At 45.0% G+C, this 288,358-nt stretch overlaps 2 protein-coding genes across 18 annotated transcripts; one reads left to right on the forward strand and one right to left on the reverse strand.

Moving 5' to 3' along the window:
- The first annotated feature begins 26,302 nt into the window (after window positions 1-26,302).
- On the forward strand, window positions 26,303-160,094 carry TSPAN18 (tetraspanin 18). Of its 12 annotated transcripts, XM_055796447.1 has the most exons (11): window positions 36,080-36,236; window positions 57,763-57,864; window positions 99,217-99,340; window positions 134,159-134,246; window positions 140,301-140,395; window positions 141,168-141,362; window positions 145,294-145,368; window positions 151,282-151,380; window positions 152,662-152,841; window positions 155,354-155,437; window positions 156,463-160,094. In XM_055796447.1, the coding sequence occupies exons 5-11, from the start codon at window positions 140,333-140,335 to the stop codon at window positions 156,508-156,510; spliced, it is 744 nt and encodes a 247-aa protein (XP_055652422.1). In that variant the 5' UTR covers window positions 36,080-36,236; window positions 57,763-57,864; window positions 99,217-99,340; window positions 134,159-134,246; window positions 140,301-140,332; the 3' UTR covers window positions 156,511-160,094. The 12 variants fall into 12 exon arrangements, with proteins under 12 accessions (XP_055652429.1, XP_005241947.1, XP_055652462.1 ...); XM_055796454.1 differs by lacking the exons at window positions 36,080-36,236; window positions 57,763-57,864 and adding an exon at window positions 26,303-26,493; XM_005241890.3 differs by lacking the exons at window positions 36,080-36,236; window positions 57,763-57,864 and adding an exon at window positions 35,475-35,573.
- A 3,621-nt stretch (window positions 160,095-163,715) lies between these two features.
- On the reverse strand, window positions 163,716-186,366 carry TP53I11 (tumor protein p53 inducible protein 11). Of its 6 annotated transcripts, none has more exons than XM_055796534.1 (8): window positions 186,257-186,366; window positions 186,162-186,216; window positions 168,326-168,523; window positions 167,163-167,221; window positions 166,574-166,622; window positions 166,044-166,143; window positions 165,109-165,210; window positions 163,716-163,931 (listed from the first exon to the last, which is right to left on the reverse strand). In XM_055796534.1, exons 3-8 carry the CDS (start codon window positions 168,452-168,454, stop codon window positions 163,798-163,800), a joined length of 573 nt encoding a protein of 190 aa, XP_055652509.1. In that variant the 5' UTR covers window positions 168,455-168,523; window positions 186,162-186,216; window positions 186,257-186,366; the 3' UTR covers window positions 163,716-163,797. The 6 variants fall into 6 exon arrangements, with proteins under 6 accessions (XP_055652509.1, XP_055652476.1, XP_055652484.1 ...); XM_055796501.1 differs by having other exon boundaries at window positions 168,326-168,698; window positions 186,257-186,364; XM_055796509.1 differs by having other exon boundaries at window positions 168,326-168,698; window positions 186,252-186,333.
- Window positions 186,367-288,358: the final 101,992 nt, after the last annotated feature.

Raw genomic sequence — 288,358 nt, forward strand, 5'->3', positions numbered from 1 at the left:
GCAAATTTCTTCCATCCCAGTCTTTACCACCACATGCTACATAGGGTTTTGAGTGACTCTTGTGGGATGTTGAAAGCTTGATCAACTTCTCTGGGTCACTTTAAGTCTGTGAGACTGCCACTATGCCAGTAAGTTTTAGCTGTAGTTTTTTAAGTTGTTCTTTCTGTTTTCTAGAATTAGGAAATCTATCCACATTTTTGTTAAAGGGACTCCTCCCTGTCTTTTTTAGCCAGTAGAACTCAGATTCACATTGTCCTTAGGAAAGGCTAACTATTCTATTCCTTCCTTTTGGAGCAATGCACTCTCACTGGAATCCAATCTATATGCAATGTCTCTGAATTATAATTTAGGATTTTTCTTGTGCAAGGTTCCTGTGTTATAAACTTGCTTCGAAGAGAAACATTGTGTGTTAAGGCAAAAATGAGATAAGCATCTATAGCCAGGGAAAACTGAAAGAATTTTGGATGGAGAAAAATATTATTTTTCTGTGAATCTCTAAAGCTTTCCTGAAAAAATTTCAAGCCATTCCAATGCCACTTTAATCTGTCGGTCCTGGAGAATTGTGCAGTCAGCTGCTTTATAAGTTGTTCGAAGCAAGGAAGACTGTATCTTTCTCTGTGCTTCAGAGACACTCGTGCCAGCTCTCTCCCATCTTCTTGTTACAGTTGTATATGGGCTGAAACAGAGTCTGTGTATTCACTAGCTATCAGAAACAGAAGTTTCAAGCCTCCTGTTGCCAAATCCAAGATGTCGTGAAACATTCAGCAGCCAGGGAGGCAGTGGAAGCGTGAAACAGCATTTCACCTCTAGGGCTTTGGGATTAGGTTTTGACAAGGTCATGCCAGTCCCAGAACAGGGTCAGTCTGTGTGCATTGGCTGAACTGAGGCACTGTGCACAGGGGGTTTTGGGGCTCTGAACTATAGCAGTGAAACTTGTAGGGACCTGAAATGCCTAAGCTGAGCTGAAGAAGGAATGATTAGTCTCTGATTCAGATGGGCACCACATTGAAACCACCCTTCCCTTTCTTTCATTTGCAATGATGCGAAGTTTTAAATGAGAGTCCAGGGCGCCCCAGCTCCCGGGTGGACTTACAGCAGGTGCTGGCTCAATTCTGCATGCACTTTACAGTATTCTGGCCCAAGAAACAGTTTTGCTGTTTGGATACTAATCTGATGTCTTGGCCATCTGAGTGCTTCATGAGCAGTTACCGGCAAGGCTCACAGGCTTTGGTCTACGAGCACAGCCTGTGGAGGCACTGCCTTCTTTCCTGGGTTCAGTTCCCTGCTGCTTCCTCCAGGCCTCCCTCGACAATCCTACTGTGGCTTCCATAGGGAATCTCATTGCTCCCAACCTGTTTTGCTGCAGCTCCCATTAGAATAAATATTCTAAAGGCACTTCCTTCAGAGAAGCCTTCTCCTTTGCAGTTGCCCTCAGCACTTGCAAAGTCTCCCCTCCTCATGCATACTCACAGGACTTCCTTTTCATTCATTTCCTTTATTTGAGGGAACAGCTGGACAACTCCAGCTGCTTCCCTCCACGAGCAGTTTTGGAAATGAGGTGATAACCTCAGTCCTTCTTGAGCCTTGAGGTTAGCTGGGGGAGGGTTGCAGACTGAATTAAGAGTCTGCAAAATATTTGAGGTTAAGGGCAGAGAGGTTGAGAACCAGTGGAATTTTCCATCTCGCCTGGGCTGTATCCCTTTCACCCTGTGCTGCTTGTCAAGCCTCAAGGGCACACAGCTTGCCTACTTTTTTCCAATTATTGTAATCCTTTGGTAGTGTTAAAATGGGAAGCCTTCTAATTAAATCTGGAGTCTTGCACATGAATTATCCCTTAAGGGCCAGCAGGAAGCACTGTCAGAGGAGCAGCACATGCCGAGGCAGGGCAGGGGCATTACTGAAAGATGATTTTACTCAAGTGCAACTCCTTTGGACTTCTCTCAGAGCACTGGTGTTGAGGAAAGGATTTGCAGGGCTACTTGCAGTGGAGCATAGGAAGGTTAAAAGAGGTTTCTTTCCTTGTGTATGTCCAAATGGGAAATAAAATTCACAGCCACGGAAATGAGCAATGTGCATCTGATCTACACTTAGAAAAGACGAAGAGCAGTCAGCAGCCTTATTAAAGCATTGGGTCTTCTGCTTTGATTCTTGTTCTGTATGTGAAGAGGCAGTGATTAGCAAGGTTCAAAGAAAACCATAGTAAGGATGAAGTAAGTAGTTTTGAAGACACCTTAAATATATATATCTAAGATGTCACCAAAAATAGAGGAAGAATGTGATTTGCTGTGTGTTTGGATGTTTCTGACAGCTGTCAAAAATGTATTTCATCTTCTAGAAGTGTAAGGGGTGGCATCATCTGTCAGGTAATATCCTGCAGCTCTCCCATATACACTCATTTCTGGAGCAGCATGAGATCTGGAAGCTGTTTTGCACAATCTAATGCCCTGCCCCTTCTTAAGGCTACGGTCACTACAGTTGCTGTCAGGTTTCAGATGCTGTGGTAGCATTCTGTTGTCCCCAATGCCTTGAGCAGCAGCCACCCCATCTGTCCAGGCTGTTCTCTTTTGGGAGCCAGCCTCCAGATGACTAGCGATAGCAAGAATCTGCCTGGAGCAACTTCAGCCAAGCTGAAAGTAGCCTGCTTTTTTCCATGACTGTGGAGATGTGTGAGGGAGGTCTACCCTGGTTACTTACTTGTCAAAAAAAGTATAACAAATGGCAGCATTGACTGCCCTTTATGAGGGCAGTGAGTGACTAGACAATATTTTCCTGTGGTACATCACCGTTGGATTGTTACTCTTAAGTGGTCAATGAAAAGTAGCTGAGAAAGCAAGCCATCTACATTTGCAATGTGGGGAAATTAGATAGTGGGCTGCAAATTAAAATATCCCTTTCTGTGGCTTTCTGGAATGTTCCTCAGCAAACATTAAGGGGAGGACAGTCTGTCTGTTTTGTCACCCCTCTTACCCCATTTTTTGAGAATCTGGGATAAATGTTTGTGTTCGTACAGCAGAAGAGTACAGGATTTAAGAGTGGTGCTAACCATGATCATGTGGAACTGCAACACACTTCTGTTGAATGCTCCCAAAAGGGCTCTGACACAATTTATTGAGAGTATGACTTGTTAATGGCTTTATGATTAGGAACCTGACTTTGAGCCCAAGCACCAACTGTTTACTTGCAACTGGAAGTTCCCAAGGTGTTGGCCACCGCAGACATGGGAGAAGAAAGGCAGGTTAGTGAATCCAGACCCACAAAGAAAGACAGCAGAGGGTTTTTTTGCTGAATCATTGAGAAAAACCCTGCATTAATTAATGACAATGCTTCTTTCAGGCCAGTATTATCATTACATGAGTTCAATTTCAGAATTTATTAATGAGGGTGATCAGCAGGAGGCAGGAGAGCAGAGTAGATTGGGAAGTTTTTTATTTGTAAATTGCCATTTCAAATCCAGTTCAGCTCAGCAGTGATTTGTAGTTATTAGTGTCTGATATTTCTTGGTAGGCCCTGCATGAAATAAATTGGCAAATCTTTCATTCTGTTCACCCTCAGAAAAACATCAACCATAACTGACATTAATTGGATGCCTCATTGGCAGTCTTGCAGGGAGAGTGAAAACTGATGGAGATCATACTCTCATTTTTCCCCTCAGTTATCAACACATCCAGAGAAAAGGTCCTTGCAGGTCAGGTTCAGTGTATAGTGGTGACCTGAGCAGCAGACTAGAAAAACTTATCCTGATGTAGAATTAAATGAGATTTTGATACCCTGTGGTCCAGGGAGTGTAGTATTGCTTGTAATACACCAAAGTTTTTGTTTGGCTCGAGAGCTGGCAAGATCCCACCGCAGACACCTACTATTGGTGCCAGCTCTCTGGCAGTCTGAACTGTTATTCCAAGAGTAACTATGTAGATGGAGCATCTGTTTCTTCTCCAGGAACCCAGCTGGCTCAGAGTCCCAGCCAGACCAAGAGACTACTGAATATTTGTTCCATGGATGACAGTCAGGCAGTTTCTATAGAAGAAAAGGATTTCCTATCAGGGACCATGAGTACAGCCTCAGAGGCTGATAAGAATGTTGTTTGTTTTTTATTCTTGAACTGGTTATTGGATGAAGAATGGGAGAGTTCTTCACCTCATAATCAGAAAAGGTAGAAGTTTGGAATTAGCTACCAGCAAGGGAAGACCACTTTTTTCTTCCTTACAAACACATTCCTCCTTCTACTCTAGCATGGTGGTTTGTTTATTTCTTTGGCACCTTTTTGGTGCAATTGTAGGACCCCTTGGAAATTCTCCCACTTACACACCTTTTCCCTAGGATATGAGTCCCTGGGGGAGGCTTCCTGCAGGCTGTTTGCTTAGACACCGGTGCAGTATAATGTATGTCTAATTGAAATTGCATTAATGGTATGATTCCATTACAAGTGAGGAAGATGCTTGCTGCAAGAACACTCCCAGCAGGCCCTGAATCGGCTGCAATAGATAATTTATAAAGTGCTGTGGATCTGCTCAAAGCTCCAGTGTTAAGTACAGGAGACACAGGGCTATTCATTATTAACAAGACATTATGCTTTTTGCTCAGGAAGATGTGTGGGTCTGGGATGAGCTAAGCTCTATCAAAGGTGAGATTTGAGACTGCCAGTTTGGCTGAGCTATTCTTCAGGCACTGCCTCTAAGTCTTCACCAGTTTTTGAACTCTCTTTGAAAGATAAAGTTCACATCTCTGTTCTGACCAAGAGTTTCCTAGGTTCTCTTTGGATTTGCTTGCTTTGCATTGTAAGTTTTATGAAAAGACCAGGAGCGAAAAGAGCTAACAGCTACTTTGAGGTAGGCCTGTTGTAAAGCAGCAAGTCAAGCTTCTCTGAGCCCAGCCTTCTCTTATCGCAAACCGCATTTCTCCCCTCACTTCCACTTTCTGCATGTTATTTCCTAGTCCACATCTTCAAGAAGATTTTGCTATCTCGAGCATAGGCTTCCAGTGTTCTGACAGGAAGAAAGGTGTGGAGTAGAAGGAAGGTTTTGTGGTGTGACTGTAGGGTAGTGAAAGGGTATTCATCTTAGGAAAAGATATCCAGACTAAACTATAGTCTTACACTGCAGAAGTGCCCAAGTGGGAGGAAGGGAGAAAGAAGACATGAAAGATAGAGGATACCGTCTGCTTCTAAATCTGCAGCTCCCTGCTCCTCTTGCTGTCATTCTCCGTCCCCAGAGCCTGCTGCCACACCTGCCTGGGCAACGCTGCTCCCTTTGGCAGTTCCCATCTCTGAAGCAAAGCCCCAGCTTCTGCCTTCGGGGGAAGTTCAAAAACACAGACATGGGCAGCACTTGCTGAAGAATCTGTGTCAGCAGAGAGCATGAAAGGAAGACATGCTCAAGGAAAAACTAGATGCAGATTTGTCCTCTCTGATTCTTGCCTCCCGAGTCCCCAGAACTCTGATAGTGTACCTCTTCCACTGCATTTTCTGATATTATTCGTGCTAGTGTCCTGTCCTCCCGCAACAGGGCACCAGGAAGGTGACTTACCCATCTGCTCTTAGCTCTGCCTCAGGTGGCTGCACTTTACTGAAGCATATAAAGGTATGTTAGCAAATGAAGCTGCTTCAGTTTGGAAATTAAAGCAAAAATCAGTGAAAGCTGAAGACTTTACAGAAATGTTTTGCATGATTTTGCAAGGATGCTCCAGGTTATTTATCCTCTTCTCAATAGACTGTAGGAAACATTAAATGTTTTAATCTTCTAAAGAGAGACAACATTCTTTGCAAAATTATCACCCTCTTGGTCTAATTGTAATTAGCTCTACTAGCAAGTAATTAACAATTGTTACAACAAAATTTGAAGGCAGAGGTGGAGAATCAGTATGACCTCCTTATTCTTCACTCGTCTCTCTCCACTCCACTCCACATACGTAGTCAGAGCTACCACCAATGTTTGCAGTAATATTGTAACTTTAACTGTGCATTTGAGAAGAAAGAACGGGAGGTTCTTTTGGCACTGAATCTTCCAAGTCTACACAGAGCTTTGGGTCTTTTGGCAGGAAGATGTGCATTTTTAAGGGGTCACACATTGAAATTGTCAGTAGAAAGTTTGCCCTCTAAAAAAAGAAACTTAGAAAAAATTTTGCATTTGGTTGTTTGTTTAGGTTTTTTTTAATGCTTTTTTATTTAAAAACAGAAAGGAAGTACATGGCTCAGAGCTTGAGAACCGACATCAGACACCAGGGAGTGTGGCCTTTTCAGTTACTTTTTGGGTTGTATTTTTAGAGCTTGATGGTTGATCTTTATGAACGCCTTCCTCTCCTTCCACTGTCTTTTCTTCATCTCTCCTTTACACATCTTGAATACTTGTGGGAGCAGCTGGATTAACACCCCTAGAGACTTGCAGAGAGAAATTTTATGGGTCTGGCAACTCAGAATCTGATGCAGACCCTACCGAAAGTCATGGAAGAGAAGAATCAAAGTAGGGACATAGGCACAACTGCATTTCCTATCAGGTGCATCTGAACATATAGCTGTACCTGCAGAAACCCTTCTGCTGTCCTCCTGACTCCCTAGAGAGATCACTAGGGAGTGTGGCTCTATCGTATTGGCTGTCTAATGTTGTACGCTGCTTAGCTTGCCAGTTTGCTGCTTATCACTGGATTTTTTTTAAAGTAATTGGTGGCTTTTTACGTGCTGTTTTGGTTCTCACACAATCTATTAACACCAGCGGACTGAGCAATCAAAAATCTCTGATAAGGTCAGTGTGGCTTCCCCTTACCACCTGTCCTTGAAAAAAGCCCAGATGGGCTGCTGTCGGCATAAACATGTTCAGAGATTCTTTCTTTTCTGCTGAACTGTTCTTGTTTCCTTCCTCGCTTCCAGGTATGCAGCCCAGAACCCCACCCTGGGAAAAAGTTTAAGAGCAAAACTCTTTGTCTTCCTGAAACCAAAAGCTGTAAATTCTAGTGGTTCAATTTGAAAAACGTAATCTAAATGCTTTTCTTTGAGTTTCTTAAATGAATTAGACTTGTTCAAATGGCTCAAAAGTCCTGTCATTTTCCTTTCAGGCTTGCTGCCACACAGCTGGGATCCTAGCAGTCCTGGCTGCCCCGGCTCAAATAGGGCTCCTTGGCTTCCAGGCTTCTTGCCAGGAAAATCTTTAGTATCCCAGCTGGAACTAGGTTTGCCAGGCTCTCAATTCTGCTCACTGATCAGGTACACAAGAGAACCTGTGAGGAAATGGGCAGATTTCTGCCAGAAAATTCAATTAAGCAAGTACATTCCCATGAAATAGTTTGATTCTGTTAAACTGGCATTTTTCAAATGGAAAACTGTTCTATCAGAAAGCTTACATCTAGCTCTGCTCGTTAGTGCATCCATCCATGAACAAAAGGTAGGTTGTGCTGGAGACCAATAATTGAAATGCTTAAATCCCTTCTATCAAGAGCAGAGCACAGAGTAACGCTTCGGTGTCTGGTTTCATTTTAACCCTTTAATGTTTTCTGCAGATATTAAATCTTACAAGACCCCTGTTAGATAGGGATTACTATCCCCATTAACACTTAGATACAGGGCTGAGATAGGGCAAGGAATAACTTGGTCCTATAGTGAGTCAGCAGAGACTCTGCAAGAGCTCCCAGTCCTGACCAAGCTTTCTGCATCAGCTATACCAGCTTATACAAACCATTGCAAAAGCTGAAAGAATCAGTATTGTACAGAGTTCATGTTACAGGATACAGATCAGGTTCAATTATAACACTTTTAGAACAAATTAATTCCTAATTTTAACCTCAAAAATAGCAGCATCAGAAGACCACAGGGTAGCAGGCAGCCCTACAAAACAGTATCGACACCACCGGCTTCAGCCATGTGACATCACTCCACAGTCCAGACAGCAAAAACTACTAGGAAGCAATCTGCAATGTTCCCAGCTCTGTATGTATTGGGTAGAAGTACCTGTAAGTCTGTGCTGAACAGACAGTAACACACACTGACCATTTAACCATTGCTTTCCACTTGCAGCCTGCTTTCTTATGGCTAAAATGTTTATATAATTGTTTGTCCTGATACCATTTGAACCAATTTCAGTGAAATTTTTCAGAAGCAGCAGTATCAGAGATTATTAGGCTACTACAGATATTTTTTTGGAAGTAGAACAGTTAGGAAGAGGTAAGTGTCCTTTCAAGAAGAATGGCGATATTAGTTCACCTGCTATTAGACATCAGCAAATCCATATGAAGGGAGAGAGGCAGAGAAATAAAAAGCCTTAATTAAAACTCTAATTGTGGGACAAACTTCAACTGGATTTTGAACCATAGACATGAAAGCCAATCAACCCTAAGTCACCAAGCTTCTTCATTTATGGTGCCTGTGAGGAAGCCTTCAGCAAGGTAAAACTGCTGGCATGAAATAGTGGATATGAATCTTCTGAAAATCAGAGGAGCTTTTATTAATAACAAGCATCTCTAGAACAAGAACCACTTTTCTTTGAAGGTTCTTCAGACTTCTCATGGCACTAAGTTTTTAATTTTTTTTTACAGTAGTATTCAGAAACAGTCTTGCCTCATCCCCTTTACTAAGGGCTGAAATTGTTTGTCACAGACCTTCCATCCGAATCACATTTCTGTGCTAACTCTCCTGCCTGATTCTTTCAGCAGCCTCTGTCGTTGTTTGCTGCCTTTATACCCCCAGTGGAACTGGATCACACACTTGCTTGTGCTGGGTCCAGGGCAAGAATTTGAATAGGAAACAAGAAAGACTCAGCCTGTAGCCCCTGCTGACATCCCCCTCAGCACTTCTTCTATCACTGGTTGATTTACATGCTTCTTGTTGGTAACCACTACCTTTCAGATTACAACTCAGAGATTTCTTGACCTCTTCTCTCATTTTATCCTGTTTGATGGACCCTTGCAGCTGAAGTAGATACAAGCCATGGGAGGAGGGGTTTATGAAAAGGTCCGCAAACTAAATTGCATTATATAATGAGACTGTTTTTATTCTTCTGCTCAGTTTTGTGCCGGATCAGTTAACAGTGGCATATGAATTCCTCATGGGTGCAGAGAAACGAGAGACTTTAGTGTTAAAAGCACCGAGACCCAGCAATGTCAAAGATATAATTTAACAGGCTCAAAAGTAAAAGGCAAATTCTTAGCTGGGATTCCAAGCAGAGATGAGGAGTGGGAGTTGCATTATTAAACACCTTGTGATTTTTGCATTGATGCAAACTGCTACCATTGTTATTTAGTATCACCTTACAGTCACTTTGCAACTGATGTAAATGACTGCTGGCAACTGATGGTTACAAAAGGCATCCAAGTATGAGATTAGGAAGAGTGTGCAAACAAGGAACACAGGATTCCCTTCATTTCCTCCTAGCTGGAGGAGAGAAGAATAAGGGCAGAAACACCTGAGCTAAGAAAAATTCAGTCCCATTGTCCATTAGATATTGCACATTGAGGACAAAAATGAAAATGTGTTTCGGTTAGCGTAAGGCTGATCATTTCTAAATAAGATTTATTGGATGGTTACTAACCTGCTGCTAGAAATGAAGACATTTAGTTTGCTACAATTTTATTTTGATTGATCTTTGTTGCATTTTTATGTGGGCTTTAAGTGGTGTATAAGCCTTGAGTTAGGTTAAATTTCCTAAGTAGGGTATATCAGCTCAATGCATTTTAGCAACAAAGCAAAGTTTCTGTTTAGGGAACAGGGCCCTGCAATGTGTTCGTAAAGCTTTGTTATCCCTTCTACAGAGAATGAATAACCTTCCTTCCCACTTGCTGGTGTTCTTGTACCAAAGGTTGGTATGAAATGTGAAACATTTTTCCTGCTTTTCCCTTCTCCTGCTTACCTTCTAGGGAACTCGCTTTATAAACAATAATAGAATAGAGCTGGGAGTCCTTCCACACACAGAGGAGCAGGCCCAGTGAAGATTCTCTCTTCCATATGGCAGCATATGTTTCTGTGCATTTTCTGATAGAGCAGCCATCTCCCTGTGGCATTTGTGCATGGTATAATTAGCTGTGAACAGAAGTAGAGTGTTGATAACATTTTGCTGGAAGAATGCCATCAGCATGACTGTTCTTGGTATTGGTTTTCCGTAAGTAACACTGTCTTTAGAGAACAGTCATTGGAAATCTGTGGGCTGCTCTTGCACATCCTGAGCTCTTTTGTGATTTTATCATTAGTGGTCCCTAGAGAGCAGTCCTTTGAGTTTTGAATGTTTAACATGAGAGAAGTTCTAGCCTGTTTGTTTATCTGCTGCGTATCTTCTTGATTGCAAAGCCCAACTGCAGATTGGCATCACAACTGGATATACAGACCACTCTCCGTTCTGACATACTTGCTCCCTGTTTTCTCCCAGTTTCTGTTGTCAGTACAGATTGCGGCAAAAAAAGAGGGGAAAACAAATCCAGGGGTATTTCTCCTTAAAAAGCTCAGTCCCCTGCAGGGTCTCCTCCCTGCCTTCCCTATAACAAAATCTCCCTGCCTTTTTGCCATCCCATTCAGACAGAATCTAGTGACTACAGTGGACCATGCAAGAACTACCCAGAATGACATATGAAAATATGGTATACATATATGAAAATAAGTCTGTCTCAGAGAGTACCCAACAGCAGAGCTTCAGAGAGGAATGCAGAAAATGTAGGGTCACCACTGATGAGTAGGCCAGGGCAAATTCCATCTTCCTGTAGGCAATTAGAGATTGGTTTATGGGATTATAAATTTTTTATCCATTTTACACTGTTTACAGTAACCTTGCATGTCCCATTATCCATGCAAGCATCCTATAACATTTTGAATACTTTTAATGTGTTGACTTCTGTGCTAATTGTAGAAGCGAGTCCCAACAGTTAATAACATGATGGTCAAAGTATTTTCTGATCATAAATGCACTGCTTTTGGCTTCCTCTTCTCAATTTGTAAACTCTCCTTCTGTGCTTACACAACGTTTGGTTTTCAGTAGAGCTGCTGAGGCATGTCTATAACATCTGTGGGGAAAGAGGGGAAGAACTAGTCCTCAGTTCTGAACCCATAAGCCTATGCAACTCAGCACAGCTCCATGACGGCTTCCCTGTTTATTTGCTCACCACAGCACTGAGTGATGTGGCTATGTTCCTCCTGAACCCAGGCTATTTCACAGCTTTGATGCCTCAGCATGATGCACTCTAGTGTTTTCAGCTTCAAGAACATCATGCAAGGTGTAGGCTTGGGGTCACAGTGCCTACAGGACATTTTTATCCTGCTGGTGGCTGCTCTGTGGCCATGACAGGTGGCCAAACACAGCACCAGCTCCTCTAGCTGGATATTCTTTAGCAACGGAAGTAATATCAGTTATTTTATTCTGCATATAGTAGGACTATATGGTCTCTCACACGCAGTCAGAGCAGGGACCCTACTCAACAGATGTTCTTGTGTACTATGCTGTCATTGAATAATGCAAACAGATTTTCAAAAGGATCAAAAGGATCCAAAATTTTAGACTGGGAAAGGAATCCTCTGTATTTCCTTGCCTTTACTTAGGATATGTCAGGGTGCCCCGAAGAAAGGTAAAGACTCAAACTGGCAGTTTCAACTCAGAAGGACCGACTGAGGTTGGGGAAAGGAAGGGTGAGTCCTTAAGACATGTTACAGTTACACAGCCAAGAAGATTTTAGAGCACAGAGTCTTCAAATGTATTTTGCTGAGGTACTACTGGCAAAGACAACAGCAGCTCTTGCTTCTACACAAGTAGGTTTTTTATGCTCAGCAGGTGTTCTTATGCCAGTTTAAAACAACCTGTGTATCACACCAGAGCTTGAAAGCCCAGATATTCTAGACTGCATATGGAAAGTGGGAGTGGCAGGGAGCATATGCCTACTTCTCTGTATTTATCTGATTCGGGTATGAAGTCTAATCCTTGGGGCAGCATTTATTTTGACACCTGTTAGGTGTGAATTTGGAGAAGCTATCAGGTCAAAGTAATGGGTGCATTTTTTAGGTTTGTTCTCTGTTGCTTGACACCTGACTGCCCCAGTAGAGCAAAACTTACCAGATATTTTGTCCATAGTTGCAGGTAGATGCAGAGAAATTTGTCCTGACCTTTTGTGTTTCTGCAATATTAATAATGGTTTCTTCTTTGCTGTGTGTGCGAATCTGAGTTTGGCTGCCTCTTTGTTCTTTGTGGTAGGTACATTTGCTGGTGCTGTGTGATAATCCTAGAGTTTGTGTAATGTTTTTCACTTTATTTCCCAGCCCTCTTGTAACTCTAGAAGCTGAGCAAATTAATTTTTGGAGAAACTATGGCTGCAAATCTCAATAACAAAAGAACAAAAAAAAGTTGGAAAGTATAAAACCCTTCATTTTCTCAGAGCTTGTCAGTTCCTCAAAAAAAAAAAAAAAACAACCAGGGGCACATAAAATTCTGCCTTTTCCTAGAAAAATCACTTAAAGAGATGCCTGGGATTTGTGAAGCCAGAACAGAGAAAAAGAATGTTTTGGGGTTTTCTGCTGGGACGTTGACTGGAAGGCTCAGGAAAAACAAGGTCAGGTCCTCCATGTGTCCTGTGGCTGTGAAGCAGGAATGCTAGCTTATTTGAAGTAATTGGAAAAGCAGCCTGTAGCCCAGCTCCCACCCTCACCTGTGTTAGTTTGAACTACTGGTGAAAAAAACCAGCTGTGTGTGCCCAGTCACACTTATGGTATATTCTCTTCCCCACACGATAGCACACCAAAGCGCAGCGGCTGTGGGGCTCCATCTGAGGTATGTTTCTTGCTCAGAATTCGGCAGTCACAGGGGTACAAAGAGATTTCCGGCTTTTCTGACCTGCAGTCTTGACAGGAAATACAGTGGAGGGAAAGATAAAAACAAGAAGGGAGCAAATGAGGTTTTCTCAGGCCAGAGCTTCTCTGCCTTGAATTGGTGTAGACAGAAGAATGGGAGGAAGCAGCCTTTGAGGGCTGCTTGAGAGGCGGGCTTCTATTAATAACCTTGTTTATGTGATCCCAAGGCATTGTTAGAGGAATTTCTGCAGACTGCAAATTTCTTCTCTTCTTGCTTGGGATTTACCCACCTCATTTCTTTATTTTACTCTAAACAGATAATTTTTAAAGAATGCTTGTTTGGAGGAGGCTGCCTTTATACCTCCTTTCTCCCCCAACTTTTGGTGTCCTCTAAATGGGCAAAATAAGTGAGGAAAAATCGTCACCTTGCCTTATACTCACACTTAAAAGATCCTCCTTTTTAGCAACAGTCTCAGTTGAGGAGAAGATTCCCTCCTTTCTGCTGCAAAGCAAAGAATGTTGGCTTGTAATTGCAAAAGCCTTTCCGTGCCAGTTCTCCTCTCACCTGTGCTATTCACAATTAGCGTTTCCTTTAAGCTCTCCCTATTTGTTCCCACCATAGCAAACACTCAGAAAGGAATCCTGGTTGTTTGTTCCACATCCTCATGAACAGCCATTGTTTGAAGCAGCAGTGGACAAAGGCCTGGAGAGTTAAAAAAAGACCATTCGACAGTAATCTTCGGCAGTATAGCAGAGTTGGAAAGTATGCTTTTAGGCAGTGATGTGTACTGTTTAGTGGGATATATTGTAAAGTAGTGAGTTAGGGCCCACTTTAGCCTTCTCAAAAGAAGGCAACTAAACTCTCCTGCTATCTCTTTATTTCTCTTTTTCTGCTCTTCCCCCTTCCCAGAACATTGCTAGCTTCAGGTGTTTTCTGGTGATGATTATATGCAAAAACCCTTTCAGTGATACGAAGGGATGTTCTCAGCAAGTAACAGGGTGTCTCCGGGTCACAATTCCTGAGGAGCCTGGGAGTGTCCTTTATATCTGCTGCTATCACACCAAAGTTTCCACACCAAAACAAAAGGAGTTTTAACCCTTCCCAGTGAAAGCCTGAGGGGATGTGGAGGAACACAGCAGATCTTGAAATTCAGCATCTGAGTTTGGTAATAGGACTGCAGCGTTCAAGCTGTTGCTGAAGAACTTTGAACACAGCTGGAGCAGATGGAAAAGACATTTACCTTGGTGCTGTTAGGATAGGAGAGCTTTTCTGCAGGGTTTGGGTTTTGTGTGGTTTTGTTTTTTTAAAAAAAAAAATCTTTGCTTTATATTTTATTGAGATACTTTCTATATTAAATCAAATGGGCAACTAAATTAATTCAGGCATGCAGCTTCCAGCAACAGTCCCATATTCACAGGGGTTTCTCTCTGCATTAACATATCTTTGTTTAAAGCCAGGCCATCTCAGCAACTTATAGAGCAATGTATTGTATAATTTAACAGAGAACAGATATGGCACAAAACAAAGAACTATGGTATGTGAGAGAAGGGAAGGAAAGTATATCAAGAAAACCCCTTAAAATATTACCTTTTCCCCAAAGTTTACCACAACCCCTACAATCTGCCTATAGCCCCCAACACCCAGCAACCATGAAAATCTGTGTCACTTTGAGGTCTACTGGCAGCAACTTCCCTTCAGTTTTGAAAAATTCAGAAATCCAAAGGCTGATACAACTGTCTGAGAACTGAGGCAGGAGCACACTTATACAGACAAACATGCTATATAAAGTATATCTTTAAGGTTTGGTGACCAGGCTTGTTATCTGTAGTTTTGGTATAGTGTGAAAGGTGAAGTCCATGCAATGTGAACTGAAGCAGACGTACAAAGTTAAAATCATCTTGTAAAGCAATTTTTTTTTTTGCCAGCTGCCTCCAGCTGCAGCTAATACAAAAAATTTTCAAATGAAGACAAATATGTCTGAAAGCTGCCCTTGACTCAGTGTAGCAGGTGGGTGGCTGATATCTCAGGAATTCTTCCATGGTGATATTTAAGTTTATTTTAGAGTGCACCTGTAAAGATCTGGGATATCAGAAGCCTCAGGTGCATCCTCCCATGTGCCTCCCAGGAATCCCCCACATCCTAAAGGAATTGGTTGGCTGAAAGATTTACAAAAGATCCCATTCCGTACAGCCTCTGCTGTCCTCAGCCACAGCAACTGTTCTGCTGGTATCCCCTGTGCCTGAGCCCACTGGGAACCTATAGGAAAATCCTGCCTTCCCCCAGCTAGTAATCAGTAAGTGCTGGAGGCACTTTCCTGTATGTATTGACGCTATGTCTTTTGAAGCTTAAGTTCCCACAGTGTATAAAGGCTGTATCCCTCCCTTTGATACCAAATGAAGGCTAGGGTCACTGTATTTGACCTCAGTAACTCAAGGTTTGAAATGGAACAAAAAGAGTCAGTAACCACTAGAAGTGGCCCATGAGGTCTGATCTTGTGTAACACAATACTCCATGACAAGAGCTTCCACTGTTGCCAGAGCAAAAAGAATGTGACGTACAGCATGGGCAATCTCAATTCTTCACAAGAGAGAATTGGGGCAAGCATATCTGTAGAGAGAGCCAGCGATAAACATTTCCTTTTACCGCATCTGTAAACCCCTCCAGTTTGATGAAATTGCCACTACTTGTCTAGTAACAGAATGTCTAAAGCCATCTGACAAAATTAAAATGAGTAGGATTTGCTCATTTTTGCAAAGAAATGTCCATGCACCAAACCAAATAGTTTAGTGTTTCTAAACTATTTTACATGGGAGAGGCCTGTAAAGGGCTCCCTTTTCCAGCTTCTGGTAACCAGCAATGCTGACTTTTGTTTCTTGGATCAATCGTTTTCATCTGGGTGATGATGCTTCCCTGGGCTGTGGCATTATGCCATCCCATTTTTCATAAGCCAGTGTGCAGACACAAGGAGTCTGGATTGCTGGCCAAGTGTTGAAGAAGAAAATCAGCAGGTCTAATGTTGAAATTATTGATACTGTTTTAAAGTGGTCTAGTAAATACAGTGGAATCAGCCCTGTCATCTCAGTCAGAGCAATCAAAACAGTCATTAAAGCTTAATAAAGTTGAGTGATTCATCTCTTGCTGTAATATTTTCAATTACCCTACTTCAGATTTAACCTCCTTGAGAGTGTAAATTCTAGGCAGAAATGAGAAGGGCTGAGTCTGAATCCAGTGATGTTTCCTGCCCCTACTCTCTTCTAAACTTTGTACCTTGTATTCCTGCTAGTACTGCTTTGCAGTACCGAGAGCGCCAAGCTCGTTCTTGGTGAATACTGTAGATGTTCAAGCAGCTGCAAAACCCGGATGGATGCTTGGCCCAGATAGTCTAGGATCTCATCTCCAACAATCCCCCATCAAACCATGCATCCTTGTGTCATGCCAGTGGCAAATGTCCAATATCCAGTGCTGCTGGGGAACATGACAGCTCTGTCACACACACAGTGACACAAGGCACAATGCTACACAGAGACATGCAAATGTGGAAGCTAGCCAAGTGCCAACAACAGTGTAGACTAATGCAGATCTTCTCATTTATTCTGTCTGGCAGGTGTTTACTTCCAAATGTTGATTAAAACTTGGAACAGCTTTCTGCCCAGAAGAGAATATAGTTGTGTACCTTGAGTCTCTGGTACAGCAGATGGTAACAGCGACTGTTGTGGTGTGTTCAATGGTTAGATGTTTCCAGAGCCTCAGGTTGTTGCTTTGCTTGGCTGAATCCCTTTTCATGAATATTCACTTTTGAAAGAGATTTGTTTCAAAAGGAGAAAAATATGGCACAGATAACTGTGGTCACCAGAAGAAAGAGCTTAAAGGCAGGTCCTTATTTCTATCTGCAATAGCAACAATAAAAAGACTCAGCAGGTTAGCTATTACATCTATGTATTAAATAAAAGGCATTCGCTGTGAGCAGAGAGTGTGCAGTTACTTCAGTTCAGCTGATATACCCTCATTAAGCTGTAGTAGCCAATTTACTTGCAATTGTTTCTCCAAGCCCTAAATCAGTGCCTTTCAAAGTGTGTTACTGCCATACCTTCCTTTCCCTCTCATAGAAGGAAGGGCTAAGACACTAATTTACCAAAGGCCAGAAAAACAATATTGACTAAAACATGAACAGTTAAAAAGTATACTTTAGAGTCCAACTGGACATTTTAGCTTTTTCTCAGCCCAAACAGGAATTGAGTTCATAAGAAATTTGGGACATGGGGTCAAAACATACTTTCCAAGTTTTTCTCTCAGTGTTATGTATTATCCTTGGTGATAATGTCCCTATATTTTTCTCACTCTCATGGAGACTTCCACCAGAAGGGATCGTATGTGCTTTCTTTGTGCGCAGGCTGAAACTATATTTCTGGTAAGGAATCTCTTGGTAAGATGAGCTTTTTAACAGTGGAATTCTGCAGTGTTTACCAAGCAGTGGGACCAGGCATGCTGATTAAGTCCATCCAGTTTATCTGCTCCACAGCACCCCAGAGTGGGCAAGAACACACAAGGGTGTATGTCCAGACCCTGGAGTACGAATCAGCATTGTAGTAATGAGTCTAGATACTTTGATAATACCTGTAACACAAAAGGGCTAAGAAGTGACTGAAGAGCACATTGAGTGGCTCATTCAGACCTCATCTAAACCTTTTTGCTGTCTCCTGTCACTGAGGCACCAGCCTGACTGGGTATTATTAACCACTTAAAGCTCTTTCCTCGCGCTGATGGGAAGTGATTCAGAACTGCGCTGCTCTCCTCTGGGTGAAGTGGAGAAAGTATGTGGAGAAAACAGGCACCGCCTTGTTTTATTTCCTGATGGCTTCACAAAAATTGAACTGCTTGTGAAAAATGGCTTACTAAGAATGAGAGAAGATGTGGCTTTAAATCACCTTGGTAAGGTGCTTTAAATCCCCAGACCAGACAGTCAGATGTATCTTTCTTAACAGGGGCAATCAGACTCAGCTATGAGGGATCTTTCTTTGAGAGCTGTGCATACATTCTGCCATTCCATGATTATCTCATGTTTGTGGTATTGGCCTGATAATGCAGAAAAACACTGTTCTCTCACAGGGAGCATGTACTCCTTGACCCTAGCCAGAGAACCTTGCTTTTCACCAGGGAGATGGCATCTTTATGGGTAGGACGGAATATCCCTTTCTGGGGAAAACTGGTGCCTGAAATTTGAGACTGTTTTGTTAAGACAAAACTAAAATACATCCATTTACTTTGTACAGGAAATTAAGCAGCATTTAAATGAACTGTATTTATCCAGATTTCCAGTGATGAGTTACGTTCATTTTTGGAAAGCGCTGCATTCAGGGTGGAAACCTTTTAAGCCAGACTCCAAATGCATGCATTTCTGCATTTTCAGTGCCTAAATATTTGCCATTTCCTGCACAGGGATGCTGACATGGCATTAACTTTCTGTAAACATTCCCTGAAATGGCAGTCTGGGGATATTGAGCAAAAGGCTTAGTCTGGGTTATAGAACTGAGCATGACTGTGCTCTGATGTTTGATTCAGCAAGAGAAAGATTTAGGTCCATTGTCCCCACACAATTATTATTTTTTACTTTGTATGGCATGTGACTCTGCCAACTAGTTGCAGAGTAAAAGCTGTTCTAGAGCAGTATTAGGGTTTGCTCTTCATTTTCAAATGTAGGGAAAGGCAGCAAAATCAGCTGAAGAAGGTAGTCCAAGATTAGAGTTTAGGATCAACTTCTGAGCTCATATTCAGTGACAGAATTTGTGGGTGGCTTGTATGCTTGTACTTTGATTTTCTCCATATGATGGGAGAAACACCTAGCATCTTCCATAGTTCTGACTTTGATGCTATCCCAGCACACTTTGCTTTCTGTTTTCTCACCAGGAGACAGAACATCTTGTCAAATGGAGATAGCTATGCTGGTTTGTTTACCTCCATTGGGGGTGGGTAAAAACTGCAGAGTTGGGAGATTCAGCAAGAACAGCAGACACAACCACCTTCCTCCATGATAACCACCATGGAAATAATCTTGACCCCGTAGATGAGTGACTGCATCATGCAAAGTGCCTGGAAATCCTTGGCTAAGCAACAACGCAAAGGTAGCATAGAAGCATTCCTGCTGTTCACTCAGAACTGCCCCCTGTGAGTTTATCTGGTTTTTTTTCAAAAAGCAGAGGCAGCATTGTGTGGTGCCAGAGAATTTACCCAGACAATTCCACAAGAATAGAGGCAATTGCACTAGGAATTGCATGGCCAATATTTATATTCCAGAAAGAGATGAGGAGAGACCTTAGCAGTGCTCCCCATCCCTGCCTCTTCCTGTATCCTGAGCTTCTATATAGTGGTGACTGTTTATTTGACACAATCCAGAAAATGTAAACAGTTAGTTTAAAATTAGATAGAAAACCTCTAGGGGAATGATGAAATAGAAACATCTTAGATGGCTGTGCTTATGATGTATGTTCACTTAGTAAAGGAGGAACAAGGAAGAATGCAGTGGCTTGTTTATCACTCATTAAGTGTATGTGAATGACTTGATGAAGTTACATGAGCATGATGTGCCACTTGCCAGTGGTCTGCAGAGACTGCGCACTCCACTGTGCCACGAAACCAGTTATTTTCATCAAAGGAGCATGTTGCACTTGCATTATGCGGTCTATGAAAGCTGTACTTCTGTATTGTGGTGGCTTGGCCTCAGCTAACAGCCAAACTCCCACCCAGCTGCTTGCTCACTCCCTCCCCCAGCAGGACAAGGGGAGAAAATAGGAAGAACAAGAATAAGAAAGCTCATGGGCTGAGATACAGACAGGGAGATCACTTACCGATTGCTGTCACGGGCAGAACAGACTTGACATGAGACCCCACCTGGAGTACTGCATTTGAGTCTGAGGCCCATAAGAAGGACATGGACCTGTTGGGATGAGTCTAGAGGAGGGCCGTAAAGATAATGAGAAGGCTGGAGCACCTCTCCAGGCTGAGGCAGTTGGGGTTGTTCAACTTGCAGAAGAGAAAGCTCTGGAAAGACCTTACAGCAGCCTTCTGGTAATTAAAGGGGCCAACAAGAAAGCTGGAGAGGGGCATTTTACAAGGGCATGTAAGTGATAGGACAAGGGGGAATGGCTTTTAACGGGAAGAGGGTAGATTTAGTTTAGATGTAAGACAGAAATTCTTTACTGTGGAGGTGGTGAGACACTGGAACAGGTTGCCCAGAGAAGTTGTGGGTGCCCCAAAGGAAAAGTACAAGAAGAAATGAGCAGCAGAGAGAAATCACTACATGCTGACCATAACCTCCCATCCCCTCCCATCCTCCCTGTGCTGCCTGGGCAGGATAGAGGAGTCTGAAATGAAGGAGTGAAGCTGAGCCTGAGCAAGAGGGTGTGAAAGGTATTAATGTTTTTGCATCTTTTGTTTCCCACTACCCAAATTATAATTACATTTTTATTTTAATTGGCAATAAATTAACTTTCCAAAGTCACAGAATCACAGAATCATAGAATGGTTTGAATTGGAAGAGACCTTAAAGATCATCTAGCTCAAACCCCACTGCCATGGGCAGGGACACCTTGCACCAGACCAGGTTGTTCAAAGCCCCATCCAATCACCATGATTTCCTTGCCATGATGTATCACGCTCATGTCTTGGCTGGTGCTTCAGCTGTAAGATCTTTGTGGTAAGGGGAAGTTGTCCTGATCAGTGTAATGCAGAGGAGGGGTTTGCAGTTCACAACTTAAGACTTCTAGAGGATGCAGCATTATAAGGAAGAGATGAATCCAAACTCCTGTCACTCTGCATCCCTTTATACAGACACTGGGATCTACCACATTGGTCCCAAAGACCTCGTCACCTTTAACTGCCAATTCATAAGAAGAGAAACGCAAATGTAATTTCTAAACTGAATGCACATGGAAAAGCAACACTGGCAAAAAAAAAAGACAGCCTGCCAGGCTGTGGCTGTACAGGTAATGAGGGAAGTGAACCTGGCTCCTTTGGAATTCCCTTATGCGCTTCTCCCCGCCCAAACCCCACAAATGCAATGGTGTGTTAGTGGCAAGGAAACAGTAAATCACATTTTTTCCACCCTGAGCTACAAGCTGCGGCAATCAGACCCATGGGAATTCAGACTTCTTCTCCAGCTCAGCTGGAAGGATTAATGCGACAGACTTGAGGGGGTTCCGCTTCAAATCCCAGCTCCCTTGCCTCCCTAATTACTTCCATGTGTATTTGTGCAAGGCTGCATGTTGTCGGGGGTCTGCAGGTGGCATAGTGACCTTTGGGCTATAGGTGGGTTTTCCATGCCTCACCATATGTTACATGAATGAGCCAAGCAGTTAGAAGGCAATTGTAAGCATCCACAGCCAAGCAATCTCTCTCTGCACAGTGACTGATGGATTCTGTTTCTCTACCCTCACTTTTCCCTTTATGCTTTCTCCAGCTGTGAAAGAAGAAGGAATTTCTGGCCTTAGTTTATAATGTTTAATTAAAAAGAAAAACCTTCATGCAAAGATAGCTTGTTTCCACAGCTTTGATGTTGGTGCCTGTGGGAAAGAGATGAGTTGGAAGTGCATTCTGGGTAACAAAATGTAAATGAGCAACTTCAAGCATTCTTGTGACTTCCTCAAATCTCAAAATCAGTACAGCCAGATCAATATATTTTCCCAGTGAATTCTGCTGTGCTCAGTGTGCTTGTGCTGCTGATTGTACTGCTTTCTCCAGCTCCCTTAGGCGGCCTTTCCAAAAGTCTCCTCAGATATTTTTTAGCTTGTTCTCAGTGAGGCAGCTGCATTGTTGTGTGAGTGCTCTACAGGGAGTGTTGTGTCTGCAGAAAAAAGAAGCAGCAGTGGGTGCAAAAACCTGCCCATCAGTGCTCCTAGGGAGCACCCTGCCACTGGGGCAGAGCCTAGCTTTGCAACAGCTTCTAATGGTTCCTTACTTTGAATGTAATTGGGTAGTGCAACAGAAATTCCTCTTTGTTTTTTGCCCTTTATCTTCATGGTGGGTGTTTCTGACAGAAAAAAAGAAAATGAGGTCATGTCCGGTACTTTAGAGAATATGGAAAACCTGTCAAGGGCTTTTGGGGCAAAGGAAGTGGCTGAAAAGAATGGCTCACCTCAGAAGTTTGGAGTGCTGGCTACTGGTTCCAGTGGGATAATTCACATCCACCACTCAGGGTATGTATGTCCTGCCTTATATTTCAGGCAGCCTGGAATAGAAAACATAACTTCTAATGTATGTTTTTCAGCAATTTCTTCAAACATGTTCTGCTAAGGTTTCTGATCTAATTTCACAGGATTTCTTTTTTCACACTTTTGTTAAACTCACCTAAGATGTGTTATACACTGAAAACAGATGTATAAAGGCTGTATAAAGGGAATAGATTCACTGGCTTTGAATCTTCCTAGAATGAATATTTGCCCCTGGCTCTTGCCTTCTTCCTGCTGTTAGATTGTCACCAGGAGGGATAAGGCTGAATGAGAAGTCACTGCCCACTGTGACAGCAGAGACTAGCCTCAGTGGGCATTGCCACAGGAGACTTGGCTCAAATGCCCTGCTGTCTGAATGACCACGTGGAGGAAGCCTTCTGGGATGGGTTGTGCTAGGGAGGACTAGTTTTGTTTATTGGTGTCTTTGCAGCCCTCATGGCTACCCAGCTGCATAGCCCAGGATTGAAATTCCTGTATGTGTCACTGGTCCTTCGGTGTATCTCTAAACTCTCACTACCATACAGAGCTCTCTTCAGGCAAGTCACGATCCTTCCAGAACTTGTGGCAGTGTTTTCAAGCCCTGTCACAGTTGTGCTGTCTCTGATCTTCTTTTACCAGTTTTTTCTTGTGAACCACCAGAAAGTCTACCGAAGATGTGCTGCCTGACATGCTATTCTCCATCTGTGCCCCAAAGCAAAAGGGAGTCAGGATCTCTGGCCTTTTCCACTGCTCCTCCAGCACATCTCTGCCTGGGCCTGTTGGGCAGGGCACCCTCTCTGGCTTTCCTCTATCTCACAGAATCACAGAACTGTCGGGGTTGGAAGGGACCTCTGGAGATCATCTAGTCCAGCCCCCTGCTAAAGCAGGTTCTCCTAGAACAGGTTGCAGAATTGTGTCCTGGCAGGTTTTGAATGTCTCCAGAGAAGGAGACTCCACAACCTCTCTGGGCAGCCTGTCCCAGTGCTCTGGCACCCTCAGGGTAAAGAAGTTTTTCCTCATATTCAGATGGAATTTCTTGTGTTGCAGTTTGTGCCCGTGGCCCCTTGTCTGGTCACTGGGCACCACTGGACGGAGCCTGGTCCCATCCTCTTGTCTCCCTCTCCTAAGATACTTGTATACATTGATAAGGTAAGGTGGCCTGCGTGGTGGCAGAGGTTGTTCCCAGTCTCCGCTGGGTAAGAGAAGATGAGGCATGCGAGAGGTGTCTGAATAGATGTCAGGAGTGTCCAGCAATTTCTGACAACCTCAACTCACTGCTTGGTGCACTGTCTTAGAGGAGGATTCCCAAACAAGTCTGTGCTGGCTATGATGGCAATCATAGGTGCAGCATCTGTGGCTGTACCTATCTGCCGGCAAGATGGTTCTCATCTCCTCCTTGTAGCTGCGTTATTTTGGGCAAGTCAGGCAGGAAATCTCCTTTTGACACGCCATGCAACCTAGGACAGATGTAACTGATCAGTGGGCCCCATAAATGGAGGCACTGACAACTTTTCTGTGGTATAAAGGAAAAATCTTCATGTATGAAGATGAAGATGGCTGAAGTGATTTAGAGCCCTCCAGGCAAGGTGCTGTGGTTTCTGCAGTGGTGGCTTACAGAAGTGCTTTAGCTAGTGTGGTTTGTCCAGACTGCATGTGATGGTACTGTGCATCACTGTGCATAGGGAAAATGGTATGAGTCAAGGTCACACAAGCTTTCTTCCCTAGAACCCCAGCTGAGGCACGCCCCAGCTTTCCCTAAGGGCTCAACAGGGGGGACAGTCAGAAAACTGGCCCAAAAAGCACTGTCAAGGCACTGTAATGGTCTGTTTGATACAGACTCCAGTCACTGGTGCTCTTTGTTCTGCAGGGTGTCAAGACTCCCCTCTCCTCTCACAAACCAGAAGGGACCCCGTTGATTCCCTGATTGTGTTTGTGGATAGGCTGAATCGGAGGGAACATATGCAGAGGACAGTGTCTGAGTAGATTAGGGCCATTTCAATCCATTTGTTTTCAAATACACCATGTTTGGTTTGGGCCATGTGGAGTTTGTTTGATAAAGGAAGAACCATACTAATTGAATTCTCTGGGTCAATGGCAGTTCACCCGGGGGGGGGGGGGGGGGGGGGGGGGGGGCGGGGCGGGGCAAGGACTCTGCTATTAGGCAGGAAACTGCAAGAGTGTGGCTTTTCATCCTGGCAAAACTCACAGGTCCTGGTCCCTTGTGGGCCTCACTTGACAGTGGGAAGTCCACTGCCTAAGAAACTCACTGCATTGTAAAGGTTTTTGCTTGATGCAGGAAGATAAATTGAGCTCAGGATGTGTTTCTGAGTTGCTAGTCCAATTTGTTGGCTGTGAGGGAAGGACAAAAGCTAGCTGAAGAAAACTGCTTCACTGTTTCAGAGCCAGTCCCTTCTCCTTGCAAACCTTATCAAAAGGAGCTTGGTGAGCAGCAGCACCTCCCCTTCCAGACTCCCTAGGCACAAGGGCTCTGTATCCCTGTGCTAATTGTAGAGAGAGTGAGCCAGTGAATGGAAAAAATTAGGCAAATATGGAAGATAGAAAACGGAATGAATGTCTCTACCGCAGACTGGAGATGGGATCACTATGACTAGAAGCAAGAGATGATGCAAATAATTATTAAAAAAAAATCAATGAGAACAGCAGCTTTCATTTATCTGCTGGAAATTGCCACAGGCTATGTTCAAGGGCAAAATCTATAGCTCTGTATGTACATTCTAGTGGGAATATTCCATCTGCCCCAGTAACCTCTCTTAATAGTCCCCACTGGCTTCAGGAGAGGCTGGAAACGTTGACTGAGCACGACTCTCATCTGATGTAATTGCCCTACAAATGGTAGGCGAGTGGAGGAGCAACGGGGAGTCCCTAATTACTTCCACAGAATATAAATCCATGATGGCTTTGACAGCTTCTGGAACTGAGAGCAGCATCCCACTGCCTGGCACACCTCATATCAGAGAACAGTTCACTGTAGTCCCACTTCCATCAACACCACCATCAGCTCTCTGGGAGGAAAGGGAGAAGCAGGAACATGTGAACAGTGTGACACTTGATGGAGAAATTGCCTATTAGCTACAGCAGGGCTGGCCTTGCAGATCCCGAGGCTCTGACACTACCTGAATTTCAGTGAATAGTTATGCCTTTGCTCCTTGGTCTGTGATTTGTGCACTGTACCTAATGCTCCTGTGAAAGACACAGCCTTACATGTGTAGAGAGGATGTCTTGTTATTGTAACGTTACATTAGAATGTGAAGAATTTGGTCCCCCATTCAGTGGGGACTCATCCTCATTAAAGTGGTGCATTCAATTAATCTTCAGGACAAATCCTGGAAGATGGCAAGTCATAAGTCTGTACTCCTTTTCCTCCTCCATAATTGCCCTTTATAGTGATCCCACTAAAGGAAGCAAGCTTTAATGAACATGCCTGACTGATGAGGAAACCCATTGTGAACAGAAAAACAACACTTCCTCCTGCCTACTCTGAGAGCTGTTCCATCTTCCTCAGGTATGTAGGTATATATTCCAGTGCAAATATACAGATAGGGGTAAATTGCTTTGGTGTAGTTTCATCTTGTGTTAAAGTCATATGTTATGGCAAAACATTTGTATCACCTGATGGTGTCTGAAAGGTGTTGAGGCAGAACTGCAATATGTGCAGCAAATGTTGGTGTAGACATGGCCCAGTAGCTATCATGATGAAAGATAGTGGACATTGTGGTGCTTGCTGTTTGGAGAGCACTTCAGTGCAGTCTTGAAGAGCAGTAGTTGTTTCCAGGTGATAGGATTAGTGGCGTTGGGAATCCAAGATCAGGGTGCTACAGGAAGAGGGTCTCGCTATTGTTTGGAATAATACAGACAGGAATGCCTGGGTCATCCGTGTATTTAACCAGCTTTTCCTACAATAAAGGATTATTGCTAATTTCACTGACCCAAATTAAACTAAACCACTGAATTCATGCAGCCTCTTGAATATGTATATATGTCTATAAACCTCATTCTGAATCTCACAGTTTGGATGCATTTGTAATGTAGTGGAGTTACTTTAGTCTTTACTGAAATGCAGCTTCCTTTGAGTGAATCATGGTAGGCTGGCAAAGCAGTGTTAAATGACACTCTGGCAGGAAGTAGAAAGGATAATATTTCAATGAAGGAGAATTGCAGGAAGTCAGTAGAATGTCTGTTATCTTAGCTGGAGCTGGCATTTGGCCTGGTTACTAAAGATAACACCTTTTTTTTTCCTTCAAGACTTGTCACTAGCTGCTTTATGACCATGTATCTTGATTTACATCTCACTCAGAACACCTCCAGCTGCAGAGCATCACCAGTGCCTGGGGGTAACTCAAGGCTTCTGAACAGCATAGACAAAGTCCAATTTTTCAGCCCCCAAAATGAGGGACTGCTGCAAGACTGCTTTTTCCAGCAGGCAAGAGAAGAGTAGTGGGAAGGGGTGCAATTGTAATTGTGGGCTGAAGAGGAGAGCACCGGGGGACTGGACTTGCTATGACTACTGCTGCCAGACACCTGAGAGAGATCAGGTAAGTGACTGCTGCATCTGTTCTGAATAACCCTGACTCCTTCCTGAGCAGCAGCAGCCACAGCCAGCCTGCCCTTCCACAGCTCCCGCAGAGACTAAGGCAGCACACTGTCCCTGAGCACACTGCTGGCCAAGGCAGCTCTCCGTTTTGATTATTTCTGTGACTGGCATCACACTGAAGTTGTGAATTCTCATCTGGCATAGAAGAAGAAAATCACATCTGACTCATAGGAATTGTTGAGATCTGGATTTATTTTCCAAGGCCTAGTCAGTGCTGGCAGTTGCTTAATTTCCAGGACCTAACGGGACCGCTGTCCCAAAAAGATAAGTGTAAAATGTGCACAATGATCAGTTGGATGCTTCTGATATTTTTTTCAGGAAGAGGAAATAGTTAATTTTAGAAATTGTTGATTATGGATGGAGGTGTACTTTGTGAATTGCACACTGCCTGTCATGCTGAGCACTAAGGAAATACCACTCTGGCTTCATAAATGGTTGATGAGGTTACCAAGGGAAGTTACTTGTCAAGGGACATGTATTTACACTACATCTTGAAAAGCAGAAAGGTTATATCTCCAGCTGATATTCTTGTAAATCAATTTATGACTGAGTCCCTGCTGCCTTTGACAGGCTGCAATGTGAGCTTACAACTTCTTTTGGTGGCTGAGGAAAGTTGCCTTATTTCTACCACAAAGATTTCTTGTGATCTTGATAGCAGCTCATCTTGGGTGCCTGATTCCAAAGGGTTTAGAACTAGACATTTTGCTGCTTTGGTATTTTTGTTCACACTCCTCTTCAACACTCGTTTCCTAGTTTCCTTGAACTTCTCTTTCTCTGTGCTGCCAAAATGTCATGTGTGCGCCTGGGAGGCATTCCAGCTTCCAGTTGCAGAAGTGGGTCACTCCTCATACACTTACATTTACAGTCTTTTGCAGATGCCCAGGCTCTAAGCACAGGACTAGGAGAACCTAAGAAGTGGTGTCATAGCCTGTTGCTTTCAAAGATTCACAGTATTGCCAGCCATAATTAACTCTTATATTTGTTCTCTATGACTTCTACAAAAAGAGCTCTTGTAATGATTGCCCAGCTAAGGATGAATTATTAATTTGAGATGCTGAAGGAGATTTGTGTCAGAGCCCAGTTTTGGATGGGTGACTTGCACAGAGCTTAAAAGCATCTCTAGCTCATCGCCCTGCCTCATTCTGTATTCTGTGCCATTTCTCTCACTGCCTCAGGGCAGAATGTTTCAGAAAGTTGGAGTGGGAATATTTTTATTCATCCTGTTACATGAAGTTAATCTCATGTAGCAAAGCAGCTGTGTAATGTTTTGTATTAAATCTCATGTCTTCCCTTGGGTGTGATTAAAATTCAGGTGAAGGGTTTTTTTAATTTTATTTTATTTCCCCACTCCCAATGCTCTCAAGGGGCCATTAGGCTTCATTCTTAATAGCTTGCCATCCTCTTGCCTCTGCCAGTCCTGCTGCACACGCAACTGCACTTCTCTGACTGGTGAAGGGTGAAGGCTTTTTAGTGACTTGTGCACATGCTGCACATTATTGAAGCCATTTCTAGCTCAGGTGAAGGGACGACTGTGCTCCCTGGTGCATTGAATAAAGCCTTGGTTGGCAAATTCTCTATTTGCCTGATTATAGCCCTGGAACACAGCAAGTCCCAATTGGAAGGAGACCAGCTCTTCTATCAATCCCCTGGGCTTCCCAAAACTATTGCTTGATTTCAGTGGCTGTTTCCAAGGAAGCCAGAGTTTCCATTCTCATCCTTTCTAACATGTCATTGCTTCTGCTTGCAACAGATGTATTTGCCCCCATTTTGTCAGGTTAAAGAGGAAAAACCCTTCTGTCTGACTTTGACCCTTCTTTCCCTGCTCTGCTTTGTGTCTTTATCTGTAAAACTGAAATAAGATCACCTGGAAGACAACATAGAAAGCTGATAATGACTAAGGGAGGGGTTTACCTCAGGGATCCTTGGGGGAAAGTAAAGAATTTGAGTCAAAGTCCTGCAGAGAACACAACAGGGCTGGAGGCAGTGAGAGAAAACGTGCCTAGAGAAAAGGAGGTGAAAGCAGGAGAGAGGCTGTGGACATGTAGTGAGAAAGAGGAAGATGGAAATGTACAGACTGGATTGCAGACTGCACAGAAGAAGCTAACCTGAAGACTTGCACTGCTTCTGCACCTCTACTGGAGTGATTAAAACTGTCTTAAAAGCGGTGCTGCCGAAGTAGTTAGGGCAAACCCCTGTTCCCCTTTAAACTCCTTAGTCTTGACTCAGCTGTACATTTCATGAATTCAGAGGAGTCCAGTTAACATTTTCTTTTTAATGTCTTTTAACTTTCACAACCACTTCTGCAATTTGTTATCACAGCCAAGATCACAAGAGCTAAAACATGGCATGGAAGGCTGTGCAAAGTTGCTTGGTTACAAGAGGGAAGAGCAGAAAGCTTCAGAGCCTTTGCCAGGCTTCCCATATTTCTCAGATTTCAAGGGTTTGCTGGATTCAAACTTCTAGTAGACTGGAAGAGTGTCTTGGGGATCTTTCAGACAGAATCTAGATTCTGGATCCTTCTCTGATGGCAGCTTAGAAAAACAGGAAACAAGGAGATGCTGCTTTTCTCTTGCTTTGTAAGCTTTTGTGATGTGTGTACAATATGTTAATCTCAGTAGGTGGCTAAGGGCTACTTAGCTGAGAGAATGTGTCCTTGGCATTATTTCACTGAAATCAGTCTAGTAAAACCAGGGGTGGGGTTGGCTCCAACCTTTAATAAATTCACAGTTTATCTCTTCCTGATAGGAAACAGCAGCTAGTAACACAATGGTGTTTAATATATTCACAGCAGGAATCAGTCAGATAAGGGACTCACATAGTTCCAACCTGTGTTCCACAGTGGCCTACAAGAATCCATATTTTTCATCTGTAAAATAACCATATTTGTACAACAGTCATTCTGACTAATGAGTGTCCAGCCAGTGAAGGGGTTTTCATCTTCAGGTAAAGAAGCACCATGCCTGAATTAGCTGATAGGGGTGCAATCATGTGGTTTGATCACAGTTTAGAAGCCCTAAATTCTAATCCTGATGCCCACCTGATGAAATCCCTGCATATTCCTGGCATTCATTTGCTCTCACTTGTAAAAGTGGGAGGCTGATTAATTAGTGCCTGGTGAAGGGTTCACAAGGACCATTCATTTTATTCCTACATTTTAAAAACCAGCTGATCTTAACATAGCACCAAGTCTGCCTCAATCCCACTGTGCAGCATTCAGCAATTTCACAGCTCCTATACCCAGCATGGATGCTCTATTCACTTACAAGTTCCCTTTTGCTGACAGAAGAGCAGGGCTGCCTCATGCACACATGCATAGAAGGATTCCTGAGACTGAGGAAAAAGAAGCAAAAGTTGTGCAGTTTTATTTCTGCCCTGGCTGTGTGTGTGCTTGGAAGGTGGATGAATGGCGAGTGAAAAGACGTCTGCAGAAAAGTACTATGTTACAGAAAGTAACATAACTGAGAAAAAACAGAGAAGCTTCTGGGAACAAAAGAAAGCTGAGTACTTTTTGACACTTATCCCAATGAGGTTATAGTAGCATCACCATCCAATCATTACTTCATGGACTTGTTAGGATAGGACATCTCCACCTGTCACTGGAGATCGGTCCACATCTTAAAAGTTACACCCTGCAAATTCACACTGAATTTGATCATGAAAAATTCTGGGTTCATGTGTGATGTCCAGCGACGTTTACACCACGCAAACTGAGGGTCAGTGATAATGCTGCAAGTCATTGACACTGTTGTTGCATTTTACAGCTTTCTTGTGGTCATTTTACACAGCCATGAGTATTTTTCCTGGTGTTTAGGTAGTAGACAGTCCAACTTTCTGGATTTAATAAAATTCTATTTTATGTGATACCAGGAAAAACTTTAGATCCTTCCATGCCAAAGGTCATAATTCCAGAAATCTCCCAGCTGACCTAGTAGTGCCCATGTAAACCAACTTCTGCAGAATGGGGAATAGTTTTGCCATAGGACACCATGTTACCACCTTTCACCTAAGGGCCCAGTGGGATGACTGATTCGGAGTCCTGATGATGTGCTGTTTTGTTTTTCTCCTTAACCATGTTACATGTGCTTCAGAAGAATTTGCTTGGATGGCACCTTCTCCCAGGTTCAAAGGGAGCTATCACCACTTTTCTGGTTAGGGATCCCTTTCTACATATAGACATTAGAATCCTTTGCTTCAGTTGCCTCTCTGGAGGGAGTCATCTGGGGAGAAGGGAAGCAGTGAAATAATTTGATGAATGGTATCAATGTACATCCCCCAGGAGGCTTCCATATGTTTTTAGCAGATGTTTAACAAGTTATGGCAACACAACTGGCTGTGTTGAAACAAATTGCAGGGTGACCATCTAACTGTTGTCAGAAGTGAAGTTTTCAACACTTCCATCTGCCCCCTGGCAGTTATGGCTTTTCTCTGTAGATATCTGTGAACTACATAACATATCTTTGTCAGAAAAATAATGAATAACTTATAACTGTCCAATAAAGTGTTATTTAATTAGAACACCTCAAGGAAGAGTAAACCCTGAAGCTATGTTTGTTAGCTTTCTTTTTTTTTTTAAGGAGAGAGGTGCTTTATAAAATCTTATGAGAACGAAAATACCTTCAGGATTTTAGTACCAGCTGGAGTTTTAAAAATTCGTTTGAGCCTCCTCCCTTTGTATTACAAAAGGAACGCAAATGCAAATGCCTAGAGGCATCAAAACATAGATGTTTGGATGAGTAAAGCACCTCTCTGGGATCCAGGATCTCCTAGCTGATGTCCTGTAGCTGCCACAGACCTCCAGTACTCCTTCAGCATTCATTTTTCATGCCTCAACTTCCTATTTGTAAATGTGGATAACTGTTCCTCTGTATTTGTCTCTCTTGTATTTAAATGTGTAGGGGAAAGGGACTGGGCGGTTTCTGGTACAATGGGGGCCTCCATTTTGCTTGTCCTTAGTGCAAATTATTAAAAAGATTGTGGGAAACAAAGTTTGTTTCCATATAGGGTTCAAGAAGTACAGAAAAAGCTCACCTGCAAATTTCAGAAGAAATATGAACATTGAGAACTTTCTCAAAGGGTGTGCAGTTAGAAATCTTGAGGGTTTGGCATAAGCTCCGTTTTAGGAAACTTAAAAAAGCAAACAGCCAACAGGATATTTTCTGTTTCTGAATTTTTTTTCAGTTCAATAATATACAGTTTTACCTGTTGTTAGCAGTGGAGATGGCTACCATTTTAAATATGCTCATTTTGCTTTAAAATTATTCCTTCAGTGCTGAATATTAAAATTGTTACAACGAATTCTCTTAATTGAGATTTTTCTGGGCGGAGTCCAAGGGTTCAGTCAATTGTTGTTTCTGCAATTTTGGTTTTAGACACCACTGCCAGTTCTTTTGTGTAATCTTGCACGTTCAAAGACGAGGAAGGAGGGAGGTGGGCAGGAAAGCAGTTAGGAAAATTATGTCTATTTGAGTATCCCAATGAGCATGAAGTGTTGTTCATGGATTGGATAATCTCAATAGGTGCATGTCTTTTGCCCTAGAAGCCTGATTCCCATATTGTGGTCTGTGGGTCTGAGAGACGTTGAGAAGTTGAGGTCAGATGTGAAAGAATGAAAAAAACATGCTTTTTCACTTCAGAAAAACATACATGTATGTTACCATGTGATCAAATAAATATGAAAACAAAGTTGGGAAAAATAAATGTGTAAACGAATATTCAAAATGCAGCTTAGCTCTTGATTAAAAAAAAAAATAGTATTACCATGGCAAAGCTGTATGAGGGGCTGTGATTTTTTTTTCTCCAAAATGTCAGTTGTTGCTTGCATGAAAATGATTGGGAAATGCTGATATTGACAAAGAAACCAACTCATAAACCATTTAGCTTCAGTTTTCCCAACTGAGCCTGGGAAAGCAAAGGTGGGTTGAAAAATACACTGGCAAGTTTTTAATTATGATTTTAATAATGAAGCTTGAACAAGCTTCTCACTATCAGTGCATCAACTGCCCCCTCTCATGCTGTTTTCCCAGGCCTGATGGAGGGGCCCCGGGAAAGCAAGTCTGATGCAGATGAGAGAGCATACTGATCAGTGTAACTTTGGTTAGCACTACAAGTGATTGACATTTTGGAAAAACAAGATTGCTTACCTTGCTGTCTTTGTCCGGGAGCAGGTGATAAGGTTCAGACAGTCAGTTTGTCATCTTAAGCTCTTTGTGGCTAAGACCTTGTTTGTTTTGTGCTCTCAGAAGTGCCACTCAGTCTCATAGCAGAGTTAGTAACATGGTGTGATTTCTGCTGAGCACAGATTGCTCCAGGAATGTGCCATGGTTATCTGGAAACAGTCTGATACTCAGGTTCCAGCACACAGATGCCAGAGAGTTTCCTTCTGCCCATGTGCCTAGACAATGAGTTGTGCTGTGTGCCAGTCCAGTGCTAGGAACCACAGCCAAGCTGGACTGTAGTTGGATTCCTGCTTTATCCACCTTCACCTTAAATTGGGAAAGATGTTAGTAGAACTGAGAGAAAATAATAAGAAAGGAAAGGGAGCAGTCTGAAGGCAAAGGAAGTGGGAGGAGAGGTGGGGAGGCCAGGGAAGGAAGCAATAGGGAAACTGTGAAGTTGAGAACCGAGGTGTGAAACACAGACAGGAAAGGGTTCCTAACTAATGGGTTAGCTGTATGGAGTGAAATTCAATTATCTCAAAATCCATACAGTTACACTGGTGAGGAACCTGCCCCAATTTGTTCATGGCTTCCCAACATTGTAGTTTCTGCTTCTGAAAACTCAAGCCTACCAGAATTGTAATGGAGAGACTATTTGGATTATGATAAATATGACGTAATATTTAAGGGACAGTTGGAGGGCTGCAGCTCTAGGCACTTCTGAAAAGGAAAAAGTAGCTTTAGTGTTTTGGGCTAAACCATGGAACTATTTCCTTGTTCTGATTTCAGTTTCGTGATGTATTTTTCAGAAATGAAGTAAAAAAGCCCTCTCACAAGTTTATCTATCATAAAATTGGTTTTAATCAAGGTTGTTATGCTTTAAGTTCATAGAGGATATACTATATCCTTTACACATAACAAAGAATGTAAATCCCAGCTTTAAATGCAAAACTCAGTTCAGTGCTGGCTGGGATTCACAAAGCGGTTCCTTCATGACAGTGAAAGCACTATAAACTTGGGAAGCTAATTTTCAATAGCGGCCCCTTAAATTGCACAGTTGAGCATGTAAGAGTACTATTGTGTCTATGCGAGCATGTGGAAGATTTGAAAGCTGGGGTCACATATAGTTGACTTTTGTTCATTTACAAAACAGTTTCATAGAATCAGGATGGAAAACAGAAAACACATATAAGTCTTAGGGTACGTTGCCCTGTACTTTTTTCCAAAATATTAGAATAATGTCGTCACTGGAAGGGGGTGGGGGTGGGGCAGTTGTTGTAAAAATGCCAAGTGTCCCTGATAGGGACCGGGGTCTTATCTATAGAATGTGGAGCTGTTTAAAACTGTGGTGTTTTGGGCAGGACTAAGACCACTGAGTTTCCTAGAAACCGTCCGCATGAGATCTGTGCATTAGGCCACAAAACAGGGGTAGGAGTTGGGCAGCTAGGCAGATACACATTTTTGTGTTCTGTTCACCAGGTATACAGCAAAATTGCTTGGCATGTGGGGTCCTGAAATGGTGCTGTGACAGTGCAGGGGTAAATGTGTGAGATTGTTACAGGGGATTGTGGAGAGAGAACCAACAGAGCCCAGTTTGACAGGTCTGCAGAGCACAAATGTAATCTCCGCCTGCAAGAACCACGATCTGCTGCTCAAGGGGTATGACAAGCCAGTCTGCTGGAAAATAGCACTCTGAGTCCTTTGCAAAGGAATCAAATGAGGAACATGACTATTACCTCGTGTCAAACTGTGTCTAATAAAGAAATGGAAATCCCCTGCTCTGCCACAAAGACCAAGGAGAGGTAGGATCATGCTGTGACACAAATAAATGAATAGTGAAAGAGAAATGGAAAAACACGGGCACAAACATTACAAGAAAATATCAGACCTTGAAATGATTGCCTGTCTTAAGCAATAGACTATAACAAAACATACATTACAAATACAACCTGGTTGTGTAATCTAGTTTGCTGTTACACAGAAATAGATTTGGGACCATAACTGTTAAATTCTATGTCTATCTCCCTATTTTTATATCAGGTTAGGAAAAAAAAGAAAGCCAACCCCAACAAATATCTGCACCTGGGGAGCCTTATAAGTGTTCATTACCAGATACATGAGGCATTAGCAGAGATTTAAAGAGAGATGCTAGCACATCTTTTCTCCTTTGTGCTGCACCGTTAGACATTCCTGTTGTCTCTTGTTTTTCTAATAAGCTTTGGGGGTCCAGATCTGCATCCCTCATCTTGTAGAGCATCGTGAAATAAACAGGACTTCTTATCAGCACAAGGACACATCTGCATAGGACTACTTGCAGGATCTGGCCCTTGTAGGATTGCTCTCTCAGTTGTTATATGTGAGTACAACGCCCAATGTACTAACCCATGCCCTTGCTCCTGAGCTAATGATTGTAACTGAGAGTAACAGCCTTACATCTGCACACTTTTTCCTCCCTCAATTTCTTTCCCTCCAACCCAGCAAGTACTTTTCTGAGCATCAGGATTAGTGAAGTGGGGGTTCCATAGGGGTTAGCTGAGTTGAACCCCCTCTGTAGAGTACCTGGTGTCTGTTGAAGGCTGTTGGACTTGGGATACAGCTGTCCTATGTGCAAGAGGCATAGAAGAGATAACCTCTTCTACAAAGTTACCTATTTTTCTGAAGTTTGTAGTTGTCAAACAGTTAAAATTGTTTAACTGGATCAGAAGTTATTGGCAAGCACAGAGACGTATTTCCCTAGGAAACCGGACTTAGGAGGGTTGGCTTTTCCCGTGTCACAAATATGGGATCTTCATTCGCTTTGGCACACGTTTTTGAAAGCCTTTTTCTCCGACAGATCTTTGCACGTGTTTAGGCAGCTGCCACTAAGGTACTGGTCACAAGTGACCTCCCACCTTCCCTGTTTCTTTTTCTTTTGCACCCCGGGGATCGCCCCGGCGCCTCAGCAGCCCGTGGGGTGTTAGGGGGGCACCCCGCAGCGGGGAGCCGGCAGCGCCCCTTCCCTCGGTGCCTCCTGCACGCCGGGCGGGCTCAGGCCTCACCGCCGGCGCGGGGGTCCCAGGCTGGCCGCCCCGGGACCGCCCTCCTCGGCCTGCCGCTCCCGCACCCCCGAAACGGCCGAGCCGCCGCGGCGGCACGCCGAGCGAGGGACCCGTGCCCAGGCTGCCTGCGGCGGCGCCGGCCCAGCCACCCGGGAGCTTCCCCGGCGAGGGCCGGGGCAGGCGGCGACGCGGGAGGCGCGGGGGGCGGCGGACCCCGGGCAGGGGCGCGCCCAGGCGCCGGGGCCGGGCCGAGCCGAGGCGGGCGGGGCTGCGCTGAGCCGGGCCGGGCCGGGCCGGGCCGGGCGGGGGCGGGGAAGGGGGCACGGCCGGGAGGTGGAGCCGGCTGCGCTGGCGGCTCGGGCGCTCCGCGGCTGCCGGGCACGGGGCGCGGACGGCAGTGGGAGCCCAGCGCCGCCGGGAGCCGCCCGCCCGCCCGCTCGGTCTGTCCCCGGGGAGCCGCCGCCGCGGGAGCCTGCTGCGGTCGCCGGCAGGTAACAGGCCGAGGTTCGCTTCTCGGTGCCCCGGCAGCGCGGCAGCCTTTCCTTGGGCAGCCCTGCCGAAGGTCCCGTTCCCCCGCCAGGGGTGCCGGCTCCGGCTTGGCACCGCGCCGCCCTCCCGGTGCCTTGGGGCGAGCGGGTATGCCGGCTGGGGACACCCCGGGGAGGGGGCTCGCCGCCCCCGCCGCCGCGTTGTCTCACGGGGGGTGCGGGAGCGCCGCGGCTCCGCGTGGTGCTGGGAGTGCGAATCTGCCGGGGCTGAGGTGCCAGCCCGCCTGACAGCCCGCCGGCCGGGGGCTGCCGGGTCGCTCCCCGGCAAGAGGGCTGGCGGGGACGCGCCCCCGCAGTCCGAGCCAGCAGAACTCGCTCCGCTGGTAGCACGTCTCCGGGATCGGGCCCCGGGGAGCCTCTCGTGGTCGGTACTCGGGTGGCTCAGAGCTTGCCCTCGGTTTTTCTGCCTTTTATAAACCCACCCCGCACCCCGGGAGCCCTCATACTGTAAAGGCAAGCGGAGGAGCCGCGGGGTGCCCGGGGCTGTGCCTGGGAGCGCTCCGCCTTACGTTTGTAGCGTTTCGGGGTGTGCCACCCACCTCTCTCCCCACGCCCCAAGTTTGGATGAGGAAGGTGGGAGAGCAGCCCATGCTTCTGACTTTGGTCCGGTAGGAGTTTTCTCTTTCGCACTTGGCTGATAGGGAAACTGGAGTCCTGCCACCCTGGGCCAGTCCCCGCTTTCTAATCGAGATTTACAGCTGCAACAACACGTTAGTGAGGTACCAGCCCACAGAGATGTGTGGGTTTTATAAACTCTGCAGCTGGGCACTTAAAGTTTTATCATAACTTTTGTATTGAAATGTTCTAGTGAGTGAGCAAACAGCATTTCCAGATGCATTGTACTTGGGTGGTTTTCTGTGAAGTCTGAGAATTGTAATTTCCTTTTTTTCTTTAGCACTTCTCTCAGCAGTTACTTAGCTCAGCCTGACTACTGCCTGTATTTCTATAGTAAAAGAAGATCTGAACACAATTAATAGATTCTAGGCACGTATTTCACTGAATAGCCAGTGGCTACCAAAGCTACTTGGGCAGAAGTGTGCTGGAGATGGCTCTGTGCCTGGCTGGGAATATGTAGCAAACTGTGAGTGCAGGCTCGCCCTGGATTTTTATTAGTGGGTTAGAAGTGTGTAGAGTTATTAAAGAGTTGTCTTAATTCAACAGGGTGTATCCAAGTGTCTGATGGATTCTACCAGTCAAGCACCTATTTTGGTATTTAGTGCTTTTGTGAACGAGCAGCAGTTGTTCTGTCTCAGAAGTGTACAAATTGAGAGCACGATAGCAAAGTCAATGGGAGAAATAGGCACATTCTGGAACTTTTTCATAGTTTGGGGGGAATCTTTCAAATTTGACTGTGTAGCGTAATGTGCAGATGTGCTTCATTATCATCTGCTTTTGCTGAAGTGTTTGTGTAGTATGTTAAAATGATTCAAATGTTTGACCCTCCCTAGAAGGCAGTTAATGTTTCTGTATTTGTTGTGGCTGAGGTACAGCTTTTGTTGGCTTAAGCTAAAATACCATGCAATACAGTTGCCATGAATTTAAGCGTAGCAGGGTGAGAGGAAGAAAGGAAGAGCTTGAACTTTTCTGAGATGTTGCAGACTGCCAGCAAAACCAAGGTAAAATTTCTACTGATTGTCCCACCCTTTCTGCAAAGCAGACCTTTGCCACAAAGGGCTTAGCCACCTGAGTCGTGGGTTTCGACCTGCGAGGGATGCAGGGACACCCTCGGGGCAGGGCTGGATGGAGATGGACCACCCGTTCAGATCCCCTGGGTGACGGGGAGCCGGGGGTGCGCGCGGGGGCTGCCCGGGCCGGGCCGGGGGGGCTCGGGCTCGGTGGGTGATGCTGGCAGTTTCCACGAGGGGGCTTTCTTGCCGTGCGGTGTCAGCCCGGCTCCAGCCCGGCTTCTGTAGCGCCGGCCGCCCCTCCGCTTGCCTCGCAGGTACCGGAGGAGCAAAATGAACTTGGGGGTGGCTTTCGCGCACAGGGTAAGTATTTCAGATTTCCTTTGTAAATTATGGGGAAATCCCTTTATTCCCCCTGAGGTGTAAGGGTAGAGACATCCTGGGAAGAACACCAGTCTTCCGTTTCCAGGCTTGCTTAAAACTTAGAACGGATCCCAGCAACTTGATTTACCCACAGTGGAAATGAAGAAGAGGAGGCTGAGTGTGTTTTTTCACAAGAGAAGTGGTCTGAGTGTTTGCATCCTCTCCTCAGCTGATGGCAACGAATGACTGTATCTTGGTGTGATCTCATTTTTGGCTGCTTTAACATGTATTCTACTTCTCAGGGTGGGGCTGGGCGAAAGGGGAACGGGAATCATTGTGTGTGTATGAAAATGCTGAGCTATCCTTAAGTCCTTTGCCAAGTTGCCTGTGTATTGTTTAATTCAAATAATTTCATGCATGCAGCCTTGCAGGTCTGTTTTAAAAGGCAGAAACTGTATCTGTAACCAGGAATAATATTGCAGTTCATAAAACATGAGAAACATCTGTTACTGTGACTTCAGTTTGTTCCTGTCTCCTTGGAATAACCAAGCTGACAGCTCAGACAGTCAGGTTTAATGTCCTGTGCTAAACCTTTGGTCCTGTGTCCCATGGCTAATTGTGACTCACAGAATCAATAAACCCAGCTCCTGCTCGGCTGCAGCAGCTCAACGGGGGAGCAGGAAGGGCTTCAAGCCACCTCACTGTGTGGAGCTAGTCCACACCAGCAGACAATGGTGGACAGATTGGGGTTTCTGTAAAACTAGGTCTACCGTGTGCTCTTGTTGTTTTCAGCACAACAGAGCTGGCTGGGATCTTGGTGTTCTCTGGGCATTAGTGCTGAGCAAGTGGGAGGGAGGGTCTGCACTGCTGTAGGGGTAGTATTTTCCCTCTTAGCACCTTTTATCTTGCCTTAATCTATCCCAGGTTGAATACTGTAGGCAGTTGAAGTAAAGCCATCTCATGCTTTGATGTGTGTTTATTGGCTCTAGCATCTTGTTCTCCTGTCCTCTTTTTTTTTTTTTTTTTTAAATTTTCTTTTTCAGTTAGGATGCTCTCTTCCCACTCCACCTCCCTGGACAAAAAGAATTAAAGCACAGGAGGCAAAAAGTTAATTAAGTGACTGTATTTTTGTGAATGGGTTTTCTTACTTTGCCTCTGCCTTTCTTGCTGCCTTCTGTAAGGTCCCTTCATAATTAAAATATTATGACTATCCTTATGGTAGCCCTCCACTTGTGGCAAGGATCCTAATTTGACGTCAGTACAAAAACACTAGTTTCTGGCATAAGGGCAGATGACATTTCATCAGCTAGTGCATACCCTTTTTTTTTTAAAAAAAAACCAACCCGACAGTGCTAAAACCATATGGGCAGATAATGAGTTTAAGCTGATAAACAGCTTACAGATTTGCCCAAATAAAGGACTTTCTTCCTAGAAAACATGTTTTCCTTTAAAATAAATAATGCAGTTCCTGTGTTTTTATTTAATTATCTTGAGCCCTGTCTGTTCTCACCAGGCTGCAGGAAAACAGACACCACTGCTCTGGGAACAGAAGCTACTGGATTTATGAGGCCGTGGGTCTTAGATGAGGAAGGACTTGAAAAGAGAAGTTCAGATGCTACAAAATTGAGGCTTAAGGTATCTAAATAAGCAGATGGTGGTCCAACTTGTATTTGGAGACTTTTGTGAGGTAGTGCATAGTTCTTGACATCTTGAAGATGAGTCATTGCATGAGGTGGTAGTAGGTCCAAGGTCTGTTTGGGAGCTATAATAAAAACAGATAAATATCTATACTCCTTGCTAATCCTGTAAGGCTAAGGCTGCAGAAGCAGTCCTTGTTTGGGGGTGTTGTTGCAAGATAATCCCTACTTTTGCTTTTTCAAGACTTTGTGACTAATGTTAGCATGATTAGTTTGTTTGTTTAGCTTAAACTGACTTATCAATGAAATGCAAGGGACAGATTTTTGGATCCATTTTGCTTGTATTTTTTGAGAGAAAAGCACAAGTAGTACAGTGAGGGTTGGAATGTAACTTGCTTTCAGAAGTGGCGGTCTTTGGTTTTCACTTTAAAATAGTGACTCAAAACCAAAACCAAGTAGTGCATTTGCACGAAAGGACAAAGCCTGTGTATTTCTCCCCCAAGATGAATAGGAGTGAGCTGTTTGAGATATGAAATCGCTCATTCCCTTTTAAGTTTTTTTTATTAGGAGTTCTCTCTCCCCCCCTCTCTCTTTTTTTTTTTTTTTTTTTTTTTTTCTCCTTAGGAATGATTGTTAATCTTAAATGGAAGTAGCAAATGAAGGAAGAAAAATGTTGCACAGAAAAATCATTCCAGACATTTCTGTTCTTCCCAAAGATGCTTATTCCTTCTAAAACTTCCTTAAATGTTTTGTGTTGTCCCCTCCTGTCCCATCACTTCTCAGCACTGGGAAGACTACTGGACTTTAATTGTATTTCATATGAGCATATGTTCCAGATGTCTAGAGCTTTGCTTTCCAATGGTCGCTGCTATCTCATTTGTAATTGATGTGACAGCTGCGTTGCATTTGGTCCTACTATTGCTCATGACTGCACAGTTCAGCATTCCCCTTGTGTCTGTTCCTTCCCCTACACCATTTCTTATTTTCTTTTCATGGCTCTTACAGTCTTGAGTTTCAAAAATGGTGCGTGAATTATCCTATCCCATAGTTCCAGAGGATTCAGGTGAATTCAGTGCCCACCGATTAGTTGATGGGACATTTTTTTTTTTCTTCTTCCTCTTCCACCTCTCTAATATCTTGCCTTGGAGCGTTTAGTAGCTGCTTTGCTGTTTATCGTTTCTGCATTGGTAAAGGTCTGTCATGCGCTGATTTAGTATAAATTGTCTGAGACTGAAAAAAGTGGCTATAGGAAAGTGTTGTGTTGATCTTCTTTTGTTAACCACACCAGCAGTAAACCAGTTCGTCAGTGTGTTTTTATTCATTTTTGCACAGAAAAGATTTAAAGAAACAAATGATAAAAATATTTTACTCTTACAAAATAACCCCAAATGGGATTTGCTTCTGCACCTCTGCCACCTCCTGTTCTCTATTAATGGGCTTGAAGAATTTCCATTTTCCCAGAGTTTGTAAGAAGCAACGTGTACTCTTCCAGGGCAGCGGAGCTGTGCTGGAGGTGCTGTACTTCTTTGGTCTTCCTCAGGCTAGAGGGAGAGAGGCTCGGTATCCTGGTGAGTTGTATATGTGTGACTTTTCCCCCCATCTGAATTGCCTCTGCACATTTTTTGATACAAGAAGCTTTGGATGACCACATGCCTAATGTGAATGCTTCATGTTTGGTGGACTAATACACAGTGCATATTACATGACAGTTGAGGGTATTCATGTGGTGTCAGTTTACCTTTACCAAATTCAGTCAAAAGAAAACCAAAACCAGTATCTTGTCATTGTCCTTGGAGATGGTGGAAGTGGGGTTTTGACTATCACAGGATTTTAGTACGGGTCTTGTTCTGCGCAGCATTCCTCCTGTCTGTGTAGTCCCTCCAACAAGGATTCCAAGGATTAGTGAGTCCCTGGGGGTTCTTGTCCTTTGGGGCTTCTTTTAGCATCAGGATGTTCCCTTTGCTATATACTTACTAAATAAACCTGGTCTAAAATGGAAGTTTCCAGCTACTTGAGAAATAAATTGTAAGGTCACTGTAGAAGAGTGAGTTCTTAAACCCAAATGAAGTTCACATTTTTTTAGAACAGTGTATCACTTCAGGAAGAAACAGAGGATGCTTTTGACTAAATGAACAGTGTTGATACAGAATCTCATCCATGTGCCTGGTTTTGTGAATATTAAAGGGGCTGCATGAATTTGTGGATTAGGGCTTAGGTCTGAGTTTGCTCTGCTCAGCTGTTGATTGACTGTGTTGAATTCATCTCTGTTCCTGCCCTTCTGTCTCCCTCATTTAGTTGGTGCATAGCCATGTTAGAGAGGGACTTTCTTGGAGTGTCTGTGGTGGCTAGTGTGATCTGGAGTCTGCCCTAGTTAGTCTTCTGGAAGCAGTATAGCCAGTATCCTCTTTACTTCTGACATCTGTGAAGTTAGTGTCAGGACAAAATCTTACAGTGGTGGTTGATCCTGGGAAAGTGGAACTGAATCAAGCTGCTAATGTGAAAATTCACGTAGTATAACAGAGATAATAATAGCTCATATTCTTTCAGACTTTTCACTTGAGTCATAAAGAGACTTAAATACATTTTGTGCCACCCCAGATGTCTGGAAAGCCATCAACAGATGAACGGAATGGGACTGTATGGTGACTTGTTGACTGTGGGTCAGAGGCACAGCCTGGCAGGGGCTCAGAGGCCCTGGCTGCACCTCAGATTGTCTATATTGTGCACGGTTACAGTGCTGACTGTTTCTGCAGCTTTATGCTTCTCATAAGGCTCAGCAATAAAACTGTAATGCTAGCAGCTTTTTTTCATGGCTAAATGCCCAGTTTGAGGAAGGGTGATGTTGGTCATGTTGCTAGACATACATATTTATGGCCCTGTTTCATCTGTTGAATTTAATCTGTTGGGGTATTTTTAATGTTATTATGGAAACAGTTACTATATTTACTCCTTGTGAAAAGCTTGGTGTATGAGAGTCTATGAGGAGGGAGTTTTAGAGTAATAAGGATTGCACTAAATAAGTGTCTACACTTCTTCAGGAAAAAATGGTCTAAATGAACTGCCTGGCATCTTGCCTGTTCTTGAGACGTGGACCTCACAGGGCACTGAACTGGAACACGCTATGCTGGGAAAGCAATGACAGGGTTTGTTCTTGGCTCACTTGATGGCACATCTCGTTTTCTTGTGGAGCGAAGAGAACCAGATCTTCTTGTACAGAGGACACTTATGCCTGTACTGGGCTGCTTTCTCAGACCCACTGAGAACCTGTTTCTCATGGAAGTCTCCAGGACCTGTGGGTACCTTTCAGATGAACTTCTCAAAACCCGTTGCCAAGGTAAATGAGATAGTGGTATGCAAATTCAATGGATTTGGAATGGGAGTCACTGTCACTGTTGTTGATGTACTTATTTCTGTAACTATTTGAAAACAGAATGTTTTTTGGTATCAGTCTTGCTGATAATAATTGGTCGGGCTTAGTAGGGGTAATAATGTGGTGGGTCCACAATGGACATGTGTAAGGAGTAATTGAGAATAAAGGATTGAATGTCTCAAAATGTTCTAAAGAGGGGTGGACTTTGTCTGATGTATTTCTTAACTGCTTCTGACTGCCCTTTGTTCTTGTTAATGTCAGAGGGGATTCTCGGAGCTGCTTAGAATGAGGCACTTAGTTTTTGTTGATCAACAAAGCCTTTGCTTCTGATGGGAATATGACAGAAGCACAGACATGTAACAGGGATCTTAGAGTTGTACCAAGATGTTTTTCAGAATAAGATACCGGAAAAGCTGAGAGCTAGTTCTGGAAATGCCTGAGGTACAATGCTGGAAGCACCAGTACATCTTTGACCTACGTTTTGCTTTGGCAGCCTGAGAGTTGACAATGTACTACCTTGCTGATGTGATGAATGACTCTGGGTTCACAGCCTTGAAAAAAAACCCTTCCAAACTGATAAGAATTTCAGTTTACATTGATGCTTTGCCAATTAAAACCAGATTCTCTTCTTTTGTTATGGGGATGTTAAGGGGAAGCATCAGTCAGGAGTAACAGTCTGATGTGATTAAGAAAGAATAGGGTTTCCCGGAGAGTGGCTGGATTAAGAGTTGGGGGGGTTTTGTTCTGTGCCTCCCCCCCCCCCCCCCCCGCCCCCCCCCCGCCAAATGGAGAAGGTTTGATGCTTTGCATTTTGTGTGTTCATATTTTGATACTACAGCAGGGACAGCTTGGCAGGAGAAGTGGCAGAGTTTAGTCTAAAACCATTAATTTTCTTTGTTAATGCTGCTGCAGACAGTTCCAAGTTTCAGTTGGTAGTGGATTTCTTGTAGTATTTCTGTAACATGATGCTCTTTGGGAACAGCTTTGAAGCTCTGTGCTGGCCTTGGGGAGCAGAGGGCGTTGGGAGGGGGGACTGGACTCTCACTCCCAAGTCCTATCACTGATTTTACTGTTCAGAACAGAGGTGTGCAATTGCCAGCGTCACTGCCATCGGCCTGCTGTAGAGCCTCTCTGGCTCTGGGAAAGCGCTTTTCTGAGCATCTGTTTCACCAGCTGTGAAAATGAAGACAGTACCCTCAGCATGTGGGTATGATGAACATTCTTGTTAGCTAATCTCGGTAAAGTGCATTGGAACTGTGAAGCATCATGGGCTGTTGTTTGAAAGTGTGAAGGTTTCAAGTGGTGTAAGCCAAAAGCTTACATCTTTGTTAGGGAAGAGAAGTACCAACTGTGAGTCCTTCTAGGGCAGCAGAGGCAAAGGGTTTGTGGGAAAGAAGAGGAATTTGCCTATGATGGAGGACCTGGATTTACTTGGAACTTTGTAAAGTGTCTATCCAGGGCTGGATTTTGCCCTCATACCACAGGGTGATGCAGTTGCATTTCCTTTTGTTGTTTTTCCATTCCCCCTCACCACATACTTGCTTTTTATGATCAAAGCTCCAGTCTTTAAAGATATGCCAATAATGCTCAGAAGATCCCCTATGGGGAACAGTTCTGATTAGACACTGAGGAATTCTTTAATTCTCTTCATACTTCGTACTATTAGGAACATCTTGTTGATAAAAGGTGTGGCTTTTTTCCCTTGCTGTTACTACTTCTTCTTTGGCTCCCCTTCTCCCCAGACACTCATGCTTTATGCTCTCCCGTTGTCTCATCTTATATGAACTCTATTCCTTGGTTCTTGCTTTCAGTTTGTTCTTTTATCTTCTACAGCACTCAGTGAACACTTAAAAATAATAAATATTAATAATAGAGCTCTTTGAACCACCAAGTTCTTTGCTGCTTAAACTCACCTTTTCCTGCTGCTTATCCCCTATTAAGAGTTGCTATAATCTGCAGATTGTAGCTGTAATAACTTCTGCAGCAGTGACTGGGTTTGTGACAAGCACAGGATTATAGCTCCAGGTAGGGAAGTGGCAGCAGGAGCAGAGATCCTCAAAGGCACAAAGATGTTGTTTCAATTGAAATATTCTTAGCAATAAAGGAACAGAAGCCAAAAAATTTAATGTGGGAATAGAGCTATTTATCTAAATAGCCCTTCTTACACAGGTTTCCACAGAGTGTTAGTGACCGATATAGGATAATCCTGTATCGAATCTAAAATCCTGTGTTTAGAGGGGGAAAAGCATTTTTTCTGGAGAACATAGTTTAAGAAGGCTCTACTTTTGGAGATGCTTTCAAGCCAATTCATAGGAAGTGTCTTAAATCAGCAAGACAAACTGTGAGAGACATCTGTGATATTACTATATGTTTTCTTTTAATTCCCTCTTCAGACAGATTTACCTCTCCCTAGAGTTACAGAAGAAAAAGATACTGTCTGCCCCAGTGCGTGAAGTTGTCCACATAAAGTACAGGTTAGCCTTTGAACCTTATGTTGCACATGTTCGTTTGGACATCAGCAACATTTTTACTGTCTCAAATCACAGCCTAAGGAATGAATAAAGCAAACAGGAATTCAGTGTGTGAGGCTTTCCCACCACATCTCCTTTCCTCTGTTTAATAATACAAGCTACTAATTTAGTAGAAGAAGAGAGAATCTGAAGTGTCAGGGCAAACTTCAGGAAGCCTTATTTGTTTCTTCTACCACGGTTTTGGCTTGGCCCTACTTAGGGGAGACGAGCTGTTCCTAAGCAGAACCTCTCTGCTGGATGTGGGTTGCTTCCAGGCTTGTATCTTCAGCAGAAACCACACTACTTACTACTTGAGGCTAGGACTGGCTGGGAGTTTTTCAAGGAAAAAATTTGCCTGCAGAAAATGCTGATTTGTTGAAACCAGTATTGCCTTGTGGGAAAGGGTTGGTCTTCACTCAGTTCTCCTTGGGTGAATTTCTCACATTTGGGATAGAATCTCTTAGTCAAAGCAGAGATGCTGGTTAGGAGCCAAGTGGTTTGGGTTTTTCACCTATGCTGTCACAAATCCAGAACAGGGTCCTGAAAGCAGGTTTCCTACCCGCCAGAAATGCATGACCTAGCCACAGGACTGCAGTTCTAGGGCACATGGGGTTTTGCATGAAGGATTCCAAGGTGGATTCCAAACCTTCATCCCTATGTGAAACGAAAAAATATTTTAAGTCTCAGAAAACATGGTGGGATGAGAAATTTAAGCTAAGGTGTCCTTACATCTTTAGTGGCCTTGCTGTCTTGGCAAAATAATCAGCATGTCAGTCACAGAAGAGCAACTGACCCTGAAGCACTGCTGGTGTATTTTGGCAGGGTCAAGGTTGTACAAGGCTATATAGCCCTTGAGTCCCTGCTTTCTCTGAGGAATATTATTAGAAAAGCACCTTAAGCAGCCAAGCAAAATAAGGCTGAGCGCTGCTGGTATGTTTGTGCCTGGGACATTATTGTTGGGCAGGGTAGGAAAAATAATGCTTAAGGCAAGAGAGGAGCTTCTTGGAACAGGATGAAACACTCTCCTGCTGGTTTGATTGCAGCGAGATCAGCAAAGGCAGGGGTAACCCATGGTTTCAGTAATAGATCTCTTTCTTCCCATTTCTTCTCTCCCCCTGTTTTATGGAGAGGAGAGGAAAGTGGTCCTCTCTTCAGCCTTTCTTAACTGTCCTTGGAGAGTGAGGCGATAACAGGAAAAAAGCCAGGATAAGCGAGGTGCGTGCTTAGCCAGGGCATTTGTTCTCTGTGGGTTCTCTCTGCACCACCAAAGCCCCTGGCTCTGCTTGTTCCAGAGCAGCTCAGCCTCCTGAATCCTGCTGTGCTGTGTGCTGCTTGGCTGCTGAGGGAGCTTTCTGGGGCTCCCTCTGTTGTAAAAGGTGGGATTGCAAAATTGAGGTACACACGCCAGTTATGATCATATGAGAATGCCGCTCTGCCTTTCCTTTGTATTTTGTTCCCCCTGCTTTTAAAACCGGGGGGGTGGCAGGAAGGCTGGGGTTTGAAACTTCATCATTGCGTAGAGAAAGACAAACCACTCCTCTTAAAGACAAAACATTCCAGGCCCTTGCTGTGTATTTGAGGTTTAAATAACGGGAATTTCCTGTTTCCAAGAAGCCAAGTGCATCCTCAGATAGTCTGCTAACCTGTTTTAAGAAGACTTTTGTTCATCTTGTGGTACATGAGGAGTCTGAGCTTGCCTTTTTGGTTTCACCCCTCCTTCTTCTTCAAGTTAAAGTAGGAGGCATAAGGTGTGTTTATAGCACACAGAAGCATGGGGCAGCAGAAGGGCTGAGCTAGTGGGAACCAGAACCAGGATCTTTAATGGGTGCAGCACAGAGGAATCCACTACGCACAGTCAGCTCTGGAAATAGTATAATGTCAAAGCACTCCTGCATGTGAGATGAGCTCCAGTGTGCCTGTCCCCAGGCAGAGATGCAGACCCCAGATACGGAACATTGGAAAGAACAAATAAAGACACCCTAAGCCTTGCTTTTATGGTGGCTTTTTGGTGATAGCAAGGCGATACTTATTGCCAAATATTAGCTGACATTAATCTCTCAATATGTTTTCACAAAAAATTGATCTAAGAAAAAAATATTTCTCTTAAATCTATCAAGTCTGTCTTCTGTCTTTGGTTGAAATATCAGTAGATTTCTGCCTCTTGCTTCTTCTGGCTACAGTCATTAAAGGAACATCTAAAGGAACCTCTAAGAGGCCGATTGCTAAGGTTCCTTAGATCCCCAGGAGGATGAAGGTAAGCTGCTGCTTTTCATTAGAGGCTTAGACTGTGCTGTTAATGATAGCTGACATTTGGGAATTATGCGAGACCTTTTCAAGGACTAGACTGCCCACAAAAGTCAGTTTGCATCTTCTGTATCAGTGAATGACCAGACTTCTTTGCATCCATTTCATGTCTATATTCTGTACATTTAATTATATTTATTGAGAAAAGAAAGCTATTGATTTAAGACTTCACACTTTTCCTCTTCTGAATCAGGGATGGAGAACTGAAGAACATCAGGGTAGTGTGAAAATAGTTCCAGAAAGTTGAGAACTTAGATGTTTGATCGAGCTGTGCTGCAAAGTCCTCCTGTTGAAGGGACAGACTGCACTAGGCTGGCATTGTGGAGGGTTTGCCATAACCCAGACCAAGGCTGCATGCCCAGGTATTCCCTGAGATTGACTTGCAAAATCCTTTCTGTGGCTGGAGCTGTATTCTTGTGGTCTTCAATGCTGCAGTCTAGGACTGGTCACTTAAAGCTGAAGGAGCCCAGAAGAAGCCATGTAGTGGATCTGTTTCCCTTAGTATCCTACAAGATCATGCCTGTAGACTATCCTTTAGCATGAAGCTGCAATCTCCAGCTGTAATCTTTGATTCTTTATGAAAGTGCAAGGGTATGGAGTGGGACCAAACATTGATTTTTTAAAATGGAATATGATTAAATGTAAGAGTGTCTGAGTCTGGCTATCTTGCAGCTTTGTAGGTAACTCTGCAGGGACAAGATTTGTCACTTCCTTCCCCTTTCCTGTTCTACTCTCTCTGAGCTTTTTTCCCTGTCATGAATTCTGTCTAGTAAAGCAAGGATTTGTTCTGATACACTGTTGTTTAGCAAGGAGGTTGTGAAACAGATGCAGTTGTAGAAACTGGTGATAAGGTAATTTTCTCACCCTTCCAATAGCTGTAAATGCATTCAAAAGAGGATTCGTGTTGCTAGTAGCATTTGTTACAGTATGTGTACTCCCAGACATGAATCAGAGATTGACTGGTGGATAATGATCCAGTGCAGTGTGCTTGAGTGAACAGATTGGGCAGGCATCTGAACTAGCCTACAAGAATGAGCCCAGTGCTCAGAATTTTTCTGGCAGATAATCACTGTGACACAAAATAGAAACTATCTGGCACTTGTTGATCGAGTTCACGTGGTCCATGTTATCTGAACATCTCAGGGTTGCAAATGGATTGTATCTCTGTAGTACTTTTTTGAGGCAGAGAATCCTGTTTACCAATTCCCATTGTACTGATGTAAGGGAAATCCAAATTATTTGTTGAGGGTATCACTGGAAATCTCTAACAGACTAGAAAATAAGACATCTTGTTTTTAAGGAAGAGCCAGTGACTCTTCCTTCGTAGCACCTATCAAAATTTTGCTCCTTTAAAATATATCTCAGGTTTAAAAAATGGGAAGGGAATATTTCCAGTGTTATTGGAAGATTTTTCTTAGCTAAATAAATGGCTGGCTTTGCTGTTCTCTTGTACCCAAATGTCCTGTATTGCTCAGTGATATGTTGCAAAGGCTTTCTCTTCTTTTGACTGTGTTAATTGTGCTTTTACTAAACTTGGATAGAACGCCTTTTTCTCTGTAAATTAAGTTCTGTTTGTAGATATTTTTTTTTTGGGGGGGGGGGGGGGGGGCGCGCAGGAAGCAGGGGAGGGTTGTGTAGTTGTTTCTCATACAGAAACAAAGATCTTCTGAAGTTTTGGAAGGACTAGGGGGGTCAGTGGGAATTCTTACCTCTGCCAAAATAGTCAATATTTTGTGGTTTGGGATATGCATGAGAGTATGAGAGACTAGAGGTTGTGGTCCTGGGATCTGAACCTCTTTTTTTTCCACATTGTACTGCAGTGCACTTACTACTCTTGCCTTCTGAATGTCAACTTTTGACCTGTTTAATTCTCTTAGAAGTGTGCACAGGTTTGTAGCAAGTATTTTTCTTTGGATAGACTGGCTTTTTCAGACTGTTTACCCCAAAAAAGGTGTTTGTTGAGAGGATCTTGTCAAGCCTAATAGTCCTTAACAAGTTAGTGACTCCTCCAGTCCTGCCATGTAGCAGTATTTGAGCAGTGATGTGGTCCTGAAACATTTGCCTGTTTCCACTGCAGCAATCCTAATCAAAGCCACAAAGTGAGATGGCTGCTTTCTCTACCCTGAGGCACTCCTGGGTGCTTCCTTGAGAAAGTGATTTGCTCTGGAGATGTTAAAAAGGCACACACTGTAAAAAAAACCCCAAAAAACCCCAAAAAACCCAAAACAAAAAAAACAACAAAAAACCACCCCAAACCCAACCAAACAAGAAAACACCAACAAAACAAAACAAAACCCAACAAAACCCAAAACCCCCCAAACTTCCCAGGCACAGGTGTGGAGCTGCTGAGTATTAATGCCAATTGTGCAGTTAAAAATCACAGCTTTGTTCTTGAGACTGTAATAGTGTTAAAAAATTCAGCCTTGATCTTGATGAGCGCTCAAGTCCCTGAGCTTGTGTTGAATCAGGGTCAAGGTTTTTAATTTGTTCATTCTTCAGAGATGGTGCGTACCTTCTGTGGCAGCTGAAATTTGGGGGTGTGTGTGTGCTGTGTGTGTGTGCTGTGTGTGCTCAGCGTTTTGGAAGGAAAACAGTGTGTGCATGTGTTGTGAGCTGTGATCTACAGAAGTCAGGATCTCTAGGGTGGCTGCAGTATCTAAGTTGATGCCCCTATAGTTGTTTCTTAATTAAACCCCAGACACTTTACATGATTTCTCTTGAACTTCAGGACTCTGCTTTTCTTCAGCATATTTGAGACTTCTAGCCTGGAACTCCTTGGAGCTTTATATTAAGGTATTAAAGGGAGGAAAACCAGTTGGTTGCCTCGAGCTGAGGAGGAAATGCTAGACTTGAAGGATTATTTCAATGCAATGAATTTTAAAGACTTTTTGCTATATGTGTGTGGAAAGCTATCAAAATGCTAATGGTTCTGCTGTCTTTTTTAACCCTTTCAACATATGAAGCTGTCGGAGGGGCGGTGAGAATAATGTTGCTCAATGGCAAAAGGACAGTCCAGCCAGAAATTAAGTTTTAGGTAGCTTTTCATCTGTTAACTACAACTTCTCCCAGTAATAAGGAAGAATGATGCACCCATCACCACCCATCAGAATAGACTCATTCAGTTATTTATATTAATTATATAATTTTTATATATTTATATAAGGTATTTATTTAATATAAATACACATATATAAATATAATTCATTTATTTATATTAAATATAATATATTCATTCTGTTGAGCTTATCTGCAGGTGTGGTGTAGGTCAGCCAGGTAACCAACATCCTACAGGAAAGGCTAGCGCAGGGCTAATGAGCTCCCTTCACCCAAAAAACACAAAGTGAAGTTGGAACCAGGTTGCTCTGGCTGGATGACTCTTGCAGCCCCCTTCTGGGGTGGCTCAGGAAGCTGTGTGGAGGTTTGGTCCTTCCCCACCTGGTTTTTGGGATGGGCACCTTGCCCCCAGAGTTGTGGATGCCTCTGTTGTGCAAGAGATCTGTGTGGCTGCCAGGGCACGAGGAGTTCTGCCACTGACAAAGCAACTTATCCAGTCAAGAACATATCTGAGGGGCCCTGGGAGACAGGGCCTGTGATAGGTTGAATGCAAGTCTCCTACAGTAGTGCAGATGTTCTCTGTTTGCTTACCCTAGTTTTTCATCAAGGAGATTCTGATTCTCCTGGCTATCTTGCCTCACCATCCTAAGCAAGGGAAGGGGTGGGCTTTAGGTGGGCGCACATCTCGGAGTGTTTTCTATGTTTGCTATGTGGCAGCTGTGACCTGGACAGCAAGATGAGATGCTGAGATGATATTCTCAGATGCTGAGCGGATACTGTATTTGAAGTAGCTCTGTGTCGCTCTGGCTAAGCTGCTGTTGCTGCCCAAAGCAGCTGGGCTGGTTTGGTCTGCACAGGAGGCAAGCAGGCGTTGTCCTCTGGGGATGCTATGTGTATCTGTGAGGAACTTCTATTCCATTTATTTAGGTTTGGGGCTGAGGTTTTTGACATGCTAGGAATATCTCATTCAACTCTTACAGAGATTCTGTTCATGTTCTGCTTTGGAGCCAGGTAAATACTTGGATAACTGGCGACACAAATAACTGAAATTGTGAGTGTTATTAAACCCATGAGACTCGGTCATTCCTTTAGCTGGTCTGAAATATCTTAGAGCAATGGGTCTGTCTGTGCTTATCTTTTTAATCAGGACTAGCCAGGCAATTTCAGCTCCCTGGAGAGCCCAAATCACTGAGCTGTGGGGTTATTTTTGCCATTAGGGTTGTGGCTTTCAGGTTTCAGTGAACTTTCAATGTTTTGTTTTTTTATTTTTTTTAAGGCATATTTACTGTTAAATATTAGCTGCCACCTTATTTCATATCTTAAAAGCATCAGTGTTTTCCATTTTATAGCCAAGACTTACCACCTGGGGTCAAGAGCAAGGGCAGGCAGTATAAAAGGGATTGCTGCAGGGATCTGTTTGGGGTTGGTACTGGGAGGACACTGGATGAAGCAAGGTAAAGGGATTGGATAGCAGTGAGACTGTGGAATAGGATTTTCCTTTCTCATTCAGCATGAGTATGAAGAGGTATTGCTTTGCTTGGGGCATCCTAAACTAGATTGGATAGGATGCTGGGGAAATTGATTTTGGGGAAAACTGTTTTGACTTGGATTGTTCTAAATGATATGAAGATATAGCTGGTGAATAATACAGTAAGCGCTGGGGTGTGTGAGTTTTCTAGTATGTGTGTTGACCATGATTTCCTGTGTGGCTTTTAGCAAACGTATTATTTTGAGACACTGTGTGTATATTTATATACTTGGGAGAAGGAAGAGATATTCTCACCCCACCCCCTGTATTTTTCCCAGCACGGACAGTTGCAATCTGCTTGTTGATCTCATGTATACTTAAAGGCTGTTTTCACTGGACTCATCCCTCTCAGATTCTTACATTTCTTAATGGATGGCTTTAGGTATTGCAAACAATACCTTCTAATAAGACATTATTCCCCCCCCGAAATGTTTGTGATTACTGGGGGAGAAAAAAATGTAACTTGGAGGTTCTTCAATTTAGTTACTTGTTTTCTTGTATATTTACTTAATATTTTAAGTATTAATATTTAAGTATATTAATTATATGTATTATATAGATAAAATTTTATTAATATTTAAGTATATTTTGGTTAATCATGAAAAATTAGGACTGTATGCATAGATAGATAGCTTTTATTGTGTCCATAGTTGTTTTGCAGACAAAAATCTTAAACTGTGCAACTGTTTTGCAGTTCCTGTTTGGTTTTTTGTATGTGTGAAGAGAAGGGAGCCTGAGCTGCATACTTCCACCACAACCCCTTATTCCATGCTAGAAGAAGAAGGTATTGGCAGTGGGAAAAGTAGAATTTACAGAGGAATGCATGTACAAGACGTATCAATGTCGCTTCTGTGATTAAGTATGCAGTTAATCTCTGCAGATTAAATATTAAACACAAATGCAAAACAAAATCCTCTACTATTTCTGAAGGAACATGCCATTTAGAGTTGGGCTTTTGGATGAGCCTGTGAAGCAGGTTGCTGGGCTGGACAAAGGGTTAGCGGGATATGCAGGCATGGTCCATGAAGGGTATTTTTGGAAGGGGTTCGGTTCGGTCACCCTCCTTGATAGGCAGCAGTGCAGGTGTTTGTTTTATTTAGGGTTGCCTTGGGAGAGTAATTGTCATGCAGAATAGAACAGGAATCTCTGGCTTCTTCCTTTTATTTTTTTTAATTACCTGCATAATTTAAAAGCCCTAATTCTCCTTTCTGTTGGTTGAGTGAGGAAAGGAGGAGTGCTGAAATGCTTATTGTCAGAAACCACAGTCTAAAACTTGCAAGTTGCTATCTCACAGCTGTTGCCTTGTTTGCATGTACTAGTCTATGTTTCTGAGGTGAGAAGGGTCTTAAGAGATCCAGCCCATGACAGTAAATAGGGAAAGTTCCCTGTTTGCTCAGACTAGATATATGTGTGCTTTCCTATCCAGAGATTTGGTGTGTTGGAGGTGTTATGCTCTGAGATTTCAGTCTTCATTGTAGCAGCAATTATTTCCACCAAGAATCTTTGTATTTCCAGATTCCCAGGACTGAAGACACCTTGCCCCAGGATATGCACCAGCATGATAGGCAGGACACCTTCTGGGAAAGTGAAAGTGCTTTGTTCAAACATTGGCTTAAAGTTAGGCAAAAAAGGTGTATGAACCAGTCTGCAGTATTCCAGAAGCCAGGCAGTCAGTCAAATTACCAGCTGTTGGATGAGCTGTGGTTATTGTCCATGTGTGTGGTCTTAGCCCATGGCAAATGAAAGGTAATACAATTTAGCTGAACTCTATCATTGCTAAATCAAATTACCTTGCATCAGCTGCAGGAGATGAGCATGCACACATCTCAGGGAGCTACCACGGCTCAGTTGATGTACAGCCTCCTGTTACTCCAGTGTACCATGACTTTATTGGGGCCTTTACGTGGGTGTCCTGGTGACCAAGCAATAGGTAATACCGAGTTGCAAGCAGACAGATCATCTAGTTATGCCTCCAGTTAAAGAATATTGCCCCTAAATCTCATAACATTTTTAGTTTGGGGAGTTCAAGCTGCTGATTTGGAGTTGGTGGAAATAGAGTTTTTCAGCAATTATTGTACCTACTTTAAAAAAACATAAATTACCTTTTCCAGCAGATGTTGACTCCCTTGCCAGTAGGGAGGTCCTCTTGTCTGTAAGAGGCAGTGGTGCCAAACACGTTTTTATTCTCTTAGGAGTGTGTTTCCTGAAAGGTTCCTTTCATCTACAGTGAATCTGTGTGCTTTAAACACAGGAAACATTACTGAGGTCTTTCTAAATATGTGAGAACTTTTTTTTTTTTTTTAAACTGAATTATAATTGTCCCATTTAATAGTAGACCAAGCAGCAGTCTGTTCTCATCTTCAGCTGCTTTGTTTCTAGGATTGGTACCTTGCCTAGGAATGCCAGGAGGTACTGAATGGCCTGATCTTGCCCATGGACAATTTGGCAAGCCTTGGAAGGCTGAAGACATGCCTAATCTGGCTGCCATAAATGGGGTTTGAAAGGCAGTTGGTGTAAAATAATGTTGGAAAGGACACAGGATGGCACTTTGGCTCCCCTGCATTTACAATAGGAAGAGCTAGCTGTTAGCAAAAGCTTTTGTAGTGATTCTGTGTCAGTGCAACTTGGACATGAAGAATTGCAGGACGTGCCTTTGCTCTGGTGGGCAGTAGGAAGGTCTTGCCTTGGTCTGACCCCATCCCCAGGGGCTCAGCAGCTGAGGCTGGCAAGATGGGGCATGCTGGCTTCGGAACGTCTAGGAGGAGAAAGGAACAAGGGCTTGCTCAGAGGAAATGTTGAATCTTTTGCCCTCAGAAACTGATCCTGGCAAAGTGAATGTGACCATGGTGATGGGCAGTGCTTTGTGCAGTCCTAGTGGTTATCATCCAAGCGGTTTGGTACTGGGGATGTGACACTGGCAGCACTGCTGCAGCATTATGGGGTCAGGGTCACAGATGCTTCTATGTCCTTGTGATTTGACTACACATCCTGTTTTCTTCCAAGCCAGGGTTGAAAACTCCTGTTATTGGCTGCTAAAAGCTTTTAGGCTGGAAATATTCCCATTCCCATCATCTCCTGGAAATAATTCCAGTTTGGCCCATTCTTTTCGCCAGCTCCAGTCTTTCTCCTTTACTGGGATTTTCTGGAAACCAAGGTCAGAATGTGTTTCTTAAACGTACATGAGGTTTAGCATCTGTTATTTCTGACACAGATTATTGCACATGGAAGAATGCATGTGCAAGTTCATGCACAGCGGGCTTTCACTGTACAATGAAGATGTGGTTAAATGGGAATTAGGATTAATACTGGATTTAAGATTCTCATAGTTGGCTGGTAATAACCTAATCTCCGCAAAGGCTGCAGGCAGGCTGGCAGCATTCAGCTCAAGGCTGTTGTTTGCAAAACCTGAAATAAATCCAGTTTTGATACTAGGAGTGCTTTAATCAGAGCCTTTCAAAATAGGGATGGGAAGATAGCATATACTGTGTCAAATGTAGCCTTTTAATTTCTTTAATGTATGACAGTCACCTAGGCTTCTAGGTCTGATGGGTGATTGGCAGTAATATTTTTGGTTTCCTTCTGTAAGAGCTTAGGGATTCTGATTGATTTTAAAAACATATGAACTGCATTCTAGAAGTTGATATACCAAAGTCTCTGTATAGGCAGAGTGAGATACATCCGTGTAGGGCAGCAAGCACTTGCCAGTTTAGAGTGTTTAATGCTAGATGTCCTTCAGGTAAGGAGGAGTCACAAGAGGCCACAGAAGTGTGGAGCTCCTCGGTGCGATGTGGTCAGTTCAGTCCAGCCTGGTTCAATTGTTGCTGTGGTAGAGATGACTGGTGAGAAATGGGTTGGTGAGCCTGTGCAGGTCACAAAATGAACTGCTGCATTTGACATTAAGGCCGGTGTGGAAGACAAAATGTTTTAACATGTTCTTGCTTCTCCTGTTTACTGTGGCTGCTGTGCCATTTTCAGTGTAACTGGTCTCTACTGAAAGTCAGACATTTAGTTGTCTACATAACTTGTATCCTCAGTTAAGTGTTGATTAAGGTAGAGTTTTCAAGCAGGACAGAGGTGTAAAGTTTACCTATAGACCTATTTCTGATTCCTTGCTTCCAGCCTTCTCTTGCATAGCAGTTCTGGTTCTGCCTAAACTCAGAGCTGTCCTTTGCAAAATGCATTTCTATCTGCATCACTGCGAGTGATAGCCTGGCAGTGTCGTGCTTACTCTGTCTGCTTTTCCTTTGTTTTAAATCAACAACCCATCCTGTGGATGAGTCTCCTTTGCAGTGGGTACCAAAGGTCACTATAGTATGATGATGTATGCCACTGTCAGTCAAAGTTTCTGTCTGGGCTGTTGCGGCTGGAAAGAGCAGAGACATACCAACTAGATCTGAGTGGAAAGCTGGTCCTGATGCTGTTGATACAATTCAGTATTCATGTTGCCAAGAGGAAAATGACTCATCTGCAGAGGTGATGATGAAGCGTCTTTATCTAGTCCTGAATCCACTCTGTCACTTTGTTTTTTCTTAAGCCAACTTATTCAGCCCTCACTTGAGGGATTTGATTGGTTTTCTGCTGCTTTTGTGTTGGTCCTCCTTGCTAAGGTTGCCTTTCCTCTCACTGTTGCCTTGTGTAGAACATGTTATCAAATAATCCTATTAATCTTCTTAGATAATCTTTAAAACGCTTATCATCAAGCAAGACATTTTTTCTGAGGTATGAAATTTTCTTGCATATCTAAAGTCACCGGCTCTCAGGATGTTAAATTGAGAAACGCGCTGAAGTTTGCCTTTCCAAGGCTTAGGGCCCACATGATGACTTAAGATATGAAAGACAACGTCTTTATTTAATTTATTATTGCAGATGTCTCTGCCCCGATTGTGTTCCGAGAATAAGAGAGCATCAGAAACATTAGGTCAGTTTGAATTCTCTGCAGGGGGTCACAAGTCCCTTAAAGCACAAGTTGGAGACAGGTTAATGGGAAAGTTTCTAGTTTAGTTTATATTTTGTTTTTAAAAACCATAAACCAGGCAAATCTTTGGTCTTTCAGCTCCATTTCTTCTTCTCTTCCACAGAGATTAATGGTAAGGAAAAAGTGGATAGAAAGGGAACCCAGATGAGCCCAGCACCCAGCAGTGAAGGTTAGCAGAGACGTGCATGAACTGTGCCAGCACAAGGTTTGTTTTGGTTAGTGAAAAGCATCCAACTTACACTGAGTCTAAGAGACCTTAACCCTCTGCAGGAGCCAAACAGCTTGGTTCAAGGCATGCAAAAATTCATGGAAGTGCCTCGTGAGCATCTTAAAACTCTTGCTTTGTTCAGTATTACTGCTGGCTGGAGTGTTCGGTCTGTGGCTTTTCTGGTGTGTGGTAGGAGGTGGCAAAGACTGCTTACACCACCGCTGTGTAATGAGACAGTGCCATGCTGGGTGAGGCCAGGGGCGGTGTGAAGCTCAGTGATTTCTAAGCCTGTAAAAATCCAGGAGAGCATGCATTAATGCTATCGCTCACTGTTCTAGCCTCTAGCAAGCAGATAGGGAGCTATTAAACCACTCTGAACAGAATTAGGAGTGAGGGGGAATATCTGTGTTACTGAGCTTGCATCAGTTGTACAAATAACTTGACAAAGAACAAGCACAATGATAGTGTTTAAAAAAACAAACAAGCAACAACCAACAATCAAAAAGCCCAAACCAACAGCAACAACAACAAAACTCTGTCACACATCAGCAGGATTTGTCTACCCTAAACGTGACATTTCAAGAGGACTCAAGTTCTCATGATGGCTGGTTTGAGCTGTGCAAAAATTGGGGGTGGTGGTGTGTGCAAGCTTACCTGGGCAGTAGCTAGTAGGTGTATCCTGCTACTTAGGCACTCCTTGAAGATGAGAAATTTATGTTGGCTGGTTTGGCCAAAGCCTTGTTATTACAAGAAGGAAATTGTGCCGTGTCTCTTCTGTAATAGCGGGTAGAGATGTATGGACGTGAGTAAACTGCTGTCTTGCACATAGTATCTTAGAGCTCAGGGTGATGGAAAAGCTCAACATGGCCTAACAATATGTGCTTGTAGCCCAGAAAGCCAATCAGATCCTGGGCTGCATCAAAAGAAGCAGGGCCAGTAGGTTGAAGGAGGGTGATTCTACCCCTCTACTTCACTCTGGTGAGACCCCACCTGGAGTACTATGTCCAGCTCTGAAGCCCCTAACAGTAGAAGGACATGGATATCTTGGGACAAGTAGAGGAGAGCCACAAAGATGATCAGAAGGCTGGATCCCCTCTCCTGTGAAGACAGGCTGAGAGAGTTGGGATTCTTCAGCCTGGAGAAGAGAAGGGCCCTCAGGGAGACCTTACAGCAGCTTTCCAGTATCTAAAGGGGTTGACAAGAAAGCTGGAGAGGGACCTTTTACAAAGGCATGTAGTGATAGGACAAGGGGGAATGGCTTTAAGCTGAAAAAGGGTAGATTTAGATTAGATATAAGGAAGAAATTCTTGACTGTGAGGGTGGTGAGGCACTGGCACAGGCTGCCCAGAGAAGCTGTGGATGCCCCATCCCTGGCGGTGTTCCAGGCCAGGCTGGATGGGGCTTTGAGCAACCTGGTCTAGCAGAAGGTGTCCCTGCCCATGGTGGGGGGGTTGGAGCTAAATGATCTTTAAGGTCCCTTCCAATGCAAACCATCCTATGATTCTATGAGAATGTGTCTTATGAATGCTCAGTGACAATTTCTTGCTCTTTAAATTGAGTCAACTCTGTGCTCACCAGTGAGTCTGAGAGAGGCCCTTAACAGCACTTGAAGCTGTAACTCAAAGCTAACTGTTCAGAGCAGGTCTAACTGACAATGGTGTGCTTTTCAGAGCATTTGTAGTCTTGACTGTGGAAGGCCAGCCAATGTCACCACAGCTAGTACAGCTCTACCAACACTTTTTCTTTCAAGATTTCCCAACTGTGGCTAGGAATGCACAGCTCCTGCGCTCCGCTGTGCCCTGGCCAGCTCCATGTTTTGTTGCAGATGAATGTGGTGGGATGATCTGTAAACATTGCTGTGTGTTCTGATGGTGAACGTATTCAAGCTGCTTGCACAGTGTTACTCTTTTATCCCCACCCCCACCCCCCCACCCCCCACTGCCGATGCCTCCTGCAAGCTCAGCTGCTGCTTTATCACTCCTGATAAGTGGGTGTGTGATTTGAGGCAGAGCCATCAGCCAGAACTGAAGGCAGGCAGGAGTCCCATGTGCATAGTTTGGGGGCAGCTTGGTTGTGTTTTTTTTTTTTATAAGCCTGTGCCTCTTGCGGCAGTACAGTGCACACTTCTTTTAAACCATAATCATAATCCTCTTTGCAGCCGGCACTGCTATCCCCACAGGAAGCATTAGCAATATCACAAAGTGCGGAGACTTCATTGTTTTCCCCTAATCTGCAAAGGGAGCTGAGACAAGACAGAGGAAACTTTAACCTATTATGTGCCTCAGTGGTAAATAATTAGTTTTTTACTGAGTGGGAGAATGGGGAAGCCTCTTGGTTAAGATAAAGTAAGCACAAGGCTCACAGGCTTATCTTGCTCTGTGGAATTCGGGAAAGGACATGTCCTTGAATTTGCTTGTCTGGTGTGCCCTGTTTTTGTGTTTGGGGGAAATGAGTCTGCTAGAGCTGCCCTAAGTGACTGCTGGGTATAAGACATCTCTTGCCGGGAAATGTGGTAGCTGTGCTTTTGTTTAAGGACCTTGAACAAAAGGTTCTGGATGCTTAATAATGTGCAAATTTGGGTGGGTGGGGTATGGAGAAGGTTAATAGGGCAGACTAATAGAGGAGGAGCTGAGCTTGGGAGAGGAGAACAACACTGAGGACATGGCAGCAGACAGAGCGAGGTAAAACAGGAAAAGCTGCCCCTTTTTGCCATGTTCAAGTTAACTTGGTCACCTCTGACAATTTTGGGGTAAGTGCAAGCTGTGTCTGCTGAAATAATGGTATTTCCAGCCACGGTGGCGTGAGAGGCCATGGCACAACTCCAAGGGGTGTTGATGTGCAAGGCTGTGTGCTGTTAGAGTGCTGTCCAGACCCCAACCCATCACGAGGGAGGACTTGCTGTGGGAGTGCTTGTGGGTGGGAATTCATGTTGGGTCAATGCTTTACATTCGCAAAACTTCTCTTTGCAAGCTGCCTGCCGTAAAATCTTTCTTGTCACACTTGGTTCTGCAGCTGCAGCTGTGCTGCGCTTTCCCTGAAAAGGAAAAGCTGAAGTGGGACTGAAGCTTGGGGGGGCTGCCCTGGCACAGGGGGCACCAATCCAGTATGGCAAATGGTCTGCTTGCACGTGTGCCATGTCTGTGGAAGTCTTTTAATCTAATACATGACGAGAGCAAAGGAACAAAACAAAAGCGTCTCAGAAATAGCATGAGATAAGGATCTGGAGAATTTGCTTTTTATTTCTCACAAGAGTCCCTGGAGACTTCTTCTTTTAAGGGAAGAAATTTAGCTTTCAAGGTCGAGTTTTCCCCCCACCCCCCTTTTCTTCAGACTTCAAAGGCAGTCAGCTGAGAGCTTCTTAGGAATGTTACATCTGTTCAGAGTAAATGTGGATCAGAGGGAAGGCACTTTTTTTCTCTTTCAAATTGTCTGAAATTTGTACACAAATTTTCTTGAGAGTGTGGTAAACAAGACACAACCTCAGTGGGGATGGATGGTGCGATATAGTGAAGGGTGGAAAGCCAGCAAGTGGGAGTAGTCCTCTGCAGAGACATGTAGTCGAAACACAAGTTTTATTTTCCTGATGCCCTAATAAAAAACATTTTAATGTCTGTGTCTTTAAATAAAATGGATTTGGAAATTGAAATAGAAAAAATGGACCAAAACATGCCTAATGCCTGCCTGCTCCTCCTCAAACTCTTAGCCTGTGCTAGCTTTGTACCAGCTGACACGTTGTCTTTTCTTTTTATTAAATAACTTGTCCTTTTGCTTTCAGTCTTAATCTACATGTATCAAACTGAGATCAATCAGTTTGGCTGTTTCACTCTTGACTACTGTTCCTTCACCAACTGACTGAAAGCCTATTCGCAGTGGAGGGGCTTTGGATCAGACATTGGATGTGCCACAGAAAAACGGCACAGCAAGCTTGGGGGATAGAGCAGGTGGGCTCAGAACTGGACCTAATTTAACACTGCTCTGCCTATAATGGGTGGGAATTTATTGCTGATTTTGATGAAAGCTGATGTGTGGCATTGCTGAGAACATTTGGAAATCCTCTGCATGGTAGGACTTACGGACATGATCAGGTCTCAGACAGCCTTGTGCGTAACTGCCTCTTCACATCTCAAAAGTGTAACTGAGCTCCAAATGGTTTTCACACCAATTATTTCCCTCTTGCTTTTGAATAGAACCAGGAGGGGGGTTGTTTATCCCATTTCCCTGGTGCAGCTGAAACTCAGAGCAGCAAGCTCGTGTTGGAGCTGTTGTTTCCTCTGCACGTTTCCCATAAGGAGGCCAAGGAGTGTGAGATTTGTGTTTCAGTGTGGGGCTTTGTCACGTGCTTACCCAGGCTGAAGATGATAGAAATCTTGGTGCTGTCTCACTCCGGGTTGGATAAGTATGTTACATTTGTTGCTTTCACGGGTTTTTCTTTCAAACTAGGCTTCTTAACTAAAGAAGAGCAATATTTAAGCTTCTGAGTAAATTAGCAGAGAACTCTGGCTTCATCTTGACTAATCTGTTTAACCTTCATCAGCCCAAATATTTACTCTAGGCATTGAATATCCAGGCAGTGTAATTCTGATGCTAAAATTCATGCACTGAGAATGCTGCAGATTGACTAATCCTACAGAATTCCAGAAATCCCTGTCTGTATAAATAAACTATAAATAAATGAAGGATTATAACTAAAATGCTGTGATTTCAGATCAGCAAAGCAGACATATAGCAGTTGTGCTGGTTGCTTATGTATTTTTTTAAGGATGTGTAAAGAAAACTGAAAATAATGAAGCACGATGCTGTCATATACTGCAGGAAGGAAATTTACCTCTACCTTTTTGCTACAACTTCTCTTTTATCAATTTTCAAATTGCTATCAGCTTGATTTACCCAGGCTGTTGAAACTGTTACTGGTTTCAGGTATGGCATTTCTGGTGAACTGTGTTTTCCAGGTCTTTGTCCCCTTACTTAAGCAACTGGGCAATGTAAAGTGTTCATGAAACTGCTGTATGGGAGATAGTTTGTAGTTCAGTCACTGAAGATCCCCCAGCCCCCATACACACACAGATTCCCCTCCAGCTTCACAGCAGATCCTACAGCGTCTGGATTTACCAGAAACTAAGTTGACATCTCAAGTCTGGTCTGTCGTGTCCATTGCAGGGAATACTTACAAGCCCCCAGTGTAACACTGTTGGTATAGGTATGGTGTAAGCAACCTTCTGAGCAGTTGTCCTGTTACTATAGTAATTATTCTGTCTTTGTGAGATTTAAGTGCAGGCTTATCTGGGATCCTTATCTCAGAGAAGTTCTGCTAATATCCCCTGATGTTGCCCTGTCTGTTACTGTACTGTTCCAGAGATGTGAAGGCTGTAAACACCCAGGGGAGAGGGGTTAGTTTGGCTGTTGTAAAGGGAATAACTAAAAAGAATAGGATCAAGTTTGAGAAATAAAATCAAAACTGTCTGAGGAGGACTTCCCAACAGCATTGTTCATTAGGTTCATGGAAAACTAATGTGTGCTCTGCCATCTGAGAATTTTGAGAGTAGACTGCAAAAATGAAATGGGTAGGAAGGACAGTGGGATGGAATTGTTCCCTATCAGTGGGGAAGGATCCCTGCCAATCTCACGCACCGCTTTTTGCAGATAAGATTCTGTGTATCAGTAGAAAACTAGAAGGAAGAAATTGCCGAGCTGTTGCATTGTCAGGAGGACATCTAGCCCAGAACCTGCGCTGTTCATGGCCACTTGGTCCTAACCGATAATTCTCCCTGCTTGAAAGGGACCAGGAGAGGAAGAACTGCGCCTTGCTTTACTTGCCTGGTGCTCTGTAGGGAAATTCCTTCTCTGTCCCGTGCTGGGTTAGTCAGTCCTTTTAGCACTATATCTGAGGAAGAATCACTGCAGCTAGGCAGCTAATCTCACTTCTGTCTTCAGATAAGATTGTTATCAGAGTAATTGTCTGTTTGCTCCCCCTCCCGAGTCTAATCAGGGTGGGTTGTGCCAGTACCTCCTGGGGCAGAGGAGCTTGGATGTTGGTTGCCCTCAAAAGAAAGAGAAAATCCTCAGCATATATTTAATGTAAACTTCAGTTTTGTTAGATGTTCACGGGAAAATCGCCTGGAAATAACTCGCTCAGACATGTCTCACGTGTTTCACAGTAATATGTTTGTTCTGGTTTAAAATCTAGGTCCAGGCAGGCAAGTTTCTGTAGAGCATACCGCAGTGGGGCTCTCAATGGGTAGTGCTGTGCCCCAGTGAAGCTGGTACTTTCCCAAGCCCTGGGATAGAGCAAGTTCATGACTGCAGAGAATGCATACTTTTAGATGTTGGCGTTTCAGACAGCAAATAATTCTGAACAATTAGTGCTTTTCCCCTTATTTCAAAGCAAATTACAGGATGGGTGGTTTCCTGATGGGGATAAAGGAGGCTTAGATATTAATTTTTCATATATCCTTCAAGCTGGGACTAGAGCTTGTCTCTTGATGTGTTTACCTGAGGAAGTGCACTGTGTTGTCTCTGTTGGTGAGCAAACTATAGGTAGTGCAATGCTCCAGTGAGATACAAAAATGCTCTGTGGCTTCCCCTGTTACATGGATGAGAAGACTGAGACACAGAAGTATGATGGGCCGCCGTGGGAGTTGCCAAAGCAGGGTTGCATGGATAAGGAGATCTGTGCTAGAGCCAGCATCGTTAGTGGCTGCTCCTGATTCCTGGTCTGTGTTACCATCTCCCGGCTCCAACAGCCAGCCCGGTATGAAAAGCAAAGTGTGATCCTGCCCTTAGTGGTGTTGCTGCTGTAGAGATGTTGTCTAGCTCAATCAGACCTGCATGCCTGGATAGCTTAATGAAGCTCTAGCTTTCCAGTGTGATACCTAAAGCAAGCTTAAAGGGCAAGGGCATACGACTGAAGAGAGTGCTCATAGCTGCTGAACTAGCTTGCCTCATATGTGAGAACCGCTAAGACTGTCTGATTCAATCAGGCTTAAAAGGTGTTGAATAAAGCAGGTTCTTTCAGGCACATGTAAAAGTCATCTTGGGGACCTTGAAATTGGTATGGCCACAGCTGCTTCTAGCCTAATGTGTGCTTGATGTGCTTAGTGTGGATATTCTCTAAAACTTTTATTGGATAGTTTGCTGCTTCCTGCTTCATTAGACTTCAAATCACTAATTGCAGTGGTAGCTTCATGGCTGTAGTGTCCTTTTTAGCAGGAGCTATAAGCACTTTACGTTTGCTGGATGACTTAACTGATGTTGCTCTATTCCTCACAAGGAGAGAAACAGAACTGCAGAGAGGAAGAGAAATAGAAAGAGGTGTAAAAGCTATTTTTGCCCTTGACTATACTGCACTGAAGAGATGCCAGAGGTAGTACTGTTTAGAAAAGTGCTTCTGGAATTGGAAGTAATACAACTACGTCAGTGCAACTAGTAAACAGAGCCTTAAATAGGTAGGATGCAGTGCCCACAGTGCTGATGGAACTTGAAATTGCATCTCCACACAGCACTACTGTGTCACCTTACCCAGACATAGCTGCAGTGTGTTTGATTTGGGTCTGCTGAATGTGCCACAGATGTGAATGTCCAGCAGTAGACCATGTGATCCTGAAGGTCCCTTTGTATGGTTTGTGGCCTCGCACACAGGAGGCCACAAATTATTATTTTACTCCTCCTCCATTGCATCTGTGGCTTTGTGTGGTTTTTGTTGTGGTTATGTTTTGGTTTTTTTTCACTTGAAGTGTATTTTTGGCAGCCTTTGGCCCTTCAATAAGCTTTCATGCTATCAGGACCACAGCTATACATACATTAAATGTGCTTTGTTATCTGGATTAGAGTATGGTGTTCGCTTTCTTTGTAAGCAATTCATATTCTAGAATCTTGTCTCCAGCTATTCTTCTTCTGTAATGGCACTGAGAACAAGTGTTGTAATTGACTTTGTTACTTCTGCTGGTGTAGCACTTTGGAGCCATCCCTGATGAGATGCATCGCTCCCCATGTTGTGTTGATGGTGAGGTTGTACATTAAGGAGCTGTTGGCTGATTTACAAAAAGCTCGCTTTTGGAGGCTGGGAGCAGATTTTTCCAGAGAGCCTAATAAGCTGTAGTCACTGCCTGCTCCCCTTCCCCAACGTTAGACCTGTGCAGTGCCTGCAGAACATGATACAACCATGTGTCTACTCCCTTATTCAGTATGTTCTTCAGCTTATGGTTGCATCTGCCCTGTTTAATGCTACCCTCCGGTCTGTCACCCATAATACTGCTTATTCAGTGTGTAATAACTATTTTGAAGCTGTAACTTAAGTATCTTTTTAGTATCCATTCATGCCGTACCTTGGACTGATATCCACCAGAGTGGCGAGTCACATACTCCTTAGCAGAATTACCAGGTAGGCCTTTGAATCCTTAAAGGTAGCTGTCCTGGGATTAATCTGAGTGTTCCCTGGTGAGTAGGGTCCACCTTGAAAATTTATGAAAGTACACCGATAAACCAAACACTAGCAAAGTAAATGTAGCAGGAACATACCTCAAGTTACTATTATTGCTTCGGCCAGCTACCATAAAAAGCTTTTCTAGACTTTATTAGCAAGTGAACAGAAGCTATCACAGAGCTGTCAGTCCCAGACTGTCAGCCTGGTCTTGCCACACTCAGGAGTACGTGACATGAACGAGGTGTTCCTGTAGCAGAGTTGGTCTAAGGACAGGTCTGTCCCTTGCTGCCTCTGACTACAATGCCTCCTGTCAGTAGCAGTTGGAGATATTGGGATAATTGAATATTCTCCATAAAGTAGTTCTACTCAGCCATAAGAATGGCCATGCATAGTGTGAACAGATGTAACCAGTTTTGCTAAACAATAGTTTTAAGAGAGACTATGTGGAGAGGTTTACATTTGAGGCCAACAACCAATCCATGTGGGAAGCACGGTGTCAAAATAGCAAGAAATAGAAGAATAAGATGAAATATTTTACTTGTAACATTTTAGGCATGTTGCAAGATTTGTCTCATTTTTATGGGTCTCCAACTGTCTGTGACAACGATCCTTATTTGGTTGGATTAATCCACAGAGGTTCTGTGCAAGCTATCAACAAACTTTACATATATACACACCATTTCAGTTGACTCCAGCTTGGAACTTGGTAGAAGAAATCCAACTGATCTCAGTGGGAGCTGAGCAAGGCATTAGCCTGCTTTTGAAAGAAAAATTAAACAGAAATGATTTTGTGTAGATAGGCACTTGTGCAAGTGCCTGTGAGACACTTCCATCACAGAAGCTGCCCTTTACCTGGAAGGTGTGAAAGTCAGGAGAAAGGAAATAATCTTTTAACTAACTGCAAGGAGGCATCAACAGCACATGGGAAAGCACAGGGCACAGAAAACTGTTCAGGTGATCTGGGGAGTCAAGATCACTTTGAAGTGAAGCCAAATGTGATTAGTGTGAAGTTTCTGGTTACAATGCCTCATGGCCTTTCTAGGGTAGAGGGCTTGTTTCTAACCTTGCCTCCTAGTAAAGCATATCATGTTGTGTGTATTTAAGGCTGGCTTGTGCCTTTGGGTATTTCTAAGATGACAGATCTCCAGACCCCCTCTTTTCTTCTGTTGAATACTAAGGGGCCCAGTTTCTCTTGTTTTTTCAGATTTATTTCTCTTCCATTGCTTCCAGTCGTCCAAGTGTGTTAGTAGTATCACAGTGGCAGTGAATCACAGCAATGGCAATATTTTAAGCACCGTAGTTCATGGCTTGCTTGTAGTGAAAGTCCTGTCCACTTGCACTCTGTTCCAAGACACTTCTGGTAGAGAGAGTCCTGTGTATAGAGGCCTGTCTTCCTACCTATACCCTTTTGCAAGTGGGAGCATGGTGGCTATGATCATAGTTAGTACTGGGGTCTCCATGGGTTAAAACAAATCTAAATGTCACAAGTTAAGCTCTGGCCTACAGATGGTCCCAAATTGCTGGAAGCGCTCTCACATCACTGGGGGTGTCACAGGAGGTGGGGAGTAGCCCTGTTTCTGGGTTGGGGAGTGCTGCTGTAGCTGTGTGCCTTCCCAGAGGCCATAGTGCCAGATAAGTGTGGTTGTGGCTCCCAAAAGCATTCAGCCTTCCCTTGGATACAGCTTGTGGTAGAATTCTTTGGGAGTGGGGAGAAGGGAGAAGACTGATGCTCTCCTAGCCCTGTGAATTAGACACATTGGACTAGAAGTTACCTGAGAACCTTTTGGTAAGGAACCCTGGTCATTCCTGATCATTCCTCTGCTTTTGTTGTGGTCTGTATTCAGCTCTCATTACCTTTGATGCTTGTACCTGAATAAGGAATTTGGTTGCTTCATTCAATAATAAAAATTGAAAGCTAGTTTCCTGATAGCTTTTTGCTTCATGTTTGCTGCTGCTTCCCATCATTAACAGCAGTAAAGTGGCATGGGGTGAAAATCAGCTCTAATTTGGGAGCTTGATTGCCTGTGTAATAAGCTTCTCTGTTATTCTTTGGCAGGAGCAACAGCTAATATAAATTTTTTTTGCTGTCACTTCTGCATGGGCCATGTACCAGCGTCAAAGTTAATCCCTCAAAATTATGTTCCATTATAAATCTCTCTTCACAGATGAAGTGGGTGCAATTAGGCAGAGAGGTCCAGAACCATTAAAAAAAAAAAAAAAAAGCTTGGAAGGACAAAAGCAGTCTGCCTGTGCATCACGAAGTGGTGTATCATATTGCCAGTCACCTCCATAAGACAGAAGCTCCTTGGTCACAGTGTACTTAGGGCTTATTTGGCAGTGACAGCATGTTCTGAGTTGACCAAGTCGAAGTTCCACATTTTTGTAAATATAAGGTGTAAGATCTTAAGAGTAATCTTAAGCTATTTGTGTCAGTTCTCCCTCATTTCTTTTCTTCCAAGTACATACAGAATATTTAATGTCGTTATTCCTGCCTGAGCCCTGGGAAATCAGAAGAGATAATCAAGACCCTGGTAATAGGCTGACAAAATCCCCAGCATATTTAATTAGAGATTATTCTTTTGATGTTCGAGTTGATTTTTTGATGCTTGTTTTTTATCAGGTTACTCTTGGGTAACCTTCTGTATACTGAACACTGTCCCTGCTTTTGTCAAAGACCCTCAAGGTTTAAATGTGCTAGCGTGGTTAAATTAGTTTCATTTTTTTAAAGTTTAGTATTAAATTCTTTTTGGCTAGGGAAAATGGAAATACTACCTCTGTGGCTGTAACATTCTGACTGTTCTGGGCAGGGCTGTATAATGACTGATTTTCTACATCCCATTTAGAAAACTAGCTTGAAACTGGTGCCTGCTGAAAGTTCATTCTTGCCCCTTCCTAGAAGGGAATGATAGCAAGTGACTTAGTTCCTGGGGGTGGGGTTTGGTGGTGTCATGTCCACGCCGTCTTCCCACCCCCTTTTCTAGAATAAATCTTAAATATACCAAACTAAGGTGCATTTCTTTTCTTATGGATCACAAGCTCTCTTTTCATCCCTGCCTTTTTCTTCAGGATGCTAAGCAAATGCTGTCAAGTCTGCACCAAGAATTGCATGGTCTGTGCACAGAAATGAAAAGTTTGTTGCCAGAATCTCCTATTGAAAGTCCCATTAAAGATATGAATTATGTGGCTGCATATACTGAGGTGTTATCTACCTGTTTCAGAGCATAAAGCTTTAGAGACATTGAAAATCCATTCTAAAGTCCTCATTCAACTAAACTTTACTCAGGTCAGACTTCTTTGATCAAAGATTTTGCTTTACTTTCTGTTCACTCTCTTCAGATATTCTGAAAGGTTTTACTTTCAGAAATATTTAGTATTCAGTACTTCAGTTTGAATTTGATAGGATCCATTTAAGAAAATCAGCAAGAATTTCACATAAATGTCTCTTGGCTTACGTGGCAGTCAAACATGAGTTACAATCACAAGGACAGGGATGAGGTGAACATGAGAAGCTGCATCCAGTTTCTATCATAAAAAGCTCAATGTAGCAATATGGCTTGCTATAGAAGCCACTTGATTTTGTTCAGATCTAGCCTGTTGAGCAAAGGGGGAAAATATATTTATAAAAAAGAGCTGTTCACATTAAGTACTACTATTCTGCACATCAGTCATTTGTCACCTTGTTAAATTCAGCTGTCCTCTAAAGGTAAATGGCTACTTGGCATGCTGTTGGCTCTCTTTGATCCTGTGCCGTGACAGGAGGATGTGTGTGTTCTCTAATTTATGTAACTTCAGTGGGCTTGAGTCTCCTTCAGGCTGCTGTGTTCTCTGAACCGTGCAAGCAATCATGACTTATTGCTGGTAGACCCAACATACCTGCTTCTTGAGAATTCAGTGGCTGCTGACTCCAAAGGAGCCTCCTGGACTCCTCTTGCAGTGTTTTGCCAAGTAGCAGTGGGACCTTACAGCACAGTATTACACGGCTGCATGTGGTGTTCTCCAGTTTTCCTACTTCTCTTCTCCAAGTGTATTCTCCCAGCATGCTAAAATGTCTAAGGAGGGGGTCAAAGTGCTTTATATGTTAAACAGGGCTGAGGTCAGCACCCAGTTCTTAGTATTGTCAGTAATGAGTTATTGCATCACTTGTCAGCTATGTGTGAGAAAAATGTAGGAAAAAATCCCGAGGCTTTTCTAGATGATAGAATCTCCAACTGTGGCACTGAACCACGGAGTAGAACACAGGATAACAATGCACTGATGTTAAGCTATCTTGATGTGACCAGGAGAGTTTGTTTTCCTCTGTGAATACAAATACGGGAATAAATCACTAACTGGGATTTAACTACCATGGTTGTTTTGGCCTGGTTTCTGAACTTGGAGATAGGCAAAGAATGCAACAGCATCTCGTTTTCAAATGCGTGACCAACAGCAACAGGGTCCTACATGTGCTTGAGTCTACCGAGATAGAAGTCTTGACAAGCTCCAAACGATGAATGACAGTTGATAGCCGATGCTGGAACATGGGCCGTGTTAACCACAGGAATGGTTTCCTCTTCCTGCTGTACCAGAACAACTTCAGGCTGCTGTTTGGGGTGGCAGAGAGAATTCAGCTGCTTTGCACACCAACAGCTTGAGCAGTCAATAGCTATCATAAGCAGAACCCATCGTGTCTTGTGAGGGATGTGACTGTGAAGTAGCTGACTTCTGAAAACAAGCTTTCCGCAGATACTTTTTCCCATCTAACAACAAAGGTCTTGTTTGGGAATGCTTTTTGGCTGCAGTCCTGGTGACCCCCCTGGGAAATGCTCTGTGCATTTGACTTGCACTCACCAAAGGAAAAAGCAAAAGTAACACAGCTGTAGTGATTTACTACGAAGTTTTGAGGCTAATTGCCTCGTATGTTTAATTAATAACTGACACATTCTGTCCCTCAAAGAGCTTGGAGAACTTCCATCTGGACCCCTAGTGATTACAGCCTGGAAGCCATCCCTGTAATTAAGGAGCAGGCTGTAGGAGGCCTGTTCCCATTATGGGCAATTATTGTGCTTACTACTTTTCCCCTCCTTTCTTATGAAAAGGCTGCGAAAATAGGGCTCAGAGACTAATCGGACATAAAACCCTGACTAAAGAGGTGCTTTGTGCTACCCTGTGGTAGAATGATGGGGTTATGTTTTGGTGCCAGCACTCTTTCTTTCTACAGGCTTCAGGAGGCAGGTTCTCCAAACGGCAAAATGCGTCTTACACCAAATGAAGTATTTGTTGGTCAATATTAATTGCCAATGCAAGAAGTGCATTTTTGCAAAGAACTGGGCAAATGAATATTTCTACTGTTACTTCTTGATCTCTCCCTCCCAACTTCAGACTTTCCCTAGGTTTGACAGCTGCTCATCTGTGAAGACTCTGGCTGGCTCAGAAGCCCTCAGAGCAGAGGATGCTGTGTCTTTAAGCCTTCCATACAGTGCTGAAATGTTATGACAGAGCATCTCACAGGGGGATGCGGTTTCCATGGCAACCCCACACTGTAAGATAAGCAAACTGGAATATTTTTTTTTTCTGAGAGGTTCAAGAGCAAGGAAGGAATGAGGCGATCTGTCAGCAGGCGAGACTTGAAAAGAGGAAACCATGTCCATTAATCCTGCAGCCCTGGCTGCTTTGTGTTTTAATTAGTGAATGTTACTATGGCAGAGAGCATGGGCGCCTCACCCTGTTGTGGGGTTTTGTGGGTTTTTTGTTTGTTTCTCTTTTTATATTTCCAATTAAAAAAAAAATAAATTGGGGTGGGGGGAGAAGCTTTACTAGGGCATTAAATGAAGGTCTGAAAGAGCCTCAGGATTTCTGTTCCAAAGCTTGTATACCAGGCCTGGAATGGGAAGTGGGGCTTGCCTGGTGGGAATGAATCTGCCATTCTCAAATTGAGAGTACATCTTAAATTTGTCTGTCTTGCCAGTGATGTTTAGCAAATATGGAAATCTCCCATACCCTTGAGTCCTTCTTATGTACCCATGGCGATGTGAAATAAGCAGGGGAGTTGTAACTTGCTTTTGTCCTCCCCAGTCTGCCCAGAGGCACTACCTGTTACAGAGCTATACTGCCTACAGAGCTATACTGCCTCCCCGTGCCATTGTTCTGGGGTAGTGGATACCTTTGGGATCAGTAGTTACCCTTAAGCGAGAAATCCTCAACTACTCAAATGCCACCACTTGTGAGAACGCAGGATACTGTACATGCTAAGAGAGTCAACAACATGATGACAAGGACAGGGAATATTCAGCCTGTAGTGAGAAGGCAAGCTCCCACCCAAGCTGAGATGGCATCTTAGTAATTGTAGAATCTCCTGGTAGCAGCTAGTGCACCAGCTGGGTAGGAAACTGTGCTGGCCTTGTAAATATGCTGCGTGTAGGAGATTATTATGGAAAATATTTTGACAACCTTTATTATTTTCAAACACTACTATGTGTCACTAGAAAATTAGAGTTAAAGTAAATGTTATCCCAATAGCAGTCTTTGTCTGCATGGTTTCCATGTCCATCCTTCATGCAGTACTGCCTGCTCCTTTGGCGGAATTAAAGCCCACTGTAAATCTTCATGTGGAATGAAAAGAAAATTATTCTAATCCTTTGCAAAAGGAATACACCGAAGGCATTCTTCACTACTTTCCTATAAGCAGCAGTATCTCAGCCTAATTTTCAGGTGCTGGAGCTTACAAGGAATTCTCAAAAATGTAGTTCCTCTTACTTTCCTGCTATGTCTTCTTCAATGCCTTTCCACCATGATTTGTCTCTTTTGGATTGTGTGGTGTTGTTGTTGTTGGGTTTTTTTCCATTTGTTTGGTTTGGGTTTTTTCCTCCCAATTAGGGTGCAAAGTTGAAATGCAATAGTGGGTATGTACTCCTCTGCCAGTTCGAATTTTTTCCACAATACATGGGCTGGAGGACGAACTTTCTGTTCCTGTACTAGGTATGAGGTTTATCCTTAAGGGGGAAAGGAGATGTCTGTGTCCACTTCACACACTAGCTTTTTACCCCTCAAATACTACATTTGTTTGGTCTTAGGTCTTACCTCTTTGTTTGCTCTGGGGATTTCACAATTCATAAGCTCAGCAGATGGCATGGTGTTGCTATTCTTTATCAGGTACATAAAAAGGTTTGGGGATTTCCTTTCCCTGCAGTTTTTGCCCCTCTTGTTCCTTCCTGTTCCTCTCCTCTTGTGCCCAGGACAAAACTGGTGCCAATGTATTGCATAAGGTGGGAGATAAGTTTCATAGCTAAATACGATGCTTTGCGAAGTGTATTTTTAAACATCATTTGAGTATCTTACAGATGGAAGAGAATCAGTAGTAAAGGTTTGAAAGTCAGCAGTGACAGCTGGAGCAAGTCAGTGCTTGTACTAACATACCTTTCAGCCAAGAAGTTTGGGGCTTGCACTTTCTCTGTAGAAGTTGTGCTTTCACATGTCTTTACTACCAGTGGTGCTATTCCAGAAGAAATCTGACCAACCAAGGAGTAAATGATAGAAGACACTGCTGGTAATATGTTCCTTTGTGTGGGAGCTCTCCCATCTGGTTCAGTTTGGACAGCCTCCATCTTTTTCAATCCTCTTTCACCCACCCTGGTTTTCAGTTTAGCCATGCAGCACTTGGTGGGATTTGCAAGCCTTCGTGCAGTAGGGCAGGGACTTTATTCCTAGGTGGGGGGAAGAAGCCCAGGGAGGTGACTTATTTGAATAAAATTTGGATCTGTGGTAAAGCAGGGTTTGAAACAGGTTGTCTCACAGGTTCCACTCCTAACTACAAACCACTGGACTCTTCCTCTGCACTAACATCACGTACTAATGCAGATCGGTGAGAACTAATATTGCCAGAGAGGGAAACCCTCTGGTGCTGAGGTGTTGCATGGTACTGCAAATTGACTCTTGCAGAGCTGAGATCTCTCCTGTTCTGTTTGAGGTTGCTGTAGTTATCATTTCTGCCAAATGAGCCCAAGCTCTTGAAGAAGTGTTCAGCAAAACACACTGCAGATAGAAAACCCTCAGAACCACTGTTCTGGTTTTGAGTACTTTCTCCTGAAGATTGTTTTCTCCTGTGGGTGCAATCCATGTAGCAGGAATAGCTGTTAGCAGTTTGAAGTCAGGGGCTAAAGAAGATTTATACCTTATGCGGGAATTCAGGGCTAGGGCAGAGTGGTATTTAGCCCCTTGTTGAGTAAGCCATCAAAAGCTGTAATTGACAATAAGCAGGGTTAGAGGCAGCTTAATTTCTTTGGAGACTGTTCTTTTTATTCTTTCTTTTGGCTGTATTGATGAATTCAACACTCTGATGAAGATCAGCTTTATTTAATGTTTTGAGTTAAGCTGCCTCCATGCCCAAGGATGATTTTTTGCCTGTATTGGTAAAGAAACTGCTTTTAACAGCTTAGCTTTGTTGTACCCGTGCTGGCTGGAACTGTGGCGGGCAGGGTTTGTGATCCTGATGGCTGGGGCAGAGCAGATCAGCACAGCTTTCACTGCCCATTGCCCTGTGAGCAGGGCTTGCTCATGGTTGCTTCCTACCCTGGATTTCTCAATTCATGGCATTCTGGCATCTTCATAATTTGGCTTGGCCCGAGTACCATTAAACCCTTGTACATTGCTTGGGTTTGTTGTCCCTCAAGGTACTGCCAGCTTGGAATCCTTGCCAAGCAAAATTAGACTGCTTGCTTCTTGGCTCTAAGCACCTAGTCATCCCAGCCCAGCAGAGCTTTGTTTAAAGAACAGAAATAATTGCGGTGCCACACAGATTCCCAGCAAGCATGAGCAGTGTTCATGTCACAGGGTGAATTGGTGAGTGAAGAAGAGCCCAGGAGTAGCTGCGTGCCTCATTCAGTTTGTTTTTCATAGGAGGGGGTGTTTAATCTTTCAGCGAGCAGGAAAGACTATCCTGTGTCTGCCCTGGCCTTTTTGGTTGAATTTGGTGCCCTGAGCTTAGGAAAAAGAGCAGCTGGAGAGTATTAGGCTCTGCTCCAATTATGATTTCCAGAGGGCCAGTGTTCCACAGCTAAAGTTAGATGTTTTAGCTGATTACTTGCTGACTCATCATTTCACATGGTTTCTTTCCCACACCATTTTTAACCCCACCCCTCCTCCTGGAGATAACAAATCACTTGTGCATCTGAGTAGTTTATTTTTAGGTAATTCTTCTAGCCATTGCTGTTTCACACTTTTCCCGGTCTAGCAGTTGTGCCCAGCACCCAGGTGGTAAGCACATTTCTGACCATGAAGACATTGAAATACAAAGACTTCTAAATCAACTAATGTCATCATGTAAAATTCTGCTTCCCTCACCTGCTTACCAGTCAAACTTCCTTAAACTCTTTAGGAAAAACCACGAGTGATTAGGTTCTTAAACTCTCCTTACCTGTGTTGGTGATCCTGAGTTGAGTCGGTGTGTCTGCGAGCACCAAGGAGCACAGAGCTTACCCAGGGTCTATCACAGCTGATTTGGAGGAATTTTGCTTGCTACTACAGTTGCATACTAGCTTAGCCTGGAAGTCATTTAGACTTAAAACCGGAGATGTGCTGCTACTAATGAGGAGCTGCCTTTGAGTGGCTTGTTAGTGGGACTGTTGGCAGGCATGACCCTGGTAACACAGGGACCAAGTGTGTGCAGCTTGGATGTGCCCTGCAGAGTCCAGCATGAGTAGAAGTGCATGGGTTTCTGGGCAGGCAGGTGCCTCTGAGCACTCCAGCTCTCTGTAGCATCTAGACTTTTCCTGGTTCGTAAAAGCATTGCAGGGAGAAAATACACATAAGACACCATGGTCCTGGTGTTGTAAGGGAGTGCACAATCTTGAAGCAAAATTCTTTCATTTGTCTTTGTATTTAATTTGCTGGTTCAGCACAGACCATGCTGGTGCATCCTGTTTACGTTCAGCTCTGTTTGGACCTCCAGCTTAATGAAAGAACACTGTAACTGTGAATGCTTGCAATAAAAAATGTTTTCATAGTGTTTTCTACAAAATAACCCTTGGGCCTGGAGTTTTCCAGTTTGAGTAACTTCAAGGCTTTTCCTAGTGTACAGAATTTTTTGAAAAAGAAAAAATGACTGGGAGCTGTATTTGTGTTCTACAAATCTGGGTAATAAAATAGCATTAATTTATTTAAACCTCTTCAGGCAATTTCCCACAAAACTTCCCTGTTCAAAACCTGTTTGTTGAAGCATGTGTGAATGTATGTATGCTCTTTAAAAAAATGCCAAAGAAATATTTTGGTGCTATGACACCCCAGGACCACAAATCAAATTCAATGAAAAAAATCCGTAGGTCAATGTGTTTCTTGACATAAATGAAAGATGCTTTGGAAAAAAAACAGAAAGAGGAGCCAGTATTCCTTCTGGATAAGGCCTCAGCCTGAAAACATGAACAGCAAATGAGTTTATTATTGAAGCCATGTACATCAAAGCCAAGTTGACTAAGAAACTCTCTGACCTAACCTACAGTTGTTGTCTTTGCTATTATTAAATGTCATGTGGTGGTGTGCAGCTAAGAGACAGGGTTATTTTTCTGATCAAGAGTTTTATAAATCTGATGAAAATCGTCTTCACAAACCCCTTGATCTTTGCATTATGCCTGTGTGACTTAGGTGAATCACAGACCTTGGTTGTCCTCTGGTGTTATTTTTCACTCTTAAAAAGTGATGGTGCAGAGCCACAGAAAGTGGGGAGACACCAGCTTGGGTAGATAATGACCTCGGGGTATTTGGCTCGTAGGCCAGAGGAAAAGGAATGGAGCACTTCTGCAAGACAAATATTTTCTTTCGACTATTCCAGATGATGTTATTTGTGGGGGGAAAAGGCTTCTTCAGAAAGAGCAGATACTGAGCATATGTCTCCATTGTCTTCAAACTTGCATAGGACCATGAAAGTTTTAAGGAAAGCTAATTTTCTGAAATAGAAACAAAAATGTTGGGATCTTATCTTGATTTCCCTGCTGCTAAGACCTGGCTAGAGCCAGGACAAAGTTTTTAAATTTAGAAAAATTCAGAGAACTTTCTTTTCCCAAGATCAGTTAAACTTGGATTTCTATTTATTTGGGAGGTGGGGTGGGGAAGGAAGCCTGCCCAGTTTCATGCACATTCATTGATTACCATGCTGTAGTGTCAGCTCTTCCCAGACCTCTAAAATCACTGTAAGTAATTGGGTTAAAGTCAGCATTTATCATACTTAGTTAGCCTAGATCTAATCGTTCTTTGCACAATTGTTTGCTGAATTGCTTGGCATGTCTAACCTTATCGGCCCTGTTAACTTCTTATCCCCATTCGACAAATCTAATCTCTATCTTTCCTTCTGCAAGGAGAGAGACAGGCATCCTTAGAGGTTCCTGTTACGGCATCCCAGAAACTTTCAGAAGGATGCTTGCAGCTGCTAGAGAAGATTGGAAAAGGTTTCAGGTTTAATGGGCATGGAAAGTAGGATTTCTTGTCAGGATGGTGTGTGCATTTACTCAGTCTTATCTGTTGTAAGGACTTTAATTTTGCTGTTTTAAAAACAGAGTTAGGAAGTCTGCTAAAATTAACAGATGTCGGCAGTCAGAGATTGCTACAAGCCTAGGGCAAAGGGTATATATGCTGTTTCGTGCCTTTCACAACCTATGCTGTGGTGTCTTGCTTAAGACACTTTCCTCTAAGCTCATAAAATCACTCTTGGCTCTAGTTATTTTCTGAGAGTATGACTGAGCCACTTTACAAGAAAACACTTACAGTGTGGTGCTGGAGTTGCACACCAGGGACCTGATTTTTCCCTCCTTCATAAACCAGGAGTGACACCACCAAAGCAAATGGAGTCACAGGGCTGTGAGAGTGAAGTAAGCAGAAAATCCAGCCTATATTCTGTATCATATGCTCATTTAAGGCTATCTTTGCTGTGAGAAATTTTCATTAAAAGGAGGGCAGGGGGAGATATTTTCTGGCCTTGCACATCCCTTCCTTTGGGGATATCAGGGAGTCTGCAGGCACACACTGAAGAGCTAATGTCTGCCACAACTGAGAGAAGTTTGATTCCCCCGCCCTGTGTGTCCGCATGCATAATTTTACATAATTCATTTTCTGATGCATAATGCTGTTATTTGCCACCCTGACTTCCAGTGTGCTTGGCACAGCTCAGGAGTGAGAGGATTTTTTTTTGTTACCCTTAGATGGAAAGGAGACTCATCCTCAGTGCACATGTGGAGCAGGGACCTTTAGAGAGTACCTTCTCTTGCGCTGGGCATGATGATCCATAAGTGACTAGCCTGCTATGCTGGCAGCTGGGACTTTAACTGTTTGTATACTTCAGTCTGTTCAGAAAGGGAAGGGCTTATTTATTTATTTATTTGATTTTTCAAAGGGGATGTTTCTTCAGATGTGTTTCCCCTGAGATCTGTTGTTCACAATGGGACTCTGCATTGGAGCTGGGGCATGAAGACCCCGGCAGGATGCTTGGCCCTTCCCTCCTATCATCTCCAGCTTTCCATGTAGCACTTGGCGGTCTGGTGACTGTGTGTGTATGCTGTCCCCACATGTACACCTTAAATTACAATTTGAATATAAATATCATCTTTTAGATCTTATGTTTAAGGCCTCTAGCCTTTAAATTCAGCTCTGTGCTGGGCTGATGGCTCTGCTGGTGACTGCCTCTGGCTCATGCTGCAGCTGGGCTCAGGCAGAGCCCAAGGTGTTTCCTCTGTGGAGGGACGTACGCAAGGGGCACAGGCCCCAAAGTCTCTTCTTTTGCTGCCTTGAGGAGGGCAGAAATAGGGGAACCAGTGTGTACCTGCTCGGCTACCCCCTTGCTATGCTCTGCGGAGCATGCCATGCTCAGCTGCTGCTGAACTCCTCCTTGGAAGCTGGTTGTCCCTGCAGAACATGCCAGGGCTGGGCTGTGTCTCACTTTACCTGTTTAAATTGGCAAGTCCTGCTGGCTGGAGGCCAGACCTGTGCTGTGCTGTGTTGATATGGCTGCTCACTACAGCTGGCTACCCAGAGGCTCAGAGGGTCGGACTTGTCTTCCAGAAGGTGCTGATGGGGATAACAGCCAGTCTCCCCAGCCTCCCTGGAGGCACTCCTTGAATGCCGGACAGTATCCGCTATGCTTGTACTAGGAGGGGAGGCACCAAACTCAACTTGGTCCTACTGAAGCTGGCTGGGGTGAAGTGGCATAAAACTGCAGAAGGGGTCAGGCAGTCAGTCTCTCAAACCCCGTGGCAACACATGGGATGAAAGAGATGAAAGGAGGAACTGTCTCCTGAGTAAACCCAGTGTTTTACAAGAGAGTAAAAACTCCAGGTTTCCCAGTGGACTTAATTCAGAATTATGTCTCTCCCTTTTCTTTGATCTGGACTCTCCTTCATACTAGGTATCTGAACAAAGACCAAGGAGTGATAGAAATCTCCTTGCACTGCAGGATGCTTTTCTTTTAGTTATCCTTCTTCTATCCCTTTCTGCTCTCTTCTCAATGAAATAAAGGCATTAGATAGCATGCCTTAGAAACTGAGGAATTAAAATACATGGGGTTTACAGCCATGTTACCTGAATGATGATTTCAGAGTATGGGAGAAAGACCTGGAGTAGAAAGACTTTGTGTTCAGGAGCAACAGAGGTTGGTTGTGTTCTACCAGCACTAGTATTGATGGATGTTTGTAGCTGTGGCCTGGACATCCAAAAGTTACATGCACAGAGGGCAAATTTGACAGTCAGACCCAGGGAAGCTTTGGAAAAAATAGTAGTAACATAGTTAGCTGCTGTGGCTGCATGTATGGATGAATCTCTGCTTCCTCCAGCTCCCTTCAGTGGGAATTGAGGCAGGCTTCCTTCCAGTAATGCTTAGAGCACTATCCTGGGGGATAGATTCCCCCGCTACTTTCATTCTGGTGTGCAGTGGGTGTGACACATTATTATGGAACTAACAGCTTGGAAAAAAACCCAGGTCTGTTCATTCCTATCTATGGTCTCAGACAAAGGCTTTCGTTCATCATCATCTGTGGCCGAGAAGCATGAAGTTTGCTTTTGCAGGATGGATTGGCACTAGTGTGGTTGGCACGGTGGAGCAAGCCACTGCAATAGCTAGCTGCCATACAGGACTGATATCTAGCAGGTGGCTATCAATTGGATATGAGGCTGCTATATTGCATGATGCAGGCTGAGCTACCTGACAGAAAGCCGCTCCCCTGTCTGTCAGTGCAAAGTTCCTTTTCAATTACCTGATTATCCTAGTAAATTAAGATACATTTGCAACTAGATCTCCAAAGTTTGGAGTGCCTGGTGGCAGCCCTGCAGAGGGGTTCCTATCTCTGCTTTTGGGGCAATCACATTAAAACCAGCACCTCCTTACCAAGGGAGAATCTGGGTACTTCAAGCTCTGCTGGTTCCTTATAAGCTGTGTTCTTTTAGCCCCAAATATTCTTTGAACACCATCTTCTTCAAAGCTGCTTTTCAAGTAGAGTGATTTAAAAACCAGGAGAGATTACCATGGAGTGTTCTCTCTTTTTTTTTTTTTTTTTTTTTTCTTTTCCCCCCTCTTTCATTGTGGTTGAGAAAGTTTGAATTAAAAATGTTTTGACCAGCTTTGTTTCCAGAAAAGAGTCACCAAATATAGCCGTGTTCTCTTCAGTATAAGAAAGGTAAAAAAGATGTAGTGCTTTCACAGTGATCCATCTGCTGATTGCTACGTGTACCAATTGTCGGTTTGAGATTGATGGCCTTAGAATATAAATCCACTGAGGCTGGAAGAGTGCCTTCCTTTGCTTTTTTACAGGGCAAAGTGTGTGTATTGTCTGTGCTGAGCCAGTGGTGAATAATGATGAGTGACTGCAGTTAGCATCTGAGCTGGGGGAAGCCAGGGCTCACCAGCCAGCCTGGGTTCAGTAGCGCTCGCTCGTGATTAATCAGCTCACTTTGAGCCAGTGACGTTTCGCCTAAATGCCATAGTCTTTTTTTGTTCACAATTATTTTGAGGTCTAGGAAGGTATGCTCTTTTCTGTGGAAATGAAGTCGGTATTTAAAACCTGAGCTCTAATGTTTTGGGTTTGTTATTTTTTTTTAATCTGAGAAGAACTTTTGGCTAGAAAGCACATTAGGCTTTTGTTTTGGGGAAAAAAATATCACTAAAACAAGCAAATAACCTCTCCTTCTCCTTCCAACTTGCTTTGTTTTGAAGAGGATGAAGTGTGACAGGATTTTTACTCTCTTCAGTGTCTGAAAATCAGAAAATGAAGGGAACTTGCCATGCCTTGTTCCCTATTGAAGTGTGCCTGGATTTTTCCCAGCCCATCAAAGTCCTTCTGTTGTGCCTGTGTCAGACAGCAGTGCATGCCTGGTCCATCTCGGAGATGGCAGTGAATCTGCAGCCTGTCACCTGAGGAGGTGATCAGGGTAAAGGCAGTAGTAATACCACCTCTCAGTTACATCTCATTTTAGACTTCCTTAAAACTGTATGTGCGGCAGTCCAGGACCTGACAGGAGTGGATGGAGGAAAAGGATTAGGGATTCTGCCTAATCCAGCTCAGAACTCTTGACAGCACCCAACAGAAATTATACCCTGCCTGCTTTTGCAGTCTGTTCCTTACCGAAAGCAAAGATTTGTCCTTGGTGGCTACTATGAAGTAGAGAGCTGGAAGTCTGACTGTATCACTGAACAGCTCTGCATTTCATGGGTATCTGGAGTTTTGTTTATTATCAGCTGTGTTTCATTTTGGAAACACTGTTGAATCCCTGAAATATAAGGCCCCTGTTTCCTTTGGGGAGGAGAGATTTGTAACTGTACATGTGGTGGCAGGTGGTTTCTGGCAGCATGTTTTCCTTTCACATGTTTATGATTCTGACCAGGTTCATCACTGCTATTTGTAAAATGCTCCTCTCATTAGGCTAAAGCACTTCAGAATTTTAGGATCTGCTGCCTTTTTCTGTTTTCCCGTATTTCTTTTCCTCCCCAGCCACCTCCTGTTGTCTCTGTGCCGTGCTGAATGAGCCCCGTTGCTCTTGCCTGCACCTGGCTGTTGCAGGTTACCAGCGCAGGAGCCTCTCTCTGCAGAGCAGCACTGAGGAAAGCAAGTGTCAAAGAGGTGATGGCGATGCTTCGCCGGGAGACTGACCTGGGTCACTTAGCCTTGCTTGGGGGAGTGAGGTGCTGGTTTCTACTCCCTGCCTTGCTGATACCTCACGAGAGGTTTTGCTGCTTTGGTTCATGGGGGAAGCTGCTGCTCTGAGGGTATCCTGGCTTGGGCAGAACAAGCTGTGCTTGCAGAGCTGTTAGGTGCTGTTTTCAGGAAGGAACCACAGGAGAGAGAAACCACCTACCTTTTGTTAAGAATCCAAGCTCCTATTTAGAGCTTACTCTTCTATCTTGTGTTGAGGATTTTATAAGTTTAGAGGAGTTTGGGTGCCTGTTGAAGCTTGAAAATATGGTATTTTGTTCTAAAGGCAATATGGAGAAAATGCAGTACTTCGAAATACATTTTTGAGGGCTGAATTTCTTAAGGGAAACAAATTGGTTTTGCTTGTTTGCTACTGTTTCTTCTGGACTAGGAAGACAAATCAAAGTGAGACTAGACCACTAGAATTACAGTGTGAGGAAATAGGAAGACGCTTTTTGATCTCAAATGCTCAATACAGAAGCACTTGCCAGCAGCACCAAATGGCATTTATTTGTCAAGTCCTAGGCAGAGGCCAGCAGGGCCTGGAAACAAACACAGACACAGGGAAGAGGTACCATCCTATAAACTTAGATTCAACATCTTCACTGTCAGTCTTCTTTTACCTATGTAATATGAAGGTTATTAACTTGACTGCAAAAGGACCTACTGGGGAGCCAAGTGTCACGTGGAGGGCATTATTGCATTTTGAAAAGAGTTTGTGCTGGTGACTAACTTAATAAATGTATTAGGTGCCTCTTTAGATCTTAAGTGGTAAAGAAGCATTGATCACCTGGGGCGATGGGGTTTGGGGAGCTTGTTTTTGATGTTTTAATACGAAGTCGGAAATCAGAGCTCAGAGTTGTTAATGAAAGGAGCACATACATTTATTATTATTATTATTCTTATTATTCTTTTTTCTGTCTTAAAGAGACCAAGAGGGAGTTGATACAGAGGGCTGAGAAATAAATCATTAGCATCTTCACATTTGCACGGAAGATTAATCTAGGGAAATGAGGCTGGTAGTTGTTAAGCCCCTTGCATATTTGCCTTGTGAACTTTTTAACTTGATCCCGCCTTATACTTTTTTTCTAACCAAGAAAATTTCCACTTATGGACTTAAAAGGTCACAAGGTTAAGCAGAAGTCAGAAGCTGATTTATTGTGTAAGTACCCTTAGTAGGCATTTTGGCCAATGCTGTATGAAAGTTATTTTAAAGTTATTCTATTTTTTTTTCCTTCCACTAGGCCTGTGAAGAGATGTGATTTTTTTTTTTTTTCTTTCTTTTCTTATATGACCACTCAACTTGCCCCGTGCTTGCTTTGCTGAACCTCACAAGGTTCTAAGTGTAAGAATGATTTTCTGATTGTATTCAAGTAAATGTCTGGCTTGGAGGGGTTGGGGGGTGGCAGGTCTGATAATATTTTATGCTGACCTCAGTATTCACGTTTCGTTTCTCTTGCTGGTCAGTACTAACAGGAATCTTGTGGTTGTCAGGAGCAGATGGCAGACGGGAGCAGGGCTGTGTTGTGCGAGGGAAAGGAAAACTATGGCTGTTGCAATACAACACAGAGTGAGGGCTCTGGCTGAGGGGGCTGTGTTAGGTATTTGGAAATGCTTCTTTAGTGGAGACACAAAACAGAGATCATGACTGCTTATGAGCACTAGAGATCCCTCAACATGTGTTGCCACAGCAAGTGCCTTAGCCAGAGTATCTGAGGTAATTAGTCAGTCTGCCTGCATTCCTCCTGCAACCTCAATTAATTATGAGGTTCTCATTGACTTCTGGTCAAAATCATTCTGCAATGGTGTTACAGGATGTTAACCAGCTGCCACCTACTGCTTCCATTGATACTTTATAAATACTGTACAAAGGACTTAAAAGCAAGGTCTCTTGCTTGTGAGTGTAAGCTCTACTGATCTCTTCCTCCCTAAGCACTTGGTCTAAGAAAAGGACAGCACGATCCTGCCTGTACTGGTAGCAAATACAAACGCTACAGCAAGCAAATGCCTTTGTATGCAAGGGGAAAGCTGTTGCTTTTAGTGTTTCATCCTTTATCAGCTGAAGTACAAACACAGGTCAGCAAAGAGTCGTATAAGCAGAATCAGTAGGAAGAGCTCTACTGAAGTACAATTTCTTGGGCAAGGCTGACAGGGAAAGTATTTTATTAGACTTATTGATATTGTTGGTGTGTGTGTGTAATCTTTTAGACATGCAAATGTGGTTTCGCATGTCTGAAATACAAGGATCAGCCTTCAAAACTACATAAATATATGTTGAGAACACTTTACTAAACTCAAGGAATGTTAATCACTTAGACCATCTGTTGGAGAAAATGTGAAGCTGGGACAGGTTAGGGTATGTTAGTGAGAGAAGAGGTAATAAAGTTATCTCTTTAGGACAGAGTCAAGTGACCATTGTAAAACTCTTTGGAGAAACAAGTTTTAACGGCTTGTTTTTCCTAGTGATATTACAGTTCCTGTGAGGCCCAAAAACTGTGATGTGTTGGCTCAGTATCCTCATGACAGCAAAGTTCCTCAATGTATTAGGAGGACGAGGCTGGGGGCTTCCTTGGCAGACCCCCTGCCTGAGCTGGGAGAGCCCCAAGGTGTCCCGGGCAGACTCTGCCCAGCCTCTGCAGCTGGGGCATGTGAGACAGTCGCACTGCAACTTTAACCTGAGAGGAAAGCAGGGCAAGAAATATGAAGAAAAACAGTTAAAGTCAGTCACCCCCAGATGTCTGTCTGGTTCCTAATAGCCAGCTGGCTGAGCTTTTCAGCCTGACAGCATCTCTTCCCCTTAAACATGTTTTGAAATGTTGAAAAATGGTTTGTATGTCATTATGACACTGGCATTTCTTCAGGAGGAGCTCTCTGTTTGTTTAAATAAAGCCCCAGAGGAGGTGCTTGTTGTCTTAAGACTTCCTTTGACTGGTGACCCAAACAGGAGAACAGAGTGTCCAGGGAAGGGACATCACAGAAGCATGGCTGAGTGCTGGCAGAAATGTGATTAATCTTGACTAGACAACCGTGCCAGAGCCACTTCCAAATTGCTGGACTCCATGCTTAACACGTAGTATATTTGTGACCAGTCTCCTGTCCTTTTCAATTACCTTCTCTCTCTCTCTCAATTTCAAAGGCATTAGTCTTGTGTGAATGCTTCATTATACCACAGTGATGTGCTAATGCCAGTTGTAATCTACCCTTGTTACAGCGTGTACTGCCAGTGAATCTCATGCAAGCCAAGGGGAGGTACAATTAAGGGAAAAGCAGTATTTAGCAAAAAAAGTAACCATCTGCTTAGGTTGCCCTATGGCTTTTTGGGAGAAGATACACCTGAGGGCAAGTTCTTCATCTGTTCTTGTACCTGATCTGAAGAAAACAGTACAAGTGTTTGAGACCATCTGTAAAATATACAGGAAGTATGTTAAGTCTCTTGCTTGTTAACATTTCCCCAAATGTGTAATTTATGGAAGGCTGTGGAGATGAGATGTTGTACTGCTGAAGTGCAACAAGCAGGGAGCTGTAAACCTTTTAGGAGGGGCAGGTGGCAGAACCTCAAATGAATGAAGATACGTGACCCAATGAAGAGTAAGAGAACCCTCAAATTGCTTGGGAGGGAGGCTGTTCTCCCCCTTCTGCTGCTCTGGTTTCTGTGATTTGACAAACTTGGGTGTTTAGTCAATGTGGCTAGCGCCTCCCAGATCATCTACTGCAGTGCTCTAATCTCAGGTCAGTAGGAAAGGAATAAAGGTTCCTGTGTGACACAAAGGATATCGCTCACCATTCTACATTGATATGCCAATAGAAGAACTGATAAAGCAAATGAAACTCAAAATTGATGACAGAAGTAGAACCATGAAATTGTTAAATCTTGCAAAATCTCTGCAGCAATGTTGGCTCCTACCATTCTATTACTGAGGTCAAGGAAACCTAATGCTTTTACAAGACCTGTGGCTCTGGGAATTCTCTCCTCCAGAATAAGACCCTTCTAAAAATGTGTTTCCTGTTGCTGCTGGAGTAGATCTCATCACAGTTGAACAGGGACAGCTTTCCTTGTGTCCCATAACCTGTTGTTTTCATCATGAACTGGAAGGCTCACAAAGTTTCCATCAGGAACTGCTGGTGTGAACCTGGGGGACTGAGACTTCTTGGCAGCTGCTTGCTGCTTCTCCATGTAGTACTGCGGTAAATCCAACAAAAAACTGACTTACAAGTGTAGACAGGTCACCAATCTTACTTTTCCAACTGTCATGTCAAGCTTGGGATCCCTGCCCTGCAGTTCTTGGAAAGCCCTTAGGGTTTATTGGAAAATCCAGCTCTAGGAAGGCTTTTATTTATCTAACTATCTATCTATTTATTTATTTTTCAGTTGGACAACAGTAGCAAATCAGGTGCTTTACATTTTTAAAGAATTGAAGAGGATTATGCTGCATTGAATTGAAGGTGTCACTGCTCTTCTGCAAATCAAGAGAATTAAATTATTATCTGCTATGACCATCTGTGGGAATGAGATTGAATAATGGCATTAGTGCATTCAAGTACGGAGTCATTGACGTCAGATTTTGCTCAGACTTTGTGAGAGCGAATCAGACTACTTAGCCATCAGGTTCAATCATCTTGCCTCCATCACTCATTAATGGTTATGCCTTGGGGATAAGCAGAATTATAACTAAAAATATTATCCTAATACACCTGATCAGTTACGCGGTGTAATACAAGAAAGAAAATGCCTTTTCAACCCCCGGAATACTTACTTATGTCTCTTCATGATGAATCATACATGTTTTTGTGATAGCTACATGATAATTTGTAGCAATTTGAAAATATAATTTTCTATGTAAGTTCTTCTGTTGACAAATTGTCTACAAATAGCTTATTGACTCTTCTCAATTGCATGAGTTATTTGGAATTTTTCGTAGGTTGTTTCTTGGTTTGCCGGTTGTTTACAAGCAATTCCTTTTTAGTATTCAGTGGCTGTTATTCAAGTGCTCAGCTTCCAGCTGCACAATTTAGTTTGTATTTTGACATATAGGTCACACAGTAGTATTTCTGCTCCTCGTATTTCATAGGATCTAGCTTCTTGCACAAATATTTGCATTGAGTTACAAAATTCTTATTCTGCAGCCATTCTTTACCATTTGTTTTAAAAGGATTGTTTCAGTTTCTGCTGGTAATCTTATTTACAAAAGTATTTATGGAAATACTAATACACAGTGGACATTACCATAAATGAACAAATTTGCTATAAAGCTTCAGCTGTGCACTCAGCTGCATTTTTATTATTTTGATGATGTTTGCCCATCTTTCTATGATATTAATATTTTAATCTTTATAATACTTTTTGCCCCTAAGTGAAATTAAGCAATTATATGAATCCACATATGTATTGTTAACAGTTATAAGCATTTCCTGTGGAAACTGCATGTAGTCACCTGCATCCTCAGCACTGGCTGCCCCCTGCCTTATGTGTGTCTTTCCATCTGATCTGAAAAGGTTTCTAACATTTAACATTAGTTAAATGTTCCTAGAACCCAACAGCTCTGTTTAAAACCACAGTGCCATGTCTATAAAATCAACAGATAAGTAAAATCCAATGCTCTGACTGGACAAGCCAAAGCTATTAAATGAGCAATAGCTGGCTGCTCTCCCAAGTCCCAATGTTTGTTCTGTGGTCTCACAGATCCCTTTCTTCCTTGCCCTCCCCAACTGCCTCTTCCCCCCCCACACACACTCACTCTAAAGACTGAAGATTAAAAGATTGCAAGTGTGGAGACATTTCTGTCCAAGAACTGCATTGCAAAGCAATGCAGAGAGCATGTTTGAAATTCTTTTATACATTTCTAAAATAACAGTGAGAAGCATGCTCTCTTGCTGTTCAGAGAGAAGGGAAAACTAACTGCCCTTGAAGAACTGAAGTATCCAAAATATAAAATTTCTTTTAAATTTTTCTTAGCACAAGGACCATTTTGAAAACACTACTTCTTTTTTCTTTTTTTTTTTTTTAATATATTTTTTCTTCACATATTCAAGTAACCACAGTGCAAGGCGTTGTGAGTCTGGCCTCTCTGGATTTTGTTTGCTGTGCTTCCCTACACCTCTCACTGGTCCCTGGGGCCTGGGAGGGTGTTTATTACAAATGAATGTTTAATGTCTGCCTTGAAGAGCTACTTGTCTGGCTTGGATTTTCTGGTTGCAGTGCTCTGGAAACAGCCGCACATGGAGAAGGACCCTGTTGAGCATTATCTAGGCACAGGGAGATACTCTTGCATCTTGTGCCTGTTCTTGTCTGGCTGGTTGGCAGTTTAAGAGCTTGGTGAGGAGATTATACTGATTATTTTGTTTGACATTCTTCATTGCCAGTTAACTCCTGGTACAGGAGTGTGAGCTGCAGGGACAGGACAGCTGGAGGAGTCCTGACTCCCTTGGCCCTGGGTAGGAGCAGGACAGTATGGAGGAGAAGCTCATGGTGAGCCGAATGCTTCCTCCACCTCTCTTGCTCCTGAGGCTAAGCCCAAGGGGGAAGGATGCCTCTGCTCTTAGGCAGTTGTGCTGTAACGTTGCTCTGACCACTTCCATCTGGGTTGGCAGCTGGTGCCTGAACCTCAGTTTGTCTACCTCACCTGCCTTTCATTTAAATGCAGCTGGCTTATGTCATAGCTAGGAGATAGGGTGGGCTGAATGCTTTAGCGACATGCATTTTCGAAGCTCTGGCAAATTCACTCTGAGGTGTACTTCAGTGAGGGACATGCATGCTACATGTCTCTGTCATTACTGTTTTGAGACTACTGCTTCTATCTCAGAAGAGGTGTCTGATGCTTTCCCTGGATGGACTGGAGCTGTTGTAAGTGTTGGAAAACCTCTCAAAGGCTGAAACCAATCAGTACTATTTGATTGCACCATCAATGCAAAGCAGCTGTTTCACAGCCTCCTAAGGCTTTGTCCTTTCTCCCAGTTGCTGGACTCACGTTCCCATGTGCTGGAAAACGTTTTTCAGCTGGTGGGAATTATTTATTCATGGTCCTAGCTTGATCTGTCTGCAGGCTGCTGTATCTTGCCAACTGGTAGCCAGACATTAGAGCTGACTAATCATGGATTATAAGCAGCAACTTTCACAAGGTGAGTCAAAGGGAGCAAAGGTTTCCCTTTGGAGGAGCTCTCTCCAGCTTATCGCATCTAGGAGCAGCTTTCTGAGGGCCTTTAAACACCTAACTCCATCCAAAATGGAATACAGCTGTCCAGAGCAGGTAATTCTCTCTTAGCAGCTACGTTGTAACTGTGCTGGGAGCCTTTTTTTGTGCCCAAGAGTCCAAAACAAATAATGCAGCAGCGTTTTTGTGCAGTTGATAGTTTCCTTGTCAGGGTTTCCTGACTGCAATCCCTGCCTAATTAGCTGGAATGAGTCTCCTTTAGGCTCATGTGGAATGGTGCAGTAAAAATCAAAGTGCTAGTAAAGGCTCCTGTGGTTGATAGTAAGGCCAATAGACTATTTTTAGTTCACGCCCTGTCTTAGTAAAACACTTTTACAAATAGCATTGGTTTTGTCTTTTTCCCTGTCTCTCAATCTCACTATTTCCAGTCTGGTGCAAAATGCTGAAGTGCAGATGTGCCCTTTATTGAAATGCTGGAAAAAAAACCCCAACCCTGAAGCCAGGGGGTTGGGAAGCATGGGTAAGGTCAGGTGAAAGGTAAGGCCAAGTCCATTTTCAAGACATGCCTTTGCAGGCAGCTGTGTAGTAGAAAAGCTGAATGCACGTGCACCGTCTTGGCTGGAAGCAGTAGCCCATGCAGTGGCAAAGAGTATTTGCAGTCCCATCGTCAGGAGGACACCTAGGAGTCAGGAGTCCTCTCTATTGCACAGGCTGAATAAAAAGTTGCATTTTGGCTTCCACAGCCTATTACATGACCAAGCTCTGAAAGCAACATAGTAATGTCAGCATGTCCAGCATTTTGGAAACACTTCTAAAATTGTGGGATAATGAGCAAGGCAGAAGTCTCGCCATTTGTTTCAATGTAATCAAAAAGTTTTGGGAATGGGTTAGATTTTTTTGCTTCACTTGAAACACTTCCAAATGGCCAGATTTCCAAAACCAGTGAAGCATTTCTCACCTGAGGACTCTTGGATACTGAACTTGATACACTTGTGTAGATGCGTTCCCAAACCACTGATCACTTCTGAAAGCTTTGTCCTTCCCAGCGAAGCTTCTCCCTATCCATCTGTTTGGGGTCTGGTTGTGCCTCTGTTGCAGACACAGTTTTGTTCTCTGTTTCAATGGAATTGCTGTTTCCATTGGCTGTCTCTCTTCCTCTTGTGTTCAGCAGGCTCAGAAGTGCTCCTTCACTAATTGCTTAGCGGAGTCCTCCAAAAGGGTATTCTCTGACAATACTGTGTTTTTACAACAGAAAACTTTTTCCTCACATTTTAATAACTGTATTAATAACTGGGAAAACAAGGAAGCAATGTTCCTTTGCTGGCACACTATGACAGTGAGCTGAAGAGCTAGCTTTCTGTGGCTTTCAGAGGGGTGGCATCCCATTTCTCCAGTTCTGGGACATTCTTTGGGAGCTTGGTTCATTCAGCATTGTTGCAGAACCTGCAGAGGATTTTGTTCTGCCTGTGCCCTGTAATAACAACAATAGTCCTTGAACTAAACTGCCTGACCAGCTCCATACTTGCAGCTTCCATTACGCTACTTTGCTTTCAATTGCTAGTTGTTGAAAGCTGTTGAATGAGAGGGTAAAAGAGAAAGCCAGTGTGATGGACTGGGGGAAAAGCAGCTGATGAAAAAAGTTTGCGAATAAATGGGGCATGTGCCCTAGTAATGAAAGCTGGTATGAGTCCTCAAAAGCACCATCATGAGAAAACACCAGCTAGAAGTAAATAGCTGACTTCTCCCTAGTCAGTCCATTCTGATGTAGTATAATTTTGCTGAATGCCACGCAGTACAAAATGGCTTTAAGGTGCTTGTACAACTGACCCTTAGCTAAGGAAAAAATTACCTCACCTCTACATTTCTGTCATGTGTTGGAATTGCTGATACATTTACTGGTAGTCATTTTTCTTTTGGACCATTGAAAAGTTTTGACCATTTTTGACATTGCATTCCAGAAAAAAGTACATTAGACTTGCTCCTCCTGAAGAATTTGTGATCAGAATTTTTTTGGTTTATGTGGTGTGGGGTTTTTTTGGTGTTTTGTTTGTTTGGTTGGTTTTTTTTTAAACATACAAGGAGTAGAATGTAAAAAGAAAAGCATAGCTTTTACAATATCACAATTTTCTTTTTTTTATTTTCTGGGAGAATAAAAGAATGGATGTATCTGTTTGCCTTGTGCTAACTTGGAGTTCTTCCTTATCTTCTGCTGCTGTTTTGCTGACTCTGTATGTTCTTCATCCCTTCCAGTTACTGGCTTTCTGTGATGAATTGGTGCGTTTCTATAGTGCAGACAGAGTAAACCCTTTTGAGGCCTTCAAGGGTTATGTTGTTAATAGTTTTTACATTCTGGCATCTGATTCTTCATACGTGAAAATCTAGTAGATAATTTCTGTAGGGCTCAGCTCTTCATTTACTACACTTCCCTACCGTGAACAACCCTATGGCACAATGACAACATAATTTCCAACCAGGTCAGTTAAACTGTACTTCCATGTGTGGTATGTGTCATTGCTGGCTTGTTCCAATAAATTTCTCTTACTGATAATCTTTAAAGCTGCTTTAATTGACTGACTTAGGAATTTTATTTGCACTGTACCCTTCTATGGTAGCCTTTATTCAGAGGTTAAGTTTGGTAACTTGCAAAAATCATATCTTGATTTGTGGTCTATTTCCACCTATGCACAGCTAGGGCCACCTCAAATTTTATGAAGAAAGCAGTTAAGAGGAGCAGAAGGTTGGGCACTGAGTGACAGAACTTAGGGCACAGTAGCACATAGGTAAGGATACCTGACTTGCCTATAGGCAAGGGAGAATAAAGGAGGTCATGAGAGAGGTGGTGGTTTCCTCTGTATCTTGGAAAATAACTTTCCTTTTCTCTTTGCACTGAACAATCTGATTTCATGTGCTGCTCACAAGATTCATTAGTCTGAAGGGCTGAAACCTTTGAGCCATGTGCTGGATGTTTGCAACATGATGAAAATGCCAAGATATGTGGTATGTAATAGCTTTGTTGCTTGGTCAGGAGGATTTAGGCAGGTCTGCAGACACTGGGATGGAATTTTGCAAGCTTTTACTCTTCATTTCAAGAGGATAATGGAACAGCATTGCATGCCCTTTTCCATAACTGGCTGCGGCTTTCTCCTTGGCCTTTACCATTTGATTATTGGTTTTTGTGTGCTTTTTCCTCTTGAAATACTACTGCTAAGCCCTTTAAAATTATTGTGTCTTTCAAGAAAAACAATCAAGTCTTAAGAAGCATTTTTGGGGGGATGGGGGGAACCTGGAGTTTGTTTAAAGAAAAGGGATCTGGAGAAGATAAAGCAGAGATATCAGCTATGCAGAACTAATGATGCATTCCAAAAGAGAATTGAAGAGTTATACAACTCCATGAAGTGCTCTGCTCTATACTAGCTTTTTCACTGAGAAACCTTTTGAAGGACAGAATCACACACACATGTATTATACATTAAAATCCGTAATGCATGAGAGTATATTTGGATCTAATGCTGTATGAGGAAGCCCATGGCACTCTCGTGGAGCAAGCAAATGACACTGAATTCCCTAGGTGGGAATCAAAGCCTTTCCAGACTAAGCTCACTACTGGCAGATGTTTGAATTGCTAGTAACAGACATACACCCTTGTTGCCCATACAGCGTGGGCTGCCTTGGATGTCTGTTTTCTTTCCACCCTTGGATGCCTCTGTAATTCTGGGAACATCCTGCCCAAAGGTGTCAATGTGTCTGCTCAGGTGAATCTGGGGAAAGAGATACGAGAGGCAGATGAGAGCCTTAGAAAGGTATAGGATACACAATGGCCAGATTGTCAGAGCTAATAGAATGACAGCTTGAGTGTGAAAACCCAGGTGCTGTGACACAGTACCCCAGGGATCAGCCAGCCCTTTATTCAAGGGAAGGGGAAAGAGCAGCAACAGGAAACCTAAATTAACAGTTCAAGCTGATAGAAAGCATTATTTGAGTCAAACAACAAAGAATAACTTGAAAAAACACTTAGACTAACTGTTGTTTGTGCACCACAGATTCTTCAAACACAAGAGAAACTAAGGAAGTAGTGGTGCTTGTTAAAAGATGATGTAAAATTATTTGAAATACCTATTAATAATGCAAATGCTTCTGTTAGGCATCCTGCTTCCTTGGAGTAGGCAATTTAATCCTATTGCTCAGGAAGTTCCAGTGGTTTCTTTTTCCAGTAGATTTAGGGCATGGAGGACATTTGGATTAATGAAAGGCAGAGATGGTGGGAAAGTACTCTGTTGTTATTAGCCTTTGGTAAACCTGGGCAATTAGTGAAGCCTTTGCAAGAAGTATCTTTCATTTCAATGTCATTGCAAAATAATTGTCTCATCTGGTATCATCTGTGTTGATTGGTAACACACAGGTGATACATGGCACATCTACTTCGGAAGCACATGCACTACTGTGGTTCTGAGTTGCTCAGCTGAAGGCCTCATGATTAAGTATAATAAAAAAGGATACGAAACAGCATATGCCAGCATTTGTTGTTCATTTAAGGGGGGAAATTGGCCTCTTTGGGGCAGTTTTTGAGTGCCAGCTGAGAATCCCTAAGCTCCCTCCCCCTGAAAATGAAAAGCACACCAGTAGGCTGTGGACTTTGCTTTTAGGGATGAACTTTACAAGCTGTGAAAGAAAGAACTCTCAAGGAAAGATAGAAGAACAAGAAGGGAAGAAACGGTGATCTCCATACTGAAGGAACAGGCTTGAGACTGAAGATGTTCTCTTCTCAGTTCTGTCATTGGCTTTCTGTTTGACCTTTAACACCATTAACTTCTACTTTCCATCTATAACAAGGGAAGTATTAGTATTTCCTTTCTTTCCCTGCTTTTTGTCTGTTCAGGCAGCAAGTGCTTTGGGCAGGGGGCTCCTTTGTGCTGCACATAGTAAAAAGCTTGGTTTTGCAGGGGCTTATAGGACTCTTGTGATACAAATAGCAACCAAGAGGCAGGAAGATGTCCAAGGGTGTGTTTTTGGAAATGGGGACAGTAGTTTACTTGTTTTTCTTTTTTCTTTTTTTTCTTTTTTTTTTTCTTTTTTTCTTCTTTTTTTTTGGCAGGGGCAAACTCTTTTGTCTTGGTAGCCAGGGAAGTGAAGTTAATGCATTTCTGAAACGTCGCTTTTAGTAGCTTGGCACAGTTTGGTGTGATGCTTAGTAGGCTCTGTGGCTTCTTTGTGGCAGCGAGTCCCCTCTTGCAGTGGTTACCATGAGTGCATTGCTGTTTGCCATTCTTGTCATTGACCACAAATTGGGTAGTTTTTCCATTGCAGGGAACAGGAAAGAATCTACGTTATTTTGTTAGAACTGAATAGCACTTGTGCGTGTTAACAGTCAAGCAGCCAGCAGTGCTGGTGGGGAAATCAGTAGGGTAAAGGAGGTGGATTTGGTCAGTGCCTGACCATGACATTTGATGTGCACCCAGACGTGTGCTGGCTGTTCATGTTCCCCACAGTACGCTGAATAAACCTCTGTCTCCATCCCCACCCTTATATGTCTGAACACAGGTTTCAGAGGTGTGTCAGATCAACCTGGGGCACTGGGTGTTGTGGCCTACAATCTCCCTGGGCATAATTTCTGTGGAGAGAAAGTTATTCTGCTAGACAGGTATGTGCCTTTCATTCTTAGGCATCGTGGCAATGGTTTTCAGCAGGGCAAACTGTGGTTTGCCCAGTCTGGTCTGTAACTGGAGCTGCATCTGCTGCTCCTGGGAATGCCAAGCCTCGCATCTGATCTGGAATGCCAATGAGCCCATATAAAGCTGTTAATGTCTGTGTGAGGTTTTTTAGTCCTCATTACCAACCTGATAGAAAGATAATTCCTCAGCTGCTGTTCCAACCTGTGGGATTTTACCCACTTAATTAATTTTCCTTCTTGTTAAAGAAGATCTCTTTATGCACAAGAATCTGTGCTTGACTTGCTTTTGAGGGACTCTTCTCATGCCTATATCAAAGGCACACAGAGGCCCCAGCGGCTGGAGGGTGAGCCCTGGGGGCAGCATGCTTATGGAGGCTGAACTGGGAAGCACTGCCTTGTGTGCTGAGGGCAGGCTTCTGGAGGGAAGCCAAGTCTGCACAGTGGAGGGGACCCTGCTTCCCTTCCCTGCTCTCTGCTTTTGCCACCACTCAGCAACAAAATGGAAATTTGTGACATGACCAAAGGATAGCAAACTGCACGCTGGATGCCTACCAAGAGTTAAAAATGCCAGCCTACACCACCCTCCCCAGCGTTTCATCGTGTCAGCAAGCTGTCTATGTAAATAAATAAACATATCAAACAATAAGCAGATGCCTTTTTAACATGCACTGTTTCAGGCTGAGATATCCTTTCTGGTGCAGCTCATCTCAGCATCTGTCAAGCTAATGCCAGCTCCACAGCTCCCTTTCAGTTGTATTTAATGCACAAAGATTTTGTTGTGGTAAATGTAAAATATAATGAGGAATTGCTTGTTTTACATCTGTTTTGATGTTACTTGTGATGTTGTATAAAATAAATGGGAATGCTTTGTGTTCCTCCTGATCTCTGTGTGAGTATATAGGGTAAACTCTTGTTACTTACGCTTGATGAAGTGGATGTGTAAGATTGTGGAAGTATACACAGAGGAAAAACAAAAAGTCGTTTGCAAAATACACCACCATTGGGGCCCCAAGCCAAACAAACATTAAAGTGGGGAGGAAGCTGTGATGAGGGTTGGATTTAAAATAAAAATAAAAGAGCTTATTTCTAGCAGAGTCTCTTGGACACCTTAAATCAAACCAAACTCAGGAGCCAGAATCTAAAGCCCCAAGGGTGTATCTTAGTGCAGTGTTGTGGAAGGGGCAGCTAGATTGGGCTGGACCTTGTCTAACCCAGGGTCTTGTCTCTGATAGCAACCAGCGGTGATTAAAGAGAGTGTAAGACCAGGGCAACTAACCAGGAGAAATTCTATGTTAAGCTTTTGTTTATTTTTGTTTTCATATTAAAAATCTGTTAAGCCCAGATGACCTGTAGTCTACTGGCTCTACTCCTCTTTTGAAAATTCACCTATAGGGCTAAAGGAATGTTGGATCCCATGGTGCTGCTGTCCCTCTCTGTCCCTCTGCATCAGCCTTGGAGAAAGTACCTGGGTTTTATTGTCCTTATTCACGTTTCACACATGCTACTGCTTTTGCTCTAGTCAGATACAAAGGAATCACACTAAAAAAACCCACAAAACAAGAGACTGTTTATGCAGGTAAAAAGTCTAGAAGACTGCTCTCTGTCAGGCTTTTCTGCGATCTGCTGAGAGAGAGAATATTCCTGCTGCTTGAGACACTCAATTGGATTAGGTATAAACAAAGGGGGGGGGGGGGGTGGGGAAGAGAGAGAGAGGCCTGATCCTCCACTGGAGAGGAGGATTTAGATGACCTGAGATATATTCTGTTTCTTAATATTCCTTGAATAGAAGATGATTGAAATCTCTCATGTGGACAAGTACACACAGAAGACAATGCTATATTAGTGACTCTAAACGTATTAGAGCTCTCTGCTTCTGATCACAGTGGTACATCGGCTGGAATAGTAATAGGGAATGAATGGTTTTTACCTAGACGGACAGCACTGTTCTTCCATAATGGAAAGGGAAAATTGGTACTGAAAATGCCATTGACTCAAATTTTTGACTGTCAGTACACCTGTGTGTGATACTTCCCATCTTGTGGTTTCAGAGCACTTTACAAACCTGAATACATTTATTTTTTTTCCTCACTGCTTCCAAAGATTGGGGGTTACTATCCAATATTGCATGTTTGAAAGGACTAGGACCATGTTCACTAGGGTATATTCCTGTCAGGCAGCAGACACTTTGTCCTATGCAGAAGTAGATGGATATGTGCAATTTTTGCACGTGGGCACTTACACCGCTCAGGTACTTGCCCTTCCCTTTTAAAGAAACCAGAATGTGATCGATGTGCATGTATTTGAAATGTCAGGTTGTGCAGAGCAGGGAAGAGGCTTGTAAACAAACATCCACGGGGGGACACTCAACTGAAGGTGGAGTCCACTAGAGATGCGGGCAAGAGTTTCTTGCCCTGCTCACTAGACCGCACTGCTCCTCTAGTGCGTGTAAGATGAATGCCCAGGGTGCAGCACGCTCCTCTGTCTCAGGCTGAAGGTGTGGTGCTGCTGTGTCCCACAGAGCCCTCACCCTTGTCCTGGGGAAGTGTGAAATAGCACCTCTGTGGAGAGGGACTGGGGACTGCTGACAGAGGTCTGATACCCACATGCATGGCAGGAATTCCCTTTCGTGTGGTCTGGTGTGACATCAGCACTTCCCAGCTGGCTTATCAGTGGTTTTGTAATCTACTGGATTGACAAATAAATGCTACTTCAGCCCAGTATGGCTGTCTGCTCCAGAGAGCATGACAGTGAAGGGGAGCTTGAGATGTTTGGCTGCAGCCCCATTTCAGTCTCTTACAGGGCTGCTGGAGGGACTTGCTGCAAAAGCACCTTCTCTGCCAGCTTCTCATGACCCTGGAGGAGCTGCTAAGTGCTTTAGTGCAGGGGGAACATGGATGCTCCCTGGTGCTGCACATGGACAGTTGGCCTTGGCTTTGGGCTCCTGGAGGGACTGGGCAAGGTGGAGCGTTGGGGTCTTAAAAAAGAGTGAAGAAGCAAGGTAGACTGGGGAGGAGAGAAGTAATACTATCAAATGGATTTGTGTGGCGCCAGCTTCATATCTGAATTGGAGCTGTCAGGGAGAATGAGATCCAGACTCTGTGCTGTTCTCCAGAGAGAAGCCGTTACAGAGCGATTGCTCTGTTAAGTGCTGGCTCCACCTCTGTGCCCCAGGTTTGGCTGACTTTTGCAAGGAGAAAACCAACAAGATCTGGCATGATCCTTTCTCCTTTCCGACTGGCTTTTCCTGCCTTTCTGCACACTTTGATTTACTTTCTTTCCCTTGTTTATTGTTTTTATCACCTGAGCATCTCCCACTGAATGCTTCTCCTGGCTCTGTTGGGATCTTCAGCCCACCCTTACCTGCCTCTCAGCTCCATCACCTTGCCCTGTTTTTCCTCCTCAATCTTTTCTGGCTCCCTCCTTTCAGCATACAGTTGTACTCTAACATCTACCCAGTAAGTGAACATGTGTGTGCGTGTATTTGTTGCATCCAGTACAGGAAGGCATGGGGTGAATGTCTTAAACATTTAACTACCTTTGATTTTTCATGTACTGCTCCATCCTCTGTTCTGGGACTTGCCTTTGGGGGAGTCACAGCATCTCTTGCTGGTGTTCTTGTCCTCTTCTGTTTCCCTGGTGACTTTCCCTGGCTGCATAGGGGAGCAGGAGGGGAAGATGCAGAGTGACTCTGTGGCTCCTTTCTTATTCTGCTGGAAATAGTCCTGTCCTCCTCCTACCTTCTGGTCAGAGCCCTTTTCTGGCCAGTCTAAATGGACTGGAAGATAAGGAGGAGGATTTGGCCTTCAGTTCAGCCTGCCAGGGTCTTCAGGGACACTGCCAGGTGTTTTCCCTCACCTCCTTGAGAAGGAGCTGCTCTTTACTTAAGTAGGAAGAAGTAATTAAAGCAAGGTCATGGTCCTCTCCTCAGACCCAGTACAGAGGTACGAGTCAGGTATTTTTCATTGCTGTTTCTGACAGGTTGACCAGCCTGGATCACGGTGCTAGGGACCTGAAGCAAGGATCCTGACTGATGTTTAGTACGACCTGACTTCTTGAGAACAAGTATTTCTCTGAAGGCCTGTCCCCTCAAAGCAGCACGCAGGTAAGGCAGACGGTGCTCCTAATGCTCAGGCTCAGCTGCTGCTGGGCTCAGGGCATGCCGCAGTGGGCTGAGCAGAGGATTTTTTCAATTCATTTGGCTCAAGGGGGGCTTTGTTGCCTCTGCCTGCAATGAAAGGGTGAAACCTTGTATTGTATTTTCGGCACAGGGAATGTTTTCCAGCAAAAATGTACTTTTGGAGGGTCAAGACTGTTCATGTGATTGAGATAAATATAGGCTAAAAGTGTGGGAGGAGTATGCTGAAAGAAGAAAAACGTTACATGTGATGTATTAATAAAACAATACTTAAACCTCGTGTTCTAAAATAATTTTATATTGAAAATTACCTTAATTTAAACAAATTTTTTGAAGAAAAGGAATAAAGTAGTATTTGTTAGGGGGAAGGGATTAAGTAAGAAATTAATTTAATCATTTAGTTTTCAACTGGACAAGATGTTTCAGGTCATCCAAAAGTGGAAAAAAACCAAAAACCAACAAACAGAAAAGCCTTGCAGTTCTAATTGCTATGCCTCATGGAAACCAGATCTAGAAAAGATGAGGCCCTTTAGTCCAAACCCTTAATCCCTTACTAGTATGTAACATCGTTCCCAGCAGCTTCTACCAGTCCTGTTTTAAATGACGGGATTTTCCCTTGTCCCCTTGGGATACTATTGCACGGTCTAATAGAATTAATCTGCTTACTTCTTTTTCAACCCCTGACCACTGCAGATGCAATTAGTAGTAGGCGATGGGAGGATTCTGTTTCCTATGCTGTATTATGAAGGCTTAGGGCTGCATTGTGTTAAACCAGACATCAGTTGCAAGCATGTATGCATGAGTGTGGCTTATCTGTCAGTACTCATTACAGCCCCATAAGCATCTCTGAACTTTCTACAGTCCTAATTCAGGATCTGATAAGGCACAGACTAATGTATTTGAATGCCTGTGAGAAAGATAGCATGATTAGAAACTGAAGTGAAATGCAAAGGTACATGCTGTTTGTGCTAGAGTCTCTCAGAGGCAATTTACTTTCTGCAGCATTCTCTGGCCTCATTTTTGCTTTTTTTTTTTCAGACAGTTTGGTAGGAACTGTATGAAGTAGCTTTTTGCTGTGCATGGTGCTGCTGGAGGTACCACTGCACCTTTCCATCTGTGAATTTCAGGCTTGTCTTAGATGAATGTTATGGGCTTCTGCTGATGTCTGCTGATGTTTACTGGAAGGCTCCAGTCAAATAACCAGTTGAATATAAAGACAAAAAAAAAAAAATGGAGCAGGAAAATCATATCTGGTCTCAAACTGTGCCAGAGGAGGTTTAGATCTTCACTGAAAGGGTGGTCAAGCATTGGAACAGGCTGTCCAGGGAGGTGGTGGAGTCACCATCATTGGAAACATTCAAAAAACAGGTAGATGCAACGCTTACGGATGTGGTTTGGAGGTGGACTTGGCAGTCCTGGGTTAACAGTTAGACTTTATGATCTCAAAGGTCTTTTCCAACCTAAATGATTTTATCAGTCTATGATTATTTAGTGTGTCTCCACTTAACACAGTACAGCTTCCTTCTGTTTTGCTCCTCGAATTTGGAACAGTTTTGGTAATGAGAACTGTTAATCGGTTTCTAAAACACATGGATGGAGTTTCAACCTGTTTGTACCTGGAGACTACAGCAACAGCTGTTTTTTAAAGACTCTTTGTATTGACACTTGGATTTATCCATTTCCAAAATGAATTAAAAAATGCTTCCTAATACAGAAAGTGACTACAGTATAATTGCTGTTGGATTTTTGAATGAGACCGCAATGTGAAGTGGGGCCAGGAATCCTGAAAAACTGCATGTGCCAGCCTTCCACATGGGCCACGTCTGATGGCACTAAAGGAGAAGGTTATAACCCTGTTCCTCCTCCCTCCCAGTAAATCCCTGACTCTAACATGCCATAGCTTTCCCGGAGCATTTCGTCAAATAGAAAGCCTAAATGTAAACCTAGCCACTGGTCCAGTGTTCTATTATCAAGATAAGTTAATTAAGCATATTAAAATTGACTAGATTGCCTGTGTTTTTCAGATCAGAATTTCTTAAACGCTGATTGAGTTGCAAAGCTTTGATGTGTTCAATGAGTCTGGTGCTAATTTGCCCATTGTTTTTAATTGGTTGAAATTCTTTTCTAGCATGGTGCCTGGCTGCTTCATGTGGGTTTGTAGGGTACTTTAAAGGATGGGGAGGTGGTGACTGAAGCAAGGTGTAATGATCTGTAGCACTTGAGATCATCTGCAGCTTATGTTCCCTGTCCCTGCTTTGCCAGTCAAGCTTTATTCCAGTGGAAGTGTCAGTAAACCCAAGGCAGATGGGTATGTTTCTCCTCTGTTTTATCCTTTTCCCTGGAAGCTGGTCTTGCTTTTGGCTTGCTTTTTTTTTTTTTTTTGTCCTTTCAAAAGCTGCATTTTTCAAGCAGAGAGCTATTGACCCCTTTCAGTGCAGTCACAAAGAAATCCAAGATGAAATGGAGGCTGAGGGCCTGCAGGGAATGAATGAATATATATATATATGTATATACACACACACACATATATATATATTCTTCCACCCCCCCCCTCCACCCCCCCCCCCCAAGTCATCTTCTTACTGCATCCCCTGCCAGTCTGGCTATTGTTTGAGACTCCACATGGGATACTAGTTGCCATATTAGGAAAATGGCATCATCCTACATTCTTTCAAAAAATTGATTTTTTACAGTTGCCTTTTTTTTCCTTGCTGAAAATTGTTTTGGCTTTTGTGGAAGCTCTAGGCAAAAGGAGGGTGGTAGCCTATGGTATGCATGTATACAGTCTTGGTCTGTGCAAAAGAATTTGCTCTGGCTCTTTTGCTACGGTTTAGGTGATTAGGCAAAGCAGCAATAGCAAATGAGGTTCAGCTACTGTGATAGGAGCAGAGGATGTTGATCTGCATTTTCCCACATCTTGAACTCAGTAATAATCCTCCTCGCCTTTTGTTTTTTCTTGCTTAAGTAGATGCTCAGGCAGTGGTGCAGAGGCATGGAATTACAGAAACATAGAATCATTTAGGTTGGAAAAGACCTTCAAGATTATCACATCCAACTGTTAACCCAGGACTGCCAAGTCCATCACTAAATCATGTCCCTAAGCACCGCATCTACACATTTTGAACTCTTCCAGGGATGGTGATTTCACCACCTCCCTGGGCAGCCTGTTCCAACGTTCAGTGAATAAATCTTTCCTAAAGAACAGTGTGCCCCTCTGTGTTGCTCTTCATTCACAACCTACCATTTAATCAGTGTATGCCTCCAGTCCTGATGCAAGGACACTTGGACTCTTACAGGGGGATCCTGCCTTTTGCTCCCAAGGTGCTCCCCTCCAAATTGTCCCCGTTTCAGTGCTTGAAAGTTTTAGGTGAAAATCTCCACCAGAATTTTATGATTTGTGGTTGAGAACTGGGACAAAAACAGTACTGCTGAACTGGGGCTTCTGTTCCTCCCCATTGCCTGAAGACGTGGTTTGTGAAATGGCACTAATCCTCATTTTGCTGTGTTAGATGAGGACATGGAGCTGCACAAACCTGAACCTCCTGCTCCCCTTTTGTGCTTTGTTCATTCCTGCTGATGTGCTGAGTGATGTGCACCAGTTTGGGCTACCAGCTTCCTCTGCTCTGCTTGATGTCCAAGTCCACTGCTGGGGATGACCATAGCTCCATTATCCCCAAAGGCAGCTGTAACATTTGAGCCTGTAGGAAGCAAGGCTGCATGCAGCGATACTTTAGAGGCTGAGATGCTTCTGCAGGCAGCGGGCTTGGGTCAGAACATGCGCCAGCTCAGGAAAAGGACTGAAAATGTCCCTGAGGTTTCATTTTTGTTTTGTGTTGCAGCCATCACTTGATGAACAGAAACTGCCCACTTCTTGGAAATAAGTCTGAACTCCAAAGAAATCCACTCAGTGACTTGTGCAAAGGAACAGCCGGAGCAACATGAGCATAAATAAGGCTCAATCTCCTGGCTCCAGAAAGCAGAGGCAGAGTCTAGAGTGGGAAAAGCATAGGTCTGGGAGCTGGGAACACAGCCAGCTCTTGGAGGGGAGTGAGTGTCTGCTTGTGTGTGTGCACGTAAGAGTTGGGCACTCTGGTATCAGTAATTGGGATACAGTCTTCAGTGACGCTCCCTATGCTTGCCGTCGCTTCTGACTCCCTGTGATACCCTGTCGATTCCTATAAAAATCTGTTCGGTGACTGGTAGTGTTGCAGAGTTCTTAAAAATAAAAGCAGACAAAACCCCACTCCTTAGAAATAGCAGCAACAAATTTTTGGGTTCATTTGCCACAGTCATGTCATAACACTCAATCTCTGTTATGCTGAGGTGTGATCATGGGAGTATAAACAAGGAGAATACTTTCTATGAACATTATTTTTTTCAGAAAAGTAATGGTTTGATATTGTTATTATTATTATACCTGTGTATGCATTGGCAATACACGCTTTTTGCTTTTCAACATGTTGAGTAATTGGACAACTTGTAAAGAAATTGCAGTTTTGTGAAAATGGAGTAAGGGCTTTTTAAAGGCTCAGTATTTTTTGTAAAAGCCTGGAAATGGAGTCTGCATTGACCAAAGGAAGCAGATATCATATTGAGAAAGTTCTAGTTTTCTTTAATTTTTCTTTAGGCTATGAGTTAAATTGTTTGAAGAAGCTGTGCTACTCTTGCATCTCTTCAAAATGAGTCTCCAAGAGAATCTTCCGGTACAATAAACTGTGCTTATACTAGAGATACAATTGTGGAAGCCTCCTGGGCTTTACTGAGATGCTTGAGTTTGTATCAGTATGGCAGGGGAATGTCCTTATGTAGCTTTTGCTTCATGAAAGGTGATTTGGTGCCTCCCAAATGCTGTCTGCTGTGGTATTAAGAGGAGGTATCACTCACAGCAGGCAGTGTGAGACACGATGCCCCATGTGCTTGGTTCTCAAATTACTAGTGAAGCGGCTAATGACTGTTGACATGTACATGGCTGTTGTTGGACATCTGAGTTAACATTGTGCAGATAAATGGGACGCTCCTCACCTCAGCTATTGTTTCAAGCTCTCTGCAAACTCCTACGCATCGCGTCCTGGTTACAGTCTGCTTGCATTTATAACTGGCCTGATAACTGTCATGGCCAACAACGATATGTGTGTTGTATGCGTGCTTATAAGTGAAAGACAAGCGTAAAGGGTGAGTGTCAGGTCAGCGATGCATCCAGAGGTACTGGGAACATGGTCACATTGCCCCTTTCAGTCTTGCTCCAAGCGTGCCTGGCCAGCTGCGAGCCTCTGGCCCTGAGAAGCACTGCTTGGGACCTTGGCTGCGGCAGCAGGAGGTTTCAGCTCTTAATTTCTGCTGTTGAAGGTGCTGTAAGGTAACAAAAGTGTCAGGCTGTAAGTGGCTGCTGACAATGTGGCACGTGTTTACCACTTCTGTCTCTTAAGGGTCTAGAGGTGACACAAATAGCCAGAGGGCTCCAGCGTCTACAGCTGACTCTGCCAGAGGCTGACTGACCTTCTTTCGGAGAGGTATTGCCCCAGAGACTTGGAGCTGGGGCTTCTGATGTTAACCGTGAGGACCGGTTTTGGCTGTGTGCGTTTTCCTATGGAGTCGGGAGCTCGTGTGACTTGTAAATGATAATGAAGGAGGAGGAAACAAACTGTCATTAGAAAAATATATCTGTTAGTTCCTGTCACGGAGTTCTAATGCCAGTGGTAATTTAAATCTTTTTTTGACTGACTATATCATGCGTAAAGTGCTTTGTCAAGGGAAAATGGGGTTTACCTGATTTGACAGGGCAGGAAAGCAAATCTGCCTTTCATCGCTGTGCTTAGCCTTGGGTGGAGCAGCTGAGATACGGTATCACTCAGAATGGCAGCAAAGGCTTTGCATCGCTTATTGTGAGACCTACAGAAGTACATTTGCTTTTGATTTGTGAATTTTAAAAAATATTGAGTGAAGCTGGGGACTTAGTTTAAGAGCTGCCAGAGCTATTCTCTCACTGTAGAGATTTCTGGGGAAGCAGATGTATGAGGGGTATATGTGTGTGTATGTGAAGCTTTTTTTCCTTGAAGCTTATGAGTAAAAGCTGGGATCAGTGAAAGGCGATAACTGTTAAAATCAGTAATAAGGAATAGTATTACCCTATAAGTAGTGAAGTGGGTTTGGAGAGTTTTGCATTCAATTACTAGCTCTGTGCCTAGCCTGCATTTTGACAGCGTGAAGTAGCTTGATTCCTGTCTGCCTGCCTTCCCCATCTGTATGAGGACAGTAATACAGCTGGTAAGTTTTGTCTTGTAGAAAAAGGTGACAGAAGTATTTTATTTTGTGTAGAAACCGTCTTTTGTAGAAACTTTGCATTCCTTTTCAGGGAAACCTGAAGATGAAGAAGTTTTCATTCTGGAGGGTTTAGCTTTTTTTTTTTTTTTTCTCCTCCTATTGCTCCTCCTTTCTGTGATAAAGCACAAATGGGGAAGGGAAGAAAAAAAGGAAAGAGGTAATCCAGAAATTAGGTTCATGTAAAAAACTGCCCATCAAAAAATGTCAGTACGTCTTGAATTAAAAAAATAAGTTGAAAAACACTTGAATTTTAAACTTGCAGAATATAAGAAGGGTTATTATTACTCTTGAATGCCCTGACCTTTTTTTAAAAGCTGAGATTTCTTGCTTGTATTGCTGTGTTTATTTAATGCAAAATCTTGAGAGCTCTTTTGCTTGAGAGTAGCTTACATGTAGGTCAGCTCCTGGACAGGCTTGTGGACAGTGAAGATCATGATAATCTAATGGCTGATTTGTCCTTTGTGAAATGACTCATTCTCCAGTTAGCTTCTAGTGGATGTGAGGTGCATCCTTGGCAGACAGTACATTTGTTGACAGTACTGGTAGATAAGAAACTAGGGATTGAACAGCCTTGGACATGCTTGTGCTGGACACTTGGTGCTGTGTGGCAGGAACTGTAAGGTAGACATAACGTTTTGTGACGAGATGACATGAGGGTTATAATGGCAGGGCTCTGCCTGTATTTTAGCTTCAGTGTCCAGCTCGTGGAAGTCTTGAGCTGACCAGCACTGTCTGCAGCTGTTACTTTTCTGGAAAAGTGAAGCACAGCACATGTGTGAGTGGACCAGCCTCCCTAGCAGCATGTGCAAAAATAAATAAATTCCAAAGAAGTATGTTTAAGCAACATAAACTTCCTTTTTTAGTAATTTGTGGAAGGTTTATTTTCAAATCCCCAACACTCACCAGGTGCTAATTTTCAGATGGACTGTAGCGCTGGCTGGAAGTTTTAAAGTATGTTGGAGCTGTAACAGGCTCAGTCACTGCCTGCTGCATGGCACGAGCCAGCCCCTCAGCTCAGGAGGGCAGGAGGGAGCTTTTCCTGGGAACTGGCTCTCTGTAATTGCCATCTCAAACTGTTTCTGGCAGCTTTCCCTGGTGACTGTTGATGGCAGGATATTAGTTTACAGCTACCTGACCCACTGGTTTCCCCTTGTTCTGCAGTAGGGGTGTTTATTTGGCTTGGCCATTTCTGCCTGCTGTCAGGGTAGCCCTTGCTGATGCTAGAGACAGGCAGACAGACACCCAGTGCAATACAGATGACATGTATGTTGAGGTAGAATTTGTCAGTTACTCTTCAGACTGAGCTGGACCATTCATGACCTTTGTGGCTGCAAAGTACATCCAAGAATACATTCCAAGGAGGCTAAAAATAATATCCTAATTTTTAATTTATTTCTCCCACAAGTATTCAGTCAACAAGATGGAAAGCAATCAGTTTGTCCTTTTTTTCCCATGCTTAAGTGTTCAGATCTCACAATGAAGTTATAAGTTTATCGCAAGTTATTGGCTTGTTAGTTGAGTTGGCTTAGTGTATAGATCACGTTACTGGAAAGTGGGATCACTTGCCAGAACTGCCTTTGTGTTTCCATTTCCCTTTCCATCTCCCAATTTTGCATGTTATCTGGTAGCAGCACTGAAGGCCAAACTCTCACTGAACTGATTGGAACCAGGAGTTGGCATTCCACTATTCCATCTCCTTCTGCCAAAATCCAGTGTTCAAAATAAAGACTGTACGTTCAGGCTATTTACGTGAATACAATTTATGGTCATTTAAAATACCTGAAGATCAGTACAGCAAAGCTCTGATCCTCCTAGTGACTCAGTATGACCACACAGTGGTTGAAGTTGAGTATACTCAACAAGTTTTCTTAGGAAAAGTGGGTAAGTGATGGTGGCTTTTAAAAAGGAGTAACGAAATTTTTGTTGTTGTTGTTATTTTGTGGGTTTTTTAAGATACAGTTAGATATGACTCATTTGGAAAACTTCAGACTAGCTAGACGTAAGTGTAAACTGGAATCTAGACGTTTAGGACTAGCAATATAAATCCCTAGGGGTACTCAGTAGTCCTGAGTATTAGGTGTACAAAGCTAAAAGTGCTGCCTTAGCTGCTTGAGATCTTGGTCTTTTGCTATATGTTTTTTATATTGACCAAGAGTAATCGTAATTGATGGAAAGTGTAGTGACCTGATGTTTCTTCTCCTAGGGATAGAAAATCAGCTGTGTGTATCAAGTCTGTGAATCACATCTCTGTGCTAGATCATTTATACAAAAGGCAGAAATTACACAAACCTTTTTCCAAAATCTTGACAGAGACCATAAATCTTCATAAATTCAAGTTGAAATTAAGCAAATAGTTTCAGTCAAAAAAAGGGTTACATATGTATTTGTAAACATCAAAATATTTACAGATTTTTTAATTAAACATGTTTTTTAGAAACGCCAAAGTTGATGATTTCAACATTTAAAAATGAAAACCACATTTTCCTATTAAAAATTGATCCAAACATTTTATAAAAAGAGGTCTTGGTTTGTTTGGTGTGGTGTTTTAGGGGAGGGTGTTGTGGTTTGTTTTGGTTTGGGTTTTTTTAGTTAGAAAATAGAAAAGAATAAAGTTTCATCTTAGATTGAACAAAACTTTGGAGAGCTGATGTGAAGAAATACCTTTGTATTGTTTTGTTTCAGAAGAAAAATCTTCCAGTTCAAACTGAAGCAATTCCTCTGCTTTTTTTTTTTTGTTGTTGGTTTGGTTTGGTTTGTCACCCAAACAACAAAATCTGTTGATCATCTAGCTATGTTCTTTCTGATAATACTGATGCAGAGTAATTTTTCTTGGGTTTTGCTAATATAAAATTTGTTTGTGCCCCATCACTGGAGGAGTTTGTGGTTTGTCTGGCAGGAGAATGACCATTAGAGCATTACTCTTGCTTCTACCGAGTTGCTTTTGTCACTCGCAGTTGCAGGTAGCCTGCTTGCCATAGCTTTTCTTGCTCCTGTTTTCCCATCCACCTCTGAGCTACTGAATACTCTCAGCTGCAAGTCAAGGAATAAAGCATGGGTGCTCATAGTTATCATTAAATATTTTCTTTGCTAATTCTCTTATTGTATCCCAGTGACTTGCAGCTGAGGATTAAAATAACTGCCCTCAGCACCAGGGTGGGCTCTGTTTGAAACCTCCAAAGCATATTGGTTATATTTTGCCTCTCCTGCCTGTATCTCTCATATGATGCCTTCCCTAATGAGTAGCTTGCTTCTCCCGATCCCAGGTGATGCTATTACTGAGGAATTTTGGATGGATACCATTATACACATATCGGAGGTGCCCCCAGATTTGGGATTTGAGCTTTGATTTAAAGGGGAGGAGATGCAGGAAGGGAATGTTTTTAGTAAAGACCTAGGCTGTAGTACTCTGCAGAACTGTTTTAGATATGCTCATCAGGCAGGGAGGTCTGTGGGTTCAGTGGAGGGCTCAGCAAGCTTTTCAGATGTTTCCATGCACTGCTCAGGGCTGCTGTCCCAGGCACGTACTTCATTAATGCTTCTGGGAAAGGCATTCTGGGAATAATCAATCAGCATTGCTCTGGGTTTCTTCTCTATCAGAGCTGCTCTGTCATGTCTTGCAGTGCGGTTCATTTTGGTTTTAATTTCTGAATGAAGGATCGATTTGCACAGATTGTTGTAAAATTGGTGTAGTTGGCTGGGGAGTACACACTCTGTATGTAGGAACTGGCCTTCTGCTACTAGAGCTGCCCTTTGCAGCAGTAGTGGGAATTGGATGCTATGAATTAATCGCCTTGAGGACACCTGTATAATGCGCACATTGGCCAGTCCCTTCTGATGTTCCATGTCATTGCTCACAAAGGAGCAAAGGACTGTACTTCTTTTCCCCCAGAGTTCAACTGGAGGTGACACTATATTCCAGGGAGGTAGTTCTTTAACCTCTCTTAATGAGTAACTTTATACTGTGCAGTCTCCTACGACAACAGCTGTCACTACTAGAAGGAAAAGAAGCTCTTTGGCAAGGCAGCAAGGCTGTACAAATTGTTAAGAGAGGAGGGAAGGCACGGGCAGGGAGCTGAGGTTACAGCAGGAGGCATGAGCATTCCCAAGCTCCAAAGAGTGCTCCTGATTTTTGCATTTCATGCACCCCTAGGTAGTGTTTGTTTAATGTTTCTAGTCATGGTGAATGAAAGCAAAAAAATCCCAACTGGATAGTGTATCAGTACTGTGACAATGAGGAAGGTTAGGCTATCTGTTGTGTTTTCTGTAGAGCATTGTATCTTGAATAATGTTTATGGCTAAGATGCTCAAATGCTGACACAGCATCAAATAAGGTGGGAAAGGGCCATTGTGACATCTTTTTCAAACTAGACACAGGGCTTCTTTGAATTAGGTCTGGTTTGAATCAGAGCATCTTAATGCAGCAATTTGTCATACATTTATTTCTTCTGTTCATGGTCATTCTTCCCCATATATCTGCAATTGTATAATGTCCGTATGGCAGCTCCAACAATTGTCTGGGAGGCAGCTAGCACTACAGAAGCTCTGTGATTATAGTTCCAGTCCTCTGTCAGATAACTTTATCCTCTGCAGTTGTTTTGAATGCCAGTGGCCTGTAGATCATCGGTGAATTGAAGATGCTCAGGGACCAGGTTTGTGTGGTTTTTAGCTCTTGTCTGTAACTTTCTTAGTTCATGGTGTTCTTTGGTCTTCCCTCAAATACTGAACCTCACTAAAGTAAGACCATCCCAATCTCTGCCAACATCAGCTGTACAGGGGAGGGGAGTGGAACAGGGCATCATGAACAGGGAGGGGAGGGGAGTGGAACAGGGCACGTAAACCTGCCCAAAGCACCATGACTGAAATCTGAATGTCACTGAAGTTGGTAATACTCCCACTCCCCTCTTTGGCACTAGAAGTTTATCCCCTTACTGATGAAGAACCTCTTCCCTTTGTGAGTGTAAGATTTAATGGATTATTTGCTCTCAACTGACCTTTTCTGCTACAGACTGTCTTTGAAGCCTGGCGATGTGTGTGCATATCCATTAATCATGACACTGGTAGGCTGTGCCTGGCCAAAACACAGCTCCAGGAATTGCGACTGCTACCTATAGGTGGCTAGTAAGTTTGGAAATTTCCTGCAGTGGGAGGAGGTAGACCTAGGTGGGAGCATACACAGCTCTGAGAAATATAAGGAAGTCACAGTAAGTTTGGCCAGCTGTCCCCGGCGCCTTCCCAGTGAGCAGTTACAGGAAAACACACAGCCCAAGTAGATCTGGGAATGTGCTTTTGTTGTCAGCCAGTAGAGACGCTGCCTTACTCTCTGCCCTTATGCTTTACAATTAGAAAAGCTCCTTCTCTCAGGCACTCTGTGAAGGCCAGTGTGTGTGTGTGTGTGTGGGGGGTACCTGCCCCAGCCGGTCCCCCTGTGCATTGCAGAGGTTTGCAGAGCCTCAGCGATGCCCGTTGCCTGGATACAGGGCAGCCCTGCATCCCAGTCCCCCACCCAAAGCAGGGGGCTGCGGGGGGAGAGCTGGGGGAATTAAGCCCTGTAGGCTCGGAGGCAGGAGCTTTTAGTCCAACTGATGCAGCTTGTAAGCTCAGAGTTTCCTTTTACTTTGCTGTTATTATTATTATTTATCATTATTATTGATAGGAGAAAAGTGCAACCCAGCTGCTCAGCGCAGAGATCTGAGGGCTCCTGCAGGGTGAAGCGCTTCATGCCACTTAGAAAACCAGCCATTGTGCTGTCTCTTGAATAAGCATTTTATTTCACATGCTTGTTCTGAGCCTCCTGCTGTTGCTCACACTACAACTGCTGACAAGTAGCCATCCTGGCAACATGACATCAGAGCCTGTAAGCTGCCTTCCCCCTGGCTAAGACCCTGGGAGAACAATATGAAGAAGGCTGTTGAATATTTAAAATAAAGTATTTCCTCTTAAACATGAAAATGCTCTTTGCGCTTCATATACATCACTGCTTGGTGACAGTGATTGCCCAAGTCATGCATTATTCCTGTGCTCAGATAGGACAACACTAACAGTACTACAAGAACTTTCTCCTCTCTCCTTTGCTGAGCACATGGAAGATCATTAGTTGGACGCCCTGTTGATTGGACATGTGTAAATGTCTATGAACTTTACAAACTAGGATCAGTTAAAAGGAATTGTTAAGTTCAGTTACTTTAAATTTGAATAGTTCCTATTGTAATGCTATGGGTTTTGCTGTATATGCCAATGACTGTGCCGTTTCAAACAGTGCTTGGGAACAGTGTCAGTAGCATTAGTAAAATAATGGTAATTAAACTTGAGATTGAGATAGGATGCAAGATCTCTAATAATGAGCCAGGATCCTCTTGTTCAAAGCTCTGTACATTTGCATGACAGAAATACTATCTGATCCAAGAACGTGTACACTCAACTAATATAAGATAAGAAAACAAATGAGTATAATGCAGTGAGGGAGAAATTAACACCGAGGCACCTTTCCACTGACCGTACTAGGTGCAGAGTTTGCTTTTAAATAAGTTCCATGTTGTGTTTCTAAAAACACATTATCATAACCTCCGTGATATGGAGCTCAATGATGGACCAAGTTTGTTCTACATGAAGATTGGCTCATCTTCGTTGCTGAAGGAGGTCAGCACCGAACTTTTAGCTAATATTAGAAACAAAACTGTTGGAAGACTGAAAACCTGGAGGGTTTCAAGACAGACAGTAGAGAAACTTGGAGCAATTTTTCCTAGGTCTTTAGAAAATACTATTTATGAAGGTCTTTGCATCTCTGCAGAATGAGTGCAAAGCGATCGATGGCACAAGCGTATTGTTCTGATGTTGTAGTTCACACCTTTGTATTCCTATTTACACATGTATGAAGAACGGCAGAGGATGAAAGATGCAGCTCAGTGAGACTCCTTGTGAGGTGACTGTTGAAAGGCCAGGCTGAGGGTTAGAATCTGCTTTGTCTTGGCTCTGTGTGTCTATAAATATACATACATATATATGTATGAAAATATGCACACAAAGCCACTGATTGTCACCAAATAGCACTATTCACAGAAGCTTAGTATCTGCTGTAAGCAGAAAGGACAAGCCCTTCTCTTTCCTAATGAAGGCGAAGTTAGATCTAAAATTGCTATAGACTGGTACAGGGTTTTTGTCATAAAACCTGTTTATTCCTCTCTTGTCCCTATCTCCATAAAAAAGCTTTGCTAGGTGTTTTACCAGCTCATTTGTTGAGGTAAACCAAGTACACGCTAACTAGGGGTGTCAACAAAATGCTGTTTTGATCAGATTTTAGTATTAATATGCCTCTGACCTGTTGGGTTAAGCACTGTACACCATATAAATTTTTCTGTTTAAAAGTCAAAACATATGACTTTCTCTGCCCTGATTCTGCTCCCCCGCCCAGTATAGACAGCAGGCAAAAGGAGGCTGTATAGTTTCTGGAGTGAAAAAGTAGATGGGAGGAGTGAGTGTGCATTCTGGTTCCTGCTGAAATGAAGAGCAGAGTAACATTTTTGGGAACTATATTAGCATGAAGGAGCTTTAAAAGACAGTGACCAGAATGGACATTGAGATTCTTACCTCTGTAGAGAGATCTGCATGAATGTCAAGGCTGGGCTGAAGATCAGCTTTGTTGAGAGCAGGAAAATCATCACTACTCAACTGCCTCTTTGCTGGGAAAGAAACCTCATAGCTCGCAACATACAGAAAGACAAATAGTTGTGGAACTGCAACAAATTCTGGTTGAAACAACTGTTTGAAAGGGTTCTAAAGCAGAGTTAGCTATGCCACACCACTTCCTCTCCTATCCAGCCTATGTTAATAAGTGGTGTGATAGGAGTTGAATTGAACATGTGCAGTATTGAAACACTGGATTTAAAATATGAACCTGATTTTAAGTTTTGTTTCAAAGAACTGTTGGGAGGGTTTTTTCCACAGCATATATAACAGGTCGATCCAAAAGCTATAAAAAGCTTGAAGTCTGGTCTCAGATTTTTATTTAGTGAATCCATAGGTAAAGTATTCACTAAAGAGTTTAGCAGCGTGCTGAGCTGCAAATCCTTTGGGAAACTAGAAGTGTGAAACAGGCTAAAAGGCATTGCCAAAAAAGGCATAATTATTTTTGTGAGGTTAAACAATTAACCCCACTTTCTAGATTCAGCGCCATCCAAAATTCAAAACTTAAAACTAATGAAAGGGAAATGGTACAAGATCAGTGGACTGCTGTCTTTCCCTCCAGCTGTGGGACATCAGAGATGTATAAGTCTTTTTTTTTTTTCTGTGGGTTTATTGAAAAAGCTCTCTTATCTGAGTGATGTGGAAGGGATGGGATGTTGCAGCTGTGTTTGGGCATGACCTTAGTTCTTTCTGCTGGTCTTTCATGACATTGTAGAAGCTTCTTTTGCCCATTATTGATTTTTATTGTTGTTGTTTTGAAGCAATTTACCTGGAAAACATAAGGTCTTGGTTGCCTTCAGAGTGATTTATATGATGATGATGATGACGAGTTAATGTAGTGATGTCATATGCATACTTTTAGAGTTAACAGAATTACGTTTTTAAGTGAGTACAACAGTGTACCAGCCTATCAGAACCAAACCCACCCTCGTATCACTAATCAGATGAAAATGATTAGGAATAAATGCTAAATTTAGATTCAACTGTAATTTACAGGATTGCTTGTTTAAAGATGACCCAACAAAAGGAATCTTGGCTTTGAGGATCATCAGGAAAATTCTCTTTATATATTATGGCTACGTAGCAACCAACTCCAGAGATGAGTCGCTGGAAGTGACACATCTGATTTATTGGCCACTGCAGCTTTGAGGGTGTTTAGGATGTTTATAACAGGTGTTTGTTTTTTTTTATTTTAGAGAGAGAAAGAAAATACTTTGTGGCTTCTAGACGTGGATGACTTCTGTGCTTACTTTTGGTTCTTAAACTTTGCCAGCCTGTGCTGCTTAGTGTCACTTGCACTTTCCCTACAAAGGGATCTGAGGCTGGTCAGTAGGAGAGCCTGAGCGCAGTGCCCCACCGCTTGCCCCATTGCAGTGGGGCAGCAGCGGGACAGCACTGCAACAGGGCTTTGCCAGAGACAGGCAGGTAGATCTGGCAGGACAAAAAATTCTACCATTACCCTGGTGGGAATTTCTGAGCAAATAGTATTCATGCTCCCTGTAGATCTGTTTTCTGCTGTTTCTGGTATATCAGTAGGTCTGCAGCTGGTTTTGGTTCTGCCACTTAAAAATATGGCTGTATCAGTGCATTGCTATTAGAGACTATCTCTCAATGTTGGAGTACTCTGTGGAAGATGTTACAATATAGCTAGTTAGTGGAAGATGCTAGAATTCAGCTAGTTAGTGGAAGATGCTAAGATCTAGCTAGCTGTTTTATATACTGTTTGCCACAGTACTCTCTTTCATGCTAAGTTCACAAATGGTTTCCTAACCTGTATGCAGTGGAATTGCAAGTAGCCCATTGAGTAGTGACATAAGGAAAACACTGATGCCTTTCACTGAAAAACATTGCTTTCCAGACTGGAAAGACTAAGAACTTTAATCTGTGTAAAATGTTGCATCATCTTTAAGTTAGGAGCATGTGCAAAAGATGTGTTCTGCTTCATCTATCTCATGAAGCAGATGTCAGATTTTAAAATTTTAGTGAGATTCTCTTCTGTTGTGGTCCAAAAATCTAAACCCTGCCATAGTTTTAATTAAAGAAACAGGTAAAAAAGTTCTAGATTGCTATCACTACAAGATGCATTCTCCACGAACCACCTTGGTTTACCCTGGTGAAATTTTTAGGGCAATAGCCTAACAATTAGGTTGCTTGTGTTCCCTGGTGAGAACTGAGAAGACCAGGAATGTTGGCCCTAATCTTGTGTCTGAGGATAATGCCCCATCGACCATACTTCTGGCTAGTTAAAACTTTCTCTCTTGTTTTGATTAAAAGTTCCGTCCTGGATTCACAGAAATATTACAAAACATGCTTGTTTTTGAGTCTTACAATAGGATGAGGAACAATCCTTTGTCCCCAGACTGAAAGACATTCTCAGCTGACAGATTCAGGCTTCATCTGGAAGATGCAACCAACTCTCAGAAAGTCCATGATATTCCATCGTGCAGAACCATAGGAAATAGATGAGTAGTTCCCCCAGACTCAGCAGCTAGAAATGCTGTTCAGATAGTTGCTTTTTCAGAGGGTTAGAGTTCTATTCTGTGTAGTATCTGAGACTAAGCAGCTGTTCATGTATCAGTAGTTCATATATCAACAGCCCTAGATAAGCATAAGATTTCACTGTGCAGCATCCCACTTGCTCACAGTTTGTACTGGAAGGCAGTCTCTTTTTAGCTAAATAGAAAAGTAAAGCTGTAAAGGTGAGTTGGGCAGCAGGAATACCAAAGATGAAGAGATTTCAAGAAGTTACAAAATCTCAGAGCTCATGTTTTCAGCTTCTGGCTAAGCTGTCTTACAAAAAAATTTGCAGTTCAACCCTTTTTCTACCATTTCTGTTTGTGCTGAGGAAAAAGAAAAAAAGCTAGTGAAAGCAATTTCCTTCAGATAAGATCCATCCCTTTAATCCACCTATATTGCCAGTATAGGTTTGTGTTTTGCACAGCCCTGGATAAAATGAACTGGATATCCAGCATAACCAGAGAACATCCTTGCTAGGTTGACTAATAATGAAGAAAAGATGAACTATTCTTCTATAAACTGTTCAGTATTCTTGGCTGATTCCCTCCTGCTCTCTATTTTAATATCCTTGTCAGCCTGCTGGCAAGACGCTGAAGCAGCACGAGCCATCCAGCTAAAATATAGAGTAACCAGAAGTTTCAATCAACTCAGATTTCCTTGAACACTCACTGGACATTCATTCCAATTCCTATAAAAATGTCTAGGCATCTCGCTGCTTAGTGTTTCACCTCATTTTGTAGCTGCTACTCTACAATGTTCTGATTTTAAAATGTAATTTTACAAGTGTTACTTTTACTGGCTATATTTTCTTTTTCATTGTGCATTTTTAAATGCCAACAGTATGAGCAGAGCAGAGAGGGGACCAGTGTTGTAACAGGTAATGCAGACTTTTGGTCATTCTTGGTTCTGTTGCTGTTAAATATATTTCCACTGCTTCAGGTAATTGTAAAAAATAGTATATTGTGAATATTCAAAATATATTCAAAAAGCAAGTCAAGTCATTATTTGGGAAGAAATGTTCTCTGCTTGGTCAGATTGACTATAACTAAAACCTTTGCTGGTCTTATAGCTCTGGGAAAGAACATTCTATTTTCCTTTCCTGAGAAAACCTGTATGGATACAGAAAAGTACCTCTGGTAAATCAAACCTGTCCAAGAAAAGGGGAGGGTTTCTCTCCTATAGACACTTTCATCTTTCACAAAGTTGTGGGGTCCCAGGATCCAGCAGGGAGGTGGGTGCTTCAACTCAAGACACAGGTATATCTTCAGAAGAGTCTGGGTGGAATGTGGAACCAGAAGAGGAGGGTTGTGGTGTGGAGACTTAGTCAAGTGTGGCAAAAAAAGCAACACAGGGGTGCCCAGAGCAGGGCCCATTGTGGGAGCTGCGTGAGAACCTCCCCCACAATAAAAGGGTCTGAGAAGGGAATAGCAAAGGGGTTTATAGGTTAGAAGGGTAGCTGGCTCTGTCCCCTTTGCAGACAGCCAGCACACCTCGGATCTGTGCCTTCTGTGTTTCCTGTTCCTTGCTTTCCTGAACAGTAACCTCCCCATGCTCCACTCATAAGTTTATGAGGAAAAATGCAGGGGCAAAATGGTTTATTGAAAATCTTATTCTGAGTGGAGCTGTGTTAATAAGCTCGCATGCCTGATAAACCACCCTCCCCTCAACATGATGAAAAATAAATCCCACTGAGTCTTCAGCATCCTGCCTGAGTCACTACTTCCCCACGGCAGAAAACAAAGCATGTGAAAAAGGTTTGTTTTCACATGGCAAAGCAAAAACACATCCAGTTCTCATGTAAGATGAGTCCGGGAGATGTTTCTTCTTTAATGTAACATGAAGCCAGCACAGGTGAGTTGAACGATATACAAATTGATTTTTTTTCTCTCATCCTTTACAGAAAGCATCTATTAATTTCAGTGGGACTCATGCCCACATACGCTTTGTGACTAGAGCTGCCCCACAATGTATGAGGACCAGTGACTGCTAGCATTAGGGCACAGGGAGGTTTTAGATGTGTAAGTCAAATTTTCCACAAGTGCAACTCCTTATCTGGCTCCAACGGCCAGCACCAGTAGGACTTTGTCCTGCTCCTATCTTCCCCATCTGGCTGCTTGCACAGACTCTCCCCATCACTTCTCTTCTGGTGCTTTTCATCCCTTTGTGAAGCCCTAGCAAGGGCTTTGGCATCATAAGGTTTCTACAAATAATATCTGCATCTCAGGAGGGAAACGGCAGAGTACTCCTGGTTCCCTGAGGCTTTATAAATGCTTTCCTAACTAAAGGCAGTTTATAAACCTGCTCAGCTCCAGAACTGCACAAGTTTGATGGAAATTCTCCAGTTATGATGGGTAAGAGAGAAGAGTGAGACACTTTGTGCTAGCAAATGACCCCTGGCTGTAGACAGTCTGCTAATGCTTTTGAATGAACTACCGCTGCAGAGCTCAGGGCTTGAGCCAGAAGCACAATAGAAGGTGCATTATTATTACTGTTGTGGTTATGGCAGGTAATTTTACTGTTCTCTTTTACAAATGTAATGGTTTGTTAATAATGTCTGATTTGGGGATATAGTATAGTCTATAAAGTAAGGGTGGCATAATGGCATTAATAAGGGTAATTGAGGTTGTTGCTATAATCTTGTTTGCTCTTTGGTTTGTTAATTGAAAGTGACTTATCTTAATATATAATAGAAACAATGTTGTTCCTCTGTGAAGCCTGTGCATCCTGAAGGAAAACGGGATGTGTCAGTCTGCGCTGTTTTATACCTTGTTGTGGTATCTGGACAGCAGTGAGTGTACAGGAGTGGACCAGTCTAATATATGTCAGGTATTGTGTCTCTTTGTTTATATTTTGTATAAATAACAGCATGTGCTGTTACTTATGGCTGTGCCTGTCTCTTGTTGCAAGACTTAGTGTGTAAGACTGGGATGTGTGTGATTGATTAGAGAGCTGTTATGGGGGGAAATGGATACGAGAGGCAGACAGGCTGCTGGGTGTTTAACCCTGGAGAAGAAACTTGGCATTTCATCTTCTATCATTTGCCCGTAACTCCAGTTAACATTAATTATGGAGATACTTATGTGAACACCCTGTTAGCCCTAATTAGAGTTAATGGAAGATATGCGCGGATATTAACAGGGCAAGAGACAACCAAGCTTCCATTTCTAAGGTTAAATATTCAGTAGCTCCCTCTTAGACAACTCCAACATCCTATAATCATGCAGTCACACTTATGCAAAATCAGAACAGTTTCTCCTTCCCCACCCCCTCACCCCCTGCCAGTTATGGCCACCTTACACTATCCTTGCTTAAAGAGCAAACAACAATGCAGCAGTGACCTCAGTTACATTTACTCGTGTAATTATGCTACCTCTCCTCTATTCATAGCGTACCTCAGAATCAGACTTTATTAGCAAACCATTTGCTGTCCCTTTTACTGTCCTTTTAATGAATGCTAGTAGAGCCACTTAAGAGGAGCTGGAAGGACTTGGCTTTGTTCTGAACAGGCACTTTGCGATAAAGACCTCAGAGCCTGAGCTCTTGTGTAGGTCATGTAATATCTGGGGTCTTTAAAGTTCCTATCACCATGCTATCGTTTGAAGCTGTAAAGACAAAAAAGATGTTCCTTTTGCTTGCACTCATTAGCTATCTTCGTTATTTTGAAAACCAGCATTGCTGGAGAGCTGAGGTTGCAAAATTTACAGGTTGTCTCATTAACCTGCTGTTGTATGTGGTAGCATGTCCTTGCCACTAACCTCTGCCCAGCAGGTCGATGTCCTCATGGGAAGTGTCTTTTCAGGACTGACTTGGAAACTTGTAACCTTCCTTAAGAGCCCTGAGCCTGCCTTGGGTGGTGTCAGTGCTACCTTGTGGACCATTTCATTTGCCATGGACATACATGATGATCTCTGATGGTGTATTGGGCAAAAAGTGTGGGTTTTTTGCCCCTGCCCATGATCTCTTACATAGTTATGGGGTTGCCTGGTCATAGAGTCATAGGATGGTTTGTAGCGGAATGGATCTTAAAGATCATTTAGCTCCAACTCCCCCACCATGGGCAGGGACACCTTCTGCTAGACCAGGTTGCTCAAAGCCCCATCCAGCCTGGCCTTGAACACTGCCGGGGATGGGGCATCCACAGCTTCTCTGGGCAACCTGTGCCAGTGCCTCAGCACCCTCACAGTCAAGAATTTCTTCCTAATATCTAATCTAAATCCACCCTCTTTCAGCTTAAAGCCATTCCCCCTTGTCCTATCACTACATGCCCTTGTAAAACATCCTTCTCCAGCTTTCTTGTTAGCCTCTTTAGGTGCTGGAAAGCTTCTGTAACGTCTCCCTGGGGCCCCTTCTCTTCTCCAGGCTGAAGAATCCCAACTCTCTCAGCCTGTCTTCATAGAAATGGTGCTCCAGCCCTCTGGCTAACTTCACAGCCCTTCTCTGGACTCTCTCCAGCAGGTCCGTGTCCTTCTTCTGTTGGGGGCTCCAGAGCTGAACGCAGTACTCCAGGTGGGGTCTCACGACCGTCTCTTATTACCATGCAAGTACAGCGCAGGGCCCCTTTGAATACTGCTTAGTCGCAACCTTATTACTTGCAACCTGTAGTTCCAGGGTGCTTGCTGGCTGGAGCCACAGAAGCAGCATCCCACCAGCTTTCCAGCTGCAGTGGCTTTCTGCTTTTCCATGAAGCAATTCCAAGCATAAGGACATCTGTGCTTGGCCCAGTCCCGTATGTGCCTGTTTGCAGGAACTGCCCAAGGGCCCGTTGCTGATGGAGGTGCCCACTGTTCACACCTGTGGAGCAGGTGGATGGTGACGAGACTCTGGGGCTGGGACAAACGCTCAGACTCTAGGGCGGGGTGGGCGGTCAGTCTCTGTTGATGTTGACCCAGAGGATGAGCTACGGGAAGATTGGTAGATTTTGATTTAGCCACTTGTTAGTTTATTCTCTTGATGTTTCTATCTGTTTATCAATTGTGTTATTGTAGATGCCTGTTTTATTTTGTGGTGGCTACAGAATCTGTTTAGCTTTTTAACTAATACTACTACTTTCTTGATTTAATATGTAAAGTAATGTTTTCACAGCTCAGATCTACATGGACTTTTTTCCTTTTTTTATTTTTCATTTGTAGGTGTGTATTTTTTAATAGCTGTGTAAAGCTTTAAGTGCCTGTATGGAAACTGGTGGGACATAAAGCCTTTTGATGGTATTTTGCTCTGGGATTTAAAGTAAGCTGTATTGGTTTCAGAGCTGTTGCTGGACATTGTTTAAAGTGGATAGATGATAAAGAACCTTGTTCTATGCTATGCAGGGTTGCCAATTTAGCTCTTACCTGCCTAGCTGAAGTGGCAAAATCCCCTACTGCAATATGGCTTGCTCCAGTTCATGGGAAAGAACAAGTTTTTTCTGGTGTATCTACGTTTAGATCTGTTAACAAAAAGGATAGACACATCATCTTTAAAAAGGAAAAAAACCCTGCATTATAAAGTTTCTGTGAAATTGCTCGTAAAGCCTTCAGATACAATAGGAAAGAAACTGATGCTGTAGAGGGAACAGCCATGATACATCATTTTATTTTGGCTAGAAAAAATGTGGCTTCTCTTAGAGCAAAAGCTGCCTCTCTCAGGCCATGGTCTGGTTGTGTGTTTGGGAAAATGAAACATGCTCTGAGTGAAGATACTGTCAAACCCACCATGGTTAAGCACCCTTTGCCCCAGGCAAATTCCCATGTTTTGATAAGCCACTACAGCTACGCTGTAAAATGGAGGTCTACAAGCAGAGTTAAGGTAATGACCAGAGGTGGTAACTTAAAGCTGCCATCATGAACCAAATCCTGCATTTTCTGTCCTTAAAATAAACAGAGGATGTGTGACGTAAACTCCTCTTATCTTGCCTGACTCATATAAATATTCTTGAAGCAGATATTCAAAGTCTTCAGCCAAAGCCTTGCACATTGATGCCTTAATTAAAATAAATTTGTTTTGTAGGTTAATTGCTGATACCATATCCACCAATGTAGTAATTTTTTTCCTGTTAAATGGCTGAATTAGACCTGACATTAAAAAAATACTAAGATGGATTTTTTTAATTATTATTTAATTTCTAGACCAAACAATAGTCCAGTTGAAGGAACTAATTTCAGAATCACTGAACCAATAGTAAAGATTTAAGTAGCGAGCAAGTCATTATTCTAGGTGTTTGGTATAGGCTTAGCGGTATTACATTGATTTACAGAAATTAATCCCCATGATCAATACTGACAGATTCTGTAGTTATCTGGTCACCTCTGACTTGCCTTCTTTACCAGAAGGGTATCCTGACTATTACCCCAAAATGCTTTGGAGTCCTGGGACAGCAAGGGAAAGCAGCAGATAAGCATTAATTGAGAAACCTGTGTGATTTCTCCCTGGGATAATGGGAAGATAATGTATTGTATGAGATGTCTCTCATCAAAAAATGTATTTCGGGAGCTGGTATTTCATACAGAATATGTAAAGTGCTTAAATGGGGACTTGCTTGGTGTTCACTGTTATTCTTTCATTCATTCTTTTTGACTCACAGATTTGTTTGGATGCTTCTGAGCAAAATCAGATTTGTTAAATGACAACTCATATGCAAAAATCAGATGACAAAAAAGATGAATATTCTATGATATACAGTGCAGATAAGAGTGTCAAGACAGCGCATTGCAGAAGAGAGGGGAAATTAGGAAATAAAAGATAAAACACAGCCTCTCGAACAAAATTTAAAGCAGTGGAATTGATGAGGAACAGAAATACCAGCAAGCTGGTGGTGCTGGTGGTTCAGTCAGTCAGGGCAAGGTGAGCCCATGCTCATTTCCCCAGCTGCAAAACTTTGGGGAAAGCCTATGTGTCTCAGTGCACTCATCCTTCTGGGCTTCAGGGGGCTGAAAGAGGGAAGCTTAGCTCCGTTCATGACGTGTGCTCAGCTCTGATGAGCAGCAACATTTAAATAGCAAAACTGATGAAGGACAAACTGAGTCAAGGCTATTCTGCAGGGTTTTACAGGGTGTGCCAGTGTCACCACCTGCTTTCTGCTTGGCCCACAGGGAGTGTGCAGGCTTAGAAAAGGAGCTCAGCCTATCGAAACAAGAAGTCCCTAAGCAGATCCTGCCTCTCACATTTCACTCTGCATCTCCTGTACCTCATCTTCATTTCATCAGAGTCAAGCTGCAGTTGCCTTTAGGGCACCTGGGTGCACAGCTTGAAAGAATGAAGGTTAAATATGGGCCCTGAGTGGGAGGCGGCTGGTGCCAATCAAACAGAAATATTGGAAGCTAAATTTACATGAGCGCACCTTATGTCCACATTAATATGCTTCATCTAAAAGATGTAAGAACAAACCTGTTTTCCCAGGGCTGCAAATAGGTGCTCTGTTATTGGGGGAAGTTTTGCACTGCAGCTTTTCTGCTTTGAGTATCAGATAATTGGAAGTGCCAGCCTCAAACTCCTGATCAGGTTTGTGTTGACTGGAAAACTTTTGTTCCTGAGCTACTTTTGAGGGAGCAGCCGTACACCCTGCATGTTCTAAAAGTGCTCCCACATCCACCTCCAGACTTCATTAGCAGCCTGGACAGCTAGGATAATACCAATCCTTGATCCCAAGTACCCTGTAGACTCTCTTGCTGACCTCCTGGAAGAGCAAGTTCACACCGTTGACATTGGGGAACAGTGGGCAGGGTGGCGTGTGGGCTGCTGTGCTGAAGATGAAGTTTCAAAATACATTGGGTTGACAATAGCTACCAGCTCCTAATGAGGATGCCCTTTCCCTCCAGTACACAAGTGCCTGCAGTGCAGCCTCTCTGTTGTCTGGGAGCCCTGGGGCACTGGTAATGCTGGTCAGTGAGGAACCTCAACAGTGTTGTGAGGGCTTTCAAGATGAAGTTTTTTGCTTTGTCTCCCTTCCTATCAATAGATCGTTGACTTGAGATCCTCCTGGTGAGGAGGTGACAGTGTGAACCTGCAGAGGAAAACTGCACAGGGTGTCTGTGTGAGGGCTGCAGGAGAGCGTTTTTGGAGACATTAGCTCTAGATGGATACTTCCACAGTTTTGAGCACATCATTGTGGAGAACATGGCAAAGGTGGACTGCAAGCCATCTGATCTTTTTCTGTCCGGTTGCCATGAGCTCAGAACTATGTGGTTCATATGAAGGACTCTACCTGGGGTTTTGTACCTGAACTTCTTAAAATAATACTACCATTCACTCAAAATGCTTGTTTTCATCTAAAGGTGATGATATTTTGAATACTCTTTTTCTGGGTACTTAATTTTTCGACTGTGTTCAGTACAGGCAGCCTGGCACTATCTGAACTAAATCTCTTGGATTCCACAGGTGGCAGGTAAGTGTTGTTAAATACAGGGGGTGGAGGACAATGAGGACACACCAGCTTGAAACGGCTTGCTGGAGTCTGTGAGTTTCTGTGAGAGATGTTAGTGGAAGTGTGGCTATAAAGGGGTCTGAGCACTAGACAGGGGACCACAGAAGCTGCCCAGGACACTTGCTGGATTTCCTGGAACAAAGCCTCATCAGCTTTATAAAGGATAGTGAGCTTCATAAAGGACTTTCAGACTGTAATGTGGAAAGCAATCTAAGGCTTAAGTGGTATTAATGTTCTGATGCAAGGTGGCTTGTGCATCATCAGACATGCAGAATGGTGACCACAAATCGTGTTTCGAAATTCGTCATAAAACCTGCTGTCAGATGTGTTTGCACAGCAAGACTCCACAATGTTTTCAGAAAGATTGTTCTCCCCATGCTGACAACCGTGATGAGAGAAGACGCTGTTAAATGCTGTATCACTTGAGACAACATTTCTTGTCTTCGATGTGCAACTCAGTCTGACTGGGGTAATGCCCCAGCAGGACTGTCTTTTCATGCTGGGAATAGCTTGAACATCCTGTTGTTCTCTATGTTTTCTCACCCCGAACCTGGGCTGTTTTCCCTGTTTGCCCTGCAAACCTAGTTTACATACTTGTAAAATATATGCTTTTTAGCTGAAAGGCAGCATTGCTTTCAAATTGCATGCTAATCAAGAAAAGAGACACAGCAGAAGTGGGGGTATATTGAACTTCAGCCACTGAAAACTGGTGTGATTTTGCAGTTAGAATTCAGCCCGGTCCTGGCTGGGCTGACACGGAGGTTAGACTGTGGAGCCCCGTCCCTTGCAGGAGATCTGGTTTTATCATTATGTTCTGTTGTCCTCCCTAAAAAGATTGCCTAGGCTTTGTAAAAATGGGAATTGCCAGACTGGGTCAGACTGTGTTCTTGCTTCTTTTGGGTGTGAAAAGCAAGGTGCTTAGCAGCCCAGCTACAAACTGGGTTTTGTACTGTTTTAAGGCCATGTGAGCTGCTCATGCCTTAATCATTCACTGATCCATTGGGAATTATTCCAGCTCCCCTGATTTAAATTAGAGTTTTTATGTCTTCAGTTTCATCAATTCATCAGCATTCAGAGTATTTCCATGGTTAAATTTGCTGTTTCAGCTTTGAAAGAGCCCTTATGATACCCTAGCAGTGCATGCCAGTTCTTAGGGCTGTGTGTGATTGATGGTGCTTCAGGTTTTGCTCCAGGCTATACCCAGTCTGCTTGCAAGTGATGCTGGTAGTGAAGTTTCCACTGCTGCCAGTATGTGTTTCTTAGATTACAGCAGAGCTAAAAACCTGAACCACTTCACAAGGAGAGATACAATCCTTTCCCCCTAAAGCTTGCAAACCTTAAAACAAAGCCTGCCTGGGGAGATTCTTTGGCACTGTATTGAATATCCTTGCTGAGAAATGGTTTCTTACAATTACAGCCTTCCTAATAGGCACCGTGGGTAGTATCAACACAAAGCTATCTGTATGACATGGTTTGACCTGCCTTAACCCCAGCCGGTCTCCTGGAGATGTCGAAAATATCTGCTCCATACAAAGGTCTTGCCTTTCAGGCAAAGTAGGAGTGGTTTGTTTAGAGTTCTAGCTTTCTGAGAGGAGACGTTATGCTTTTTGTGGGTGAAAGTCACCCCACTGAGGCTATCTGAAAGACTGTGCATCCATGTCATCAGGACATAAGCTGCTGTCTTTGTGTGCGAAAATGAATTGCTCCCCAAGTCTCTCAGCTTAAGACCACTGCAGATGCACTGTGACTAGGGAATAAGGATATTTGGGGAAAGCAGTGTATTGTTCATGATGTTCCATTCATTAAGGGGGAAAAGGTATGTTCTTTTAACTTTTAGCTAACATGAAATATTTGACCCAGATTTGCACCTTAATGAAAACTAGATCCCTGATAATGCTAGGTTTTTACGTCCTTAAAAAATTCTTCTTTATAAAAAAAAAAATATTTTCTCCCCTGAAGAAATTTTAAATCTGTCAGCAGTGTAAGTGGGATTTGGATCATCCTCTGAGCAGTTAACTGGTAAGGAGATTTCCGTAAGGTTACTCAGTTCCCCTCCCCGTACATGGAAGAATGAGGTTATTGTGAGGGAAGTGTTGTAAGTGGCAATGGGAGCAAGTTCCCCCATATTCTTACCTCAGCTAGGGAAAGCTTTACCTCCTCAAGACTCTACAATGCACATACCCCTTATTGCCTGGTTTTCCTGCAGTGTGAAGTGGATGCTTCCAACCCCAGGAGCCCCCAGAGCAGGGTGTGTGACCCCCTGCCATGCTCCGAGCAGGACCACAGCGGGTGCAGCAGGGTGGCCGCGTGGCGTGGGCACTGTGTGCTCCTCTCGTTCATGAGAGCTGCAGCGTGGGCCTGCCCATGTCATTGCCTAAACACAAGTGGAGGAAGTTTCATTAGGCACCTGTTATTTCGTCTGGAGAAAAGGAAGCTCAGGGGGCACCTTATGGCTCTCTACAACTGCCTGAAAGGAGGCTGTAGGCAGGTGGGGGTCCGTCTCTTCTCCCAAGTGCTGAGTGATAGGACAAGAGGAAATGGCCTTAAGTTGCACCCGGGGAGGTTTGGATTGGATATTAGGAAAAATTTCTTCACCAGAAATGTGGGCAGTTGTTGGAACAGGCTGCCCAGGGAGGTGGTGGAGTCACCATCCCTGGAAGTGTTCAAAAACCATGATGTGGTGCTTAGGAACATGGTTTAGTGGTGAACTTGGCATTTCTGGTTTAACAGTTGGACTTGATGATCTTAAAGGTCTTCACCAACCTAAATGATTCTATGATTCTATTTCTTAATTCCTGGAAGTGTTGAAGCGTGCTTGCCTGGGCTCAATGGCAGCCAGACTCCCCGTGACTGATGCTGGGAGAGGTGGATGTGTTGCTATGGTGCTGGGAGGTGCCTCCAAGCCCCACTGCTCCAGCAGCTGAGCCGGCTCCCAGCAGCATGTCCTAATTGTGGCTGTGCAGCAACAAAACAAATACTCAGAGATTTCCATGAAGGCTGTAATCAAAGGAGCATCCCTTGCTTTTTAATATGTGCTGAATGGGTTCATTTGTAAGCTTATTACGACTTCAGAGAGAGAAGCTATTAGGGTGATCATTAGCTGCCTGTGCGAATAGCAAGGAAAACTGTGGCATGTTCCAGAATAACCCCCTTTTTAATGTCTGCACTTTCAGATGCATTAACAATAACCAGCCATGCTGTCTTTCATGTTTCCCTTGCCATGAGTAAGGACAAAAGAGAAAAGAGAAGAGGGACAGTGAACTGTGTGCTTTCAAATAAGTTCAGATAGGAAGAAAAATGAGGTGTTAAGAGAGCAGCAAATTCACTAGCATGACATTGTGTGTCTTGATGCAGTATCTGTTATCCACTGGGAAAGCAAAAGCAGCTGGGAGACAGCCTGCAAGTCTTGGCTCATATCTCACTCGGTCCCTCTACTCCTGTCATCTATGTATGAATTGTGCTGAGGGTCTTTTGTCTGCCTGGAACCTGATGGTTGCTGGAGCGCTTAGATTATACATCTTTTGAAGGAAGAGAGAACATTTAGAAACACATATGCCAAGATTATGGGATTTATTAACTCTCCTTTATTTTCCTGCAGAACATCTGAAACTGTACTGTGGGCTGTGGCTGTGGTTCTCTCTCTGCTCCTTCTTACTCTTTCTTGATCAGAAATACCTGTAGTAAAAGATGCTGGATGGTTTGGGTGTTCATGACTTAATCGGGACAGGTGTGGTCGAGATCAGTCAGATTTACCTTTCAAACTACATTTTAGCTGTGGGTTTATGTCTTAGAATAACTTAAAGTTGCTGATTACAGTGAAACCCAGTTTAGATTTGCACATGGAATGTATATGAGATGTGTATCAGTTTGGCTATAAGCAGGGTACCTTAGACTTCATGTCTACCTCTCTTGCCTAGGTCATTTCTCATGACCTTTGCTGCATTCAAGTTTTCCTGGATGTATCACACCTATACCTTGTGAAATGTATTTATTTCCTAAATAAATAAATAAATCACTTTAAACTGTGAACTCCGTGGAATAAAGAATTTCCTATTGTGTTTAGATTTCATGGCACTGTGGGATGCACCGTTATTATTCTTGTTAAAAACGTTTTAAAATGACCAGAATCAGATAAAGAATACCACTTCTCAAATTTCCAGCAATATTATTTTCTGGTTTATTTAGTATTACTAAGATCCCTCATTTAAGATCTGCTTTTCTTACAGGATGTTTTTCCAAACCTTTGCTTTTCTAGGCTGCCTAAACCTGACTAAACTGTTTTGGTTTTGCTTCTGTGTAGGCAATTACTGTGAACAAAGACAGTTTATTTTTCATTTTTTTTTTGTAAAATGGTTAATGCATTCAAAGTTCTGTTAGGGATTTATTTGGTAAAAGCAATTAAGATTAATCTCCAAATTAAATGGTGTTAAAGGGTGAGTTTCTTTTACCCCACCTCTGCCTTATGAAAAAAGCACTGAGAACAACAACAAAAAAAATAAGTTGACCTACTGATCTGGAGCTCCATTCTGTATTAAGATATAAAAGCAGGGGTTTCAAATTCCCTTGTGTGCTGGTTTTGGCTGGTATAGAGTTGATTTTCTTCATAGTAGCTAGTATTGAGCTATGTTTTGGATTTGTGCTAAAAAGTGTTAATTTTAATTATTCAGGGATGTTTTCATTATTGCTGAGCAATGCTTATGCAGAATCAAGGCATTTTCTGCTCTTCACATGGCCCCACCAGTGAGCAGGCTAGGGGTGCACAAGGAATTGGGAGGGGACATGCTGGGACAGTTGACCCCAACTGACCCAAGGGATATCCCATACCATATGGTGTCATGCTCAGCATCTAAAGCTGGTGGAAGAAGGAGGAAGGGGGAGACACACAGGCTCTTGCCTGTGCCTCTGCCCAGTCAGCCTGGGGCTGGTTTTCCTTGCTAAGGAAAGAACGTCATCATTTTTTTCACAGGACAAGACCTTGTGGCTCACGGTAATCCATTTTTCCTCCTCTGCACTGTTTCTCTGAAGCCTAGGAAGTATCAGGAAACTTCTTAAACTATTGGAAATGATAGTCTGAGGAGGAAAGGTTGCCACAGCAACTGCCCAGTGTTTCTGAGATGTATTCTGCTTCTTTGAAAACAATCACAAATGCCACAAACTGCTAAGACATTTGCTGCAAACAAAGCAAGGCTGTAGAGAAAGAGAATAGAAAAGAGCACCAAGGAGTCAGTTGTTGTAAAGGTGAGAAGTGTCAGGCTCAGGGAAAAAGTGTCAGGCATTTGCACTTCATGTTAAACCCCCAAAGCGTCTGGAATGTCGTGCGAGCGTATGGCGTGTTTCAGCACTTGACAGTATCTGACATGACAGTGGATAATGTCATTTGGCTTGTGATGCAACTCCATGATCCACTCAGAAGGGTGACATTTCTTCCATCCTGAAAGGAAATATTTTCAGACATAGGATGCCAAAGTTAGCCACCTCCCTTCTGGTATTCTAAATAGACTTCTTTCACTCAAAGAGTGTAACTTGTCAGCCAGAAGTGATCAGCTTTTCATGGGCTTGGGACTGGTCTCAGTATGGACTGGTGAACAGAGGTCAGGAGATCTAGCACAGCCATTCCCCTTTTAGCTTTGGTTTTCTTATCTGCTGAACAGAATTAATATTGTTATATCATCAGTGCATATAGTCTTTGGGTCATCTGTTTAGAAAGACAGACGATCAGTACCATATGATTCCATTGTGCTGCGGTTAATACAAGTGAAAGTACACCTGTGAGCTATCTGAGGACTTTTTTTTTTTTAAGGAACAGAACTTCAGAGTTGCAGGCTATCAGATGTGTTGTTCTGTGCACTGTATCTTCTTTTCTGAGACGACTGATGCCTGTGTGTGAAAAACTGTGAAAGAGCCAGACATGATTACCTGCTGAACTTTGCCTGGGAAGGGGCCAAAGTGAGCAGTTCATGTTTTGACAGTGCTGTATGCATATTTGTGCTAGTTGAAATGGAGTGGTTTGTGGCCTGATGCTATACTGGCACTTCGTGTACCCTAGCACTTTTCCAAATGTTACAGCATTTGGGAGAATACATTCTGCTCTGGGACTTTTGATTTTCCATTTTGAATAGCTATGTACATGTGGGGGCTTTTAGCTTCATGTGATCTCACATATTCTATGCACACGTTGTGCAAAGCTGCAAATACGAAACAAGGTAAGTGCTGTATTATTGGTTTTGTTGCAAAGCTGGTGTTATTTATATGAAGCTTCAAGAGGTTCAGTCCAGCCCACTTTTCCCTCCCGTGTGTGACCGATGCGCTCTTACGCACAGCCTTTCGGTGGCAGAAATAAGTCTTTGTTAAAAGCAGACAAGAGCCAAGAAGGGATGTGGCCCAGTTGTCCTGAGCGCTCAGCACGGGTAGGAAACTTAGGGTAGTCTTAGCAGCAGCTCAGATTCATTTAAACACCATCCCAAGGCTCATATGATTTTAGTGTTATAAAAGCCAATCCAGTTATTGTTGTAAGGTATAGGATGCCCCTGAGGGCTTTGCTTACTCGACTGTACTGAGGAATTAAATGCTTTCAGGCAGTGCAACAACCTCACACACGGCAAGGCAAGGCCAGGCAGTCATCGCTGGTAAATGGGCCCATATTACAGTGACATTAGCATTTTAATGCAACTAAAGAGGAGGTAGATTGACTGTAATTTAGTATCTAGTTGCACGGCCTTGTGCACGTCCCCTCATCGCTGCTCCACAGGGGCCGATTATAGTTACACAGTGCACTTTGGAATCTAATTGGATTTACATGCAGTAATGTAGTTGTGTCACAGCAATGACTCCACTATGCAAGCACTAGGAAATTCCAGTGCAATTAGTTATTTATGCAGGAGCAATAGTTACAGGATAATGCATGGAGATGACAGTTTGTGCCAAGCTCCAGTTCAGGAGCAGCAAAGGTTTTACTTTTTTCTGAAGCCATTGCAAGGGAATGATATTAATCTGATCCTGCTCCCACAGAGATTTTTCTCCTCACCCTTCACCGTAAAAGCACTGACCTGTTGCAGAGATCCAACAGGATGTGACTTCTGTCTTCAGCTTCTCTTTTGTCTGAACATATGAGCTGGCGTGTGTTTTGGTTTTGTTAGATCTTGGAGGTGCGGTGAGCAAAGGGGACTGTGGCAGTGGCTAGAGGCACTTGTGAAGCAGGACACCTGTAAGCCGTTCATCTGGTGGCCTTCCTGCACTAGTTAATAAGCAGGAGATTGGATTTCTCCCAAAGACAGGCTTTGCTTCTCCATCTTGCGCTTTCCATTAATTTCTTATTTTGCTTGCTACCTGTTGTCTACATCAGCCTCTTTCTGCCCCCTCCTTCTTTGCTCTGGCTCTCCAAAATCTGTCTTGCTGCATGAGGCCAGCAGGAGTTACAAGTTAGCGGCTTTTCCTTCATCAAAGCCTGCTCCTCACAAAGAGCTGCTCTAAAAGCAACACATGTGAACAGTAGCCAGTGCTTGGCAAGGAGACTTGATGCGATGGTTGTGAGATGAAAGAGGAGGCAGGACAGTGTGCCAAAGGCAGCTGCTCAGCCAGCTGAAGCAGCACAGTTTGCACACGTGCAGCTTCAAGGAAGGAGGCTTGGCCTCAGCCATTGCTCCAGCTTTCCACTGTGTTTCCCCAGCGACTGTAATTAAAGACATCAGGTTGCTCAAGTCACAATTAGGCATGGTGGTTTTGCACTTTCTGCAATTCTCCCTAATGACAGAATTGTAGCTATTAACCAGAAAGTCTGTTTGGCAGGGACTTCCTCCCCTTTAGGGCCATAGAGTAAGATGGAGCGTTGCTATTGTTTGGCACCAAACACATTCTTTTATCCCTTCTGACACAGCACCTGCTGCTACCTACTGAAGCATTTAAGCTCTTCCTCTCTGTGGTGCTGTAATTTCTTTAAAATATTGTGACTTAAGAGGAATAAAAAAATGAAATTCCTCTCCCACGCAGACCTTTGAGGGCTTGTAGGGATGTAATTATATGCACACGCAGTAGGAGCAGGAATCCTATCATTCTGTTTATTTTCCTAATGATAGGTTTATATAGCACAGTGTCATCTCCGCTTTAGAGACATCTTCTCCTGGCAGCAGCTATCCCAGGATAGTGGCATCACAGGAGAGGACAACTGAAGAAATTGTCTCTCAGTTGCACATGCAAAACACAGGATGAAGTGTACACACACACAAAAGAAATAAATAAAAAGGAAAGGGTGGGCACTGGGCTCTGACTGTCAAAACGGGCTGTGACGCTGTCTCTTGTCCTAGCTGCAGACTCTCCAAACCCCTCTCTGGATGTCCCTGAGCCTGCTGCAGCCATCTCCCAGCTGGTCATGCAGCACCCTTTGAACTTCCACACAGGTGGCAGAGCTGTACTGATCTGGGGCAGCCTTCGTATGCAGTATTGTAAAGTGGGGCAATTCAACCACTGCTCGGCAGATGCCTTCAATACTTCGCAGCAGAGATGGGTCAATTGGCTATAGATGTTTGCACCCTCCAGATTTCAAAAGGGAGGCCATCCCTGCTCATCATTCAGAGATGTAGGTCTACAGCGACAGAGGAAGAGCATTAAATAAGGGATTAATGCAAAACAAAAAGTCTATGAATATTCATTGAATGTTTTATATTGTAATAGTTTCAGCCACCTTGAAACTCCTTGTTCGCTTCCTGCCAACAACAAACGATAGACTTTTACTCACAGAAGTCTTAATGGGAGGCAATTTTCAAAGGCGCATCCACAAATGTTTGTAGGAAACAGATGTTAAATGCACCCCCTCCAGAAATCATGATGAAATGCTGGCAGTGAGAGAGCAGGGATAGACCCAGGTGACTCATCTGATCCCTCACAGGGAAGCAGTGGCTTCAGCAAAGCTGCCAGTACTCCAAAACTATTTGCGAAGGATGAGTGAGTGAGTGCTGAGCAACCCTCTGTGAATATTGGACCCTTATGGCATGGGGTGCTATTTAAATAGGTAAAGGCTGCCCCTTGCCCATGGGCCCTGCAGCATGGAATTGGGACTGTGTTGGATGGATGGAAAAAACAACCTGGGAGAAGGTGCCCTGGGAAAGCAACAGTCGAACAAGCGTGCTTTGCATGTTACTCTGTAGTTCACCTCACCTTTGCTTAGTGATAAGTGTCATTATCATTGTGCAGGCAGGAATTAAAATTTACGGATAGAATTCTAACTGTTAGCTGAAGGGAGGGCAGTGGTGGTCTGCACCTGGGTCCCCCTGCCTGCCCTGCTCTATCTAAGCCTTTGGACGGGCAGCATGGTGACTGTCCCGTTCCTCTCTGTTGCTCCTCCCGGGTGGTGACAATGAGGCAGAGGGAGAGGAAATGGTTTGCTCAACTTGGCGTGAGAGCTGGCTGGAATAACGAGGGATAGTGCCCAGTGTCTCAGCCCACTGCTCCTAATAGCTGGGCTGGGCTTCCCAAAGATGCATTCCATCTCCCTTCCTCTGCCTTTTCCATTTTCCCGGTAAATGGGCTGTAAAGTCACAGCAGATTAAAGTTTGTCTAAACCTCCTATAAAATATTGAAGGTGCAGCTGGTATTAATCTAGTCCTGTTGTGGTATGAGGTGCATGTGTAATGGGACTATAGATTTACATGTGGTCTGTGGGCATTTAAAAACACCTCAAAGGTTCTTAAAGAGATTCTAAGGAATTGGATCCCTCACTGAGTATTAAAAGCTCTTCATTAGTGCTAATGCACACTAAATTAAGGTGGCAATTAGACTGAGCATATTTGTCAGGATGGTGTGTTTTAATAAATTGTGTATTTAACATGATTGCATTTTATTGGCTTCTGCAGTAATTGCATATTTTTCTCTTACAGGACAAGCTTGGCTAGAAAGAGATACATGGGACACGCAGATGGTTAAAGACTAGAACAGACACTGCTTCAAGTCCCAAGATCTGTGAAGGTGAGTCCTGTTTATGGCTCTTTCTTTCTGCATGCCAGATGCTTTCTCTGTATCTCTGTCAAGGCTGGTTAGGTGTAGCTATGGTGTGCAGGAGAGGGGTAAGAAACCCACGTATCATCTCCCATCATATCACCTGTGAGGTGTTCTGACTGCAGCAAGTTGTCCCCCTTCAGTCTCCGAATTAAACTGCCCCTACCTCTGTTTTATCTAGAGGAGCAGCCTATGTGGAAGTAATACTCCAAGAGGGTTTTCTGGAAGGCACCACCTGTTAAGAGATGTTCTCTTAGCAGACCCCACCACCTTGGATTAAAGGAATTGGGTACTGCTTGCAAGTAGTGAACACAGAAATCCTTTTGGGAGGGGGTACTCCATGAAGGAAGACAAGCATGCTAAGCCAGGTCTCCATACCTGCAAGCCAAAGGATGGGCTGCCATGTTGCAGGGGAGAGGACACAATGGAGCAATGCCAGGCTGTGGTGGTCATTCACCACTGGTGCAGCTTAGAGCTTTGGGGACATTTCTAGTGACATCTCAGCTGGGACAACCTCTAGAAGTTGGTCTATTGGTTTGGAAGACAACCTGGCCCACATTTTCTAATTCCTTTAAAGGCTGTCCAGCAGTGGCTCTGGAGAGCTTCAAATATGTCTTCTGCTTTTACTTGATTGCATGTACACATAGATGTGATTTAGCACCATTTGCTCCTCAAGCCATTGGCTAATATTTTGTAGGAGGTACTTAGGTTTTAAAGGAAGCAATGGATGAGTTCAGTGGACAAGATCTTCATGCATGTTGACAGCAAAGAGGTATTTATGTTAAAAGAAGATATACGTGGACAACGTGATGGAAGTGAGGAAAAAAGTGGTTTGCATGAGAATTGGACAAGGTGACCTCTAGACATCTCTCCCAATCTCGGTAATGTGATTTCTCTCAAGTATTTGAGATGGAGAGATTGTGATGAGCCATCAAGCAAGTGCGCAATGTCTGAATTTATTTAGTGAAATACAAATAGTCTGCAGATGTATGTTAGGGGTGGGGATTACATGGTTGGAATGGTAGGCAATGAAAATGGTTCACACACTTGTTTTCAGCAGAGGGTAGGAGTGGTATGATATGGAAGATGCAAAGATTGAGACTGGTGAAGATGAAATGATGCTCCTGAGGGTTCTGATAGATTGACATATCCAAAGGATGCTCCTGTGTCCAGGTTACCTTTTGGTGAAAGGAACACCTCGGACAGGTGTTTTGAAAAATCTTTTCACAAGGAGGGTTGTCAAACATTGGCAGAGGTGCTCAGGGATACCGTGGTATCTCAGTCCTTGGAGATATTCAAAACTTAACCAATGTGACCCTGAGCAACCTGTTCTAACTTTGAAGTTGGATCAAACCTCATAACTAGCCCAGGTTGGAGGCAGTGGGTGTTTGTACTCAGTGACATCCACAGGTCCTGTCCAACCTAACTTTTTCAGTGATTCCATCTTCAAGGAAAAGGTAAAAGAACAATTGAAGTGAGACTGCAGGTTTCAAACCAGTGTGAAAGGGATATGGGGGTAGAGGGAAATGTCAGTGGTGGCAAAGAGAAACTTGGAAGCAGGTTTTGGGAGTGTGGTTGAGCAGCTGTCTTTAGATATCTGGAGTTCAAGGTAGCTGCAAGGCGTACAAAAGCAAATGTCAGAAGTAAAGAAATAAATGGTGGCTGGAGAACAAAAAAATGCATTGCCTTGTAAAACTAGACTTTATTCCTAACTGATTACAGCAGCTGGGGTATGTTTCCTGGCTATACTGCTGGGGATTTTTAGCCTCCCCATCACTTTGCAAGATAAGATTTGTATTGTAGGGGGAGAAATGTAGAATAATCTACCTAAGCAAAAGCTGAACATTTATAGCTACATTTCAGACCAAAACAAATGCATCTCATATGTCTCACAGGTCTGAGATGGGACAAGCCAGGGAAAGCATCTGTCAGCTGCTGTCTTCTGCAGTCCTGACTGTTAATATTTGCTTAGCATTAAATGTCTCCTGCAGAGGAGAACTTAATCTGTCACAGATTTGGGGCCTAGAGGAGGGGAGAGAAGATATTTTTAAAAGGTAGATTAAGACATATGTATTCAGTTTTTATTGCACTTGCACCAGTGTGTAGTAGGAGTAACTTGCAATATTTGCCTTTTTTGTGCATGATCTAAAAAGAAAAGCGGAAGGAGAAAGCAGCTCTGTGGGTCAGGATTGTCCTTTCATGTCAGTTACTTTCTCCATGCAGCCTGTCATCAGGGAATTCAAGTACCTTCAGCTCGTTAGTCAGGCAGCAGTTGGAACAAAAGGTTTTCAGAATTTTGTTATTTGTAAATAACATTACTTGAATTTTGCTTGCATTGTTTGTAAATATCATTAGTTACATACTTTTCAAAGTCTAGAGCACTAGTGCATGTACGAACTAGGTGGTTATATATTTCATATACGCTGAAGTGCACGAGCTCTGATATGAAACAGGTTTAAGTGCTACGTAAGAGCTCAGATCACGGTTTTGGTTGATTTGACCTGTTTTAATCAGCACAATCACAGAATCCGAAAGCTGATCTTGCATTTGCTGTTTGGGAATCTGGGTACCCAGCAGAGACTGGAAAAGGTGTGTTATGCTGGCATGTGGGAAACTCTCCAAGCTCTAAGTTTCAGCACTGAAACAGTTGCTCATAGCTCCTGTTTCTCAGATTAGATCAGTGGGTTGGCATTTTTTGGAAGTTTGCATTGAGCTCTTCTGATGTGGAAGCTCTGATGTGCTCTGTTCTTGGCTTTGCCAGCCCAGACCTCACACTGCCACCAACTTCCCTTTGCACATCCTGAGATGAAGGGCTTTGGGATTTGTAAAGCCCACTGGGTGTGTTCCTGGCTTGAAGCATAGCACAATTAGTGGGGTTGCTTTGCTGTGTGAACATGGTGGGTTTAGAAATTACAAATCTGAGCCTAGCACCACCACTGGGGACAATTTCTTACCCAGGCAAACAAGGGTGTTCTCATTTGTCGAAGCTGAGTGTGCATTTTAAAATGAAAACGTTTTAACATGCTAGGTGGATGCACGGGCAGGAACAGTGCAAGGAGTCATAGCTTAGGTTTCTCTTTGAAAAGAAAAAGAGGCATGTACTCGGCTCGTGTGAATCAGAGCGGTTTCAAGGGAGCCTGCTTGTCTTGCAGAGGAAGCAGACCCAGACGTGGAAATTAAAGTAAGGCAGGAATGTGATTTATCAACTCTACAAAGCAGCAAGACAGTCTTAGGCTCAGGAACTGCCGCTTCTTGGACAACAGGCAATGTTTTTCATGTAGGTGCCTCTGCAGTGAGATGAGTGTGAACAATGTGAAGTGGCACAATACGGCTAAACTGGTTTGCTTCTTATACCTTTCTTACCTCAGGATACTGGGATACTGTGGGTGGATGCTCAAAGCAGCAGGACTTTGAAGTTTCTCAGATAACTTTCAGACTTTGGCTAATATACTGAGATCTAGCCATCCTTTGTTTCATTGGAGAATAATTTTTTTCGTGTGGTGATGGGAACATCTGGGAACATGTGGGGCACTTGAAGTTCCAGTATCCTATCGATTTGTCTGTATTTTCATATCCTCCTCTACTATAATGTCCAGGCTTGTGGGTTAGTGGAGCTGAAGGTTCACCTTTCCCATGAAACTGAAGAATTCCCTCCCCAGCTCCTCTACCCTTCTGGACTTCAAAATCTTTCTCAGATTTGCAGACGTGGCTTTAAATCAGGAAGCTGTGGGTATCTCCTCCAGGCCCATGTCAGAGCTCTGTGCCCATCTCCTGCAGTTGTGGTCTCGGCTTTGAATCTTTTTGGGCTGAACAGTTGTGTATTCAAGGTATAAGCAAATAAACCTTGTAAAGCAAAATATTGCCCTTGTTCTCAGGTTCAGATTCAGACTTTTGTTTCTCCAGAAGTGAGGTGAACTGTAAGACTGGCTTTCTGGATCTTCTCGGGATCCCTCTAGCTAAGGGGATTGCCTGGGCAGTGCCCAGCCTGCAGAGGCACACTGCTTTCCTGCCCCAGGTATGTGAAGATGCAGAGGGAAAGCAGCTGCATGTCCACATGAGCTTCTGCATTGTACCATTTGTTTCTCTGCCTGTTTTGCCACTAGGAAGGAACTGATCTGATTTTAAACCAAGTCAAAGAAGTGCAGCAAACACACACTGTACAATAAAAATCTGGCTCTTACCTTAGGCAGCCCCTTGCTGGGAGCTCTGCCTGCTACGGGTTTTCTCAGCTTTTTGGCTAAAGCAGAGCAGTTCCCATGGTCACAGAGGGAAGCACCCTGTGAGGCTCTGCAGCACCCACAAGTTTTGCAGGTTAACAGAAACGATGATGGAGTGAAAGAAATAGTTTTATTTCTGGCCTGGTGAAAACCTTGGATAATTTTTTCTTTTAAGTGAATTGAATGTGTGTTAATAACATAGCATATCATTGGGTGCAGGTCTGTTTAGGGAATGGCATTTGCAGTGGAGAAAAGGAAAGAGATGGGTTAAGAAACACATGGGCTTTGGGAAGGCATCTCTAGGGAGCTAAGCAAACTTGTGCCTCTGTGTTTGTGTATGTATGCATCCACCTGGGCATGGTCACATGACTGACTGCATTATCACAGAATTACAGAATATTTGGGGTTGGAAGGGACCTCTGGAGATCATCTGGTCCAACCCCCTGCTAAAGCAGGTTTCCTAGAGCAGCGTGCACAGAGTCGTGTCCCATCGGGTTTTAAACACCTCCATTGAAGGAGACTCTAGAGCCTTTCTGGGCAGCCTGTCCCAGTGCTCTGGCACCCTCAGGATAAGGAAGTTCTTCCTCATATTCAGATGGAACTTCTTGTGTAGCAGTTTGTGTCTGTTGCCCCTTGTCCTGTCACTGGGCACCACTGAACAGAGCCTGGCCCCATCTTCTTGGCACCTGCCCTTAAGATGTTCTGTAGATATTGATAAGTGCCCCCCTCAGTCTTATCTTCTCCAGGCCAAACAGGCCCAGCTCTCCCAGCCTTTCCTCACAAGGGAGATGCTCCTGTCTCCAAGTCATTTTCTGTTTCAGTGAAAATTTTACTATTTTATGTATTTATTTGTCTGTCCCTCTAGGGTACTTGGTGATATAATTGCATATTGGGAGGCATGGTCACTTGATTAAATACCAAGCAGAAACTTTCTTCCAATGTAGTCTCAGTGGTCAGGATTTATAGCTGCTCTTCCAATAGGAGTACTGTCCTAAGCAGTTTGTTGTCTCATTCAGACATGGCGTTTCAAAACTGGTTAAGATTCCTTAGCACTTTTTCCTGGTCTTAAAGGCTTACTGACATGGATCCGTGGGCTCTGCCTGCAGGAGCCCTGCGCAGTGAATGGTGCAGAGACGACCACTCCGCAGGCACAGCAACATTTCACACTGCATGACAAGCAGATGTTTGCCCCAGGCTGAGTGAATGTGTGAGGACAGCCTCCTCTGGCCCCCCCACATCCACACACTGCAGGCATTCCCAGCCCAGCTTCTCCAAATGTCTGCAATTTTCCCTGAAAGTCTTGTCCATGTTTGTGTGGCGTTCATTCTGTACAGGAAGGTTGTAGGGAGCTAACTGTCCCCATGCTTGCTTGTGAGTCTTTCTCATGGGCACAGCTTATTCCAGCTCCCGTGTCAATATGACCTTTTGTTGTGTGAAGTAGGCAGGTACATTCAGTGCTTCTTACACTTGACAGGCTTTAACGACTGAAGGGAAAAAAAAAATCTTCATGTGCAGAGGGGTGGTTTTTTTTCCCCCAGCATCTAACTCTGCAAGCAAAGCTAGACCTTTCCTCTCCTGTGACCTTCCTCTTCACAACTCACTCTGTCTTTAGACCTGGAAGAATGCAAAGGGACTTAGCAGCAATCGTAATCTCTTACTAGCCTGTGCTATGTTGCCTTGTTCGGGTAAGAGATGAGCTCTTCTGTCTAATGAACTTCACAGGATCTGGGGGGAGATACAAGTGGAGACAGGATTGTGTCATTCCAATGCAAAATGAGTGTGCTAAGGAAGTTCTGTTTTTTTGCAGGAAGAATCGGATCAAGGAGCCTGAAGACGACCATGGAGGGAGACTGTCTGAGCTGTATGAAGTACCTGATGTTTCTTTTCAATTTCTTTATATTTGTAAGTATTTAGAATCCACTTTCTCTCCTGGTTCCTCCTGTTTCCAGCAGCCTGCTGCTCCCCAGCAGGACAGGCTGTAATTTGGTAAAGTTGCCATGGTACAGAATAGTCCCTCAGCTTTGCACTAACAATCACTGAGGGTTTTGCAGCATCCAGAGATGCTCAGACATTCAGCAAGCCAGTGCAGCAGTCATGCTGTCTGAGTTATTCCTGTCCTTGGCAAGGGAGACCAGAGGAAAAGCTGTAACTAGTGGTATACATGGTCTGTCCTTGAATGACAGGAGAAAGTGTTTTCTAGTCCTGGGTGCCCTGCTGAGGTTTTTGCTAGGAAACAGTAATTTTCCTACCAAACATAGAGTCATTCTCGGTGATCATGTTGCTCTTGTCTTTGACAGGAAGGGTGGGAGCACCCAGCCACCCTGGCCTCTGGCAGGGATGGTTCATGTGTGCCCCTTCACTTGGCTGTCCCCTACAGATGTGGCAGCAGCTGGAGACTTTGTCTTTCAGCATTAGGGAGGGAGTAAACAGTTGTTAGAGTGACATGTAAAGGAAGAACAGTGCTTTTGCTGCTAATGGCTCATTTAGTAAGCAAGAGTTACTAACAGCAGCGTGTAAGCAGTTACCTGCTCAGCAGAGTATATATGCCACAGAGAAACATGAATTCTCCAAGTGAACACCTTTGATCAAAAGATAGCAGTGAATCAAATTTTTCTGCAGCAGTTGTTTTGTGTTGACCTGTCTCCCTCTCTCTCCTCTCCCTGTGCCGTGACAGCTGGGAGGAGCATGCCTGCTGGGACTTGGGATCTGGGTCATTGTGGATCCCACAGGTTTTCGAGAGATAGTGGCTGCCAACCCTCTGCTCTTCACAGGAGCATACATCATGCTGGCTATGGGAGCGATGCTCTTTTTGCTGGGTTTCCTCGGCTGCTGTGGTGCCATCCGTGAGAACAAATGCCTCCTGCTTTTTGTAAGTGTCCTTGCATTTTCTGTTGGCCTTGTGGTGCTTCCCAAGAATTGAGGTGACTGGATAGATAGTGCAGTGATAAGCGTGCAAATGGGTGTCTGTTTTTGTAGCCGTTCTTCCCTCAGGTAATACATAGGCTTAGGATACTTCTAAACACAGCTAGAAATATAAAGAATTTGCTTTTTCCCTGTGAGCCCAGTGGGTATGGAGTCTGGGAGTGTATTCTGATCTTGTTAAGCTTAGTTTCAAAATGGTCCTATTTGGTTGTTTGGGTGTTTTTTTATTTTTTTAGAAGTGACCAAATATAGTCCTCTCTTGGCCATCCAAAACCCACTGCTCCACTTGTGGGTTCATTCCTCAGTGGTTCACAGGAAAGCAGAAGGAACGTGTAGAGCAACACACCTGTGTAGTGGAGCCCCCCACGTCAGCAGAAGTGCACAGCTCAGAACTGCGTGGTGGCCTGTCATTGCCACCACCATCTCAATAGCTAGTCACTCCCTCATGCAGCCTAGTCTACTCCAAAAATGAACCAGATTTGTTATCTTTGGGCAAACTTGCCCCTGAATGATAGGGTTAAATTTTGGACTGGGTGTTCATCAAGTACTACTTAAAAAGAGTTAGCCTCTAAAATAGGTCATTTCTGACCTCCACTGTAAGTTCTGATGCTGCAGGGTTTCTAGCCATTATCTTACTGGAAGGAATTACCAGGTATGTATTGAAAGACAAAAAGAATTAGTTTTATTTTTCATTTTTGTCAAATGTGAACTTTTTTTTCTCCCTCTGGGTCCTTTGGGGTTTGCTTTTCTTGTTTGGGGATTTTTTTTGTTGTTTGGTTTTGGTTTTGGTTTTGGTTTTTTTTTAAAATCTTGATCTTACGGTGGTTTGTTATGATTGTATCTTGCACAAGCTGGTCTTGTCTCTAACTTCAAGTAGAACAGGAAAGTCCCCTTTCTTGTACACAAAACCATTTTTTCCTAGAGACATGTGTGGCTTCACTGAGAAAAATTCTCTCTAGCCCTGGGCTCATCTACCCCTTGAATTCATAGCCTGCAAATGAGAGCCCTTTTCTGGAAGCCGTTGTGGGTTTGATTTCTAGTGACTCACTTCAGAAGTAAATCATAAACCCAAATGTATCACCTGTGAAGTCATGGAGATCTGCCCAGAGGAACCTAACAAACTGCAAAGGATCAGGCCCCATGAGCCTGAGGTTACTTCAAAGCCTGTCTCTGTCAGACTAAGATACTAAAAGTTAAGTTTGATGAGAATTATTGATTGTAATTGAATAGGAGAGTAATTTTTTCCAGTTTGGACCATGTCCAGTGAATAAAGATTGGGGACCTGGCTGGAGGAAGGGAGCCCTGGGCTATGCTCTTTCCTGATTTAATGTCACAGAGTAACATCACAGTTTGAATGTTCCTCCTGGTGTTTTAGTCATACGCCAGTGCACCTAATTTTGTGGTTAATACTTTTCTGTCTCTTAGAGATAGTTCTGAGCCCCGCTGCTTTATTTATTTACTTTTGTTATTATTTTATTTTATACTTGGAATGTGAGAAATATATGAGCTGGAAGTAATGCTCTGGACTAGGAGAAATTCTAAAAGTAATTACTGGATGAAGAATTAGTGTTCCACTTTGATCAGGTCTTCCAGGGCTTCTGGTATCAAAGTCAACTCTGTTAAACAACCTGTCATCTCATGTCCAACAGCAGTGAAGCACATGGATGAGGATCTGTGCTGATACCAAGTGAAAAGAGATATGTTGCTAATTTCTGAGTGTTTTGGGGGCCGCACCAGCTGACGTTAAAATGCATAAAACATCTCTGAAACCAGAAGTCTGATGGGAGTAAGTTTTAGGTGTTGAAAAGGCAAACCGTTCATGAGTATATGCCAGAGAGACCGGGAACACCTTGCAAAATGGAGAGTGTTAGGCTTCCCGGGTTGGTAGCTGGGGAGAAGTTGCTAGATGAAATCAAGTCCGCTTACAAAGTTGTTAAAGAATTGACAAGCCAGAGAGCTGCTTGAGTGAGAACTCAGTGGTGCATAATGTATATCTGAAGCTTTTAGTCCAAATGTAAACAGAAGATTGAAGGGACAAGACAGATGCACAAATGTGTGTTCCCTTGGTTCTGGCTTCTATGGTTGCAAGGACTTTTATTTTTCATTAAGCTGCTGATCTTTTGGTAAAAAAACACCACTGTGGAACCTAACATGTTGCATTGAGCACAAGGCTGTGAAGTGTTTCTGGATTTCCCAGCATTCAGACTTGACTCACAAAAAGGAACAAAAATTGGCCCGCAAATCAGACATTGAATAACTTCTGGATTGTCCTGAAGACCCTCTGACTGCAAAAGAACTCCACAAAAATTAGAATCCAAAGTGCTGTTGAGCATACAACACTGCATCACAGGATTGCATTCAGCTTTGGAACAAGAACAGTCCACGTTAGCTTAATTTGGCTTGGTTTTGAGTACAGACGTCCTGTTTTGCACTCTTGTAAAATGGGTGCTGTAGCCCCTGAAACTTTTCAGGACAAAAATGTGGATCCTTTGGATTAAAGGCAGTTGCTGCTCTTTTTGGAACAGCATTGCTGAAACTGGAACAAGTGAGTTGTGAAAAAAGGAAACATGAAACATTGATTTCTGGAAACTTCTAATAAACCTCTAACCATCTCCAGGAGCTAAAGCAGGAATTCTGATGAACATGTGAGACCCCGCTCCTCAGGATGTTCACCTGGAATGGGGCAGGGGCGTACCTGTGTTCAAGTGTTCAGTCTTAAGCATGAACTTGAATGTGAGGCTGCTATGTCCCATGCATTAACCAGCTGGCTGTTTAAGTGCTCTCATAGATCAGTAATCGATTTAATTTTGGAAGGCAAAACATAATAAGCAGATTTTTACTTTCCTCAAAATGTAGAATGAGAGCAAGTTCTGAAACACCGATGATCCATCAGCAGCTTCTCATCAGCCCTAATGGCTGCTCATGTTTTTTCTACAGTAACAGTTACAAATCTGTAATGCAGACCGCACAGTGTAAGTCTAAATCAGTTTGGGAATGATAATGAAGCCTATCAGAGATAATCGGGGAATGGCTGCTTCTACATCTGCACAGATCTGTGCCAGAGCTTGGGTGAGCATGTGTCTCCCAGTAATCAGTAAATGAAATGCAATTAGCAGGGTGATGGGATTAATCACTTGATCACCACCTTAGACCTCTTAGTGACTATGCTGAGATCCCTTGATGGATGATGATGTGAATTTGTAAAGCATCGTTCATTCTCATCACTTGTTCTTTGCCCTCCTGTGGTGAAATTAAAAGTGTCTCAGAGCTGGAAAAAAGAAGCCACACAGAAAACTCAAGCAGTAAGAATACATTATGGAGTTAACTAGTTCAGCAAAATCAAGCAACAGCATTCTGTTAGCAACTGAAGTGCCTGCTCATCTGACTCTTCTTGTTTTGTCATTTGAGCCCAGGCTCCTTTTGTTTCCACTGCAGAAGCAAGAAGACAAATGGGACAGGGTGGTGCGTGCACATTTCCAGTGGGGAAAAATCATTATAGCTTTGATAATTGACAACAAAACAAGATTTTGCCCACTCCAAGCAGGTAGTTTGAATTCTCTCTCCATTTACCAAAATGCGCGGTACACAGCATTTCAAACACTGTTTATAAATCAGTGCTTGGGGATCACAATGGTACTTCTGGCTCCATCTGCCTGCCTTCTGTTTCAGAAGGACCTTCAATAACCTTCTGACACACACACAAAAAATTTCAGATTTCTCTTGTGTTTATTTCTAATTGTTGCTTCAACCACCTTCATTGGTAATATGCACCGCATGTTTGTTACCCTCCATGTAATGTGGTCTTACTGTATTTTGGTTTGGTTTGTTGGGGTTTTTTTTTGTTTTGTTTATTTGTTTTTGCATCTTCTCTCTTCCAGTTCTTCATGTTTATTTTGTTAATCTTCCTGGCGGAGCTTTCGGCTGCAATCCTGGCTTTTATCTTCAGAGAAAATGTGAGTATCTGATGGTGGGCAAACTCCGAATCCCGTTAGAATTGTGCCCAGCTAGAGCATGGTATTAGAGGGTGGCTACTTCATTTGTCGAGCAACTGTTACAAATACCGACAAACCTGCTTCACTACTGCCCTCAGTCTGCCGATCTGCCAGCAAGCCAGTGAATGCTAACTAGCCTGGCATGTGCAGGGTGGGTGGTTTATACGCACAGGAGGTACACACTGAGGGACTACTGAAATCCTGGAGTTTTTAGTCTTCCTGATTCTCTTGAAGCCAAACCAGTTGCACATTCCAACAGAGGAAAGTTTTAAATAAAGTCACACTAAGGTTAAAACCAACTCTTTTCAATATAGAATGTGTTTAATATTAATAGTGAAACCTGTTTTGCCAACAGAGCCAATGCTTCCTCTGCAGTGCAAAAACTGTCTTGTGCATCTTCTAATCACATTCCTTCCTGAATTTTTATGTTCTGGTGCTCACCAGATTCCTCTCAATGCTACTTGTAAGATAATCCTCCTGATCTGCCCTAAGCAAGGCTCCCCCTTTTGAGTCTTATCAATGGAGCCTTTGCATATTGCCCTGCTTACAAGTTTCTGGTCCTTCTCTCCACAGCTTTGTATGATGTAGCCTTTCTTTACTCTGTTGCTATACATATTATTCTATGGCTACCATGCCTCCCCTATGCTCATATTAAGCTTTTACTACACTAGCAGTAAGCGTAGTCTCATTTCTGTCTTTAACCAGCAAAGGTTTGTTCATTCTTTTCATGTTTGCACATGGGCAAAGAGCCTGACTGAACTAGTCCATCCTTCTGAAGTCATCCCATTTTTGAAATATGACTGAGTGATGGCTGTGAAAAAATATTGGCCAGTAGAGATGGTCACTAATTACTGTTAGTATCCTTTTTTTTGGCCTCTGACAGTAGTAACAGCATGTACAACACATTCCCTGTACTGAACATGACAGAAATGTGGCATGAGCATAGAAGGGCCATGTATAAAGATGGTTTTCCTGAGACAGGATATACTTTTAATTTTATTCAGATAAAAAGATTTTGCTAAGCAAAGAATCAAGACTTAGGAAGCTCACAGCAAGACAATGTGATTGTTTCTGCAGTAGGATGGTCTTGGGGAAGGTAGTAAGAGGATTTCTGCAGCACCACCACCCTGTATAAGCTGGTGGTCTGTTGGCTTTGCCTCAGATCTGAAGGCAGTGGCAGATCTGAATGGCACTCTGTACACACAGTGGGTGCCCCTTTCCAGCTTAGGCTTTGAGGCCATGCCCACATGGGAACAGCTACTGCTCCATAAATAGATTGCAGCATGGTGGGGTCTGGTGTGTTCTGGTCATTACAGCACTGCTGTTAGGAGTTTTTAGAGAATTTCTTTGGTTCAGCGAAGCCGCAGACTGCAAACGTAGGAACTGCCCTGTAGACCCAGGTACAGGCTTCATGACACAGAGAACATGGTCCCTGGTGAGCAGGGGCTGGGCAAGCAGCTGGCAGCTGACTGCTCCCACCTTCCCTGTGCAAAACTGGTAAAAGATACAAGAAAATAGCCAGGCTTGCTGTGAGTCCTGGGGGGTGGGGGTGACTGCAGGGCTGGGGCTGTGTCCTCCTCCCCCAGTCACGAAAAGCCTGCTTACATCTTGCTTCTGGGCAAAGCATCAGTACCTTCCACTCCCATGTAAGCTGTGGGTCATGTGAGGACATGTTATCTTGCAAGATAAGGTCACAGTGGTTATTCCAGACTTCTGTGGCATCTGACAATGTTTTGTGAGATAAAACTTGAAGGGGAACAAACTTCTGTCTTTCTTGAGCTTGTCTCCTTGTCTGCATCACCAGCTTCCCACTCTGCCAGAATGACTGACAGGAAGGGCTTAAATGGGAAGGAATGAAGAACATCAAACCCCAACATAGCTAGGGATGGCTCTATGCGGGAGTTAAACTCAGTCTGCAAATTCTTGTGGTTTGTTCTCTCCTCAGGTTTCTTCTGAAAAAAAAACAAACAACCAACTCTTGTTTTGCTGTTGCTATATATTTTGGTGGTAGCTCCTCTGGCTTGATAACTACTTGTGGCTACTTTTGTTGTCCTCTTTGGGTTAGGGTGAGGCTAGATGGCTGGCCAGGATGTCTGTGGGGACAAAAGTGGTCTTTCAATGACCCCATGTTAGGAAGAATTCTTCACAGTAGCAATGTAAGGTCAGGTTCAGTTCTGCTTTTCTCTTCCCTGTGAAACGAGTTACTTTCAAGGCATGTGGAGGTAAAGGCACATTTAGACAACCTAAATTTCTTGGAAGCTTACCAGGTGGGTTCCTGTGATGGTCATTGCACCAGTCCATATGGCTGTGGCCCCACTGGGTGCGTGAAATGAGACAAAAGAGAAAGGCAGGTTCTATCTATTTGCTTTCCAGATAATGCTCAGTGCAGCTTTCTCTTGTATAGCATTTTACACCCAGACTAGCTCCCAAACACTCAATAGAGTTAAATTAGTAATAGCTGAGGGAGAGAAAGAGATTAAGAGACAAAAATAAGGGAGAAAAGAGATGTTTTCTGCTGAGATTTGACATGAGAGGAAAAGTCAGTGAAGCAGAGTGTAGTGGTAAGGTGAGTGAAAGTGATGTTTGCAATGGTGAGCTACTGTGATCTGCAAGTCCACTTGCACTTCCAAAGAACTGTTTAAAACCAGTTTCTGAAGAGGAAGGCTGTTGTTAATCAGCTATGGGAGTACCAGAGTTTCTCTTCCTTTGTAAAGGAGATTTTGGAGGGTGGAGAACCCTTTTTCATCTAGAAGATCCCCCATAAAAGAACATCTTCTGTGAACCATAGAGAGAGATTATGAAAAGAGTAACTTCACTTACGTACAGGAATTGCTCTTTATATGCCCTTCAGAGGTCTGGATGGGAAAAACGCTGGAGGGGTATTTGACTCTTTTTCTTAGTGAATTGTCTTAGCAAGCAAGAAAGCAGGATGGTGGGAACAGATGAGTCCAGTGGCAGGGCTCTGGATGGAGTCAGGATGCTTGTATTTTCAGCCCCAGTTCTGACACTGAATAAGCAAGTCACTTGGGTTCCTGATACCTCTGTTTTCTCAGACATAAGGCAAAAACTAAAGAACATGAACCATCCATCCCTCAGTTGAGCAGCTGGGGGTCTCTTGGGTAGAAGGCACTGTGGAAGTGACAAGTGCAGCACAGGGTACCTACAGTACAAGCACTGTACTGTATCAGAAAGGTTAGGATGCTCTGGCAGATACAGCCATAGACAGGAATGCTCCCTGTTTTGCAAGCAGGCACCATGAAGCCAGCTTCTTGCACAGCATTCCGTATTCTTGAACATAGTGCTGCATGAGAAGGCAGTGACATTCCTGGCCAGTGCTGGCACACCTGTTTTATGCAGAAATGCTGCCTTTTTCGTAAGTCCCCTTCATCTGGCTGCAGTAGTCCCAGCCAAGCTATTTTTTGAACCTGTGTGACAAAACAGTCCCACTTCATTCACTGGCATGTAAACATTCACATGCACGTGCTGCTTCTGTATTTGAGATGTTCCCCCCAGCACAGCTAGAAAAACCATGGCTGAACAGCCTGTTATTGTTCATGACTCTGGCTGATATAGCTGTGTCGTCAGAAGTGTGTGCGAAGATCTAGTTTGCTTAGAAGGTCCTTTGCTCCCTTCTGAATAGTTCTTGCCATAGTACTCCAATGTGCACAGACCTCATCAGTGCCGTTACTAGCTTCAGCAAGAGGGGGGCTGGAGGCACATGAGTAGGACTGTCTTGTTGACTGTTATCCTCCTTTGTCAGCAATTTTTTGAAAGAAGAAAGATGCTTCTGCTGATTTTTCCCCCCCCATTATTCTGAATGTCAGATGCTCAGGACAAACAGTTTAAGAGCAACAAAATGGAATCAGTTATTTTCCTGGCAAACTTACCCTTCCAGCACTAGGCTTTGTTTTAAGCCAAGTCTCGTAAAAATCGCACACAAACTCTGAACAATTTCCTCTGGGGTTGCTGCTGTCAAAATAAAGGTTTCACTTTATATTTAAATGACTTTTTTTTAGACCCAGCCAAAGGCAGCCGGCTGGGATTATTACCAATGGTAATATCAGTTTCAAAGTCTGTGCTTCAAAACAGACAAGCGTCAAAAAAACGTGCTGCTGTCTCTGCAGGGTAGTATGCTGTGTGGATAAAGTACGCAGAGAAAGGGGAGGAAAGGAGAACACTGAGGTCATATTTCAGCATCATCTAATCTGACCTTCCCTCAGTGCACCAACTTCCCAGTGGAAAATGTTTTCTGGTATTTTAATATTCAAAAGCAAAAAATGAGTTAATAGCTGTCCCATAAAAGTAATTTAGGTATTAGTGGCATATCTAATTAAAAGGTAGTGAGATTGAGCTACCTGCATAATTCAAGTCTTTGTAACAAACTTTTACCCACTATTGATTTAGTCATTAAATTTGGCCTTAATTTGTATTTCTAAAAGAGAAGTCAGTATTAAGTGGTATTTGGGGTCTTTTAAAGAATCACCACAGCCCTCTCTTTTTTTCCTTAAATTTTGTGATGCAGTTACAATGGAAATAAACAATTTTGTGCTTGTGCTTTTCTTCCCACCCATGCATCTCATTCATATGTATGTGCGATATTTCACGTCGCATGTCAAAAACCCGAAACCAACTTATAGCAGTATATGTTACTGCATGTGCACTGCTGTATGAACAACAGCAAAAAAGAAAAAGGAGACTTTTTCAGGCAGCTTAAGCAGCTTAATTCCTGATCCTGCAGATATGCAACCTAGAGCAGTGCTGTATGCAGCCAAGTCCAACCCCCCTCACTGAGCCTTTGCAGTGGCGGAGAGATTTGCCTCTGTGGATCACAAATCACAATGTATTTTGGAGAAGGGACCACACAAGTGAAGACCTATTGGGAACCTGAAAAGGGGATTCCTTGAAGTTTTTATCCTGAATTGATAGAAAGGCAATGAGATTGAATCGTGTTAGGTTTGTATATTTAGTAGTCCTCCAGAGAGTGATCCTAAGTAAATGTAATTTCAAGGTGTCTTAACTTTTTAAGAAGACACTGAGCCAAAATGTTCAGGTTTTCTGTTTTACTGTAAATGTAAACAGGAGTAAATGAAATTCCTTTTGTTTATATTGCTGACCTGAGGAAAAATGTTTAAATTATCTAAACACTGGAAATATATAATGAGGATTTTTTTTCTTCATGTGTGTGGGTGAGTTTAGATAATCTAAAGCATTGTCAGGGAAATAGTCCTTCTTTTCCGATTTGTAAGTTGACTTGAACATTTCATATTTGTTATATGATTTTTATTTCCTTTTCATTCCCAGAAAGTTTCATATTAAGGCTTTATTCTGCTTTTTCACACATGGAAGTAAATTCAGAGCAGTTCCCCTGTTGTTAGTAGGAAGTTAACTGGTTTGAGATGAAAAGTGAGTGGAAGATCATGATGGCAGACCTCATGATGTAAGTTAAAGATCTCTTTGAGTGTGGATTGGAAGTTCTTTCTAAAATCTATTTTAGTCCTGTTTCAACTTATGAAGCACTTTCAAATAATGCTGAAAATTTTTAACAACAAAACCTTTTAAAAATTAAACAACCAACCTCTAAGTGTAAACATTACCTTACAAGTACAGATATAATTCAGTCCTGATTTTTAATGAGCAACAGGTTTATTCAACAGGTGCCATTCACCCTGGATGTAATTACAATTCAGCCAATGGCTTTTCCCAAGTTTGTCCTCTAAGGTTTGCAAAAGAAAAAAAAAAAAAAAAAAGAACAAAACCAAAACAACCAAGCAACCCTTAGCATAACAACCCTTAGCATTCACAGAAGGGAGATTTGGGAAGTGCTTGAGAAAGGTGTTGGCAGTAGCCTTTACATTTCCACTTTGTGCATTTCAGCTGACCAGAGAGTTTTTCACCAAGGAGCTGAAGAAGCATTACCTGAGGAACAATGACACGGACGTCTTCTCTTCTACCTGGAACTCTGTTATGATCACAGTAAGTCAGGCTGTGCCAGTCCCGCGCTGCCCATGGCCAGTGGCCGTCAACACGGTACTCAGCCAGGACCCTCAGCTTGCCCAGGGCCAGCCAGCTTCAGCCATCCTGGCGCGTCAAGCGCAGCACTGGGGTTTGTGGTGGTGGTGGGAGGTAGATGAGAATTTGGCTGGCAGCTGGTCTTTCTCAAAGCAAGCTGCTGTCGGTCCCATGAGATGCTCCCAGTGACTGAGTCAGCCTTTGTGGTTTGCCAGAGCCTGAGGCATTTGACCTAACTGGGTACCCCCAGCTTTTGAACAGCAAGCACGGAGCCGTGGAGCTGTCTGCAGCTGGACATCGCTGCATTTATCTTGGACCTTTCACCTTGCAGACTGCTTCAGAACTATTCCCAGCCAACAGCAGCCAAAGACTGGTGCTAACTAATGACATTTTGTTAGCTCTTGTGAAATGAGTTGGTAGGTGGCAGATTAGGCAGGAGTGTGCCTAATGGTATATTTTCAGTATAGAAATATTAGCCGTCAACATTGACTTTCTTATTGCAGTCCTAATCAGGCAGGTTACAGATTGACTGTCATTGGAATTGGAGTTGTTATTATCTGCTACAAATTCTGTGTGTGTTTCTGTGTACACATGTGAACTTAGTGCTCGGTACAGCCCACGGTGTATCGCTTTAGGATTGAAGAGTAGGATGTCAGGCTCTGCAGATGAAAAGTCAATTTTAATCTTAAAAGAAAAAGATGATTGCTGCCCTTCGTGCTGATTCAGGACTTTAATAAAGACATTTCCTTTTGCTGACTGAAAGGAGACAGAGTATGACTTGAATCCTTAAAAAGGACCTGACTTGAATCCTAAAAAGGGACCTTACTTGAATCGCGTGGCAGTGCCTTAGAGCAGCCACAATCCCAGCCATTAGCTGTGGGGTGAACAGGCGGGCAGGAGCCTGGATTGTGCTGCTGACCCCCTTTACAGACTTGCTGGGTGATCTCAAGCAAGTCATTCTGGATGTGCTCCAAAGTCCAATGTGGTTCATGGCATTATTCCCAATGGTACCTTAGAGTCTACAGTATGACGTGGGAACAGGGGGACATTATAAAGCAGCTTTGATGAAACAGAAGATCCAGGGTACAAGCACAACCCATTTCTTTGGAAACAACAGTTGTTTTGTCTCTGCTTTGACTAAAACTTTGATCTCTACAAGAATAGGTCTTTGGTAGATTTCTCATATATGCTTTTCAGGGCAAAGTGTCAACTCTCTCTTCCTTTCTTCTCTGTGCCCCTCCGTAGTTTGCCTGCTGTGGAGTGAATGGACCAGAAGATTTTGAATCTGTCCCTCATTTTCCATACTCCTCTTTGGAAAAGGCGACACCAGAGGCTTGTTGCCAGCGAGAACTCCAGAGCCGGGAAGGGATGTTTGTCAACAAGGAAGCCTGCCTCACAGGCGTTGAGAGGTTTCAGAATCGACAGGTAAGAGAAGCTGAACACTAGGAAAAGGAGTTCCACAGTGAGCGGAGAGATGGCTGTGGTGGTCGTGGGTAGCTGGTGAAGCCGGCAGGTTGTGCCATTCTGATTGTAGCTCACATCCTAATTACGCTTCTGTTGACAGCTTTTGAAGTTATGGCATATGTCTGAGTTTGAAAATCCCCTTTCATTGTGTGCACTGCTAAGTCCATGTTGTGCTGTATCAGCAGAAATATGAAGATGTTCCCAAGGGATTGAGAGGTGGGGTGGAAATTTACGTCAAAGGAAATTTTACTGTGTTTCTGAAGGTTAGTACTATCTCTGAGAAGTTAATTAGAAAGCCAGCACAGGTCAGCAAGGGTGGGAAGAGGTTGGCTCCCACTGGCTGTGGCAGTGGCTCCAGTCTAGTCCACAAAGACTCCTCGCCAACAACATAAGCAACCAAGAGATCAAGGGTTAAACAGCCACAGAAAACCATGTCTGTTTTCCAAGGAAGAGGAGTGTTGGAAAGCTGCATTTCTCTCCTCTTTTACTCTTTACAGTAGAAAAAGGGCATTTCTTTTGCCAGGCCCCTCTATTTGGCAATTTTTTCCTAATACTAGACTGGAACAAGACAGTTCAGCATAAGACATTATTGACACTGATACTACAGTGATGTTTCCTTACAATGTCACCAAGGCTTGAAGTTTTAAGAAACTTTCTTGCAAAGTTGCTGACTGTTCACCTCACTATTAGCAAGCCAGCTGAGCTCTGTAAAGACTGCATATAACAAGCCTCCTCTTTTCTCCAGGCTAGGCAGCGGTCCTCTTTTCAGCACTCAGTAGCAGATTGTGAGAGTAAAGGAGTCTGGAAGCAGTGCGTGAGCTGCTCCTTGCCTGGCAGCTGGAAATGGCTGGCAAAGGCACTCTGGGTGGGAGATCACAGCAGACAGCACCGTACTGCAGCTGCCAGGTCTGATTGCTGTGAGTAGACAGGGAATAGAGAGAGCGGGAGATGACAAAGAGCAGGGAGGGGAAGGGAAATGCAGTTTCAGAAAGAGCATTAAAGCAGATAACGGATTTAGCTTTCCCTAAGTGGTGATGCTGAGGCCTACCACTCCTATGGAAAGAGGAGGCTTCCTATGAGTCCTTGTCACTGCAGTGTCTGTGGGAGAAGCCGTGCGCACAGCGAGTGTCACCGAGCACACAGGGAGGCAATTCTGTAAAATGGGAGAGATGCTTTCAAGCAACCGATGGCTGAATTCAGGCATTCCTGGAGCAAAGTCAGGCTCTTGGGACACCATGCTGGTAGGATAGTGCTGGCCACACTTGTGTTCGCCCCCGTTTGTAGCCAGCTGAGCGGGGCATGCTGGAAGCTGGGTTAAGGTTGGACTTCTGGCAAGCACCCAAACATTTCATTGCTGGGTAGGATGCTTCTCCCTGAAAACTGGGCTGAATCATGGCCCAAACAGAGCTGCTGCTGAGCGGTCTCATGTTGACAAAAGCGTGGTTAGAACAGCTCGGTTACTGCCCAGACGGTCTGCGCTCCCTGGGTCTGCCGCATGAGTGGATCCTCTCCGTGCTGTTCCTTGCTCTACCCTGGTTGTGTCTCACTGGCAGCGAGCAGGGAATGTCATGGACAACAGTATGTAACTGTTGTGCTGTCTTTGAAGTTCAGACATTTCCTTTATGGGCAGAAGGAAAAAATCAGGTGATTGAATCATCCCAGCAGGATGACATTAAATGTGTATGTGTGAAAAATATTCTGAGTGGGGAGGAGAGCTACTTTTTACATTGGACAAACTCGGATCTACTTTTCCTATTTGCCAAAATCTGCTGGTGGATTGGAATTTTAGGCTGGGAAAGCTGAGGCCAGGATAAACTGGTGATTTCTAGAAACATCCTGAAATCTTTGCAGAAGATTTACCTGCTGTTAATTGTATGAGCAATAATAAATGACATTAAAGATGATGATTAAACTATGCTGCATAAGTGGAAGGATTGCTGTAGTGCATGGCCCTGGGTTATTAATGAAATTGATTCTACTACAGCCAGAAGGTCAACAGGTGTTCATCCATGCTCCTTTGGGGGAAGGCACAGAGAAAAGGTCTTGGGGTGTGAAAGAGCTGCTGGCTATGACAGGATTCAAGAATCTCCTGCCTTGGCTTTAAATAAATCATCCTTTTACCTAGCCATCCTGGACTGCCTGTCACCTGCCCTGAGGGTCCTTTCCTCTGGGCTTAGCATGCCCTTTACAGAAGGAGTGCTTCTCCTGTGCTGGTCCTCTCTGCTTTGCAAGAAGTCACAGTTCCTTGTGGTCACTGAGGGCTTGCGAATGTGACTGCAGCAAAGCCTTCCCCTCCCCAGCACTGTCCGGTGGGTCTCTGCCTGCTGTGCTGTGGGGCTGAGTGAGGGGGTGAGAGGGAGCCATGCTTACCGTGCCTGGATCTGAGAGCGCCTCTTGTACTAATGAGGGCTATGCTGGGAGAACAAGACAATGTGCTGCTCAGGTGTGTCTCACCATGCTTTGTCCTTTCTAGGGCTGCTACACTGTGATCCTGAACTCCTTTGAGACCTATGTGTACCTTGCAGGAGCCCTTGCCATCGGAGTGTTGGCTATTGAGGTACTTAGTGTTGTGTGACTTAGAAGAGCAGTGTCAGTAGATGTCCAGGTAGATGTCCAGCAGGGAGGCAGACAGGCAGGTGCTCCCCCTTGCCAGGGGAAGCTGCTTCTGCGAAGTCCAAGCAGATTAATTAAAATGTGGTTTTGATAGCCTGGAAAGAGGCAGGTGCTTGACGAAAGGCAGGGAAATAACTGGTGCTGCATACCTGCAGTGCCACGCGCTTGCAGTGCTGCCTCACATTAGGCTCGCTGCAGGGCTGGTGCCCTGCCACACTGGCCACGGGGTCTTTGGGGACCCACCGCCTGCCCCAGGGCCCCACACAGTCACTGCCTTCCTTGCAGAGCACCCCAGTAAGCTGGCTAATCTATCACTTGGTTAATGTGTTCAAACCCAGCCTTTGCTTTAAAAACTTCTGTTTAGAGCCTGAAAGTGTATTAGCTCCAGAGCATCTTCACTGTCCTTCATTAGTACCTGACTCTTTGGCAATGTTTCTGAGGAACAGGCTTCTACCAGATATAATATTTGCCCAGAAGCGATGTCCCTGCAGTATTGCCGGGGAAAGGCTGTGTGCTTTCCCCAGTCCTGTCTTGTGCAAAGGAGAGGGATCTGGGCAGAGAACTCCAGCAGCCCCCACACATGCCATGCTGTGCCTGTTCCAGGCTGTGGCAATGAAGTGCAGAGCAGGGATGGTGGAGTCTGCCCCCCTGCTTACACCAAAGGCAGTTTGGGAATGAAGCCAGGCTGCTGCTGTAGCTACAAACGGGGCAGGGGGAGGCAGGGAGCGGGGGCAGGGCAGGGGAAGGGGGGATCGCATTCAGGAAAAATAGAAAAGTTTTTCCACTGCCTTCCGCGGGTGGTGAAAAGGGTTCCCCTTCACTGCCTCACTGCCTGCGGGGCAGGAGGGACTGACAGGAGTGATCCCAGGGCCAGGGAGGGCTTTGCCGATCTTCTGGAAGATGCAGCTGACTCTTGTGGTTCTCTGTTTTGTTTTTGCCCTCTTCTTCCCCACCCCCACCCCTTCCCAGCTGTTCGCCATGATCTTTGCTATGTGTCTCTTTCGAGGGATCCAGTAAGAGGTGGCCCATGAACCACCACGTTCCCCACATGCTCGGAAGAAGGAAAATCAGAAGAAACAAAACCTGAAAACACCCAAAAAACTTTATTTTTTTTAACAAAATGGGGTAGGGAAAAAAAAAAAAGAAAAAAAAAAGAGGTTGTAATATATGAATGACCAAAAGGATTGTACTTCAGGGGCTGGAACTTTGAGGTGATGTGCACTACACTGTACACCGGACCCTTGCCCAGAGCCACCCGCAGCAGCCGTGGAGCAGGAGCCCAGCGCAGCTGATTGCACTAGAGACTGATGGAGCCGGCCGGGCGGGAGCGGGAGGACGGGCACAGCTGTCTCTCCTGCAAGGCCATGGCTACCGTTCACGACTTTGTCATGCTTTAGACAGCAAAGGACTGAAGAACAGACATGCAGGGGCTGGATGAGCCAAAGTCTGGACTGTCCAGGTGGGTTTGCAACAAGCAGTGGTGGCTTACCTAAGAAGCAGGTAGTCATCGTTTGCATGGTTCTGGCTTGAATTCCCAGCCACGAAATGAAAACACACATGCTTCAGTGGAAGCTCTGCCCTCGTCACCTGAAGCTTGCCAGAGAAGTCAAGCACTGCAGTGAGGCTGGCTTCCCTCTGGAGCCCCAGGCAGGGGCAGCATAGTCTCATATAGCAATGGGATTCAGCTAAGGCTGGCTGATGGTCGAGAATTTGGTGCCTACCTTTCTGTTTTTACTAAGATTTACTGTTCGTTGTTGTGAAAAAGAAAGAAACCAAACGGTTCCCTACTGTCTTTCCATCTCCTGGGAAAAATTATGGCTCTGGCCAAGAATCACTGATACTGCTGCCTTCCTGAGAAGGCAAGGAAATATTAAATCTTGTCAGCCTTTGCCTTTCCCTTCATACTTGCAAAAAGTGGATTGTGGTGCTCTGTTAGCATAAATATTTGCAGTGGTTCTTACATGCTTTCCAGTTCTAAGGGGAGGTCCAGGCATGGTGCTGGATGGAGGAGGCTGAGGTTTGTCAGCCACTCCCACGCTGTTTGCCTGAAAGAGTCTTGTGGCGTTACTTCTGTTCAGAGGATTTCCTGCAGGATTCTCCCATGGGCTCATGATGAAAGCATCAAATCAGAATTGTTTTAGTCTGCCTGTTAGTTGAGAGTGTTTCCTCCCCTGAGATAGTTTGACATTTAACTGACGTGTCATCTACTTAATCATTTGGAAGTGAACTTGAGAAAGATGCCTGGGGCTGGACCTTGGTCAGAGGTTAAGGTGGAACTGCTGAGGCCCCAGGCAGGCTCTAAGAGCATCCAGCGGACAGCCAAACCACCCCAGCTGCTGCCCCAGGGACTGTGGTTATTGACCCAGACAGGTCACTCTCCTCTGGAAGCATCAATTCCTGTTGCCTTAGTTGTTCATGTGGTTACTCCCTGACCCCAAACTCACTTTACTTGGGGGAGGACAGAAGGGGCTGTGGTTTCTTGTTTAGCTTAGGTCTTTTTACAGATTTTATAGGCTCAGATTGTGGAGCACTTTTATATAGGCTGAAACCAGCCCCTCTGGAAGCTGTAACCACTGGCAAGCCAGGGAGAGGGGGCAGAAGGCAGCAGCAAAGAGCAGAGCGGTAACCTCGTGCCCTGACTTTGCAGCAACAGGTATGTTGCCTGGGTGTTCCCTGACACCACCAGGGCTGTGTCCCTTGGGCTTTCCCAGTGGCACTGCACAGGCTACAGGGAAGGAAGGAAAGCAGCAGAAAGGCTTGTCCATGACAGAAAAAGATCCTGGTTAAATATCCAGATTGGGGAATGAGGATGCTAAGGAACAGGAAGGAGGCATTAGAGCTTTTCCAAGTTTTATTTGAGAACAATTTGCACATCAGCAGGAGAGGGCCTGGGCAGGTAGAGCTGTAGCCCACCCGGTGCTGCAGTCAGCATATTCCAGCATTGTAATAGGCGGCCAGGGCTACTGAGCGGCCTCAGATGTTGCATTAAACCTTGTGGAAAGCTTTTCTGAACTGTTTCCCTCTGGATCTTCTTTTAATGAGGCATTTTAGCATTAAATCCTGGTCTGTTGTTTAATGAAGGAAAACAGTTACACTAGCCAAAACCCAGCAGTATTTGTACCCAACAGCAGGTGCTGTGCTTAAGATAGGAAAAATCTGTTGCATCTGCTAGTCTTGCAGGGAATGGGCTGAGCAGAAGGCGAGCTTATCTGTTCTGCTTCTGCCTCAGGAGCTGGTGTCAGTGACTGTTCTGGGAGAGCAATTCCCCAGGGATGAATAAACCATCAGCAAAGACAGTAATTTGGCTGGATGTGAGCAAGGGAAGCAAACTGCCTCCCCCAGTCTCCAATTTTTTCCTTTACCCTCAGTTTATTATGTAAAGGCCTGGCTGTCTCAGGTCAGAGCCTGGAAGGTGAATAACCTGATTTGGATATTTGGGTACCTGCATGGTGGGTGGCTGAAGGAAGAAAAAAACCAAAAAGCCTTAAAGCCTTTTTCTGCTACCAGTGGCATGGGGGAAAAAAACATCAGAGCTGGGGGAACTGGACCAAAAGCACCGAAGTGCAAAGTGATAAATATACACACTTGAAGCAGGACTTCTGCTTGTTTCTCTTTGGCTTTCCTAATTCTGTACTCATTGCTTTGTCTGGGTTTAGCTTTCTCACTTTCCCTCTCTCCCTAATGGTAGTCCCTGTACCTTAAAATCGCTCTCATTCTTCTGTTATTCTGGCCTTTCTTACCTGCTCCGATCCCCCATTGCTCTTTTCTGGCTGAAGACTTCAAACCCTCTCTGCAGCTGGCTAGTGTGCCACTGGGAACACAGCTTGAAACCCCAGCAAAGGCCAGGCAGCACATTTTAAACAAGAATTGGAGATAGCTGTAAAGATACGTGCAAGTCTGAGAAGACCTGTGGAAGGTGGTAAGAGGCAGAAGGCATTTCCCCCTGGGGAATTTAACGAACAAGCAAGACCAGAAAGCAGACTCCTGCTGTATGGCAAAGCATGTAAATTTGTTGGTTTTGTCCTTTGGTTTTGTGGCTGCCCCCTCTGTTGTACAGTAGTTTTCAGAACAGTAGGCAGGAGAAGCAACTGTATTTTTATATTTGTTTTTAACAGCTCTGGTGAGTATTTTGGGGTAAGGGGCTCAAGCTAGATTTGCTGCTTGCTGGAGAGCTCCAGCAGGCTGGGGACTGGAGGAAGCTGCCGTGCTGCTGCCTCCTTCGCTGTAGTACAGTGACCGTGGCCCAAGGACCTTGGGTGGAAGGAGTAAAAAGCAGCTTGTGCCTGTGAGCCCACAGCCCCTCTTGGTGCCCCTGCCTCCTGGCTGTTATTTAATGCTCAAGTGACTGTCACAAACGCCTGGGAAAAGGGCTACGTGTGAAATAACGTTTGAAATCTATTTTAAAAAAAAACCTGTAAATGTTCTTTTTATTAGATAGTGGAGCTAATTTATCCTGTATTCCCTACTGTAATGCTTTTTTATATTGAAAGGATTTTTTTTTTTTGGTAATATAAACCAGAACACAAGCCTGAAGCACTCTCTGCACGTTTTTTGTGTGCTTTTCTTAAAAAATTAAAAAATAAAAGAAAGATATTGTGACAGTGAAGTGAAACGGCTTTAATTTTCACTATTTGCTTGGTGTTAAGTACAGTCACTTTCCTACCAGAGGAGAACGAATGAACTTGGGTACAGCAGCTAAAATGAGGTATAAACTGAAGTGTCCCATTCTCCTCCTCACCCCCCACCCCCAAGTAAAAACCCTTGACCAGAAAGGAGAAGCCAGCTTAGGACAGACAGAGCCTCTCCTTTGTATCCAGCTCCAGTTTGCCAAATAGTGGTTAGGCATAAATAAGGCGATGTAGGGAGTTATGTGAATGACAAGCTTTCTTCATCCTCAAACGCGAGGGCTCTATGAATGCAAGGGTTTGGGTCTACCTCTGGCAGAGCAAGGGGGTCAGCCTTAGTCCTGGCCTGTGCCTGCTCAGAGCACAACCTCTGGGGAACACAAGTCCTAACCCTGCACAACATTATACAAATGCAGGTAATTCATTGCAGTCTCCCTTGGGAGATGGTGTTGGTCCAAGAGCTTTCTCACAATTTAACAGATAAGGAAACTGAGGCCCATAAAGATGGAGTTTTTTTTCTTAGCAGCTCAGTAGCAGATCCTGAAGTGATGCTTCAGGCTTTTGATCCCACATTATATGCCCAACTGCCACTTGCACCTGTGATGCCAGCACTTCTGTCCTTAGGGATGCAGTTCTGTACAAATATTCCAGCATCCTCCTTCCTTTCCCCCATTCACAACAGAGTGAAGACAACCAGGCACAGCTGGTTTCTGGCAGCAGTGCAGATGCTCTGCCCAGGCTCCATCTTCAAGCCACCCTGAGAAACTCCCTCCTCGACCTCACCTGCTATTCAAATTCACTTCCTCACATGGACTTGGCCATGTTTCTCCTGCAGCACCTTGCTAATGAGAAGAGACCATGCCAGGGACCATCACCTTTTTGTAGCCATTGCCAAGCAAAGGCATCCATTTGCCCCTTCTCACTTAGTTGTAGAAGAGGTGTAGAGCCCCAGTCCACTTCCACACTTTCTACACGATCCATTTATAGCAAGAAGCATGAAAATAAAACTTCTTAATCTCTTCCCTTTCAGGACTAGATACCAAGTAGCATGAAATCTCTTACCACTGGTCACTCTCCCAGGCTTTGCTCTACACTGGAGCAGGAGACATTGACTGGCAAAACTAGAAGTGGCTCACTGCTTCAAGTTTTGCAGAGGCAGCTACCAAGCAGGGGACCAGCTGAATCTGACCTCACCTCATTTAAAGCTCCTTTGGAAAGCTGCAACTGCTTCCCCCCACCCCCCACCTGATTTAGCCATCAAGAAGTCTTTGGAGAACTGCTCTTACATAGCGCAGTAACTCATTTCTCTCACCTGCTGGATGACATGTCAAGGTACACTAGGTACGCTAATCAGCGGCCACCTACAGACCCAGAGTCATAACTAAGTTCCTAGGACCTGTGGCCAACACAGATGGGAAGACAGTATTAAGATGACCTTCCACTTCCGTCTTCTGCGAGATTGCTTTTGCTGAGGTCAGTTTTACTTGTCTTTCCTAGAAACATCATTTCCCACCCCCCAAAACCAACAAGTCAGTGTATACATTCATGTGACCCCCAAAACACAAAGAATCAAGCTTCACGTACCTATACCCACAACTACAGCCAAAGTACTGGACTGAAGCCATTGCAGCTGCCTGTGCAGGTGGTGTGCAGGGTGAGAGCAACAGCCACAGCATGCCATGCTCCAGCTCCCACACACAGCTTATTTGTGGTAATAAGACCACGGTCGGTCTGCTGAACTTGATCATTCCCTGCTTCACAGGGAAAAGGTTTCCCTCTTAAAGCCCAATTCTTCTACCTGACCAGGAAGGCTCCTCTTAAATACAAGTTTTAGTTGCTCACTATCATATTTTGGAAGTGTTGAAAGTAGCTTGGCAGGCATGTGTTGTTGGGAGGCTCCAGAATTTAGCCTGCTTCTGGGATGTTGCCTCTCCATTTGATTTACTTTTTAGGAAAAAATTTTAATATATATATAGTTGTGATGTTTCCTGGTTCAACTATTTCCAATATTCTTACCTGACAGACATTTTGCATGGCCAGTAGGTACAATGCACACAGTGTCCCAAGTTTATACAGCTGCTTCTAAATGCCAAAAGCACTAACACAACATACAGTAACTACCTGCTACCTTCTTCTAACTCTACTAAGATATTAAACAGCAATAGTCGTAGATCCCAGTCTCACCAGTAGCTCAAGGGCTGTTGTTCACACAAGCACTTTTGTTTGCACAGGCATCTTTCTACTGGGATTTTGGAACGTCAGCTCTATTCCAGGTCATGCTTTGATCCAGTCAACAGGAGTGCATGAGTAAGAATTCCATATCCTGTACACAGACCTTCTGGCTTTAGTCCCATAGAGAACAAAAAATGCCACCTCCAGCTGTGGACATGGATAATCTGCAAGGAAAGCACTAGGAAGTAGGGCAGCCAATGCTGTTAAGCCCAGGAGGTGTTGGAGAAACTGGCCAGTGAGTACTAAAGCACATTTAGTCTGTTGTTGAGTGAACTAGAGAAGGCATAGATGCCTTTGCGCACCCTGCTCCTTGCTGTTCTTCATCCCAATTAGGTATTTTAGTACTACAGACTTTGGTCCTCTCTTCATAAGGTCAGAAGAGATGTGATGCCTGCACATTAGCAGAGCTGGAACACCACCTCCCACAGCTGTGGGCTCATCTCTAGAGGCTGCTTACTGACCCAAGCAGCTGTACTGATGCTCACTCTGCTCTTAATAGTGCTAACCACAACAGCACTCCAGCCCCTGCTTAACTAAAGCATCAGATGCTACCTCATGCCCACCACTGCTACTACTATCAGTGAAGCTGCAGCTGCAGGAAGTGTTCTGGGGTGAAGGGGACAGGACCCCAACGTAAAAAACTCCACAAAACATCTCAGGCAAGAGGATGTCTTTGTGCTCAATGGGCTATCTCCGATAGCTTCATTCACTTCTCTCAGACTGTAGTTCAAGCTGCTCTGCTGTTCCCAGTGCTGTCCCTGCAAAGGGAACAAGAAAAGGGTCTCCCTCCCCTCTTCTTTTGCTCTATCTCCTGCCAAGCTTTGCACAGCACCAGTGCAAAAAAGACAAACAGGGTGGCACCTCTGGCAGTGAGGAAAGAAGAGCTGGCTGCAAAGCACTGAACTTGACCTAGCCCTGTCCAGCTCCCTGCTACCTGGGCAGTCAGTACTTACTAAAAGGGGAATGGGCTGTACGCAGGGGCATACTCCACCAGGCAGGTGCAAGCTTACCACGGGGAATAGCAGAGTCCTTCGTTGGTTGTCTTACCGCCCTGTCTCCTCAGGGATTTGGTTTCAATGTGCTGGTCTTATTTTGTGCTTTGTTCCAGTGGGTTCAGAGTCCGTGATCCTATAGGCCAGTTTCCCCTGGGAAACCAGCTCTTTTCCCTGAGCCTGCCAGGCTCACACACCTCCCTGAACCATCCTCTTGCTGCTCCTCACCTCCCACAGAGGGACTGGGGGTCCCACCTGACACCGCTCCCTGCCCCATTTCACCTGGCAATGCCATCAGCACTGGGTTACACACTGATTCATGCCGGTAAGTGGAAAAGAAGGAAACCACTTTAGAAACAAAAGGGACTAACAAAAAAAAAAAAGTTATAATTATAATGCAAATTTACCGACACAAACCCCCCCTCCCACCCTTCCCATGACAAAAAGTCCAGGAATTAGACTTTCTTGGGACGGCGTCCAACTTGGTAATAATAATAAATGCTGATGAGGATGAAGAGGGCTCGGCTGACCAGGAGGAGCATGGCACCTGTGGCTATCCGGCTATTCTCAACCAGGGAGACAGTGGTAACTGGAGGAAAAGGAGGGAGACAAGGCAGAGGTTGGTGATGAAAAAAACAAACGGAGACAAACAGCAGAAAGCTGTTTCCTACTGCCCTCTAACGCAGCCTCTTAGCAAGACCAGAAGCTTTCAGCGCAGCCTCACAGGCACAGTGAACCCATAGCAGAGGCTTCAGTAGCTTCATTTCACCGTGCCCAAGTCAGCCAGGGGTGCACGTTCTCCAGAGTTCTCACAGAAACCTTGTTTTCAAGGCAGCCTCACATTGAAGCAGCCACAGCCTGAAACGGTCACTTGAGCAGATGTGAGTTTCTGTGCGCTCGGGTGTTGATTGTGGAAGCTGCAGGTCCCCGAGTTTGCTTTGTGGCTTGACCACTTCAGGGCTAATAAGCATTTTTCAGTTTTAGGAGCATCTACAAAATGTGCATAGTCCATACACACTACTTCTTTTCTGAGCATCTCTTTTTTGGCTGCCCATACCTAAACCAGCTATCTTATAACACAGTTAGTGAGCTACCAATGTACACATATGAGAACGCCTTCATCATTAAACATAGATAAGCTCCCTAGAAAAAAGCCAAACTGTTACTTTCCGTTTTGGGTAAGACTGAGCATCCCCCTCTTTCGTACAGGTTGCTGCAGTCTTTTCTTGTTTGTCCCAGCATCTAGGGAGCCCACTCCAGGAGATGACCTATGCTGTCTATGAAGACCAGCATGTTTTTAGGGAGAAGTATAAATGAGGAAGATGTTTCCTCTGAAACCGGGCACCTTTCAGTGAGCAGCCCAAGGCTGCAGCTACTCTATGGGAAAGGAAAAGGCAGAGCAACTGGCAGGGGCCAGGTCACCTCTGCCAGTCCTGCAGAGCAAAGGAGACATCTCCAGCACAAGCGAGGCACAGCACAGGAACAGCTGGGGATCGGGTGCCCCACGGCTGTGCCAGACAGGCAGCAGAGGCAGTGCCTTTCCATCAGCTGAGTCCACTGCAATTCCCAGGGCCTCACCCCGCAAACCCCTCAGCCCAGAGCTTACCCCATCGGACCCAAAGGCACTGCTCCTGTTTTGCATTTGCTCATGCCCGTTGTCCTGCCTGCTTCCACTTCTCCCACTGCCCCGCCCCGTGGGGGTACACAGCATGCACCCCCATCCTTTGCATCCTCCTCCTCCCTACTGGATGGCTGCACCTACTCACCCAGGAACTGCACGGTGAAGTAGCACGCCTCCATCAGCAAGGTCCAGCGGATGATGACTTTTTCAGCCGTGTAAAGGGCATTCCACATGATGAGTGAGATACCTGCGGAGGGCCAGCAGAAAGCCTGAGGGCCAGTGTGGATCCCCGGGAAGGGGCAGCCCACCCGCCTGCTCCCAGGTGAACCATTCTGGCCTCCCGTGGGAGGATGGAGGGAAGCAGTTCTGCAGGCAGCTTCGTTCCCGTCGGCTGCCGCATTTCCAGCGATCCCCGCGAGGTGCTGCTGCAGGCTGCGGGAAGGAGCCGGGGCATCCAATCATAGAATCATTTAGGTTGGAAGAGACCTTTTAAGATCATCAAGTTCAGCATCCCCCCCATTCAACAGCCTGCCCTCAGCCTCCCCTCAGCAAAAAAAACCCCATAGCTCGCAAGCACCTGCCGGCCCTTTGATGCTGGGCACCTCGCAGGGTGCTAGCCCCAAAGAGGAACCTGGATGGGCACCCAGAAGGCGCAGTCCCTGCAGCCTGGGAGCACGGCAGCTGCACCACAGGGTGCAAAGCTACACAAACCCCGTGCAATTCCTCTGCTCATTTTCTTTTCCAGGCCATTTCTCTAAGCTCCCCTCAACTTCTTGTCCTTTTGTCCCCTGGCTTTTGGGCCCCTCCTGAGATGCCACTGCTTGCCCCTTCTCTCCTCCCACTCACTCCCACGAGGTTCTGGCCCCAGCCCACCTCCCAGCCCAGCTACAACCTCCCTTTGCTGGGGCACTTGGAATACTCTCCCAGGTATTTAGAGCACGCATAGCCCTTCTTACCTTACCTGCAGCAAGCCTGAGCCATCGCTAGGAAAAAGCAGCAGAAGCTGAGCTTTTCAAAATACCCCTAAAACAATTTCTTTGCTAACAGCAGATGCCCCAGGTACAGCGGCACAGCACTCACTGAGGAGGGCTCCTCCATAGAGCCGGATGGGAGTCTTGCTGCTGCTCACCGATTCCTCATCAAAGATGGCATCGTAGAGCTGGTCAGGGAAAGTGAGGGCCTGGCAGAGGCAAGGGAAGAGACTCAGCAGCCTGCACTGGCCAGAGCCATCAAAACAAGCCTGCTCAGGCAGCAGCGCTCCGACATCATGCTTTTATGGGATTGGAGCTGCTGGCCAGGAAATTGGAAATTACGGAGGCGCAAGAAGTATCAGCATGTCAGCTACTGGCTTCACGGCCGTCTTCTGTGGCCAAGGCTGCGGTGCCGTGTGTGGTTTATGACCCTGCTAATGAAAACAGACTCTGGCGATGGGAACAAACTGCCAAGGACACTGCTGGCAAAGCCCATTACAGAGACACAGTGAGGGCAAAGACCTCATAAGAGAAAGCGGCGGCAGGTGCTAGGAGGGGGATAAGTGCCGGGGAGCCATGCTGGGGCACCCCTTCAGCAGCCGGGAGCTGGCGGTGCCCAGGACCACGTCCCTCACTTACCATGATGGCGACCCCAGAAAACATGATGGCGGAAACCAGCTGCCAGACCCTGCATGAGAGGGAAGACAGAGGACCTGGCATGAGCATGGGGGCAATCCCATCACTCACACTTCACAAAGCATTACTGGCTGTTTGCTCAGTCATCAGCCTTCATCCTTCCCATTCGCACAACCGAGGCAGCCAGAAGCCTCTCGCGGGAGGACTCAAGTCCCCACACCTCCCTAGCTCCAGCCTCAGCACGCAGACCGGCCTCGCTGGCGAGACAGAGCCGAAACCCCCCTCACCCAAGGGGAGGAGGGAAGTGACACTGCCAAGTGGACAGCACAGAGGGGGTTCCCCCCACAGGACTCACCACCCTGTCACACATGAGACCAGAAGCTCCTTCAGCCCCGTGGTTTCCAACACCTGCTGTGGGACAAGAGCTTGAGGGTCTCAGGCTGATGGGGGAAGAAAGCAGAGCTGGTCTGGTCCCACAGCAGGCAGCAATGCTGGCACAGCAGTAGAGCTGGTCTCAACAGCCAGAGCTGGCAGGGATGATGCGACCGAGGCCCCTCAGATGACCTAGCTCCAGGGTGGCCCAATATCTTACCTGAGCCCCAGTGGTTCCCGGACAGCAAACTTGATTTCATTTCCCAGTACCTGGCTAATCTGAAATTCAAACAAAAGACACAAGATGACTGAGCAGACCCTTCCCCAACCTTTAGGCAGTACTTGCCAGCCCAAAACCACACACCTAACCCCGTATGGGAGCTTATCTCTAAGAGGGCTGGAATGAGGGCGAGGACAAGGGATCCATCTGTGACCCTGTGGTCCGATCACTTGCTGAAGGCTGTCCTGATTTCCATCAGGAGCTGCAGCCTCTACTGCTCCCTTACTGGGATCAGCCACCTGCAGCGTGGGGCAGGGTCAACATTAACTCTTGTCTTCTCTTACCTATATAAGTAGGGAACTACCTCCTCCCACACACCACCTGCACATCACATCCCAATGGAGCACAGGCATCAACAGAGCCCTTGGGGTGTCACAGCATCCCTCTGGCTCTGGCATTCGCACTGCCCAGAGCAATACCCAGCCGTGACCACCTCAAGCCACACAGACAAGAAGGCTACACAGACCAGCAACATGGAAAGGTACTGGGGGAGCGCTTTTAGGTGCTGAGAGCTCTTGGAGAGCTCTGTGCTGCTCCCCACATGCAAGTAAGAGCTGGGCAGTGCCCTGCCAGCAAGTTTTCCAGGGCACGTCTGGGACAGGGCTCCTGTGGGACTCACACGTGTCCTCCAGCTCTGGTATTTCACTGAAACAGGTTTGTTTGCAATTCAAACCCCTTCCGAGAGGTACTGCTTAAATTGCTGCTCCAATGTCCAGGCCACTGGCTGGTGGGCATTGGTGGCATCATGGTCCTATGACACCAGCTCTAAGCTAGCTCACTGGTGTCTTGGCTATACAATTTCAGGAACGGATTAAAGCAGCTTGAGGGCAGAGCTCACCCCATTACCACAGAAAGCCATTCCTGTGCACTTAGCAGGTGGCATGGCCCATTGCTGCTCGAAGGCAGCACTGCTTGTCCCACCACAGCTTCCACCCTGCCCTTTACAGGAGCCCCATGGAGCTGGGAGACCTGTTTTTGCCGAAGAAGTTGCAGAGGTTAGATGCTAAAAAGAGAAGACAGAAGACACACCACCTCAGTTTCCCAGGGAGAAGGTCTCCTTCCCATCATTACTGCAGGCAGGCTTCCCTCTCCCCTGACCTTACCTTTGAGCGATGGACTTCACCATCATCGTCCTCCCCGCCAACACCCAGGATCTTGCGTGTCTTCAGCCTGCTCACCAGGTCAGTCTGGCTGTGCTTCTTCATCAGCGGTGGGGGCTGCTTTGCCGCCATGGTGGTGGCTCCCCACAACCAAGCCCTCACTGGCGAGGTGGCACAAAGCAGGCACAGGAAGTGGCTCCACTGTCACATGCAATGTCACAAGGTTCAAGAAAAAAAGAAAACCAATGACTGTCACAAAATCTTCCTGTTAGGCCAGCAGACAGCTCCTCATCATCCCAGGGCAAGGAGCCCTGATAGCGGGGCTGGCCCTGGCTACAGGTGGCTCATCTCAGGGTGATCCTGCCGTCATTGGCATCTGCCAAGGGGGGGAAGGGGAAAAAAAAAAAAAAATCAGAGCAGTGTGGCTTTAGCATGGGCATTTAGCTATAAATGCTTTTGACCTACAAACCATAATCTAGCCTATTTCAGCATGAAATACCCAACAGTACCTCTTTGCCATTTCCCAGATTAGGGCAATTACAGTCATTGAGTGATGCTTTGCCTTTTGCCTTTCTCCACGCCATACATCACACCCTTCAGCTGCCATTTCAGGCCAAATACCGCAAAAGTCTCAGGTATTTATTTGTGTTCCCCCACCAGAAGCTGCAGCCCCCAAGCTGTGCCAAACATACCTGCCCTTGAAAACAAGGAGCCAGAGACTTTCCTTAAGGATACGTTGTTTTCTGGGAAGTGGAAGCTGATAGCAAATAGAAACTACAGATACTATCTGGGATAAGAAAGAACAAGACAAAGATAACTGATAGAAGCTATAGTGGAAAAGATAACTTCTGCCTTGGCATGGTAGTATAAAGGTAGGAGTGTAAAGAGTCCCACGAAATCATCCTACATCACCCTGCAACCATAAAACCCTGCAAACCCTCAGTTAGGAAAGCCTTTTCCTCCAATTTGTCTTCGTTTCATCTTGGTTCAGCTGAACACAAACATGTTTTTTCAATTTGCCACTTCGCCCTCCCAGATAGCCACCAACAAACCCCTGCTGGCACTAGGCACAGCTAACCTGGCCCAAGCAAGCGCAGGCACCAGCAGTCCATTGCCCCAGCTGAGCCCTCCCACGGCTGCCCCAGGAGGAGACGACTCACAGTCACATCTAAAGACTTCACGAGTCTTCAGGGAGTAATGAAATGAGGTGCCGGTTATTTTGGCATGGTGCATGCAAGTGCTGTCCCACTGCTTTGTGAGGGATTTCCCTCTTGCAGGAAAACCCTTCCCTGTGGTTGTCCAGGCACGAGTGGACAGTCATGCCTGTGAGTGCCCAACATAACCCTTTCTGTAAGGCAAAGCTCAGAGGTCTTGCTGGGGCAGCGCAAAGGCTGAGTCCTGTGCTAAAGGGTTTAATAAGACCCTTTCGGCAGACCACAGGCAAAATTCTTTTCAGGGAGCCAGTTCAGCTACTCACAGCTTTGCAGGTGCTTCTTTTGGACTGCAGTGGGGTTGTTTCGGTTGTGTTTTTTTGCTCTTATTCCACTGACTAAGCCCAGAGGCAGCACAGACCCAGATAGATCTGCCAGGTCTAGAAATATTTGCAAACTGGGACAACAGAAAACAACCACTCAGGGAGGAAGGTGGAAGCTGTATACTCATGCCTACACTCAAGCACATGGCAAGCAGCTCAAAAGGTGGCTGCTAGTAGAGAAGTTTGGAAGATTTACCATGTCTGGAGTTTGCTGATCCAAATTGTCACAGTAATTTGTGTGTACTCCAGTCTAAATAATCTGCACACAAAATCCACCTCAAAGCCAGAGTGATGTGTCAAAATAAAAGCTTGACCTCTTTTTAATTCATTACAGTTTCTTCAGTGCTTTCTGCTCCTGGCAGATCCAGACTCACAAGGTTGGATGCTGAGTGGTTTCCCATCAGAACAGCACTGCTGCTAAAACCAGAGAAGACCTGTTGCTGTGGTATTTTTAGCCCTATCTTAGCCCAAGCTATCCAGCCCAATTCTGAAGCAACACCCCTCCGCTGAATGCTCCTCTCTCTCATGGTGAGCCTCAGGACCACTCTGAGGCCATCCCACATCCCTCATCTGGCCCAACACAGCTCCTGGGACACAGGGAGGACAGTCCCAAGCAAAGGGCTGGTGCTTGGTGCCCCAGGTATGCCGCGCCATCAGGAGGACCCTCACACCCCTGTAAAGGCACTGGGTACCTATTCAGCAGCTCCCCCTCCCCTGCATGCTTTCGTGGGGAGCAAAGCAAAGTCCACAAAGACTTGTCAGCTGAGGCAAAAGTGTGGCAGAGGGTTTGAGCAACAGCATTCTACTGGTCCTGTGCCACCAAAGCCCTCTCCAGGGTTGAGAGGCCTGAGGCTTGCTGGCCTTGACAGGACTTGCAGTACTGATCCTGCTGGCCACACCAGCCTGGCACCTCTGGATGCTTCTTGGTTTCTTGCCAGGGAAAGCCTGCTGCCCATGCCTCCTGCTCTATCCTCACAGTCTGAAGAGGCAGAGGAAGGGAAGATGGGATGGGGGAAAAAAAGACACCCCCACCTCCCCCCCCCCAACATCTTCATATCTAGAGTATCTCTCCTGAGGGCAAGAAGCAAAGGAAGGTAATGGGGGGTTGAGGGAAGGACGCTGTGACTCACCAATGAAGACAGCAATGAACGGCTCTGATTAGAGTTAGTTTTGCAACTCTGACCACAGGCCAAAAGATCAAAATTTGCCTTCATCACTCAACTTGCCAGTTGCTTTCAGGGCAGGAGTTAGTGGAAAATTATTCACATCACCGTTAGCACTGCTATCCCATTAAATATTTCCACTAATTTGTGGTAAACCACTGGCCAAGAGACAGGACAACACAGGCCAGATACAAATGCTAATGAAACAATCAGAAAGGCCATTCTGGTACATAAAACCATACTGCTACCATGCTACACACAGCTACGGCATGGCCCTGCAGCCAGTCCTATGTCTCACAACCCACATCTTCCAGAGAAAGAGCCAACCTAATGAATACTGAATATTAATGAATGAGCTAATGAATGCATTAGCACTAATTCAACTGCATTCAGATAGAAGATGAGGATTTAGAAATGTTATACTTACATTAATGTATCCTGACACAATGACAATTTAGAGGATGTTTTTTATTAGCCTGTGCATTTTCAAAGGGAAACCTCCACCTCCTCCTCCTGCAATTCTTTCCTCCTTAATCCTTTTTCTAAGCATCTCAGGGGCTGCGCAGATCAGTCGCCATAAACAGGCAATTCCCACTCCCTGCCACAGCTCTCAGTGATGGGCAGTGCCTATGTGCAGTTGAAAGAGGGGTTTTTTTCCTCCAAAATCCCTTTTCTTCACAGACTCCTTTCAGTATGTGTTCCTCGCTCAGCTGTTCAGCATACTGCACTCAATTTTGATAGCTACTGCTTAGTGGTGCAAAGAAACCTCACTGGTGCCATGCTAATGATAGCTCAATCTCCCCACCTCCACAGCTCTTCCCCCAGCATCTCCGTTTCCCTCCCAGCGTCTGGAGAGCAGAGGAGCTCTGCAGCGCAGGAGAGAGGAGACTCAACCGTACACGCAATGCTGCTGCTGCAGCAGCCAGAGCTGCGCACCCATCAGGGGAGGCACACGGTACTGCGAGGGGGAACCAGACCTCATTCCTGCAAGCACCTGAAGTTGGCTGCCTACAGCTTCGGCAAGCCACTGCCAAGCAGCTGATGGGTGGTATCCTGCCCACCTGCAAGGACACTGCTCCCCAGGGGCCCTAGGGACAGGGCTGACGCCTACTGCTAAGCGGGATGTTGTTTCAGTGGCACTACCATCCATGGTGCAGCCTTTTACCTGACAAAACAGTGCTGCTCGAATTAAAGGAGTGGTACTACAGTACCTCTCACTCCAAGAGTTTGATGGCACTTCCAATTTGCAAACAGAGGAAAAGAAAATGAACTGGTTTCAAGGCAGGATAAGGAGTGAAAGGTTTCTATGTCTAAGCTGGCCACACGTTTGTTCAGCTCTTACCATGTGCAGGCCAGGGAGAGGACCCTTGCTATCCTGTTATAGATTTCCTAAGTCAATATGCCTGGGACAACATCTTGAGCCCACCTTGATTTGTTATGCCTGAATTAACCAAGAAGGTGCAGCAGATGTATGCCCTTTGTAACAGCCTAACAAGGCACCTGCCATGCCTAAGCATCTTTCATGGACAACAGGTTGAGAACCACTAGTAAGTATGAAGCAGCAGCACTATCCCTTTACAATATTAGAGTTCCCCAGGAGCATCCTGGCAAAGCTCAGGGGAGTTCTCCAGTGCTGCAGCAACACAAAGGTGTCCATACATGAAAAGAGCACCCAGAGCAGCAGCTGCACCATACTCTGCTCTCACACCCAGACTGCTGCCCACAGCATTTATTTCTCTTGTGTGGGCCCAGAAGCCATAATGCAACTGTCCATCCAGCTCTTCTGCTGTTTCTCCAGACTCTGGTGGTCCTGCCTCTTTTCTGGTAAGGACAGTGCCAGGTCCATAGCAACTGCTTTAGATGACCCCATACCTACAGTATGAGACAGTGAGAAAGACTGAGCTCAAACACACAGGCAGGGCTACAAGAGGCAGTGGATGCACAGGTCAGCACAGTCATACAAGAGCAAGATCAGCCAGAAAGGGAAAGGTAACCCTCCACATATAATTTTCAAGCAGACAGCCATGTCTTCCCTCTTCTTGTCCACAAGGCTCATTAACAAACTATCTCAGTGTCTCACAGCCTCACCTTACTGTAGCCCTGCACCTTCAGGACAGATGATATCCCCACTTTGAAAGTACAAGTAGATTAAGGACAGGACAGGATCCACAGACGTACTAAGTACCTTGGCACTTACAAACATTAGGCTGTTGCCCAGTCAAGTAGGATTTAAGACTCCCCCCTGCCCCCGAAGGCTCAGTCCGCTCACTTTTACATGCATAAATTTTCTTGGTAACCAACCTCAGATACTTCAAGACTCTGAAATCCCAAGGGATGGGGCAAATCCCCTGTGTCTATCTGAACACCACACCTGAGAGCCACCAAGCATCTTTGTGTGTCTTATCCAAACAGTCTGATAAAAGTTTCCCTAGGAAGCCCACGGTGGAGGAGATCCCAAGCCAGAACTCCCCATGTAACTACCAAGGCACAGCTACATTCATGCTGTATTTCAACAACTGCACATCCCAAACCCACAGTGATTGAATCAGTTCCCTGCCTAGATTTCTATCAAGAGCAGATATTTAGATGATTAGGACCCTCTCTGCCACCAGCCAGCCGTGACAGTCCATCACTATCCCCATCTCACAGTGGATGTCTTCCATGTCAGCTGCAGCACACAGCTTTGCACACTCTGGGCTAGCAACGCATTTAAAACCAATAATGGAATAATTTGCATTTTTTTCTGGGAAGAATATAGGGCTACCCATGCCTTGCACAAGGAGTGTTAAGTTCTCTACCCTAAAGAAGAGAAACTCTCCCAAAGCAGTTTCTGCAGGTCAGAAATCCTCAGACACCTGCAGGGAATGAAACTTGATCAAGCCAAAAATAACCTGATGCTCAGGCAGTAAAAAGAATTAGCACTCAGCCACCACAGCAGCATAATGCAACTGCTGCTCCCACTCAGTCCAGCACAGTCTGTACACCTAAGCAACAGGGATACTTCAAATTTCTCACCTGTAACAAGCCAGGTACATAGGACTCCCTTCCCACATAAATACCAGCCCTTTCAGCACAAAAGGCTCTTTGCAACACCAGCAGGACACATCTCTTGCCAGAGGTTCATCCCCAACTCTGCCCCAGCCCTGATGCTTCCTTAAGCAGCTCTAACAGGCACAGGGACACTGCATCCCCCCTAGGGAAAATGTACAAACCTAAACAGTAGGTCTCCTGCTCCTACACATGATGAAAACACAAAGCAAAATCTTTAGGTCAAAGGGTATCTTCGATGAGTGCCTCCAAGATCCTCTTACAGACAAAACCCAAACGACCCGTGATGCACAAAAAGTCACCTCGGGCACGTCCAAAGTTCACCCTGCGGGTTAGATGTGCCCCACGGCCACACGCGCTCCAACAGTGTTTGTGGGTGGTGCAGTGCTGCCCACGGCCACAGAACCTGTACCTACAGCAATCACCAAAGCAATCGATAGAGCCAGCATCGCCACTCAGCAGGGGACAATGAGCCTCTGCAGCCTGCCAGGGAGGTAAGAGTTAATTTGTGCTGCTTAGTCTGTTACCACAGCAGGCAGAAAAGGACATCCAAAGCTTGCACAGCCTCTCCTAAGCATCCTGAACTCTCCCCTCTGCCTGTGTTAGGGCTGCATCCCTGGGCATGCTCAGCCCCTGCACCCTCCTGCCCACTGCTCTCCTGCAGCCCTGGCTCTCCAGCTTCTGCTTGAAAGCTCCCCAAGGCCATAAAAATCACCCTGCCCCAAGAAGCACTGGTATTGGGGGCCAAGCTATAGCATCTGGGAGGTATGGCCCAGCTCAAGGATTTTATTGCCCAGAGGTTTCAAATTTCCTTCTTCAGAGACCACAGTCAAGTTTCTTTCCATGTCACAGGATGAGTTACATTGCAATCAAAACTCACAAAATGCTTGTTTTCCCCAGAATAAGATAAAAAAACCCTGTTGCTCTACTAGTTTCTCAACGGGGAGCTGTGATTAAACACAGCAACCACATTGCTGCCAGCCTGCTAACCATCACCTGCAACAACGCACCAACCCCTCCATGGTGAGCCAGGGCACCCAGGCTTCACCTCAGGGGAGCAATGCTTGTTTGCCCCTTGCAGCAGCTCGTAGGGCAGCTTGTGACACACTGAACATGCTCAGTTCCCAACATGGGGGACAAACAGACTTCATGTTCTGTCCATCATACACATGCACGCTCATCCCCCAGTACAAGCTTGGCCACACTACCCTGTTTTCTCCAGCAGCCCATCCTTTGCTGCCAAGGAGTGTTTTGGCTGCAGATAAATCTGCTGCTTCAGTGGCTCCCATCTGTATTATTTACATAAGAGTCCATCCCCTTCATCATCATCCTCCCTGCTGCCGAGGCTCTCAGCCTGGCTGGCCACTGCAATCCATCACCTCAGAGCTGCCCTTGCTCTCCCTGATACCTCCAGCAACTGCATCCCAGCTCCACTCTGCAGCCACCACCCAGCCCCTCATAGTCACCATGGATGGCCGCCACCAAGCGGTTCAGTTTCCCACGGAGCTGGGAGGATGAAGAGAGAGGGAAATAAGATGTATTGGGATTGGGTGCTGTTTTTCTTTAAGGGCATTAAAAAAGAACTCCTCTTTGATTTCCCAGCTGTCTTAGACAGGTGTTTGTGGGAGAGAGTCCCAGAAGCTTAGCGGTCCATCTGTCCTGCAGATTATTTCAACAGAGATGCATTAAAAGGAAAAATAAAACCCATATGCACACACACACAAAACCACCAAAAAACAAGTAAATCAACCCTTGCTACTGGAAAAGAGCAGCCTTAAAAAGCCAGGAGAGCCCTTCAACCAAACAACGTAATACAGGTCAGTTTTACAGAAAATCTGATGCAACTCTGTATTTCATCTCTGCCTTACACCTGAGACACGGCACAGGCTCAAAGCAACTCTATGGAAAGTAGCCGTGGGACCAAACACAGGGTGCTTACCCATGACACCGCTGAATACTGGAGCATCACAGTAAAACAGGGCTTCTTGGCACTTCTTCCCTAGACCATCTCAAACCTCCCCAGATTTTCTTTCCACTCTGCCCCCAAGCACCTGACACTTTCCTTTCACAAACCCTCCAGGAAGCCGATGACCTTTGTGGCCAGCAATCCTCCACCTCTGTCCCTTTCCAGAACTCAAAAGAAAATTGTAAGAAATTACAGTCTGGAAGGTTCAGCCCCCTCAGCCACACGCAAGCACACCCCTCTGTACACTGTCACTGAGATGGTGATTTCAAAGCCATTCTTGACAGATTCCCTTGCAAAAGAAGATGAACTACACGTCCAGCAACATTATTTCTCTATATGCAGTCCAGAAACTTATCCAGCATAACACAACTACTGCTATTTATAAACTACGATGTCTACAACCATGAAACAGAAGATGAAGTGGGCTGTGCACCCCAAAACCAGGTTCCCAACCTGTTTCATGCAGGGATTTGCAGCCCCAGCCTGAGAACAGCTGCTCAGGACACCCTGACACCATCAGAAGGTTTTCTTCCATTTTTGTAGAAAACAAAGAGTTCCTCTTCTCCCACAGCCTGTCATGATACCACCAGATGTGCAGTCTACGCACACACAAAGCGGGGGGTGGGGGGTGGGTGGGGTGGGGAAGGGCAGACGAATAAATTTGCATTAAGCAGGGAGATTGCCTTTTGGTCTAGCCAGGATATTTCCTGAGTCCCAGGCACGTAGGCACTCACAGGATTCACACCTCTCATTGTGCAAGCAGTAAAGTTTGCTTCTACGACACAGAAATCCTGTAAATCAGGCCTGATATGAAATGGCCCAAGTGACCATCAGTCAACAGCTGACTTGTCACCAACCCTATGTTATAGGCTATTTCCCATATCCAATGGTTATATCTCCATCCTGTAAAAGCATATTATTTATAGAAATATATATAATTAATAATACAAAGTATATTAATAGATCAAGTATATACTATATATATATATATATATATTTAAAAGATAGTTTGATTTGTGTGGAGTTGCTTAGGGTCCTGCTCCACAGTGATGATCTCTTTACACTGGTTAGTAAAGACAAACCAGGCTGTCAGACCAGAGAGTTTTGGCATTCACCTATATTTCAGTCTCAGGGGAGAGAGGAGCCACAGGGAGCAGCCTGTCCCATACTCTCTGCTGGGAGATGTCAGGAAGAGCCTTGGTTCCTGCTTCTAGGTTAACCATTTACTGCCCTAGAAACCAGTACTACCTTTCACAGAATCATAGGATTGTTTGGGTCTTTGGGTCAGAAGGGACCTTAAAGATTATCTAGTTCCAACACCACCCCACCCCCCGCCCCTCCACCACGGGCAGGGACACCTTCCACTAGACCAGGTTGCTCAAAGCCCCATCCAGCCTGGCCTGGAACACCGCCAGGGATGGGGCATCCACAGCTTCTCTGGGCAGCCTGTTCCAGTACCTCAGCACCCTCACAGTCAGGAATTTCCTCCTTATATCTAATCTAAATCTACCCTTTTTCAGCTTAAAGCCATTCCCCCTTGTCCTATTGCTACATGCCCTTGTAAAACATCCTTCTCCAGCTTTCTTGTCGACCCCTTTAGATACTGGAAAGCTGCTGTAAGGTCTCCCTGAGGGCCCTTCTCTTCTCCAGGCTGAAGAATCCCAACTCTCTCAGCCTGTCTTCACAGGAGAGGGGATCCAGCCCTCTGGCTAACTTCACAGCCCTCCTCTGGACCCACTCCAACAGGTCTGTGTCCTCCTCATACTGGGGGCTCCAGAGATTAATTACAGCTCTCCCATCTCTCATCCCTGCACTACCAGCCTACAGACCACTCGGACCCATCACTGCCACTTGGGAACACATCCTCACATCCTCCCAAAAGATTTTGCCAATATTAAGCCCTGCTCATTTGCATGCAGTTACAGCTCCAGGTTTATCACTCCCTTATGGCTCCTAAGACTTGAAATAAGCACAGACATGCAGACAGGCTCTGGAAGTTGCTTAGCAAAAACACGATGGAGAAGGCCTCCCAACAACACACATACTACAACTACTTGGTAGCTTATCCCCAAGTGGCAAAAATCTCTGACACCTTAGTGGTTTCTATAGCAACAGGTTAATGCTATGAATGTTAGATGCAAAATTCCCCGTGCTGGGCAAACAGAAGCTAGGAGGACAGATTTAGAAGAGGGAAACTTCTAAATAGCTGCTGACAGGGCTAGCACAGGCTCTGCTAATTCACAAGGGGGCGGCGAAACAATGTAAAAGAAATTCCTAGCAACCAGCTAGTGGGGCAACTTGTGGTCCATGGAGACATGTCTAGGGAGCACCAGCCCCCAGCATCCCCCAGAACAAGGAGGAGCCACAAATATCTCTCTCTCCTGAAACCCAGCTGTTTTCAGGAACAGAATTACAGTCCAGCATACAGGGTAGGAAGCCTGAAATTAGAGTATAGGTTTGGTAGTGCTGCTGCCCCTCCATGCAACCAAGAAAGAGTCATTTAACCTCTCAGACCTCAGTTTTCCCAGTTGTCTTTGAAAATTAAACCTACTGCCCAAGTTCCCTTGGCTCATGCTCAGCAGGTATAACATTTCAGAGGTCACTGCCCAGGCACCACACCCCACCAGTGCCAGCTGCCTGCTTGTGATACAGCATGCTGCTGAGGAAGGCTACGGACTCCTGTGCAGCACTCTGTTCATTACACATGAAGTGTCAGCGGCAGAAATGCCCTTCCGAGACTGAGTAACAACCAGCTTAGCATGACATCAATTTTTTCCTGTCTTCATTCCTTGCTGGCAGGAGAAAGCACTGTGGAAACCTTGGGGTAAACCTCACATCAATACTGCTTTCACATACACCAGAAGCTCTCAGAAGATCCTCCTGGTCAGATTAAACCCATGTGTAAAACCAAAGCAGCCACAGATCAGTGCGGTGCTGTGCAGGGCAGGAAGGCAGAGGGGAGCCCACTGCACTACCACAAAGTGATCACTCTTGCCAGTGTGGTTGTCAAGTCAAACAGTCCTGAAGAACCCACAGGCTTTCCCCACAAATGCCACCCTCGCTCCCCTGGGAGCTCACACCAACCTGACTTTGCTTTTATTTGCTGCTGAGTCGGGGGAAAACACTCTGCATGCACGCGTGTGTGTGCACACATTTGTTTATGCATGAGCTGTCAACCCCTGAATTATGCACAGATCAACAAGGCTCTTTGAATTCCCCCACTGTGAAGTGCGTGACATTTAATCTCAGCTTTCCTTTTGGATTTCATAATGTGCATTATCAGCAATGGGTATTCAGCACACAAGTACCCTTTAGAAAGCTTTCATCAGAAAAGGGAAATAATAAAAAGACGACTGAAAAAGACAATGCCTCTGATGTGCCAGAGGTTCTCCAGCTTCCGCAAGAGACCAGTGTATGTGTACTGTGAGGATCATACACAGTCTGTCCCCAGCCCAGATAAAAGCATTTCACAGGTGGAGAGAGTGGGGTTTGGAAGCATCAAATATAACATGATCCTGTCGCTCTCCTCACTCCCTCTTTTTGGCTCTGTGGGAAATAGGCAGGCTGAGCCATCCCCCAGAGGTGTCTATTTTGGGACAGGATGCATCATCTGCAATGGCTTACCTCTTTCCACAGACCACAGGAGGAACCTACGAGATGAGTGAGACTAGGTTTTTGATTGCTTTTATATGGACAGACAAGATATTCTTGATCCTTGCAGTCAGTTTTTCACTACCCAATCCTAGGCAAACACCACATCACTTTTGTCCATGTCACAGGATGGAGTCACACTTTGGGATTTTAAAAAAACTAGACAACAACCTGCAAGGAAAGGGGTTCCCTTCTCTTCTGCTGGGCACGGAGAAGCTACGTCCTAAGTAGCTCTTATCAGTCACAGCTAAAGAGAATGCACATCAGCCTAAGGAACTAAAGCAAGATTTCTCTTTTTATAGTAGAGGGGAGACAAAGGGGTGGATGCCAGCGTGCGACATCAATAGCCTTGGTGACAGGGGATATCTGAGTAAAACCAAGAGGTCCCACAGTCGAGGAGCTCTTTTCCCATCTCACCTGGCACATGTGAGAGAAGTCTTAGGAAAGAAAGGATAATGGTAGTACTGACTACTCCTTCTCTCTACCTTCGTTTGCCTCCTCTACTCAGGAACAAGGAGGCAATGGGGACATCCAGGAAGCCAAATGCTAGTGGCACCAGCACTGACAAATCAGGATTTCAAGTAACCACGGAAAACGCAGTTGCCAGATGTCCCATCTCTACTATCAAGGGTTGTTTAAGCATCTTCTTTTGTTTCTACAATTTTAAGTCTCAGATATTTGGATACAACAAGCTTCAGTAACATCAGCATCACTTAACAGCAGCATGTGTGTACACACACACACACAGTGCTTCGCTGCTGTGTGTGTACATACACACACATCTCTATCAGCAAGGACACATAACAGCCTCCTGCTTAGAAGAGCTCATGACATAGAAGCGTCAGGTTTTAGTCAACACTTTCCCCATTACTTTACCTGTAATGTCATTCCCATGCAGCAGTGACTCCGGTGGAGGTTGCAGCCTGATCTTTTCTCCCCCATGTTCTTTGCAAGTGCCAAAGACAGGCACTTGGTTTGGATGGTGATGTGGTGCAGGGAATAAATTGGCTGTAGGAGATAAGCTCAACTGCTTTATCATTCCACCATCCATCAACCCTCAATGCATCCTACTTGTCCAGATATTTAAACAGTGGACATTTGACACAGTTCATGGAAGGGACTTGTTGAACTCATGATGTACAGTATCTGGGTTTTTGCCAACAGACAAGGCAAGAACACATTCATACACCCCGATGAGCAAATGGTTGCACTGGGCAGGGCAATGGGGGACAAGGGTGGGAAGATGCACTATAGGTGCCTGCCTATAGCAGGTGCAGAAGCACACCAGATCTGTGGCCAGCACTTACAGAGTCTCCATCAGCAATGCTGGCACTGAAGACTGCTAAATTTTACTCTCACTTACCAATGAAAACAACCTCAGACGGTCTAAATTCTTCAACCCTGTTTGGTGTAGCCTTTGACTCCTGGCAGACTTTCCACTTTCTGTGAAGCAATCTTTGGGCGCTCTATTGCTATTAATCAGCTTCTACAGTAACTTTTCTATGTAGGCCACAGAGAAAACTTTGGTGAAAAGCCAGTACCACCCAGCTCCTCTGGACTCAGTATTATACTTCTTGAGTTTCCCTCTCCCCTCGGCAAGGATGCAGCTTGCATTTCTACCTCCTTGGAATACACTGAGCATTCACAATGAATGACATACCAGGCAGCTAAAATCAAATGTCCAACAGAAGGATTCAGAAGGACTTCAACCTATGGATCTTCAAGACACCTTGTTTCCTAAGAGAATAGCCTGCTTCCTGGAACTCCTTTACTGCTGCCAATATGACCACCCATTTCCACAACATCCTCCTTCCTTAGGGCTCCATAGAGCATGGCAGAGTGCCTGCACTCAGGCTGTGCCCATGCCATTGCCCATGTATCCCTCACAGCTTTGCAGCAACACGGTACAGGGGACCAGCAAGGCTACTGCCTAGAGGGGTGTATGCCCTGCACAGCCAGGCAGGGTGAGACAGCCAGGAAAACTGAATTAAAGGCACCTTCTTGGCTGTAAGGAAGATGAATTAGGAAGAACAGCATGCACAGGCTGACCTTGGGAAACTGCCTGCTCTTTGTCACAGTCATTTGCATCTACAGCAGGCCAAGCTGTGAGCCCAAAAAGAGACTGCAGTGCCCAGCAAGGGCTGGAGTGATTTTAGGGCTGAGCAGTGGGATCCCTGAAATAACCTTTGTCAGCTGGAAAAGTCTTTCCGTGACCACAAACAACTGGATACCTGAGGTTTGCGTTTCACTCATAAGATGGCACTACTACAAAAGAGCACTTCTGCTGCCATCATGGGTTACTGAATGAATGCGTGCTCAGACAAAAACACCAGCTGAGTCACCCACAGAGTTTCCTGGTTGTGGGTTTTCTCTGTAGGTCTCTGGTTTGGCTGCTGACATGGCCTCAAACTGTTTACTTTCTCAACCCAGGCAGGGTAAGGCTAAAAACAAGAGAGCTGCAAGCCTTTGTGTGCTGCTCTGCCTGCACCTGCATTCCTCCTGCCCCTCTGCCAACCGGCAGTTGAAGTGCTGCCTGATTTTAATAAGAAAAGGACTGGTTTCCCTCCTGAACTCAGTGGCAGGCAGCTGCAAAGGGGACTACACACTAATCTCCCTAGAAAACACAGAATCCCTCCAGACAAATAATTAGGTTGCCGCTGGCCAGTATTATCTGACACTCCTTTGTGCGCATCTCCCACTACATCAACTCATACTGCTAATATCACTCCCCAGGAGACTGGACTACTGAATCACTGTTGATTTGTTTCTAACTGCTTTTCTCCACATGCTCTCCTTGGAGCCTTTCACTTAAATTATCCCAATCCAATCCCTGACACACACTTCTAGGAAGCTCTGCAACAACAGAGCCAGATACCAGTCCCTATGCTCAGGCTTCTGATTTTGGCCCCATAGGTTCAAGAAGTGAGCATACAGTTTCTGACGACCATCAGCAGCAGAAGCCTCTCACCTTTAGCACTAAACCTAGTGACTACTGTTTTGATCATTTCTCTGTTTTGGCAGATCTCTCCTCCCTCCTCCCCACAGCCACAGTGGCGGTCAGGATAAATCTGGGCTAGAGCTTTCTTACAGACTGTGGCTTTGGACATCCTTTGGGTCTTTGACTTTCCCCTGCAAGATGAGCTGGGTAAGGGTCCAGCCAAGGTCTGGTATAAATGAGTCCGGGACAGTCTAGGCAAGGATTTCCCCATCAAAACTAATGCACAAATGTGCTCAGTAAGTTCCTGTTTTGCATACAGAGGGACAGAAAGAAGCATACAGATTTAGCTAACAGAACACATACACACACCAGGATGAAGGCGAGAAATGTACCTACACTGCGAAACCCAGAGCAAAAGTTTGCCGCCGGGGTTTTATCAGAGCCCTGGGAGGCAGGGCCATAGGGCTCGCAGGCACTTCTGCGTGGCGGGTCATCCGGCAAGATCCTGCGCATCTCCCAGGCTCATTTTCTCCATCTGTTATCCAGGGGCAGCCACACTACACCAGCACCACAGATGGGCACTGAAACACACTGAGATACATTAACCCTGGCAGATGACACAGAGCTTCACAAACAGAAGGAAACCCAAGACAGCCAGAGTAATTTATCATTTTCCTTCATGTTGAAGCATCAGAATGTCTTTGCTCATAGCTGGATTTGTCTTTGCAAACATCTTTTTAGCATCCTGAGCAAGAAATCTTCAAACATGCAGTGAACTTGTGCTAGCCTGCGATCTCCAGGACAGAACCAAACCTGTATCTTCCAAGGGAAGGCAGGAAGCAATGTGAATGGGGAACACCTTGTCACTTCTTAAGTGTTGGTTTTCCTGGTCTGGAGAAAGTCTCGATGCATTTGGGGGCCAGCAATGGGTCTTTTCCTCCCAGGACTTGTTTTCACGTTCCTACATCAAAAATACAAAACCCAGAATACCTCTTTCTATAAATAATGTCCCAATAGTGCCAAGGTCATCAAGCTGTACCCCCTGGCGCCAGGCCAGAAGCAGAACATAAACAATCTCCACATCCTTCTGGTGTACGTGTGCTTCTTTTGCCTGTGCCAGGGGAAGGCTTGAAACCAAAAACGTAGCACCAGGAAGACAGGCACCCCCACTTCACGGTGCCATTGGCCTCTTCTCATTTTTGCCAGCCCAGAAGAGCCTCCAGCTCCAGCCAGGTCAATGTGCAGCCTCCTGGCCAGCCCTGTGGCAAGGCAGCCCATCATGCCTGAAGCAGGGCTGTAACAGTACTTAACAGTTATTGTTTGAAATTTGGGTACTTATTGGATGAGGACCAAGCACACACGTAGCAAGGAACATTTCATGATCCAAACAGCTCAACGTGATGCTTGTAATCAGTATGTGGAACCATCCCGACGAGCCCCTACTATTAAACACTTTGACGTTCAGAGAGCTGCAGAACAAGCGAACACCAGCTGCAGACATACTCTGGGCATTTTGCACACTTCAGCACTCACTGCTCATTGAGAACAATAGAAAAACATTTCTCTCTGGATCAGGCCCCAGCCTCTAAGCTGCTCCAAATGGACAGAAAACCTCAGGGCAGAGCATCTCTGTGGTTTATTCTCCCACAGATCAATGGCCACCCCAAGCCCTGCCTTGATGTGGGTCTCTGGAGATGCTCTTGTGCTCACATCACTCCAAAATAAATCCTCACTACAGTCCCACAAACAGAAGAAATCAATTTCCCATGAGACTGTACAGCAGACATCACCTTTTCAGCCTCCTGGTTGGGACAAACCACCTACCCAGAGAACTCTCTTGACTTTGCTCTACACAGCAGACAGAGAACAAAAAAACACGGACGCATTCTAAAGCAACCAAGTCTCACTCTTTCCAGCTGCCATCAGCACCCAGCCCATCTCTACTAAGGGCGCTCCTGGCTCATGGTGTCCCTTGCAAATGGCTGTACACATATCAGGTGTATTTATGCAACGTAGCCAAGATATGGTTAGGGCTACTTGAGATGCCCAGGCACCTTCATGCTGACTCTTAGGATCTTGTTTATTTTTGGTTTTCACCAAAACCTTTCTAAGAAGTCCTCCCAGGGGGACTCCCTGCATGAAGCATAATTATTATTTATTTGTTTAAAAAACACTTTCCTCTTCCATAGGCCCTGAGCATCATTATTCAGCAGGCTCTGCTTTAGTGCAAACAGAGTTACTGAGCAAGTTATTTATGCCAAGTCCAGAACAGCCGGTGTTCTTGCATACTCTAGTTTCTCATGGCTCAGCTGTACTGGTGGTAGCCCTAATGTCAACAAGGCTTTCGCTGCTGCTGGCATTTGTAACTCCTCCTCTGCAGACAGAGGAGATTGATTAAATGGTACTTGTTTAATCACTTGCAGCTCGGGCTTTGCTGGCCCTGTCTCTCAGGCAGCTGCAAGAGAGACAGGGACATTGGTCAGGTAAGGGAAAGGCATGGTGGACTCCAACTCCAGGCAGTGCTGGGGCTGGGTAAGGAACAGTCACTGAGTAAGGTGCTGCTTCTTCCTCAGCCTAGTTTGCTCAGTCAGAGCTGTACTCACCTGGAAAGCCTAGACAAAGCAGTGCACCTGCTCAGCTGGGACAACTGACATCAGCGGACATCTAAGCATGCAGGGATGCGTGACTGCCTAGGCAGGGTATGCAGAGCCTGTTACAAGCTGCCGCACCTCTCCTTCTCTCTCTGTGATGGCAGGGGCTCTGTCCCATCCCCTGGCTCCCTCCTCCAACGCAGCACTCTCATCCCATGCCCAGCCTAACCACCTCCCTGTCCCCCATGGCCAAGCCCTCCCTGCAGCCAGAGCTCCTCAGCACACCTTCAGGGCTGCATCCCATGGGAATGCAGCCATGCCAGCCTCCCTTGTTCCAACCCCAGGCACTGCTTAGCCATGAAGCCTGACCTCCCGGCGCACGCAATGGTCAGGACACAGCCTCCCCTTTCAGACACCTGAGGCACACATTGAGGGACCGCGGTCCTCCTGCGGCTCTTCCCGACCAAGCAGAAAAGGATGGGCACTTTCAGGAAAGAAGCGACACGGGACCCCAGCCCTTGACTGGAGGAAGAGCCTGAAGAAAGCTCTCGCCATCCCAGCCCAGGGACCCGCCTGCACATCACCTCGCATGGCGACACGGCTACTGTGCCGTCCCGTGTCGTCCCCCGCCCCGCCCCCGCCTCCAGGTAACCTGCCACTCTCCCACCAGGATGCTCCACCACCTCCTCTTCCACCCATCCCTCCCGGACGGGACGGAGACGCTCCCACGGCAGCCGTGCGCAGCCAGCACAGGGGCTGCCCCCTCCCCTGCCGCCCCTGCCCGTCCGTCCGTCCGCCCGCCCCCCACCCGCGCTGACGCCGGGGAGCCCCCCCCGAGGGGACGCCCGGGGGGCCGGCGGCCGCAACGGGCTCCCGCGAAGCGCAGCCCGGCCCGGGTCCCGGCGGGGAAAGCGGCGGCGCGGCGGGAGGGACGCGCACGGTACTCACCGCCCTAGCGCACGTCCCGCCGGCGCCGGGGGCGGGTCCCGAGGGCTCGGCGAGGCTGCCCCATCGGCACAGCACGGCACGGCACGGCACGGCACGGCACGGCACGGCACGGCACGGCACGGCACGGCACGGCTCTCCGGGGGGGCGGCGGGGCCGGCCGGCCGGCGCCGCGCAGCCCTCAGCGGCCAGACTGAGCCCGGCCCCCGCGCCGCGCCGCCTTTACCGCGCCCGCCCGGGCCGGCCCACCGCGGGCGGGGCCCGCCGCCGCCACCGCCACCGCCACCGCCCGCCCGACGGGGCGGCCCCAGCCCCGGCTCCGCGGCAGCGCGCCGGCCGGGCGCCTCGGGGAGCGGCGGCCGCCCACCCGCCGGCCGGGGCGCTGCGGGGACCCTGCGCGGGGTCCCTGTGCGCCACGCGCGGGCGCCCCGCGGTTTATACGCAGCTGCCGCGTGGGCCGCGCGTGGCCGCGGCTCGGCGCGTGAGAACAAAGAGGGCGGCCGGGGCCCGGCTCCTGGCAGCGGCGGGGGGGCGGGGGCAGCCGCGGAGATGAAGCGGTGACGGGGAGCAACGGCCCTTTGGGGAGCTGCGGGGGGCTCCGGCGGCGGGGGCCGGGCGGCGGGGCGAAGCGGGGGGGCGGCGGCCAGGCTGCCCCACTCCCGCTCTGCAGCACGGCTGGGGCCGCGGCCGTGGGCGCTCTGGCGTGGGCGCGTCGTTTCGAGGGCTGTAGTCAAACTCCCTGTAAAAGGCAGAAAAGAATAAACGTGGGCGCGGGGGAACACGCGTATTTTTTGCAAGTGAGTTGGTGCAGGGGAAGGGCCTGGCCCCGCTGCTGCACAGAGAGCTGCCAGGACCAGCTCCCCCCAGTCTCTGCCAGAGCCTGCCAGGAGCGGGGCTCGCATCCCTCGGTCCCTCTGGAGGGATGCTCGGAGGGAAGAATGGGCGTACTGGCATCTTAATGTTGCCATTAGCTCAGACTCTCAGATGAGGCTGGAATGAAAGAGTGTGACAACGTGGTAGATGGCAAACATCAAGGGGCGATCAGGACGTGGAGGGGTGGCAGCGGAGCAGGGGGCTGCTCCATCCTGATGCCACTCCTTGGTTTTCCAAGTGAGGTTTCTGGTATGTTTGTTTGACCCAGCTCATTTCACTGACCCGGTTCGGAGGTTGGGGGCAAGGGACAGGGAGAGAGAAGCAAAGACAGGTGGGATGGGGTGGGAACCTTTGAACTCGCTTTAACCCCATGGACAAACCCTAATGGGGAACGGCATCCTGAAACTTCCAGTGGCATGAGGTCACTGGAAACACAAGGGTGTCCTTTCAGAAACTGAAGCCTCATCTACTGGGAATTGGGCTGAAATCTCTTATTTCACAAAGGCCAAGTAATGAATCTTTGGGAAACATTTCTTCAGAGGGAACATCTGACATTTCAATAGCTGGTTTTGCTGCATAACAAGGGGGAAAAAAAGCTGAAGATTTTATATTTTAACAAAAGAATCAAAATTCCAAAACAAATCCAGTCCTGACTTGGAGCTAGTGAAACATTTTGCTGTGATAAAGTTCAAAATTTTCAGTGTGATTGTGCCAGAATATGTAAAAGAGGTGAAATATTACATGTACTCCATCTGGGCTTTGTAGCATTGAAATATGATAATATAATACGAAAGCACACAGAGCAAAATGAGAAGGCAAAACTGAAACAATCATGTTTTACATTATTGAGATGAAATAACTATGATATTGTCAAACAAGGGAAGTCAAAATATGTCATGCTGGCTTTCTTGAAGATAAATTTGCATTCAAGGAGATGTCTTGAAATGGTTTCAAAGAAGTAATGAGCAGACAGTTTGCCGAGGATAGCTCAGGCTGCTGCATCGGGGTAAGGTGTTTCAGAAGTACTTAATGTCATTTTTCAAAAGTGATTCAAACATTTGTGTCATCCCATGTCACAAGGAGCTCCAGGGTTATCTCTGGCACATATAAACGTGCTTTTGAAAATATTATCCTTGGACAAGATTTTAATTCATAAACGAGAGCCAGAGGCCTTCTGCAGCAACTGCTTTATTTGAGACTGCCCAGATCTCCCACCTACCCACCTTTTCCTCATTCAGAGGCCTGGGAAGAGCCTTTGTCCTCCCTCCCAGGTATTTCAACAACAGGACAGCTGCCACAAATGGTGCTCTCAGCCCTGCCCCTCTCTCTGATGCTGTATCATCAGGGCGGATCGTCACTGCATTAGTCCTGGTCTGTGCAACTGCGGTTTGATAAGTAACCTCGGGCTTTCATGTGCATTCCTCCCTGGCTCCCCAAGCAGCAGGCGGATGGCTGGATGCAGGCAGCATCCCTCCTGTGACTCCTTGCAGGCAGGCATGGGGTGTGACACAGCTCGCAGGAGCAACTTGTGAGAAGACATACAAAAGGCAGCGGCTGGTTTGCAAGAGGCTCTCACCTGTGCAGCGTGGCAACCTTACACAGGTTCAATCTTCATTTTCCTTCACAGCAGCTTTAGTATGTGTGCAATCAAATGACAGCGTAGTACTGCAAGCCCGAGGAAATTACAGTCACCAGCTCACTGTCCCCCAGGAGCTTAGGCTAAGCAGTTGGTGGAGAAGGAAGGATGAAAATTGAACTCTGAGCTGTGGGCCTGGGGGAAAGACCAGGACAGAGATGTTGCAAACAAGGGCAGGGAGTTGGGAAGCAAGGAGAGGGTTGCATTCACCACTGGTACCTATATGAGCTGGCTGGAGGCTGGTGCTTGGATGAGAGGGAAAAGGGAAAGGAAAAATGTGGGAACTCTCTCTAAGGAATGTCCCACACTTGCGGGAGAGTCCATGGAGAGAGGCAGTGGCTTGCAGAGAGCAGGATGTGGGCTCTGAGGTCCCTGGGCAGTGGCAGGGAAAGGAGAGGGTGGCCCAGGCTGCCTCCCAAGCTGTGCTCATGAATATCTGATGGAGGAGCATCTGCAAAGGAGAAGGGTCTCCAGCTCCTCCCTCATCAGGGAGAAAGCCTTTTGTATAGTGTGTAGAGCCTCAGACCAAAGGCACAGCAGAGCCCTGTTTGTGCAGTCCTGGGCTGGCGAAACACCAGCCTGCCTCCTGCATCTTCAAATAGGACAGCCCGATAAACATGATGCCTCTGAAATGTGCTAAGGCAAATACATCGGTAGGATTTGTTATGTGCAGTGTTGAACACATTAAAATACATGCTGAGAGGAAGCAGCATGCAAACCTAGAGCACAGGTACCCAGTTCTGTTAGACTGTATGCAGAGCAAGCCCCTGGGATGCTGACAGGGAGGATTTGGCTCTTGCCCCAGTCTTGCTGTCTTCATTTCTCTCCAAGGCTGGTTGGAAACATGGAGGGGGCAAGTAAAGCCCATGGGTGGCTCTGCCTCCTGCTCTGCCCTGGTGGGCTGACCACTTGTGTCATCTTCTCATTGAGAGCCATGTCTGGTAATACCCATGAGGGGTATGAGTGGGTGCACCCTGCCTGTGAGAAACCCGGGGCAATGTCTGGAGAGGCGATAAAGAGAGAGCAGGGTGCTGTGAGGGGCCGGTGCTGGCAGCGAGATGTGCTGCTTCCTCAGATGCCCCCTCCCGCGCTCTGGGAGGTGAAGGTGGTCTCTGCCCGAGGGGCTGGAGGCTGCTGCCACCCTAAAGCAAGCTGTCTCCCTGTGTAGCACCCAGCGAGTGCAGAGCTGCTTTATTCAGTTATGTTAGCGATACACTGGGTGGAAGGACAAACTCGTTCTGTGTAAGGGGCTCGGGGAGGGCAGCGCGTCCTTCTCAGCCCAGGGAAGTGAGGCAGCTAGCTTGCATGCAGCAGGCAACTGCTTGCAACAGTGAAGTGGCAGAAATAATCAATACTCTGTAATGAGTCTGGTTTTTTATTAGCACCTCTCACAGCTCTGGTCATCTGTCCCCTTGTGTCCCCAGGGTGGGACCCCAGCCCTGCAGGTCCTGCGAGACAACATGTACCTTTTGGGCTAGGATGGTTTCTCATGGTGGGACATAATTCAGCCCCCAGGGTGGGGCTGGAAGGTAAAGACAATGATGGGGATGCCATCTTCACTGGGAACAAGACCCAAGCTGCTTTAACAGCAAGATAGCCTTTTTGTCTGGGAAGGGAAGCATGGAGATCCAGTACGGGGTCTGTCTCCCCAGGCTGCTCTCTTCTGAGGGTGCTGCATAAGCAGACGGACAGACGGTGCAGGAGAAAAAACTGTTGAGAAAATTCTGTTTTCTGATCTGTGAAAAACGGTGAGGCCTAGAAAGAAGAAAAAGTAGGTTCCAGATTGGCACAAACTTTCTGTTCTTTTTTCAAGGAAATCTCAAAAACTGCTGTTTCAGGTCAAGGCATTTTGATTCAGGGCATGCAAAGTGTTGCATTTGAACCTCTGTCTCTGAAATAACTTTGTGTGTACCAAATTAAGCAGAAAAATGAAGTGCCATTAGAATAAAAACTTTTTAAAAAATATCTTCAAATTTTACCTGAAGCAGCATAAGACATACTCAATGTTTTTGCTGAAATGGCAGTTTTTAGGGGGGGAACCCACAAAAACCACAAAAAATTAAAGTCAACAAACTATTCCCAGTATGTCATCTGAAGGAGTTGGAAGGAGTCTGTGTGCAGCCAGGTATCAATGAAAGGGGCTCCAGCACCTGCATGAGGCTCCTACAGGATCTTTGTTGTCTCAGCAGGATGGGCACAAACACCATCCCTGTAAAAGGAGGTCACATCAGGACAGAGCAGTAATTTTTTCCCTCTTTTTCTTGCCCCTCTGCAGCCTCCCACACCCTTCTGGATTTTCACCCTTGTCTTCAAAATTCTGCAATGTTTTTTTGCTGTTACCCTATAGCTGCTTTTCCCTCTTACTTACCCCATTGGTTCTGAGCCTCTCTGAGTATCTATAAGTGTCCTCTTTTCAGTCCTTCTGACTGAAGTATGCAATTGTCTTCTTGTCCCTGTAGCATGTTGAGATAGTGGCTGCCTTCAATTTTCACCCTTTAGATTGTCATTTTCTCACACTAGGAAATATTTCCTAGTGTTTCCTTTGAAAAAAGCTACAGAAAATGCACTGAGTGGTACATCTGCAAGGTGTAAGGTCAGAGGGGATGATTAGACTCTGTCATCCAAACTCCTCTATCTATGACAGCTTCTTGAATTTCATCTAGTTAGAGCTGTATTGAGTGTGACAACTTGTACTTCTCCTTCACTGCAGCATACTTCCCAAGAAGGTGGTCAGGACTAGCTTTTACTGTAAAGCTGCTTTGAGAGGTTACCTTCCTGAATGCTGATGGCCTCCCGTGAACCCACAGTGAAAAACCAAAGCAGTTTGACCCTGTGTCTCAACCTGGTGGCATGGGTGATCAAGTGCCTCTCCCATTCCAGAAACATGTTGTGATATTTAATCAGCCTCATGGAAAAAAATGTGTCTGATTTCTCATTGGAATTTTCTTGGTACCCATCTCTGGCCAGTAGTGTGCCCCGTACTGCTGGCTTAAAGGACACAGCATGTCTGGAAGCAAGGAGGGACAGGCTCTTCTCAGTGGTGCTGGGCTTGCAGTGATGGAGCAAATGTGTGGAACAGTTGTGTTAGATGAGGTATATTTTGAAGCTGTGGCACCACAGTGTTTTCTTCCTCCTGGGCATCTGTTTTTGGCACTGGGCAAGTTTCTTCCTTAGTTCCAGAAGTAGCAGCTTTGTGGCTTCTGTATCTAAAGGTCCTATGTTCAGTCTTCACAGGGGGCTTCTCTGGGAGCAAGTGTATAATATTATATCTCCTGCTGATAAATGAGACACCACAGGACTGCTTCCTGGATTAACACTTAGCCTTTCTCTCGAGTAAGTTACTTCCCAAGCCCTCCTTGGTGCTCAGCAAACACTGAGCAACCTGATTCCCCACAAGGAAAATGAACGAGCTGTATATAGGACACGAGAGAAGTGTAAATCTGAATGGAAAAGTATTTTCTGAGAGTCGACTGTCAAAGTGCGGCAATGTTAAGAGGCAGCCGGTATTATCCCAGCAGGGTCTGTTGCCTGCCGGCGTTCCCAGGTGCTGTGCTGTTGACAGCAGCATGGTGATTATACCTGGGATTAGATTTCCACACAACTGTCATAAATGGTCCATGATTATACCTTGCACTGTGCTCCTGCTTCCCTGCGCTGGCAGGCAGGGTGGGCAGCGGGCTGTGCTGGCAGGGGGCCATGGCTCCTGCCCTGTGGTTCCTGTGGCTCCAGGGCCCCGCACCTCTCCCACGGCTGGAAACTACAATGGCTTTAACCCTGGGATGGCAGCTGGTGCAAAACAGGAGAGAAGGCAGTGGCCATCCTCTTGCCCCAGCAGGAGAGAGGCAGCAGGGAGATATGCAAGTGACGCCCAGGGGGGCCACCACAGCCCCTCCGACAGGTTCAGCACCTGCTGTGGCATTTCCATAGGGAAAGCAAAACTGATGGAGAGCTGTCTGCAGGAAAAGAGCTGCCTGTGCTTTGATTTGCAGGTACAGGCAGAGACAGGTGGCACAGGCAGGCTGCCCGTCCTCTGGTACCCAAGAGGAGCACATCTTTACCCACCAGTGAGGAGTCTCCCAGACAAAACCATGGAGAGAGCACTGGGAAGGGGGAAAAGGGCTGTGGAGAGCAGTGCCACAAAGATGTCAGAGCTAATGGGGCAAGGTAGAATTTCCCATAAACCCAGGCACCATGCTGGGATCTGGTAATGCTCTTGCCCATCTGGAAGGCTGTGAATGACGCTGAGGGGCTACAACAATAGGCGCTATAGAAGCAAATGAATAACATAGTGAAACAGGAACAGAGCTCCCTCCCAGCCCAGTCCTCTTTGATTTGAGCTGGGAAATTAATTAATAAGCCTTGCTTGGAGCCCTCATTTCTAAGGGCAGCTGTGCTGGGTGCTCTGGGCACAGCCACCGAGTCCCTCCGCTGCAGAGCAGCTGTGCTGCCACCACGGCGAAACCAGGAGCAAGGGCCTTCCCTCTCTGCCCTGACCACCCAGCCACCTCCCAGCCTTGCTGCTGGGGATTCTGGAGCGGAAGGAAAGCTGAGGTGCCAGCTCAGTGGAGGCGTTCCCAAGCCGCAGTGGTAGGAAGGTGCTGCCAGGCTGCTGGTAGCCATGTGCCTGAGCTGCACCCCATGCCAGCCCCAGTGCTCCCCACACCTCTGCCCTGGGCAGCCCAGCTAGTGCCCCTGATGCTCAAATACTACCCCTCCCTTTTCTATGCTAACATAAGCCAATTTGGTTAATGATTACCAAGTGCTTTGGGAAGGACAGGTAGGTGAGCAATGCCAGATGTTGGGGTAGGCACCACAGTGGTTTTACATTGCCAAATACGAGGCTGTGTAAGTTTTTCCCTTCTAACACCTTGCTTCAGGTTGTTCATTACTTTTCTCACCTTATGGGCTGCGATTTCCTGAGCTTAATCTCCAACAGAAAGTGAGATGCTTCTCCTTTGTGTTAATCGATTTCCTCTGCTGAAGTTTTGAAAAAGGGGAGAAAGGAAAGACATGACTTCTGCCTTCTGAAAAGGATGCTGGCTGTCTTTTGTCGCAAAGCAGGGAGGCAAACTGCTGTTGGGGCCCCTCGAGAGCCAGGTTTTGGGGCTGGCACGTACCTCATACATGTGCTCCCCACAGCCTGACAACTGTTAAGCAGCAATTTACTTTTTAAGCTGCAAGGTAAAGACTTCAGAGCTTGTCAGTACAAGGCTGAGAATGAAAGACTGCAAGAAAACTGAACCAAATGCCACTGCAGACCACAGGTGTCTTAACAAGGTGTCTCTCATTTCCCCAGGGTTCTCTGCCTAAAACACATGCAGCATATGCCAGACCAGGTCCTGATAACCCACTCTGCATTGGGTAACCCCATTACAGCCACCCTGTAATACTGGATGGCCCCTTTCTGGATCAGCTGCTGTATATAATAGTTTTCATCCTTTTATTAAAGAGTAGGTGCATCCCCAGCATCCAAACTTAGTGTGTGTCTCATCACTGAATCGCCCTGGGGTGCTGGTGGCTGAGGAAGGGGCTTTGTGCCTCTCATTAGGGCTGACAAGGACAGAGGGAGAAATCTATGTGCACAGGAGGGGGATCTGCTCAAACCACAGCTCACCGGTCAGAGAAGCTGTGATCCCCAGGGTGGCCTTCCAGAGAGGAGGGAGGCAAACCACCGTGCTGGAGCCTTGCAGCAGGATTTCCCCCTGCGACCTTAAATGACTGCACACAGCATTTATAGTGCTGCCCGCTGTTCTCTGCATGCATGACGGGGTCTTTGTAATTAATTTATATGAAATGCACAGCCAACCGTACTTACACAGCATACTACGGATTAAATTTAACATCAAAGAGCAATAGTGAACGTTTCTTGGCATATATAGGCCACCTAGTTTAACATTTCAGCCACCTCTGTAGTTAACTGCTTTGGCCCCTGGATGAAGCCAGGCAGCTGCCAACAGCTGGAAGGATCCAGCTGGGCAGGAAGAGCATCCACTGCAGAGCTCTTTGCCTATGTCATGCTTTTAGAGCCATGGCCACTCAGGACAGCTGCCAGCAACGTTTAAAGCATGACAGTGAAGGTGAATATTCAAAGCAGGACCCTCCCCAGAGCTGAGGCTGGTGGTTTGCTGCAGGTGCAGCTTCCCTAGTCAACAGCCAGGCCCTTCTCAGAGGTGCTTGTTTCGCCGGCTGTGATCTCTGACACAGCAGCGCTGCTGCCCAGCAAAGCAGCTCCTGTGCTCTTGTTGGTGAGGCAAAGTGGAGCATCGCTGTCTGCTTCTAGTTGTTCCCAGTTTGCCTGTCAGTGCAGCCAAAGCGGGGCTTGAAGACCCTCACCCAGAGCATGCCCACCTTGTCTCCTCAGCTTGAAAGCCCAAATTCAGGACTTCCCACTGGTGGTGCTTTGGTTTTAGTGGGGTCCCCTTCCAGTGCTTCTTGCAGCCTCCAGTGCAGTTGCTACTCCATCACTGCTACTGCAGCAGCATCTCAGAGGAGCAGCCCCTGCCAGCAGTGGGTGTCCCCTCCTCAGCCACTGTGGTCAGCATGCACCCCCTGGGAGAAATGCAGCCCATGAGCGGAGCCACTCCTGGCCCACAGCCATTTGCTCTGGGCTGCCTAGCTCCCCTCTCTCAGGCCCTTGCTGCCACCACCTCCATGAGCAGTCACACTCCCAGATGAAACCAGGATGCACACATACACCAGTGACAGATTTCTTCCTCATGGTAATGGTTTATTTGACAGAAACACAGAAAAAAATCATAAACAGTGAACCAAACCCAGGGCTTCTTTAGCAACTGCACAGTGGGAAAGGGACCAGCTTTGCTCACTGGAAGACAAGATTTATATCAAAAAATAAATTACCCTTCTGTGTCCCTTGGTGGCTGGGGTGCACTGGAGCATGTCCCTGCAAGAAAAATGGTGCTTGTGAGGAACATGCTGTGACAGGCTGTCCAGCAGCTGCCCATGGTACCAGCAGGAGAGATGCTTTCAGGGAAAACAGGACAAGTTACCAGGAAATACCCTGACCCAACTTTCCTGCTTCTGCCCCTGCACCCCAACATGTCCTGCTGGGTCAGTGTGAGCTGGGCAGTGAGGAGCCGCAGGTGCCTGTGGGACCCTGTCCAGAAGGAGTCTCTGATGCTGGAGGAACCAAAAGAAGGGAAAAGCACTTTATAAGGAAACTGGGAGTTAGTGGGTGGCTGTTCAGGGTCAGCAGAGTCCATCCAAAGCTGGTCTCGTGCAGCACCAACCCGCACCTGACAGTGCAGGGTATGCGATGGGGCCACAGCGTGACAGTGTTCAACCAGCCCCTTGTGAGGGAGAGCTGTAACCTGTTGCCCGCAGCCAGATGTTGGGGTTTGCAGGGTCTCATGCCTCTGCTTTCCATCAGGTGGAGGTCAAGCAGTGCCGGCTGAGGCTTGCCAGCTCCTTTCCCTGCCAACTGGGAGTGTCTGACACTACTGCAGCTCATATTGTAGCTGTAGCATTTGCCTTGCAAATGGTGGGTAAATGGCATGAGCTTAGTCAGTGTAAACAAGGGAAAGTGGAAAAGAGAGACAAAATGTTTATGTGGGTTTGCCCTGGTGACAGAGCAGGGATAAAACCAAATTCCTTAATCCTTTGTTGATGGGGTTAGCATTGGATGAGAGGTTGGGTTGGTGCTCAGTCACTTGCTCATTGTTCAGTCACTTCTGCCTCTTTCACTGCCAGCATGGATGGATGCTTTTTTTCTGTCACCGAGAGGTTGCTGCTGGGCCACCATCTGCCCTGGCCATGGGGCATCCTGCCTGACCTGTTGGACATTGCTGCAATTAGCCAAGAGCACTTGGCAGCTCATGGCTGGATCCTGAGGACACCTTTCCCTTGGAGGGCAGGGCCCTGGTGGCCACCTAGCGAGACGAAATGTTCCACTGCCTGCCAGCTATATAAATATAATGCTTGGCACCTTTACATATATACTTTTAATGCCATGAATGCCTTTGCCAACTCTCATATTTTCCAGCATGCTGAGTTCTGTTCTCAGTATCTATTTTGCCAATCTACTAAACATGTTTTCAGTCCCACTAGGGTAAATAGAAAGCTTCCTGCATCTGGCCTCTTCGTGTCTCTGGGCACTCAGACAGCTGCCCTTGTGCTGGAAGTGGGGCCAGTTCCCAGTGCAGCTGTTCCCAGGGTCCAGCATCCTCTCAAGCAGACAGGAGAAACAGCAGCACTGCTCAGAACAACGGCTGAAGGGAAGTAGACCTCTTAAAACTGGGATTCAAAGTCAGGGCTAGGTTTGGGAAGAAGAAGCTTGGGAGGAAGAACCAAGAGGTAATGCTGGAATCATTGGGCAGGTTCTTCATTTTTAAGTGATGCAGACTTTGTCTTGTCCCTGCCCATCCCTGCAGCCCCAGCTGCAGGGCTATATAGACACCTCTGAAGCAGCAGTTGTAAACAGTAAGTGAAACCCTCCATTGTAGCTCTGGACAAAACCTAGGGTTTTCCTCTTTGGCAAGAGCCAGTCCAACACCTATGAACCACTTCCATTTTAACTTGGGCTGCAGTAGGATGCTGCACGTAGTGCTCCTGCCTCATACGTTTTAAGCCTAAATGATACAAGAAGTAAACAAGCAGCACAAATGGTGACAAGTTGCCTTCCTTTCTAATAATTGAAATCAAGCTTTAAATACAGATTCATAATAACAACAAAAGGCAAGCTTGAAATAAGGATTTAGACCTGGCCATGTTTCCCGTCACCCTCTTCCTGAAATCTCTATCTGTAGCCAGAAAGGGCCAGTTTAACCACTGGAGGAAGCTCACCACAAGAAGCCGTCTCTGGAGATGTCTGTCATTCATGATGAGCTCCTGCCCTCACTCCTAGCCTTGACATAGTGCAGACCTAGCCTGAGTTTTAAACGCTGTACCTCTATTCCCCACATAAAGAGACAGGAGAAGTTAAACCCTGTATCAGCTGGCAGCGGGACTGCAGAAAGCAGCTTTTCTTTTCAGATCTGTGGGTCATGCCCTAGGCCAGGCACAGCTTGGGCAAAACCATGGGGTGGTCACATCTGCAGGCATCCAGGCAGAGTGAGGCCCCGGCTTTGCACACTTGTCCGGTGTATCCTTGTGGTCAGAGATCCTTCAACTCTCCTCCAATGCTCACCTTGCTGGGAGACAAACTGACCTCTGCCCACACTTTCTAGTAAAATCACAATGATATTTTTCCAAAGAAGGGTGAAATATAATTTGTCTGGGGCACTGGGAGGTGAGTAGGGCCAGGTAATCAGGGAGACAAATGGCATAAAATAAAAAAAACACTGTCAGGGAGATAAGAGCCTGCTTTATGGGAAATATTGGGAACTGTTTTGAGGGAGTGCGATTAGCAGTGTAGAGCTCTACCTTTGTGGGAAAGACATATGGGAAAGAGTGAGACCTTCATCATTTCAACCCAAACTTGCTTACCACAAGTGTTAGTTCCAGCTTGTGTTTGGGAGTGGATCTGCAGAGGTTATGCACTCCCAAATTACATTGAAAGTAAGTAGAAGGCAATGATTACTTAGCAGCTTTCCTAGGGTCACATCTGACAAATCTCACTCATTTTATTAAGAAAAGTCTTTATGGGGAAATAAACCCCCCCACAGTGTTCACACTCGTTACTCCTAAAGTCCAAAGTTATTTGCCCCAGAAACTTCAGCACAGGTTAGTGGAAGCATGTTAGCTTGGTGTCCAGGGACCTAAGCCCCTGGCAAGGTTCACCCATATCTTTTTAACCCTTGTATTGTCTAAGGCAATTTTCTGAGAGTTTATTTACCTACTTTGATTTGTGCATTAGTGCAGAACTTTTTTTGCTTATACAAATCCATTTCCTCAAATGTGCTTTATTACAGTGAAGCAATCATCGCAGTTCAGCCTTGCACTTCCTTATTCAGCAGAAACAGCTCAAACAAACAACCTAAACATCTTCACTTAGCAAAACACCACATCTGCATCGTTCTTACTAAACAACAGAGATTTCCATTGCCTTTTTTTGGGTAACAGCATGTCAACATACATCCAACCTAGACCCACACTACAGTGGCACTGAGTCTGTAACGAGTTGCACACCGGGCTGTGGGCATGTGCCCTTCCTCCAGCATTATTGACACTGTACAGTCGGACGTACAGCCACGCACCTCCCTCACTGCGTGTAGGGGTGAGGGCTGCAGAGCATCACCCTCCCCATGGCAAGGCTGTCGCAGGTGTACTTCATGCCAGCAAGGTAGCGTTAAAAAAATCTCAAAAAAAGCCTCTGTCTGGAGGTATCAGCTATTTCCAGCCAATCCTGAGCAGGACAGGGTTAAGGATAACTGTACAAACTGTTCATCCACTTGATGAATTAACATGAAAGAGCAGAGATTTGAAGGCAGGAGCCCAGCAACTATACTAACATCGAGGCTGCTGCTCAGGGCAACTCCTGCAAGACGTTCCTGCTCTCACCAAAGGATGATTTGGGAAGAAGAGTCCAAGTGCATACAAACGTTAAGGAGGGACACATGTCACTCCCAGGACTCTAGATTCAATTTTGCAATTGTTTTCCCCTCCTCTTTTAGTGGGTTTTAATGTTACCTGCAAATGTGCTATTAGGTGGACTTGTACCAGCAAAATGAATCCTCTGATTGTAAAAGAACTTAATTTAATTGGCTAAAAAAAGCCTCTAGACACTCAAGAGAGCCTTTGCCTGGATTATACCAAACAGCAGTCACCATAGCATTTTAAGCTGTCTAAGGCAATGTGTACCTTAAGGTAAAAGATGAGTGTTTTGAACTGGCTTCATGAGCATTTAAGACTCACATTCTTATATCCAATGTGCGCAGCATAAACAGTGGATTCATATTTTACAGACATGAGCTTATTAAAGCTGACCTAAACCTCCTGGTGTAAGTAACTGCCAGGTTCCCCAAGGGGACAACCAGGAGAATGACAATGAATTAGTCAAAGCCTACCTGCTTTAATCCTATAAAAGGAGTTTAGTGAGATCCAAGCTCACACGTGTTGTTTTTCCATCGTGTGTTGCTTTTGGCAATGTGGTACCCCAGGCTTTCTCAACCCAGTGTGGCAGGCCCCCACTGCTGCCATGTTGTTTGTAGGGTTGTCCGCTAGACTAGGCCATCAAAACCAGCCTTTTGCTCAAACTAACCCAAGGATAAAGCACCTTTGTATGGGCTGGATTGCTCCAGCACCCCAGCAGTAGTTGGGCTCACAGCTTGGGGTCAGACCAAGCAAGGAGTTGGGCAGGGCTGCATCCCTGGGGCTAGGACAGAAAGGAGGGGAACAGGAACATGGCAAGGGAGTGAGCAGGGACTTCTCAGGGTGGTGAACAGCTAGATTTGATCCATTGCACCTGAAACTGTATCCTGAAGAAACCAGTGCTTGTGGCAAAACCCAGCAAATAGTGGTGTAGCTGGGCTTGGACATGCTCCAGGGGATTTGCTCTGGGAGAAAAGAAGAAAACGATTTTTTCCCCAAAAATAAGAGAGTGGGAGACAGAAAAAAACAATAAAAACCACCTTGAATTCCAATGGATCCTTGCCATTTAGAAGTAATGTAGGTTGCATCTGTTTTTTTTCCTGTAATACAAGAGAGAAACCAATTTAATTCCACTTGTAGTGAAGCATAAGATTAGATGGAACTAAATATGTGTGTAGGCTGTTTATTAGCAAATGGAACTGAGCAGTGAAGGAAAACAAACAAGCTTGTTTTAGGGAGACTTTGTCACTGTATCACTGGTCACAGGCTCCCCAAGGAAAAGCAGGCAAGCTTCTAATTGGACTTACGCAGCAATAAGCAGCTGGCGAAGATCCCTGCTTGAGAGTAGGAGAATTATGAAATTTGGCTTCATTGAAAAAACATGCCTAATGATGGCAACATCTAAGCGGTTTGCGAGCATTGGTCATTTTGGGAATTGGTTACCTGGTGGTCAGTGGGACAGCTAGCACAGCTGGGTGGGTGACTGGGTAGGGAGGGTTCAGGAAGCTGAGTTGGTCAGAATACTACCCCTGTAAAGTAAAAGAGGGACGGGTTTATTTCCAGCAGTTCGGCTGCTGGTGAGAGACTGCAAAAGCAACACTTATTTTTGCAGCGTTGGTACTTTGGCTGCTTGGGCTGCGCCATCACCTAAGCATGCAGCATGAGGGGACTGCACCACTGGGTGGAGGTGTGAAGGACGCAGGAAGGCAACCCCCAATTTTGCTCAGTTTAGGCTGTTGGGGAGGCATACCCCTGGGATGTTTTCAGGTGCTTAGCGGTTAGTTAAAGTGCTCTGACTGGGAGAATTACTGCTCTGTTCTTCTGCAGACCACCTCTCTGGTGACAGGGATGCCTCGTGAGACATCTCTGAGCAACAGTGCCTTGCTCTAGCAAAGTAGACTCACTTCATTTGTCTTACAAATTATATTCATACATCCCAATTTGATTTTGATTTTTTCCATCAAAATGTAGCTATGGCCTAAAGTTTGCATATGTGATGTTTTATAAGCCTTTTTCTTCCAGCAGACCCACTACCCATCCTGCCATCTCCATCTTGTTTAAGAATTTGATTATTCCTTCCTAGGTATACTACTTTGTACTTGTCTTTATTGAAGTTCCTCCTGTTATTTTCAGACGATTTCTTTAACTTATCAAGACCACTTTGAACTCTCTTCTTACTAAATGTGCCTGCAGTTCCTCACAGATTAATACCACCTGCAAATTTAATAAGTATGTTCTCATTCCATCATCTAAGCCATTAATGAAAACATTGAATAACATCTGCTACAGGAATGATCACTGCAAAATCTCAACTGATGAATCATTCCAACTTGACAATTAAATGTGAGCAGTTTTAAGCTACCCTTATACTCAGTCTATAGAAACTGCCTTTGGGCTTCGCTTCTCTAACTTGTTTATGAGTATGTCCTGTAATACCGGTGTCATAAACCTTACTGAAGTGAAGACACATGACAGTGACTGCTCCTGCCTTGTCCACAAACCCTATTACCTTGTCAGGAAGGAAATTGGATTGTGTTGATGTGATTTATGCTTGACATATTCCCACTAACTTCAACTTTTCTCAGCCTTATCATTTAGGTTCTTGCAAAAAATATTGGTTTATTATTTGTTTCAGGACTTTTTCCAAAAATAAAAGTTCAGCTCATGGCCCATAACTTTCTGACTCCCACCATTCCCTCCCTTTATTCAAATGAAAAGCTTTTTCTCTGTCTGGGGGCAGGGTTTGCAAAAGCTCTCCACCATGGCCGTTTTCTTCAAGAGAGTAGCCCTAAGTCAATGGCTCCTTTGGGCTTTTTGAAAAATCTCTTCATCTGCACAAAAGACTATGAAAACCAGGGAGGATGCTGTTCCTGCGCTGAATTTTTTTAATGCTACTCGTTTTCGTGATATGCAAAACAGGGGGACTGTTCCCCTCCGCTCTGAGTGCCAGGTAATGCCTACTGCTATAACAGGAACAGAGGTGCTCTGCTGCAAACGCAGAGCCCACTCATTCACCCACCGCTGCGCTACGAATGTGTGCCGCTCATCGGCAGGCTCACCAGCTGCGCTCAGGTTCAGCAGAAGCCCATTTGGCTGATTTTAGAATAACTTGCTTATTGGTTAGCTTCTTCTAAAGAGAGCTCGGATGCTGAGAATTAGTAATGGGTGACCCCATTTGCATCTTTCAGGAGGACAATGAGAGAGGAATTAACAGCACCATGATACCGCCAAGTATTATGATGCTAATTTTTCATATAAAGGGTCAGAGGGCTTCAGGCAGTTGTGAAAGGGAGTCTTTCTGTTATCCCTTGCCCTCCCACTCCCCACTGCATTTTAATTGGCAGTGGAAGCAGACTACACGTCAATGACAGGAACACTGGGAAGAAACCACATTCCCTTCACAGCCTCTCTCTGCCTTCCCTGCCTGTTCTGGGCATGAGATTTACAATGTGGCCACCAAAAGGTACTCTCATGCATTCATTTTGATGGTGCCAAATATGATTAGAGCTGATGTACCACGGTGATGCCCATGCTCTGTCTGGGTGCCCAGAAGCAGCTTCACAAGAGCAGAGCACTGAGTCTGGCCCCGCTCCTCCCCGAGGCGGCTGCCCACAGCGACCACCACCTTCTGGAGCAAACTTCAGTGCCATGCTAGTAACCCTACAATAAGAGTTTTACTTTTGGTGGTGGCTACTGATAACTGATAGCCTTCAAACACAGCCTGACATGACCGAGCTGATATGGCAGTGGGATAGAGTAACTGCATCACAAGAAATCTACCCATTAGGCATAACATATATCAGGCCTCTAAAATAAATGTAATAGGGGAAGACAGGAGCAGCAGGGAAGGAAGGGAAGGCAGATATGTACAGCAGAGGGGTCAGCCTGCCGTGTGCATGTGTCCATCCGATACCCTTTCATGCTATATGTGCCTTGAGGAAAACCAGTTCACGTGAGCTTCAGCAGGCACAATCAATGGCTTATGTGAACAATGGTCCAGACGCGGTGGCTGAAAGAAAGCCTTTATCAGTCAGCACTGTTAAGACACAGCAGCTGAGCAGCTCTGGGGTTAGACACTGAAAAAACCCTGACATATGGGGAGGCCAGCCTCTCCTTTTAACCCCTCCCCAGCCTGACAGATTGGGGCATGAAAGGGAGTCAGTGCTGCAGACTGAATTGCCAGAGCAGGCGGTGGCTGTGGACAGCCATGGGGAGGGATAATCCTCCAGGAATGAGGAGGAAAGTTTCCTTGTTCCCAGGTGCTGGTGACACAGCAGGTGGTATGGCAGGATGAAGGTGCCAGCGCAGGTTTACTGCTGAGCATCCCTGCCACTGTGTCCACCAGCATGGCCATGCTGCTGCCTGGGGAGTGTGGCTCAGGGCTTTTCCACCCAACAGGCAAAGAAAAGGAAGCAGTTCTCAAAGCTATGGAGCAAACAGGTAAGACCAGGTGACCAAAAACATGGGGATGAGCACTTCTCCAGATGGGCTGCTTTGGCTTGGCATAAAATGATTTGCAAGTGGACAGAAGAAGGAATCCTGCTTTTTCAAAAGCACTTTATAGCACAGTTCTCCCCACTTCCTCCACAGTCCTGGGAGGCAGTGAGGACAGCAGTGGGCATGGGGGTGTAGTACATGGGGGACATTCTATTTTGCATTCTAGGGCTTAGTACCTGCTCTTCACTGGGTAGCCAGTGTACCTCCCCCTCACTGATGGGTGCATGAAACTGGTCCTGTTTGGGAGGGCTGGATACAGGATAGGAAAGGGCTATGCAGGCAGTGAGGCTGGAAGGGAAGACTGGCTTCGGAGAGGCCGGGTGAGTGCAGGAAAAGGTCTGGCAAGATGCAAGACTGGGCATGGCTGGGAGATCAATCCAATGCTGAGAAGCAGGAGCTGGAGGAGACGCCATGGGCAGCAGAGGCCAGCAGTATGTGGGGAGGTGGAAATGGGGAGGGGGCAGGCATCGTATCATTTGGAATTAAACCTTTGGGTTACCTTTGAGTTATTCTATCCGGCTTCCAGCAATGCCTTTGAAAACCTTACCCGCTAGGGCCAGCATTGCTGAGCCCTGTTGGTGTGTGTACTGGAAGGGCTCACCCTTTCACCGTGCTTGCAATTACTGATGGTGAGAAATGGATTTTCTGCAGTCAACTAAAGCCTTATTAAGTTGATATGAATCCAATCCAATAAATGATTCCAAATTAAGTTGGGCAACAGCCTCTGTATGAAAAGTCCAGTTAATGAGCAACCGTTATATCCAGAGGGTGATGGGAGGGTGGAGGAGGGGGCTGAGCCATGCACAATGGTCTCTTAGTGTCATATTCTGCATAGAGGGGATTTTTATTTATTTTTCTCCTTTTTGATTCTGCGATGACACAAAGGAGGAGAAAATAACTCCTTTTCAACCCCCGAACTGGAAATGAATGTTGCAGCTGTGCAAGCAGCACCCGCCCTGATTTGCCTGAGAGAAAGGCCCCAGTGACACGAGGGGAGGCTCTCAGCAGCCAACAAATTATATTACAGGGGAAGAAAGATTCGAGTCTCTCTTGTTTGACTGAGTTCGTTTATTGAGCAGTATTAACCCTTCTGGCTCCTGCTTTGTTTGCTGGCTTGAAGATATCCCCCCATGGGCTCCCTGGATGAGCTGGCGGTGACCTCACCCGCTTCCTTGCATGGGTCGGAGGGGCACCTCTAACCTCCGAATAACCCCGGCATCTGCTGTGCTGCCTCGTTAGAGGACCGAGAGCTAACGCTGCATGGCCAGCTCCCGCGTGCCCTACATCAGTAATTAGCTTTTCAAGGGGAGGACTGGGACCAGCTGAAAGGGAAAGAAGATTTATTACCAGCAGTGGGGAGGGAAGTGGTTTCATTCCTTTGGTAACCGTGCTGCTTCCCATAGGATCTGCCTTTAACATCTTCCTTTTGATTTTCTTTTGCTAAGCATAAGCTGAACTATGGAGATAATGCATCTCCTGATGCTTTCAGCAACGTCTTTGCAATACAATGGGGTATGAGATGCGATGCTTAAGGATTCATTGGATGAATCAGTGGACCATGGTACTTCTTCAGAGAGAAGTGTAGGGAAGTGAGGTGAATGTTTCTGACAGTTAGATAGCAGCTCCTAGCTGGAGATACAGAGAGAAGTGGGATCCTGGGCTGGAGAACCTCCCAACCTCCCACACCCTAGAAAAAACAAGAACTGGACAAGAAAAGAGAAGGAGATAAAAACTGAACCAAACATAGGAACTACATAAGTGCTTACAATTGAAAATAAATTAAGATTTTCTGTGGTTTAAAAAAATGAATCCAGATATTGCGAAGTAAAATGCAGAGAGGCATGCATTATGGATGGAAATAACAGAATGAGTCAGGGTTAAAAATAGGTAAATATTGAGAGCATGCGATATTTAGCATTTACTAATTATGAGAGCAGGAAGGGATTCAGACCCAAGCAGCAATGAAAAAAGAGCATTTTAGGCAACAGCAACCCTCCCTCTGCCTCCCCAATTAAGCAGCTTTAGCTGCAGAATGGGACAGTCAATGACTAGGAAACATGCAAGGAAGAGGAAAGGAAAGTGACCAAATGAGATGAAGGATCAGGCGTATTTGGAATTGGACTTAATTGTTACTTGAATTAATAAAAAACATCCAATTTCTAGGTCAGACCCTAATGCTTTTGTTTTCCATTTTATTCTCCTTGGAGAGTAGTTACACAAGTCAGTGTAAGGGTAATGGTCTACAAGTCTGAAATAGGCATCCGCAGTCCTCCAGCGGCCGAGATGCTGCATCCTTCCCGCCTTCCCCCCAGCTTGCGTCTAATCTGCTTGCTGCCCAAGAGATTCTTCTGGACTACGAGTTGCTCAGAGCTCTTCCTATTTGTCTGTGCAGCCTCGGAGCTGCAAATGGAACAGAAAATTGTAAGAATTACTGGTTTGAGAGAGCAAACTTGTCCTCTGTGAGAGTTAACATGCCCTCTTGGATTTGGGGAATACAATTACATAGCTGTGTACAATGAGGAGGATTGATGCTCATATTGGAAATAGGGAAACCCACAATAACAGAACTGAATTCAAGAAAATTGCTCTGATTTTTCATTTATGAAAGGGAGAGCAGCGTTCCTCATCTGTCACTCACTGCAGGGACCCTGAGCCTTCTACACTATTATGTACTGTGTGTGAGGGATTGAAGAGCATTTCCATTATATTGAAGATCATTCTCCTTCTTTAAATAGAATTGCAAGAGAAATAAAATTCAGCTGCACCTTATCTTACAAGAAGTGAGTGGGACATGTTGAGATAGTGTCTACTGTGATTTATATGCTCCAATCATATCTGAGGAGGAGTATGAATAACACTTGCCATGAAGAAGAGACTGTGGCACATCTGCTTCTCTCTTCATTATTGATCCCATGGGCAGAGGGGTTTTGCCATTAGCCTCTTTAGCTTCATAGCCCCTGGCTCAGGCAGGGACAGTGCGAGGCAGGGTCATGATCACCCAAGGAGGGACCTCCATGGTCACTCCAGGTCACTCGTCCATCTGGGTCCAGGGGAAATCTCTCCGTGCATCACAAGCCCCAAAACACCCTGAGACAGAGTAAGACCTTCATTGCACGGGACCAGCCTCCTTTGTTTGTGTGTGACATAACAGAGTATGTTATTGCTAGGAAACATATAGAGGACCCCCAAAAAGGTGTCTTTGATCACCAGTGGGCCATTATAACACACCAGAGGAAATTGCTTGCTCCTTCTTATTACCACCAGTTTAAGCAGTTTGTTAAACAGTTAATTAAAGAAAACCAATGTCTGCTTGTGGTATACACCTTCTAAGAACATGGAAAAAATAGCTCAGATGAAAATCTGAGTTTGCTCCTGACTCTCATGGTTAGAGATCACAGCTGCACTGGCTCCCATTACAAGCCCACAGTGTGCAGCACCTTACACCAATCGCCCAGCATGCTGCCAAACCTTACTCATGACTCCAAAATAATGCTAATGTCACAAGAAGGTGCACTGAGTACTCTAGAAACACCACAAGTACATGTAGAGCACCAGTGACTCTTGTTTTCACTTGTCCAACCCTTTATGCCAATGCTTTCCCCACAAAACTGAAGTGCGGGGAATTAGGTGTTCAGGCATGGATCCTGTTAGTTACTCGCCATCCCCCTGCACAGCAGGACACATTTTCTTTTAAGACCTCTGGATTATTCTGATCATGACAGGATCTTGGAGGAGCACTGGGGAAGGTCAGACCTTTTTTAGGCTCCGTGTCATGAGAATCATCGTGGAGGGATGCAGTTCTCCAGCACAAAAAGATGAGATGGATTATCTGACAGGAATAATATGGGAGTGTTCTTGGACTGACAGAATAATCCCAATTTTTAATTAATTTAGTTACAGGCTATCAAATATTTACACCTGAGTCCAGGCCGTGGTGCCAGGCCAGGTGTCATCTGTCCTTGCTGCATCCACCAAGGTGATTACAGAGCAATTCCCTAAGCTGCCTAGTCCTGCTTGTGGTAGTAAGCCCCCAGTGGTCCAGAACACCTTGATAGGTGCAACCCTTCAAGGCCGATTTGTGTTTCTAAACTATCTGTTTAAAAGATGAAAACCTTGCAAATCACATGGTGCAGTTCCCTCTCCAAGATGGCATGAAGGCATCATTCTCTTTGCATGTCATGTCATTGCCCTTTTTTAATAAGCAAAGTACACAGCAAAGTACCTGTGGTCCCAATCCCATGTTTGTGGCATCACAGCTGGAGACCTTGGGATGGCTGTGTTTTCACAAAACAGAGAAGTGTAAGAGCAAGGTGGAGGGTAAGCGATCGGAGGAGCTGAATGCTGTAGAAACGTGGGTCCTGTTTTGAGATAAGTGCTGCCGTAAGCAAAAGCAACACACTGTGAGCTGTGCTGGGGTGGCATGTTTTCCACTAATCCCTGTACTGCTCTGACTTATGGTTTTTGGGGTCATCCAGGAATCCCTGATGGAGACAACAAACAAAAAGGCTCAAAGGAGAAAAAAAAGGTTAGGCAAGACTCTGTGTTACCCCACATGTGTTCTCGGCTTCCCAGACTCTATATCATCCTAGCTCAGCTCTCACGCAACGTGTGAGAGGCTTGTCTGCAGGCATCCAGAGAATATAGTGTTTGAAGGAAAATGAAATGTAAGTAACAGTGCCTTTGAATGGGCTGGTTAGGATTCAAAAGCCGAGGTCAACGTTTTTCTGGAATTTGGCTCCATTTCCAAGACTGTTAGTGAGCTGTCCTGCACAGTTTCTGCCTGGGCTGTTAGGAAAGTGTTCAGAGTGAAGGAGATGATGTGTTATTGTTTCCACAGAGATACAATCTGGGCCGCCTGGCTCAGCCACTCGGAGGCTCCTTCACAGCCGGTATTAAACATGCAGTGACCATCTCAGGCCAAGCACACAGCTCCACGATCCAGCCCCGATGCTGCTGCTGCAGACCCTGCTGGGTTTACAACCCTGGGGATGCAGCTCCTCTGTATCTGAGGAGAGTGAACGCTGGGACCCTTCTCATGGCTGCTACCGCTCTGTTAACCAGGCAATGCCAATCTGAAACCCATGTTTCTGTTAGGGGAAGGAATAGAGGAAACACAGGGAGGTACTTGGAAAAGGCAGAGGATACAGACCCAGAACATTTGGGTTCCCATACCACCTTAACCAAAAATTTGCAATGCGACAGGTTGGCATTTGTATAATTTGTAGGCAGGAGGTTCAAATTTGAGTGCCTTTGCTGCTTTCCACCTTGACAAAAGGCCTTCACCAGCACCATCCCCCAAGCTGACCATCTCTTTCTGTGCTGGCATTTCACTGCCATCACAGCGTGATGTGCTTTCAGGGCTGTAGAAAGGGGTCCTTTGCCCATCTTCCCCCCTGAGCTGAGGGATGCGCTGTGCAGCTGGCTTGTTTGACTCAATTTGATAGCTCAGCTCCCATCCTCACCATGATATCATGTTGTTGCTATGCCTTTATGTTTGTGTTTGTTTTCCTTGAGCTACTGCCTTCAGTGTCTGTTTCTGTTGGCTACACCAACCTGCTCTGTTGGCTGCCAGATCCCACTTCAATCCCCACACAAACTCGAGGAAACAGCTCTGTGCAGCTGCTATCCATGTGGATTCACCTGCAACCCCTTGGAGACACAGCCACATGTGGCAGTGAATGCAGCCACCCAGCCCCTGCCCAGGCATTACACCCACCGTGTACATTGGGAAACCCTGCTCCCAGTCCCTTCATCCATCAACACCTACCTGAGAGCTTACAACAAACCAGCCAGAGCCACAGCCCAAGACAGATGATTCAGGCTCTTGCAGACATCTAAAGTGTAAAATCGGGATGATCTTATATCATACGTGAAGCAGTGAGCAAGAGCATTTGTGGAGGGAGAGATATTACCTGTCATGAGCATCACTCCTACGGCACGGAAAAATCAAGAAACCTTTTCAGGGAGTCTTATACTTTGAACTGAGATCCAAAAGGCATGATCCTATGTATTTATTTCTATTATTAATGAAGATATCAGGGAATGCCAATTAATTTTAGTGGGTTGGAAGTTTTCGGGGGGGAGGGGGAGGTAAAGACTGGGAAATTATTATAACCCACCCTCTCTGGTGTCATTCAATGTGCTGAATCGCATTATGTCTGAGTAGTTCCACATGAGCACCGCTGAGTCAAACCCAAGATTATATTTTGTCTTGAACAAGCCTGTCTCATTTTCTAATTTTGTGACATGAGCTACACTGGTGCATAAGTGGGGAGCAAATATGATGAGTTTATAAACAAAGTAGGGAATATGAGTCAGATCCAGCATCCAAGTCATTGGAAACAAGCCACGTACTCTCAGGATTGTGATTGTGGATATCAGCAAGTTTTGCTGGGCCCTGTGCTGGGGATGTGGCTAGTAAAGAAGACCTGGGATCCTGCCTGTTGGTGAAAAGAGCAGAAGTCTCAGGCCAATGTGGTCACTAGAAGGCAGCTTTGCCTTGCAGCAGTTTGTGCTTACTGTATGGAAAGAAGGACAAGAAATCTGTCACCTTTTCAAAGTCTAACACTGGCTTTTTTTTCCCTCCTCCCACAAAATGCCCTTTGTGGAACATGCAGTCACAAGCCTCACTAATTGGCTTCATCTTGAGGATAAAGATTTCCTTTCTGAAATTGGTCGGCAAATACACTCCTGGATTTGCCAAATTTGGACAAGCAACACTTCTCTTTTCTCAAGTTATTGGGGATGTAAGTTCTCCTACTTAGCCTTGAGGTTTAATAGCTTTTAGAGGCTCTTTCTTCTGAAGAAGAATTTATGTATGTTATAGGGCATTTTAATTAAGAGGATATAATAACCCGTAAGACCCAAAGCTGGATCCTACTCTTGTCTTCAGGCCAGCTAATGACTGACCACCCCCCTTAGTCATGCCCACAGGAAGGGATCCCAGTGTCTGGAAACCAACAGACCAAGGGGCCCTGAATTTGCAGTGGTGAAAGCATCTTTGGCAAATTAGTCTTACTTCTTTCCTACTGAAAACTGCTGTCAAAAATGTTGAATATTGTTGCTACGTGGCTGGTTCTTCTCCTTGACAATTTCTTGTCCTTTTTTTTTTTTTTTTTAGCAATCTTTGTGTTTTTTGCAGGGAAGAATCCTCTCTTGGCCACTTTTATTATTGCAAGAACTACTGAGTAACATTTTTTTATGTAGAGAACTGACCAGGGCAGGTTAATTGGTGCTGTTTGCCTGCATATAAAATGTTTGCCAGCATATAAAATGTTTGCCGTGCCTTCACCCTTTTGAATGAATACAGCTAGAGGTGCGTAGGTTTTTCGTTAACAATGTGCATGAATCCAAATTAGACAAAGTTGATTTCAGGCTTTTCCTCTTGTTCAGACATCGGTGTCCTGTAATTTGTTCATGAATATTATTTCAGACATCTCTGTAATAAATGTGATGAGTTTCTATTAATTTGTTTGTTCTTCATGATGTAAAGCCGAAGTCTGCTAGCAGATGTAGACCGCCTAGCTGAGTGGGTCAGAAGCATAAGCCTGATGATTGTGCAGGGAAACAGCATATTTATAGTGTTGTAGATGAGTAACTAGAATATCCAAAATGCAGTGTGGCTATTAATTGTGACCCCTGAGGTACAGGAGCATTTTGACCCCTCTTTGCCTTGAGGAATGTGATAGAAGGTAAAAAGGCATTTCGATGAAGCGCCAGCCCATGCATAAACAAAGAGCTGCCTCTGGTTTCCTGGGTTCAGGACAGCAAATCTCATTCAGTGCCAGGAGTGGAGAAAGCAAAGTTGAATATTGCCTATCATTTCATTGCCTTTGTGCTTTGTGGCTTGAATCTCACAAAGCCCGTTTCAAGGAGCCCATTGGGATCTCTTGCCCATTGAGACATTGACAACCTTTATTGCAGAAGAGTCTAAGCAGACATTGAGCCCATCAGCTGCTTCCCCTGGCTCAGTGTATAGTCCTTTCATACTGTTCTTTTATTAGGTTGTAGCTGTTCCTATGTCTCCAGTGAACAGTGCTTCTTTGGTATGAAACTGCTATCAGCAGTGACAGTTATGATTACTGTCCTCACTTCTTTTGATTGTTTGTATTACTCCACTATTTATTCACCTGTCATGCCTTACAGAGTATTCACCTCTGTTTTGGATCAAGTCTGCTTGTCATCAGTCCCTCTCCACAATTTTCACAATCTGTCTTAAACCAGACTTGAAATGTGTAATGCAAATTGAAATAGTTCTTTGAAATCACTTTTGTTGTGATTGATCTTATTTCACAGAATAAATTCAAAGGAAAATAAAATCCCCAAAACCCAGAGCTAACACAATTCCTATGGTAGTTTGAATTCAATAGCTAAGGAATTAGAATAACTAACACAGATGACCCTGACAAAAATCATATTTCCTTTGTCTAGCTTAGCCCTACAATGCAAAGAATTAAAAATGGATGGTCTTGAGTTCAGTGCAGGAAGTTCTAGCTAGAAAGACCAGCAGGTCCTCCATATATGTTGTAGACCCCATGCTGCTGTGTTACAACAGCAGTATGGAGACCGTATCAGAGCTGCTCAAGGATGAAGATGATGAACAACAGAGTGGGATTGTTGCAGACAAGGATGCTCCATGATCCTGCTTGTCTGTTTGTGTCTCCTCACAAAACCATGCAAAAAATGAGATAAGAAGGGCTAAGAGGAGCAAACAGAAAACCACCTAGGCAGCCAGGAATGAAGGGGAATATAAAAAGAGGGAGCTAGACTTGCAAAATCTGAATTGTGCGTGGTGGAGTGATTGCATGGGGTGAGGAGAGAGACTTGATGAGAGATTATAAACACTTCAGAACAGCAGCAGTGAAGGAGGGAATTAGTCACACCCACAGAAGACAGTAAAACAAAAAGAAAGAGCTGATGCTAAGGAAGGATTGGTTTTGCAGCTCTCTGCCACCAGACATGGACTCCCCAGGAGCAGGACAGCATGATGGAGTCCTTGTCACCAGCCTGTCAGATAAGCAAAGTGCAAACTGCTGGCATAGCCCAGTGATGCTCCCGGCAGCTCTCCTCGCTCTAGTGGCCCTGGCAACGTGTGTGGCTCAGTTACTGACTGGGAGCCATCGGAGGCACAGGGATAATCTTGCTGTAATTGCATTCTGAATCGCAGGGAAAGCTGCTTGCCTCCCAATAAACCTGTGTGCAGCTGAGGGTAAACAGAGATAAAGGAGATTATCTGCCTCCAATTTAGGCAATACAGAGTTAACGGACTTCTTGTATATACTCAGCAGGTAGGTTTATCCACTTTTTATTTATAACTACACCATTTAAAACAGTGCAGTGGTGCTCCTCAGGATGTGCCTTGGCACTCTGCCCAGAAAAGACCAATCCATCCATCATTTACCTGCAGCACTACATGGGGATTTTGCCTTGGCCTGACTAGGTGTATCAGCCATAAATAAATCCAGCAGTAGCCTGAGAAATTCTTCTTGGCTTTTTCCCTTTGTCAAATGAATATGCCACAACATTCACATTGCAAATAAACTCCAGAATCCCAAGATTGTACCAGTACCATCTTCTGCACCAGAGAGCAGCCTCATTTGTAAATCAGTTTGGCAATGCTATTAAAACTCTTTCTTTGCAGCCAGAGACGTTTCCTAGAAAAGCATGGCAGCATCTGTAACTGCCCATTTGTTTGTACCCTGCTAACAAGCTGTACTCGCCAGCACTTTGTGATACTTAGCGTGGATGGAGCTCAGATGCAATAAAACCAGAGCACAGAGCAGCAGTTGACACTTGCCATGATAAACAGAGGGAAGGAGAGAGGTGAAGCCCCTGAGCCACACTGGCTCCTCCGGTGGAGAACTCGCTGAGTTGTGAAGCAAGGGGATGACTGTTAGTCGTGGCATGGCTAATATCCCTGTGCCTGCCAGCACAAAACAGTGGTAATGTGCTTCAGTAATGTCTCAGCATCTTCTGCAAATAAGTGTCAATACATGAGGTAAAGGACTCTCAATCCCCCCCCAGCATGGTTTTATTAACATTTACTGCATACATGCAAAAGGTGCAATTGAATTGATCTGAGAAAAATGGATGATGTTGCTGCATGGTGTTTATGATTGGAATTAGTCAGTTACTTACCTGTAGGCCACAAATGTTTTAGTGTTTCAAACATGATTATTAGTGCTTTGGGTTTGATTTTGTTTGGAAGAGAGAAAAGTCGCGCTCTGTTTTCCAATGAGCACCAAAATCACTAATTGTTTTTGAAAAAGGATCCCCACTCCCTACAACTTTGACATTTTAAAAATGTATACCAAAATCTATATGTCAAATGTTGCCTGGATCTGTATGCACTGAACAGGGTACCTTTGCCACCGGAAAATGTGGAAACGTTTCCATTTGATGGACTGGGGAGCAGCTCAGCCTCATAGCTCTTTGCAGGAGAGCAAAGACAGGCCTGCAAGCGAGACCGTGACTCTACCTTTTCAGTGTGTCCATTAATGGCAATGCAGAGATGCTCTTGGTAGTAACAAAACATTTTGAAACATCAAAGCAAAGGCTTTTATTACATATTAAAGTCCCTAGTGTTCTGAAGTGGTGGTTTGGATACATTGCTGCATCAGACACATCCCGTTACCACACAAGCATGCAGGTAAGGAAAAGAATTTTTCATGCATTTCCTTGCTCTTTCCTCAACATTTCTAAGTGGTAAGTGGCAAATATGTGTTCAAGCTCTATTTAATGCGACTCATCTTTGATTCACCTTGCTTCATTCAAAGATCCGCCCCCTCCCCGCCTGCAAAGCTCTAGGTGTGAGAGAGGTAACAAGCCATCTACTGACCTGCTACTAAAAGGTGTATTAATTTCCACTAGGCAATCCTGTGCATACTCCTGATTGTATGTGGTTTTTCTCCTTTGAATTAGAGTCTGGCCTGAAGCCATATGACAATAAGCAATGGAAAATGTTCCAAGAATAGATAGCTTACTGTTTCCCCTTTGTCAAACATTGCCACATGGGGAACAGAGAAGTTGAAAGTAGCAGCAAATTATGCAAAATGTTTGAACAAGAATTACAAGATGTGCCCAGATAATGACATATTTTTTGTTTGCAGTCTTATTCAACTATGGAGCGTTAAAATGAGCCTTCTGTGGTGCTTTCCATCTTAGGACAGGGGCTCTCTCAGCATGCTGATCAGCCCAGCCCTGCAGTGCACCACCACACGCGACATGATCATCCTCACCTTCATCTAACCATCTCAGCTCTGGCTGAGGCATCATGAAAGAGGCTGAAAACTATTTTGGTCAGACCAAAGACAATGTGCAACTTGTTTGCTCATTATTATTATTATTGTTATTGGTAGTAGTAGTAGTAGTAGTAGTAGTAGTAGTAGTAGTAGTAGTAGTAGTGGTAGTGGTACTAGTAATGTGTTAGAGATCTGACAGCTGGATCTGATGTTACCTAGTCTTAAACATTTGCACAAAGCACAGATTTCTTTCCTATACTGATATGAATTAATTTTTAATCCCTGAGGGATTTTGGAATTGGCTCTACCCACATTAAAAAATAGGACCATTCCTGGGACAGGTGCCATTACAATTAAGTAGATGAGTCTTCAGAGGGATAGGGGAAGAGTATCCAGTCCTACTGATAGGGAATGGGACAAGGAGACTTTCATATACATTTATGGCCAATAATGAAAGTGAGCCTACGGGTCCTAATCCCATGCTGTTGCTTTAAATGTAGAATTGGCCTGATCCTTCCTATAAATGTACAGTACAAAATGGAATTTGTGCAAAAATTGTCACACGTGCTCAGGGTTCATTTCTCATGCCGAACAATTCACGTCCCAATGATTCAGCTAACAATACTGCCCCTCTGCTGCTCTACAGTGCACCAGGTGTCAACACACTAGAGTTGAGTGCACTAACATGCCAAAAAAAGAGACTCTCTCCCGCCATCTTGCAAGGCCACCTGTACTGGGAATGCAGTGAGCTTGCAGACTGTCCCAGGATGGGATAGGTGCGTTTTGGGCTGCCCCTTGTCTTCAGGAGCTGTTTCACCCCAAGGGAGCAGTTGTACCCCCTTCCGCCTTGTGCAGCACATTTTGATGGCTATTCTGAGCAGAGACCACTCTCCTGACCTCTGTAAAGACAGAGTGTGCTGGTCTTCGTTAGTAACAGTGATTTCATTGATCATTATCTTTTCTCTTAACAACTTGTGAGGCTGCTGGCCTTTCCCTCACTGTGCACCGCACCTGTCAGGGCCAGGCTCTGAACTACAAGCTCTCTCCAAAGAAGGCTTTCTTCTTGCCCCAAATCCTGCTTGTCCTTGAGCTGATGTTGCTTTCTGCCTGCATGATGGTCAGGAAACAGAGTAGTTATTTCCTCTGCAGGAGGCCCTAGTGGCAGCTCAGTAGTACTGTATACCTCCATTTTTAAATTATCTCTGAATTTCTGAGCTGTATCGACCAAAGTTGGTATTTTGATACAAATATGGCTAAAAGAATCTGCTGTCACAGTTTGACTAACTGTACCAGTTTTTCTAATACAAGGCATCACCCTCTTTTATAGTCCTTGCCTTCTTCTGTTGATGACCCCCACTTATTGTGGGTGATAGGGGAAAACAAGTGTACAAATGGTGCCAGAACAGACCAGACATTTTGCATTTCACATATATCACACAGCTTTATTTTTGTCTCACTTTTCAGCTGTTATCACAGCGTTTATGGAAGAAAGGAAATGTGTGGATGATTTGTGGAGGAACAGAATGTGCCTTGAATGTATATGTGGGTTTCCAGTGACTTAGGAGCTGTCAAGACAAGTATTAAATGCTGCACGTGAAGTTGTGTAGGGCAGCCAGGTTTAACTTTTACCACCTGGGTAGGGTATAGCAGGACTTTGTACACTGCCAACGTGTATCGGGTTTGTGTGGCAAGATTTTGGTACCGGGGGGGGCTGCAGGGGGGGCTTCTGTGAGAAGCTGCTGGAAGCTTCCCCCATGTCCAATAGATCAAATACCAGCTGGCCCCAAGACAGACCCGCCACTGGCCGAGGCCGAGCTCATCGGTGACAGTGGCAGCACCTCTGGGAAAATGTATTTAAGGAGGGGGAAAAACCCTGCACAACGGCAATTGCAGCAGGAGAGAGGAGTGAGAATATGTGAGAGCAACAGGTCTACAGAGACCCGGGTCAATGCAGGAGGAGGGCAGGAGGCGCTCCAGGCACCAGAGCAGATTCCCCTGCAGCCCACGGCGAAGCCCACGGTGAGACAGGCTGTGCCCTCAGCAGCCCACGGAGGGTAATGGTGGAGCAGGTCTCCCCCTGCAGCCCCTGGAGGACCCCACACCAGAGCAGGTGGGTGCCCAAAGGAGGCTGTGACCCCTTGGGAAGCCCATGCTGGAGCAGGCTCCTGGCAGGACCTGTGGCCCCATGGAGAGGAGCCCAGGCTGGGGCAGGTTTGCTGGCCGGGCTTGTGACCCCGTGGGGGACCCAGGCTGGGGCAGCCTGTGCCTGAGGGGCTGTGCCCCATGGGAGGGACCCACACTCGAGCAGGTCATGGGAAGGACTCACGCCGGAGAAGTTTGTGGAGAACTGTCTCCCATGGGAGGGACCCTGCTGCTGGAGCAGGGAGAGCGTGAGGAGGAGGGAGCAGCAGAGACAAGGTGTGATGAACTGAGGGCAGCCCCATTCCCCATCCCCCTGTGCCGCTGTGGGGGAGAGGGGGGAGAACTCGGGAGTGAAGTTGAGCCTGGGAAGAAGGGAGGGTGGGGGTAAGGTGGATTTTTTTACATTTTTATTTTTTTTCTCATCTACTTTGATTTGATTGGTAATAAATTAAACTTATTTCCCCAAATTGAGACTGTTTTGCCTGTGACAGTTAATTGCTGAGTGATCTCCCTGTCCTTATCTTGTCCCACCAGCCTTTCGTCATATTTTCTCTCCCCTGTCCAGCTGAGGAGAGGAGCAATAGAGCGGCTGCGGTGGGTGCCTGGCATCCAGCCAGGGTCAAACTATCACGCAAGGCTCTTTGAGCTTTGCCTTTTAAGAAAAGATATATGGGGCCTTATGACTCTAGCTTGTTTGGAATGAAGCAGCGTGACACCACAGGCAGAATGGTGTAGGGAGAGGAAATGTCAAGTCTGAGCATTTAAAGCGCAGCATTTCCAATGTCATTCAGTTAATTTGCGTGTCTCAGCTCTGGGGGCATATCCCCCCACGTCAGTCAGCATTTCTGACCCACAAAAGCCAACGTGTGGGCTTTCAGCAGGGATTGTCAAGAAGATGGTGAAGAAGTGGATGCATGAACTTGAGAAGTGTGAGACACCACCTTTTGGCTACTACACAGCCTCTTGCTTTCCAAAATGTTTGATGGATTATGAGAAAGGCAGAGTTCAACCTGGTGGGGAGAAAATGCACAAATTATTTGCAATGAATGAGGAAATACTTGTTTAGTCTCTTCTCCCTTGACGGTATATTTTCATGTATTCTTTCTTTTTGTTTTGTTTTGTTTTGTTTTGTTTTGTTTTGTTTTGTTTTAGTCATCAAACAATATTCAAAGCTTTCTTTTTAAAATTCCTTTTGGACTGCTAACAATTCCCTGCAAGTCAGGTTCTTTACTGACACTGTTCAAAAAAGCTCCCACTGCACCAGCGTGGTGCTTCTGACATAAACACTGTGTGAATAAATCCAAAGTTTCTTGTTCATAGTTGGGCGCACCGCTCTGACAGTCCCATTCACAGCCTCCATGCCAGGGTATCTATCCTGTGCCAGTGTTCAGAGGAAACAAACCCCAGCGAGACAAAACCAGGCCAAGGCATGTTAATTTAAATGAATATTCAAGAGGCGTTTTTGGCAACGACAGTCCATCTTTAGTTAAAGGTGAAAGGCTAATTGAAGACAATTAGCTTCAAAATGCATTGCTTCACACTGGTCTTGCTGCTGCATTGCTTCTCCCCCTGCACCCCTCCATGTGCCATTCACTTTCTCTCATCAGTTTTGTACACAAGAGCAGCTACAGTAGTCGGAAAAAAGTCCACTTAGTGCAGTAACTTCCAGCAGCCTACAGTGGGAGTTCAGAGAAAGTGTATAGCAAACAGGAGAAGCACAAGTTCACAAGAGTGAGCTTTCTGAGGCATCAGGTTTTAGCTTCGTGTAATTTAAACTGCATGAACTTCCAGTGCTAGAGGTTGAACCCAAATCACTGCACTTAGTCACCATTGGTATTCCCACAGCTGATAGGCTTGTATCTTGAAAACCATTTGTGCTTTTCATCAGGATGCTGTCCTGTGGCAATGAATTTTGAAGTTTAATTACGGTACAGAAGTCATGCATTTTTCTCATCATTGTGAATATAGAATCAAAGTACTATTTAGGTCTGAAGGGACACATGGAGATTGTCCCCACTGAAAGCAGGGCCAGCATGGACTGGGGTGCTTGGGGCTGGGTGTGTCCAGACAAGGTTTGAATAGCTGCTGGGGTGGGGATTGCTTCCAGCAGTTTCCACAGGTAGGTGAGGTATGGCTTTCCTCTGCAACAAACATGGTAGTTTCTCCCTTCTGTACCATTTATATCTAATGGCATGGGCAACAGAAATGCTGGTTTGTGGTTTCTCAGATCACCTCCTCAGTTCTGGTTTTGAAAATGGTGTCACGGTTCCCTTGCTCAGCGCTTCTGGCATCAAGACCAGTTTAAGCAGCAGTGTTGTGGTTTAACCCCAGCCAGCAACTAAGTACCACACAGCTGCTCACTCACTGCCCCTGCCCCCCCACCCCAGTGGAATGGGGGCAGGAATCGAAAAAAAGCAAAGCCTGTGGGTTGAGGTAAGTAAAGTTTAATAATTGAAATAAAGTAAAAATAATAATAATAATAACAACAAACCGATAATAATTTTAATGAAGAGAAGAGGGAAAGAGAGGAGTAAAACCCAAGGGGAAAAAACCGAGTAATGCACAATACAATTGCTCACTGACAATACAACTGCCCACTGACCGGTGTGCACCTTCTCCCTGGCAGAGCATGGGAAACTGAAAAGTGCTTGACTTAGGGTGAGCACTACTTAGCCATGACTAAACCATCAGTGTGCTATCAACATTATTGTCCTGGTTTCAGCCAGGATAGAGTTAATTTTTTTCCTAGTAGCTGGTACAGTGCTGTGTTTTGGATTTAGTACGAGAATAATGCTGATAACACACTGATGTTTTTAGTTGTTGCTAAGTAGTATTTATACCAAGTAAAGGACTTTTGCAGTTTCTCAGGCCCTGCCAGCAAGAAGGCTGGAGCGGCACAAGAAGCCGGGAGGGAGCACAGCCAGGACAGTTGACCCAATCTAGCCAAAGGGGTGTTCCATACCACAGAACATCATGCTCAGTGTATAAACTGGGGTCAGTTGGCCGGAGGGGCCGATCGCTGCTGGGGGACTGGCTGGGCATAGGTCAGCGGATGGTGAGCACTTGTATTGTGCATCACTTGGGTTTTTTTTACTTGGGTTTTATTTCTCTTTATCTCTTTGTTATCTCCCTTTTCATTACAATTGTTATTGTTAGTAGAAGTATTAATATTATAATATTTTTTTCAATTATTAAACTGTTCTCAATCTCAGCCCACAGGTTTTGCCCTTTTCTGATTCTCTGCCCCATCCCACTGGGGGCAGGGAGGGAGCAAGCAGCTGTGTGGTACTTAGTTGCCAGCTGGGGTTAAAAACGACAATTATTCTCACACTAAATCCAAAACACAGCACTGTAGCAGCTATTAAGAGGAATAACTTTATCCCAGCCAAAACCAGGACAAGCAGGTAATAGCCCAATATTGGTAGTTCAGGAGTATCATATTTACACTCCTTTTAAGGTGTGGGTGAAGGGTGGTCCTGGTGATTTGTTACTGTTCATTGCATTAATTTGTTCCAAAATTTCCCCTGCATTTGAATCTGAGAGGGTTTGACTCAGACCCTGTACAAAATAACTCTGCTGTAGAAACCTCCCTGAGCTCCCCTGCAATAAAGACTGATGCAAATCATTCCCTTTGTTTTCTTCCGATGTTTCTCCTTTGAAGCGCTCCTTTGACACCTTTGTCAACTGTTGGACCCAGCAGCTCTGTCCTAGGCTGACAAGCTCCAGCAGACAAAGTACGTGACTGCTTTGGAGACAGAACCGTCTTTTCACCATGCATCTGATCAGTAACTAGCATAAGGGATCTCAGGTCTGATGTAGGCTCCTGATGATTACTGCTGTTAGCCAGGTGCTTTTGTTTGCATCTAGATTTTCTAATTGTTTATTTAAAAAAAAAAACCAAACACAACCAGTAAAGCATCCCAGGTCTGATCTGCAGATGCCATACTCATACACAGCGGGACAGCCTGGTTTTTGGGGCTGTGCCCCTCTAAAAAAATGTTTCTAGGTGGTAACTGCCACAGAGAAATGGCTGTGGCTTGTCCCACACAGGTATAACTTTCTTTTGGCAAAAACAATTGGAAGCAATAGGTCTGCAAACACAAGAGCTTTTTGCGTACCTCTCTGAATAAGCACATGCATTAAAGAAATGCAATGACAATAAACTTATTATCTGCCTACACAGTCCCAGACCTGCTGCCTGTGCAGTGGAGCTCAAATCCAAGTCCCTTTGGCAGAAACAACAACCAAGCTGCAGATACGGTGCCATGTCCCAGCAGTGGTACGGGATGTTTCAAGTAAAACAATGGCATCTGCACGCTGTGCCCAGCGAGTGACATGGTGCTGGCTGTGTTGGGAAGAGCTCCTCTTGCTGTAAATGTTGCAGAAAGGGTTTTGGGGTCACTGGCTCAGCTGTACCCGTCAAAAAATTGCTGTGGACTGCACTGGAAGTGACACCATCATATTCACAACTTCAGAGACAAGCTAATAAATTAGTGGTGGGTGTTACTACACAGACTTGCAATGAGGGATCTTCTGGAAATACATCAGTGACCAAACTGGAGAGAGTAACAGAGCAGTCTGTCAAGAACAGAAATCACTGCCCTCCACCTGATAAACAATAAACACACAACAGTTCGCACTCATGAATGAATTGATTTTAAACTTATTTCAAGAAAGGAAGTTGTATTTGACAGCTTAGGAGCTAACCCAACCTTGTGCATGACCACCTAGCTACAAAGGTTAAAAAAAGACAGGAAATATGTGATAACATGGGCAAGGGGCTTCTGAGATCTCATAGATTTTGCAAGAGCACAGAAGGATCAAAGCAAAGCAGTAATTTGACAGGAAAATAAACAGCCTTTTTTCACATCTTAGCAAGCAAGTAAATAGATAATTTATGAAATAAAGTGTTTGGAGAAGCAGATCTAGACCTCTGTCACACTGTAATCAAGGTGTTTATCACAGTATTGAAGCATACATACGCAGTAATAACTCATCATCATTAGGTTATATTGGGCAAAGCAATGTGTACCTTGATAGCATAATAATTAAGCAGAGGCACTGCAAGGTTTCTGAGACAGTGAATTCAATGTGGTACCATCAGAAGTCTTCCATAAGTCTTAGATGTATTACAGGGATGCACATGAGCACCATAGAACTAGGAAAGAATCAGAAAATGGGGATAATTGCTGCCTTTTTTGTGAGGCAGATTGCATTTCAGAAAGAGTACAGAGGAAAAGGACACCTATTTAGATAAGACTAATAATACTTTTCCTAGATTTTGGGCAGGCATACAAGTATGCACCACGTCCCATAGATCATAACCATTTTTGATATTAATAATGCATTCCAAATTTTTTGTAAGGACTTTACTGAGCTTGTGTATACATAAAAGACTTACCAGATACCAGGAATAGATTGTCCTAGGCATGACATGTCCAACTGTGCAAAAATAATTAGTCTGGGGCATGAAACCTGGTTTCTGTCAGCTTGATGGATTTTACATCACCAGGCTGTTGGAGCTGCTCCACGCTATTCATCAGTGCTGGGCAACATAGCACGTTTTTACATTTCAGCTTTTGGATTATTTCCTTATGTGCAACGACACTGGGGGAGTACAGAAAGACCCATTTGGGTTATCCTGGAACTGATCTGAACACCAGAAGAAATGAAACATGCTGCACTAGAATGGTGTCATCAAAGTGCACCTGTTAACTAGATGCGCTGCCTTCAATAGGTAGCCATCCTTGTGCAGCTCTATTTTCCATAAGGACTCTCTAATTTAAGTACAGGTCTTGGACGATTGTCCCTAAGTGCTGGAGAGATACCTATCTCACATTTTTATGCATGAAATGTACTTTGGCAGGGTAGAGAAAATCAGCAGAAATATTAATTTCCCTGCCTCCAAAGGCAGCGTGACTGGGCTAGATGGAAAGCTGAGATCATCGCTGTGGGTAAGAACACGCAAGGCAACCTGTCACAGCTGATGACCATCTCTAGCCTGCTCCCTCCAATCTGCGCAGCGCCTACCCTTCCTTCTCCTGCTTCCACATCACTGGCACCTTGCATCTCAGTCCAGAAGTGATGGGTTGGTAACGCAGAGGCAGGTGTGGATGCTCTGAAAGCTGTAGCTGCAAAACTGTGCCAAGATGGCTCAGGGCCCAGAGCTGTTTTCTCTGGAGCTGAAGTGCAGAGAAATCTGACAGCCTTCCTGGTGACTGAGAACTTCAGTATGAGAAAGAATTTGGAAAAGCTGCCCTTAAAAAGTTTGTTTCATCTTTCCCAGAGCTGACAGGAACCTCACATAAATGGGCCAGGTCAAGCTTTACAGCAAAGTGTAGCATAAGCACCCCTGGGGACAGCAGCACATTCAGTAGGTGCGTAACCAGTGCCGTCCTTGCTGAGGAGTTAACTTCAGGGGATCACCAGCACTGCTGGGCTCACCAAGGCTGTGGTGCACTCACAGGTGCTCTACAAAGCACCTGGTTTCCAGCACTCCTGGAATGCTTTGGGTGAAGCTGGGAGAGAAAAGAGGCACTGAACTTGCAGTGAAACTCAGGGTAACTCAGGGGGCCACGGCTGTATCTGCTCCATCTTATGCTTGTAATTGCAGGGCCACTTGCAGGTGTCATTAAGGAATTCATGTTTTTTCCTGCTATGTGTTTCAGAGAAATTCCAAAAATTGGATGAGAGTATGAGGTATCCAGCACAGAGATCTGCAAATGAGTATGGTGCCAGGCAGAGCAGGGCCATCTGACCTGTGTAACTGATGTTAGATCACCAGTACTAAGCAGTGACAGTTCTTGTAGAGATCTGCCTGAGAAAGTTCAACCCCTAAAATACCAAATTTCCACTGTCCCATTGGGACCTGTTGCAAAACTGATGAAAGACAAGGTATAATGATCTGATTGCGTTAAAAATTATTCCTACTTAGCCCCCAAAAGTCAAGAAAAAATGTCCGCAAGGCTCACCTGCTTCCCCTGGCTCTGGGAGAGTGAAAACGTTCGTCTGGACTTTGTATTTTGGATTCACCATTAAAATTAACGTGGAGAAGGAATTGCTGGTTGTCATCAATGGCAAAGGTGGACAACCACTAAAGCTAATACTTGTATCAAATGCCATCAGCGGTTAATAATGGTTACGTTTTTTTCTGTCTGAGATGATGAGTAGCAGACTGCAATATTTGCCTAGAGTTCAGCTAATTGAATGGCACACATTGTGCATAGCCTGTATGAAGCTTAAAAGCTTTCAGACACAAAATTGAAATTATATTGGCATCTAAATTTGGATTAATTATCTTATCCTTAGTTAATATTAGTCACGGTGCTGCTAATATATAACATCCTATATTAGTACCAAGAAAAAGCATCATCTTGTGACTGAGCCTGTACTGCAACATCTGCATGTTTTCACTGAGGTGCAATGTGGATGCTGGACCAGATCTGTTGCTGGCATCAGGATACATTAATAAAGAGTTTTGTTCACCTACAGCAAAGAGTATTCTGGCTCACAGATGTATATACATGAAACAGAAGCAACATGGGTGATTAATCATGAGCAGACAGTCAAGGGAGAAAAGCTGTTTCTATTAATTTATTCAGAAGAAATCTGACTGCTTTTCTAAAGACTCTTTTACTTAAGCAGGAGCTATTACACGCACTACTGTCATAAATGGATAAAAGTCTGTGACGTCTTACGGTTTAAGAAATCAAACGAGGCAATGGCATAAATTTTGAGATCCTAAAATCAGCTTCATTTTAATACCGCTGGATCAGAGGTCATGTCTGTGATTTTGTGGTCTCTCTTGGTTTTGCATGTTCCACTTGCCTCTCACCTGCCCAGCGGGATGGGTCTCTGTTGGGAGCTGCTGAAATCCAGCTGGTTTCTTGGCTTTCAGGGCAGGGTGGAGCAGCACTCAGTGCCCATGGAGGGCACACTGGAGCAATGGGGCAGGAGTCAGGGTTGCCTTTTCCTCTACCAAAAGTTCAGCCCCCCCCCCATGCTGGCAACAGGGCTGGTGGCACTGCCAGTTTGAGGCTGTGTGCGTGGGATGATTGCTCGCAGAGATGTGACCATGCCCAGAAATGAGTGGATAGCATCCATAGGGGAGACCACAGCTGCCAGTGGTCTGACATTGTAGCCCTGGCTGCCTCTGGCCCTCACCAGTACTTCAGAGGGCAATGCAAACAACCTGCAGTGAGCTATCCTAAAATAATGGGCCTCAGGTGAATATTTTGCCCTTACTCTCTATTAGCGCATCATTTATGTCCTGGAACGTGACAGCTTATTTGCCTCCCAAATTCTTGTAATTTTGCAGCTGTGATTTTAACCTTTGCTGTAGTACTTGGTGGTATCCTCCTCTATACATTGCACACTCACTCCCTGGGTCCTGTTGAGCTCCTGACTTAAATACCAGTGAGTCTCACAAGCTGACTGTGTCCTGTGTGAAAATGACACTTCTTTTCCACAGGTTTTGCATTTACTGAGCATCAACTTCACTGAATGTCTTCTTATTTTTCTACTAGGAGAAAGCATTAAAGATTTACTGTTTCTAGCCTGTTCATATTTCACGCAGTTGCAGCATGTCCTTCCTACTCATTTTCTTTGTAAACTAGACATTTTCTCTTTTCAATCTGTCTTCCCATGAAAGTTTTCCCGTGCTTCTAACCAATTTTTTCATCCCACTCTTATATTACTCTCTATCATGGCAGAAAGCAGCTTTATCCTAACAAAGGTTGAAAGTGCTTTTCTGGTCTGTAGCTGAATTTTTCAAGGGCTCAGAAATACACACATTTACTTATGCAGCCTGCAAATTTGTCATGAATCACAGAGATACTGTCATGAATCACAGTGCTGGGCATCCATAAGAGCTGGCCCCTCCCTGAAAAAAAATATGTTTCTGCTTTCCTAGTTAGAGTCTTATCTCTTGTCCTCCAAAAAAGTGAGGAATTCAACATATAGTTTAGATAATCTTCCCCTGGGAGCGTGGCCCTGGAAGGATGCTGACAAGGACCTGGATGCCTGTGCATGGGAGGGAAAGGGCACTGCTGAGATGCAGGGCCATGTGCAGGAGGAAGGGCTGCATTTTCCTGGTGCTGATTTCTCAGTCCTCGTGTTTCACAGAGAAGACCAGGTGTTGAGGTGACACGAGCTGGTTTCTTCTGGGATGAGAGCAGAAAGCCACAGACCACAACGATGTACCACAGCCCCACAGCCACCAATGTCCCGTGAGGCTGCCCACAGCAGTGCTCCCTCTTCTCCTCCAGGCACCTCAGGATGTGGGCTGGAAGAGGAGGAGATCTGCTCCCAGCTTCAACTATCCCAGCACTAGGGTTTTTAGACAGGGCTGTGCCAAGTGGCAGTCATGCAACTCAGTGAAGCAGCTTGTGAGAAGGATTTAGGGATCATTGCATTTCAGGAACTTCATTTAAAAAAAATGCACAGATCAGCTCCGCTTGGGGAGGAGGAGATCTGCTTGCCAGCATGCATGTTGGCCCCCTCAGCTCTGCAGGGGCTGCAAGGTGATGCTCATTTGTGCCATGAAGTTGTTCTTGCCAGCACAGACTTGATATCAGGTGTTAGCAAAGCCAGTGGTTGCAGACTGGTTTGGGGAGCTGCATCCACCTCCCATTGCCATCACAGAGAGCAGGAGTGGGTGTGCTGGCACAGCCAACAGGATGACAATCTGTCTTTGTAGACTTCTTGAGGATTTTCACCCCTTTGCTAACCAAACCATTACAAAAAAAAACATTTTTCACTAGCTTTGTTGGAAGTGCAGGACTGGAAATTAGAGCTGCCTGCAGCAGATGCTGGCGTAAAAATGTGGAGTTTACGAGATGTCAGAGTAGGAGTGAGGGGATGTGGGGAATATCTGTGGTTTATACTAGTCTCCATTAAAATTAAGTCAGTCTGGTAAGTTGGAAAAGATGTCGAAGTCCTTCCCTCTTTTTTTCTTTGTTAGAACCGAAAATCTCTCCTCACTCCAGTTTGAGATTATTTACTTATTTTCTGCAATGTGAGATTTCTGCTTAGGTTTTAACAAAGGACATTCCTTAATAACTAGCCTTTCTTGCTTATGATGCATACCGCTTGCAGGGGAACTTTTCTTTGGGGTTACCCCCACCCCCCTGAATAGCAGGAGGAAGAACAGTGAATTCTCCCTCTCCATTTTCAGCCATGGTAATGACAAAATCCAGGGTACTAGGAGACTCATCAAAAGCAGCTCTGCTAACATTTGGGGGTTTTCCCACTTAAAGTGAAAGGTTCAATTTAGAAATCATTTCCTATAATGGCACTGAATAAAGAGAACTTCTTTCATCTGCCCTTTGTGGGAATGGTTTCTTTGTGCTGGGATACTTCAGTGTGTACTTTCTTGGAAATTTTTTTTTCTTTACGGAGCAAAAGTTTAGCTTAGATCATTTGGTGGGATAAGTGAGTGTCTGGAGGACAATCACAGGCAGTAGCAGCTCTAGTGCTTTTTAGCTGATGGGGAATTTAATAGAAAGAGTTGTAGTAGATGTATGTGCATGTGCATGCATACACACATGCATGTAATGCAGTGGAGATCTAAGAGAAAAACAGTGTATAAAACATGGCCATGTTGGGTTACTCATTAACAAGACAATATTAGCAAGGTGAGGATGCTTTCTTCTGTCTGTCCCTTGTCACACTCAACCCAGGTTGCTACATGCTTGTCTCTTCAAGCTTGGAGAATGCCAGCAAAAACCCCACTGAGGACTACCGCACAGCAACACAAATGCGCAAGAACTCAGTAATGTGAACTTGTTATTTGTTATCACAAGTTTGAAGGAGTTTTTGTAGTTACCTTAGTTGCATAAAACAAGTAGACCTCAACTGAGTTGTGCCACTTCCGTCACTTTTAAGAAAGAACAACAAAGAAAAAATATAATAAAATTTATACATTTCTGCTGGGTTTCTCCCACCCACCAAGGCAGGTGCTCTCTGATCATAGATGTTTTTTCCAATGAAGTGGGGATTTTTGCAGTTGTTTGTTGTGGCTGGTGTGTGGGTTTTTTACAACCTTGTAAAACCTGGTGTGTTTCTGGGGACAAGAACACATTCTCTGTCACAGGAGCTGTACTTCAGGAAGCCTCAAGTAGGGTGACCTATTTTGGGGCATATGGATTTTCACTGTGACTGCAGAGACCTGGCTTCTGTGCCCAGATGCAGTACTGCCTGGCTATATGATGTTCACCAAATTATTTATTCTCCTGTCTCCTATTTTATGCAGTTAAACTGCAAGCCATTTAGGTCAAGACCTGCTATTTCCTACCCTCGCATAGAATATCTGGAATGCCTGCAGGAAAAATTAAAATCAAGAATAATATATATTTAAGTAGAGAGAGAATACCTCCCCAGTCACAGAGAAGTTGAGTGGTGTAACTGTAAAAAGGGGTGCTATATATTCAGTTCTCATATAGTGTATAGCTGGCTTTACGTTACTGTTGATCCCATTCATCCCTGAAACTTAGAGATTATTTTTCCCTCTCTGTGAGAATTACTTGTAACCTGTCCCCCTCCACATGACAAGCTGATGTGGCTCCAGGCTTGGACAGAAAGGCTGTGGACCCCTGGCTCTTTCCAGCTGTGCCCACGCACGACAGCTATTCTCTCCCCTTTGCTCCAGATGACAACCTTTCCCATTCTTCTTCTCCAGCATCTGCTGCCTATTTTGATCAAGCCTGCCTCTTCCTTTTCCTTTAATTGTGTTGAAGAAATGAAAAACATTTGGCTGGGAAATGTTTCCTCAGAAAGGCAAAAATATGTTCCATAAGCAATGCTGAGCTTTCGGCTTCCTGCACAAAGCAGGACAAGATCCTTTCCTCTTCTCCTGTCTGGCCCTTTAGAGGTGATCTGAGGGTGAGGCACTACGAACGATCAATCAGAAAGGGAACCCCTCAACTATTCTCTACCCCGGGACTGATTTGCAACAGGAATTTGAGAAAGGATCATTTTATACAGCACCTATGTCTAGTGCCATGGGTCATCACCAAATTTCACAATTCTCCTCTCCTCTGCGCTTCACACCTTCAAATAAATTTTATCTTGACAGGACAAGAGGAAACAGCCTCAAGTTGTGCCAGGGGAGGTTTAGATTGGATATTAGGAAAAAAAATCTTCATGGAAAGGGTGGTCAAGCACTGGAACAGGCTGCCCAGGGAGATGGTGGAATCACCATCCCTGGAGAAATTAAAAAAAACACGTGGATGTGGTGCTTAAGGACATGGCTTAGTGGTGGACTTGGTAGTCCTGGGTTAATGGTTAGGCTTGATGATCTCAAAGGTATTTTCCAACCTAAACGATTCTACGACAATAACAAGTCTGCCCTGTTCCAGGAATGACACTAGGATACAGTTTTTTTGACCATGCTAGAAGTTGGAGAACATCTGGATGCGAGTAAAACCTGCAGACAAAATGTGTGAGAAGAAAGCAATACATTTCCCTGATCTTTGTGCTCCTGGACATCTTTTCCTGAAGAGCTATTCCTCAGTGCTTGGATTACTGTCCAGCAAATGCCTCCATCATGTGTTGTCAGTGTAGCCATCCAGGCAATGGCAGCAATACCTGACAGACAGTGGGATACACTGGAAAAATGGTTTTCCACATGAAAAAGGGAACAAACAGAAGAACGTGACAAGGCTCACTAAAACGGAAACTAGCTAAAGACAAACCAGGAGGAAAGGATCATCTGTCTTTGAACGGAGAGCTAAAGCACTGGAGGGGGATGGCTTAGGAAGAGAAAAAGCATGCACCTGCACAGCCAGGATGAGCAAGGAGCTTCTGTCTTCCCTGTCACCATCGGGTGGTTGGAAAAAGTCCAGACTGAGGGTGTTGGGGGCTTCAGGGGCTCCAGCTGTAACCTCTGTGGTCAGCGCAATGGTAGCTAGGGGCAGGACCCCTCTGACAGCCATGCTTTTGCGGGCAGGTGGTGCCAAGGGCATGTCTGAGGAGAGGCAAACTCCCTGAGGGCTTTTCTAGCCCACCAGTGACCCACCGAACCGGATAGCCATGCTAGGTAAGGTGTGCCCTCCCTGGAGCTGTAACGGGGAAAAGGAGAACAGAAGCAAAGTTTCTCTATGGTTTATGAAACAGTTGAAGTGAAAAATCAAGCACGTGCCTCTGTGCCCTCACCAGCAGTGCTCATCAAACGGCTGTTGCTTGCCCTTCCCTGTCATACGTAACCTTTGGCTTGCATTTTGCCTTGAATTCAGGGATACAATGTACGAACCGTCTTGCTTGCACAGCCCGCTTCCCTTGATGCCTCTGAGGATTTCCTGCTGGCTGGGGCTGCATTTCCCTGTTTTGTTTGTTCTATATATACGTGCATTTTTGAGGTGCAGGGTTATTTCAGGCAGAACAAGACAACTATGTGGGACGGCATTTGTAGCTGTCATTTGAGAAGGCCATTGTGAGTCTTCATTAGGGCTCATAAAGTACTCTAAAGCTACACAGCACTAAACACAGCTTACCAGTTAATGCTACTGCTGGATCTTCCCCTCCCTTTTCCAGGCTGGTCTCTGCCTTCTGCGCACACAGGTTTTGTATAAACTGTATTTCCATCTGTTTGGCTTTGTGGACATGTATCAGATTCCCTTTCCTACACTGAATTACACTAGCTCTCCACTTTGCCTATGCCCACATCCCACTTCTTTGTTCTCCCTAAACTGGCCAAATAAAAGAGTGTTCTGATCCATTGTCACTCCCACAAATATTTTAAAACTTTACATTGAAAAAAATCCCTGCAATTTCCAAACCTTTTCAGTAAATTCAGAAAGTCCATCCACAAATATTGCTTCTCATGCATAGAAATGTTATGACAAGATCAAATAAGAATATATGTGATATTTCCCAGATCAGAACATTGAGTGATGGCCAATTTAGCTTCTTTCTTTCCTCTACAATTTGCAGGCAAAGGAGACAGAGGGGAGCAAGGGCCTGGAGATGCTGCTTGCTCATTGTGAGATGTGCTTATTTGCCATAGTTGATAGCTAATTGTTAGCTCTGTTTCTCCAGTTCTTCCATGGGAACTGCCCTGGGAGGTGCTGAGAAAGCTTTGTGTTCCAGTGAGCCAGACAGCCCTGCTAGCAAGAAATTTATCTCCCAGGAAGACTATTCAAGTCAAATAAAAATTACCACACAAACCGGACAAACTTCAGATTTGCGCTGAGTGATGGATCAACAAACCATCAAAACCAGAGCACCGTGCTTTGGGAGAGCAGCACCAAATCCCAGTACTACAGAGGGGAAAGCAGCAGAGCTCCATCAGTGCCATGAGTCAGTTCTGGTGGTGGAGGATGCACTCAGCTGTGTCTCTGAGTTAAGAGCTGGCCCAGTGGCACAGTAACCCTTCCCAGTACATCCCACTGGCTTCTGAACAGGCACTGGGTGCACTGGTGTGTGTTATCTCAATGGCATCTATTGCAACACACACGTGCTTTTCTGAGAGTCACCTTCCCTGACTGCTGTAATGCAAGGGTGACACAGCCATCTACCCCTTTCCTTCTTTCCCACAAATAAGCTTTATTTATAGCACAAATATGTTTATTTTAACAATTATTGTGTTAGCAATCACGTACTTAACACTGCACTCCTGTTTTATTGGAACTCAAAGAAACATTAACCATTGTTTTTACCACTAAGTCATGGAGAAGTGACAGTTTTAATGCAGGCTTTTTAAAACTTTTCTCCTCCCTGAAAAGCACCACATAGCTCTCCCCACCTGCCCCGGGCTCTTGCACAGAAACCAGGTCTAGGGCAGCTGACAGAAAGTGTGAAAAATCTCAGTACACAGCGATTCTGCAGGCACAAACCCCGCAGAAGCAGGAGCTGAATGCTGTGCATAACCCCTGTGATGCCAGAGGAGGAGAGTGGCAGATAAACTATTGTGTGCCCCCCTCTAACAATTCATCCAGGGTTATATCACCTTCCAAATCTGACCCAAAGAAAGCACATTGCTGATGGCAGGATATTAGTTCTGTGGATATGCACATTATGAGTTGACCATATGTGGTGCGAAACCACCTGCCATTTCTTGCTCTGGGAATGAAATAATTTTTTAAAAGGGGTGGAGAGAGAGGGAAAGTGTATTTCCTGCAAAGATAACCTTGCCTTTCTACACATACCAGATGCATATATACTGCAAAGTCTACAACAGACATCTAACTAAGCCTGCTAATAGGAGATTAAAGAGCACAAACCACAACTTTCCCCATTTTTGCACTCGAAGAGGCAGGGAGAGGGGCAGGTTTCAGTGCTCACTTCCTTCCAAATAGCCTTGCATTCTGATGTCACTTGAAGACAAAACAGGAATAGCCATGTGAGTGAAGAAATGAGCTGAGGGAAAACGAGGGACATGGTCATCACTGGGATTATCAGATAACAAGGCCACTGCAACCTGTTCCCTGTCCCTTGCCTATCTCATCCCTTCTCTCTGTGCTCCAATTTGTGTTGACACTGGGGAGTTTATCTAACAGCAGATGTTTTTGGGGACCATGGTTTAACCCCAGCCAGCAACTAAGCCCCACACAGCCACTCACTGCCACCCCCAGCAGGATAGAGGATAGAATCTAGAGTAAAAGTGAGACAACTCGTGGCTTGAGACAAAGGCAGTGTAATAAGTAAAGCAAACACAAAACAAGCAAAGCAAAACAAGGAATTCATTCACCGCTTCCCATGGACAGGCAGGTGTTCAGCCATCCCCAGGGAAGCAGAGCTCCATCATGTGTAACAGTGACTTGTTAAGACAAACATCATCACACCAAATGCTCCCAGCTTCCTTCTTCTTACCCCAGCTTTAGATGTTGAGCATGATTTCATATGGTATGGGATATCCCTTAGGTCATTTGGGGTCAGCTGTCCTGGCTGTGTCCGTGTGTCCCTGCATCCCCCCCGGCTTCTTGTGCACCCCCAGCCTTCTTGTTGGCAGGGCCTGAGAAGCTGAAAAGTCCTTGACTTAGTATAAATACCACCTAGCAACAACTAAAAACATCAGTGTGTTATCAACAATAATCTCACACTAAATCCAAAACACAGCATTGTGCCAGCTACTAAGAAGAAAATTAACTCTATCATCCCAACAAAAACCAGGACAGAGAATAAAACCAGTAGTTTTTTCAGTATTATTTGGCACTAAAGAGTGGGCAGCGGCAGCAGCCTGCCTGGAAAGTACTGCTGCATGCTCTGCCCCTGCAGCATCCCACAGACCATGTGCGGGGACCCCTGAGCACAGGGGCTGCCCTGACCCCAGGCAGCAGCAGCCTGTACCTGTTCCCCACTGCTGTTTCTCATAACAGTCCTGCTTCTGTTTTGTCTTCCACCACTGCAGATGCTCTGTACAAACCAGGGCACTTGCTCCCATCACCAGGGCTGCCTGTGTCTCTTCCAGCTGATTTAGGGTCCCTGCCGAGAGGAGGGAGCCTGTGATGCTTTTGAGCTGTGCTCTAATAAGCTGCTAAACAGCAGGCCCCTGCTCTCTCGGGCCTGCCTCGGGAAGGCATTTCCCAGGCATGCAGGCAGCATGACTCACCCTGCGCCAGGGCATGGAGCTGCTGGTGGCCATGGTGTCCCTCACCAGCAGCCTCTGCAGGGGAATGGCCCAGCCTTGGCTGCCGTCTCCACCACTGTCACTGCTCTGCTTTATTTGACCCCTCCCTGAAGGGCTAAAGGGTGGTATTTAGGTACTTCCTTCCTTGTTCCCAAACACGGGTCACCTGGCGGCTGGCAGCTAGCTGTGCTTGGCTGGCCCCATAGGAGCAAGATGGTGGTCTCAGTTCAGCTTCCAGGTGATGGGCCTGCTCTGTCCTTTTAATTCACACATGGCAGTGAGAGCTTATGCACTGCCACTCTCCTACGTTTGCAGTGTGGGCCCCTTTGAGACTGCTACAGACATCCTCTAGGTCTTTTTCACCAACACTTCCATCCCACAAGCCAGCTCTTCCCACAGTGTCAGAGAAAGGCAATAGACAAAGTGAGGGACAGACTGGAAGCTGCCACCGCCTCAATATTCTGCCTTTCTGAACGCTGTTTGTTTCCTTGTCACCTCAAAACAAGTGCTGAGCTTTCCCAGCCTGAGTCAGTCACCAGCTGCTTCATGCAGATCATCAAAGACACTACTGGAGACCTGAAAACCTGCATCTGCACAGCACAGTCTGCACCTCCAAGGGTGCTGGTCCTGCAGCCAAAGGCTTCCTGCTTCCCATGCCGGCTGCTGCTGCTGCAAAACCAGCCTGGTACAAGCTGGGAGAGCTGGGAGCTGTGCCAGCTCATTTGGGACCTGGGTGGTGAGAAACGATGGTGACCAAAGTGGGTTTTTCCATTGTCAACCTACATGGAAAATATTTAAAATACAAAGAAAGAAAACCCCAAACCACAAGCCAGACTGAAAGGAAACAACATGGCCAACAGGGTGGGTTGTTTGGGGGTTTTTTTAGAAATCAAAATATGCACAAATTTAATAAGTCTGTGCTCTAACACATACATATTTTTTCAGTCTAAACTGGCTACATTAGCTGACAAGTCGTTGTTGTGACTTGTCATGTTCCTGCCTTTTTGTTTATGCTGGACAATGCCACTTCCAATTGCTGATGCCACATCTCAGTCATGTGAAGAAAAAAATAATTATTTTTTTTTAGTGAGTTTTTACCTCTTATGTACTTGTTAGCTCCCCATTCCTTTTCTGTTTTAGGGAAAAAATATTTTGTGTAAATTTCAGCATTACAAAAAAATCTAAGTTACACAGTAAAGAAGATTGTCTCCTAACTGCATTTAGAAGCAGAGGGTGGTTCTGTAACACGTAAGCAAAAGCCTCATAATTTCCTAATGACCTTTACCAGGCACATGGCTATAGGTTCCGGAAATGAATATGAATAAATGTAAATATCTGGAGGAGAATGTGGATGCAGGGTCTGGGGCCAGAGGCACAGTTGTCTGTCCACTGGGAATTCCCTGCTACATCTCACCTATAAGAGAGCAGAAAGCAGCCCATCGCTGGCAGCATTCACACCACTCTGACCCAGCTGGGTCCATTTACCTTCCCCAGGAAGGCTGGCTTTTCGGGCTGCTTATGGCCACAGCAGCAGATCCCAAGGGCAGTAGACAGCTGTACCATTACCTCTTTGGTATTTCTCTGTGCTGTGGGGCTGGCTCCGCTGCTGCCCAGTGGCTGCACACGACCGGGACAGCCCCAAGCCCCACATCACTTTGCAGCTAAGCAGCCCAGAGCCCTGGCCTTTGGCATTTGCCTCCCAGGCCCTCCAAAACTGAGGCTTCACCTCTGCGCAGCACCTGCCTCTCAGTGAAGGCAAAAAAAGCCTGTGTGATGGGGCTTTCCCTGAATACTGAGCTTGCACAGCTGTGTTCTCTGTTGTTGACGCTTAGAAAGGACACTCCAAAGCAGCTTCTCCAGTGAGCACAAGCTCTGTCCATCGCAGATACACTCGGCTTCGCTTGCAGGTGACACGGGGGTCCCTGGGGCATCACTGGGGGCTGGCTCAACAGGAGAGCAGGAGGGAAGCAGCCTCTGTGCAGGCTGGCTTGGATGCCTTCCCTCCTTGCCAGCTGAGCTGCTTTTCCCACGTCCGAGGAGGACCTGCCTGTGACTCTCCTGTGCACTGCTTCCCCAGGTTTGGCCATCACCTCTCCAGAGCAGAGCCCTCCTCTGGGATGCTGTGGATGGCTGTATCAGCCCCAGCGATGTCTGACAGCCATGCTGAGGAGCTGGCAGTGCTGGGAGCTCTGAGGGGGGTTAATTACACTCTTAGTTATTTAGATAAATGTAAAGTAGGCTTGCAGCTGGTGACTGGCTTTTTCTCTCTCCAGCGCAGAAACAGCTGCTGCCTACTGCACAGGCCGTGTCCCTCAAGTCTGATTTAAGGGAAGCCCTGAAGGACTGAAGGGACAAACGTATTTCCTTGAACTAACTCTTCCTCCAAGAACGTTGTGACAAGTGGGCTGTGATTTAGCCATGGCTTACCACAGGACATTTGTGCGCAAGACCTGGATACATCTACCAATAAATACAGCTCACTCATCACCACTTTGACCTTAGGATTTTGTTTATGGATTCTCTCATGATTAGAAATTTTGACCTATTACCAGTAGAAAACACTGTTTAGGCAGGCAATAGTGTTTTAACAAATTGCTTGTCTAATCAGACCCAAATGATGTCATAGCAATAGCAGCAGCAATCCTGGACGTGGCTTCAGACCTGAAATGTTAAAGCCTTTTGATGCTCACGGTTCAGTGGTCAGCACGGAGAATAGATGTTTGTGCCCAGAGCAATGGAAAGGGAGGGGACTGTGACTCATCATGTCAGCATGGAAGTCTCTGGGAAGCACGATTTGGCCTGGTCTGCTCCCCACCTGCATCTTTCTGGTCTAAACACTGATGCTGTCCACTCAGTTTAAGTTCAAAATACTTCTGTGCTTCCTTCCAGGAAGGGGCCACATGTGCTACAGTCTGCCAAACAGCACATAACTACAAGCTTTTAAGGCAGCCCACAAGAAAGGGTGGAAGAGAGGAAGGGTGGCAGAGTCTGTTGATGTAACAGAGACTTCCCAGGCATCTCTGTCTCCAGCAGTGATGTTTTAGAGTAGGAGAGAGTCCAAAAGGAGCCGGAGGAAGAAAACAGGTGAGTCAGTAGGCACATCGACCCTTGAACATGAAGATGGTAAAAGCACTGTGTACCTAATGATGTCTCACTCATCTTGCTCTCTCAGTCTGTCTATAATGTATTAGGACAGCTGTATCGGAGATTACTTTTCTTCTTCTACATTGTTAAAGACAGGCTGTGGACCATTTGATCCAGATGTCCTCTAGGTTCCTGGAAGAGTCTTGATAGTCACAGGAGCAAAAAGGCAACTATTTATGGTAAGACTCAGACAAACTGCAGTATTGACAAGCTGTTTGCCAAAGAATTGCTCAGGAGCAGATGGGGGAGGAACCACAAACAGATATGACTTAGCATGGAAATTCAAGAACCTTGGATGCATTTTGTCCATGCTAAGATCATATGCAATGATTTTACTACACCGTGACACAACATGTCTTCACCAGCCTGGTTATAAAGTTATTTCAAGATATCACCTATCTGTTACTAAAATAGGATGTTCTACATTACAGCTTGACATCATTTTGATATGTGCAAAAAAAGGGTACTCTGTGGCTCACAAAGAGATTCTGAATCAGATAGCTTGATCCATCCTTCTCCTTCTTACCTCTTTTGCTTCTAGATTCTCAGATCTAGGCAAGTTTTTGCTTGCAAGCCTCTTTTATGGACCCAGTGTGTCAGGCAAGTCAATCGTCAGTTTCATCTTGTTTCACCACAGACTGACAGCACTATCTGTGTGGCAGCTGGCAAGGTGGAGATACATGGAACAACAGTAGATTGTTTCCCGTTAAGTGTATGAAGTCCTGAACTCAAATTTGAGAGTTTCTCCCATATGAAAAGCTCCTTCAGAAAGGGAAATGTTGACAAATGTGCTTGTTCCTAACCTGTTAAGTTGGACATGTCCAGAGTCTACCCTTGGCGTGTGATCTGGAAGTGAATGAATGAATGAACATATGTCAGAGCAGGATGTGTGATGCACCAGGTTGACAGGGCATGAATTGTGGCTGCAGGCTTCCTGTGGCCTAAATTTCCCAGGTGAGACTATGAATATGAATTAGTTGATCCCTGAAGTCCTTCATGGAAAAAGATGAAGGTGGCCTTGCTGGCAAGAAGGACGAAGTGTACTGACTGCCATTCAGAAGTCTGTCCTGTTGGTATTCCTAGCTTAGTTTGAAGCACAGACTACTGGAAAGCTAGCAAGAACACTCTCACATGGCATTTCCCAGAGTCAGTTTTAGACTCAGAATAAAGGGAAATAAAGATGGTAAGATCTACTGTCTGCGCTGTCAAGAACCAAAATCTAACTATGTTCCAACAAGCTTCTCAAATTTTCATAGTTCTGTGGTATCAGAGATGTTTTTCTAAACCAGACTTCTGAACTGTGCACAGTGCAAGCTGCTGTCTTTTGGGCAAAAAGGGAGGAAGTAAATGCATATTACAGTTAATTCTGTTTGTAATTAATGTGACATTTTATGGTGTGTGAAAGTAATTTTCTCCAAAGATATTTGATATGGCAAACATAGCCGACAATTTAATGCAGTAGGAAAATAAAATTGGTGTATTAGAAGCAGGCTTGAAAGGTTTTGATGAACTGATGTCCTTATCCAGTATGGCAACAGCTGGGACAAGTAACTACCCTGTTCCTGTGGGCAGATAATCCCTTCTAAGATGGTTTAGAGATACAATGTACCACTGTCTCAAGACAGTGCTTTGCAACCAGGGAGAGATGGTACATGCCATGGATTTGCAGGTAAAGTATGCTACCTAGAGCTATATTTTTGCCCTTTCCCACCTGTTTCACACAGTTTGCAAGTATAGTAATTCATTAAATAAGTAACTTTCCCTTCACATCAGTGCAGCCTGCTCCTGCTCTAATGCATCATATACAACAGTGTTTAATGTACTGAAATGGTGAACCCGAGTGTTCAATATATGATTCCTTCCACTACAGCAAGCAACAGTGACAAAGTTTAAGATCCTTCAGCCACACTATATTTAGCTTTTTTAAAAAATTAAGATTTGTCATGGAAGAACAAATTGTGTCGTTCACAGGAATAATCTCTCCCACAAGGAGCACTTTGAACAATGGAGATACAAGTGCTATAATTACATACACTGCAAATAATCAAATCACATCACATTATTAGCTAAAATAATCAGGGCTAAATGACAGAGAGTTAGGCACATATGCTTATACCTCAGCACCTACAGAGCATATATTTTCCAGAGTTGTCTGAGGTATTCTTTTCCTACACCCTGCACCGAAAGTGTTACATCGACCCTAGATCTAGCCCTAAATCAACCTCTGCAGGGACTGTCCCCCATAAATACCAACAGAAGATAATCACACAGAGATTTACACATCGTATTGGTTGGCTTTTGCGGCCTGCTGGGAACTTGGAGCATACACAGCAGTGCTGTTATTTGGACCCAATTATATAATTTCAGTTAAACTACAATTTCAAGCCAGACTAAGTGTATCAATGTGCACCATCTCCACACCTTGACTGTGTATCTACAGTTATCCCCAACTCTGGCATGCTCTTTTTAGGAGCTCTATTCCTAAGAGCCCCAGACATGTGTCACTGTCTCTATCAGGCATTGGGATATCCATTGTCTTCACATACATGTTTGTTCCCCAACTAGACTGATAAATTATAAGAAGTAAGGAACAGAAGCTCCCGTCCATTTAGAGATACTAAATATGGTGCTACCCATCTGTTCACTAGGAAGAAGCAGGTTTCATGGGCTATTTACAGCCCATAAGGAGGTAAGATTTGTTGAGATTTACCCACCTGGGACAGGAATTATTTTTACCTGCCGATGGCAGAACTGTGTCAGGCAGAGTACCATTAGAGAGCAGAAGGGCTAAGTGGTTCACTTATCAGGACCAAGGGTTGCAGGGAGTCCCAAGGGCAGAAATATACTCAGCAGAAAGCCTGCTGAAAAATGTTTAGGGGTTACTGCATGCTGTGCAACCAGCACTTTAGGAGACGGCAAGTAGGTAGAAAAAGCTTGGCACAGGAACAGGACACAGCTTCGGGAAGCTATTAGAAGAAAAGACTTTACTCTGAAGCTTTTTGAGTTGGAGTAACTAGCTACATAACTGAGGAGCAGAAGCGCCTTGCAGTGAGACCACAGTCATAGGAGTCTGTCTCTAAATATAGTAACTATTTTATCAGTACTTTCATTACAGTAAAGTCAATGTGATTTTTTGTACATAATACTTCTCTATTGCTAAGAGTGGTTTGAGGGATTAGCAAACTATTATCTTTTGTTTCTGCTGGGAGCAATAGGCCAAAACGGGGCTAATGCTCAACTCCCGGTGCTCAGAGCTCTCATGCAAGACCAGAGACTGCCAGGACTATGCAGGCTGCTCTCCCACTAAGCAACAAGACCACTTTCGGAGGCATAAATCCCATGGCATCATAAATCATCCCTAGACTGTAAAGTAACCAGTTTTCAATACAGAGGGTGATCAAGTTTTTTGTTTTTATGGTCTGTCTCATAGAACCTCAGGATACTCTCTGGGCTGGCTGCCCCTGTAGAATACCTCTGTGGTTTGAATGCATGTTTCATTTATATGTGCAAAGATAACAGCTGCCTTTCCCAGGCTTTCTTCCTCTTTTTTGTCAATGTAGAATTATTTTTCTTCCTGAAGAATTGCAACGAGGAAGAAAATGGCCAATTTAGGCTCCTTTCATATTTTTTTTAACTGTGACATACATATAGCTTCCACCAGCACCTGCTGTATGGTTGTGTTTCTCCTAAATGTGCATCTTCTCAGACATGTTCGTTCTTTTGGGAAGGGAAGAGAATAATAGAAAAATTATACCAATGTGGCCAGGAAACAGGAGAATAAACAAGGTTGTCTCTGGTTCTCAGCTTTTTCTCTGCTCTCCACACCAGGGAATGCTGCCCTTTAGACCACATGCTGAGGTCTGTAGCATGTGAATGCCATTCAGAGACAGGGACAGGTGACAAGGATAGGCCAGGGGACAGGCAGAGAGAAGGGCAGTGAAAGAAATGGCAGCACAGCAATGACCTTCAGAAAAAGTAGATTTATTTGCAGCTTAAATGTAACACCAGTGGGGAAGATTACTTTCTCTGCAGTTCTTAAAACTACTCACCTGCTGCCTTGAAGAAAACACTTCAAAGCATGCAGTAGGTCCTGCCTTTTCTCACAAGACCACCCAGAAATGCCTGTTGTGGTTTGACAAGGCAGCATGTGTCCCTGCGTCACAAGCAGCTCCATTAAGGGTTGAACTGCTGGCCACCAAATTGCTCTTACGTGGGCTAACACACAGGTCTCCGATGCAGCAATTTATTGCTGTTATTTATTCTAGGCTGACTTTGAATGAACCATCTTTACACAAAAAAGCTTTGTACTTTGGCCTCTCAACTGCTGCTCCGTAATAGAAAGCCAGGCAATACATTGAAGTGAGCAGAGCTCAATCATGCTTTAACTTTGTGTAAAGCCACAAATCTACAAGGGCCAGGGCTGGCAGCAAACCCAAGGTTTCCCAATATGTAAGTCTGCTTTGCCATCTCTTGCCATCTGGAAGACTTTTTTTGCTTTTCCCCTGGTTACAAATATTCCACAGATTTGGGTTCTGGCTCCAAGGAAACTGTCCTCTTCCCCCAGCTCCAGTTGTGGGTGAAGGTTTCCTCAGCACCAGCTAGCACAAAAGCTTGCTTTATACTCTGGCATTAACTCCAGCAGTCACAGTGCTGTGCGAGAAGGCGTGCAGCCTGGAGCAGCTCATGTCTCTTAAATTAACTGGCCTCATGGCTTTACTTTTCCTTTCCTGGTCTCTGTACTTTGTCTCTTTTTGCATTCCTGTCCCCAGGCCAAGATACTCTTTCTTGTCAATCTGTATATTTTGGGTTTAGTTCAACATTAGACACACACAGTTTGTCACTGGTGAAGCCTCTGCAGGATGGGTTACTCCATTTAGAGGAGTCTCCCAGGAGACAGAGATGAGATTTATTTCTTGCAATATCCAAACTTGTACCACTTGTACTTTGATCATGAGGAAACAATCCAGTAGCAATGAGTTTGATGCTGACAGGTCACAGCTGAAGGCTGCTGACTGGGCAGGCTCCCAGCCCAGGTAAAGCAAGCAGGACCCTCAGGTATGAGCCCTCTCCTGCCTTTCTCAGCATGAGCTCAGATAGCAACTGTGAGCTGTTTTGGTTCATACCGAGAACCAGCAGAGGAATCATCAAGAAAAAGAACATGAATATCTAGAGACAGTTGGTGCTCATTACATTAAAATGCTGTATTTGAGGAAGATGAGTTTGGAGGTTTTCCTATCTAAATACCAAACCTATTTGAAGATCAATTCCAACTTTTTTAAATTAAGCCCCCTGAGAGTGGACAGAAAGCTGCAAACAACTCCTTGAAGGCTGCCTTTCTCTGCTTCTCCCTCCTCCGCAGCATCCTCAGCAGACCACCAGGACTTCCCCTCTAGCAGGGACATGGGAATCAGCCCACAGGGTGCTGTCAGCTGGGGACTTTCAGCTGCAGGTTGCTGAAGACCAGCAATCATTACTAACCCAATTCACATCTTTGGGTTTCTTTTTTCTCCCTTCCTGCTTCTCAATGACACAAGAAAGAGGTAATGATATAAACAATTAAAAAATAAGTCTCCCCAGTACATCCCAAATAAGTCTTTAAGAAGGTGCCAGGTGGAGATGGGGTTGACAATTAGTGAAGGATATAAATATTTTACCTCTGGGAAGGCCCAGCCTGGACAAGGATGTCATACAGAGTGTCTGCTAAAGGTCCTGTGCTAGCCCTGTGCTAAGCCAAGGTCAGCCTGGGCTGGCAGCTGGCACCTATCAGCATGACCTGCAATTCCCACACCTCTGGTGGTAACCCCTGTCCCCTGATACATACCAGGGACCCTTTTCAGCTCCCCAGGCACCTCAGTTATAGTTTTGTAGCTGCATTTTGCCTCCTGAATGGGCTTTTATGGAGAAAAGCTTGTTTTATAAAGGCCCCATAGGTTGCAAGCACCTGCAGTGTGCAGTTCCCCATTTGTCTGGTGTGGTACCCTCACAGCTTTGGTTGTACCTGCAGCAATGCCCCCAAGCGCACCGGCAACGCTTCAAGCAGCATACGGGCAACCTAGACCAGTGGGTGCTGAAACCCCCATACTGCCTGATGACACTGTGAGGTGTTGCCACAGCAGGAAATTACAGACCCTGTCACTTGTTCAGATTTTTAAAAAGGATTAAATTTTTGCATGGATGGGATTTGCATGTGAAATGATACTCATTAGGAAATAATTATGAGATAAGGCCATTGTGCTTCAAGGCAAGGCTGATTTCCATCTGCATCAGGAAGAAATCGCTGCCCTCCCACTCATGGAAACACTCTGTGATGGTAAGGTCATGCTTTTGTCACTGGTCATTGAGTCAGAGATGGGATGTCCTGATTCAGCAGGACCTTTGACTTGTCCTTAAATAGAAGTAAGACATATGTGAGGGACCAGTGCTTTCCTCTGGTTTGGAGGCGAGTTAAATACGGGTAGCGTTGCACAGTCTCCAGGCTCCAGTGCCTGTGGCTCTAGAGCTCCATGGGTAATGGCTTTAAACTGAAAGAGGGTAGATTTAGATTAGCTATTAGAAAGAAATTCTCTACTATGAAAGCTTCCCTCTCCCTTTCAGAGGGCAACCAGAGGAGGCAAGCCCCCCTCTGCCCAGCCCCATTGCCCTGCTGCAGAGGGCAGAGACATCAAGAAGGAGCAGGCCAGCTCCTCTGGGTCTGCTTTGGCAAATGCATGCACACTCCTGGCACTGCAGTGTCACCAGGGACTGGCTTTACAGCTCCCTCATCCCTGGGGCAGAGCCAGCCACTGAGAATGATTCATCTCCTGCTTGGCCTTGCTAACAGTAGAAATGGTAGCCAGCTTGATGGCTGAATCAATTAACATTTCCATTTTGATCCCCATTAGGATCAGAGTCCTGGACGCATTGGGCAGGTATGGGCTTTACCTGCACCTCTTAATGATGTGCCTTCCCCTTCAGGCTCCAGCTTCATGCAAGAAGAATGTAAAAAACTCCAGCTTCTCCCTGGCAAAGGGCTATTGCCTGCCTTTCACTTGCTCCCCAGGTTTGCAGCTACAAGATTGCCTTGAACAAAGATCTCCACGTGTGCTTGCAACAGGCTTTCATAATGGGATAGATGATGGGAATGTGGGATGAGGGAAATAAAATCTGTTTTTTCCCTGTGTGTTTGCTAATGATCGAAAAGCCAGAATCTGAATAATGTCCAATTCAGCAACACTTCAAATGGCATGGGATGAACAATTTGGCATGGGCTGTGAATTCCAGGTCTGATTCATGAAAACTTGGATACAGAAGGTGCACCGTGCAATGAAAGCTAGGGAAGGCAAGACAGCATTACATCAGACAGTGAGCTGAGCAACAGGGGTGGTTCACCTCTGCTTTACAGAAACATCTGCTAAGAAACACTCTTTTAATGTGACTGACATTGCCAACTGCCCTGCTCTTCTCTTGTGGACATTACCTGCGTCTTTGCAGCAAAATGCAGTTTAGGTATAAAAAATTTCACCTTTTGTGCTAGTGGCAATATAAAGAGCAAAGCAATATGGAATTTGGTATGAAGGATTCATTGAGTAATAAAAAAATGGATTGCTTTTCATTTGAAGCAGATACATTACCATGACAATGCAGCAATGAGGCAGAGGTGTAGGAGCAGCCTGACAATGCAGAGAGGATCCTTCTCTCTGGAAGAACTTCCCACCCAGCATCAAAGCACATGGCTGTATAGTGAACACGAAACCAGGTTCCCATCGCAGTGGTTCAGACCATGGTGTCAGCACCCCTGCTCCTCTCTCTGCCACCTCTTTTAGAAGAGCCTAAGCTGAGAGTGTTGAATCCCTGCTCTGCCAGGGAGTGAGAGTCAGGGCAGCTGTGGTCGTTCCGGTGGTCATGGGGTCAGTGGGATGGTCACCTTTTGCTCCAAACACATTACTTCTGCTCAGACACAACTGGAACAAGGCCAGGCAAAACTAGCATTCCTTGTAATGAGAGGAAAAGTCTTTGGGGTGAACCGATCCAGGACCTTACGTCACAAAGGGAATTAACTTGCAGTACTGGGAACAAGATGCCGTGAATGACTTCTTCACATATTTGAGACTTTGCTGTCAATAGGAACCTGCCAACAAGCAGTCTGAGAAGAAGTAAAATGGTTAGGATGTCTCTAAGAGAAAAGCAGATCACAGCTTGGCATGAAGCTACTTTGGTTGGCAGTGCATAATTGATGTGAAATACATTACAAGCCAAAAACCAGATAAATCAGCCTGTTCTTTAGGGCACTGACTCTAATGGGGGTTGAACACTTTCTGTTTCTGGCTGAATTATTCTGATGTGTGAAGTGTGACAGATTGAATTGCTGCCCAGTATCTTATTAGGTTTATTTACTAAAAGGCAAAAAGCATGGGAAGACAAGATAATCATACCCGAAGTCTGCGTACCCCTCCCTACTGTCTCCCTCACCCGACAGTGCACCAACATGCTATTAATTTTATTAGAGATCCATGAGAAATAGGCGGCGGGGACTCCTGGCAGACAGACCATTGGACCATGACACTGCAGCATTGCCAGCACATTCCCTGTGGCTGTCCCAGAGGCTGGTGGCCCCCACACAGAAGCTTGGGGCGGGAAGCAGCCCGTACCCCATAGTGTGACTTGGGAGGCACAGCCAGGATGCTGATGCTCTGCCCTGCTCAGGCGCTGGGTCTCGCACTCTCTTGGGTAGCGCTTGTTGAAGCACATGCAGTCGCCTTTGGGGGAGGCAGAGAACAGGGAGGGGGCTGGAACACGACCAGCTTTTCCGCTCTTTGAGAGAGAATTCAGACTAATCCCTTCTAAAGGGGAAGCTGTTCCCCTACATACTCAGCCCTTCCCATCCAGAGAGTCCCCAGGCATTTCAGATGCATTCTCACAGCCACACTCTGCACATGAAATTATATCTGTATGTGAACCCAGAGCTCCAAAATGAGGAAATATGCTTATTAAAAACATATTTATTACTTTAAAGGAATCCTCAAGCAGCATTGTTATTAGCCTGTAATACTGCTGTTTGCTCCCCATTGCCTGTAGTGCTCTTTCAGGAGTCAGAAAAGAACATTTCTTTCCCTGCCAATTTTCTTTTTTTTGGCTTCACTAAAAATTTAAGGGCTAGTAATGGTTCTGTTCATGCCTGCATTATTTTTTAAGAACTCAGCACTGCAACAGGAGCAGCACTTGTGCAAGTTCTCAAGTGATGCTCTTGGCAAGTTTTGTTCCAGGCTGTACTGAAAAGAGATCCTTAGCCTGCAAAGAAGAGACAGGGGTTTTCCTACCCTGTTTACAGCTGCTGTAACAGGAATATCCCCAAGAGTGACTCCTGGCAAGGCAGGCCACCCAACCTATGCTTTAATCCACAGATGAATTGCAACTGGACCTACTCTGTGTGTGTAACCTGCTGGCGGAACAGCAACCCTAACCCCTGATTCACCTCCCCACCAGAGATGGAAGCGGAAAACAGGACTGCGCATCTTTGCACTCTGCAGCAGAGAAGGAAAAGAGCTGGCAAGAATCTAACCCAAAAGAAAAATATAGGATCCTTTCTTGAAAATATAAAAAAAATACATTAAAATGTTTCATCTACTCAAGACTTGCACCCCTGTGCTGTTCTGAAAAGACTCCGTCTTACATAGCTAATGAAATTCTGTTGCTCAGTGTATGTGCTTGTCTCAGGGAGACTAATGCATTACCAGTGTAACTGAGTTTTCTTCAGTTCTTGGATTTACAGCCTCAGATCTGTCATTTCATCCCAGTTATGCCTGCTACAGGATTCAAGTGAGCGTGCTTTTGGATGAAAGCAAAAGAACAAAGCTGGCTTTTTCCTCCAGCTGTCCTTCAGCCCCTGATCCCCTAGTAGACATCAGATCTCAGGTTGCACTCAGCCTATCCTATGCCAAAACAAATATAATTAAAAACATCGGCCACATAATGAAGCAGAAAGAGTAAAGGTCTTAATTCTGGCTTGCCCATACCTGAGATAAATGCTGTAAACACTGGGCTGCTTTGATACTTTTGTAGGATTTATATTTCCTGGCTGTGGGTCGTCTGGGGGAGGGGGTGGTGTTATGGGTTTTATTTTATTCTTTAAAAAAATAAATAAATCTTTCAACAGTTCTACATTTGTTCCTTTTTTAAAAGTCTTTCTTCCTGGTCACCTCTATTAGATAAATTGGAATTCTTCATTATTAAGTTACAAAAAAAACCCAGAAGAATGAATTAAAGGGAAGGTTAAGGTGAGCAGTGAAAAGTAGCAATATTTTTAAAAGAAGGGAGAGCCCATTTACATCAGTGGATTTGGGACTTTTGGTCACTTTTATTTACCTAAAGGTTAGGAATGTAAGTTTAGATGCCTGTGTTCAATCATCTTTTTAGCATGCATTAAGAATATTCACAGTTCTCTTAAAAGCCATGTCATCTTGATATGACATCAGAGCGCCAGAGAATAATTTGGGTTGGAAAGGATGCCTGAGAATCATCTGGTCCCAGTCCCTGTTCAAAGCAGGGCCAGCTAAGGTCAGGTTATTTGCCCTTTGTCCAGCCAAGCTGTGTGTATTTCCAAGGATGGAGATTTCACAACTATTTCAACCAGGCAGCCTGCTCCAGTGCTGCACTACTTATCACTCTTGTGAAACAGCCACAACAGAAGTTGTGCATTCACCTCAAAAATTCAGCTCTGGTGCTCTAAATGTAATCCATTTAGATTCATTTAGGATCCAGGCTACCAATCCCTCCCCTAGGTCTGGGAAGCTTACATCCCAGGAGACTGCTGTTCAAATGCCACCACCAAGGAAATATTTCAGGCAGGTACAGAGGATGATGTCCCAGTCCATAAGTGACATCTCAAGATGTGCATGGGGTGGATTGATTGTGTTTGGTTTCCTCCGTCCCTGTCCACCCCAGAAGCTGATTCAGGAGCAGTGACTGCGTGTGTCCTGCTGGCAGCAGGGCTGGTGTTTGACAGCCAGAGAGTGACCTTTGCCTACAGCTGGTTCAACCAGAGGATTTCTGGTTGTTTAAAATTCCCTGTGACCCTTCCTGCATTTAGAACACTCTCTTCTCTTGCCAGAGACTGGAAAGCAGCTAATGGGCACTATCACATATTAAGCAGCAGGAGAGTGGGATGCAGCTGAAGGCTCAGTGCAAGCCTGTCTTGATTGCACGTACAGCCAGCCCATGTCCCAAGAAAATACGAAATAATTTAGCTGTCGGATGGAGTCAGTGCCCACCACTACAGTATGTCTAGCACAATCCAGGCATCCAGCACAATGAAGAAATAAACAAGTGTTTAAAATACTGTGCTACCCTGGATGGTCTTCGTCTGTCCAGAGAGAAGGCATCCAGCTAAGCAACCAAGAGATTCCCAGTAAATTCTGTTTTGCATTGTTCTCTATTTATAGCTAAATATAAGGTCTGAGGGAGGAAATTCTCCAGAGATCTGCACCTACTGCAATGAGTTCGGCAGCTGGCATCCCTTGTGCCTCATGACAGTGTTGTCATGAAGAAAGGTGACTGATGAGTAAGCCAAGATCTCAGGACTGTGAGAGCTCTTGAACTGGATCTACAAGCGTTTGGGCAGCCACTGAAGTTCAGAGAGGAGGAAATGATGCTTTGTGCCTCTGTAGCACTAGATAGCCTCTTCCCTCCCTGCTAACTGAAACTTCTAAGAGACCTTCAAAGTCTGAAGTTGGGCACAACATATTCATATTACAACCCAGTAGCCTGTCTCAGCCTCACTGCTTTGAGGGAGGCAATTGATTTGGGAATAGAAAGGGATATTTGAGGGTCATCTTCCCTGCTCTGAGTTTCCACAGGTTTCCAAACTCAGAAAACTTGACATACTGTCTCTGGAGCATCCCAGTGCATTCTGTTTATGAAGAGAGAAATTAAACTGCTCTGTATGTGTAGTTATTGCCATACAGCCTTGTCTGTAAGGGCTGGGGAGGCAAATCTGGAATCTTTTAAACAGATTTTGCCTTAAACTTACATTTCTACTATGTTAGTTTACCCACATAGAGGCAGTGTTGATAACACATTTCAGATCTGCCACCTATCCCCACATTAATGTCTCTTAGCCTTTCTGGTAATATTTTAAGAGCAGAAGAGATCAAATACCTGCATATAACTATGAAGCTAAAAGCCCACAGGAAAAAAAAAAATCCACAAAATTACTCTACAACATTGTTGGTGGAATCTGGATTAGATCCGAGTGAAACTGTCACATTCACAAACATATTCATTCACTAGTTTTGTTGGTTGTGTGTGCAAAATGGTGGGGTGGCAAGGGGAAGTAGAGGGCCATGTTATCTAGTCTGACTCTGTGAAAGACCAAGTAGCTGTGGTTATTTGTCCAAATGTCTTTCACATGGAAAAAGCAAGATCAGGACTCAAACCTGACCCCTTTTATATTCACACAGCATCGCATGTGTAGGCAGCACTAGGGGCATTACTGTAACAGCATTTTCCAAAGGTCAGGGTTCAAGCCCTGCATCCAAGTTTTGCAGCTTTTTTGCATGCGGGCACACGTAGGCTTAAGATTACTTTTCAAACCTAAGAGCTGAGACTGAGTAGAAACAGCCAGTGATATTTCTCCAGCAAGGAGTTACGCTCCGTTTTCATATGATTTTGTGAGCCTGGAGAATTACCCTCTTCCCAGAACAGCTGCCACTTCATACACCAGGAAATATTTCTTAATAATTTAACTCAGTTAATGCGGCTTTTATAATAATTGAAAGCTATGGCATAGGTATCCACCTGAAAATTATATTCACTATGGGTCCCCCATTGTATAGGCTAATTCCTCATTAAAGAAAGGAACTGAAGAAAAGCAAGTGCCAGTGGTTGGGGATTGTGAGCAGTCAGCACACAGTGCAAAAAAGCAGTCCTTGTAATTACAGTGCCAGCCTGCACAGCTGGGGAAAGATTGCTGCTACTGCAGACAAATAGCATTAGTAATATCTCATTTCACACAACGTGGTGAAGGCTGCTAGTGACAGAGGGACAAATACAATTAAAGCCTACCTCACCTTATCTTTTATGATCCACCAACAGCATATGATCTGGTCCTCAACACCGACAATGAGTACATTGATCAAGCCATTTTTCTTGCGGGAGACCCAGATTTACCACTGGCTGAAACTAAAGGTTGTGTATCTTTCTTGTGCCAAAGGGGAAAACTTGGATCACAAGGATAGCATTGTTATGAACACGTTGAAGCATTCTTAACAGAAAAACACCTTGCATAAACCATATTGTTTGCTGAGCACTTTGTTACTGCAATCCTGAACATATTTATGACAAGTCCTTGGTTGGGGTGATGGTGGGAAGCAGAACTGGTGGGAACCAGCAGAGTCACCAATCAAGGAAACTGCAATATTGTTAAACCTGCAAGGGCTCACAGTCTGCTGACCGCTTGAATATGCCCTAACCTGCACCTGAAAGTTGGAACAGTTCTTGCAATGGACTCTGAGGACCAGAAAAAGTGACCAGAAAAAAATTAGAGGTAGCGGATCTCAAAAAGATATTGCTGTTCTGAAACTAAAATTGTTGGTAAGACCGTCTGGCTAGGCTGCTCAAACAGGTTGTCAGGCTGAATTGGCCTTTGCCTTCTGGGTTTAAAAGCTTGGAGTCTGTAAATATAGAGAACAAACAGTGTAAGAATTATTTCAAAATCATAGGTTAAAATTAATTATCCTTGTAGCAGAGCAATACTTTGCTGTCTTATCTGCCGCAGTCTAATCAGATTACTTGCATAAGAAACTAGGCAATAAAATGGCACAGGGAAGCAGGACCCAACGTCGTGCAGAACAGTATGGACTCATTCCAGAAAGCATTCAACTGGACATTAGGGCTAGAGTCAACCATCATGGTTATTAATGCTGCCATAACTTTTGCTGAGCCTAAGAACAGCTCCGGCTCTGAGAAAACCAGGCATGTCAGGGTTTGTATGAACCGAGGTAAGAGTCTGCTTTGACTTCCACCAGCCCATTTTCTGAAGCAAGTGCCAGCTGACTGCAGACAGATTTTCTTTGCCTGCACTTGGTTCAGTCCTGTTCAGTCATCTCCCTGCCCTGAGACACCTCACCCTGGGAGGTATTTTTTGCTTTTTCACCTAAATCTGCTTCTGTTGCTATGGTTCTCCCACTGCCCATTGTACTGCTTCAGCCAGCCTGCTCTCCCTCCTCATTCCTTATCCCTATAGCTTGCCATGGCACATTTCTCCTTCCACTATCCTCATGGAATTTTATTATGCAAACTTCTTTCATCTTTCTTTCCACTTACCCAGGTCACTGATTTTTGTCACTGCTCTTCTCCAAGGAGCATGAGAAATAACTGGTTTGCTGACAGGGCCATTATGAGCTACTGTGAAATTTATTATTTTTAAAATCAAGAAATAATTTTAATCATAAAAATTCTTGATGTAAGACACTTCCAGAAATAGTTATTTCAATCCCCTCGCAGCAACACAAACAGGGAGGAATTCCCAAAGCTAAACAAACAGCCAGCTGCCAAATGGTGCCAAATTTTAAGGTTGCCTCCTCGCAGCTCCACCCCAGCTCCCCCAGATGTGTCCCTGCCCATGCCGTGGTAGAGCATTCAGCACAGCCAAGATGGGGCCTCATCAATCACCTGCTCAGCTGCTGCATCCTCCAGGGTGTAAGGAGCTGCTTCAGCATATCTGATCTGCCCAGGTTTAAAAATTATTTAGAGTATCTCTTCATGCCTCTCCTTTCCCCCCACATGCACTTATTCCATGATCTATTGAATCAACCATCCTGCTGGATGTTGTTAGGATTTACAGAGCAGCACTGTTAGTATGCTGGGAGAGCTGTGAGCTCTGGAAAGAACAAAGGAAATGGCTTGTGATTGTGGGTGCTGCTTTGCAAAAGCCCCTGAAATTGTTGATACTTCTGTGCATGCAGCCAAGCTCCTAAGGTCTCCTGAAGTTTGGCAAAACACTCACCCCGTCTGCAACCCACAGATGTGTTCGGGTGAATCCATCCCCCATATATACAAGCCGCAAAAACCTGTTCTTCGTGAGACAGTTCAGTGTCTACTGGCAAATTAAAGAAGAATCTTGTTTGCTGCAGCTGCTGGTCTGATGGAGGGCTTAGAAATGTCATCTTAGGTCTCTCTCTCTGAGTCCAATGGTAGGGTCTTTCTGCTGTTCCCATGCCAAAGATAAAAATGGACTTCCTCACGCTGTCAGAAGGTTCCTGCTGGCAGAGAGGCCCTTTAGGCAGCCATAAGATGCACCCCTGCTTTAAGTTCCCACCAGCCTCGAGCAGAGGCCTGGCTGCCAGTGAGGTAAGGAGAAGAGTCTGGCCCCAGGGTGCTGCTGGGGCTCAGTGCAGAATTTGTTTCAAGTTTTTCCCCTCTCCTGCCATTGCTAGATCTCAAAGGCTGTCATGCTCCAGGGCAGGTAAAAGAATTTAAAGAAAACAGTGACCCTTAGTGTCAACACACACCAAAGGTGCAGGCAGTCTTTTTTCTTTCTGCAATGCCTGTAATTATTTTAATCACATTAAATATAGCATTTGCTGAGCACGGAGTCTGTGCCTCGGTTGCTGTGATTATTCAATGCTGAAGTCCTGCTGAGCTCTCCAGCTGAAGCAGGGCCAGCACTGAGCTCCTCCAGATCGATAGGCTTATGCCTGGCCAGTGTCACTTTGTGCCAGAATCCTTAGCACAGGGAAAACCGACGGCAGTCCCTGCTGTGTTGCCAGGATTGCACCAAGCCAGGCGCCTGCCCTGCTGTGATGCTGTGCTCTGCAGGGCCAGGCAGCCTGAGGGGTGGTATGGGGCAGCAGTGAGGAGATGTGGGGCTCTTCTGAGTTATGGGGACCCAAATTTGTGAGCAAGACCTGTGTGATGAGAAGATGAGCTGATAACTGAATGAAACCTGCTCCACACAGCACAGAAAAACTCAGACAATTTCATGGAAATAAAGGTCCAAGAAGCCAAGCATGTGCCAGGAAGGGATGAACCAGAAGCGTTTTCTCAAAGGAAGTGGAAGGATGAGTCCCCAGGGTGAGCTGGAGTTGCCTTTCTCCAGAGAGATGCTTTACTATCTTCCAAAGCTGACAGAGCCAACCTGCTACCCACCCACCCGTGGCTTACACTCTGCTCTGGGTGGGTGAAAAAATTCCTTCACTTATTCTTACGTCTGGGGCCATGTAAGAGAGAGCCTGTGTCAGGGGGTTCTGCTCAGGATGTTTCAGTAAACAATCCCTCTTGGATCAGGGCAGCCAGCGGGAAGGGGACTAACCAGATGAGTACAATGAGAAGAAGCCTTAGCTGCCACGGGCTGAGTGTGGAAAGGGAAGCCAGCCCCACCAAGATGAGTTTTTCTGACCTTAACCAAACAAAAGAGAACAGAAATTTGTAATTCCTAGAGATTTTCCCTCTCAAAACAAATTGCACACACAAGTCTTTTCTGCCTGCGGTGCAAAGCACCCCTCTGGGTGCTGCCTGCAGCAAGGCTGCTGGAGTCTCTCCCAGGCGGCAGCAGCACGGCCACCCCAGGCAGCTCGGCTGCACTGGCTGGCATGGTGAAGTCCAGAGGGATACATGGTCCTCACAAGGAAAAGAGAGCAAACGCTGCAAGGATGGGCCTAAGGAGGCCGAAGGGAACCACCTGCATTGCTGGGAATGCAAGAAAAAAATGGCAGAGACCAAAAGAGCAATTCTAAGCTAAGCTGCTGAATTCCTCCTGGGGAGGATACGCCTCCCCAGGAGAGCTGGGCCATAAAATATGTTTTGGTTTTTTCTCTTCCAGAAGGTACTGGCTAACGTTTGCCAGCAGGAAGGCAGCCTCCCAGATAATAGCACAGCCTGAATTCACACGGAGAGCGGAAGCCCAGCTGGGTGGTTTCCCTTTTCAAGCAGATTTCTTTAGCACATGGATATTTTTTCACCACTACCATCACTGTTTAGCAAATGACAGATCTGCTGGAGTGCCTCGCAGACAGTTTTGATTCATTCAAGGCCCAGCTCTGTTTCCCAGAACCATAGCTGCTAGGGACAGAAAACTCCATTTTCTCCATCTGTTGGGCACAGAAGGACTTCTTTTGCACCCAAGAATAGAGTCTTCCAACATTTAATTGCTTTGTTTTGTAATTGCTAAGTTTTGTAAGTGATGAGGATGTCCCTACTCCCCTGTGGTCTGTTGTCAACACCTCAGATGCATCTGGCTTTGCCTAGCCCTAAAATTTCCAACTTTGGAGAAGTTCCTCAGCCACACATTTGTGCCCCTTCAGCCAGTGCTGCTCTCACCAGGTGCAGTGCTGACACCTTTATATTGTACCTCTCTAATTCTTTTGCACCCCCTAAGATTTCAAAGTGTTTACTGGACTACAATTACATGTAAGCCACTTGTGGATTGTTGAAGTAACGGTATACCGTAGCTCTTTCATAACATTTTTCTGTATGTCCTGCCTCCATTTCAAAGATGAGGGTGCCAGCTCTGTCTTGAAGGTGGTGAAGTTGATGCATAAAGATACCAGAATAGTTTTCCTGAACCCACACTGTCAAGTCCAGTTCTTTGAATCCTCCAGGCACGCTCTGTCCCTCTGACCCTTCCCCAGGCCTTGGGGACCTGCTCGTCCCTCATGCTAGACCATGATACTCCTCCGTTTCCTCACTCTGTGACAAATGGTGCTAATCTTTGGTGCTACCTTTGCCCATATCATACATAAATTTGTCCCAGTACCAAGCCTGCTGTTTGCACAGGCCATTCATTAGGGATAAGTAGAACAGGGAGCCATGAATGTTGCTAATTGCATATAATTACAGATCCTAATTCTCTTCTTATGCTGTATGTGTGTGTCTGTTTATAGGGCAATTAAGCAGTAAATAGGATGCAATTAGAGTGATCTATGCTGAAGGGCTGCACTTGTCACTGAGTGCTGAACTGGATGGACTCCAAATGGGGATGCCAACTCCTTTCACTGGAATTCCCCCAGAATCAAGATCTTGTCAGGTTCTTCAGCTTCAGCCCTGACCATCAAAGGTAATTTTCACAAGTTTGTCTTGTTCTGCTGCCACTGTGGCAAACAAATGTCTCAGTAACGCACTGTCACTGCTAACTAGCCCCTTCTCTTAGTTTTCCTTCTTCTTCCGTTCCTTTTCTCTTGGCTTAAGCATATGTACTACCCAGAAACGTGTCACAGCTTTAGGTCAGGGTCCTACTAAAACAGGATTTTGACAGCAGCCTGAGTAGGCGGTGAGTGATTAGCTGATACCAGATGTTCACACTGTTCCCTGCATGAAATGAGTTTCTAGGTCTTGGTCTGGACAGGAAAAATCCACTGTATGTAGCTGCAGTTAGACTGGGAGCCTCAGGGGAGTGAAAATTGCTTTACTCTCCTGGTCCTGCCTGCTAGAATGGAAGACGTTATCTATTTTTACAGTGCTCAGCAGAGGGAGTGTAAACTGGTTGGAGCACCTGAACACGGCTTCTGTACAAAAGTAGGTAATAAGAATGAAGTTGGCAGGGAGTGCTGCAGAGGAAGCATTCCCTACTGCTGCCTTTTCTCTCAGTTCAGTGAATAAAAAAACCTCAAGTCCCCACAGTTGTCAGTCTAGTACTTTTTACCAGAACTGGCATCTTAAGCAACACAGATTATGTTGGGTCAATAAAGTCACTGCTAAGAATAGCTGTACAAATATTGCTTTGGGCTTTCTATAACATTTACCTGTGAGCTTCTCGCATCCTGTCTACAGAGGTTACTCAAACAGTCACATTGTTGAATACAACCAATTTTTTGTCTAGCTTTGAAAGCAAAATCTGACTTCAAGTTAGACTTCGTATGCACCAGGTAAATGTGTCAGATGAACTCTGATTGTGAAACCTTCCTGGCTGTTCCTGAGGTTGGATAAAACCATGACGCTGTTTCAAGAGATCTTGTTTTCCACTCTGAACGTTTACTGTATAAGTCAGTATCTCATTTTAGTTCCTAGTGCAGAGGTGCTACTGCTGGCAAACTGAATGGCACTGAGATTTGGAAAGCCAACTATGACAGAAAATAAAACATCACATTTTGATAGTTTTCATCCACAGCTTGCTGGTTTTGCAGAGGATTTCTGGGTTGTTCGGTGCAGTCAGTTTGGGACTGCTTAGCACAAACAGTTCTTTAATGACCTCCACAAAGAGGATCAGGAGGAAAAGTCCCCAGTTCCTAACATCCCTCAAGTCAAAACTAGCCCAGAAGGTCACTCAAAGGAAAGATCAGAGATTAAAAAGCCTTTAGGCAGGCCTATCCCTCACCTCCTTTTCAGGGAAAGTGAAAGTCACACCAGAATGGGCAACAGCATGGGAGACGCGCAGGTATTGCTACTTCTTGGGTACATCCATGCTCACCAGGCAAAATGAGTTCTAGATCTCAGGATTTTCAGCTTTTACCTTTAAATGTTGGACAGATAAATTCATACTTCCTTGAGCTTCTCACCAGGCATAGAAGACCTCTGCTCAAGTAACCTGCATGTCCTTCCCTCCCATCGGAAATGGGAGTGGGACAATGCCATGCCCATTCCTTCATGGTGAACTTGTGGAGACTTCCACCTTTAATGTTCCCTTCATAGGAAAGGACTTGAAAAGGAGACAGGTCCCAGGGTTGTTAGCCCTGGTGATGACTGTCAGACTGGCCTACATTTGGTCTGGTGAGAAAGCAAAATGACAACGCTTGGCAGAGCACCCATGGACATGGGAAAATCCAAGACTGAAGGAAAGCAGCTTTTCTGTTAGATGTGCAAGTGGTCTCCATCTCATTTTCCATTGAAAAAAATACCTGAATGATGCAGCCTTGCCTGAGTCCATTTAAAACCCAGGCATCAGCTGCTAACTTGGGACTGCTAGGGACACCCTGGTTCAACCACTTCATCTCTGGAAAAAGAACTGCAGAGATGCATAATGTCCCCCAGGCATAAATTCAGAATTTGATCACGCGTGTAAAAGCTAGAGCTGGACAAGACTAGCACCCTTATACTTTCATAGGTGTGAGCAATCCCAGCTTCTGGGAGTGAACACTTTGAAACTGTGGGAGCTCTGAAACACCTGAACTGGAGAATGCAGAGTGACCTCTTCAGATCTGCACAATCTTGACCTGAGTCAAGTCTGGCACAGCAGCTTGCCATCTTAATTCACTAGCTTCTCAGCTTGTTCCTTCCTGCTCCCATTTGAAAAGGGCTTGTTGATCTTAATCCACCTACCTCAGACAGCTCAGCACAGCTGGAAACTTCCACCACACACCCTGCTAGCCCAAACGAAACTGCCTGACATACTGAGATTACCTGTGAGATTGCTTTTAGCAACTAAACGGCAAGCCCCTTCCTGCCCAACAGAAAGACAGTGCCTTGCTTTCCACAGGGAAAGTTTCTTTCTTTTGTAAGCATGAATGGCTCTTGATGAATGGCATCATTCAAAGATTTTCCTAGCAGGAGAGAAAATAAAAAGCCATGAAGGATTGCATTAGAGACTGAGAAAATCCTACCAAAGATACTAGGAGCAGGTTCACAGAAGGACACTAGTGCAGCTCCTGTCATTGTGTATTCAAGAATAGGAACTGGATTATTGTCACGTTAGACCAGATTTTCTCCTTGAAACTCTCTTGACTGGAAGTTTTCTATCCCCATCCCGGGTTGAGTTGTTGTAGGGAGCACTGAAGTTCATCTCTATGATATCGTGTCTAGAAGAGCTGGACATAGGCTCCATGGATGTGAAAGATTTATGCTTTAGCTGGCAAATGTCCAGTGGGGGTGTTAGTCATGAAGCCTAAAGCAGCTAATATCCTTTTCCAAGGAGCTTTTATTCACTGGTTATAGAGGGATGCTGAAGCAGCCAGCTTTCTTATCCCACCTGTAGTGTCCATGCTGTCATGATTTTAGTGATTCAAACACTCATCTCCTACTGCAGTGATGCCTTCTCCCTTGCTGCACAGACAGCAAATAATTATCTGATCAGAGCCACTTTGACACACCTCATCTAGACTGGAAATGGCAACTTGGATATGAAAGAGTTCATTGCTCGTGCCCAGCAGTGCTACTTTCAGCCCTGGTGTGTGCCCAACGGCACAGGTGAGCAGAGCAGGCTGGCGCGGAGAGGCTCAGTGAAAGAGCTGCAGTATCGCTGTGATGGTGTTTTCCTCTGAAAAGAGTTAATTCCCTACCATGGCGTTCCTGATACCTTCATCTTTTTCCCACAGATATTTGAAGCACATAAAGAAAAGTTTGTCCACGGAAAAATGTCATGCATCTATTTGTGCAGGGCACATTCTCACAGCTGTTCTAAAAACCTTGGGATGGGGGGGAGGGGAGTGATGTGGGCATCATGCTTGCCTGGGAAGAAAACCAATGGCACTCCCACATTCCCACAGTGCAAGTATTTGAAAATCATTAATTGGCACGGTTAGAGACCGTCCATTTGAGGTTGTCCCCACTGATGTGTTTGCAGGACCCATTTAGCAAGCATTTCAAAACAGGGGGAAAAAGCATTTCATTTTTTGGTGTTTCACAAATCCAAAAGGAAACTAAATCCTGCCAATAAATGGATCTTAGAAATTACCTTAGGCTGCTCTAAGCCCGTTCAGCTTTCTGAGTTTATTATGCTAGGAGGTTAGGAAGTGCCTATTTCACAAAAATTTCACAATTTTGGAAAGAACTTAGAAGAGACAGATTTAACAGAAAGGGCTGAATACAGTCACCCTGAAAGTGAAGCCCCATGAAGCTGTGTTTGCTAGGAGTCCTCACATTGTGGGTCCCTCCAGCAGCGTGACCCCTCTTTGCACACCCAGCTTTGGCCACCCACAACAAACAAGGGCAGCAGCATTTGCACTGCATCACTGTCAGAGCAAGCCTCAAACCCACCTCACTGGTGAGCAGGAAGGGAAGCCCCACAGTGCCACGGAGCAGCCATGCAGGGGTTTGCACCTGGAGTGCAAAACCCTTGCTTGGAAATGGCTGGTGGGGAAACTCCCTCCCACCCACTCTCAACTCTTCAAGATTTCTCACAGATTTTTCTTTGCCCTGGCACTGGTGCTGGCAATTGATCATGTCCTATGTCTCACATGCTGGCCCTGTGTTTAATTTTAACTCTTTTAGTGGGCCTAAAAACAGTCAAACGTAGCACTGTATTACAGAGGAAAGTGTTTATAATCACTAGAAATAGAACATTATATGAATATGAGTAGTGGTTTACCATGAATGAGGAACTATAACAGGCATCTTACATCATCTTTGCTCTAGTTAAGCTAAGTGGAATTTAAGTGATGTACAAATACTGGAGGTGAGAAGACAGAGATGAGTCAGGACTTTCCATGAGAAAAATGTCAAAAGATCCAGCTTGCTGGCAAGGACCAACAGACATACTATTCACCTTACTTAGACTAAGATAAGATAGCAGGAACATATTTAATTAGCTCATCTGGAGTGCAATATTTTGTGTTATTAAGATCATAAAAAAGGGGTCTTATATTGAGACTGAGTTCCTCTGACCCATGTCCCTGCAGAGGCTCTCATCTGCAGCAGCTGATCCCTTCCTAAAACCTCATCTCTGAGTGTAACTGAGGTAAGCCTTTCTTCCTTAACAAGGAATCCCTTTTATGTCTTTGAATTAAACCTTGCTTGTGATTATTTCTACATTTCTTTCTTATTTTCATTATACAGCCACATAGTCTGCATTTGCATCTATTCCCAACAGACAGGCACGTGAATTCGCTGTATCACATCCATGGTGTGTTGTCCTTTGCTCCTCAGCTTGCTGTGTGGCCGGACCACTAGCTAATCTTCTACTCACCTGTTTCCATGAAAGCCAGTTCTCTTTGAGGTGGCTTACATGAACTTTTGTAGCTTTCCAGCTAACATCTGGGGGTTAACACATCTCTCCTCTGGAATGCCAACCTCCTAGAGGCAGGAGACGGGTCTTAAAACACCAGAGACTGAGATAAGCACACAGCTGCATGTTTCTATTCATACAGACATTCTGTCAAATACAGATAATTGGATATTGATCCATACATTTGCATGAGGAATCAGAGAAACTGTCTACAGAGACCCTGCATTTTAGGGGCTAGCTTGGATCCCTTCTCCCTTTAAAATGTCGGTCTCCAGTCACTTCCCAGAAGGTGACTCTGTACCCAGAGCAGTTATGGCTGCAGATTCAAGCAAAAAAAGTTAATTATGAATAAAGACAATGGAGGAAAGAAGTCTGTTCTCTGTCCTTTTGGCCTTAGGCAATTGCTGCCCAGCTCATTTCAGAGGTTTACACTTTTTTTCATTTAGCAGTGCCTGGCTAATTTCTCCTGGTGTGGAACTAGAGCATCATCTACTACCAGTATTTAGCTTCTCGTTCAGGAGCTCTCTTTTAAACCTTGTGCTTCGTGGCTGCCTCTGGTACATATGTTTAATAAATATTTAAATTCTGGAAGGACTTTATACTCTGTGCATCTTTTAAAACCATGTTGTCAGAATGCCCCTCCCATGAAGTGCTGGTGGCAAAGTGCCTTATCTCCTCTGAAAGCTTTTTTGACTCTCAGCTGTACTCTCTCTTGTTTTTTAGCCAGGCTTTGAAAATGACATACACAAACAACCAGCTGCTAGATATTTATGTGGAACATTAGCATTGCAATTAAAGGGAGAGAAAAAGAAGCTCTACTTTGGGGTCCTTCAGAGTTTCATTACTGCCTGTTCTGCTCCATTATTGCATTTCTTTGAAAAGTGAACTGCATTAGGGGGCCCAGCTGCAAGCAGGTCCCATTGATCCCCAGCTGCCTAAGGAATTATCCATGCTAAGCCAAACGACTATAGTCATGATGAAGGTTATGAGTGACTCCCCATCCCTATCCATGGCTTCTTCCCTCTGGTCAAATAAGCATGGTGAAAAAAGGTCCCAGGCTGGACGTAGATTCCATCTACAGACACAGAGGCTACACTGTCATCATTGACTTACTAGCAGGTTGCTTACTATGTCCTAGGCAGGAGAAGCCTGCAGTGTTGGTGCCTCCTGCTTGGGTCGGACTGATCCATGCTCCCAGTCCTGCCATTTAAGCCTGTATTTCTTCTGGACAGGCTTTAGCTGGCTAAATTTCAGCCCATGCTGTTGAAAGCACTTTTAAAGTGTTTATCACTCAGTCCTAACCAAGTTCTTGTGGTCCCAGCAAGCAAAGGTGGAAGGAATGAACCTTGAGGACAGAAGATCCTACAATCTGAACTGTATGCCAACCAACTAGGGAAGGCTTTTTAAAAAAAAAAAAAAAAATTGTAAGGATTAGGATATTTTTTAATAATCTTGTGGTAACTGTATTTGCTGTGATGCTGCAGCTGAGGGATCAGAAGCAAACGCATCCCAAGCAGTGGAGTATACTTTGATTTCAGAGAAAGCTACTGGGAGAGGGAGTGCTACTGCCCTGCCAAATACACTGTCTCCAGTTGGTGAGCAACCAGAGCTAGGGAGGAAAGGGATCAAGTTGGCAGAAGATCTCCAAGTTGGCAGAAGAGCTCAGCCTGCTGTTGTGCATCTAGCAAGCAAAACGGATTCTCCCATCTGCCACACAAGGATACTGGAAAGGCTCATGAAGCATTTGTGGCTTAATAGCCTTGTGGCTGGCAGGAGTTCATGGTGGCCAGTAAAAGTCAGAAATGCTAATGACACATTTCCTTAGGACAAGAGACTTGAGGGAGCATTACTCTTCACTGTGGTCAGCAGAGAAGAGGAGCCAACACAAGAGCTGAGGGTGAGGAAGGAAATGTTTTCCTTCCAGCCTTCCAAAACATTTCACCACCAAAACCTCACGATGCTCCTATGGTAATTTTATTATTTCCATTTCACATATGAGGAGAATGGAGGGCACTGTGGCACACAGAGTGAAAAATAAGTTTCCCAATTTCTATTTCTAGCTCTGTGTCTAGCCATTTGTCTGATTTCCAAACCAGATACTTACCCTGATCAACAGCACTTCGGTTTATCTCTGCAAAATAGGAGTAAAAAAGAGCTGCTTATAGGGGGACTGAGAATATTCCATCACTGCTTTTAAAGCAGTTCTTGATCTGTTTTGAACAATGATGTGTATATGAAAATAATGTTACTATTATTAATTTACACTTTGTAACTAGAGATCTCACATGGCAAGTAAATGCAGTCAGAAAGCCCTATACCCGCACTCAGGATCTCACACCCTTTGACTGGCTGCTCTCTGCCTAGATGGAGAAGTAGTTGACGTTTGCATTTCAAGAGTTTTGCCATCTGACAGGATTTAATTAAAATCTGCTTCTACCCATCAGGGTGGCTGTCCCCACCCTGCCAGCACCAGTCCTGGCCACAGTGCTGGTAGGAGAGCTGGCTGCACAGGGCCGTGCTGGGGCTAGGGTTTTGGCTTCCCTTTCTCCTTGGTCCAGGGCCAAGATGTCTCCCAAAATGCCTGACAGCTGCTGAAGAGGTTCCTCACCTGCAGCAAGGCTGGCAGCACTAGTCAGGCTTCCCTCTGAGCTGTGGATGGACAAATAGTGTTGACAGCACAGCATCAGAAAACACTGCCTCACAAAAACTGAGGTATCTTGGGGGAATACTTGTGTCAGTTTTAAGAAAAATGTTGACCAAAAGGGTTTCATAAGCAACTTTATGATTTCGTTTTGGTTTGATTTTTGTGAACTACTTTGCTGTCTTCAAAATGTTTTGGCTATTAGTTTATTTTGATTGCATACACATGAAACAACACATATGAAAGTATATTAAGAATGACATTACATTTTTACCTATACTATGATATGTGTTTACATTATAGAAACAAAGTATTTTGATTATTTTTTTTTAATTAAAGATATTTCTGTGGTTAGAAAATGGGACAGCTGGGTTTTGCCTTTCTACAACAAATTTTGAAAATATGTTTTGCTCCAGTCCAGATCTCCAGCTATAAAAGCTTCCTCTGTTAGGTAGCTCTGCATTTAACCCTTTGTCTTCGACAGGTGGGGCTTTCAAAAGTGATCTGTGATTGTGAGGGTGTGACAAGCACAAATCAGGCATCCAAATTCCCACAGGTTTTACTTCTACCTATCTGATCTACCCTCTTGGCTACAAAACCTTTATGCATGTTGTGATGCTTCCACATCCCTGGCCCACTAGCCATTCAGCTGGGGCAGAGAGACTGCACGCCCTCCAGATAAGACTTTGGTGAAAAGCTGAAGGAGTTTTTAGCAAGTGAGTTTCAGGACAGAAATTGTTCTGTTTGGATTCCCTTCACTTTCTTTCGAAGTGATTATCTCCAATTTGTGTGTGGAAGGCAAAGCTTCTAATTATACACTGCAACGAGTGCATTTTTTATAAATAGCACCAATTGTTCTGCTGGGACGTTCTCATCTGAAATCAGCTCCTATTCAGCTTCACAGCTTCTGTCTTCTGTGTGCAAGAATATTTTTTACTAATGAAACCCAAGTGGATTACATGTGACACAAGGGCTAAGGCACTAGGATAGGATTTGGGAAATCTAGATTCTGTTGTTGGCCAACAATGGTTTCACCTGCTGTGTCACCCTGAAGTTGCTTCACTTCACTGTAATTCTGCCCCTTTGACACTCGAGTCCCTGGCACAAAGCCCTCTGGATTAGGGTTTCTGCTACCATGACCAGCCTCACTGCACCTGGAAGCATTACTTTAATACAAAAAAAATAACAATTTCAGAGGTCTCTTGACTGTGCTCCCCAGCTGTGTCATCCAAAAGCAGAAGTTCACATCAGGGCTGGTAAGCAGCAGGCAGCCCTGAAAGATTTGAATTGGGGGGTGCTTTGCTTCTCACCCTCCAGGAAAGAACATTTTGCATGACCCCTCGCCAATTCTGCCTGCTGAGAGGGATGCTGCTGAGCTAGCTGGGATCCCCAAAAGTGTGCAAGAGAGGTGGCCACTTTGAAGTGGAGGGATAGGATATGAGAAAGAGGATCTAACCAGGACTAATTTGGGAGATAATTCAAGACAAGATCACAGAGATATTCGTGTTTGTATTTTGTATTAGTATCTTCCTTGCCTACAACCTTCTTCTGATTTAACTAGCTGCATCCTCAGCTGTCATCCTCAGCTTTTCTCAAGAAAAGCCTCACGGCTCCATGCAGGGAAGAGGGGGTCTGGACACCCACCCAGCTACACACAGGTTATTAGCAGAGGGCTTCTTGCATGCTCCCATGGATTCTTCTCAACCACTGCCTGAAGGCAAAGACCCTGGTTGTGTTCTGCTACTGTGTGGAGCTGCAAAGAGAAAAGCACTTCCCAGCTCTGGTTAGAGGGGACACAGATGCCTGTTTTCACAATAGGGACTGTTTTCACCCTTTCCTCTTCTCTTCCTCTCCTCTCCTCCCCTCTCAGACCAGACCAGACCAGACCAGACCAGACCAGACCAGTAAGGCCTCAGTGTATATAACTGCTCTGGGCTTTTTCTCTGAAGATTATGGATAAGGTTCAAATGCCAAAACAGACAGAAGCCCTGGATGCACAGCAGTAAATGTTAGTTACGCTCTCCTCATCAGCCCCAGAGCCTCACACCAGCTCTGGGGCCCAGATCCAGCTGCCAGGGTGGGAGCTCATCTGCAGAGGTCAAGCCAAGCTTCCACCAAGAGTCCATCACATCCCTCCGGCCAGCCACCGTGTCCCAGCTGGGTGCTCAGCAGCACCCATCCCAGCAGCACACCCAGCTGCACAGGTAGGACTTGCCCACAACTGGCCATGGCAAGAGACTGCATGTACAGCAGAGGGGACACATGTCTAGAGGACATCACCCACGCCCCAGCAGCCACTGCACTGCCAGGTGCCAGCTCTGCCCCTGCAGCTGAGGGCAGGGGGGAATTGCCCAGCCTGGGGCCAAGCCCACCTCACCCTGGCAGGTTCCCAGAGCAGCTCTGGAGAGCCCCAGCTCTGCTTGGAAACCAAACCATGCCTGATGCACTCCAGCGTTGGAAGCTGTGTTTATGTGGCAGTGAATATGTCACGGAGATGAAATCTCAAGCGTGCTTGGGGCAAGCAATTCGCAAGGCTGCTCAGCTTATGAATACAGCTCAGCCAGGAGCGCGCGTTTAATTGCTCAATGTACTGTAACACCCATCGCTTGCTACATTATCCACTTGCCCCAGCACTAGAGCTGCCACCTTCTCAAAACAGTCATTTCATGAAGTGAATTGCCTTTCAGTGATTATATTTTTATGCAATTAATATTTTCTCAGCAAATCACATATCACTCTGCTTCCTCAATATCTAAAGCAATTAATGAGCCCCGGCTGGCAGCCATGGCTGAATGAGTCATTCTGCTGGAGAAAAAGATATCATCATTGCATATTCTCCCCTCGTGCTGCCATTTGCTGGCTGGTATTTCGGACTGAGTGTATTTGTCTGTCATTCCTGTGATGGAGCTGACCAGTCCTCCAAACCTCCAAATCAGGAGGTTGCATGTTCAGAGGGCTCAGTCCCCTCTCCCCACCCCTCCTGGCCATCACCGCTGCCCCAGCTGTGGCTGGTGAGAAAACAATGCTGCAGGCTCACTCCTGGCCAAGCAATAAGTGGGGAAGGTGTCTGCTATAAAATTCATAGTCCACTTGACTTCTCTGATAGAGTTTATGAAGTTCAGAGATCTGTTTTGTGCTCCATACTTTATGAATTGAAAGCATTTTTACATCTTTCTTTAAGAAATCCAACTGGGACATCCCTGGGGCAAATTCTGAGTAATTTTTTTAACTTACATACATCAGCTTTACATGCCTTTCAGCACATTCTTCCATCCCATTACTGTTACAGCCTGCCACAGTTAGCTTTGCTGACCGAGGTCAAAAAGGCTTTTTTGAACTGTCTGCAATGACACCTTGGTATCTTCCCTATCTGACAGAGCTAATGTGGAAACTTTTACAGTGTACAAATAGTTGAAGTGCCTTCCTGCATGAGCATTTAAAGAAAAAAAAAAACCACAACAAAACCACTGAATTTCTTTTGTTGCCATTTACCCATCAGATTCTACATGAAGTTGTTTTGAGTCTCCTTTCATCTTCCCCAACTAGAGAGACAGTTTGTCATCAGCACTTTGTTTTGTCTTTCTGTTCCCTTACCATCTTTCCAAACAGCAAGAAATGTGATTTGTGGGGGCCATCTGAAGGAGATGAAGGCTCCTGGCTTAGCTCAGGAAAGCAATTGTATATGTATCTCAAGACAGCTGGAAACATTGTACATTTGGAAGAAGCAGACAAGCAAAGTGTTTAAGCCAGCATCACCAGCAAAGAGGACAGCCAGCCTGATAAGTTATGGTTGCTGATGAGTGGGATAAACAGAAGCATCAGAAGCCCTGGAGGTAGGGGTCAGGATTAGGAATTTGCAATGGCAGAAAACGGGGCTGTGGCAGGGAACAGGCAGCAGGCACAGGACAGAAGAGGAAACTAAGTGTGTCTGGAGAGTCTGGGGAGAAGCATCATGCAGGCATTAGTAAAGCCTGAGAAGGAAATGCAGCCAGAAGAGACATGGGTTGCTTGGATGGCAATTTAGCTGGCAAGCAGAGGAAAATCCAGAACCAGAAAAAAATAACAATGGAAAAAAACAGAAATCCAACTAATGATGGTTCAAGTTCCCTTCCTGACTCGGTTTTGTGTAATTTTTCTCCTAAATCATAGTGACACCTCTCCAAAGTAAAAATGGAAGACATGCACATAAGGAGGAGGTGGCAGTGAGCAAAGCACCCTCAAAAATCTACTGAACTACACCACTCATGTGCCGAAGCTTTGTTTTCAGTCACGAGAATGCTCCAGATCTGCCAAATTGTTGCGTGGCCTTTAATCTATAACTGTAGACATTATTTTAGGCAGTAAGCAAAGAAATTCCTCTGGATAGTTTGTAGAATATTTTTGCAGATGGGATTAGTGGTAAATCCAGCTATATTATGGTTTCTTCCATTTGGGAAGCTCTCCTACAGACCATCTCTCTGTCCTATACACAACAGGGCTCAGGAGGCCCTGTGATGTCCTTCCCCACATGCCTTTATTGCTGTCTATTGAACCAAAGACATGTAAGAAAGATGCAGACCATGCATTAGCCTCCTCCTCTCCCCAGCATTGAACAAGATCCAGCAGAACAGTACAGACTTCTACTTCCCACATGGCCCTTCCAGTTAATGTTTCTTTTGGGAGGGGAGAAAATCAGCCCACCATTATTATTTATTAACAACACTTCATGCCAGATCTGAATTTCTGACCTACATTGTGCTTGAGTAAAGAGCTCATTGAAGAAGAATTTTGCCTAGAGTGAGGACTTCAAGTTTAGGTCTATTAATAATTAATTGCTCTATTTATTTATTCAAAAGCCCCGGTGAAATGGGAATATTAGCTGTTTTCCTTCCTCATGAATTCATTCTCTTGCCTGGTTTCATCTGGCTTTGCACATGTTCTTCCCCAAAGAAACAAATCTAAAACTATTTTTGTTTTATACATACAAAAAGTATATTTGTGGAAGGAGAGGGTCAGATCTTTTGCCAGGCAGGTCAGGGCACAGTCACACTTACTCTTCTCACACACTGCTTTGTAGAACAACAAGCTGGCAGATAGAATGAAATATTAGCTTCATTTCCTGAAGATCTGATTTTTTTAAAAAGCCAAGGATGGAAGAAACTGAGTTTAGAACAACAAACGCCAAAGCTACAGAGACTCTGCCAATCAAAAACTCTTTCACTGTAGTGATTTATTAATTTAGAAGATGCTATAGAAAATCGATCCTTTTCCATCAAGACTGTTCACCTATAAGCCTGTTGGGTTGTTCAAGGTTTGGATGATGTATCTGTGCCAACCAGTGGCACTCATGCCTTCCCAGCGTATTCTGCACCCATTGTGTTTTCAGTTTCTTGATAACCCAAAAGAGCAGGAGTCCATAACCTTCCCTTTTGTGCTTTTCTTCACATCTGCAGCAGGTTGGTATGTCCTACAGCCAAGCCAAGGAGGTAGTGGGGGAAAACAACCCTCTTCTGAGCTGCAGAAAACAGCCATAGAGAAAGAGCCTCTTCAGCCCAGGTGGGACTGGGAGCAAACACTGGCTGGACATCTCTGTGAGCCCAGTGCTCCCACTGAAAGAGCCCCCGCTGTGCAACTTGCACACTGAAGAGAATAAACAGCTGCTTCTGAGCCAAGGATTCAGGGACTACTATGAATATACATCACAAAATAAAATAAAAAGACCACATAGAACAGGGGTCCTCAAACTTTTTAAGCAGGGGGCCGGCGCGGATGAAGTGGCAGGCAGCCATCTGCGGCTGCTTGGTTCCCCCCCCACACCCCCACCCCCCTGTGTGTGTGTGTGTCTGTAAATACCAGGGTCCGGATTGAGGACCCTGGGGGGCCGTATCCAGCCCGCGGGCCATAGTTTGAGGACCCCGCCATAGAAACAAAAACGTCTGGGCACTTTCAGGTAAAAGGTGCAAAACCACACACCTTGACAGAGCTGTAGTCAGACCTGCCAGGCACCCAGGTGTGAGTATTCAGATGGAACATATTGACATTTGCTAACTTAGACCCTTGACATCCACAGACATTCCTGGGACACAAGTGTTATATTCTGGTACTGCTTAGTGTCACCTACAAATCCAGGAAGAGTAAAGAAACATTTCTGTGTCTGACTGAGTGTAACTTGATTTGTTTTTGAGGCAGGCAACCTAGCTGCAGGCTGCTGGCCTTCTGACACTTGTGACGTTGCAGGCATCAGTCAGAATCCTCATCTTTCTTCTCCAAATGGCTCATGAAACATCATCCAGCATTTCAGCCCAGCATCACATATGCTCCTTTATTTTGTGTTCAGCAGTGAACAATTGAGGGCATAGACTTTTATTTGAGTGCACTATATTTCCCTTCCTGTGAAGGTCTAGATATTGATGCTGCATAAATCTGTCCCAAGGGCTCTCCCTAGCAGCTCCTGGGATAAAGTTATTTTCTTCCTCACAGGTGTTCCCACACTGAAGAAATAAACATGAGGTTTCTAGCCACAGCCATTTGCTTTTTTTTTTTTTTTTCTTTTGGGGGGGTGGGGGGTGTTCTGGCAACTCATAAGAGAGGAGTTAAGAAAGTTGTCCTCTCCTCACTGTGCTGCCTGGCAGCCTGAACTTCTGTCTTTCCTCTCCCTGCCACGTCCTGCAATGTTCTTTGACCCCAAATCCCACCAACTGCTCCATGAACAAGCTGTTTGCTGCCTGTGGCTCAATGTGTCACCATGTTGTTAGGAAAAAAAGGTGGAGACACATCCCTTTAGCAGGCTGCTTGTTTCAGTGTTTTAGCTGTGCACAGAGGTTCCCTGCTTAGGTTAAGGGATTACATCCACCACCCAGCGAGAGTGTGGATAAAGCCAGAATTGCAGGTAGTGGCAGTGTAAAGAGGTGTGGACAGGGCAATAGACAGGAACTCTATTCTCTGAAAGCAAAGCAGGCTAATAACCTTTTGGGGCTACATCACAGCTCCAAACATTTGCCTTTTTTGGAGGTAGGTGAGGCAAGTGATGTGGTGGGAGCAGGTCTGGGAGTAATTGCGGCAAAATGCCTCCAGGAGAAGCATGTTTTAGAGGGCTGGCTGGCAGCCTGCATGCTACCCACCCGGGCAGGACCAGAAGCACTGTGTGTAGTGGTGGCAGGCCTTCTCCGTGATGGGAAAAATGAAACATCAGAAATCTTCTTTTCTTGCGGGGTTTCCATTGTTTTGCAGAGATGTATCCATTTGAGCCAGTTTGGGGAGATCCAGAGAAGTCTCAGAAGCAGATCCTGGCTTGTTTAGTGTCTAGGCACAGAGCTTGTTCCCTTCCTCAGCTGCTGGCTGAGCAAGCAAGGCTGCCGCGGTTGAATGTCTCTGCTTGCTGAGAGCTTGCTGAGATACAGCAGGGGACTGTGGAAAGGGCAGCTACCAGCCATCTTTCCTTCCCACCCACCTCTTCCCCACCCCTGCGTGCCCATACCTTCTCTCACGTGTGCAAACTCAGTTTCTCTCTTGATCAGTGCAATTTCTCCCTCTACCCAGAAATCCCCATCAGATCCAGAATGCAATTAGCAGTATGAGGGAGCAGGCAACTCACCCAGCCACTGAGTATGCAGCTGTAATAAACTGCAAACAGAGAAATACAAGAGGTATCATCCATCAGAGCAGACAAGCCCCTAATGTCTGATGCAGGCCTGTGCTTCTCTGCTTTAAACCAAAGGCAGATGATTAAAACATGTGAATGGCAGTTCCAGTTCAGACCTATTCTTGTTTCTGAGAATAACAGCACTCTGCATAAGCATTTGGCTGAAGAATTTCCAGCCCATCACTTCTCTTCAGATTGTCTTGCTTCCATACATTGGTATTTGTGACTGCGGATGTCTAACTGGTCAGTAGGTGTTTTTTCCTCTCACTGATTGTATGCTTCAAATGTTTAAACTGGAGAATAATGACTAGCAGAATGTAAATATTGAATCTCGTGCCTCAACGAATAAGGCACTATTCGTGGTAAGTGGTATCAACTTCCAGGCAAGTAATAACTCATGCTAGATATAGTGGATCTCCAAGAATGTCTAAGTTTTTTCACCACATTATGCTCAAAGATAGAATTGCTTGGGCTTTGGGAGTTTTGGTGGGGTTTTTTAGGGGTTTTTTTTGTTCTGAGGCATCCATGTTTCACTCAGTAGTTTTCAGGTGGAAAGCAGAGGTTTGGAGTTTTTCTCACCACCACTACTACACAGGTCTGATTGCACCTTCTACAAACTAAATCTAGAAAAATTCCAGATGAAAGTAAATTTCTTTCACAGGATTTTTAAGGTAAATTTATGAGCTGTTCTCTATGCATGCACATGCGTGTGTGTATAAACATGCAGGGAAGAGGCCAGTGGGCCATAGGAGCCGTGGCCCATGTTACATGCAGTGGTCCATGTGCAGTATAACCATGTAGGAAAGCAAATGTGATGGGGACAGGGAAGCTGAGTTTGCTACACCTCAAATGCAATTTTTCAGCAGGCAGGTGTTTGCAGGACTCAGTGTGGGCTACAGGGAGGGGGAGCCAGGGAGAGGGTCTGTCTGCCTCTGGGGAACACCAGCAACCCATGGGGAGCTGGGCTTTGCCAGGGGGCAGGGAGTTCCTGGAGAAGAATGGGCTTCCTCCTGTATGGCATTAGCTCCCAGCTCTGCTTCAGCGGCCTTGTGTCTAAGGAGAGGCCACAGAGTTTCCCATAGCAACATTTTTAGTAACAGGCAAAAAGAGCATCAGCTGCCCCTGAAGACACCAAAAGAAGGTCAAGCTACAGGAAGAGTCTTCACGCTTCACCCACCTCACCTGTAACTTCTGCTCTCACAACAACCCATGGCCCAGCTCTGTCTCTTGTCCTGGTTCCCATCTCATCCCTTTACACGACAGCGACAGCAGTGTGTCAGTGTCGCTGTGGAGGGGAATGAGCCTGGCTCCTCTGAGGAAGGAGAGCTTCTTGCAGTGCCCTTCTGCAGCCCCAGCAGGTGATGAGGAGCAATCCTGCAGCATGAGCATTGCTGCAGACACCTCCCCTAGTGCTGGGTGCCTGAGGAGGATGTGGAGGAACTGTGCACCTTCCCCCAGGGCAGGGTGCAAGCCTCAAAGCACTGAGGTGAGACACTTCCCTTCACACTTGCTCCACCCCCTCCACCTCTTGTTCATCCCCTATTTCTTCCACGGCGTATGCTCACTCCTCTTTCAAAGGGAAACAAGGGCTGAGCTCAGTGCTGACGTGTCCATCACTACCCTTCCAGCCAAGCACTTGCACTCAGGGATTTTCTCACCCTTATTTTTGGTGATGCCAACACTGGCTGGCTTTGTTGAGTTACTGCTGGGTGGCCCTCAGGGACCAGGAAAGAAGACACCAGGCTACTGATGCCCATGGGGCAAATGCCCTGTCCCCCCTAGTCTGTTTCCTGCAGCTGTTCTCGAAGGCAGAAGAAGCAGGCTGCTGGGTAAGGGCCAGAATAGCATGTTAGATCTGGATGGTACCATGGGGAAAATTAGGAGAGTAATTGCAACTGCCTGGGCTGAAAGAGAGCAAAATATAAACCTCTTTTTGTTCTTCCCTTCTCCTTGTATATGTACTTTGCATTTTTAATAAAGACCGACTTATTAGTAATTGTCTTCTATTTGTTTACTAAGCCTAAAACTCTACAGAAAAAAAATATGTTATCCAGACAAGACTACGAAGTGCTGTCGGCTGTATTTATAGCCCTACTACCTTTTGCTGAGATATTGCTTTGGAATAGTCCTGGCCCTGAAGAAGCTGTTACCTTGCCCAGCAGTTGCAAAGGCAAACTTTATTGTGGCTCTGCCTGGAGGTGCTGGCACTTGCAGAGGGAGGACAACTGGCATCCCTGAAGAAGGATTCTTTCCCTAGTCCAGTCTGTCACCCATACACACGTGCCCTCTTCCTTTTCCCCAGGGAGACATTGTGCAGACATTGAAGGTGCTGGAGTGGATGCAAGAGCACATGGAGGAGAGGGAGCCCTGAGCAGAGGGTTATTAGATGCAAACAAGCATCTTGCAGTGGCTATTAAGTGCTACTAGATGAACATATAATCACAAGCTTGTCAGGGCTCGATTTATTTTGGTTATCTGCCTGATGCTAAAAATATATACATCTGTGTCTGAAATCACCACATGGTAAAATGCCACTGCCCTCACCCCTGATCTTATGGGAAAACTGATTGACCTCTAAAAAGAAACTCAAGGCAGGCAGAGACCACATCTTGCAAACTCCCTCCCCCTGAGCTGCAGTGGGAGGCGAGGGATGTAAGGGTGAGCAATCCTCAAGTGCACCCAAGGCTGATGAGATTGCAAGTGTGGATTGAAGGATATGATCTTTCCAAAGTCCTGGCCTGTCCAGGGGCCTCCTCTGCATCCAGACCCTGAGGGCAGGGCAGTCAGGTGCTGCCTGGGACCCCGAGGGTTACAGGACTAACATCCATTATATTTTATGCGTTGGGTAGGAATGGAAAAACAATCACCAGAGGAAACCTACTCTATCAGCATGCAACCTCCCTTTGTCAGGGACTGAAACTGAGACAGCCCTACTAGGTCCCTTCTGGGCCACTTCCCTGAGAAAAGCCCGCGGGGAGGTTATCTCTTCCAGCCCATTTTTTCGGATGCTTTTTCAGTCTTACTTGAAATCTGGCTTCCCACCTTATCCCTGTGATACTGTCTCACAACCACACATCCAGCATCCATATGTTCCTTCCTAAACTTCCTTTTACTTCCCTGCTTTAGCACTGTCATTTCCAGACAGAGGTTCCCCTTCATTTCAGCTAGGTGCTCTCCCTCCTCCCCGCTGTACCATAGGCTGATGGATGCTGCACTGGCACTCAGCCATAGCTTACACAAGCATTGGAACTTCGCCCCTTTTCATGTCACTTCATATGTCCATCCCTGAAATGCTTTTGCAGCTGCTCTGTAGGCTCAGTCCAGGTTGCCAGAATCCTTCTGATGCCACATGTCTTGGTATTGAGGCAGCAGCCCTCATTCTCCCTTCCCTCAAAACAGTGCCCAGAGGCTTTAATCTGGCTAAGTCTAAGGAGGAAGATCTGAACAGACGTGCATTAGCCCTTCCCATGCTGGGGGCAAGGCAATGGGAATGCTGTTGGCTGCCACACTGATGTGACACATAACCGATAAACCCAAAGACTGAAGACATTATGAGCAAAGGGTGTTAGCTGGAAAGAAATCCTTTATGGACCGGAGGCTGCTCTGTTTGCCTGTGTGTGATCTGTTCTATACTGTGAGATCCTGCAGATATACAGCTTGTTTGCCACCATCTAACACTCACAACATAGACATGCAGTTGCTGCTTTGGGCAGAAGGAGCCCAGAGCCTCCCTGAAGCTTGAGGAGGGTGTGTGTTGCTCCTCATGGAGCATTGCCTCTTAATTACTTCTGTTAAAACAACTTAAATGAACCCTGCCACTTGTAGAGGCAAGAGGCTCCTAAGGATGCTGTGATGCAGACGTGGTCAGGGAAATATTAAGATAGCAGCAAGGAGAAATGACACATTCCTGCCTGGAAGGGAGAGAAGAAAACAGAGAAACAGAGCTCCTGGAGGCAGCTGTGGTGTAGAGGAGAGGCCACTGGCTGTGGGCACACACACACCCTGCAGACAGAGTCATCACCCATCTGAGGGCAAAGCATCTTCCCTCCTGTCAACCCTGCAGGAACAAGGCAGGAGGTGCTGACAGCCAGTCACACCTCCCCACTGCTGCCACCAACACTGCACTTCACTGTTAGATGCTACCAGGCACAGAGCCGGTCACCTCTCACCAGCGCAGCAGAGGGAGGTAGAATTGGAGCTTTGATAAGTTTCCCCTAAGCATAGTGAGGTGGGGCAGGGACAAGGACCACCGCCAGCAGTGCTCCTCGAGCAGCACTCCCTCACTGCAGGCTGCCTGATCAAGGAGCTTAATTTTTTTAGATGAATCAAGGCCTGAAAGTTTCAAAGCAACCTGGGAATACGGCTGTGTCTCATGCAGCAGTTTTAATGGTAGCTGTGCGGTTAAATCCCCTGGACCACTTTGAATATCAGAAGAAAGATCTGGAACAGTGAATCATCGAAGGGCTTGTTATATTTCCTACAAGAATTAATTGTCCACTGAGAATTCCAGATCAAGAAACTACATTTTGCTTCCACTTGTCATGTCAGCCACATGTGAGATCTAACACATGCTCTGCTCTGAACCTCTGCTGGGTATTGTTAGCCAGCTGCTGTGATGTGCTCCAGCTGCAGAGGATGAAATAGTGCTGAGGTATCTCTTACTTTCCCTTCGGGATGCTGAGGCTTTGTTCTGGCAGCCTTCTTCCCACCGGTGAGCAGTTCCACTGAAGTCAGTTTGACTACCAACTGCGGCAGCAATGCTCTTGCAGCTCAGCCCAGCTCAGCAAATGACTCTAAGCTTCTTCAGGCTAAAAACTGCTCAGGAGGGGGTAAAATGCATTGCTGTTACTGCTGCAGGTATTTTTATGAGTTGCTTCTGCTAGAGCCCCATCCCCTCCTATTATAGTCTCCAGGACGCTGACAGCAATAAATGCCTCCCTTTCCTTCCACCTTCCGCAGGAGTTTCACTCAGTAGGAGCAACGCAAAACTGCTTCTAAATCCCTTTGCTGTTCATGGAAGTGGATTACATCAAAGATAACCTTCCCCTCCATTCCTGAGAAGGAAATATTATCACCCTGCAGACTGGCTCCTCCTTGCAGTTCTTGAAATCCTCAAAGAAAGGATCACTTTTCAGTGCTTTCCACACAGTGTTTCATGTTTTTTCTACCAGACCTGATCTGTGGTCCCTAAATATCTTCAGTTGCCAGGGCAAAGAGCTGCACAGAGAATATAGGCACTGCCTTGGCTTAATTTTCCTTTGCTTCCTTTCAAGGGTCCCAGAGAACTATGAACTGCCACCTGCTTGCAGACTACAGGCAAAAAGGTAAACTATCCTTGAATGTGACAAATGGTAACTTGGATCATAACATTAGCAAGCTTCTTCACATAGCATATCCAAGCCTGTTTCTCAAATAACAGGGCACTGTAAAGGCTAAAATTTATTTCCATTTTAATCCCATCATAATTCCAGTAGGAGACTGTGAAGCAGAAAAGAATGGTTTTCTTTCCATTATGGCAAGCTGAATAATTCAGACACCTTCTTTAGGTCTCCTCCTCTCTTCCCAAAATAATAATCATCCCACATTTTAGGGCTGCCACAAAACCAGCCACACAGAGATTCATCATATTCACTAGGCTTTGTACTGACAGGAGGAGAAAGCACAGATCCTCTTGCTGTTGGAGTGAAAAGAGAATTTTATTTGATTGCTGGAACATGAGGCTTGTAATGTATTTGTGCATTTCTGCCTCCCTTGGAGGATGGGCAGGGGTGGGTACCCACATGTACGGATATCTGCTCACACATCAGGGAGGATGTTTATGTAGCCCAAGACTGGGGACTCAGCTGAAATGGGAAAAAATCTTGCTGCAGATTTCCTCTGTGATTTTGGCCACATCAATTTGTCTGTCTGTGACTCATTCCTCCACCTGCAAAGAGCAGTGAAAGGACTGCCTGCCTGCAGCTGGCAGTTACAAGAAGCAGCATATGCAATGAGTGTCAAGGACTTGATGATCATGGTGACAGGAAGTATTAAAGAGTTATTCTTCATCCTGTGTAACTTGTCCCAAAACCTCCAAACAGCATTGCTGCCCTCCTTGCTGAGCCCTGCCTGCAGCCCGCACCGTGTGGATCAGGCTAGTCAGGTTCTGCAGTGGCTGCCCTCACTCCTGCATCGGGCTTTAAACCTGCATGGCTGGAAGTGAACACGGTGGGCTCCAGCCCGGTGCCCTGTGGTATACCTCTCTATATCCCTGAAATGGGAAGCCTTGTTCTGAGAAGTACGGGTTAATGTAGCTGAGGAGATGACAGTTTAGGGGCGGTCAAATTATCTGTGATCAGAACCAGGTTAAATTTGTAACAGGCATACAGACTACAGTCTTTACCTGATAATTTCAAAACAGGTGATGCCTTCAAAAGAAAGCAATTATGAGGAACAAATGATGAACAAGGGATAAGTGGTAATTTAAGACAAAAGCACACCTTCCCTTGATATTACAAAAGCTAATAGCTTTACAGTAACTAAACAATATTTGTTCCTTTAAGAATATCCTGACAGAGGGGAGCTCTACAGACAGACAATTTCAGTAATACATATATAGGGAGTCTGCGAGTACCTCTGCAAATACATAAAAAAGACATGAAAAGGCTCTAAAGGGAGCTGGAAGAAGTGGTGAAAAATCTATGACTCAACACTATCGAAACAAATAATGTGGATAAAAATGTTCTGAGAACAAAAGAAATCATAAAATTGTTATAGATCTTTTATCAGATGAAGTTAATGATTTAATATTCCTGCCAAAAAAAACCCCAGCATTATCCAACAAATATTTATCTTCTGTATTCTGAAAGAAAATGGATGGCATATTAGTATCCTATGACATTAAAGCATTATTCAGCACTGCTGAGGCCGCACTTGGAATACTTGTGTCAGTTTTGGTCCCATCACTTCAAGAGGGATGTAGAGTGATGGAATGTGTCCAGAGAAACGCAAAGAAGCTGGTGAAAGGTCTGGAGAACAAGTCTTATGAGGAGCGGCTGAGGGAGCTGGGGCTGTTCAGCCTGGAGAGGAGGAGATTCGGGGTGGTGACCTTACGGCTTTACAACTAAATGAAAGGAGGCTGTAGGCAGGTGCGGGCAGGTCTCTTCTCCCAGATAACAAGTGACAGGACAAGAGGAAATGGCTTCAAGTTGCCCCAGCGTAGGTTTAGGTTGGTTATTAGGAAAACATTTTTCACTGAAGGGTGGTCAAGCATTGGAACAGGCTGCCCAGGGAGGTGGTGGAATCATCATCCCTGGAAGTGTTAAAAAAACAGGTGGATGTGGTGCCTAGGGACATGGTTTAGTGGTAGACTTGGTAGTCCTGGGTTAATGGTTGGACTTGATGATCTTAAAGGTCTTTTCCAACCTAAACAATTCTATGATTCTACTCTGCTATGTTAACAACAAAAGTTGTTGAATGAGAGAAGTATTTCTAAATCAGGACACCTAAATAACACTCTATGAAGACCCCTGTAGATAGTTAATATAAATTTCTTAATACAATTTGGGAAAACTGAAAATTGCCTGCAAACTATAAGGGACGCATCATTCCATTAGCACTTTTAAAGTATAAATAGGACAGCAAGGGAAGACAGAGAGAGAGATAAGAGGGGAGATGGAGGTTGTCTCCAGCCCATCCCCTAGGCCACTAGCCCACTGCTGGGGAAAGGGATGTGAGATGGAGACAGAGGCACATGCAGCTGGGTTATTATTGCACAGGGCAGTTTACAGAAGAGAGATTGCAGATACCATGAAGTTGTCTTTGTCTGAAGCCATTTGTAGAAGGGGGAATCGCAAACGTGCTTTTGTCATGGAGCAGTGCCCATTACTAAACTGGTTAAATTACACCCCATCACTGGTGCTGACATTTCTTGCTTTGCAAACTGACTAACTGATAGACCTCAAAGCATTTTCATAAACCAGGAATGGTCAACATGATGTCCACTATCTCAAGAGGTTTCACAGAGCTGCATGCCTGACCTACTGCTCTCCCATACTGCAGCAACAATCCAGAAGGAAACCTAAATTCTGTGCCTGCAAACTTCTCAGCTTCCCCTGTCTGGTAGGCTTGTAAACAATGAAGATGACTGCATATTTACACAGGTAAATTTTGGTTACACTGGCACAGAAAAGACTGTGGTCTGGAGAATAATATTCCTGAACAGCATAGTGGGAGCATGAACACACACAGTGTAACAACAGTGGGCTGCCAGAGCACTGCTATGACCAGAGGGAAAGCACAGTCTTTGATACACAGGCATGATCCTGCCGAGCAGATGCCCTTGCTGGTAATCCTGCATGTGTCTGTGCAAGATGCTGGCCAGGCCTGCAATTGCTGGGAAATGTGGGCATCTGAAAAGATGGTAATCTTTCTCCTAGACCGGCTCTTAAGAAAAGCTCTCCTTGCCTTAAGATGTTCCTGAGGTGAATTTGAAGACGACAGATTTTTTTTTTAAGCATTGAATGATCTGAGCCAGCAGAAGAAGCAATCTGTGTCTTGGGAAGGACACGGGAATGCTGACAAGTTGGGAATTTGGTCCTCTATTACCAAGCAAAGCTTAAGCAGCCTGTGTTAATGTGCACAGTCTGCTGGCTGGAGAGCAACCCGTGCACAAGCACCTCTTGGAACTGCCATAAAGTTAGTGCTGCAACTTCCTTCAGTATTAAGACTTCCTCTGGTTATTGAGACTGTCTACTTCTCAAGCCGTTCAGGGGTCTTTACCCTTTCACATGGTCCTTCTCTTCTTGCAGCCACCTTTCTCATAGGTATCTGACTTTCCATGCTCCCTCATAAAATGGACTATCTGGACCTGGGCCCAGCGGTTAAACCAAAGATAAATACAGGTAAATATATTACTTTTGATTTCACTGCCTAGCCTGCAACTCCAAACAGGTGAGATTAACCCTTGCCTGTCTCTGTCCCACTGTTTGAATCCCTAGTGACCATCCCCTCTCCTTACTCAAAGGTTCTCAGATAGCATATGGCTAGCATGGATTCTGCCACAGAAGAGGCAGAGACTGTGCACTCAGACATGAGAAAAAAGATGGTCCTCTCCTCATTTTTCCGTGATGCCAGAAGTAGTTTTTGCTAATGGAGGAAGAGCTAGACACTTGAAAAAGCTACACGTAGAGGTATACTAATGCACTTGCACAGAAAAGAGAAAACATCAAGTTTCCTAAGCACTGGGAGGGGTGCAAAGAAATCGTGTGTGTGTGCGCATGCGTGTGCGCGTGTGCGCATGAGTGTGTGTGTGCGCGCGCATGTGTGCACGGCACTGCCAGAGAAGATGCATTGCTGTCATGTATGTGTACACTTTCTATTTCTTCTGATACTTGCTCTTGCCAAGCTCCAAATAGTTTTTTCCTTCTGAATGCAGTTTCCCTGCTCCCTTCTGGGTATGGTATGAGAACTGACTTACCTACCTGTTACACCAGCTTCCCCAGATGGAGAGATAAACACAGGCCTAGGGAAAAAACTTTGTCAGCTTTTGATGGAAAGATTAAACGCAAGCCATTACTGAACCTAAGGCAGCACTGGTCCCCAGCACATGAATCTCCATAAACAACACAAATCACTCAATTTCGGAGGCACCAGTTGAGTGAGAAATGTATCCTACTTAACTGTGGCAATTGGTCTGATTCCCGGGGAGTGAAGCTCAGTCAGCAACAACACTCCTTATTCTCTTGCCCTAAGTATTGTTTGCACGGTCTCTCCTCTCTCAGCAGTTGCTCAGGAAGTTGCCCTTTCTGGGGCTCTGGAAAAGTAGCCATTTGGTCCAAGCTATCTCACCGATGGGAGAGAGAAGGGTAGGCAACACATGCCTGTGTCCTTGGATTTGATGCTGATGCTTTCCAGTGCAAATGGGTCACCAGGGAGCTGGAAGGACACAAATCAAGTTAAAACTGAAACAAACCTCCCACAAAATGTTGCTCAGAGTGGGAACATCCAGAGCTTTCACAGTATTCACTGGTATCACTTTGAGAGGGACTGTTGCTGCTCAGAGGCTATGGAGGGCAGCTTGCTGCTCAGAAAGTGAGAGGAAAGATATCATCCTTCACTACCAGTGTCTATGAAATTGTGCTTAAGATACAAATGGGATGTGTTATGCCACCACAAGTACGCAGGAAGCCTGTAAATGCATAAACGGTAATGAAAGAGGAATATGTTCTTTTCACACTTGCTCCAAATTCAGCGGTCTTTGATCCAAACTGGTGTAAATGATAGCATGGGGGTAGCATCAGAGAGCAGCCTGTAGACGTATCTTCAGCATTCATTTGATTCAGTGCTTCTAGGTGGCTCAGGGATGCGCAGAAACATGCACACACCGGACTTAAACAAATAGCTTTGCCAAGAACCCAGCAAGCCACGGTGCAGTAGCTTCAGGCTTCAGCGGAAGATCTCCCGTGCCCCTTGCTGGACAAACAGTGCAATAACAGAGCTCTGGGCAAAACTAAAGTGCAGAAGAAAAGCCAAGTACATCATTAATCTATTTCCCCATGGATAAAAAGGTTGTCCAAAACTCATTTCCAGTAGTAAAAATTAACAAATAAACCCATACAACTTAAAATGTAAAACATCAGGGGCCTGTCATGTTTTGGCATTATATGTCTGATGAAAATACAGTGCATATTCTCCTGTTTTTACAACCAGAACACCACTTCAGAGATTATGGTACATGGGAAATCATATTAAATGTTCATATGACATAGAGGAAGATGGCACAGAATGACTGTGCTATAGCATAAAGGTACTGAAATTATCTTCAAAATAACTAGCTAGTGATCTGATAGCCATTTAGTGGTCAGCATCCTGTTAGCCCACACTGGGCTCTGCATTGTCACAGGCTGTTTCCATTGTGAGTTAGCAAGCTCCAGGCCAACTCAGGATCCTTCATTTGGCACGGTGTGTAGTACTGTGACTACAGCATGGAGATACCCAAACCTTCCAAAAGGCTCTTGCACAGAGCCAGCTAGTGGCAGGAGAACCATAGAGAACAAATTTATTCAACAAAGACAAATAAAAGGTTTTGCACCTAGGAAAACATAATCTAGGAGTGCAGCACAGGCTGGGATCTACCTGGCTGGGGAGCAGATCTGTGGAAAGGGACCTGGGTGGACAAGCAGCTCAATATGAGTGAACGGTGTGCTGCTGCCGCAAAGCAAGCCAACAGGATGCTGGGTTGCATCAAGGGCATCACCAGCAGAGATAAAGAAGTCACTATCCCACTCTACTCAGCACTTGTCAGGCCACACCTGGACAGGCTGGAGACAATCCAGGGAAGAGCCACAAAGATGATCAACTGACTGGGAAGCCTGCCGTATGAGGAAAAGCTGTGAGAACTGCATTTGTTCAGCCTTCAGAAAAGAAGGTTTAGGGGAGACCTTATCACCATGTTCCAGTATTTAAAGGGTGGCTACAAAGAAGGCAAAGACTCCTTTTTTTACAAAGAGTCACGTGGAAAAGATGAGGGGTAATGGGTATAAGTCACTCCTGTGGAGATTCTGACTGGACACCAGAGGAAAATTTTTCACAATGAGAATGCAATAATAACTCCAGGGAAGTGGTGGATTCCCCAGTATTGGACACTTTTAAGATTTGGCTAGACAGGGTGCTGGGCCATTTTGTCTAGACCATGCTTTTGCCAAGAAAGGTTGGATCTGATGATTCTTGTGGTCCTTTCCAACCTGGTATTCTATGATTCTATGACCTTTAAAAAGAGAAATGACTTTGACTTGCTGCAGTTTTGTAGAAAAAAATAATACTACATTAACATGAGACAGCTGTCCATGTGGGCAGTTTCAGCTCTGTAACTGCCATCTGGAAGGCTTTGCCATTAGTTGAAGGATCAGCAGTGCTGTGTAGAAAGGAGCTTCACAGGGTTCAGCATTACCATGCAATGTGATGTGATAGTTTTATTTCCACACCCTACGCTCTCCTGTCTGTGCTGTGTTTCCCCCTCTCCTTCGTCCTGCACTGTTTTCTCACTGGTACAGTGCCAAAACACCTTCCTGACAATTCCCTCTTACTCTGATTTGGTTTCCATGCTCAGGCATGGAAACACCTTCATTGGAAGCAAACTTGGGTAGGAAAAATATGGAAGATCCCATATTTAGGGACAAAACTGCGTTCACAGATCAGTTTGCACCTGCTGGTTCACCAAATGTAAGAGAAACAACACCACCCTTTGCAGAAGGAATACTACACTTTACTTGCTGTGTTTCAGGTGAAGAAGAATCTCCAGAGAAAGCCTTGCAAGACCCAGCTCTAAAGCTGCTGTTCTGTCTGCATAGTCTTCAGGAAACCTGAAGTCCAGTTTTGTTTAAAATATCTTTCTTTTTTTTTTTTTCCCAAGCATTTAGCAAACATTTAATGTGTTCCTAACTGAGCATGAAGTGGACTCATCTTTTAACATTTCATTTCCTCCTTTATGCTTTCCTTGTTGGTAGTGACGGCAACTGAATGGCCCAGAGGGAATTGGTGATTAAATTTCTGTAGCAACCCAAACCAAATTGTTTGTAACCTAGGTCCTGCATAAACGAATGACTAATTTTCTGACATCCTTGTGTTTAATTCTTAATTTTCCAAAGTTGTAAGCAGCCGCAGCCACACATTTCTGACAACTGCAAGGGTGAAAAAAGATTTTTACTCTCCAAAGAAATTTCTGTATTCTGTAAGAAATTATCAGATTTTCTAGTTCTATCAAATAATAATAAAAATAAATAAACAAATAATAAAAACTTTTCTCTGGAGTAAGTGTATAAACTAAGAAACTAGAAAGGAGAAAACATGTTTTTAAATGGCATTGAAGACCAGCTAGATGCAAAGGAAATAACCAAAAAGAAAATGCTTAGAAACTGCCAGAGATGTCTCCTGCATAAATTGTTTTAAATCAGTATACGCCGATCATGAAAGAGGTATACTTCCAGGCATGGGGTATCCACAATTCCTTTGGGCAACCCATTCCAGTGTCTCATCATCCTCATAGTAAAGAATTTTTCCCTATATTTAATCTAAATCTACCCTCTTAGTTTAAAACAGTTACCCCTTGCCCTATCACTGCAGGCCCTGGCAAAATGTCTCCCTCCATCTTTCCAAGTCCTGTTTAAGTATTGAAAGGCCTCATTAAGGTTTCCAGACCAATGGGCACAGAGCAATGGAAGTTACAAGATGATTACACTTGTATTTTGTAAAACAAACTCAAAACTTGGCTATTTTTTGTTGCTCACATCAGCACTGCTGAGGCAGCTGAGCTCCCTGATACTCGTCCTTCCCTGGCACAAGGCAGCACGCTGGGGGTGCAGGGTAGCTGCAGGGCACCTCCGCGTGCTGCTGGGTTTTGGGCAGCAGGTGCCTGCCAGGTTGACATGGTTTCACACAGAATCACAGAGTTGTTGGGGTTGGAAGGGACCTCTGGAGATCGTCTAGGCCAAGCCCCTGTTAAAGCAGGTTCTCCTAGAGCAGGCTGCACAGAGTTTTGAACGCCTCCAGAGAAGGAGACTCCACAGCCTCTCTGGGCAGCCTGTCCCAGTGCTCTGGCACCCTCAGGGGGAAGAAGTTTTTCCTCATATTATAAGGAATTTCTTGTGTCTCAGTTTGTGCCCGTTGCCCCTTGTCCTGTTGTGTGCTACTGAAAAGAGCCTGTTCCACCCTCTAGAGACTCCCCCTCAAGATACTTGTATGCACTGGTGAGATCCCCTCTCATTCTTCTCTTCTCCAGGCCAAACAGGCCCAGCTCTCCCAGCCTTTCCTCACAAGAGACATGCTCCAGGCCCAAGCCATCTTCGTAGCCCTCCGCTGGGCCCTCCCCAGTAGCTCCCTGTTTCTCTGGAACTGGGGAGCCCAGAACTGGGCACAGCTTCGGCTGGGACAGAGTTAAAACCACGACAGAGGCCAACGCCGCCTCGTCCTCACGCCGCCGGCACCCCAGGTCCCAGCAGAGGGCGGGCTCTGGCCGCGCAGCAGGGCCCGGCGCCGCCAACACGCGGGGGCGCTGCCCCGGCCTCGCCCGCCGGCGGGGGGAGCGCGGCACCGGCCCGCGGCGCGGCAGCCGCCAGCGCGGCAGGAAGGTCCCGCGGCGAGGGACGTCGGGAACAGAACATATGGGGGGTAGCAACAGAGCCCTGGGGATAAAGACTTGGAAAAGTCGGGGCTGGGTGCGGCAGCGCTGGAGCCCGTGCCCCAGCGAGCGCCTGGGAGGGAAGCGCCGGCCGGGCCGGCCGGGGAGAGGCCGAGCGGCCGCGGCGGCAGCGTGGGTTTTGCTGGGAAGGAGCCAGCCCGCGTCCCCGGCCGGCGGGGCGGGAGAGAGGAAGGGGGCTGGGATGGAGCACTCTGGCGGGCGGCCCGCTGGCAGCGCCCCGCGTCAGAAAGTGGCGGTGAATGAAGCCAGCGGGTCCCTCGGGCTCCGCCCGCGCCCCCCGGCCCCCGGCGGCAGAGGGCCCGGCCCGGGGCAGCAGCGGGGCACGGCGCGCAGGCCCGCCGGGAGGGCGCCCCGGGCCCCTGGCGAGCCTGAGGGCAGGGGCTTCGTCCTGCCGCCGTCTCTGCTCAGTGCTTCTCTAAAATACTGAAGACCCACAGGAACAGGGGAAACCGCCTTGGTGCCCGTACTGGGGAAACAAGGAAAGGGAATGTACACAATGTACGTTCATACATTGTACATATGTATATACGTACTATCATATCCACCAAGTTCATTGGGGAGAAAAAAACCCTTTCTGCTTACTTTTTCCTCTTGCTGGAAGGGCTAGTTATAAAAACATGAAACAAACGATTTTCCGACAACCCTGGATGAAACTGATTGTGGAAATTTAAAATAAAATAAAAACATTCTTAGTAGGAAAATCCACTGAATCTACCTCATACTTTTAAAGCATTTCTTCCCCTGCACGTTCTTCAAACTGATCAAAACATGAAAATCCATTTCGGTGAAATTTTTTGAAGTGTTGAAGTTGTTTTGATTTTGAAACAGTAAAAAAAAAGAATTGCAAAGCTTTTACTGATTCCATCTTCTGTTTTTATCTTTTTTTTAAATTGAAATAGTTATTAAACCCACTTCTGATATTTTCTGTTATCTAAACAGCCTTTTCTTTGATAAGCCAGTCATTAACAATGTTACTAGCTAAAGGAAAATAGCATTCAGCCTTTGGGGGAAACTAAATCTTCCAGTGGGCAAAAACATGGTATTTTAGCTCCGCTGAAAGACAAAACTTGTGTTAAAAAAGATAAGGTAAAGAAATCAGAAAAAAATCTTTTCTCATTTTCAAAAAAAGGTGTTTTTTGAAATATCCACACAGGTCTTACCTGTGGAAACACTGTTTTCAGCTCAGGGGGGCTTTTTTGATGAAGTTCTTCTTCTTGAACACTGTTAGTGTTTGTGCTTTTGATAAAGTATTTTGATTTGCTCTAAAAGTACCCTGTACCATAGTCATCATTATTACTTGTATTAGTCATTATTATTAGTTGTATTAACGGAAGATATAGCAACTGTAAGATGGCCCAGGTGCTACTCAAACACAGAATACAAAAAAAGGTGGTTCTTGACTTAAACACAGTCATTAGGCAGGAGTGCAGGCAGCCTGCATAGTTTGGGGGGGAGCGAGCCACTGAGCAGGCAGATTTAGCTTTAAAATCACGACATTTAAAGTAATAATAAAAAGGTGGTTGCCTTTTATTTACTTCTAGCTTAGGAATTTTTAAATACTTTGTACATAAGCTCAGGCTTTCTACAACCTCTTAGCCAGAGGACAAGAAAGCACTATTTTTAAAATGAAAGTTGAGAAACCCATGTAATCAGAAGCTTTAAGGAAAATACCAAGTGTCATGAGACTTGGTAAGTCTGTAGTTCCCTACCACTATTTTTCTTCAGATCCTGTTTTTAATGCAAAATTAAAGATTATTTCCCCTTACGTTCTTCAATACCATAGTTAAGTGCAATGTGTTGCTCTTTAAGTGAATGCTTTTTTTACAAAGCAATTTGATTACCTTCAATTATGCAATTATCAACAGCTGAGATTCATGACAAAATCAAAGGTTTATCCAATTTTCTTCTCATTACTTACAATAAGGTCTAGATAGTCATTTTGATTTTTGTTTATTATTAGCTTCCAGTTACAACCATTTTCAGACTCTGCTACATTAGAATAACGTGCAGTGGTTTGAATTGCAAAAAAACCCAGGTGACAAATTACTTGATACAAAAATCTTGTTCTCTAGGACTTCAAAACCACACAGAAGTATTTATTTTATGTAGATTAATTTGGTTACTTTAAATAAAACTTTAAATCAGAGCTAAATGTGATCAACACGTCTTTAATTTGGAAGAGAGAATCCTGAGATTTATAGATCATGTTCTCATGATGTAGTGCTCGTAACATAATACACCAGTGCAGCAGTGAATGGCAGAGGCCCCGCCTGTAAAAATCTGCTGGAACTATTTGCTTTGGAGCTCTCTGCTCAGGTCATGAAGTTGAATTAACTTATTTTAATAAAATGGTCTTTTAAGGATACCTTTGGCTAGCAGATAACTGTAGCGCAGACTGTCTGTAACATACCATGTTAGCATTTGTGGAAGTGCAACGCTCCTGCCCCCCCCCTCCCCCTTCCCCCCAGTAAAATGAAATATAATGAAATATTAATAAATTTTGTGTGCAAGAGGCATTCCATCTGGCTGTCTTAAAGTCAAACTGTAAGAGCTGCCTGATGAGGGCCATCCTTTCATGATGAAGCAAGCAGCAAAGGGCATCCCCCAGCCTTCCCAAAAGCAGCTGCGACTCCCTGTAAGAAGAGTGGGTAGAGCGTTCAGCAAAGGTCAATGCGGAACAAAACTACATCAGGTACTGCAAGAGTTGGGCTGGAGCAATGACAACCTCTCTCAAATTATGTCCCCTGCTCAGAAGCTCAGCCTCAAAAGGTACTGCAATAGATAAAAAACTAACTAGTAATGAATGGATAAATATCCCCAGGAGAGGATATACAGCCCGAGGAAAAGATGCAGCAGCATCTGGAGCTCCCCCCATGCCACAGTCGATGCTGTGGATCTCAGGAGGGAGCTGAAAGTACTCCCTGCTCTCAGTGATGTGCTGGTCCTATGGTACAGAGCAGCAGAGGGTACTGGGGTCCTACCAATTGGGATGCAGTTGGAGGGAAGCAAACATTGGCTCAGTGGGCTGTCAGATGGCACCCAGCACCAAGCTGGACCTGCTGTCATGCACTGGGGCTAAGCCCAGGCAGTTGGCAGTCGGGTAGGTCAGGCAGGGCTCCGCTATGCCAGCTGCATGGAAGGAACTGCCTTCAGAGAGCTGGGGTGCACACTCAGATTTGGTGTATCCTGAATAGATGAAACCCATGTTGCTGCGTGTAAAAGAAGAATTATTTTCTCTCCAGCCTAGAAGCCAATGCCAGGAGTTTGTACCCCTGGAGTAGAAATAAACTGCCTATTATCAGCATTACAGAAACCTGGTAACTTAGTACTAATGACATTTTAATCAATCCAGAATAGCATCGTTCATATTAATAACACACCCTTTAACTAGATTAAGAACTGGGTCCTTTCAGATCTCAAATCTAAATTGTCCATGGAGAATCCCCAGCAAACAAAGACAGTGATGTGGCAAGACTTTCTGTATTTTAATCAGTGACCAGAAAGTTAAATATAAAATTACTGCTGATAAAAATCACAGGTGACATCAAGATTAGCAAACTAGGGAAGAGGAGGTGTTGCACTATCTGATCTGAGAGTGCTTGGTGTCACAGGCACGGGCCCATTCCCAGACAGGGGTTTTGCGGGCAGTGCCATGCACGGCGGTGCAGGCACAGGCCATTCCCACGGAGTGACAAAACATCTCCCGGGTAACAGCAGCTCTGGAAAGGGTAACAGTTCATGGGGAACTTGCAGTGTCATGACACGAAGAAATACTAAGGTGATCCTGAAAGCATAGCTGTAAAGGAGACATCTGTACATATCTGTGTGTATTTTTGGTTAGGTGGACCCTAGATTGCCAGGGGCAGTTCAGGCAACCATATTTTAAAAGGGATGTTGAAAAACTGAGCAAGGGTTCACAGGAAAACCAGGAAAAAAATGCCAGGACTGACAAAAATGTCTTGAGAGGTTTAAAGAGATCAATTTGTTACTTTATCCAGAAAGAAATATTTTGAGTTGACTAGACTACAGCATAGCACCCAAGAAGAAAATATCAAAAATGTATCAAAGTATCAAGAATGTATCAAAGCATAAAGAAAAGCATAAAAAGAACTAGTGGCTAGAAGGTGAATGCAGCCAAATCCAGAGAATTGTATCCCCTCAATACAGAGAATCCAAGCCCATGTTCATAATGAGGAGGGTGAGGATAAAGGGAAAGATAAATTCTTTATCTCTCTATTTCATCAGATCAGAACTCAGTGTCTTTCTTAAAGCCAGCTTTATAGTTAAACACAAGTTATTTGGCTCAAGGCAGGGTAGCTGCTTGTGATATACAGA

Source organism: Falco peregrinus, chromosome 1 (assembly GCF_023634155.1).
Source record: "Falco peregrinus isolate bFalPer1 chromosome 1, bFalPer1.pri, whole genome shotgun sequence".
In the NCBI taxonomy this organism is placed as follows: Eukaryota; Metazoa; Chordata; class Aves; order Falconiformes; family Falconidae; genus Falco; species Falco peregrinus.

Coding starts and splice junctions, on each gene's coding strand:
- TP53I11 (XM_055796534.1), bottom strand. CDS start 168,454: ATGGCGGCAAAGCAGCCCCCACCGCTGATGAAGAAGCACAGCCAGACT. Junction 167,222..168,325: donor GTGAAGTCCATCGCTCAAAG/GTAAGGTCAGGG, acceptor TTTGAATTTCAG/ATTAGCCAGGTACTGGGAAA. Junction 163,932..165,108: donor CTTCACCGTGCAGTTCCTGG/GTGAGTAGGTGC, acceptor CTTTTCCTCCAG/TTACCACTGTCTCCCTGGTT.
- TSPAN18 (XM_055796454.1), top strand. CDS start 140,333: ATGGAGGGAGACTGTCTGAGCTGTATGAAGTACCTGATGTTTCTTTTC. Junction 151,381..152,661: donor GGAACTCTGTTATGATCACA/GTAAGTCAGGCT, acceptor GCCCCTCCGTAG/TTTGCCTGCTGTGGAGTGAA. Junction 152,842..155,353: donor AGAGGTTTCAGAATCGACAG/GTAAGAGAAGCT, acceptor TGTCCTTTCTAG/GGCTGCTACACTGTGATCCT.